Genomic DNA, 288,358 nt, shown 5'->3' with positions numbered 1-288,358 from the left:
AACAGCGGATAAACGTATTGCATTATTTTGATTCAGTGAGTTTTATATATTTATCCGCAGTAAGTTTGGTTGAATAACAAACTTAACTCTGCTACATTCAGCTTAAAAGAAATGTTCCCTTTGCAATCGGCCATATAAAGACACTACATTATTTATCTCGCAGGGTCCAGAGTTATGGTCTCTGCTCAGAACTATATTCACATCATTGCTTGTTGGAAACAGTCAGAAAGTTGTTGCACATATTTCTGCAAGGTGTTTGTAGTATATTATATTGTACAGCAGCGCAGAGGACGCCTATGATGAATGGCTGGATGGGGTTTTATGTCTTCGGCCGCTGCTTCTGAGTAACCTCCTGTTTGGAAGTTATTAAGCTAAGAAAAGAAATCTTCTCGGCGCCCCCTGCTGATCTCACGGAACGCGCTCTTTTTTTTTTTTTATAGAAAGGGCAAAATTAATGTTCATACAGCACCGAGCCCAGCTGGACAGCAGTCGTATCTCCCTCTAATCAACGGAGCATGAAAGAATATCTCATAGCCGTGATGTAAGAGAGACGCTGTAATGCAGGAAGCGAGAAGTCACATTAAAGTTACATGGAGTTTGAATGATTTAGTCACATGCATAGCAGAGCTGAGTTTGCATTTCGGTATAAATAATGAATAAAATAATCAATAACATATGTTGTCTGGCTGTCTAAGCTGCATAAGGCCTCCTGCAGACGTCCGGGTCGGACCCGGCTGCAAGGATTCTCGCAGCGGGATGCGAGCCGTGCCCCTGCAGTGACAACTGCGGCTCACCTGCTCCCGGCGTCTCCCCGCTCTACTCAGCGCCGGCCAGCTGGCACATGCGCAGAGCGGAGCCGGCGCGTCACCAGTGACGTTTCTGTGCTGGCCCCTGCGAGGTCCACACAGAAATAGGATATGCTACGATTTGTTTACCGCGCGACAGTTTACGTGGTCAAATCACGGCTGTCTGCATAGGATTGGATTATAAAATACAATCCTATGGTAGTGTGCACGGGCGGAAATTCTGCGGGAAATCCTGCCACAGAATTTCCGCCCATGTGCAGGAGGCCTAAACGATGGCCGATGAGCTGAACGATGATTGCTCAGTGTAAATAGCAGCTGTTCAGTATTGAACAGCTGCTATGTTAATTCAATGGAGAGGGGCGGGGGAGAGCGAGAAGTGAAAACTCCTGCAGTCTCCCTGCTGTGAGCCAGCAATACTCGCTCCAGCGTGAGAGCGAGTATGTGTGGGGACGAGTGTTGGGCATCGTTTGCCCGACAGCCATCCCGTCTAAATGGGGCTTAACGCATGTCTGTCTGTCTCATGTCTGTCTGTTCATCTGTAGTCTGTCCGTCTCAAGGTTGTCCATCTCAAGTTGGTTTGTCTGTCTGTCTGCCTCACGTCTGTCTGTCTGTCTCAAGTCTGTCTGTCTCATGTCTGTGTGCCTCAAGTCTGTCTATCATAGAAGCTATTATCTTAGGCACTTCTATATCTCATACAGATGTAACAGCGCCATTCTTGAAGGATGGCACTCTACATCTTCAGCACAGACCACCTGGCGCCTTTAAGCTGCGCTACACTAATTGCGTAGCACAGCAGCAGCCATTCACTTTGACTGGTGGCCTCGCTATGCTACTAGCATAGCTGCATTAGTTTGTGGCTCAACGGGACTCAATAACTCAGTATTGCACTAACTCAACATGGACTAGCACTGCTGCACCGCTATCTCATATCTATCTTTGCTCTGCAGTGCCACTAGGGGGCCCTGTAAGGGTTAGATTACGTTCTCTTTCTGATCATAGGGGTCCTCTCTTCCAGTGACTTAATAGGACAGGACACGTTTGAGAGAGACATTTTTTTTCTCCCCTGAAATTAACTGAAATAAAACAGAAAAAAATGTATCCGTTTTTCTCCCCATTGACTTGAATGGGGTTTTAAAAAAATTGAAATCAAATGGAAAGACTTGCATTTTGTTTGTAGGTTTCTGTTTTTTTTGCAGGAAAATGGAACAATCTACGGTTTTATTTTTTCATTAGAAAAATGGAAGCCTGATTAAATGGAAGCGAATAGGAGCCTTTCTGTTTTTGGAAAGCCCATTGTTTTTTTTTCCCCTATTGGCTTCAATCAGTTTTTTTGTGTTTTTTTCAATTTCTCTTCTCAAAAAATAGAGCAGAGAGACGGAAAACCCTGAACCGACCATAACACAGGTGTAAAAGTGGCCTAAGGGCTAAGTCACACGGGCGCATCGGCACCTGAACACCAGCGCCGATACGCCCGTGTGACTGAGCCGAAAGAAGACGGCCATACCTGAAGACGGCCGTCTCTCTGCAGCACTGATGAAAGAACACATGACCGGCAATGAAGCCTGTCACATGTTCTTTCCTCCGGCGCTGCAGAGAGACGGCCGTCTTCAGGTACGGCCGTCTGCTACCTGCAGTAACACGGGCGACGATGCGCCCGTGTTACTGAGCCCTCAGGAATATAATGTGTATACAGTATGCAGTAAGCTCCCCCTAGTGGTGCCTGCAGGATGACAGAATTGTGTCTGTGTCTGTGTCTGTGTAGTAGAAAACCGCTCAGACTTGAAGATAGATGAGAAATCAATCAGCACAGAATACAGGATTTAAAAAACAACATGGTGATAAAAGATTGAGTAGTTTTATGTAAACCCCCCACTATCAGTCCCAAAACCTGTGCTTCTTCTCATTGCCCCACATAGTTCTACCTGTGTTGCAGGTCTCTGAGCACTTAAAGGATCTTTCTATTTGTCTTCTTGCTGAAGCCTTAATTGCTGGGAATCCTTCAGCCCAGACTTGAGATGCCTCCAGTGATGTAGATTCTTGGATGCGGAGGTCCTTGTGGATGTGAGGGGGATATTTAAGGCTTTGCCTGTTACCGGCAGCTGAACTTGAGACTGAATATCTTAGAGCTTGATGAGAAAGGTACCGCAGGAAGATCATTAGTGGCTCCAAACTCTGCGTGTGATTAATTAAGAAATACTTGATAAATACCGTCACCCAGATCTGTAAATCACGAGGAGAGATACAGATAATTGCATGCAATTGATTCAGTTACACATGGAGGAGAGCCATTTACATGCAGGGCACATTGTGGAGTAGAGTGCATACATTCGAGTGGGAGCAGGGTTACATGGAAAGCTTAGCAGAAGGGATAGCACTAAATCATGCCGCTACTTTTTATCTGCCGGTAGAAAAAAGCTCCCAAGTGGATGATTGGGGGAGGAAGGAGGGGGGGGGGGGAGGGGGGGGGGCAGAGGAGGGAAATGGAAATTCACAATATATGGTAATAAGCGAGGATACTGCATTAGAAAGTACATCAAGCAGGGAGAACGCTCACATATGTACTGAGCTTTATAATGACTTGTCAGGTTTAGATACCCCATTTTCATACACCCTATTAGTTAATGGGCAGTTCAGGGCTGTTCACTTGTGTTGAGTGAACCCAAATAGTCTAAACTTGTTTCGTGTTGAACTTTGCTAAAAGTTTGAGTCAGGGCAAACTTTAACTTTAAGAAGTTCATCTTGGAGGATCCTACTTAAATTATTTCTTCTTCCTTCTTTCTTCCATTATGCACCAATTTTTAAGGGTTGTGGTGAAGTTTGGGTTTGAAACAAATTTGGACCCAACCAAACTTCTCTACCAAATTCAGCGATTTAGCACAGCCGAGCAATACCAAAAATATATATTTTCCTAAAAAATGGAATTTGTATTGTGTAAAAGTGGAAAAACCTAAAAAAAAAAATGAAATTTTGGCATTGTAATCACACCAACCTACAGAAAAAAATATCATGTTATCTATGCTGCACGATTAAGGGCTTATTTACACAAGCATATATTGGCCGGCATTCTTACGGCCGGCCAATATACATTTCCATCTGAGCAGTCCTTCACCCTTCCCTCCCACTCACCGACTCTCTGGTTCTCTCCTCTCCTTCGAGCAGTTTGCAATGGGAGTGGGTGGGGCAGGGGTGGAGCTAAGCTCTAGCCTCCTCCCCGCCCCTTGTCCATTGCCATCAATGGGGGAAAGAACGGAGCTTAGCTCTGCCCCAACCTGCCCCCTCCCATTGCAAACGCCAGAGTGGAGGAGAGAGGCAGAGAGTCGGTGAGTGGGAGGGAAGGAGGGAACTGCTCAGATGGAAGTGTATATCGGACGGCCATGAAAAAAATGGCCGATATACGCTCGTGTAAATAAGCTCTTATGCTGTAAAATTAAAAAGCCCCCCCAAAATGGTAGAATTCTCTCTGCCCTCCAAATTAAAAAAAAAGATGCTATTTGAGGGCTTGTTTTCTGCGGGATGACCGGGGATTTCTATCGGTTCCATTTTGGAGTGCTCAGAACTTTTTCATCACATTTTATAAAAACCTTGAGACGGGATGACCAAAAAAAACTCAATTCTGCTGTTGTGCATTCTTTATTCTTTTTCTGTTGACATTCATAATTTGAGACAAATATTGTGTTATTTTTGATAGTTCAGACTTTTATGAACGTGGCGATACCAAATATGTGTTTGAGCTTTTTTGTTGAGTTTTTTCTTTTAGTTTTTTTGTTTTTTTTACTTTTAATATCCTTATTTATTTTTTTTCTAAATTATGCTTTTTTCTAAATTTTTTTCTTCAGTCTTCTAAGAGAGTTGCTTACTCATTGTGTAACGCAATACCATAATCTTGCATTATACCGCATTCTGACAGGCACACTGTCAAGACGTGTCACAGCTACACCTTGATAAGCATTCATTCATGACAGTCCTGGGCTGCCATGACAACTGAACGACAGCTCGCAGTCTCAACGCCAATTGGAGGATTTAAATACCGCTGTCAGAATTGACAGATGCATTCAAAGGGTTAAGAGCCGTGATCAGCTTGAGCGCTGATCGATGCTGTTGCCAGTGGGTGTCCGCTGTCAGAGACAGTCAACACACCGCCTTGTACTGAGCCCCGATCCTGTATCATACTTACCCCACACCCCCATGACAGAAATTTAAGTCCTGGGCAGTGAAGGGGTTAAGATTTATGCACATTTTTTAGGCAGGGGATTCTGGGAAGGAATAGCATCCAATAATTTACTTGTTTGTGGATGGTTAGTAATTAGTAGAGTAGAGGGGGTATCTGCACACCCTTCTGCAAGACCCGCATCGGACAGGACGGAGACATTGGCTTCAGGTGTATAGAATATGACATTAATGGTGCAGCAACCTTGTGTGGGTCACTAAGCTTTGTCTTCTAGGATGCTGGGTAAGGGGAATCTATTTATATTGTGCTTGGCACAGCATCTTCTCTTTTTGTCGATCAGAGGTTTGAGAAATGACCAAGTCAATTAAATGGTCAATGTGAGAAATTCATTTTCATGGACATACAGGATATAATGTGACTCCGCTGACTTCTGGTATTCAGGTTGAACTATATCCCACATGCTAAAAGTCCTAGTAATGGTGTCTGGAACTACTAGGGAGTTGATTGACATGCAGTCAATGTTTGGACCATCAGGTGAGACTGAAGCTAACAATTGCACTTAGATTTACGTTCCTCCGTCAACCTCCATTCACAGCCAATAGAAAAAAGTTCTAAGCTTCTGCCTGACCTCTCTGGTCTTACCTAATGCTATGATTTTTGATTATTTATACAGTATTTTCACATTTCAACCGAGATAGCCCGGTACTGAATAGCCACTTTATTACAGACCTCCATCTAGTGGTGCTTTGGACCTCAGAACCACAGCAGTTGGTTGTGGCATCCATTCACAGTTATAAAAGGACCTGGGATGTGCCAAGAAAACCTTCCCCACACCATTACTCCACCTCCAGCAGCCTGGGCTGTTGACACCTGACAAAAAGGGGTCATCGATTCAAGCTGCTTGTATCAAATTTGGACCCTCCCATCATTATGGTGCAACTGGGATCATTCGACTAGGTGATGTTTTTCCACTGCTCAGTGATCCAATTTTTTGCTCTCCTCTGCTTACTGGAGTCACTCTTTTCTATATCTCTCAGACAGCAATGGTGCTGGACCATCTGGACTAAGCAATTACGAGTTGTGCATTTGAACATATTAGTTGGAGCACCAGAATTAGATTCAGATGCAATTTGTTTGACTACACCACCTTTTCATCAGGATGATTCTTGACATCCTCCTCTGACCCCTTTTGTCAAGGAGTTGTTTCGGTCCACAGAATCCATTTTTGCTGGAAGTTTTTCCTCCATCTCACCATTCTTGGTATAAAAAAAACCACCAAATGTCAGCAGCCTCCAGTGGGGCAACAAAAATACAGGGTCACAGCAGTAACCGAATCCAAGGTTCCCAATGCAGTCAATAGAAACAAAGAGTGACAGCACGACTCCTGTGAGTCCATTCTTGACAAAGACTTGCAGGAGTCAAAACGTTGCTGCTATCTGTACATCTGGAAGAAATAAATAAGATATAAGTATTTTGCACCACTGGATGCTGTCACTATTTGTTTCTATTGGCCATTCTTGGTATAGTCTCTACACTGCTGCGTGAGAAAACCCCACAAGGTTGGCAGTGTATGAAACCTGGCCCTGTACTGATGACCAGGCCTTGTTGGAAGTTGCTGGGTTTTTCCATTCTAATGTTTTTATGCTGCACTCCAGGGTCACATGTCTAATTTCCATACAGGAAAACTCCAATTATGAAGGGCCGGGGTCTCTAATAAAGTGGCCATCGTTTAGTGTACAGTATGTGCTTCCGTGATCACAAGATGCAAAAAACCTGGGATGTAGTCTGATTCTGCAGTCAGGTACTTTCTCTGCCTTTTCTTCTTTCGAAGAGGAGAGTAAAACATAACCACATAATCCAATTGAACAAATAGTTAGGCATAAAGGCTGTGTACACAAAACAGAAGAAAATGTTTAGGCAATATTTAAGCTATGATTGGTTTTTTTTGGAGAAAACTAGTAATAGGGATATTATTAAAGAGCTTGTTTGGTTACTGGACAACTCTCTTGAATAGCACTGCCTGCACTGAAGTAATAAAGAGAGCTAAGTAAGTACGCCTCTGCCACTGATGGGATCCATTGCTGCAGCCCCACTGTGTTACCGACATCTGGTCTGATAACTGCTATCAGCAGAAGTCAGGTGATCGCTGCAGCATGGTGTTTCTGGACTTTTGGTATCAAAGCACTCAGGATGTGAGCGCTGATGCCAGGAGAATGAATGGTGACGCTACAACCGCTGATTGGCTGCAGCGGTCACTCTACTTTCGGTGACGACAGCTATCACAACAGACCCCAGGACGACAGCGGGGCTGCAGTGCTAGATCCCAGTGGCGAAGGGGTAAGTATAGCTCGGTTTATTCTTTTAATACAGACAGCTCTATAGAAAAGGGGTTGTCTGGTAACCGCAGACCCCCTTTACGGCTGTCCAGGAATGCGGCGAGTCGTTCTTCTGAGCTGCCATACAGGTTCATAGATAAGCTTTTTTTTTCATGCTGAGTCCAATTAACCCCAAAACCTCCAGTACATCCATCATAGCCAGCATATTCACTTATAATAAAGGGAACCGGTTTTTCAGTGCACTTTGGCGACATCTCCAATATTATTAGTTTTTTTGTTACCTACTTACCCTATAACATCTCATTTTGATATATTTCACACGTTTTGAAAGTAAGTTCTAAATATGATTCCTCGTGAACTAGAAGCACCTCCAATTAGCTGAGAAGGTTAAGTGAAAGAACAACGCGATGTACAACCAACCTATCAAGCAGTGCCGTGTTAACCACAATTTTAATTGACGCCACAATAGAAAGTACAAAATGAAAATCTTATTTCACTCCTTGTTAATATTTCCGCTGACAGTACTGAATTAGTATATCGGAAAATATCCAAAAGGTCTGCAGTTTCCAAAAGTTGGTGCAAAGGGGATGATGGCAGATGTTTGTGTGGAAGGAGGAAACATGCCTGAGCGCCACAAGCGGTGAACCCACCAAAGAGTCTAGCCACAAGGAGCTTAATACCAGAACAGCCACAGGGGGGAGATTCAGATTTTAAAATGAGTAAGAAATGGAGAAATCCTAGAAGTCTTGGCATTTTTATGAGTAGGTGAGGAAACCAAGACTGGTAGACTTCGGAGTCGAGCACTTGAGAATTTTTGTCACTGTCATTGAAATGAATGGAGGGTAGTGCGCCTGCTTCATGCACTGCCTGATCTGCTCTTCCTTCAGTTGAGGACTGGCCAGGCCCCTGTTCTCATGATCAGTGTGGGTCCCAGCAGTTGGACCCCCACCAGTTACCTAGTTAGCCATATTTTCATCATCACATTGCACAAGCCATAACTCATTGGCTGTATATTTTATTGGCACCACTCTGGGGTACATATAATGTATTATATAACTTTTTTTTATTACATTTTTGGGTGTTTGGATGGATTTTTTTTTTTTTTTTTACTTTTAAAGAAAAAAAATGACTCTGTCACTACATTCCAAGGGCTCCTTCACATGGGCGATGTCCAGCCGCCGGCGTTGCGGCCAAAAATTGCATGTACAAGAGGCAGCTATGACCAAGTCGCAGCTGTATCTCATTTTGTCACCCATTCAGACGGCCGGGGGCTGCGAAGCATATACGCCGCAGCCCAGAATTCCGTCGGGTGGGGAGAGAGAGTTTAGCTCTACTAAAATCCCTCCATTTTCCCTCCCCCTCTCCGCCCCTTGGTGACTGCCAGCAAAGGGAGGGGGCAGAGCTAACGTGTTAAACTCCCACCCTTGCTGTGCCCCCTGCCAGCAAGGCGAAGGGGCGGGACGGGGTGGGAGCTAGTGTGCTAATCTCCCACTCTGGCAGCCGGCAAAGAGCAGAGAAGGGGGGGGGGGGGGAGTTTAGCAGAGCTGCTGCTAAACTCCATCTCACCTCCCTTATCCGGCAACTCCCATAGGCTCCCATTGGAGTCTATGGGACCGGCCACCATATTCTGGCCAAAGATAGGTCTAGAGCTATCTTTTCCAGTCAGCGTAAAAGCAGCTAGCCGTAGTACGCACCATATGCATATCTTTTATGGCCAGCCGATTTTACACCCCCAAAAATTGCCCATCTGAACAAATGCATTGGAATCCAATGCTTCAGATGGTTGCGATTTGCCTGTGTGAATAAAACCTTAGACTCATAACATTGTTTTTTCTGGCAACGGAGCTCTGTGAGGTTTTTTATTTTGTGGCAAGAGTTGTAGTTCTTAATGGTAGTTTGCGGTACACGTGACTTCTGGATTTTTCTTTATTACAAAACAAAAATCGCAATTGCAGCATTACTTTTTAATGGTATTCACCATGCGAAATAAATAACTAAATATATTTATTCTCTGGGTCATTATAAACCTGGGAATATCTAATTATGTTGGGGGAAGTGGGGGGGAGTAGCAATTTTTTCTGTATTTTACCCATTTAAAATGGGTTTTTGTGGGGAAAGATGCATTTTTTTCCTTTCAATTATACTTTATTGAACTTTTCTTTACACTATTTTTTAGACCCAGACAATAATAGGATTTGAAGATGCAATCATTTGATCGCTGCGGTAGTACACTGCATTACTTATGTAGTGCGTTCTACTAAGCCTATGACAGCGGCCTATTAGACTCTGCATGAGGCGGGACCTGATAAGCTGCGTTACATAGCAGACATGTAGGCCTTTGTCAGGATTCCGGCTCCCATGGGGACCCACTGGTAACTTGCAATCACGTTGCGGGGTGCCAATAGGTGACAGAAGGAGCCCCCTTCATTGTGGTATGTGTTACGATCGTGTGGGCAAACTAAGCACGTTGCCCACATGATCATGACCAAAGAGGACTGGATACATATGGGAACACACGGGTTTCTGGCAAACTTACCCTGTGCTAAAAGGAAGGATAACTTGGCCCTACCTAAGCGGGGACATCGCCCCCATAAGGACAGCCTAGCAGTCTTCGGATCTGGGCACTAGCTGATTCTAGGAACCGCGCACCAGTAGAGGACAAACAAACATGCCACAGGCAGGGATAACTGGACAGAACAACAGGACACACAGAGCCAGAATACACAGCATACAGCAGCCAAAATGCAACCACTAATAGCAGATGATAAGCTGAATATAAATATCAGGTATTAGTTGACATTTTGTACAAAACATGGAAGCTAGCGGGCCAACTTCACGGCCCCTGGTTATACTGCTAGTCCCTACATTAACCAGGAGTACAGCAGAACAAACTGACACAAAACTGACCGAAAAAAAAAACTTACAAACGGACATGAACTAGCAAAACCCCAAACACAGCAAGCTGCAACAGACAAGGATTCATGACTGCTCACTCTGGACACTAGACAGAGACTGACAGGAGCAGAGTTTATATATGAGCACAGATCCAGGGGATTGGCTATCAGGAAGAACACACCCAGTCAGCTCAATCATTACCACCTGTGGAGGCTATGCTGCTAGAAGCACAGTAGTACAACAGATTCTAGCAGCACATCCTAACAGTATGTAGGGTGTTGAACTGCAAGGTTATGAGGTTTCTCTGTTTTTAGCTGTTAGAGCAGGAGCCTGGCTGTCAGTAGTCAGCTAAGCCACCACCTTAAAGAGGTGTATGTCCAGGTTTAAAGCCCATTAGTGAAGTCAGTAAAAAGGCATATTACGGCCACAAAGGGGTTAAGAGAAAAGTTAAGAGAGGACACATTTTGCATCACAACAGCCATGGTAAATGAAATACTAAGCAGTACTACTTTGACAAACTGAACTCTGCTACATCTGTATAATAGCCATCATCTACTTACAGTATTGTGTGCATTGTCTGGGGATGTAATGATTGCGCCCCTTTTATGGGTGCTCGGCATTTGCACAGATGTTGCTGATCCTCTCCTATTCCATGGGGTAAGTGCTCTGCATTAATGACCACGAGAGACGATTCTTCCGCCGTCCCGTTTCCAGTCCTCAGAAAACAATGCTGATTACATTTTGTGATTTCATGTTTAATTCATGACGTACTGACACACACCAAATGCATTTACACTTCTGAACACAGGAAATTTATGTCAGCCACATGCTATAACGAAGAAATAAAAGATAAGACGGCGGCTCCTCGCTATGTGCGAGCGGCGCAGAAATTCATTTGAGAAAAGATGATGTTTTTTTCCGTATGTTGCAGGTAGAGTGTGAGATCAAAAAATAACCTGTGAAAGTCATTCTTCAGAATTGCCGAATCGAGAGACCGCTCTTAAAGGGGGAGGTTTTTTATAGTAAGAAAAAATATGCAATTTTCCGCGATACTTTTTATTTATTTTTAATGTGTTATTTTCTTGTGGTTTTCAAGTTCTCTGCTTGCTTTCCTTCAATAGTTTGTTTACTTCCAGTGAATGAAAACCCGTCACGGACATGTAGTGGATTCAAAAGTGTAGGGCTCGTTACAAGACACGGCTCTGGAGAGCCGGATTCACGTGCGGCTATTTTTCATGAGTTTTTTCCTGCATTATTTCAAAAATATTTGAAAATGCATGTTTTATAGCAAACTACTGCATATTTGCAATGCGGTTAGTGGATGCATATTTAATCGCTCAGAGAATGGAGGCTCAGCATTGCGGAGGTATCTTTCAGCTGAGCAGCTGTCGGCCCGGGTAAACAGGCAGTTGTTCATCTGCGAGGGACTGCCTGTTTACTGTGAATGGAGGTCTCCGGTATGATCTGCCTTCATTCCTTGAGCGATTATCACTCCTGTATAAAAGAGAAGGAGGGATAATTGCAGGGACGGCTTTCGAGCGCTTAAGGCCTAATGTCCACGGGCGGATTTGATTTGCGGAACCCGTGTGTGAGATCTGCCGCCCATAGGGATGCAGTTTAAAGCATGCGGATGTAATTTTTTCCCGGTGTGTGGATCGGACATGTGGGAAGAAATCGCAGCATGCTCCATTTTTCGGTAGATCCCGCAGGGACGGCTTCCGTTAAAGTCAATGAAAGCCATCCGATCCACGCCACAGCCACAGCTGTCACTGTGGACATGCCGCAGATCCGTGGGAAAGCAAGAGATTTAAAAATAAAAAATTTGCGCTACGCAGGACGCATCCGCCGTGCTGAAGAAAGAAGATCCGGCTGGAATAGAGGAGACCCACGCTGGATCTGGACAGTTAAGAAAATATATTTTCCTCTCCGTGTCCGCAGACACGGCTGGATTCCGTTGCAGGATTCAGCAGATGGAATCCATGAGTTCAATTGGACATGAGTAGAGATGAGCGAGCACCAAAATGCTTGGGTGCTCGTTACTCGAGTCGAACTTTCAGTGATGCTCGAGAGTTCGTTTCGAGTAAAGAACCCCATTGAAGTCAATGGGTGACTCGAGCATTTTTGTATATCGCCGATGCTCGCTAAGGTTTTCATTTGTGAAAATCTGCAAAACACAAGAAAGTGATGGAAACGACATAGAAACGAATAGGGCAGGCGAGGAGCTACATTTTGGGCTGTATCTCAAGTTCCCAGGTCCCACTATTAAGCCACAATAGCGGCAAGAGTGAGACCCCCCCCCCCCACTGTCAGCATAAAGATCGTTCTCCTCTGCCACAGCTGTAACAGCTGTGGCAGAGAAGAACGATGTTAGCCCATTGAATTCAATGGAGCCGGCAATACAGCCGGCTCTATTGAATTCAATGGTCAGTGCTCGTTTAATCGAGACGAGTACCGCGTGGTGCTCGTCTCGAGTAACGAGCATCTCGAGCACCCTAATACTCGAACGAGCATCAAGCTCGGACGAGTATGCTCGCTCATCTCTAGACATGAGGCCTAAGTGTCCAACATTCGTCTTGTGTAAAAGTACCAAAAATAAAATGAGCTCACAGCAGCCGTCACTTTCCTTGATCCACTCATGTTATTAAGAGCGTGTTCACATGGGCGATTTTCACGCTCAATATCTGACTGATTGCAAAATGGTCAGATATTAAGCTTGAAAGGAACACATCAATTTAAATCTGTTTATTCACATGAATGATTTTCTCTTGGACTAATGATCTGAGATAGAAAAGTTGCTGCATGTCCTATGTTAGGGGGATTCTTGTTTAATAACTGCCCATTATTTCCCATGGCAAGCAAAAAAAAAAAAAAAGCTCCACACTTGCATTTACTGTGCAAATCTGCAGATAGGTGGTCTCAGGTATCTGGAGCCATGCTGACTGTAGGGCATCCCACAGTTGCTGAAAGGTGTGTGGGGGAGGATAATAGAACGAATACGTCAATTGATGATCAATTGGGTTCTAGCCTGGTGAATTAGGGGCCAGAGGAGTACTTGGAAGCCTTGGTCGTGCTCTTCCAATCACTGTTGGACACTTATAGCCATGAGACATGTCCAATTGTCTTGCTGGAAGATCCCATCTGCAGTATGGATTCATAACCAAATCCCTTCAGAGTGCCTTTCACATGGATGAGCCACCCATAGAATACGTGAAAGACTTCCCCTGACCATAACACTGCCGCCACCAACTAGTCTACTTCCAGTAATTGTTGTATGGTGTTTGTTCTCTGATGTTTCTCACCTGACACACCAATGTCCATCCGTTCAATGAATCAGAAAACGTGACTCATCGGAGAAGGCAACCCTTTGCCAATCGGCAGTGGTCCAATTCTGATGCCACCGCACAAATTGAAGCCTTTTCTTCCGATGCACCTTTGTTAGCCATATTCACCCCTTCGGAGCCCCCTTGCAGTAGGGTTTGCTGAACTGTTGTTTTAGATACCTGTCTGGTAGCCCTGGTTCATTTTAATGGTGAGCTGCCCCACTGTAGGGGGTCAGCCCTCGCACACCTTTGTAGCCGATGTTCACATCAATGGTACGTGGCGCTCCATAGTTTCGGCGTTGGTTATTCCCAATGGTGTCATTTGTCTGCACACGATACACTTTCACCACAGCAGTATGCGAACACTTCAGAAAACTGCGCTGTTTGTAAAATATGGCCCCCCTTGACCCAAAGGCCAATAATAGCTAATACAGTATAAAACACATATTATTTTATTATACTTTTTGTTAGACTTTCTAAGAGTGAACTGATAGGAAAACAAGAGTTGAGTGTCAAGCATTACTCTAGTACTGACCTCCCGCACCGCACAGCGGCTCCTCTGATGGCTCTAAATTACACTGCCAGCGAAGATCACACGGACACAGATGGAGCCATCGACGGGGGCACTGGGCCCTGATGTTACCTGTGTCATGTTACTCAGCAGCTGTCAGGTACAAACAGCGAGAGCTTCTCACCAGCGCTTGTATAATCAGGATTTTAGGAGTTTGTGTTACACCAGACCCTACAGGAGGCCACCAGTGATTTACCTGCCTCATGTTTTATGGCTCCTTAATGTTTCCTTTATCAACACTTTGCTGCGACAAATCACCGAAACTCCTAGAAATCATTTGTGGTTCTTCTAGAAATCATGTTGCTTTGGTGCGGTTGTCCGAGGTTCAATATCAGAGATCCTGTGCTGCGCTTTATGATGTCACACATCTAAGATTCATTCGCAACATGTAAGTCCTAAATCATCGTAGATGAGCGGGACATAATGTGTAACCTGGTATGAAAGGTTGTAGAGGCCACATTACAAACATACAGATGTAACAAACGTTAACATGACGTTTAAAGGGGTCGTTGGCGAAGATTTTTTTCTGCATCAATGCAAATGTGTTAAAATAACAAACACTGCAATACCTGCTCTTCTTCTACCCCCGCAGTGGTAGTGCTGTTTAGGGGGGAGCACTGACAGCACCCCCCCTTACACAGGAGCAGCTTACAGCCAGTGTTAGAAGCGTAAAGCCCCACCCCCTCCCCTATGGGACCCGCCCTGGAGGAGTCAGGGACAGAAGATGCACTTGCCCTTGTTAGTGCAAGGCCCCTCCACCAACCACTGTCATGGCCACGCAGAACAGTCAAAGCCTGAGAATAGCGGTAGGGAGATTGGAATAGCATTGTAGCACTGTGGGTGAGGGGTTCTGCCACCTTCTGATGTGGCTGGAGCTCTGCGCCCACATGATCATGCCCCCATGATATGGACAGTATATAGGATGGCGCTAAGCCCCGCCTGCATGCAGGGACTGTTCTATGTATCCTGCAGGTGCATATATGAAGAAAGTAGCTGCATCACAGTTCCAGAGGACAAAGGACAATAGTGTATGAGGGACAAAGCCCATGAGTACAGAGATGCAGCACAGGAGAGTCAGAGGAGCCACCACAAACACCAGCAGATGTGATGGTGGCCATATGACAGAGATGATGCAGCGGGCTGCATCCCCAGGCTGGGGAGCAGTCATGGAGTACCTGAGCAACTGGACACAAAAGGGACCTGATGACCCATGGGGCCAAAAGAACCACGTTGCATCAATATAGATGGAGGCGACCTTCTCACAGAGATCTTGGTCCCCAATGAAATAGATGGTTGCCATGGATCCAATGGCATGAAGAAAAACTGCAGGACACATAAGGGCAGTCCAACGAGACATGGTAGTGTGCACACAGTATTAGGGACTAATATTGACTGGGGGAGTATCTCCCCATAGGGACCATAGTGATCGGGGGATTGTGACTGGTCACTAAAGAATGGATGTTTAGTAATAGTAGAATATGATACATTATGTAAAACACTGTGTGACAGGTTTAGTATTATGTCACAGGGGCAAGGCATTTCGTATAATGGCATTATGCACCAGTAAAAGATTATGGTGTGTATGAGACGGTAATGCTGTACTGGAGATGTCCTTTCACGCCTATGGTGCATTGAGTCCTCAGTGACGTGGAGCTCCTAAAATTGTAGATGTACTCTGGCACCTACGGTACATGAGGCTTTGATGCTGCCATGCCTTTGAGAGTACGACCATGAGTATGGAGAACTACGATAAAGATTTTTGCTTAGGAGGGTGTTCGAAGTGCCTCACCCCCCACCAAGTTCATACCCTGCTATGTATATATGTCACAGGTGTGAATTCTGGTTGACAATTAAGTAATGGTTAAGTACAGTTCCATCCTATGGAGCGTAGCCAATTGCCATAAAGCTTGATTTTTATAAAAAATGTATGTACCTCCGCCTACATCTGTTACCACTGAACCATAGTACAACCATCCATCTGCTTCAGCTATGGCCCCGCGGTCCTCCTAGATACTACCTGCAGCTATTCGCCTGGCATCCCGACTGAAATGCTGGAAGCCATAATGCCAGGAGAACAGCAACCTAAGGAATCAGAGCAGTGACAACCAGATCCCTGTATAGGGATTAAACGATGAAGACCTGTGGTTGTCTAGGCATTCCTACCCGGAGCAGCCTATGCCAAGTCTGGATATGGAGGCGCAGTTGACGGGTATGCAGTTCCTCTAGCATTGCAACATTACAAGCATTATGACCATTCCTGTAAAAGCGTAGTCCCTCAGGGAGGATGGCCAGAGCGAGCCCAATGGTTATTAAGAGACCTTTAAGATCTTGCCCATTCAGTCGCTTCTGTAAACCCTATACAAAGCTGGTAAGCCTCAAAGTTGTATTGCGAGATACAGTACTGTATATACATTACATGTAATTTTCATGACTTTCTTTTGGCTGAACCTACTAATTCCCCCCCCCCCCCCTCCCTTCTATGTGGAAAGAGTAGGCGGCTCTCTATAGAACAGTCGGCTCCTGGACCTTCTTAATTGTGCAGGTGTTGTACGCGGCAGGCTTGCTTCCCTGCGAATGTCACTTCTCTGTATCTTGCCTTGGTCTCCGGCCCAGAGTTCCCCAGTGTGCTCCTTCTGCAATGACTTGCATTGATCTCTCAATTTTCCTGTTAATTAAGATGTATTCTGCAGCCCATTGAAAGGCTGCACCACAGACCACTCTCTGCAGAGGAGCGAGGTTTATTACGACGCTTTTGTTGCTCGATACTTCCTGTATGTTTCGGGCTCGCCTTTGGGACCCAGCAGAATAGAGACCCCGGGCTTTTTTTTTTTTCTTACTTTTTTCTTTCGGCTTTGCTTTGAATTAGAGCCATGGTAAATTGTATCATCCTTCAAAAGGACAGACTGATTAGTAATGACTGGAGCTGGGCGAGCTCATCAGAATACATGATTGCTACGAATGCATTGTGGCCGTATTTATTTCCGTTATGTATAAGCAGATTATGGAGAAAACTAATTGAGTCTCATGATAGTTCACAGCACACAAGACTTATACAGGCTGTATCTGCGCTCCTCATACACTGCAGCCCGGCTTATGTAACGCTAACAAGAAACACAGCCATTCACTGATTAATTGGAAAATGAGAGAGTGTGAAGGAAAAAAAGTGCAATAACCAACACAAAAGAAAGTCTTCTGAAATGCGTATACAATAATTCATAGAGGGAAAGGCCAAGAAATTAGAGTTGTATTCCTGTACAGTACTTAGGAGGCCGTATTATAGAAGTTACATTCTTGTACATAGGAGACAGTATTATAGAAGTTACATTCTTGTACATAGGAGCAGTATTATAGTAGTTATATTCTTGTACATAGGGGCAGTATTATAGTAGTTATATTCTTGTACATAGGGGGCAGCATTATAGTAGTTATATTCTTGTACATAGGGTGCAGTATTATAGTAGTTATATTCTTGTACATAGGAGCAGTATTATAGTAGTTATATTCTTGTACATAGGGGGCAGTATTATAGTAGTTATATTCTTGTACATAGGAGGCCGTATTATAGAAGTTACATTCTTGTACATAGGAGACAGTATTATAGTAGTTATATTCTTGTACATAGGGGCAGTATTATAGTAGTTATATTCTTGTACATAGGGGCAGTATTATAGTAGTTATATTCTTGTACATAGAGGGCAGTATTATAGTAGTTATATTCTTGTACCTAGGGGGCAGTATTATAGTAGTTATATTCTTGTACATAGGGGGCAGTATTATAGTAGTTATATTCTTGTACATAGGGGCAGTATTATAGTAGTTATATTCTTGTACATAGGGGCAGTATTATAGTAGTTATATTCTTGTACATAGGGGCAGTATTATAGTAGTTATATTCTTGTACATAGAGGGCAGTATTATAGTAGTTATATTCTTGTACCTAGGGGGCAGTATTATAGTAGTTATATTCTTGTACATAGGGGGCAGTATTATAGTAGTTATATTCTTGTACATAGAGGGCAGTATTATAGTAGTTATATTCTTATACATAGGGAGCAGTATTATAGTAGTTATATTCTTGTACATAGGGGGCAGTATTATAGTAGTTATATTCTTGTACATAGGGGCCAGTATTATAGTAGTTATATTCTTGTACATAGGAGGCAGTATTATAGTAGTTATATTCTTGTACATAAGGGGCAGTGTTATAGTAGTTATATTCTTGTACATAGTGGGCAGTATTATAGTAGTTTTAGTAACTTTACCCATGTACATAGGCAACAGTAGAGAATTATTGCATTTCCTGTATAGAATTTCTTTATAATGTTATCGTTGTTTTCATTCTCCTTGCATATTCTTGTTTTCCAAAAAGCAGCTGTTAATGTAGGCCCAATTAATTAATTTGTAATTATAATTAACAATGATTCTGTGGGCAATAACAATATGTAATATATTCCTTAGCTATTACACAATATGGTCTAAATTGTGGTTACACAGTGACCTGTTTTTGTTAACAGTAGTCTATTCTACAGAGTTAATTCCGCTCATCTCGCTGTCTCCCATAATGTCGCTGGTAATGTGTGTTTCAGGGCAGCTTTGATATTGCGGTTCTGTTAATGTGGTGCTCCTCAACTAAATAGGCTCTCTAGGTTTGAATACAATTTGGAAAAGCTTGTTATCGGGAGGCAGAGTGCCTTTCACGGAAGGTTACGACGAGGGAGCAGAGAACATCTAATGCTCCCATTATCATAAAACTTCAGCCAGGCCGGACAAGCTTATTGGATACACAGAGCACTCAGCGCATCTCAGCAGCAGAATCGTGGGATAGAAAATTAGCTTTCAATTAAAGTTGTTTTCATTTGCCTGTGTATCATGATATAGTGTAATACCTACTCAGTATTGTTTGGAACTTGTAAGCCCAGAGAGAGACTGAGTCATGTAAAGTATGTTAGTCAAGGCCGGACGAAAAAACTTTTCCCATAGTAATTTATTGCTATGATCAAACTTTTTGAGCATTCCTTAATGATGGACCACCACATATTGGCTCCAAGTTTTCCATGACTCAGATAGGATGACCTATTCTCAGGATAAATTATAAAGTGAAAAACAGCGCCTTGTATCTAAAATAGTCAAAGTGTATAAATGTGAAAGGTTGGAAAAAATTGGAAAGGTGCCACCTGAAGCTCAATGCTAATTTTGCCCATGGACAATAAAAAACTATGGAAGACTTCCTGATGTAGGGGATATTTATTGTTCTCGCCACTTCAAATGGTCTTTAAATAATTATAATTGACCAAACTACATTAATTTATCAGAATTAGTGTTGAGTGATCTGAACCAGTAGAACTGTGTTTCAGGTTGAACTTTTGCTAAAAGTTCGGCATGAACCTGAACAAAGTTTTTAGCAAAGTTTTACCCAAAACAGTGTTCTACTGGTTCAATTGACTCACTAATAGTCCTGAACACTGGTGTATAACACTGTCTAAGAGTCATAAGAGATTCGTATAACACTCTCTGAAAGTGTTATACAGGGTTTTTATGGCTTTAGTGTTATACGCCAATTTTAGGGGTTTTGGTGAATTTCTGGTTCAGTTCAAACTGAACCAAACTTTTTGCAAAGGTATGGCAAACCGATTGAGCCAAACTTTTCAAAAGTTCACTCATCATTAATCAGAATGATCACCCAAGTTGAAGAGCAGACTTCCTCTTAGACAAATCTTGAATTTCACAACTCCCATAGACTACAAAGTACTGAGCCACACATCTGTATGACTACCTCATTTTGTCCTAGGGAGACTCGTGATTAGAATATCCCAGTTCTCCATAATATTGGGATCCCGGAGATGGAATCCTATCAGATATTTATGATATTTTCTCTGGATGTGCCATATATGTCTTAAATGGGACTACCCCATTAAACACTAGTGTTTTTAAAAGGTCGGATCAAAGGATCCTTTTAGGCCTTTATGAATTGCTGTCGTAAGTATAGTTTAGCAGGTTGATTGTGTCCGTGTGGGATAATCTCTTGCTGCCTCATCATAACATATTGCCTGATCATTTCTGCCCCTGTCATAGGATAACAGCCCATTTGGAGGGATGATAATCACCGGTCATAGCTAATCATTTCAGAATTTCATCGGGTGGTTTTTGAGCACAGGACAAGGTCAGTTGTATGAGAACTTGTCAGAAAAGATCTGGAGAGGTTTTCTTTTAATATAGTATGCTGGAATAAAACTGGTTCATAAACAAGATAGGACTCCGCAGAAAATGCCAGGGTAATCAATACTGTTTAAACTGAGAGTGACAGTAAATGCCGAACCGGGAAGAAGAGGTAGATTTATTTTTTTTTTACAAAAACTGCTTTTGTTTATAAAAATAAGGCTTAATGACATTCGGAAAACTTCTGACACATATATTTTATATGCATCGGCCTGCCTACAGTAGAAGATGACACACCATTGCTAGATGATGGACATGTGATGAAACACAGACCCCCCTACTTCTCATCACCTGTTTAATGATTCCTGAATTTGAGTTTAGGGGAAGCCCCCTCTACATTTACGGAGGGTTGGCGTCAATACCAGGCAAATTGGGGCAGGAGCTATGGCTCACTGGGCTAGAGAGGGCCAAAAGCAATTTGGGTGAACATGATTTATACTGTTAAGCGAAGAATTAGGAAAAAGGGAATCTGGCAGTGAGTCTATCATCCATGATCTCACGTATACTTGAAGGCAACCCTGGGTAGAAGGTTGAAGGTCAGGAGATAGTAAATATGAGAGCAGCGGATGAAGTATTTGAGTTTGAGGTTTGACTTGGAACATCCAAAGAATTTCCGTGACTTTGCCCAAAATATATTACTATATTAAAGGGAACCTGTCACCTCCAAACATCACCATAAACTAAATTATGGTGCTGTTTAGGGAGGTGATAGGAAGCCAGTGAAGACCACGTGTGGTCTGAGTAGAGTCAGATTTTCAAAAGGTGCATGATCTTCACTATTGGACAGCGGGGTAGCTGATGAGTATTAAAAAATAAAAACAACATCCCCCAAGCTCTCCATCACATCCCTCAAACAGCACCATGCAGAGATTTTTTAAATTTATTTAAAGTGACCCTCAAACTTTGTCCCAGAAGTGGAGGAAGGGAGTATTATTATCTGGTGTCCTCTCTTCTCCACATTCTGATGCCTGTTCCTGGGACCCCTCTGTGGCATTCGAAGATGGTCTTGGCAATTTCTACACTACCTGCTGCACACTGAGGACTGGTGGAGCCTCATTAGTCTAAGTCATTACACTCTGCTCTGGTTGGCCATATGCAGTGCTGGCCAGTCTGAGAGCAGCATCTAGTGTCTGCCAACAATGCACAGCATGCATTGAGTAGTGACAGGAGCGCCTCGACTATCTTGAAAGAATGAAGAGAAACATAAGGAACAAGAGGATTGATGTCAAAATGGGGAGAAAGAACAGAACCAGGTAATATAACTTCCTACCCCACTTTTGGTCCATGGATAGATTTTGTGCCCAGATCCAAAGGGTTACTGTTTTCTTTCTCTCTAAGTTACATCACAAAACCTTTTTAACAAATTCTTCTTACATTTTAAAATTACTTTTTGTGACTTTTTTTCCATAGTTTTATATCGCTTTTGCAGAAAAATGTTTCCCCCACTATAACGGGAGCATCCACAAATGTAATATGAAGAGTCAGAGGTAATCATGTATGAACTTTTCAAAAGTTCAGTTCGGCCAATTCAAAAGACTTTCGCGAAAAGTTCAGTTTAGTTCGAATTACTTTGGACCAAAGTGGAAGTTCACTAAAATCCCTAAAACAGGTGTATAACATCGTATAAAAAGGCATAAAAAACCCTGCATAACACACTAAGTGTTCAGAACTAATGTTGAGCGAATCAAATCAGTAGAACCTTGTTGAGGGTAGAACTTTGCTAAAGGCTTGGTTGGGTTCATCCCGGACTGAATTTTCAGCAAAGTTTGACCTCAAAGAAAGTCCTACTGGTTCAGTTCGCTCAACACTAGTCAGAGGTAGTGCTGATCTGGATGTGGTAAGACTCAGCAGCTCTGCCATGCAGAGTACACCATACAATTGAGACCTAATAGTGTGATCTATTAGAGGCAGCAGCTGTCCAAAGGTATTGGTATCATGAAAAATCTGTGTTTACTATAGGACTCAAACTTTGCATCAGTCTTCATGACTTCCATCAAGATCGGTTCTTTTTGTCGTTATTGGGGTCAAAATCTATGATGTTCCCTAAGACTGAGCCTGACTGAGAACCACAGATAACATACCCAACTATTACAATGTAGCCATTCAAGTCTTTCAAGAAATGAATAATGCATAATTGTCTGATACATAAGGTACAAGATCAATTGTATGCATATCACTTCCAGAATATACCCAACATGACAAGTCATTCTTCCCCAACATCTGCCAAAGGTAAACATTTGCATTAGGATAATCCCTAATCACCATCTCAGCCTCCTAAGACTTTGGACACATCTCAAGAGGAGGGATGTGGCGATTGTCAAGTGTCACATTTGGCATTTCCCTTCTGATGGAAGTTTCTTTCTTCGATTTCCCCAAAGATTGCGATGTACATGTTTTCATGAGTCTTTCTAAGGGACAGCAAGAAATGATGAAAGAGACAGAAGAAAGGGAGAGAAGAAGGAACTGTAGTAGGAGGTCATATTTCGTCTTCTTGGATCACTGGTCAGATTGAAATTGTGCAGATGTGTGATAGAAAGAAGCAAGTCTGTTCAATTGAATGGCAAGGTGTCACTTAATTTCAGCAGTTTCTCAGCATTCATCCGGGCTGTGTTTAATCTCCTGTCTGTGCGGTGAATAACAGAGAGGTTTCATTCATTGGGAAGTTGAAGAGAGACCAAGCTAATGGAAAAATGATGGATCTGATGAGTCCGTCGACAGTCAGGAGGCAGAATGTACCACCGATGCAATCTAAACAGTCAACTTCGAAGACCCCTGTCCAACTCAATAAATGTGGTTAGAGTGATTAAAGACCCAATTTACTCTTTTTAATTGGCTTCATTTCCGTCTCATTCCTTCTCACCGCGCATCCATTTGTGAGAACGTCTACTACATTTTAACACAATGGGACACATGTCGCCGGGTAAATCAGGATTTAGACTTCAATCTCGCAAAAGGAAACTGTCTCGCCTCCTTCTCAATGAAATGCTTCTATTACCGAAGGGTTAGAATGACTCGTATAATTGGATATAGGCTCACTTTTATAGAAATGTATAATTTTGCCGCTCGCTATAAAGCAGCTTAGCTGCCCATATATAGAATATCAGTGATTATCCCAGTAGAGTTAGTGCGGCATAAAACAAATATAAGGTGACACAACATCATAAACTAGTAAAATAATGAGGTAGAGAAGGTAAAAGGGCTGCTAGTAAATGCTGATTATGATGATATCTGTAGCAGGAGACTTGAAGCTTCCTTTGCTATAGTGATTACTACTTACCCAGTGTATAGATGGTGACCGGTACTGGCAGGATGACTCAAGATATTACTAGTGCTTTATTATTGTACTGTATTGCATTATACAGTATATTTAGATATGTACAGACGCAACAGAGTTTAACTTCACTGTGATAACTTTCTGCAACAAATTATATTATTTTAAAAGGGTTGTCCAGGTGTAAAGTATTAATGGCCTATCCCTAGGACAAGCCATCAGTAGTAGATCGGCAGGGAGGTGCTGCCTGAGATCCCACTAATCAGCTGTTCATCTGGCTGCTGCATTTCGGCACTAAGCTGATTTCTGCAGGAAGCAGGCAGCTCTGTTCCAGCTGCAGTGGCCAGGCTTGGTATTACACACAAAGTTCCTCTTCACGTCAGTGGGAACTTTGCCTGTAATACCAAGACTGGCCACTGCAGCAGGAACAGAGCTGTCTGCTTCCTGCAGAAATTGGTTCAGTGCATGAACACATCGGCACAGAGAAGAGTTCATCAGTGGGTATCCTAGGTGCAGATTCCCATTGCTGGCCTATGCTAAAGACAGGCCATCAATAGTTAACAACTGGACAACCCCTTTAAGCAATTAAAAAGCTATTGCTCTCTTACTACAAAAGAAGCTCTTGCAAAGCAATTGAAAGGGTTAAAGGTCTCATTCACGTCACCATTTTATATTTGTTTTGCACTTCTATCAGAGGAGCTGCAAAACAGAAAAAATGGTACAGCTTTAAGTGCCATTGATTTCAATGGAATTTTCCAAGCTGCAGTTATACTTAGTTTAGTTCCATTCCGTTTGATTTCAATTTTCTTCTTTTTTGGTGTTGAGGTGCGGGGGGGGGGGGGGATGTTGGCATAAGTCAGTGGATGATGGATCTTAACACGAAAGTTTCCATTTGTTTAAAGGATCCATTTTTAAATAACCATGTGCAGAAGATTAGAAAGACAAAAGAAAAATGGTTTAAAGATTTTTCATGTTTTTTTTATAACCCCCCCTTCCTTCCCCGCCAGAAATTATAGTTTCTATTTCACTCCCATTTTGCTTTCCGTTCCCTCATTCTGGCAGTAGGTGCGGATCTCAGACATAGAAGCTGAATCTATCAGTCATTTATGGTATATCCTGTGGAAATTCCATGAATGTCCATAATGGGAATACCCCTTTAACCTCATTGCTGTCTGTCTCCTTGAATTCATGAGCCAGAAGATGTATCTTTTCTTGTCTAGCTTTGTAAAAGTTTTAAGTGAATCCCTCCCAAGAACAATCTTCGGTTCCCTTGTAAATCTTCCTCCGCTCGTCTTTACTGCGCATCCAGCAAAGAAGCAGGTATCAGTATCCACGCTCTCTATTATTTTTTCGAGTCTATATATCAAAGCAAATGTATTCTCATGGGATGAATTTTGTTATCAAAGTTTTTTCTGTAATCAGTCCGGGCTGTTCTGCCGGTATTGGAAGCAGCTGAAGTATTGGTAGATAAGGGCAGCCTTCGCCTCCAGCACCTGTAACAGCCAGCATCTATAGTTCATTCTCCAGTGACAAGGAATAGTCTGCACTCTATGTGCTTCCCCTGACAGTTTGGAAATATTTGACTCCTGTGGCATATTCATCAGATGTGGTAGAAGGTCTGTCAGGAGCCGGGACCGGCACATCCATTCCATGCCACCGAAATACCTCTTTATTCTAGGACCAACCAGAAGATGCTAAATGCACCATCAGCTATAAATTAGCATTTTTTTACCACCGAATATAATGTGATGTTTCCTTAGAGGAAATTGTACAGAACCTCTTGGGTAAAATATGACAAACCTCTATGAATTAAGGTTATAATTTCGGCAATTTTGGTAGAAGGATGTGTAGATCATTAATATAACTACACTTAATGTCTATCAAGGGGGAATCGCAGACATATGTTACCTCCTTCAGCTTTTTGGATACTCGAGAGATCATGTTTCAATCTATAGAAATGTGCATAAGTAGGAAAATATGGCACTTTTTAGGAGTACCATATGTAGAATGGCATTTAGACTGCACCGACTGATTTATTTTAAAGCATATGTATAGAATTCATCTACAAAGTGCAAAAGTACATATATTTCTTGTCCCATACTGATCCTGAGTTACATCCTGTATTATACTCCAGAGCTGCACTCACTATTCTGCTGGTGGAGTCACTGTGTATATACATTACATTACTTATCCTGTACTGATCCTGAGTTACATCCTGTATTATACTCCAGAGCTGCACTCACTATTCTGCTGGTGGAGTCACTGTGTACATACATTACATTACTTATCATGTACTGATCCTGAGTTACAGCCTGTATTATACTCCAGAGCTGCACTCACTATTCTACTGGTGGAGTCACTATGTACATATATTACATGACTTATCCCATACTGATCCTGAGTTACATCCTGTATTATACTTCAGAGCTGCACTCACTATTCTGCTGGTGGAGTCACTGTGTACATACATTACATTACTTATCCTGTACTGATCCTGAGTTACATCCTGTATTATACTCCAGAGCTGCACTCACTATTCTGCTGGTGGAGTCACTGTGTACATACATTACATTACTTATCCTGTACTGATCCTGAGTTACACCCTGTATTATACTCCAGAGCTGCACTCACTATTCTGCCAGTGGAGGCGTTTTGAATCAAACTGGATTACTGATGTAAGGAGTAAAGGTAGTATATAAGAAGGAGGGGAATATTATAGACAATTAGTCAACCTTAAAATAACAAATATCACCAATGTTTTAAAGTTCAAATCTGTAAATCTCCTCTCCAACATTAGGTGGCCACTAAGTATCAATACGTGATGGAAACCTCATTCAATATTACAAAATAAGCTAATTGGCTTTTGAAAAGCTTTAAATCAATGCTGGTTGGTTACATTTCATCCTGGGAGTGTGTGCGGGTAGCACCGGTGTCACCGGTTAATGACTCTGTAGTATGACTCCGCCGCAGTTCGAAACATTCCAAGGAACCGCAGTTGTTTGGAAGATTTAATGCTGTAAACTGTAACATCCTTAATGGATGATTCCAAGGGCAAGTGCAGACAGTTCAAGATTTTATATCTCTGAATCCAATTTAAAAGCTTATATTGGCTTCCTCTGCTCGGGCGCTGAGAGAGTCAGCCGTATTCTTGGCATTTCCACAAGAGATACACACACAGAAATATAGGGATCTGAACGTTTCCTCGGATCGCTACTAGATACATAACAAAGACGCCTGAACTTACAGGCTATCGGGTGACTAGACATAGTAATCTCTAGATGTACAGATGTAGCAGAGCTGAACTTGGCATGGTATATGTATCATAATAATTAAGACGGGGACGTAGATTCAGCCGCAGTCCTATGTAAAGCTACACTGAGTCCTTCATTGCTCTCATCTCAATATAGCCCTAGATATGTGGAGTAAAATGGCCAGCCTTGAAAAAAGAAACATCGTTTTGTGATACTCTGTCAAGAGATGTAGTGTACATATTTGTGGTCACCCAGTGGTTGTTCTGTGAATTTCAGGTTGTCAAACACTTTGTTAGCATGTTACAATATTGGGCCAGACTTACTATTCAAAATACGAGTTTTCTTGTGCAAATGCCACCAAAAAGCTGTCTTACATGCTTGGTGCCACATTTATGATGCATGTAACCCTTTCCAATCCACTGTCTAACGTCTGAAGACATTTTGATTGAAGGCTGTACAGCTTCGATGTCGGAAGACGTCCGGCAGGGTATTCTTACTGTATATTACTGGCCGCTCTGTTGTCAGGGGGTCTCTCCAGCATTTCCCATACCGCGGTACTGGCTCCAGCCAGCAGATGGTGTATTGTATAATGGCAGAAAGAGAAAGCCCCCAAGGAAACCTTGAATCCAAAATTGGATTGAAAACGGTTAAACCCTTTTAGACACTTTTCCCGACTTGTCCAAACGGGGGTGTGGCTTCAAGAAAAAAGGGGTTGGCCTAAATTACACCACAAATTACAGAAAATTGTGGTATATTACACCAAAAAAAATTGGCACATTTTTTGTCATACACTAAGCCAACTAATACGTGGTATAAACCTAAGCAAAAATTGTGTCAAATTGACCCAAAATGTTTGCATGATTTTTGGCTTGATCAAAGCCAAGTCAACTATTAGGTGGTATAAAATTAGACTAGTCAGTCTTTAAATTTGACAGATGTAACATGAGTCACTATGATGAATCTGGTGCATTTTTTAGACTGTCTGTCTTGGTTTACATGGTGTAACTTAGACAGTATTAGTAAATGTGCCCTGTTGTATTGTGAGAAATTGAAGCCGTCAATCAAATTAATGGGAAGTTAAAGCAGACACATCTGTGTAACCGCACGCGGTTCTCTATAGATTGTAGGCCGAAGTAGATTTTCCAGGCTCTTGGATATTTGTATATTCTCAGTGGCTATACTATCCCAGGATTTGAGCCCTTCAGAGGAGTTGGATCATCAAGACACTCTATAATGAAGCTTCTGTGTTTGGGCTTAATTTTTTGTCAACATGAGAGAAGATGCTACCAGTCAAGAATCCTGATCCACTGGAATGAAGTCCATTATAGTGCCTTTCATTCATTGGGAGCACTTTCATCTTTAACAAGGACAGCTCTCCTAATGTCTGTTTTAGTAAATACCTGTATGACATAACCATTCAGGAGCATTGTTTCTCATAACTTTGCACTGAACCAGTCATATGTTAGTCCTTCTAGAAATTGTGCATACTTTAGTGTTGTTACTAGAGATGAGCGAGCATGCTCGTCCGAGCTTGATGCTCGTTCGAGCATTAACATACTCGAAAGTACTCGTTACTCGAGCGAGCACCACGCGGTGCTCGAGACAAATTTCCTGAAACCCAATGACAGGAAGCCGGCAGCAGGATTCTCTACTGCAGCTGTCATGTGTGACAGCTGCGGTAGGGAATTGAAGAATTCCTCTGCTGCATCTGTCACAGATGTAGCAGCAGGGAATTCTTTTTACTAGCGAAGAGGTAAGTTTTTGTGTTTTTTTTTTTACACTGTCAACTAAAAAAATGCTCGAGTCTCCTATTGACTTCAATGGGGTTTGTTACTCGAAATGAGCCCTCGAGCATTACAAAAAGCTTGGCAGGAGTAACGAGCACTCGAACATTTTGGTGCTCGCTCATCTCGAGTTGTTACCATTCCCCCTGTCAAAGACCTGTGTCCTTGCACAGTGTGATACTTTCAGCACTGATTGCAAAGTGTAGGAAAACAACCCTGCTTGTTAACACCCACCTGACAATTTATTCACCAACTGCTAGAGGTAGTTTTGAGCGAAGTTTTGCAAAGTTCGGTTAAGCCATTTTTCCAAACTAGAGCAAAAGGTCTAGTTCAGGGCGAATTAGTTCGAGCCAACCCGGAACTTTACCTGCAGCCCTAACATTGGTGTATAGCACTGTCTAAAAGCCATAAACATCCTCCTCCTCTTCCTCTTTCACCTATTCCTCTGCACCTCTGGTGGAAAAGAAGAATGCTGGCTCAATGGTTACCACTGCTCCTTTGCAGAGCTTGAGGTCCGAGGTTCAAATCTGACCAAGGACAACATCTGCTTAAAGTTTTTATGTTCTTCCTGTGTTTCATAAACATCACCTTTTTGTTTATACAGCATATACATTTATGATGGTGGAGGAATAATGTCAGTGGGTTTGGTTGAGACAATCCACGTGAGATTCGGGTTTGCGCCAAACTGAAAGTTTAATAAATTTCGAGCCAAAACTGGGCTCAACTGTTTTGGTTTGCTCAACACTCGCTAGGAAGAAGAACAGAGGAAAGGCACAATGTAGAGTTCTAAGAAAAAAGATACGCTTGAATTATTATTTTATGAGAAATACTAAAATAGAGATGTCAGGAGTGGTGACAGGCACTCTATAAATGGAAAGACAGAAGCCTCATGGTACATTGCCCTTCCAAGAGCACTTGGACCCCTCCATTCTAGCTACTAGTAGGAGTCTTAGCTCACGACTCTTCTGAAAATATCTTCTCCCTTGTCTCAAGGATGTCAGAACACGAGGAAAGGTTCACAAAAGAAAATAAAGAAAAATAGATATTGTCAATGTGTTATGTGCAAAATATAGAACTTAAAGGGGTTCTATGAGACCATAACATTGATGATCTGTCCTTAGGATAGACAGTCAATGTTCGATCGATGAGGGTCTGAATTCTGCATGGCGGATGGGTTAATGAAGATGCCACTACATGAATGGGGAGTCCCAAAGTTTAGACCATCACTTATAAAACATTGATGGTCTATCTTAAAGGGGTTGTACGAAATTATAAAACATTGATGGTTTATCTTAAAGGGGTTGTAAGAAGTTATAAAACATTGATGGTTTATCTTAAATGGGTTGTACCAAGTTATAAAGTGATGCCCTTTCCACAGGATAGGGGATAACTTTGATCGGTGCTGGGACCCTCATTGAGAACAGGGACCTGGTTGGTCCATGAGTGACTAGATTGGAGTTCTTGCAAATGTGCTGCAGCTCCATTCACTTCAATGATAGCACTAAAGATTACCAAGTTCAAACGCTTTGAAGATCTGTAGCGCTGTCTCTGAAGTGAATGGAGCAACGGCTATACCTGACCTCCGCTCCATTCACTTGGGGATTTTTAACCCTGCCCAAGATAAAGTTTAAAAACAGGCCCTCCATGCCATAAAATAGTAAACAGCCATATACTCCTCCTCTCTCCCGACTCCCCACATCTGCCACAATGCAGTGCCATCCTCAACATCTGGTCTGTGTTTACAGGCTGCAGTCAGCCTGTATATGGGATGTCACAGGCTGCTGCAACCAATTATTGGCCTCAGTACTTGAGCCTGTGAAGTGTCATACACAGGCTGCTGCAGCTGGTAAACATGAAACCACAGGCGAGACTAAGGCTACTGTTTGATTACTATACTTCGGCATTATTTGAGTACTGTGTGGCGATATTTACTCTACACTGTCTGGTATAGTCATTGGTACACTGTATGGCAATACACTATTTGGGGGGTGTAGAAACAGAATGCATGCCACAGGGTACTAACAAGTGTACGACATACCCTTACAATGTGCAGGTCGTTAGGATGCAATAGACAGAGCCTTTTGTTTCAAGCAATAGAAGGAAAATGCCATAATGCTTCCTTAGAGGCTTGAGGGAACACAAGAATTGATCGCAATGTCATTTCTGTCCTTGTTTCTCTATTGTATTGATCTGTTAATGAAAATGATTGGTAGGTCTAGTCATTAACTCTTTGAGCACCAAGTTTCCTTATCTATTCAGCAACCTGATATTTACTACTTTAGTCATGTGACTGAGGCTTTATCATTGACTTCTCTGAATGTGGAGCGAACACTAGAAGGAGAAAGAAAAAAAAGGAAGAAGGAAAAAAACGTATGTCTTCTTTTTCCATTTTTTCCTCTTTCTTCTTTATCTTTTTCCCGTCCTTTTTATCTGTTTTTTTTCCCCATATTTTTGCGCCGTCTTTTTCCATCTTTCCCTTCTTCTTTTTGCATCTTTTTCTTCTTCTTTTTCCATCTTTTCCTTCTTCTTTTTCCATCTTTTCCTTCTTCTGTTTTCCATCTTTTCCTTCTTCTTTTTTCATCTTTTCCTTCTTCTTTTTCCATCTTTTTCTTCTTTTTCCATCTTTTCCCCCTTCTTTTTTCATCTTTTCCTTCTTCTTTTTCCATCTTTTCCTTCTTCTTTTTCTCTCCTTTTTTCCATCTCTTCATTATTTCTGCCTTACAAACATTTCAAAAGGACTTATATACACCCCTAGGTGAACTAAGACTGTTATACAGGGCATTTATGTCTGTTATACAGAGTTATACACTGGCTTTAGGGCTATTGGTGAAGTTGCAGTTCAGTTATAACTAATTCAGACCAAACCAAACTTTTTGTCCAAATTCAGCGAAATGACCAAACAGAACTTTTGAAAAGTTTACTCATCCCTTTGACACTTACTATACTGCTCTATGATGCACATACTGTATGTGGAACAATACCAAATTTTTTATTTCACAACGGAAACCAACAGAGCTTTTAGCCTAAAGGCATTTATCTTAAAGGAACACTCCTGTGCAGAACTAATGTTTCCTGTGATGAATGGATACATTGTTACCAGTCAGGATTGAGCTATCACATTCACTGGGAAATGAGGCGTGAGTGACAGACCTCAATAATATAGCCATGTGCAAATTGTAAGATTGACATTGGGAACCATAAAATTCATTGTCCATAAAGGAAGATTTCACTGTGACAAGTTACGTATTTATCATAGCCCTGGCCAGCGTACTTATAGTCACAGAATAATCTCCAGCCCTCCTTAGGCAGCTGTAGATATGTATTGAATAAGGAGCAGATAGAAGTGTTGGGTGTATCCTGCAGATTTTGGGGTTTCTTTTCTTACCTCCTGAGGTTTCTATAATATTCTGTCTCTTCATGCTTGCTGAGTGGGCGGGGACATGTGCTCTCAACCAATCAGATGTCCATGCTGCTTTTTACCTCTCCCACAGTTTGCAGTCTCACAGACACACCGAGTGAGAGGGAAACTGCAGCTGCATCCCCTCCTCCCTCTCTCTTTACAAAGAAAAATAGAACTATAGACTGCTGGATAGCCAGGAGGAGTCCAATTCCCCAATGATAGGTATAATAGATTGTGCCTTCTAGTAATGTAATCATTGACCATGGTATATTCATAATGGAACATATACTGAATGGGGATCCTGTGGATGTTAACCATTCACCACTGAAAGGGGTCATAGGAGGATGTCAAGAATCATTGTGACACAGTATAGGAAATTGTAGTTGAATGCAACACTAATGTGTTTAAATGCACAATTCATTGTTACTTATCATAGATGGGATATAACAGCAAATGACCAGTTCCAGTGCTAATGCTATCTAAGAGAAACAGAAAGGTGACACTCCAGTGGGCAAAAGAATGCAAAAATTGTATCACTGAGCAGTGGAAAAAACCTTATTTGGTCAGAAAATCCAGATTTCTGTTGCATAGTTCAGATTTTGTTGCAAGCAGCATGAATTAATGACCCCATCCTGTCAGCTATTCAGAAGATGTCTGCTAATCTATCTGCAATAACCCCCATGAGAAAAAATGGAGGAAAACAAGACAATAAGGGGTCAGCGCTTCTTTAAAGTCTCTAATCTGATTATAATCATATATAGCCATAGAAAGAAAGGCACTAAGGGTGGGTTCACACAAGCGTGTTTTTTTGCGTACTTAGGTGCATACATACGTGCGCACTTAGGTAGGAGCAAAAACACGGGTATATGCAGCTGCGTGCACTGTTTTCAATAGAGCCGCGGCTGCTGCCGGCGGCTCCATTGAAAACAATGGTCTGCCGGCACCCCTGCATTCTTTTTCAGGAAAGGGCTTTACATATAAGCCCTTCCCTGAAAAAGAAAGATTTTAGTGTAAAAAAAAAAAAAAAATATATATATATATATATATATATATATATATATATATATATATATATATACTTACCTCTCCGCCGCTGCTGTGACCCCCGCAGGGATAAAGAACACATCTGTTTTCTTCAACCTGGCAAGTTAAAAGAATTCCCTGCTGCTGCATCTGCCACATCTGTGACAGATGCAGCAGAGGAATTCTTCAATTCTCTACCGCAGCTGTCACACATGTCAGTTGCGGTAGAGGATTATGCTACCAGCAATTGCTTTCAGGGAAGGGCTTTAAATATAAGCCCTTCCCTGAAAATCAAGTAAATGAGTGAATGATGGGCAAGAGTTGCCTGTGATTGGCTGAGCACCTCAGCCAATCACATTCAGCCCTTTCAGCAGGCGGGGGGTTTAAAATCCCCGCCTGCTGATAGATCAGCACTGCAGTGCAGGGAACAGCAGGAGAAGACGCTGTTGAGCCCCGGCAGCTGAAGCAAGGTGAGTATCTATTTTTTTTTAAACCACATTTACTTGATTTTCGGGGAAGGGCTTATATTTAAAGCCCTTCCCTGAAATCAATTGCGGACAGCAGAATCCTCTACCGCAGCTGACATGTGTGACAGCTGCGGTAGAGAATTGAAGAATTCCTCTGCTGCATCTGTCACAGATGTAGCAGCAGAGAATTCTTTTAACTAGCGGGGATTAAAGAAACATCTGCCGCATGCGGGAGATGTGTTCTTCATCCCCGTGGGGGTCACGGAAGCGGCAGACAGGAAAGTGTGTATGTTTATATATATATATATATATATATATATATATATATAATATAAATATATATATATATATATTTTTTTTACAATAAAATCTTTTTTTTTCAGGGAAGGGCTTATATGTAAAGCCCTTCCCTGAAAAGAATGCAGGGGTGCCGGCAGAGCATTGTCTTCAATGGAGCCGCCGGCAGCAGCCGCGGCTCCATTGAAAACAAATTGTGCATTCCAAATGGTGCACGCATGTCCTATCTTCGCAGGCACATGCCATAGGGAATGCAATGTTGCAAATACAAGCGTGTTTTTGTGCATGCATATGCACGCACAAAAACACGCTCGTGTGAAGCCACCCTTACTTACAGTATCTGGTGGCTGATTTGGGGGTTAGCGGCTCTCCACCTGCCAGTAGATTATTTGTTCATTCATTTATAGAAAATTCTTGTTTAATTTTTTCTGGATTAATCACTTTTATCAAAGTGTTCCCCTTTTCCTTTGTTCCAGCTAGTCTATGCAGCTACAGGAATCTTCCTGTCCGCAGGGGCCAGTATTTTGCAAAACAATTTCAGAAACTAGTGGAATCTATGACACAATGAATTATTGCGGTTCTGAAGTCCAATAGAGGTCCAAAACACTACTAGATGGGGGTAGTCATTCAGTATATAATGCTACTCAGTGATCAGTTGTCTGTCACTGACCTGTATCAGGGGTCTGCTGTATATTACATTTAATGAGCTACAACTCATAAACTTATTTTTACAAAAATATCACTAAATGTTCATTTATAAGTTGGAAGAAAAAGATGGGTTGTTATGGATACACCATAGCCATCGGGACCTGGTCAAGCAGCAGGTCTGTAGCAACCAATCTGTCTTGGTACATCGTGGAATTTACATTGAACCGAGGGCAGAGAAGATCAGGAAAATGTGCCGATGCTCGATTTTATTTATCTCTGTATCTTACCCAGATTTCTAATAAAGTCTAATAAAGAGATATTCTGGTTACTTCATGTAATTTCACATATCCACTGGATGGGTTAAAACTGATAGATCGGCGGGGGTCTGACCACTGGGAACCCCATTGATTACTAAAATAGGGGTTCTGTTTTCCCTGTCCTCCTCACTGCAGCCCCCCGCATTGAAGAAGAGATTGATTAGAGCTTTGGTCACTGGTCAATGGGACTGCTGGAGATAGTTGAGTGCAAAGTGCTTGGTTGCTTCCATCAGCCCCATTGAAATGAATGCAGCTGTGCATGCACGACTTGAGCTCCATTATATGACATCACTGCAGGTAGGAGAAGCCACCGGAAAATAAGGAGGGATGGAAAACCGGACCCCTCGTTCTCGGTAATGGTTGGGTCAGACTCCCACTGTTTTGTCAGTTCTCACCCATACAAAAAAAAAAAAAGATGAAGTCATTATGTTTCCAAGAAAGGTTAATTCCACAGAAAATACAGTGAAATTCCTTTACCTCAGCATTAACATATTTGGTACCAAATAGGAGAAGCTTATTGCATACAGGATTACCATTGAGTTTAATGGAAGTTGTACAGAAAAGTGGATGGTTTTCATAAGAGTGTGGTGCCGAACTACTTTTCCATGGCCCACCCTATAAATTTGTATTAAAGTGCTCAATGCCAGTCTGCTGCCTCAAGAGCTAACAACATGTTGCTGGTATGACAATGGGCATGGCTTCTAGAGAATGAAGAAGGATTTTCCACCTTTATAAAGCAAACACAAGACCACAACTTTAACATACAGTTTCGTTTTTGGGTAGTATGTCAAAAGAAAAGATAATAAAGAGCCAGAGAACAGTGCAAGAAGGGAAGTCAAGATAATAAGAGGTATTGGAGATCTAAGCTGTGAACAAAGGTTATTAAAACCCTGGAGAAGGTCCTCACAAGATTTGGTGTTGAACTTGTACATTAGTATAAGAAAGATACTAATGTAAAATGTCAATGCTAGGATCTGTATCACTGCCAGCAATGGACCAGGAAGGTATGTTGCTTAGGGAATGGTATATTGGGCTTCGCCAGTTTTTTTTCTTTTTTAGCTCTTTTTTTTTTTTTTTTAAAGCAACTGGAGTTTTTAGGTATATAAGGTTGTACCTATCAGACTTACTGTATGCCTTTTTTTAACCAAATAGCTACTGTATATAACCACTTTCTGATTTGTGTCATACACATAGGGTGTTTGGGTATGAAGCAGGCTCAGGAATCAAGCCTGATACAAACTTGGCGGGTGTCGGCCATCTTCGACTGCTGACATCCTACATCAACCCCTCCCAATGAGATCACCAGCTGCCATTCAGTTGCCATAGCAGGTTTGGGCCTTCTGCAGGCTGCTATGAATGCTTGCCTATCAAGGTAATTAAAGAAACGTACAATTACAAAGGGAAAAAAAGAAAAATCTAAAAAAAAAACAAAAAACTTTTTCCCAGTTGCCTTATTAAAAAAAAATGCCCTGATTGCATCCACAAAACTCCCGATCATTGAAATATCACATTTTTAATCCTGCACAGCGAACATTGTCAGAAAAATGCCAGAGTTGAGCTTTTTTGGTCAACCTGTAGCCAAGAAAAAAAATTGAAAAAAAGTAGATTAAAAAGCTGTACGTATCCCAAAAAGGTATTAATAAAATCTACAGCTCCCAATAAAATCAAGCTGTGTCTGCAGCTACAATTGCCGGCCACTACACAGGGGTTGGAGCAGTGGCTTTTGCTCTGTACCCCTGTGTGTTGACTTCTGATCAGATGATCCAAAGAGGTCCTGAGTGGTGACCCTCAACTGATAAACTATCGATAACCTGTCCTGGGGATACATCATCAAGAGTATGTCCCTGGAAAACCCCTTTAAAGAGGACTAATTACTTGCAGATGTATTTACTGGCCATGTTTTTTCTTGACTGTTGAGATCCTTACTGGCAGCAACTTTAATTCTTAACTCCACGTGATGTTGAGCTCCTTCCTGGGAGCTTAGGGTTTGCATGGAACTGGAAGTGGACGGGGGTGGGGCGATCTGGCTCTATAAAATGTGGGTGCCAGCTGTCTTTTGGGACCTGACAGCCGCCCGCAACTGTCACTGATTGCGGATGCTAACCCCTTAACCCTTTCCAATCCACTGTCTGAAGTCTTCCTACATTCTGATTGAACTTGTACAGCTCCAATGTCAGAAGACGTCCGACAGCGTATTCTTACCATGTATTGCCAGCCACTCTGCTGTCGGAGCCTCTCTGGTGCCCACACACTGGCTTTAGCCAGCAGATGGCACTGTTGTATAACAGCAAAAAGAAATAGCTTTTTAGGAAACCCTCAATCTAAAATTGGATTGGAAAGGGTTAAATGCCCCAAACAGTATTCCGAGGTCCCGAAAGCTTCTCCCCCACAATGAGATTGTGAAGTGCTATACGGTTGTTTGTAAAGGTTCCCTGAAGGTATGCCTATGGCATAGCTTGATAGACTGCCTGTCAGAACACTCTATAATATAATATGTGGTATAATATAATATACTCTAAGGGCATTGAAAAAGCGAGCTTAAACTTTTTAGCAATTATTACAAAAAAAAATAAAGGTATAAAAAGTAAAAAAAAAAAAAACCTGTTCACATTGTTGTAATAAAAAATTCAAAACAATTCCAACCCCCCACTCCCCCAAAAAACATATTTGGTTTAGCTGCATCCATTAAAGTATGATTTATTAAAGTAATTGATAATTTATCCCGCACGGTGAAAATACCCAACGTCAGAATTGTGCTTTTTTTTGGTCACTCCGTCTCCAAGGAAAAATTCAATAAAAAGCAAGCCCGAGCAGAGGTGAGCTGTTGTAGGGGAGACCACGGGTAAGCAAGATGGATCTCTCCCAACAATGGCTAGAAAGGGCCAAGCTCGATCGCACACAGTGGAACAGACCCAATAATGGTAGCAACTATTCTTAACGGTTTTGTCACGTGACGCCAGTACCTTTTTTGTGGGGTGAACTCAGATTGTTGGTGGCGAAATAACTGAGACGAGGCCGCGTAACTTTGTTATAAACCGAAGGTACACAATTTACTTAGCACTTTTTAAACACACTTTGCAAAGTTATAATTTACAGTGTTGCAAACTTGTGTTGCATTTAAGATTAACGTTACTTCAGGCACTACAAATAGTTTTCTTCAACGCTCTCTTTATTTTAAGGTTTCTCAGAAAAGAATCCCACCAGTCCAAGTTATCTAAGGGTTGTTTTCTGGAAGCCGCTTGCACTTTCCCTGACTTTGCTTTAACAGGGGCTTGTACAACTCAGTGTTGTGTAGCTAATTCCTGGATCTTTCTCCTCCCGGCTGTACTTGTTTGTGTAGCTTGTGTAATCCCACTCTCCAGTTGGGCCACGTTAACTGCTGCAGCACTGCAATACATAACCTCCTTCGTAGACCTCCCAACAACAACACTCACTAACCCCTCCTTCACTTTCTGCTGCTTTCCTGCACTTTTTCTCTCTCTCGCCTCACATCCTGACTCGCCCTGCTCACTTTCCCAGGCTTGTCTCAACTCCTCCCCCCACTACCAATAAGGGAATTCCATGGCAAGCAGCCAATCAAGAGCAAGCTGTTGCCAGACAGACTAAATTTAGCCTGTAAAGTAGGGGAAGGATAAGGTCTCTCTCCCATACTATACTTTCTATGTCTTTGCAAGAGCACATAGCCAGGTATTTCATGACTCCTGAGTGTGACACTGTCCTGTAGGACCCTCTGGGCTACTGCACGATCAAAAAGTCATATGTCCCCCAAAACAATAAACTGCATGAAGTCCCACAAACAACGAGCCCTCACACAACTATGTTGACCAAAAAATAAAAAAGTTATGGTGGTAGAAAATATTTTAATTTTGGAAATTAGGGATAAAAAAAAAGGAAAATGAGAGAAAAAGAGGGCCGTGTCCTTAAGGGGTTAAATATCGGTCACCAGTTGTTGCCATAATCTTCTAAGACCCAGAATGACTGTACCCAATATGGCGGCGACTGTTTATCGCCATCTGTATAGATATCCTTCCCATCTGGCTCAGGGGTGACATCACAATATGACGGTTCAGACTCTGTAGGTCCTGCTCTATTACCACAGACTTAATTTTAAATTGTCGGTAAATTTATCGTCCATAGAGCTTGCGGTCGAGATTGTCACTTAGGCTTTTTGCGCGGCTCCATCGCTGCCGCTTTCTGGGGGTTTTTTTGGAAGGGATTAATGATCTGTAAGTGTTGAGTTCTTTTTTGTGACAAATTGTTTTATACACATGAGCTGTATATCAAACACTCGAATCAAATGTCGGAAAACTAAATAACAAAGCAGCGGCGCTCACATCTGTCACCCGATGTCTTGTATTTGATGCTGATCTCCAATCGCTTCTCGGAAGGTCAGTTTTGCAGGGATTATGTATAAATTGGCTAGTGAGGGAACACTGGCGTGATATCAATGGGAATGAGCAGACCCGTCACTGTATAGACAGGAGTATAGACCGGGTATCTGTGAAACGGACCTGTCAGCAGTTTTTAGGAATGTGATCCAATAGCAATGTTGGAATTTTGCGCCAGTGTCTGACATCAAATCGCACGCAAGATTTCATAGCGATCCGTGGATGGCACAGTCAGAGGAGGCTTGAGGGAAGGCCTTTTTAGGTTTACATGTAGCTATTGGAGGTGGTCTGGCCCACCCACCAGACCGCTCTGTATAATTTACATGCCATGCAGGACTTTTTCAAAGTTGCAATTCTCCGATATGGTTTTACACACGGCATAGGTCACACATTGTTGGAAATAGACATGTTACATAATTCTAACATTACTATTGGATCACATTCCTAAAAACAGCGCACAGGTTCCCTTTAAATAAAGAAATATAATGGCACAGAGAATTAAAGCCGATGAGTGCGGGGGTGGACATACAACATGTGCAACCTGAGTTCAGGGGCCCAGAAGGTAAGGTTGTGAAAGTATTAAATTATATTGTGAAAGTATTGAATTATATTTTATGCAGTAGTGTTGTGTGCCTAATATTTGTGTCGTGTGCATAGCAAGAAGAATGTGTGCAAAAGACATATATTGTAAATTTACTAACAGAGTCCCAGACGCTTAGCGTGCAGCTTTATCATAATAACCTTTGTAATGTTTTACTAAGAGAGAAGTATCACACATGTTGTAGACTTTGAATTGTTGACTGTGGGGGAAGCCACGCTGTTATAACCTTTTGCATTGCAACAACAAAACAGAAGAGCTTGGAAACATCACTTAAGTGTTTTTCATTGTTCTCTTCTCTAATACATCGAAAAAATAATTAGGCATACCTGATTGATAATGTACCCTTTGAGTATCCTCTAAATTGAGTCATTACTGTAACAATTTCATTTTAAAAGTGACTTCCTATGGTGTTAAGCCCAATGTCCATGGGCAGGGTGGATTCTGCATACGGGAGCACACAGTTGAATCTGACCCTGCCTACGGTCGAGGACCTTGCATACCTGTCTGGGTCTTGTATTTTTTGTACTGCGGATGGATGCGCTGGCCGTTGCGCATGCACAGTTATTTTTTTCTTTTAAACTCCTACTTTCATGCGGAATCCGTGGCCTGTCTGTAATTCACGCAGATCGAACGGCTTTCATTGACTACAATGGAAGCCATCCGTGCGGGAACTGCACTAAAATAGAGCATGCTGCAATTTGATTTCCACATCGAAAGATCCGCAAATCAAATCCGCATGCTTTAATTCAGGTGCAGACGCCCATGTTTAGGGGTGGCTTGATTTGCACAAATCAAACCCCGCCCAGTGGACATTGGGACTAGTAGATATAAGGGGCTGATATAATGAGTCTCAGGGCTCCCAATTATTGATCAATAGGAGAGATATAAAGGGCTGCACTGTGGTAGGAGTGAGGCTGCATTCACATGGGGCGGAAATTCTGCAGCAAATCCTCAGCAGAAAATCCACACTAGATCGGCACTAATTTGTGTACATTTTCATAGATTTAGTTGTGGATTTCACCCCTTGATTTAATGATATGGATCAGTCTGCAGCAGTGACTTATCACTACTTCACACAGATCCATGCCGAAGTGCAGCTTTTGCCTATTGACAGCACAAAATTCGCATGCAGATAGACGACGTAAATGTGCGGCATAACCATGGAATTTTGCTACAGTTTTACAGGTGAATTCAGCGCAAAAAATTCTGCAACGGAATCCGCCATGTGAATATGCCCTAAATACTGCAGATATTCTATGGGGAAATTTTGTCTAAAAAATCCGCAGCATTTCTACCCTGTGTGGACGTGGCCTAGGAGGCCAATATGCTAATTTTGCATAAGGCCTCATTGCTATCTACATAACATAGTATGTTAGGCTGAATGAAGACAATATCCATCTAGTTCAGCCTGTTTCAACCCCCCCTTGTTGGTCTAGAAGACAAACCCACAAGCCAATTTTGCTCATTTGGAGGAAATATCCTTCCCGACTCCATATGGTAGTCAGAATAATCCTGGATCAATGTTTGAGTTTCTACCTAACCCCGCTGGTCACCTAATGTCTAAATCCTGTAATATCATAGTGCTCTAGAAAAGCATTTAGTCCCCTCTTAAACTCCTCTATGGATTTTGTCATCACCACGTCCTCAGGCAGAGAGTTCCACGGTCTGACTGCTCTTACAGTAAAGAACCCCCTTCTATGTTGGTGATGAAACCTAACATAGTAACATAGTAACATAGTATGCAAGGCTGAATGAAGACAATGTCCATCTAGTCCAGCCTGTCTATCCTACTGTGTTGATCCAGAGGAAGGCAAAAAAACCCAAGGCCAGAAGCCAATTAGCCCTTTTGGGGAAAAAATTCCTTCCCGACTCCCTAATGGCAATCAGACTGTTCCCTGGATCAACCCCTAATAGTTCCTACCTGCTTATATACCAGGATTGACACTTAACCTAATATTTATATCCTGTAATATCCTTCTTCTCCAGAAAGACATCAAGTCCCCTTTTAAACTCCTCTATGGATTTTGCCATCACCACTTCCTCCGGTAGAGAGTTCCACAGTCTAACTGCTCTTACAGTAAAGAATCCCCTTCTATGTTGGTGATGAAACCTACTTTCCTCTAATCGTAGCGGATGTCCTCTTGTTAACGTCATGGTCCTGGGTGAAACCTGCTTTCTTCTAGATGTAGAGGATGCCCTCTTGTTACCTCACGTGATCTAGACTCGATACTTCTCTTAATACATCTCAAAATTGGATTTACCTGTTTTGCTGCTGCATCACACTGTTGACTCATGTTCTCCCCACTTCTGCAGCCTTTAAAAGTGTATTCCCAAACTATAAAGTAACGGTACTGCAGTGCTACCTTTGAGAAACCTCCTGTGAATATGGGGCCACAGTGCTTGTATAGTGCTGTATCTCATTAACTATTTTAACCTGTGCCTTGATAACATGATTGCACAGGGGACTGCAGCAAAGCCTCATTTAAGTGAATGGAGCTAGCAGCAGTTCCTTGCACCTTTTGAGAGGCCAGGAGCACCACTGCAGGCTAAAACAGTGCGAAGGACACAGCACAACACAAACTATCTGGCCCCTTTTTCTCAGGATCGGTGGAGGTCCCAATGGCTGGACTGTCTACAGCTGGTCCTTCCCCTTCTCCACTACCTCTTTTACAGCATGTACACAAAGAGACGTACCCCGCCCTTCTATTATTGTATGAAATGTCTATCTAAAGATTCAAAGAGAGCCCAAAAAAACAAAACGGTACCCCAAACCCTGCTGTATGCAATGTCTGACAACTTCTGCTCCCTAACCCCTTTTACAGCAAACAGTCCTTCAGTTAGCCAAAAACTTATGAAACTTCCAGCACCCTGGAGACTGAGCAAACCTAAAAAATTCTTCAAAAAGTTGAAAAATGAAGAAAAAAATCCCACAGCCAGAATTAAGGTATAAATAATGCATAAATAATAATAATCCAAGGACAGGTAATTGTTGCTCCACAAGTCTCCGGATGGTGTTCTACAACGATGTCGCCGCCTGTTCCTCATGCTGGGACCTTGCTGACAGACTTCATGACACTCCATAGGATAAGTGTGTTTTGCATTGTAAATATTAATCCCGCAGAGCAGATGTAGATTCATCTCTGGTCATTTGTTAACACATTCGATGTATTGAACTACGCGGGACGCTGCGCCGAGTCTGCTCTGCGCTCCAACCTTTACCGGAGGCTTTGATAAGTAAGTCTGCACAACGGGATGATGAATACATGTTTATTAAAGACGTGAGAAGGAGAAAAGACCATACATTATGTATGGCGCGGTGGAAGAAATGAGCAGATTATTTACATACTCTCAGCAAACATGACAACATCCTGACATCAAAAGAATTACTATTTTATGTATCCTCGTAAAGACTTAGAGATTCGTCACATTCTCCTCTCCTCTATCCAATTTCTCAGAAAAAAACAGTCGTTAGATTAATTTCAATACACGACTACCGCACCGCAGTGGCATCTTCATTCAGTCGTCCCATGGGGCGCACAAACTTATTACGGAAAAAGGCTTAAAGTCTTGCATTACCAAAGTCTAGAAATCTGTAGCAAATATCTATTGCAATTACCCAACTTCTCTATGAGACTTCTCTGTCTGTCTCTGGAGAAGGGCCACACAATGATTGTCCATGGCTAACTCTATCACCTGGGTGGGTTCGAGGGTAGTGGAGATTCTGGTACAGAGACAGTAGGGGGCTAAACACCATAACATGCCATAGCAACTTATCAAAGGGGAATTTGTATATGGAAAATGCAGAGTACTTCAGGTCATCTCAAGAATGAAGAATACTATAGCATCTCCCCAGTACCTCCTATAGGTTGATGCCATGTAAGTCAAAGTCCAACCCATCACAGAGTCTTTCAACATGACTAGAAATATTAGCAAAACCAAAGACCTTAATGGAGTTGTCCAGTTGTAAATTCTTGATTGCCTATCTTTAGGATAGACCATCGGTAGTGGGAGTCTGCCACCAGGGAGTCCTGCCAATTAGTGTTTTGTTGGGCCAGCATGCTCATGTACTGAGCTGATTTCAGCACCATTCCTGCTGTGGTGGCCAGACCTGGTATTGCAGGTAAAGTTCTCACTGATATGAATGACCTGTAATACCAAGTTTACAACTGGACAACCCCTTTAATCTGTAGGCATTGCTGTTACTGAGTTTTTGCTTCTCATTAGTATAAAGCAGTGATTCCCAACTCCAGTCCTCAAGGCACCCCAGCAGGTCATGTTTTTAGGATTTCCTCAATATTGCCCAGGCGATGTAACTATTATTGGCACATGAGACATTGTCACAGGTGTTCTTACTATAGGATATCATGAAAACATGACCTGTTGGGGTGCCTTGAGGACCGCAGTTGGGAAACACTGGTATAGAGTATGGTTCTGTTTGGAGAGTAAGATGTGCCTTTGTAGTAGCACTAACGCTTCCTACATATGACTAAGCGTGATATTAGACTGTGAAACTGGGCCCGATATCGCGCTCGTACACGTGTGATGTCCCCATGGATGTCAAAAACGCCTCCCATCACTTCTGAGGAGTTGTAATAAGGGGAAACCTCGCATCTCCCGCCATGCAATGTGTTTTCCGGCCCCATTGAAGACAATAGGTGATGCCTTCCAAAGGAACCTCCAAAAATAGGACATGCGCAATGTTTTGCCACACCATAATGAATGGGGTTCATATTCCTGCGAGATTTGTGTGTCTCGCAACGCACAAATCTGGCACAATTTTCACGTCTGTATGAAATAAGGAAAAGAAAGCTGATACAACAGCATCTCACCCAGCCAGAACTTACTCTATCCATCTATCCCTCCCTAAATCACTGACTATGGGATACTCCTAATTGGACTTATAATGAATGGCTACTATATTGGAGACACTGGCACTTTCATGATTGGAGTTTCCCTATTTGGAACTTATAGCCGTGATCCCGGAATGCAGATTAAAATCAAGTGACAAGTTTTCTGTGGATCTTTATGTATGATTCCATATTAGGCGAGCGCAATATGCAGCCGTGAATCCCGCCCCTATATCGCGCTCCCCACCATGTCAGAGTCCTGTTGATGCGAGAAGGTTTCATGTGAAAACAGCCTCTCATCACTTCGGGGCTAAAAGCATCCTCCGGCACGACTGTCACAGAGGATCACAGAGTTTCTCCCATTGCTTCCACTTGGTCTGCTGAAGCTGCTGCTGGCCCTATTGAGGTCAATGGGTGCTGTAATGCAAGAGTACGCACAAGACAGAACATGCTGCGATTTGTTTCCCGCATTGCATTGCATGACAGTGCCGTACAGGACAACATTGCCCATGTGATGGCCCAATTCAAAAGAGTGGGGTTCATATTTGTGCAAGACTTGTGCATCTCGCAATGCACAATTCTGGTGCGATTTTAGCGCTCCTGTGAAGCCGGCCTCAGAATGAGAATATCCGGCAATCTGAGCGACTTACGACAAGGCATGGTTATTGGTGTAGACTAGCCAGGACCACTATTTCCAGCACAGCACTGTTGTTCACCAGGCTTGACTCCACTCTAATCATCAGATCTCTGAAAGTTTCTGAAAAACTGGTTGTGCTAGATTGTGGTACAAGGATAAATAAGCTATTGTTTCTCTGTTACCAGCCCAAAGGCTGAAGCATATTAAACATATATTGTCCTTTTACACATAAGTATAAACGTAATTATAAGTATCTAACAAATGAAATACAGCTACTGTATACTAACTTCACATAATCTTTTAGTTCCCTAACTATGAACATGGGAATGCAATTTCCTTTTCTCAAGGATGTGAAGTTTTGCTGTGTGACGTAAGTGGTCATTAAGATAATGAGGCACTGTTGTACCAGGAGCTTGTCCAGGCGCTGATTCTGTATCCCTCCCCCAGTATGTACGTATCTAAAGTGTAAACTGGATGTTGGGATGCAGCGATGATCCCCCCCTGCTGCCCTCCTTAGCTCTGCCTACCACTACTTTCTGTACATGGAACTAGTATAAGAGATAAGATGAACCAATAAGCATTAGCTTCTAATAAGACTGCCTATCTAGTATTTAGGCATCTGTTGTGATGTCACAAGGCAGTCTGGATTTGAGAACCTTTATGTCTCCTAGACTCATTCATGTCGACATTGAATAAATCTTCATTTCCTATGTCCTTGGTATAGTGTTGGATTTCGGCTCCTACAACAGATGATCCTGCATTAATAATAACAATGAATTTCCATCAGACAAGTCCAGCACTCGGTCCAGTGAAAAATATAAAACTGAAGCTTTATTTCATAAGTTTAACAACATAGTAAAATCAGGACATCCTGGTTATCCTACTCGTTTCAAACTATACAGGGTTGATACTCATGGCAAGAATCGTGTGTGTTTTGAAACTAGTAGGCTAACTGATTTTACTATTTGTAAACATATTAAATAAAGTTTTGGTTTTAGATTTTCCCAGGACTGAATGCTGGATACTTCTACTTGGAGTTTAGGGCCACTATTTACAAAACTGCAAACACTGTGGGTTTTCTTCCATGCAATGGTGTGAGTAATATGCTGAGAATGATGTGATCAAGGAAAAACATCCAGCAAGAAGAGGATCCTGTGGATGTAAACAGCTTGTTGACAAAAGGGGTCAGGGTAGGATGTCAAGAACAGCCTGCAGCTGTTTACAATATTGGCTATCCAATTAACTCATCGTTCCTTATCAAAAATGGTCTATAAGGTGTAATAGACAATGGGGCTGCTATGCGAGATCACACAACCAGATAGAACATGCTGCAATTATTTTCCTGCATCGCGGTGCCAAACGGGAAAACATCGCTCATGTGTATGACTCCATTCAAAAGAATCTTGAACGATTTTTTCGCCCGTGTGAAGCCGGCCTTAGTGTAGAGTGGCTGAAAGACATGAGGCCATCTGTGCTACAGCTGTAACATGCCACTCTAATACTTTGTTTATGCACCCTTTGACCATTCAGTCGGTGTCTATTGGCATAGGACATTTTGACTTGGCAGTCTTAGCCCACTCTTCCTTGCAAAATTGCTCCAAATCTGTCAGATTGCTAGGACATCTCGTGTGCAGCGCCCTCTTCAGGACAGATTTTCAGTGGGATTCAGGTCTGGACTCTGGCTAGGCCGCTCCAAAACTTCGTCTGTCTTCTGGCAAAGCCATTCTTTTGTTGATTTGTTGGTATGCTTTGGGTCATTATCGTACTAAAAGATAAAATTCCTCTTCAATTCTTAGCTTTTTAGCAGAGGCCTTTAGCAAAAGGTGCCAACTTGATATTTGGAACTGTTCATAATTTTCTTCACTATACCTAAAACCCCAGTTTGAGCCGCAGAAAAACAGCCCCAAAACATAATGCTGCCCCCACCATCTTCACTGCTGGTTGGTGGTCTTCCAGTGATGGCAGTGTTGGCTTTGTGGCAAACATACCATTTGGAATTCTGGCCAAGAAGTTCTCCCTCGGTCTCCTCAGACATAACACGTTCACCCACAGACTTCTGGCAGCCTTGATGAAGGTTTTGGCAAAACATAGCCGGGCTTGGATGTTTTTCTTTGTTACAAAAGTCTTCCGTCTTGCCCTCCTACCCCACAACCCAGAAATATGAAGAATACGGGAGACGGTTGTCACATGCACTACACAACTAGCACTTGTCAGAAACTCCTGCAGCTCCTTTACTGTTGCTGCCGGCCTCTTGGCAGATCTTGGACCAATTTTCTTCTGGTCTTTTCATCATTTTTTGAGGGAGTCCAGTTATTGGTAATGCCACTGTTGTGTCAAATCTAATCCGCTTCTTGCTGTGTTCCCTGGTTTATGTAATGTCTTGGAGATGTTTTGGTCTCTGTCTCTCGACTAATGCCTTCCAACAATCAGATCCCTGTGCTGTAAGCTCTTTATGGCTTTGACTGAAAAATGCAACTAAGAAAATGTCAGGAAAATCAAAACTAGAAGAGCTGAACTTTATATGGAGGAGATCAGAATCCCTGTAAGTAAAGGCAGAGGAGTGCTGACTACAAGTTATCATGAGCTTAAATGTGATTGGCTAATTCTGAACACAACCACATCCCCACATCAACCACGTTGACACTTATCAACCACATTATTTTAGTTTTGCTATTCTTAGTTTTCGTCCCTAAATGATTTCAACTTGTTTTCAACTAGAAATCTACAGATAACGGGTCACCAATAGACAATGATACCAATATGGAGGCAAAAATGGGCAATAAGAGGTCATGCTTCGCTTTTAAAAGGTGGAAATAAATCTGAAATGATTCATCTTTTTTAACATGACGAAAACATGATATTTTCGGAGGGGTGTGGAGACTTTTTATATCCACTTTGTCTGTCCACCCACTTTTTGCTTCAAAATGTCACCGGGCATCTGAGACATTCTTTGCAGTAGCTCTCCCCTATAGCTAATGGGGTCTAAATCACCCCCCACCCGTATGACATCATTATGCCCTAATAATTGCATTATACTATATTTGTTGATAAAATAACCCACGTCTCTTTAATTTCTGATCCCATTGATTTCCCAGTTTCATCAGGATTACTTCATGTCTCGCCCTCGTTGCGCTTCCTATCCTTCTCGGCAAACCTAGACTGCTAATAATCTCTGCCGTGTCAAGCAGCCGGTAACACAAAAGGTCTTTAGGGCTTAACACTGTTCCCCTTATCTAATTCTCGTGTTATCGTGCCCTATATTAAATGTCTGCCTGCTATCTATGTAAATGAATCCCCACAGCACTGGTACAGAACTTGGCACTCGGTATCCGCACATATTAACAAGCCGAGAACTAGAAGAGATCATGGATAGCTCCAAGGTTATTTATAGCAGAAAAACAGCGATTTTTATTTTTTTGTGCTCCGTTTTTCTCCATTCACATAAATTAGGAAACTCTCTAAAGGATGAAAAGCCAGCTATGCTATATAATATTTAAATGTGCTCCCACTGCTCAGATATCCCTTTGTTCATTGTTATAGTACAGTCTCTACAATGTAACAGCTGGAGGCCACTAGTACTGTGACAACGGTTTCCTCATGCCAGTGTCAGACTCCATTTACTTATGGTATTTACATCTATCACTCTAGGCATCAGTTGTTTAGCAAAGTCATGTAATAGTTAGCCAAGTAAAGGGGTTGTCACAAGAGTACAAGTTACCCCCTATCCACCTCTCTGAGACCTCCGCTGATCTTGAAAATGTGGGGCTCCTGCCGCAGGGACATCAGAATGAATGGAGCGCTAGCCAGGCATGCGTGAACGGCGCTCCATTAATATTCGATGGCGCACACAAATAACTGAGCATGAGCCGCTTGGCAGTCTCTGTAGTCCCGTTGAAAGTGAATGGCATGTCAACAAGCTTGCACAGCCAGAACTCCATGCAGTCTCCTCTTCACTGCAGTGGGTGCAGTTAACCCTGTAGTAATGAGGACGAGGGACACAGGACCCCTGTTATCAAGGTCAGCGTCAGTCTCAATGGTGAGACCCTGACTAATCAGCAAGTTATCCCCTTTCTTGTGAATAGGAGATAACATGTAATTGTGGTACAACCCCTTTGATATATCGGAGGCACTGACCTTAACAACAGAGATCACTGTCCCTGATCAACCCCAAGATATATCTAATGGAACCCCTGCCTGAAACAGGGGATAGGGGATAACTTGTAATCTTGGTTCAACCAATTTAACTATAAGGTTAAACAGGCTGCGATCAAGGGTCTAGGTCTTAAGGCCTTAGGGGTTCTAAAAGGACTCTCATGCTCATATCAGAAGAGAACTACTATAAATGAAACATTAGGGCACTTTCAGATGAGCATATTGTTTGATGAGTACCTTTGATTGTTTCTAGACATAGGCAAATTAATTTTCTGACTACTTTAGGAAATGCAGCCTTAAATTTTCAAACTGATTTGCTGATATCTACTGTACAACTAAATGGCCAAATATGTATCAAATCAGGGATCTGCATGAGAAGGCCTATAATATTGGTGGACCATTGGCAGCCTCCTCTTTGGAAGTTGCGGACCTGGCCATACACATGCTTTTTGCCAACAACTCTCTCTCTCCTGACCAATTTCTACTTTCCCCCAATATCTGCCTTCAGGAAACTGTTGAGCCCCCATACATATTAGATTGTTGACCAATCTTGCTAAAAGTGGTGGGTTTGGCCAACACTGATCCAATGCGCGTGGTCATCTTCAGAGAGGTCCATTTTAGATTGACTGTAGAATATGGACACTAAAATTGATTTTGGAAGCAAATATCACAGTAACACATGTTTTTTTTTATTCCATGAAACAACTTTTTGGGGGCTTTTTGGTTTTAGATCTCTAATTGTTCTTTCCTCATGAGATAAGTGTCTCTGTATTACAGCTATTGTGTTGCCTACGCTAATTCCAGGTTATTTTCCCTTAATGCAACTCGAAGTGTAGAAAGGAATCTGCAGGTGATACTATATTCAGCCTTCATTGAGAGAATTCTTCTTCTCGGCAGTGGAATGTCATCCAAAGCCGTTATTAGGCTTCACTACAAGCAGCTCGACTTACAGTAATTGTATTCACTGTTCTCGGGAAAAATCCCTGGCCACGTCTTGCGGTACTCATCTCCACTGTCCTTGCACGTTGTCTGACTCTGGTTAAGCGGTGCATAACTGCAGTCAGTGCCGTGACAGTGTACGCGCTCAATAGAGGCCAATAAGGGCTTGATAATATGTTTAAGAGATAGACGATTCCCAGCGTGAGTTTAAAATTCGATTCCAAGCAAACTTCCCATCCTCCTTAGTTTAATGTGGCCTCAGGGAATAAGAGATTATATTTACACATTCGTTGTAAGGAGGGGGAGAAAAAAAGGACAATTCTCTCCTCTTAATCTCTTCCATGAGAGTTTCAGGTTGCTCACTTTCCATGCATTATTTATGGGAACTCTTGAATTATTGGCAAAATGTTTGATGTGGTCTTCAAGATTAAAAAACATATTTAAAGATCTGGCTTTCAACATAAACTGTGAGGCGCCCGCCTTTCCTTTAAATCTTATGATGGGATCAAACTGTGTTAAATCTTTTTAAAATAATGGTGTAGTATTCGGAGACGTCGCTCCATAGAATAAATCAGACATCTCAGAGGAATTTCATTTTCCTTATCAGCCCCATACGAATTCGTGAGGCATCAAGTTTTTATTTTTTTTTTTCCCTTGACTTGATTTCTATCTCTGCAAAGAGTGAAGATCTCTGTAGTTTGAAGATCCTTGTACTGTTTTAGAAGAAAATAGTTGTCACCTACGAACTCATTCTTATAGAGAGCAGATTATTCTTGGCAGATGCCATCACTGTCAGCTGTCAGACACCCTAAGACGTCCTTCAAAATATACTTCATTGGCCAGTTTTTTCCTCTAAGGTGTTAGGCATATATACTCAATGCTCCTGCCTCTAAAGAAACTTGGCCATACCTAGCTCAATCAAAAATGATTGAACTGTAGGTGTTAATTTTTGGTTTTCTACCTTTTAGTGTATGGTGCTCTTCAGCTCATAGGAAACTCCAACTTCTATATTGAGCCCATTTTCAGCTTGTAATAGGTACACGCTCAACTGTTACCTCCATATTGTCAGATAGTAGGGTTATATTAAAACTAACAGCTTTTTAACCCTTTGTGGATGGCATAACATACGTAGATCTAAATAAATATATATATATATATATATATATATATATATATATATATATATATATATACATTTATATGAATATCATATATCATGCAATCATAATCATGAGGACTGTTGGGAGCAGGCATGGGTGCCAAGTCTGTTTCATAACCAGTGATTATTAGCTCTATTTGGCGGACACAGCAGTTAACAATTTAGATGCGATGGTCAAAGATGACTGCGTGTCTGAAGGTCAATATTGCGGGGTGAGGATGGGCTAGCATGGCAGCCCAATGCTTACTGAAGGTTCCCCAGGCTGCCATGCATGGATGCCTATCAAATCCTGCATGTCGTAGAGCTTAATGGGCAACATTAAAAAATCACCATATACTGCAGTATTGAAGTACTGCAGTATATAACACAAGCGATCAAATGATCGCAAGTTGAGGACCCTTATCGGTACGGAATACAAATGTAGGAAAAGACATAATACATTTAAAAAAAAAATAAAAATATTAAAAGTAAGGGCTTAGTCAGACGGGCGTTTTTTGCCGCGATTTGCGCATGCGCATGCGTCCGGCGATTTTTTTAAACCATTGCTTCGCAATGGTATCGGACACATGGGCGCTTTTTATGCGCTCGTCCGAAAAATTATAGAACAAAAAATCGCAGATCGCACCTATCTGCGATCTGCGATTTCTGTTCGCTTCTGTATATGCGCTCAATGGGGCCGGCGGCAGCAGCGCCGACCCCATTGAGAACATATAGAAGACAAATCATTCTTCTCTGCCACAGCTGTAACAGCTGTGGCAGAGAAGAACGATGTTTGCCCATTGAATTCAATGGAGCGGCAATACAGCCGCTCCATTGAAAGCAATGGGCTGCCGGCGTGCGCGGGGTGAATTGTCGGGAAGGGGTTAAATATATAAACCCTTCCCTGCAATTCATGCTAAAATGTGTTAAAATAAAAAAAAATTGTATACTCACCTTTCTGCTGCAGCCGGAGTCCAGCCGCGGCCGCTGTCAGTTCTCCTGAACTGCTTCTCGGCACTATTCAGCCGGCGGGCCTTTAAAATCCCCACCTGTTGAATGATCTGCCTCTGATTGGTCACAGCCTGACCAATCAGGCCGGTTTCACTCACACACCCATTCATGAATTCATGAATGGGTGAGTGACTGCTGCCTCTCAGCGCTGAGCCAATCAGGGGCAGGTCTGACTCACATCCATTCATGAATTCATGAATGGGTGTGAGTGAGGCATGCCTCTGATTGGCTCAGCGCTGAGCCAATCAGGGGGCAGGTCTGACTCACACCCCCTTCACACCCACTGCAGGACGGCCGCTCGGAGCTGCCGGCAGAAGGTGAGAATGCAATTTTTTTTTATTTTAACACATTTTAGGATGAATTGCAGGTAAGGGCTTATATATTTAAGCCCTTACCGACAATTCATCCCGGGCTCGCCCGCAGCGCATTGCTTTCAATGGAGACGGCTGTATTGCCGTCTCCATTGAATGCAATGCGCTGGACAGCTCCGGCCCGTTTCTAATGAAACGCGGCTAGGAGCAGATTTTCGGGCGATTTGCGGGCGACTTGCACGCACCGGTCACGCGATTTGCGGATGCGCATCCGTCATGCGATCCGCAAATCGCGGCAAAAAACGCCCGTCTGACTAAGCCCTAAGAAAAAACCCTTTTCATTTTTTTTCATAAAAAAATAACTAAAAACTCGACATATTCAGTATCTCTGTGTTTCGTAAAAGTCAAAGCTAAAATATTGCAATATTTATCACAAACAGTGAATGCTATGAAAAGAAGTACAGAATGCAAGAATTGTAGGTGCCCCCCCCCCCCTCCAAAAAAATAAATAAATGTAAAAAAAGATAAGAAAATTGAAAAATCTCTGGTTTCAAAAAAGTTTAAAAAAATGTTTGAGGAAGATTTAATAGATCCACCATTAAAAATAATTGGTGGTCAGAGCTCAGCTCCTTCTCTCTGCATAATGACCTCTGCACCGAGCATGCTCACTACACACTACCATAGAGATCAATATAAGGATGGGAAGTTTACTAAGTTATACTGTATAAATACTTTCCACAGAAACTTTTGTTTGTGATTCTTCACAGTACAGCATTGGGAAGCATAATTCTGCAGTCTTCCAGCACTGAAGCCGTCAGAACATAGCTAACAGAGCATCTGAATGATGTGTTGATTGAGGTTGATCCTACCATATACAGATGTAGCCTATTGCATTGTATTAACTTAAAGGGTTACTAGATATGAGCGGGCATACTCGGTTCGGGTGTTTTTGCACTTGAGCACCGCTTTTTCCGAGTAACTGACTCGGGGGACGCCGGGGGTGAGCGGGGGGTTGCAGAGGGGAGTGGTAGGAGGGGGGGAGAGAGAGAGCTCCCCCCTGTTCCCCACTGCTACCCCCCGCTCCACCACACCGCCCCCTGCCCCTTCAAATCCCTTCCATCTTTGCATTTGCATATTTTCCAGAGGAGCATGCATGGCCTTATAAGTCTCCTCACACTTATAGGTGCTCTCCCTAAGGATAAACTGTACCCTTCTCAACTCACGTCTATAAGTCTCTCACTAGTCAAGCCAGAAACCTACTGTACACTGATGAGGGGCAATCACCCTGAAACAGTCCATCTATACATGAATATTTTCTTCTCGTGGACAAGACTCTGGTTTTGGCTCAGAGTTCCCAGTGATTGCTACAAGGCTTGTTAAAAGGTCTGACATTGACTTGCAGGAATGCTGCCTTCCAATAGGTGGTGCTGCAGAGATATTGTTCCATTCTTCCATTTCCATATTCCATGTACTAAGTCAGCTATAAAAAAGCCAGATTGACTCGGCTCTGCCACATCTTAATGCATATTTAAACTTACATTTTTGCAGAAAAGAACATGTATTGAAGCTCTCATGATCTCTAAACTGGGACATAGAAACACAGTTAAATCCCTTGAATGGTTTTAACTGTTTCTTAGCTCTCCAACATTCAATGTTCAAGGGATTCTGCTATATTATCATCTCCTGTCTTTCAGGGCTCATGTCCACGGGGAAAAGAAGAATTAAAATCCGCAGCGGATTTTAACTCTTCTCCCGCGCGCGGATCCGCACCCCATAGGGATGCATTGACCACCCGCGGGTAGATAAATACCCGCGGATCGTCAATAAAAGTGATTTAAAAAAAAATGGAGCATGAAAAAATCTGGACCATGCTCCATTTTCATGCGGGTCTCCCGCGGGGACGGCTCCCGCGGGCTTCTATTGAAGCCTATGGAAGCCGTCCGGATCCGCGGGACACAAAAATCACATTTTACTTACCCGCTCCGGTTCTTCTCTTCGGCGCCGCGCCATCCTCTCTCAGCCGCGGCCGGATCATTTTGCTTCGGCCCGGCGCATGCGCGGGGCACGTCACCGACGTCATCGTGCACATCCGCCGAGCCGAAGAATGAAGATCCGGCCGCGACGAGAGAAGATGACGCCGCCGCGAAGAGAAGAAACGGAGCGGATGGGAGGTAAGTTTATTGTCATTTATTCTCCTTTTCAGCGCTCATGTCCGCGGGGCAGGAGGGACCCGCTGCAGATTCTACATGTAGAATCCGTAGCGGGCCCGATTTTCCCCGTGGACATGAGGCCTCAGTCTGTTGTAGGCACAGTTTCTACAGTATGTAATTGCCTCACAGCTGATCCATTAGGGTATGTCAGATGATGACACTGTTGCAGCTCCGTCTCATTTGGGAAATAGTTTCTGATTGTCTAACCTCTCTTTAAATATTCCTGACTTTTTTAATCTGTTGCTGGTTATGGTGTAAGCTATGTGTGTTTAAATTCAGTATTCCTTGTTTACTTTTAGTATATTTTTCGTAGCCTAGCCTTATGATTTCTTGTATGCTTTTAGCGTTTGTTTCTAGCCTACCTTGGTCTTTTGTCAGTTTAGTTTTCTTCTGTGTTTTTTCTAGTCCATTCCTTGCTCCTAGCCTTGTAGCTTGTTTGCTTTCCCCTATTTTCATCTGCAGCATCTTGCTTCAGTTCTGCTAAGTTTGGTTCAGTTGTCCCTAAATCTTAATGCACTCTCACTGTTTATCAAAGACAGTATTTCAGATAAGAGTTCCATTAGGGATATCTGATAGACACTCCGGGACAGTGGTATCTGGTGTTAGGGCCAGTGTCAGAAATATATTAGGAGAAAACTTAGGGAAGCCTAATGTTAGGGCTAGATATTGTCAGGTTGTTATTTCTGTTTCCCTTCTCAATTATCTAATGAACATCATCATGCATGTGTGCTATCATCTGATTACCGTCATTGCCCTGTTATTACCTATTGGTGAGTTCCCATTTTTGAATACATGCTTCATATATTTGCTCATTCAACTTTCTGGTTGTTACAAAAGGATTCTAGTATATCAAACTGTTCTGTACTATATCTAGTGCTGAATAATCAGAATGGTAAGACCCTTGAATGTAAGACTTACTGTGAGAGGTAGAAGTAAACTATTAGGCATCTTCTACAAACTTCCTGGGCAAATATATCTTTGTCTTAATATAAAATACGCAGAAACATCTGCATTAACTTTTACATAACTGATGAACACATCTAGTGCAGACCTAATGTTTTATTTCAGACGTAAGGCTTGCAGTAGCAGTAATGGAGAAGCCTCTTAAAGGGAATGTGTGAACAGAAAATAACCTATTGTATAAATCACATTTTTGTGTTAAACATTTTTTAAATAATTGAAATTCAAATTTTCTTTATGTTAAAGGGATTGGGCCATCTTTGAAAGTTATGAGGGTTTTCTAGACAATTTTTATTGTTCATCTGGGGTCCACATCTCAAGACCCCGACCGATCATCTGTTGCCAGCAAAACACACAGGGTACGGAGTGTAAGCAGATCTCTTAAACCCCTTTGTGGTGGTAATTGAAATCAGTGAGAGCTACTCTTGCAAGTACCGGCAGGGGTCAGAACAATCTGTTTCTGCTCTGTACCCTGAATGTTTTGCTGAGCAAGTGTCATACCAGTTGAATGGTTGAGGTCCCGAGCAGTGAGTCCCAGCGATCAACTATTGATGACTTGTCCTAAGGATAGGTCATCAAGAAAAATTGCCTGGAAAGCCTCTTTAACTGAGCACTCCTGAACTGAGGGCAGCATCCATCACCCATGCACATCGCTGTTCTGTTTTATTTAATGGGATTACCAAATAGCTAAGTTATTTCTGCCAGCCCTACTGAAATGTATGAGGTGACCGTGTGCATCATTGGCAACTGCACTGCTCTCACTTTAGGATGTGCCATAGCCCTATTTTTGTGGATCAGTAGGGGTCCCAGCGATCAGACCGCCACTATTCTGAAAGTTATCCCCTATCTTGTGAATCGGCTATAACTTTCAAACGTGACATAAGAACTTTAATTATAACTAGAAAATAAGAACATTAACTTCAGGTTTTAATGAAGGAAGTTAGGGGGAGCTGGGGGGATATCATAAGTGCATATAATAGGATTAAGTCCTGGCACTGAGGAAGATATCCTTAGTCTTCATTGTACAGGTTTAGCAGTAAATCACGGTATTGATGAAGGTTGAGACACAGATGCTTATCCAAACGTTACACGCTCTGGGGCCATAACCGAGGAGAAACTTTGAATGCTAATGAAACTATGTTATTGCCTGGAATCTTACCTGCAGCAATGAATTTCTCCTTGGGGAATATGGGAATTCAGTTTTCATATTCATTCATTTCTTCTAAGAGTATTCCAGTAATGAATCTTAACCCGAGCCTACAGGGACGGCCCTTGCCTCTCTTAAGACACCGGAATTCAATCTACCGATATGTTGTTACTCAATAGCAGCTGCGTCGAAATGCTAAGATATACATTGTTGTCTCACATCATTTACCTTCTATGATACAAGATTGCACCATTACATTAAAGAAAAACTTACTATACATGATATTAACATTTAAGTGCATTAACCCTTTCTAGTCCAGTTTGCATCTTGGTTTTCCTAGGGGGCTTACTCTTTTTCTGCCGTTATACAATGGCGCTATATGCTGGCAAAGCCAGTACTGCATGAGGTGACACATTGGTTAGGCTCCGACAGCAGAGAGGCTGGCAATATACAGTAAGAGAACCCCGATGGACGTCTTCCAACATCGGAGCTGTACAGCCTTAAATCATAATGTCTCCACAGTTCAGACAGTGGATTGGAAAGGGTTAAAAGCCTAGCCGAGGATTTGGGTGGAATATGTCCAAGGATTTAGATTGGAGCTTGACACTAAAGTAGTCTACGTCACTTCAATGAGGACCATGGTGAGAGGCACTGCTCCTGGTGTTCCCTTCACACCTGAAGCCACCACCAGGGGGCGCTCACTGCATACATGAGTACAGTGGAAGCTGTAGGAGCACGGGTTGGAGACCACTAGTCTAGAAAATATAACACAGCCATTTTATGGGACCTCTGCAATTAGTATTTCTAGCCTCTTATTATTGGGGAAGTCTCCTCATCATGCTCTCCTTCACTCCTCGATTTCCCCCTCTTATGCAAGCATAGAGGAGCCAGTGGCAGGTGGCTTCGAGGCTCACTTGACTAGACTGGGTCAGATCACCTGTCCCTTGCTTGGGTTTGCCTCTGTTAACTGGCATAGGTCTCTCCTCCATAAGTAACGCTACTGAATATAGTTCTGGCCAGGTCACACTAGGTTCACTGGAGGCCTGCTTAGGAAGAGGGTTCTGCTACAAGGGTTGCATTGGAGGGTTTGAGGAAATGTTTGACAAGCAGGTCGTGAAGCCATGATGAGAACCGGTAAACAGTTTATTATAGCCAAACAGAACACAAAACTTGCAGCACATGACGATCTGGGGTTTGTCAGTAAGAGCAGGACCACAGGAGCTAATATCAATGCAAATATGGCGCACACAAAAGCAGAGGCGTAAGTAGAAGCTCTTAGGCCCCGATGTAAAATCTGTAACAGTACCCCTCACCTACCATGGACTATTAATAATACTGGTGTCTTCTTACGTGATGGCCCCTGCACAAAAGTCCATAGTCAGGTTCAGTTGGTTGTACAGTCCAGTACGCCTCCTCCTCTCTAAGCCTCAGTGACAAAATGATCCATAGAACCAGGTTTGAGAATCTTGCACAGTGATGCTCCATGGAGAAACTCTGATTTGCCACCATCCCACTCACCCTTCCAACTCTCTCACACTTAAACTTGCACAACTTAGATTCCACCTCTTCTTAAGGGCACAGTTTTCTATATATGTTCTGTGGTCGTAATCACAGTACAAGAACAACCATAGTAGTGTAGACTATGTGGTGTTAGAATCAGGCCCCCTTCCATTATATCCTCAGGCCCTACTGTTGTATATACTGCTGCATTCTGAACCAAGAAACCCAAAATGTACAAAGCTGTAATAACTCCAGGGCAAAACTGCTATGGATATTTGTGGGAGAACACTGAGAAATGGTGATATGAATTTTGCATTAGATAAAATACCTGCTTATTACCAATAACTGAAGATGAGGCCTCCTAGAAAATAACTTTTGGTATAAGAGAGATATCAAAGAATACAATGGTCTTTCTTACAGTTACTGCCTGTACTCCATCATCCTGGAGTCCTATCTCTAGCCTCACATTTAAATTAAGGATTGGTTAAGCAAAAGACATGGACTTGGTGACAAATGAGGGAAGTGGGTGCTGGCAGGAAGGTACAAGCCCGAGCTTCTATCTATCAAGACTGATTAGCTGTGCAGAGTAAGGTGAAGATGGAGAGATGGGAAATAATGGATGGAAGCCAGTGAAATGCAGGCGGCTCTTCCATCTGATAGAGGCGATCCATTCGTTATATAGAGTGAAGCGTTTTGTATCAGGCAGCAGGCTGTGTACCGAAGCTGATGCTGCCACTGCTATGTAGACACACAATAAATATCCCCTTTCTTTGTATACCATATGTGAATCTTACAATTGACGTTCCATTTATTACTTAGTGCCTTGAAAAAAAAATAGAAAAACAACAACTCAATAACTACTCAATAAAGCAACTTGACGAGGAAGATGGAGCTTTGACTCTGATCCATCAACACAGAATCAGTTTACAACAGTTCATCTCTAAGAACCTCATCTAGTTGACATTCAATATGGTCCACATTAAAAAAGATTTTCAAAAATTTGGAAAAACCCAGAATAGTAGCGTCCATACACAAATTAAAAACCTAAATGGTTATTCCTTTAAGACCCACTTGGGTGTCAGTTGAGGGGTATTAGAGATCAGAAATAGAGAGTTCACTGCTGAGGCAGCTGAAGTCTTACTCACGTCTTGCCGTACAGTAGCTACCATTGGTCTCCTGTAGATCGGGTACATAGTTGACCCCTGTTGTCAGAAGTGGGTTCGATCATAGACATTCCAAAATGATGCCTAGTGGGAAGAATCAAACAGACATTGTGTTTTGCTCAACTTTAATAACTGTTCGACAGCAGGTAAACCATCTCAGTACTTCAGGGCAGCGGGAGTGTGAGGGAGCTACGTTACCTAGCTCAGGGTTTACCCTGTGATCTGGGATTGTGTTGGTAGTATGGAAGTTTCGGGGATAGCTCACATAGGGTCCGAGAGCTGACATGTCTGATTTCAATGACAAACTTTCAAGTAAAATAGAAAGAAAATAGATTAAAAAAATCTATGTCCTGTCCAGGGGGGACTCACTGTTGGCTATTACAGAGGATCCTCGTTAGTGGTGTTGTGTTAAAAGTCTAGTATCCGTATACTGGGCTTCTCAAAATCCTTACCCAATAACCATGGTTTCAATCTAAGTCCTCTTTTCATCATGCAATAGGTTTCTTAAAAGTCCTTACCTGGTGGTCACCAGTAATGTAGTCTCTGGCAGCTCTATATCAATATTGTTCGGGCAGGAGGGAAATGCAGAAGCCGATGTCTCTTCATTGCTTGTATTTAGCTTAGCCTTTATCCAAAATAAATGTCTGTCCGGTTAATAAGCTCAGGCCGGTAGAGCTAATCCTATGAACCGCAGTTTCTCTCACACAAGGGATTATCCCTTGCTCCCCACTCCATAGTATAGCTGCACAAAGTCATGGGAGTATCCCCAGCTTCCTATACTACAGCATAGCTGCACAGACATCGAGGAGCATCCCCAGCTCCCCTTACTACAGCATAGCTGCACAGACTCAGGGGAGTATCCCCAGCTGCCCATACTACAGCATAGCTGCACAGACACAGAAGAACATGCCCAGCTCCCCATACTACAGCATAGCTGCACAGACACAGAGGAGCATCCCCAGCTCCCGATACTACAGCATATCTGCACAGACTCAGGTGAGTATCCCCAGCTCCCCATACTACTGTATAGCTGCACAGACACAAAGGGACATGCCCAACTGCTCGCACTGCAGTATAGCTGGACGGATTTACTACTTTACAAATCACTGACACAACAGAACATGAAATATACAATAAAACTGTCAGCAACAACCATACCCCCTTTCAGGTTTGCATTGCGAAATCCGAAGTGCGATTCCACCTCTGGATTCTGCAGTAAATCCAGCCTGTATGTTGCATGCTATGAGAATATGTAATTTCTTGCCCACGAGCGGAAAACAATTGCGATTTTCCACTCTCGAGTTAGAAATCGTAACATGCAGCAATTTTCTGTGGGCTACGCATGGCCGGCTTCCATTGAAGTGATTGGATGCCGTCCGTCCCACGGCCATTCTGCAATCATCATTGTGAGAATCCCGCATGTGGGGTCCGATCTGCCCGTGTGCAGGAGGCCGTAGTGGAGTCTAGTTTTATCATTTGCAAATACTACCTCCTCTCGTAAAAGCTATGCAATGCATTTCATTCCACATCACACCCGCCAAACCATGCATTAACCCCTTCTAATCCACCGTCTGACGTCTGAAGACATTCTGATTGGAGGCTGTACAGCTCAGATGTCGGAAGACATCCGGCAGGGTATTCTTACTGTAGATTACTGGCAGCTCCGTTGTTGGGGGGGCCTCTCTGGCATGTCATATACTGCAGTACTGGCTCTAGCCAGCAGATGGCGTTATTGTATAATGGCAGAAAGAGAAAGCCTCCTAGGAAACCCTGAATCCAAAATTGGATTGCAAAGGGTTAAACTTTTTAAAGGAAGAGTAACATTAATTGGGTCTTCCATTACATAAAATTTGCATGCCAGGATAAGACCGCCTTACATCCCCACCTTTTCATTTACAGCACACAGTATATTGTAAGCTGCACCTACTGTAATGCCAAACAAAACTCATGGAATAAAAACAGTCTAATTTTTGACACAAACTTTAGGACTTTTGGTGTACGCGTCCATTTTTTGCAACATTTTTGCCCACAAACCGTTTGGTTAAGTATGTTCAGCTGCAGAAATAGGCACTTCAACCTTAAAGGGGTTGTCTCGCGGCAAACATCAAAATTTTACATTACCCCATTCCCCCTGTCACCCCCCTGGCATAAAATAGCAATTTAAAGCAGTTTTTAAACCGCTTGCTACTCATCGATCCGACGAAATATGGAGTTATAAAAATCTTCTCCCTAAGATGGCCGCCGGTCCTTTCCCAGGGATGCACTGCGGTTTTCTCCCATGGTGCACCGCGGGTCTTCTCCCATGGTGCACCATGGGCTCTGTGCGTTCCATTGCCGATTCCAGCCTCCTGATTGGCTGGAATCGGCACACGTGACGGGGCGGAGCTACGATGACGACGCAGTGACCAGCTCTCCGGCACGAGCGGCCCCATTCACCAGGCAGAAGACCGCACAGCGCAAGCGCATCTAAAAACGCCAGAAGACAGCGAAATTAGATGGATCCATGGCGACGGGGACGCTAGCAACGGAGCAGGTAAGTGAATAACTTCTGTATGGCTCATATTTAATGCACGATGTATATTACAAAGTGCATTAATATGGCCATACAGAAGTGTATACCCCCACTTGCTGCCGCGAGACAACCCCTTTAACCCCTTAAACCCTAAAGCATGTACATGTACATACTCTTTTCTATGTAGTGGGATCGGGAGTCTGCTTCATATATGGTGGGTGCCATCTTGTTTTTACAGTGTGGTAATGCTGATTGTGACTGTTAACCCTTTAAATGCCACTGCCAGTTCTGACAGCACCAGTTAAATGCCCTGATCGGCATTCAGAAGACTTGCTCGGCCCCCTTGTACGGTGCCACTCTTGTTTTGCCATTGCCTGGCTGCAGTGAATCGGCGATGACGTCACCAGTACCAAGGACATGTGACTGCTGCAGCCAGTCATTCTCTTATTTTGTCATAACTGCTGCATCTGGAATTGAAAGGTAGCCGGCATCCGCACGAAGGGAGTGGTGGAGGGATTGGGTGTAGTTTGACTTTTTTTGTTTTTCCTACTCTTTGAGTTGGTTTTCGTTCTTCCCAGTCCAGCTAATCTCTTTCACCGAATCTCTAGAAGAGTAAACATCATTTTCTAGATAAGGCCAGTTTGAGTTGGTTGTAATGCGGTTGCATTTTAGCACCTGTATTATGGACATGGGGTTAGCACCTGCCCCGATTCCACTGAACCATATTAGATCACAACAACATTCAATGGTAGTCTAAGTTCAGTTCAGTAGAGCCAAAAGGTATCTAGATGTTGTGTTCATAATTGAGGTATTAAACCGCCTCCCGCATTATGGCCGTCTGAAGCTGCCCTAACAAAGGAAATTATGTATTTATACATTGCCTCCAGAGACTCTACATAGCAAATTATCCCCTCATCCAGGGGCCAGCCTGCTCCTGCGGTGGAGCCCTCGTTGACCAAACCTGATGCATAATTGCACTGCGGCCGGGATCTCAAACACATTTTAATGGATTGTCCGAGGGCGAGATATGTAATGTTAGAGACAGAACTTATAATATTTCAGTGGTTTCACTGTCTGCACTGTGGCACATTACAGTGAGAGCTGAGCGATCAGTCAATCGTGTCTGTAAAATGGTTTACTGGAAATTCCATCTACACTAACCTAGATGCTTCCCTGACAGCAGAATTATCAACTTCCCCTATCCATTACGGCATAGGTTATGGTCTAAAAGGCAGTATTTAAAACTATTAGCAGTATATAGTATCATAGTAGGAGACAATATCTTGCATATAGAGAACGCCATTATTGTAGTTCTATTCTTACACATAGAGGGCAGTATTATAGTAGTTATATTCTTGTACATAGGGGGCAGTATTATAATAGTTATATTCTTGTACTTAGGGGGCAGTATTATAGTAGTTATATTCTTGTACATAGAAGCAGTATTATAGTAGTTATATTCTTGTACATAGGAGGCAGTATTATAGTAGTTATATTCTTGTACTAAAGAGCAGTATTATAGTAGTTATATTCTTGTAGATAGGAGGCAGTATTATAGTGGTTATATTCTTGTACATAGGGGGCAGTATTAGAGTAGTTATATTCTTGTACTTAGGAGCAGTATTATAGTGGTTATATTCTCGTACACAGGGCAGTATTATAGTAGTTATATTCTTGTACATAGGGAACAGTATTATAGTAGTTATATTCTTGTACACAGGGCAGTATTATAGTAGTTATATTCTTGTACATAGGGGCAGTATTATAGTAGTTATATTCTCGTAGATAGGAGGCAGTATTATAGAGGTTATATTCTTGTACATAGGGGGCAGTATTATAGTAGTTACATTCTTGTACATAGGGGCAGTATTATAGTGGTTATATTCTCGTAGATAGGAGGCAGTATTATAGTGGTTATATTCTTGTACATAGGGGGCAGTATTATAGTAGTTACATTCTTGTACATAGGGGCAGTATTATAGTGGTTATATTCTTGTATATAGGAGGCAGTATTACAGTAGATATATTCTTGTACACAGGAGGCAGTATTATAGTAGTTATATTCTTGTACATAGGGACAGTATTATAGTAGTTATATTCTTGTATATAGGGGGCAGTATTATAGTAGTTATATTCTTGTACATAGGAGGCAGTATTATAGTAGTTATATTCTTGTACTTAGGAGCAGTATTATAGTAGTTATATTCTTGTAGATAGGAGGCAGTATTATAGTGGTTATATTCTTGTACATAGGGGGCAGTATTACAGTAGTTATATTCTTGTACTTAGGAGCAGTATTATAGTGGTTATATTCTTGTACATGGGGGCAGTATTAAGAGTAGTTATATTCCTGTACATAGGAGCAGTATTATAGTAGTTATATTCTCGTAGATAGGAGGCAGTATTATAGTGGTTATATTCTTGTACATAGGGGGCAGTATTATAGTAGTTACATTCTTGTACATAGGGGCAGTATTATAGTGGTTATATTCTTGTATATAGGAGGCAGTATTACAGTAGATATATTCTTGTACACAGGAGGCAGTATTATAGTAGTTATATTCTTGTACATACGGACAGTATTATAGTAGTTATATTCTTGTATATAGGGGCAGTATTATAGTAGCTATATTCTTGTACACAGGAGGCAGTATTATAGTAGTTATATTCTTGTATATAGGGGACAGTATTATTGTAGTTATATTCTTGTACATAGGGGCAGTATTATAGAAGTTATATTCTTGTACATAGATGCAGTATTATAGTAGTTATATTCTTGTACATAGGAGGCAGTACTATAGTAGTTATATTCTTGTACATAGGAGGCAGTATTATAGTAGTTATATTCTTGTACATAGGAGGCAGTATTATAGTAGTTATATTGTTGTACATAGGGGGCAGTATTATAGTAGTTATATTCTTGTACATAGGAGGTAGTATTATAGTAGCTATATTCTTGTACATAGGAAGCAGTATTATACTAGTTATATTCTTGTACATAGGAAACACTATTATAATAGTTATATTCTTGTACATAGGAGGCAGTATTAGAGTAGTTATATTCTTGTACTTAGGAGCAGTATTATAGTGGTTATATTCTTGTACATAGGGGGCAGTATTATAGTAGTTACATTCTTGTACATAGGGGGCAGTATTATAGTAGTTATATTCTTGTACATAGGGGGCAGTATTATAGTGGTTATATTCTTGTATATAGGAGGCAGTATTACAGTAGATATATTCTTGTACACAGGAGGCAGTATTATAGTAGTTATATTCTTGTACATAGGGGGCAGTATTATAGTAGATACATTCTTGTATATAGGAGGCAGTATTATAGTAGTTATATTCTTGTATATAGGAGACAGTATTATAGTAGTTATATTCTTGTACTTAGGGGGCAGTATTATAATAGTTATATTCTTGTACATAGGGGCAGTATTATGGTAGTTATATTCTTGTACATAGACGCAGTATTATAGTAGTTATATTCTTGTACATATGAGGCAGTATTATAGTAGTTATATTCTTGTACATAGGAGGCAGTATTATAGTGGTTATATTCTTTTACATAGAGGGCTGTATTATAGTAGTTACATTTTTGAACATAGGGGCAGTATTATAGTAGTTATATTCTTGTAAATAGGAGGCAGTATTATAGTGGTTATATTCTTGTACATAGAGGGCTGTATTATAGTAGTTATATTCTTATACATAGGGGCAGTATTATAGTGGTTATATTCTTGTACATAGGGGGCAGTATTATAGTAGTTATATTCTTGTACATAGAGGGCTGTATTATAGTAGTTATATTCTTATACATAGGGGCAGTATTATAGTGGTTATATCCTTGTACATAGGGGGCAGTATTATAGTAGTTATATTCTTGTACATAGGAGGCAGTATTATGGTAGTTATATTCTTGCACATAGGTGGCAGTATTATAGTAGTTATATTCCTGTAAATAGGAGGCAGTATTATTGTAGTTATATTCTTGTACATAGGGGGCAGTATTATAATAGTTATATTCTTGTACATAGGGGGCAGTATTATAGTAGTTATATTCTTGTACACAGGGGGCAGTATTATAGTAGTTATAGTCTTGTACATAGGAGGTAGTATTATTGTAGTTTTATTCTTGTACATAGGGGGCAGTATTATAGTAGTTATATTCTTGTATATAGGAGGTAGTATTGTAGTAGTTACATTCTTGTACATAGAGGGCTGTATTATAGTAGTTATATTCTTGTACATAGGGGCAGTTTTATAGTAGTTATATTCTTGTATATAGGAGCAGTATTATAGTACATACAGCCTTATACATGGTGGCAGTATTAGACTAGTTAACTTGTCCATAGGTAGCAACATAATAATTTATTAATGCACACAGGTTGAAACAGTAGGGGTTTTCTTTCTGTCCATAATGGTCAGTATTAAAGTGGCCAGGAATTTAGTTTTTAAAAAAAACTAAACTTTTTCATAGTTAGGGTTTTCATACTTATTTCACTGGTTAATCTTTTAACTTTTCATGCTTTTCAGTTTATGTTTATCTGCTGGGTCATCATGTATTCCCTCTGCAGGCATTTTATTTACTACAATTGTTTACCAGTGATTAAAATTTATCTGCAGGCACAATTGCTGTCTTCCTCCATGCTGATTGCCTCTATCTTGTTTTCCTACCCCGCTTGACCCATTGCTCCTGTGGTCATAGTCCCAAGTATAATAGAAAAAATTCCCTTTCATGCTCTTTCTTATATTCATCTTACATGTAGTTTGTGGTTATTTTTTCTCTCCAGGGATAGTTCAGAAGGCGATGGGCTCAACTAGACTCTTCATTCTTTCTCACGTAACTGTCGCTGTTGTCACTGTAATCCAGCTGAACTTGGTCTTTTCTGTTTGTTGAAAAATAGGATATCCCCGGAGAACACCATAGCGGGACCTCAGATGTTTCTCTTTTTCCTCTACTCCTTGCAGATATTACTTTGTGTTTCTCCAGATTCTTGGCTTTGAGGTTTTTAATAGCAATTTATCTGTCTTATCCAAGAGGTCAAGCTGTGGAGTTATTTTATCCAATATTTACCGTAAATATATATATATATATATAGCATACCTGCAGTACCACAGAGGAACCTATGGGGCTTCTTGAGGGAGTGGGCTAAAACTTGGATAGTCCTATCTTCTTTACCACTAGGGCTAGAAAACTTGTGTATCGGACTCGCCTCTCTATATTATCAGCAAACAAGAGGGTCAGAATTGGTCTTAGGGTTATGGAAAGGATATAACGGTGAAAATACACTCCAAGGGAGGTGGAAACTGTCATGGTTGGTAAATCCTGGCACAATAGTGAGAAGGAGGGGGAATCAACTCTAACTAGGAGTCCATCTCTCCTGGAAATCCCCTTTAGGGTATGTTGACACATAGCTGAAATGCTGTGAATTGTCCACAGCAGAAAATTCCACTGCAAAATTGGCAGCATTTCCGCATCAAAAACCCTATCAAAATCTGCATCATTGTTGTAGATCTTGACTAGGAGTTGATTTCAGCAGCTACAACGCTCACCCTCACCTTGCAATACTTTGTGCTGTCAGCGTACCCCACCATCCATCACTTGGCAGCCAAGCTTCTGGAAATGGTTCCGACAGACACAGTGGCTTGTAATGATGGCGCCACCTGTCTCTAGATGGTGGAGAGAGACAGTTGGAGCTGCTTGTGCTTGTTGGATGATCGGACAATCCTCTCTACTGGTGGTCTGTTAAAGGCCTCCTGAACCCCCTCAGCTTGTGTGCCTTCACACACCCACTTGGCCCAACACCTCCTAACAGTCTGGTCTGAGCAGCCCAGTTGGTGGACAATTTATCAATACGACCATCCAGCTTCTCGCATTCCATTAATTCGCCCCTCTCAAACACTTAACTTTGTGAAATCTCTTCAGTTGTCTTGTAGAGGCGTCTAGTGGTCAACAAGTTCTACACAAAGGGATAAAGTGGTCACTACACACAAGGAGCCTCTGAGAGCCTTTTTATAGGCCAAGAGTGGAACCACTTTAGGGTCTCAGGTGGAAAGAAAATTCATCTAATCACACCACAACTCTCATCATTTCTATATCTACCTGACATGTAACTGCATGCCGAGTTTTGCAGAAAAATGACAACTCATTCTATGTGTTGCATTTTTTTTTGGACGAAGAGTGTATTTGAACCCTAAGGGCGCCCACCCACTGGCGTTTGCGATTTTCGTGCGTGAAAAATGCTGCGTTTTCGCGGCGTTTTTCCCGCGTTTTCTGCGGCGTTTTTTGCCGCGTTTTCGCGGCTTTTCCATTAATTTCCATTGACTTTCATGGGTGCATTAGGAGAAAAATAAGGACACATATGCAACTGACAGTTCCTATGTTAAAAAACGCAACCCAACGCAAAAAAAAACGCCAGTGGACAGGAGTACATTCAATTCTAATTGCTCTTGAGAAAAAACGCAAAACGCAAAGAAAAAAAAATCGCCAGTGGGTGGGCGCCCTTAGGGTGCATCCACGTGGCAGAATTTTTTTACGTCTGCGAATTCTGCAGAAAAATCCAATTTTTGCAGAGGATTTACACATAGATTTAGTCCTGTCAATAGGCAAAATCCAGGTGCAGAATTCTGATGTGTTTCGTTAGTGTTTGTGTATTTAATGTATGGTCAAAGACATCTCTTCTTCTTCCAATGTGGTCTAGAGGCGCCAAAAGCTTGGCTACCCCTACAGTATAAGTCCACTTTAATTGCTTAATATTTTCCTCCCTTGCTTATGAAGACCATTGCCATTTCCAAGCCAATTTTTATTGATCCCCACTCATTTTATGTGAATCAGAGGTTATCAGTGACATTTTATGGTGGACCTGCTCTCCTATAGATATATGTGTATGCACTTGCTATTATCAATTGAAGTGTGAAAAGACGATATGAGCAAATCGATTCACTCCATTCAAGGTAGACGGTGAATAAAACCCATTCGTCATAACTCTGGGACTGTGCGATTGTGAATTCACCATAGGTGAATCTATAAACTGTTACTGACTGCAGCGTAAAAAATTCTAACTCTGCAGTCAATCTCCTCAATACAGAGATGGATCATTGAGGGTTGTGGTCCTGCAATGACTGAGGTTGAGCTGAATACCAATACCATTTAACTCCTCTGCTTCATTCTCAATTGTGACATACTTCAATTACATTTTAGCAGGTTTCATTTTTAATCTGCTTTGGTGGTGATCTACATAAATTTGATAAATACTCTTAAAGGAACACTCTACGCAATACTTTAAAGGAGTTCTGTCATTAGAAAAAAAAATCAATACTTGCCTATTCCTCCCCAGGCAATCTTCTTACCGCATATTCTCCTCGACGATCTTCTCCTAGCTTCTCTAGTCCCCCCAGGCCATATTACCTCCAGCTGGCTGGATCCTCTTCTTCCTGTGATATTGGGTTCATTCTCGGCATCCTTTTTCCTGCAGGTCAGTGTACTCAGTCACTAGTGATGTAGCGTTCGCTACCTAGCCGGGAATGCCGATTCCTGTGCCTGGCAATTGCCAAGACTGCATATGGGGGCTGTGTCTCAAATACTATTGCCGCAAGACAGCATGCATGTGCAGTCGAGACAATAGTATATGAACACTTGTCGGGCAATTTCCAAGAGTGCATATGGGCGCAGTGTCACCGCAAGGGCTCATATACATGCGTGCTGTTTTGCGGCAATAGTATACGAAGACTCACGGAGACACAGCGCCCATATGCAGTCTTGGCATTTGCCCAGCACAGGAATTGGCATTCCCTGCTGGGCAGTGAACGCTACATCACTAGTGACTGCGTACACTGACCTGCAGGAAGCAGAATGCCGGCAATGTACGTAACATTACAGGAAGAAGAGGATCTGGCTGGCTGAAAGTGACGTGACCCGGGGGACCTGAGCAGGCAGGAGAAGATCGGTGAGTAGAAGATGTGGTAAGAAGACTGCCTGGGGAGGAATAGGTAAGTATTAATTATTTTTTTTCTAATGACAAAACCCCTTTAATACTGCGTTAAGGCAATTGCAAAAGATGAGGAGACCGAACTTGAAATAGGGATTTAAAGGGGTGTCCCATCTTGGCCAAAATGTCCAAGATGGGAACTTCAGTGATCATGAAGTGGCTGGGTGGTTGGGAGAATAGGAATAGCTGAACTTGACCGTGCTACTTTGTTTTCATAACTGGCAGTTACGCATACCATGTAGTACAATGAGCTACGCTGTTTCCACAGGTCCCAGGTTATGGAAACCGCAAAGCTCACTGTGCTATGCTGTTTGTGTAACTCTGTTTGACTTATATGGGGGTCAAAGAAAGAGCGTAGTCCATGGAGCTCAACTATTTTTGCCCACCCGGCCACCGTGTTAATTTCCTGAAATCCCACCAAAGATGGAAACTCCTCCTTACAGCAAGTCTGTTAGCAATTTTAACCATTCAAATTCCTGATAGCATTGGATAAGAGCCATAGAGAGGTGTTTAAACATACTTGTGTTGATTCTTTAATTACTAGCATCATTGGGAAAAGAACTTTTATCCCAGCATGCATCCATGGAGTGCTTTTAGCTTTCTGCATTGACTTGCTCCTCAGCCCCTCCCCTCTACTCTGATTGACAGCTGTATCAGTCTTCTGGTTGGATGATACATCTGCCAATAAGAACAAAGAGGGAGGGCTATGGAGCAGCTCAATGCCAAGTGCGCTTCCTGGAGAAAGTCTGCATTGGAGGAGGAACTTGCTGCAGAACTTTTGCACATGGAAATTGAACTGTCTTACATATTTCTAAAAAATGCAACATCAGTTTCTGCTGTGGATTTTCATTGCAGATTTTAATGAAATCCAAAGTGAAATATGCTGTAAAATCTGCATCCTATATACAGCTACCCAGGGGTATCAGACCATACAATCATAGGATTACTCATGTAACAACGCCAGACTTGGCTAAGTAATTCGTGTAACATGGAAGTCATTGTAAAGAAATAGCTATGCAAATAGTGTAGCAGCCAAATGTTAAAACAAAAAAAACATTAAAAAACACATTTGGTGTGCCAAATATTCATTTGGTGCTTGTTACATCTGTACTTGGGGTTAGTTAGAGGATCATATAATGATACACTATTATTCACAGAGTTTTCTAACTTTTTTATTGATGGCATCCCCTTAGGACAGGCCCTCAATATTTGGTCAGCGGCACTGTGCAGGTTGGAATCCCCGCCAATCCACTGGTTCCTTGCCACTGCTATCACTATGGGCAATGGGAGCTGCGTTTGAAATGACGCAGGCCACTGTGTTAAGGTTAACGGTTTATGCTTCCCATGCCATCTGGAGTAATATTGGCACCGGGAATCAGCGAGGATCCTGAGCGATAGACCCTGGACGATCAACTATTGATGATGACCTACCCTGATGATAGGCCATCAATAGTATCTAACTGGAAAACCCCTTTAAGCTTTTTTTCCATGTGAGAAATATATACAACACGTGTAATTGAGAAAAAATGGACATACCTCCCATACGGATGATAAACAGACATTCATACACATTACAACTAGTCTGTTTATTGGGGACCGAAATTTGACACGCTTTTCTGCATAAAGGCCTAAGTTGGCCAACATCTCTGGTCTCGTCAGAGCTTGTCCTTGGGTTGGCGCTTGGTCCCATGTACTGTACTTTGCATCTCATTATTTGGTTCCTCTATGCTTGTGTTGTACTTTACACAATGGTCTCTGGCCATGTTTGCTGGTACATTACATTATTGATTGCTTGCATCTGTTGTCACCTTTGAAGAACAGAATGTTCCGTTTCTTAGAATAGATGGATGAATTTGTTTAGGATTGGAACAAACTGTAACATTTCATGGTGAGTTGTTTCCGGTATATTGTTTTGAGGCTGGAAGGACGTATACAGATGTGATACTCGAGAAATTCATCATTCATGCAGCTCCCTCCGCATTGTCTGTTTCTACAGAGGAATTAACTCTCCGGGCTAAGATCCCCTTCAGCAGCCATTACTGATGCACCAGATGTTGGACACAAAGCTGTAAATTAATCATAGGTTCAATACAGGGAAGAACAAAGTCTGTGTGAAGGAACTAAGGCGTAATGATAGAGAGGGAAGATTTGCTAGCATACAAAAACAATTTGGTCCAATCACTTGACTAGAGAGAGAGAAAAAAATAATTCCACTATTATTGATGATGGTGGTAATAACACATCTATGAATATTACCCATCAAATAAATGGATGAGAATCATCTGTCACATGGTAATTCTATGAAGTTGGTTAAAAGGAAATAATCTCATTTGCTCAACTTCCCATCCAAAACATTTGTTGATTTCTGATGATGTTCTGTTAGCCGCAGATGTGTTAAAAGCTTCTATCAGGGCTTCATGAAACTCTTCTAATATTAACGCTTTTTTATAACGACCATTAAGGGGCCTTACTCTAATAAATGTGCCTTTTTAGGGCGCTTCATCAGAAGCCTGGCATGAGGAGCGGGTGCTTGGATGTTCAATGACAGCCTGGCACTTGCTCAAACTGCAGGAATTGTAGAAGCCTCTGATCCCCACTGTTTAACCCTGTTACACACTGCAGCCAATGCAACCGCTGCATGTAAAGGTCTGGTAGAGGGAGGGGGCTCCCTCTGTCACCCATTGGACTCCCAAAATGCGATCACGGATCCTAATGGATTGCAATGGCACCCAGAGGCTTAAAGATGGCCTCTGGGTGTGTGATGTACAGTGATCTATGAGGCTCAGTTAGTATAATACACTGCTATACTGAAATATAGCAGTGTATTATAATAAACATCAAAGAAAGAGGTATTAAAGTTCCATAGTTGGACAAAAATAAAAAGTTTAAAACGCATAAAGAAAAAAGTAAAAAACATTTAAAATATATATGGCGGGGTAGCGGGGGGAGAGAGAGATAGAGCTCTACTAATATGGCTGCCATTGACAGAAAAGTTTACTAAAAGTCTTTGCCTTTACAGATTCTTAGAGAGTCGAGACCAAAATGCTATTTTCTTTGTACAGGAGTGCTCCCTCATCTGGATCTTGTGCCAATATACAGCTTAAAGTCTTCACGTAATCTTTTTTTGTAATACGAATGCTGAGATAGTTAAAGCTATGTTGCCAATCTTGTAAGGGTGACCTATTGATTTGGAGAATTGGATGAGTTACTATTGTGTGCCACAAAATTTTGTGTAATGAGAACCTTTTATTGAAGACTGATGGAGAAGAATCCATGGTCAACATTACAAGGATAGCAATAAAGTCACTTTCAATTACACAGAATGTATGAGTGATGTAAATAGGAGGAATTGGCTGAGTCGAAAACACATCATGTTCCAAGGCTGACTACAGCAATGAGTAATTGGACTAATGTTAAGAATAGTTTTCTTCTCCTGCACTAACACAATTGAGGCATACAGATGTGTCTTCCCTTACCTTTCTGCTTGGCCCGACATATTCCTGAGTGGTGTAAGATGAACAGCCTTGAAAATAACATGATTTAGCAATACTCTGTTGGGAGATGTCTATGCTATTTTTGTCTATGTGTAGCCATGCATGATGACAACAAAGATTACAATCCTTATATACAAAAGGAAAGGGATATTGCCAATAACTTACCTTCTAAAAACTACATCAACTGATGTAACACAGATTTGATGCAGATTTTGACACAGTTTTTGTGTCAAATTTACATCTGCAGCATAAATCCATATCAAAATCCACATCAATATCCGTTGTGGCAATGTGTCTCAGGGGGTGGGGGTCGGCAACGACACTCTGGACTCCAAAAGTGCATCAAAACTTACTTCAGTCTTTATTTAAGGTGTGCTCCACGCAACAAAGAAAAGCAACACAGAAGTCCATGCAGAAAACATATGCAACGCTGCACCACGCATGGTGCTCAGATGGATTCCTCCTCAGGCTGTTAGACACTGACTCCCTGGAGCTGCAGTCTTTTATGCTCCAGTAATGGGGTCAGTGTCCACAGCTGAGCTTCCTTAGAACTAGGGTGAAGTTGTGGACTGGACTGCCACCCTGTCCAGACTAAGAGCCTGGGAGGAGATATACTCCATCCACAACCTCACCCTTTAACTGCCTACACTTTGTATTACATGCAGATGTTGACTCCAGTTCTAGTATACTTTTTATTGTGGATTAATACCCTAAACTACATTGACTTGGTGAAAACCACATCTCATTTTTCCATGTGGATTCTTCCTCAAAGCTACTCCACTAAGCTGTGGATTTCTGGCACAAACTTGGGTTTACCATGGATCCGCCAGTGGACTTAGCCCTTTTCAATGGGGCAAATCTGCATACGGACTTCCCAACGGGGATTCCACATCAATAAGTATTATTGGCACAGAATTTTCTTTGTCAAATTCCACCGCAAAGTCAGCAGCTTTTTGCCATGTTCTTTGGCATGGGTCTGCAAGCAGAATTTGCCATGTTAATGGGCAAAATCCACATGTGGAATTTAGACATGGAAACTAAAAGGGAGTACATCATCCTCAAATCCAATGCTGTTTTAAGTTGATTTGAGAAAGTGGATATTCCACTATTGGACTGGCTGCACAGAGTCCCAACCTGAACCCTATTGAACATCTTTGCGACCAACTGGAATGTTGGGTCAGGAATAGAGATGAGCGAGCACCAAAATAGTCGGATGCTCGTCACTCGAGCCGAGCTTTTGGTAATGCTTGAGAGCTCGGTTCGAGTAACGAACCCCATTGAAGTCAATGGGAGACTCAAGCATTTTTCAAGGTGCCCCATGCTCGGCATAGAGGATGGATGGTTCGTTCTCTCTCTCTCTCTTCTCTCAAATCGACCCAAGCACCTCATGGTGCTCACTCGAGTGACGAGTACTTTCGAGTATGCTAATGCTCAATCGAGCATCAAGCTCGGACGAGCATGCTCGCTCATCTCTAGCCAGGAAATATGAACAGCATCTATCTTCTTTGAAAGAACTGGCTAGACATTTGTAAGAGGGATGAAGGGAAATACCAGCTAAAGTGTATCAGACATTAGTAGAAATGATACCACATAGAGTATCCAAAGTCATTAGGGCCAAAGAAGTGCCACTAAGTATTAACATATGGAAATAGATACTACTTTTGATTCTTGCTCAGGAGTCTAATTACTTTGGTAGGTTAGTGTATGTTATCAGGACTTCTATGTTGTAGCAAATCTGCTAGAAAAATAAAACACATTAGGACGGGGTTCAAGGTTGTAGGGGCAGTATTGTAAACTCAACGGGGGTTCTTGGCGGACAAGATCACAACCCAGTTTGGCCGTATCACCCTTCACATCAGGTCTTTGAACCTTCTCTAAGATCCCCATTTTGATAAATACTAACATTTTCCAGCCCCCTCAAACCTTGAATAATATATTTGTTTCTCTCGCTGGTTTCTGCCACTTCGCTCGTTCCTAAACATTTTATCTTTCCCTGTAAATATTTTTTTTTTTTATCATTTGCTCTTGAGAATGAAATGATCTTTTGTAATATCATTACATCTTACCTTCCATGCTGCCTTCTCTTTTAAAATCGAGTGATTTATAAGACAACTCAAGGATACCAAATGAAATCAGGTATTGAAAACTGAATTATACAGCACAATGTATCAGCCCTGTCAGCATTCTCATGTTCTCCTACAGCTCATCCGTTCTCTATGTGTATTTTGAATATAAGCTGGCAGGGAATAAAAAGGCTTAAGAAATGTGCCATATTCTAGTGGGTATCGTAGATCTGACATATTTATGTAATGATAACATTCACGAATAAATAGGGGCTGTGAGAGAATGGCTATTTATGTACATGAATTACAGTGCTCCGCGGTGCATTTGTGAAGAGTAACTACAGCTTGTGTTAAAACTGTGTTTTCCATCAATTTTCTAGAAAAGTTCACTAAAGTAGATGAGAGCAGGTAACAATCACCAACATGAACAGTAAAAGGGACGCCTTTAAGAGACCACTACAATAGCTCGGAAATATATTTTGCCTGCCACAAATGCCATAATGATGAAAATTATAGCTATACTAAACTACAAAACTCATTTTCAAACCCAATATTAAAGAATTCTTAGTTTTTAGAGGAGTCACCCCCCACTGACCTGGTTGAGGACCTTTATTCACTGGAAAAGAGCCAATAATGCAGTACCTGATAAGGTGCAGAGCAGACACAATCGACCTAAGGCTGGCACAATCGCCGTAGGGTAGGCACAATCGCCGTTGACCCTAATAAGATGCTGTAACCAGACTATAGACTGGAGGAGCTAATTGTCCAGTGCAGACTAATATGCAGCCATCCACTCAACCCAGCCCAGATTGGGTAGGAGTGACTGCAGATGAACCTAGTCTGCAATGTGAACAATACCATAGAAGCCAATGGATGAGTGCGTCCCACCATACAGGATTACAACTCACACTGACATAGAAGTAGGTTGCCCTCTATCTTAATAGTGGGCCACACTGGCTAACATCTTGGGCTTCCCTAGATGTCTACAGCAACCTGCATAAAGGAAATACTGATACACACAAAAAAAATACGGGTGTTCGTTCTGCATTTTGGCCAAGACGCATAAGCTGACGGGCCAACACGCGTCCATCAGAACCTACACTATCTCACTGTCGACTACATTGAAATCACAGAGGTGAGAGGGAAAACAAAACCCATTATTCACTGGAAAAGGGCCAACAAGGCAGGTAATTTATTTATTCCCCCCCACCCCCACCAAGCTGGGTTCTCATTTTACCAACTTCAGAATGATGGAAGGCTGAGTCATCCTTGAGCCGGCTACCTGAACCAGGCAGGGATTGAAGTCGCAACCTTTAGGTTATGAACAAGAGCTTAGGACTGCATTTCTGCTGCCTTAACACACTGTACCACAAGAGGCATATTTTACCGATCAGATGTGAAGCTGCATCCCATCAAGCAAACGCTCACTTATTGGCTGTTGTGCAGCTGAAAAATAATTATCGGCTGCATGTCTTCCTATATGAATGGGGGATGTGCTACCAACAGCCATAATTCTCTATGGGGATGATCACATGAATGATCATTCATCATGCATTGGTTCTGAATTGGCCGGGTAGACAAGTGCCAATGTCGTTGATTGGCACTGCTCTACTGGAGCGGATTGCTCCATGTAAGGCTACATTCACACGGGCAAACACGATATCGTCCGGAGAAGCTCTGCTTGATATCTCGCTTACAAACGTGCATTTTTCATGGGGATGCAAAGCATTTTTCATTCTAAAACACATCGCTTCTGTGAAATTGTGATTTTCCAGCGCGTGAAAGGAACGCAAGTGTTTCCCATTGGCTTCAATGGGAAACATCACATCACACTGCATTCGAATGCCATGGAATGGCTTTAAAGTCCCATTAAAACTAATGGGCAAGGCATTCCGAGGAACCCACGCGAGAATATTGTTCATGTGACTAGGCCCTGAAATAATGTTTATTCAAAGTAGGAAGTGGCTACAAAGTGTGTCTTACTCTAAAGAACCTGGCTTGTGCAAGCCCTAAAAAAGGCAGCTCATTGATTTCAATAGAACTTTTGTAATGCTTGATTTATCCTGTGGTGGCGCTGTAGTAAAACTAACTACTGGCCATCATGTATTTATTTAGCTTTATTCAGCCTGGCACCGGTCTGCTCCAATGCTTACTACACTATGGCCTCATTTATATGGAATTTGGGGCTGGTCATTTGGCAAAGAATGTATTATTTAGTTAGTAGAGATGAGCGAGTATACTTGCTAAGGCACATTACTCGAGCAAGTAGTGCCTTAGCCAAGTATCTCCCCACTCGTCTCTAAAGATTCGGGGGCTGGCGGGGGAGAGAGGGGAGGAACGGAGTGGAGTTCTCTCTCTCCCTCTTTCCCCCCTGCTCCCCGCCGCAACTCACCTGTCACCCGCGCCGGCCCCCGAATCTTTAGAGACAAGCGGGGAGATACTCGGCTAAGGCACTACTCGCTCATCTCTACTAGTTAGTAATGTCTAGTACTGTGGAAGTCTAGAACTAACTTAGAATGTTAATTCATCATATGAGGGCAATATCTTAGAAAGGTGGTAAACCGTGGCATGTTCTTACAAAATTGGACGAGGACATATATATTGCATACAGCTGTTGGCTTAATCAGATTGTAAATTTATCATACATGGCAGCAGAATTGGACACTAATTCATAATGCAGTCCAATTCTACTAGATTGAAGGACTATCTAAAAATGAATTATTTGCATTTTTAATTGATCCTATTTGTGGTACTAAACAACATGTTGGCGAGCCAGACAGGATTAAGGCCAATAAGGTTAAAAGCTTATTCGGATTTTCGAAATTGATGGCCTAACCTCTGACTTCAGGCCCTCAAAGTGAACGGGATAATGCTGCAGAACTCAGAACAGCTTGTTGGGCTGATGCAAACATTGAGGAGGCTGCAACCAACCCTTCAAATAGCTGATCGGTGGGGTTGCACGTAGTCAGCCCGCAACCAATCAGATATTGGTTGCCTATCTTAAAATCCCAAGTAATAATGCAAATTGTTGACTCAAAAAACTTTTATTGAATAACCAGCTTGAGAAGATCTACCGTATATGCTATTTATTTGTCTATGTCTGGCTACTTAGTGGTTGTGATGTGAATTGCAGCCTGTTGAAGGTTTTGCTAGGATGTTGCAATAATTTAGTAATTCAACAATATTTGCAGGTATCGGGAAGTTAAAGGTGGCCACACGTGTAAAGCTAATGGGTGAGCGTGATATTGGGCATTAAAACTCAGCCTGATATCATGCTCAGGAACGTGCAATGTACCTGCATATGCAAAAACTCCTCCCATCACTTCAGTAGAGTTGCGATTCTCCGGCACGGCTAGGGATCGGCAATAGAGTTGAGCGAACGTACTCTTCCGAGTTTGATGCTCGGTCGAGTATTAGCATACTCGAAGGTGCTCACTACTCGAGCGAGCACCACGCCGTTTTCGGACCCGCCCCAGTTTTAGCCCCTCCCCTCTGGGACGTGTCAGTTTTGACCCCTCCCCGCTGCGACACTGCGCACGTCAATGGCAGTTTGCGGCAGGCTGGCAGGAGGAGAGAGAGAGAGAGAAAGAAGAAAAAAAAACTCGAGCATACAAAAATGCTCGAGTCTTCCATTGAAGTCAGCTGGGTTCGCTACTTGAATAGAGCTCTTGAATTTTAAAAAAATCTCGACCCAAAAAACGAGCATTTGGGTACTCACTCATCTCTAATCGGCAAGTGTTTCTTATTGTTTTCAATGGGGATTCTCCCATTGTACTTGCGTGCACCTCACACGCCCTGCAATGTGTTTTTCAGCCCCATTGAAAACAATGGGTGATGCATTCCGAGGGAACACCCAAAGATATGACGAGCCACCACTCAGTATATGACCCCATTCAAAAAGGTTCATATTTCTGCAAGATCTGTGCGCGTCGCAATGCACACATCTTGCGCGACTCTCTCAGCTGTGTAAAAGTAGCCTAAGTGTTAAACGCAATTTTGATGACACAAAGTTTCAAATCTCCTGAATCAATATATATTAGATATTAGAGATGAGCGAGCATACTCGCTAAGGCAAACTACTCGAGTGAGTAGTGCCTTATTCGAGTACCTGCCCGCTCGTCTCTAAAGATTCGGCTGCCGGCGCGGGCGAGAGGTGAGTTGCGGCAGTAAGCAGGAGGTGCGGGGGGAAGAGAGGGAGAGAGAGATCTCCCCTCCGTTCCTCCCCGCTCTCCCCCCGCCGCTCCCCGCCCCCCGCCGGCAGCCGAATCTTTAGAGACGAGCGGGGAGATACTCGAATAAGGCACTACTCGCTCGAGTAGTTTGCCTTAGCGAGTATGCTCGCTCATCTCTATTAGATATCAAAATCCAGTCTTACGACAGTCACCGATGAGGGGAGCTTAGTGTATATGTTTACAGTAAACTCAATTAGCGAGAATGTGCTGTGTGCTCTTAAGTACCCCTAGTGGTGGCTACAGGCAGTCACAATTTTTGGTATTTACTGTAGTTTTTTGTCTATAAAGTGGATTTGGAGCTCTGCCTACAGAAAAAAAGAGCTCCAACCGCAATAAAGATGCAATATGAATTAATTGACGCAAAATGTTAGACCTAAAAATTGCATGGAGGTAAAAGATTCACAAAAAGTAAATACATTGAATGATTGGTATATATACTTTATGGAAAGTTTTCTAATTTCAGCCTAGTGACTGCACAAAAGAGTTTAGTAAAAATTGATGAGCCCTATTAGCTAAGTTACCAACTAGAGCTGAGCTTTGTTTCTGGCTGCAGCTCATTATCTCAATATATCGACAGCTTAACAAGGATATTTTTTTTCTTTTTCGTTAGTCGAATGCAATGGCGGAACAAAGTCATCGGCAATTCTTTCAACTAATTTCAGTGATAAAGCTGCTTTACCTAAAGAGTGAGTAGTAAGATTCTGTCTGTGCTTCTCAGGCTGCCTGAGGGAAGCTCGGATAGTGTAATTACTGGAGCACTCTTTCTGACTGGGAACACATAAATCTGTCAAGGCTCTGAGCTTAATCTACTCCGCACTGTGGTAAAGCTTTTTTCATGCCTTTGTCAGTTAATACCTTTTACAGTAAAATTGGTTACCATGGTCTAATGTGCCTGTACATCAATCACATCCAAGAAGATATAGATGTATAGATAAGTTGGTTGATATGAGATAGATGGCTAGATAGACATGAATTAGATAGGTAGACACATAGGTAGCTAGATAGAGAGACCGTACCTTCATTCACATAAGTATATTGCATTACATTATAGGGCAATGCTCCCTGGGGGTAAAAAAAAAAGTATTCAAAATATCTATCCATAGGAAAGAAGCAAACTAGTATCTACCCTAAAAGTCAATGTGTAATGGGGTATTAGTCAGTTTGTTGAGAGAAAAAAGACACACAGGTTGCAGCCAAACCAAATTGTCTTTATGCAGCAGGGAGATACTGTAAAAATGTCAACACAATACAGGCAATCCGGCCTCATGACCCTTCCAGGATCAGGAATGACTGTCTCAACAAAAGCAAATCTGGGCCTATCATGGTTCATAGGTACTGCAGTGTCAGTGCAACATGCAACAAGCGGGTAGAGGCCTGTACTTTTGGAGAGGTCTCAAAGGGATGGCTGAGGAGCCATGTCATGGTGGCGATGAGTGCAGCACGCTCTTTGTAACCTTGCACACAGATAAAGGTTCTGAAAATAAGGCTAACATGTGTATTTTAGTAAACTGCAGGCACACCATTTACTGTGAACGTGGCAGTCTGCAAGAATATAAAAACAGTAGAACTTGTATATGAACAGTTTAACATTTGATACTTGGATGAACAAGCCCTGGGGAGGCGGCACCTGAGATAAGAGGGAGCTATAGAGAGAGACTGACGAAAACTGAAAACCCTTATCAGTTCCACTAACAGTTATTTGCCGCGTGAAACACGAGCTAAACTTCTCCAGTACTCATGCTCTGAGTATTCTGGAGACTCTGCAACTGCAACTGTGCTGACTGCTTGATTGAAGCCCAGTGTGAAAGGACTTCATGGTTTGAAGAGAGTAGTAGGCTTCTCTCAGCATAGTGGGTGATGGATTAGCTACACATACAGCATTTCTTGAAGTGGCCATAATGTGTCTCTAGTTGCAAGACAGGGGGAAGACAGTGGCTTCAACAACCCCCCCCCCTTCCCCCACTGCTGGCTCTCTCACTCACCCTACACACTGACTGAACTCACTGACTGCTCTGCTTGTCCCACACCTCTCAATTCTTTTTATATTTCTTTGCTACACCACAGATGAGAGTAACAGGATTTCCCCCCCCCCCCTTCTGCTGGGTTATATGATCTCACGTGTCATCAAAGGCCGTTTTCCCAGGTACTAAAGCAATATACATTTTACAGTAAAATGACTAAGCTAAAATTACTACTTAGTTCCCTATCGTGACTCCATCTTCTTATTAAATGAATTCCAGCATTACTACCCTCTATTAAATGAGCTGTAGCTAGGACAGTTGCTCTTGACTTTTAGTTAAGTACTTTTATTCTGTAGTGCCACACTCCAGGTCACTACATCAGCACGTGCAAACCGTCTGTCACACCAATGTCAAAAGTGCTTCCACTGAGTCTCTGACCAGGTCAAATTATCATCTCTCTATGATGGAAAAGCTCTAGTTCAGTCACACCAGTAGCTTTTTCACCTGCCAAACATCTCTGAGCCTTCCAGACCTTTGCCTTTCCACCAACAGTACTTCATCCGTCTTATACCAAAGCAGATATCTCTTATACCCCCAATGACTCCTTTTTCCAGGGGGATGTCTACAGCCATCTTTACTATCATTGCTCTCTCCCTAGTGCAATGACTGTCTTGATGCTCACCACACTGAGGGGTTGAGAGACATTCACTCTGCCCCAGAATAGAAGTAGTCACACGTAGAAAACATTTTTTAATCATTTTAAAGCATCTGTTAGCAACGCTAACTCACTATATACCATAAAAACACCCCAAACACAATGTCTAAGGGGTAAAGTTCCTTCTTCATCCTCCTTACAAATGTGCTAGCCTTTACAGCATGACTACACATATCAGTCAAACCAAAGATATCAGTCAAACCACAGACCCCCAACTGTAGATGGCTCTTAAATTATGGCGCAAATAACATAGAAAAGGATTTAAAAAATAATTATGACTAGAATGGCCGTAAAATTATTAGAATTATCCACAGCACACAATGTCATGCTAGGGTCTCTTAAATTCACTGAGACATGACGCATTAACATTGTGTCACTGTGAGATTCCCTCATTATCTTGAAAGTCCAATTATACTCCAATTTGGTTAATCCTGCATTGCGCTAACGAAGACTGATTCTTTAACTGTGACTAATTAATTAAAATTATATTTTACTAAAACTAACACATTTCCTGTTTAATGGAGTAGAGAGTTCGGGTGCTCGCCGGGGACAATTGCACAGTGGGACTAGAAAAGCTTTAGTTTCAATTTAAGATATCAAGTGTGCTCTCATTATCATTGATAGTTTTGTGCTTTATTAGTCTTTTTCTGTTTGATCGCGACTAGCTATGCCAATAAACAAATCCACATCCAGTATTATATATCCATATCAAAGGCGAAAGTGGTACTATATCAGAGTGGCTCTACACGGGAGGACTGTCGGGCACATGGAGACACAACAGTCATCCGAAGACTTATCGCTCCTGCGCTTTTTACAAAGTGAATGATGGCAGAGCGCGACGGAGATCTCTTCTTGCCACCCGCCTCCATTCACTGTGAACAGGCATGTTCAAAGATGAACTGGACTGTCTGTTTACACTAAGAATACATTCACACAAGCGAATGTGAAATGAGATACTCAGCCCGATTTTGCACTTGGCAACTTGCAGTTTTTCCTGCAAGATGATATGTTTTTGCCTAATAATTGTATTGCTCCTGTAAAATTGTGATTTTCCTATGCATGAAAAGATCCCAAGTGCTTCCAACTAACTTCAATGGGAAAAATCATACTCGCAAGCGAGTGTGATGCAATTTTTTTCAAGATACCATAGGAAACAATGGGAGATTCCATCTGTAAGAACACCCAGTAATAGAAGATGCCCCATTTTTTTCCTCACAACATCGCTGCAAGCAAATGATCGCTCATGTGTGAATAAACCCATTCAAAACAATAGGTTTCATAGTCGTGCGAGTTTTGTGCATCTCGAATCACACTCATTTGAGATTCTCACTAGAGATGAGCGAGCACGCTCGTTTAAGACTGATACTCCAGTGAGCATCGGTCTTCTCGAGTACCTGCGTACTCGTCCGAGCAAACACGGGGGAAGGGGGGGCGGCGATCTCTCTCACTCCCCCTCCCCGTTCCTCCCGCCGCCCCCCGCATTTGCTTGGACGAGTATGCAGTTACTGGAGAAGACCGATGCTCGCTCATCTCCAATTCTCACCCATGGGAATAAACCCTAAATGAGTACTCGCTCATTAGTTGTTTTGTTACAGTGAGTTGAAAGAAAGCAGCTAATGACTATGAAACGATTTCTCGCTCAGCACCCTGTTGGGTCCGTGTTTACATTTGGTCCAACAACAGCTGAAAATCGCTTATTTGAGCGATTTTTCGGCTGATAGTTGCCCCTTGTAAAGCCACTCTAAGTCACAATCAAAAATAAAAAAAAGCAAAAAACTGTAAAATAGCCCTTCAAAAAGGAGTTGTCCTACAAGGACAACCTCTGTCCATATGCTCAATTTTGGTATCTCAACATTAGAAAAGGAGTTCTCTCAATTGGGACTATGCAAATCGGAGCAGTGAACCCCTAATAGGCACCAGCTCTCACTTTGATACAGCTAGCCCATTTATATTTTACATTGTCAACCATTCCCTTGAGCTTGCACTAAAGGCCAATTTATATGGTTCGGTGATCAAGCAACCATTTCTAGGAATGTTTATCTGCCCTATCATCGGGCTGTGTGAAGCTGCAGCCAATCAGCCCAAGCAAATGCACATGGCTTGGTCAATGGCATCCTTTGTGCAACTTACATAAAATTGCTATCGGCACCATATCTGGGATTTCCTACCAGTAATGATTATACTGTACTGGGGATGAACAGTAGTGACCTTCTATAGCTAGTGAATGGTTACAGCAGTTATATTCCTGATCAGCAGCAACCAAGAAGGACAGAGTAACTGTGAGGCAAATTTAAGTAGTAAGAAAAACCCCTTTAATGATTGTTCATCTCCAATATAGAGCCATCTGTCTGTGTAAATGCCTTTTTAAAAGAGCTCCTATCTAATTGATTCTTACTCCTTACATGGCTCAAATTGAATTGACCTACAGTCTTCCTGGTGTCGCAGATGGGTGGTTTCATGACACGGATTCAGGATACGATACAGCAGAAGGAGTTAGAAAAATATGCAATGTATATTTGTGAACAAAGGTGTGAAAGTGAGTAATGTTAGAATAATAAGAAAGTAATTTAACTTGCCTTTGAGTTAAAGGGGTTGTCCCGAGGCAGCAAGTGGGTCTATACACTTCTGTATGGCCATAATAATGCACTTTGTAATATACATTGTGCATTAATTATGAGCCATACAGAAGTTATAAAAAGTTTTTTACTTACCTGCTCCGTTGTTAGCGTCCTCGTCTCCATGGAGCCGACTAATTTTTGGCCTCCGATGGCCAAATTAGCCGCGCTTGCGCAGTCCGGGTCTTCTGTGTTCTTCTATGGAGCCGCTCGTGACAGAGAGCGGCTCCGTGTAGCTCCGCCCCGTCACGTGCCGATTCCAGCCAATCAGGAGGCTGGAATCGGCAGTGGACCGCACAGAAGAGCTGCGGTCCACGAAGCAAGAGGTTCCCGGCGGCCATCTTCACAGGTAAGTATAGAAGTCACCGGAGCGCGGGGATCAAGGTAAGCGCTCCGGTAAGCTGTCTGTACGTCCCTGCATCGGGGTTGTCTCGCGCCGAACGGGGGGGGGGTTGAAAAAAAAAAAACCCGTTTCGGCGCGGGACAACCCCTTTAAGGCTAACTATGGCTATCTAATCCTAGGATCAGTAATGCTTTATGCACAAAAACAATTACCGGAGAAACTTGTTCAACAATGGAGTTACACAAGATCAACACCTCCCCAGGAACATATGACCATTACAGGCAATCACTAGCTTACTATGGCCAGTGATTAGGTTACATGTCCCCGTATTGAGGCATTGTTGCTACTGCAGAAGTAAGTGGAGAGGGGCGTGGGGGAAAAAAGGATCACCGGTGGAATCGGGATAGTGTGGGATAGGGTGTGGTGAGTATATCTTCTTTTAGGATTTTTCCGCACTCTGACCTATGTTTTAAAAGTTTTGTTTGCCTGTTACCCCTTAACCTGAATCCCACCTCCTCTATCATCAGAGCTTCAGGCTCTGTACCTTTCCCATGCCATGCACTGAACCTCTGCTTTTTCGGATAGGCTTCTCTATGTAATCTCAAGCTCAGCATGAAGTTGGTGCATAAAGAGCTGAGCCATTGATAATTTTTATAGCATGGGGTTCTCCTCTAATATGATCAAGAACAGTCAATATGATTTTTACCATGTTCAGAGTGGTTCTGTCTTTCGAAGTACATTTTTCAAGACTGACTAAGATCTAAGCCATTCAAATCTTTGGTGTATAAGAAGAAATACATTAGATTTCAGCTCATGTAGGTCGACTGCCTTGTTTTACACTATAATTAGTTTAACTATTTTAATGAGAGCTGGCTGAGTTATTCAGTCTCGAAGACTCCCCTGAATGATCTTTCCCCTTGTATGCCAATCAGCACCTGACAACTCCTCGCCTTTTTAACCAAAGGCCAGTCCCGCGTCACTTCAGTTTTTCCTCTTTCTAAATCATTCAGTGAAATGAAGTTCTTCTCCCCGTGACAGCTGAATATTGGATGGAGTTCGTGCTGTGTAGGAGCAACGTTTAATTTTGTACCCCCCTCCACTCTTTTCTGTGGTCAGCAGATGCCAGAAAACATTGGGATGACAAATGATTTCTCGGAGTTTGACACCTGGGCTGTAGACATTGATAAACTGGAGATACTACTTGCTCCATTTTTCATTTTAGAATACAACAGACTCCTTCACAAGTCAGGATGAGGCGAGGATGGATCGGAATCCTTCTAGCAACGCTAACATTGTATCAATCAGCGTCACTGACATTAATTGCTGTTTTTTTTTTCCACCTTCCATTCACTTCTTCTTGAAGTCTTGTGAATTTGCTTGTTCTTGGAAAGAGAATAATGACCCACCACAAATCACAAAACATAGGCCTGCCATAGTAAATATATCACATTTTTGGAATCTACTTGGCCAAAGTTAATCGCCACAAACTAGTCAATTCTCTTAAACTGTGCCCTCCATTGAAATTAATTAAAGCAAAGTACCAAGAAGAAGTATTGGTGGTGGTGGGGAGGGTTTTGGGACATGTATCTTAGGTTTTGGTTGTCAGAGGTGGTACCAATAACCCACTCCCTCCAATGTAGTCTTGTGAATATTAAAGGGGTTGTCCAACCCTGTAAAACTGATGGCCTATCCTCAGGATAGGGCATTACTACCTGACCAGTGGAGGTTCGCTGCTTGGGATCCCAAATGATCAGCTGATTGGAGGGGCCACGGTGCTGTAATGCTTATGTCTGTGGATGATCGTACTCGCATTGCAGAGCGCCATATTATTGTTAATGGTTGTTCTGAATTATACAGGCTTGTCCTATTCACATCAGTAACATGAGATTCTGAAATACAAGCACAATCCTAAACATATGAGCTCTCCAGCCCCTTCAGTAAGGTTATTAGCAGGGATCCCAGGCAAAGACCCCCAATGATCAGATATTGATTATTTATCCTGAAAATAGGCCACTAATTTTAAAGGGTTGGATAACCCCTTTATAGGGATTGTACTAGAATTTCAAGTTATCCCCTGTGCACAGGATAGGGATAACTTGCTGATCAATGGAGTCTCACCGTTGACACCCCAGCCAACCTTAAGAGCATCCTGTATCCCCATCTGCCTGTCACTGTGCGGTTACTGCCCCCCATAGTGAGGAGGAGACTGAATGAAGCGCTGGTTAGACAAGCACGCAAGCATTCCATTCACTTTTAGTGGGACCGGTGAGATACTGGAGCAACATCCACTTGGGAACAGTATTTCTGTCAGCCCCATTGAAGTCAAATAATCCTATTCCGACATTATGGCCCTTAAAGCAAATCTAAGGAAATGCTCTTGCAACAGGTAAAGCAAGGACAGGCTCATTAGCTGGATCAGCTACTACCAGAGCATCAAATCACTGCAAATCATTTGGATGTGGTACAACCAAAGTCATACTGGTCATGACTGGTGTCTTATAGAGTCAAATGCGTTGATGTAGAAAAAAAAATATATTGCCACGTTAGTCAAATAGTTATCTTACTAAAAGTAAACTTGGCAAGCAGCAATATACAGGTAGTGTCTGGTCAAGTCAGCTGACTAACTTATGGGCTTGGCACTGCCTTGGTGTCATTCCGATTGGTCTGTTAAGCACTCTTTCAATAGCCTCTACTTCCAGGGCACTCTACTTTTCTTGTGGACTTGGGTGCACACAGGCAATGGCTCAGCACTCTTAAAGTGGTATTCCCATCTTGGCACGTTATCCCCTATCCACAGTATAGTAAATAACTTGCTGAAAAGCGGAGGACCAACTGCTTAGGACCACAGCATTCCAGAGAAATGCCCCTTGGTGTGTCCTGCAACTTTGACTGTGGTGGTCACACACTGTACCATCCACTATAATAGAACTGCCAGAGATAGCCAAGTTCAAAGCGCTCTGTAAGCTCTGGTGGCTCATTGTAGTGAATGGGACTGCTGGAGACTGCCAAGTACGTAACCTTGGCTATTTCCAGCTGTAAGTGAATGGCATGGTGGCGCACATGCAGTTAACCACTGCTGTCAGTATTCAAGGATGCGCCAACGGTCAGACCCCCACTGATCGGAAATTATCCCCTATCCTATGAATAGAGGTTAACTTGCTGTGATGGGAATACCCCTCTAATGGCAATTGTTACAGTGTTGACTTTGTCTGTTCTTTCGCCCACTGCTCAGCACACTCTGCGGAAGCACACAGCTTCAGCTCCTCCGCGACAAGCACGCACAGCACAACCATGCTTGTATCTGTCATATGTCATCAACCTCACTCCGTGCGGAAACCTGACTTTTATAAAGCATTACTCATAAAGACCATCTCTCTCACACAGCCACGCCTGCCACGGACTCTGTTTACGTGTGCTCACAAATCTGATATATCATACTTTATTAAAGTGACATCACCAGAGATAACTTTGCAGAACATTCTAGATAAATTTCAACAACATGAAACAGTTTTAACAACTTTAAAGGGATTGACCCTTTTTCTCGTGGTTGACCTTCCAATCGGGCCTGGTTGACCTGCCCGTATAGGTCTACACAAGCCGATCATGCAAGATAGCCATTGCATATTCATATAAAAGAAACAGAATAAAAAAATATATAATCAGAAAACAAAAAACATGGTAGAAAAAAAGCACGTAAAACATTCCCTTTAAGACGTATATTATATATTCTGCAGGGTACTTAGAACTTTTAATTGATAGTGTTTTGCATTAGTATTCCAGGATGTTTTCTTAAACCAATCTGGAAAGAGGAATGAACCTGTCAATAGGAGTGAGCGCTCGGACAGTGATTTATGTGGGTATTACAATGCAGGAAGAGACGTGGGGTCCCTTTCTCGTCTGAGTGTGCCAAGATGTCAGGAAAGTCTTCTTTACAGCAAATGTTTCCACCAGTCTACGCACGCTGAGCGCACGCTAGGAGCTGTGAGGATAATACATGGAATTCTGGAGAACGCTAGTTATCTCAGTGGAGGGACGGAGATAATACTCTGATAAACTATTTAAATTTCTCAGCAGATAAAGACCACGGTGGTGCCAAATAACGGCTTACAGATAATCAGACGTTGCGTGGCATCACAATCCAATGGATGTGTTTTACATAAATTAAAAAAAATATATATTTTTTTTTTTTTGGAAGACTCCATGGTTCATATAAAAAGACAGATTTACACCTTAAAGAGGAAATTTGGTAAAAATGTTCTAACGATCAAACCACCATGGGTTTTAAAAATGAAAGGAATCTATAGAGAGCTCCGACCCCTTTATTGTGGCTCAGAGAATTCAGTTGAGAATCGCCCAAAATCTTAGGCAATGATCACTTCAAATCAATGATGGTGCTATGTCCAAACCAGATGCACTAAAATGTATTGCTATGGCCAAGATGGACATAATTGATGTATCGTTGCAGAATGGATATACATGTAAAGTATAAATGTGGATAACACAAGATATAAGGAAACGTAAAAATTGGGGAATCTAACCCCAACCTACTAATACAAGAGATCCCTACCTAAAGCGGGGTGATTGCCTTGATAGGGGCAGCCCCACTTCTGGCATCTGGAGCGACCCTGAAATTTCCTAGCTGGTGACAGGGAGGCTCTAGGAGCGTGTTGGGCTGCCTCTTGCTTGGATATAAGATGTGATATGGGTGGCCATGGAGGGATACAGGTTCCGCATGGTATCCTGTGGCATATCAGTCTACATTTGCTGTAACTAAGCCTCTAGATCATGCAAACGCATAGGCTGTCATAGTTCGCATCCCAGATGGTCCAATGCATGTTCTATTGGTGATATATCTGGTGACTGGGCAGGCCATGGAAGTGTGGCAATGTTGTAGAGGCATTCCCTTGACACCCTTGTTTTTGTGGCCAAGCATTATCATGATGGAAAGTGCCTCCTGAAAGCCGCCATGAGATGAACACATGTGCCTGCAGGATGCCCTGAACATATTGCTGAGACGTCATTGTGCTTTGTACCACTGCTAGGGGTGACATATATATTAGCCCCACCCATCACACCAGCAGGGCGCAGTGTGCCGCTCCACAGCAAAGGCAGGATTAAGGTGTTCACCCCGTGGTCTTCAGACATGAACACAGCCATGTCAGTGCCCAAACTAGATGTGGATTGGTCACTGAAGACAACCCAATTCCACTCTACAGCAGTCCAGTTTTATCAATCAAGACACTACTGCAAACAGAGGTGTTGGTGGGTGAGTGTCGAAGGAAGTGCATATAATGGTGTTGTAAGACCAAATGTCTTTCAACTAAGCACAGTGATATTCTCTACTGCTGGTCTGTCCAGGACATTCTGAGCCCAGTTCCCTTATGTTCATGTCCTCACACATCCACTAGTCTCTACACTTCCTAAAACTCTGGTCAGAACCGCCCTGTCAATATGACTTTCCAACTTCTCATATTCCAGTAATGCATCCCCTCTCAAACTCCGTTAACTGGGCAAAATGTCTTTGATTGCTTCTTAGAAGTGTCTATTGATCAAGAAGCTCTACACAAGCAGAAAAGCACGTCCACTATACACAAGTAGAATCTGAGAGTCTTTTTGTAGGCCAAGGGTGGAACCACTTTTAGGGTCTTGGGTGGCAAGACCATTCTTTCAATCATGCCACAACACTAAACATTTGCATATCTACCTGAGATGTAACTGCATGCCGAGTTTTGCAACAGAACAACAACAATTTCTGGGACATTGAATTTTTTCTGACGAAGCGTATGTAATCAACCCAATCAACGTGTATAAAAATCAAAGGCGCCCAGAGGTACCATATACGAGCCAGTACTGATGCCGAATTACAAATCCATGAAACTAGGATCTGTACTAGGGCCACCTGCATGAGGCGTTGCATTGTCAGAGCTACTGTGTGAACTTTAAGCTACATGATTGTCTGCAAAGTGTAGAAAAAGTTTTCGTAACTTTCAAGTAGCAACTCGCAATTTTTTAACTTTTACTTTGGCTTTGACTGGAGTATATGTCTAGATTTAAAGCAAAATCAGTACAGTGAATGTGAAGAAAACGCTTTGAAAACTTATTCACCTTTTTATGTAGACTCTGAAATGAGATGATTTAAAACTCTATTGAAAAATAATCGGTTCCTTTAAGTATGAAGTGTCAGATCCATTCTTACTTTGGGAAGCACTTTGTTTTTTATCTCTGTAGATAAAGTGATGATGAAATCTGATCCCATCTTATATTTATGCCAAACGGGTCTGTAGAGTGGACAGTTCATTCAACTCAACCCAAAGACATGGACACTACAATGGATAAACTACAGAAGGAGGCTTTATCCGCATCACTAGGAGGGAACTATACTGCAAACCCCCTGGAGTCCTAAATGTCAAGACATTTAACACCTCCGTCTGCAGACAAGAACTTCACCTTTATAAGTAATTAAAAAGACTGACCATATTCATCTACCTCACACATGAAGACATAGATTCCAAGAAATACACCGCCTTACATACTTGTAATGTGATTGATAATAAGTAATATTAGACCGTCAAAGACAACCATATTGATAACATCACTATTCTGATATTTCACGGGAAAATGCCTAGAAAATGTAATATCTATTCCAAACATCTTCCTTGAAGGAAACTGGAAAGCTTTTATCTATTATTAGATCCATCTCATATAGTGGCTGTATTATTGTACATAGGAGGCAGTATTATAGTAGTTATATTTATATACATAGAGGATAGTATTATAGTAGTTATATTCTTGTACATAGGAGGCTGTATTATAGAAATTATATTCTTGTACAAAGGGGGCAGTATTATAGTAGTTATATTCTTGTACATAGGGAGCAGTATTATAGTAGTTATATTCTTGTACATAGGGGGCAATATTATAGTAGTTATATTCTTGTAAATAGGGGAGCAGTATTATAGTAGCTACATTCTTGAACATAGGAGGCAGTATTATAGTAGTTACATTCTTGTACATAGGGGGCAGTATTATAGTAGTTATATTCCTGTACATAGGGGCAGCATTATAGTAGTTATATTCTTGTACATAGGGGACAGTATTATAGTAGTTATATTCCTGTACATAGGAGCAGTATTATAGTAGTTATATTCTTATACATAGGAGCAGTATTATAGTAGTTATATTCTTGTACATAGGGGGCAGTATTATAGTAGTTATATTCTTGTACATAGGGGCAGTATTATAGTAGTTATATTCTTGTACACAGGGGGCAGTATTATACTAGTTATATTATTGTACATAGGAGGCAGTATTATAATAGTTATATTCTTGTACACAGGGGGCAGTATTATACTAGTTATATTCTTGTACATAGTGAGCAGTATTATAGTAGTTATATTCTTGTACATAGGGGCAGTATTATAGTAGCTACATTCTTGAACATAGGAGGCAGTATTATAGTAGTTACATTCTTGTACATAGGGGGCAGTATTATAGTAGTTATATTCCTGTACATAGGGGCAGCATTATAGTAGTTATATTCTTGTACATAGGGGACAGTATTATAGTAGTTATATTCCTGTACATAGGAGCAGTATTATAGTAGTTATATTCTTATACATAGGAGCAGTATTATAGTAGTTATATTCCTGTACATAGGAGGCAGTATTATAGTAGTTATATTCTTGTACATAGGGGACAGTATTATAGTAGTCATATTCTTGTACATGGAGGGCAGTATTATAGTAGTTATATTCTTGTACATAGGAGGCAGTATTATAGTAGTTATATTCTTGTACACACGGGAGCAGTATTATAATAGTTATATTATTGTACATAGGGGGCAGTATTATAGTAGTTATATTCTTGAACATAGGAGCAGTATTATAGTAGTTTTATTCTTTTACATAGGAGCAGTATTATACTAGTTATATTGTTATACATAGGGAGCAGTATTATAGTAGTTATATTCTTGTACATAGGGGGAAGTATTATAGTAGCTATATTCCTGTACATAGGAGCAGTATTATAGTAGTTATATTCTTGTACATAGCAGCAGTATTATACTAGTTATATTCTCGTACATAGGGAGCAGTATTATAGTAGTTATATACTTTTACATAGGGGGCAGTATTATAGTAGTTATATTCTTTTACATAGGGGGCAGTATTATAGTAGTTATATTCTTGTACATAGGGGGCAGTATTATACTAGCTATATTCTTGTACATAGGGGGCAGTATTATAGTAGTTATATTCTTGTATATAGGGGGCAGTATTATACTAGCTATATTCTTGTACATAGGGGGCAGTATTATAGTAGTTATATTCTTGTATATAGGGGGCAGGATTATAGTAGCTATATTCTTGTACATAGGAGCTGTATTATAGTAGTTATATTCTTGTACATAGGAGCAGTATTAGAATAGTTATATTCTTTTACATAGAGGGCAGTATTATAGCAGTTACATTCTTGTACATAGGGGGCAGTATTATAGTAGTTATATTCCTGTACATAGGGGCAGCATTATAGTAGTTATATTCTTGTACATAGGGGACAGTATTATAGTAGTTATATTCCTGTACATAGGAGCAGTATTATAGTAGTTATATTCTTATACATAGGAGCAGTATTATAGTAGTTATATTCCTGTACATAGGAGGCAGTATTATAGTAGTTATATTCTTGTACATAGGGGGCAGTATTATAGTAGTTATATTCTTGTACATAGGAGGCAGTATTATAGTAGTTATATTCTTGTACACACGGGAGCAGTATTATAATAGTTATATTATTGTACATAGGGGGCAGTATTATAGTAGTTATATTCTTGAACATAGGAGCAGTATTATAGTAGTTTTATTCTTTTACATAGGAGCAGTATTATACTAGTTATATTGTTATACATAGGGAGCAGTATTATAGTAGTTATATTCTTGTACATAGGGGGAAGTATTATAGTAGCTATATTCCTGTACATAGGAGCAGTATTTTAGTAGTTATATTCTTGTACATAGCAGCAGTATTATACTAGTTATATTCTCATACATAGGGATCAGTATTATAGTAGTTATATACTTTTACATAGGAGACAGTATTATAGTAGATATATTCTTGTACATAGGGGGCAGTATTATAGTAGTTATATTCTTGTACATAGCGGCAGTATTATAGTAGTTATATCCTTGTACATAGGGGGCAGTATTATAGTAGTTATATTCTTGTACATAGGGGGCAGTATTATACTAGCTATATTCTTGTACATAGGGGGCAGTATTATAGTAGTTATATTCTTGTATATAGGGGGCAGTATTATACTAGCTATATTCTTGTACATAGGGGGCAGTATTATAGTAGTTATATTCTTGTATATAGGGGGCAGGATTATAGTAGCTATATTCTTGTACATAGGAGCTGTATTATAGTAGTTATATTCTTGTACATAGGAGCAGTATTAGAATAGTTATATTCTTTTACATAGAGGGCAGTATTATAGCAGTTATATTCTTGTACAGAGGGGGCAGTATTATAGTAGTTATATTCTTGTACATAGGGGGCAGTATTATAGTAGTTATATTCTTGTACATAGGGGGCAGTATTATAGTAGCTATATTCTTGTACATAGGAGGAGTATTAGAATAGTTATATTCTTTTACATAGAGGGCAGTATTATAGCAGTTATATTCTTGTACATAGGGGGCAGTATTATAGTAGTTATATTCTTGTACATAGGGGGCAGTATTATAGTAGTTATATTCTTGTACATAGGAGGAGTATTAGAATAGTTATATTCTTTTACATAGAGGGCAGTATTATAGCAGTTATATTCTTGTACATAGGGGGCAGTATTATAGTAGTTATATTCTTGTACATAGGGGTAGTATTATACTAGTTATATTCTTGTACATAGGGGGCAGTATTATAGTAGTTCTATTCTTATACATAGGAGGCAGTATTATAGTAGTTATATTCTTGTACATAGGGGGCAGTATTATAGTAGTTATATTCTTGTACATAGGGGGCAGTATTATAGTAGTTATATTCTTGTACATAGGGGGCAGTATTATAGTAGTTCTATTCTTATACATAGGAGGCAGTATTATAATAGTTATATTGTTGTACTTAGGGGAGCAGTATTATAGTAGTTATATTCTTGTACAGTGTGGCAGTATTATAGTAGTTATAGTCTTGTCCTATACATAGCGGGCAGTCTAACTGTAGTTGTGCTATGGATGGTCACAGTGAAAGGAGCAGTATGTTTCAGGAGGGAAGCTTGCTGGTCTTATTGGAGTTTAAGTCTCAGACTTTATATTCATAAATAGAAGCAGCAGGATTCCCCAGCATCACAGAGTATTTCAGAAGAATATGTAGAACAAATGAAGGCTTTGTATCTCCTGTTCTATGCAGCTTTTACCTGTTTATTCAGGAGCGTGTGGATGTCAGCCCTGCATTGTTCATAATGATATGTATTTTATTTGTAATTATAAGGTCTGTGCATCTATTATCCCCACAATTCAGCAATGATATATTTGTGTCAGTGATGGAATAAATAGGACCCGTGTGATGCTCAGCAGAATAGACAGGTTTATTAGAGACAGAATGACTGATGGCAGCACCAGTAATTAATTAGAACACAAATGTATGAGGATGATTACATTGCTGTGTACACTTCCATCTGGAGCCTTCTGTGTGGAAACCAGGAACTCACAGTCCATAGACACTGAGGGACAACAAGTCCCAGGATATTCTCAAATCAATTTAATGGTTATTCATTAGCTCCTAATATAAATTGCATGGGTCCTGTTGAGAGTTGTAGTGTTCTATGTATATGAATGGTGATATGGTCATGTCCGGTGCTTGAGCCATGTAGTGGTGTATGTATAGAGTATGTAGAGCTCTGTGTAGAGTACTTTTCACATGGATACTAATAAATACTATGCAAAAGTTCACCTGAAATCTCCATATTTTCTGTGTTTTATTGAATGCAATGGGAATCCGCACAGTTATGCATTACGGAGAAAGAAGTAAGTGATAAGTCACCTACTGACATGGATTTCACAAGAAAACCTCGCAAGATCAGTGTTGGATCCATAGCATTGCACACTGCAAACTCTTGGAGTGCAGCATAAACTAAAGTCACAAGTTTTCCGTAGATCCGTTTTAGTGTGAATCTACATTAGATTGGAAAATTCAGTGATTCGAGTGACTTCCAACAAGGTTTGCTCATCGGTGCTAGACTAGGGGTCAGGATTTCATAGGGTGACAACCTTATGGGGTTTTCTCATGCAGCGTTGTGGAGAGTATACCAATAATGGTGTGACTGAGGAAAAACATCCAACAAAAGGTATCCTGTGGAGGGCAAGAACTTGTCAATGAAAGGGGTTAGATGAGGATGTCAAGAATTGTTCTGATGAACAGGTGGTGCATAGTCAAGCACATTGCATCTGAATACAATGCTGGCGTTCGACTTTTGTCTCCAAATGCACCACTCACCCTTCCTCCTTTGGATGAGCCTTAATAGCAGACAACCAGTTCCAGCACCATTGCTAAGAAAGAACGGAAATCCGAGACTCCATGGGGTAAACGAGCACAAAAATTAGATCACCGTGCAATGGAAAAACCTCACCTTGTTAGATGAATCTAGATTTCTGTTGCACCATGCTGATGCTAATTTGGCACAAGCAGCATGAATTGGTGAACCCCTCCTATCAGGTGTCAACAGTTCAGGCTGGTGGAGGTGGAGTAATGGTGTGGGGACTGTTTTCTAGGCACAACTTGGGTCCTCTGATACCTGTGAACGAACACCACAATGAATTGCTGCAGTTTTGAACACAAAATGAGGTCCGATGTGGTACTAGTTGGCCCTTCAGTATATATCATTTGTCTTATGAGCATATTGTGAAGTGTATTGCTCCAAGTATTAAGTGTAATGAAATTGCATTATGGTTCTCGGGGCATGTTGGGTGATTGTATTGTTCTTTGTATAGAATATATGACAACTGTATAGTTAAAGTGGGGACAGGAAGGGGTGGTCTGGTGAAAGGTCTGCAAACCACAGGCCTAGTTTTGGAGTAGAGTCTAGTCAAGGGAAGCGCAGAACTACTGGTGCCCATGTTGCCCAGGGAGAAGGTCAACGGCTGCATCAGGCTTGTGCTTCCTGTTCATCACGGTACATGGCAGCAAGAAAGGCACATTGACTCCACATCCCTTGCTTGAGAACTTTTATTCAACCGGTGGAACAATTTAATTGGAACAAACTGTCACACGGGCTTCGTTTCCCCGTGGGAGACGCAGGAGAGGTCGTAGAGCAGGGATGAAACATTCGGACAGAATCCGGCAGAGCTTCTACTTGACCAGGGCAACGTTAACAGTGGGACTTGTCGTCTTCATAGACCCTTGCTGCCGGGTCCTATACTCTTGTCAGCACACTTCTGCTCTGTACAAGTGCTACTCTACGTCTAAACTTATTTGCACCCTTAGGGCAAGGCTTTCCTCCCCTACTTTTGCTCCCTCATGCACAACTACTCACAGGGCATTTCTCAGTTAACCACATAGGCTGGACCTAATGTGCCAGTCCCTTACAGTATCATGATCATGTCCGTTGGTCGGATCATAGTAACATAGTAACATAGTAACATAGTATGTAAGGCCGAATGAAGACATTGTCCATCTAGTCCAGCCTGTCTATCCTACTGTGTTGATCCAGAGGAAGGCAAAAAACCCCAAGGCCAGAAGTCAATTAGCCCTTTTGGGGAAAAAATTCCTTCCCGACTCCCTAATGGCAATCAGACTGTTCCCTGGATCAACCCCTAATAGTTCCTACCTGCCTATATTCCAGGATTGACACTTAACCTAATATTTATATCCTGTAATATCCTTCTTCTCCAGAAAGACATCAAGTCCCCTTTTAAACTCCTCTATGGATTTTGCCATCACCACTTCCTCCGGTAGAGAGTTCCACAGTCTAACTGCTCTTACAGTAAAGAACCCCCTTCTGTGTTGGTGATGAAACCTACTTTCCTCTAATCGTAGCGGATGTCCTCTTGTTACCGTCGAGGTCCTGGGTGTAAACAGATCGCGGGAGAGATCCATGTGTTGTCCCCTCATGTACTTATACATGGTTATTTGGTCGCCTCTTAACCTTCTTTTTTCTAGAGTAAATAGTCCCAATTTGGATAGCCTCTCTGGGTATTCCAGTCCCGTCATTCCATGTATTAGTTTAGTCGCTCTTCTTTGAACCCCCTCAAGCACTGTGACATCTTTCCTGAGCACCGGTGTCCAGAATTGTACGCAGTATTCCATGTGAGGTCTGACAAGTGCCTTATATAGTGGGAGGATGATGTTCTCGTCCTTCGCCCCTATTCCTCTTTTGATGCACCCCAAGACTTTGTTTGCCTTTGCAGCGGCTGACTGGCATTGGTTACTTCAGTTTAGTCTATTATCCACTAATACCCCCAGATCCTTTTCCATATCACTTTTCCCTAGTGGTACCCCATTAAGTGAATATTCGTGACATCCGTTCCTCTTGCCCATGTGCATAGTCTTACATTTTTCAACATTGAACTTCATTTGCCATTTTTCTGCCCAAGCCCCCAGCTTATCCAGGTCCGTTTGTAGCCACATATTGTCCTCCGTTGCATTAATTACATTGTATAATTTTGTGTCATCTGCAAATATTGATATTTTGCTGTGCAGCCCCTCTATCAAGTCATTAATAAATATGTTGAACAGAGTGGGGCCTAATACTGAACCCTGTGGCACCCCGCTAGCGACTGTGGTCCAATCAGAGTACGAACCATTTATTACCACCCTCTGCTTTCTATCGTTGAGCCAATTTTTTACCCACTTACACACGTTTTCGCCCAGTCCGAGCTGCCTCATTTTGTATATTAGCCTATTATGTGGCACGGTGTCAAAGGCTTTAGAGAAGTCCAGATATACAAGATCAATAGATTCTCCCTGGTCCAGCTTAGAGCTTACTTCATCGTAGAAACTGATCAGATTTGTCTGACATGAGCGACCCTTCATGAATCCATGCTGGTGAGGAGTTATTCCCTTAATCTCCTTGAGGTACTCATCGATGGCGTCTCTCAGAATCCCCTCGAAAATTTTTCCCGTTACTGAAGTGAGACTTACTGGCCTGTAGTTACCAGGCTCACTTTTGCTCCCTTTTTTGTAGATTGGTACCACGTTGGCAATGCGCCAGTCCAATGGTACTACTCCAGTCTTGATAGTGTCTAGAAATATAAGGTATAGCGGCCTAGCTATCTCGTCACTTAGTTCCTTTAGTATCCTTGGGTGTAATCCATCAGGGCCCGGTGATTTATCAATTTTAGTTTTCTTTAGACGCTTCCGCACCTCCTCCTGCGTTAGGTATGAGATATTTTGTGAGGGGTTCGTTTTATTCCTCTGCTCCTCGTGTGGCATTTCCTTTTCTTTGGTGAACACACTTGAGAAGAAACTGTTTATTAGATTTGCTTTCCCTTCGTCATCATCAATGATTTCTCCTGCATTGTTTTTTAAAGGGCCAGTGCTCTCCCTGCAAATCCTTTTGCTGTTTATGTAGTTGAAAAATAGCTTCGGGTTGTTTCTGCTCTCTTTTGCGATCCGTCTTTCCGCTTCCTCTTTGGCAGTTTTAATCGTATCTTTGCATATTTTGTTTTTTTCCCTGTATGATTTTAGCGCTTCTTCGCTGCCTTGTTGCTTTAGTAGTTTGAACGCTTTCTTCTTTTCGTTTATTGCCCCTCGTACCGTCTTGTCGAGCCACATTGGTTTCCTTTTAGCTGAGTTACTTTTATTTCTGAAGGGAATGAACTGCTCACATGAGGCGATTAGGATCCTTTTGAACTCTTCCCATTTTTCCTCCGTACTGATATTTTTGAGGATGTTGTCCCAATTAATGTTACCGATAGTAGTTCTAAGCTCATCAAATTTTGCTTTACTAAAGTTTAGTTTCTTTGTTACTCCTTGATAAGGCATCCTATTGATTGACAGCTGGAAGTTGATTATATTGTGGTCGCTGTTCCCCAAGTGCCCCTCAACCTGCACCCCCTTTATACGTTCCGGTTTGTTAGTTAGCACTAGGTCCAGAATGGCTTTCCCTCTTGTTGGTTCCTGCACAAGTTGGTTCAGGTAATTGTCTTTAATTACTCTCAAGAACTTATCACCCCTGTGAGATTTGCAGGTTTCGTTCTCCCATGTTATATCTGGGTAATTAAAGTCCCCCATGATAATTACTTCGTTTCGTTTTGACACCTCCTCTATCTGCCTTAGTAGTAAGTCTTCAGTTTCTGCTGTTGCTTTTGGTGGTCGATAAAAGACCCCTATCAGGATTTTGTTGTTTTTTCCCCCCTGTATTTCTACCCACAGAGATTCCACCTGTTCGTCTCCTACCCCTATATCCTCCCGTAGCCTCGGCTTCAAGTTCGATTTGACGTACAGACATACCCCTCCCCCTTTCTGGTACCTTCGGTCTCTTCTGAAGAGATTGTAACCCTGCAAATTCACCGCCCAATCGCACTTATCATCAAGCCATGTTTCAGTAATTCCGACCATATCATAGTTTTCATCAGTCATTCTCGCTTCAAGCTCGCCCACTTTACCGATCAGACTTCGTGCATTCGTGATCATACAATTTATTTCATTTTTTTTGTTTTTTAAATTTGTTTTATTGCTATTCGTACTTATGGCTGATCTGTCAGTTCTAACTGTACTAACCCCACCCCCTGCTCGACCCCCATTCCCTTTGCTTGGACCCGGATCGCTAGTTACACTGGCTACCCCACTATTTCTCATTTTACCCTCCCCCCCAGTCCCTAGTTTAAACACTCCTCCAGCCTTCTAGCCATCTTTTCCCCCAGCACAGCTGCACCCTCCCCATTTAGATGCAGCCCGTCCCTACGGTAGAGCCTGTAGCCGACCGCAAAGTCAGCCCAGTTCTCCAGGAACCCAAATCCCTCCTTCTTGCACCAACTCCGGAGCCACTTGTTTACCTCCCTAAGGTCCTGCTGCCTTTCTAGTGTGGCTTTAGGTACAGGTAGTATTTCCGAGAAAACTACCCTGGAGGTCCGCGCCCTGAGCTTGGACCCTAAGTCCCTGAAATCATTTTTGAGGGCCCTCCATTGACCTCTAATTTGTTCATTGGTGCCAACGTGCACCATGACCGCTGGATCCTCACCAGCCCCTCCCAGTAACCTGTCAATCCGATCCGCGATGTGTCGAACTCGAGCGCCAGGAAGACAACACACCGTTCGACGATCCCGGTCTTTATGGCAGATTGCCCTCTCTGTCCCCCTAATAATTGAGTCCCCCACCACTAGAACCTGTCTAGCCTGCCCTGCGCTCCCCGTCCCCGTCTCACTGGAGCAGTCATCCCCCTGGCGTTCAGAGGGCGTGTCGTGCTGCAGCGGTGCTGGCTCTGTAATGGCATCCCCCTCATCTGCCAATCGTGCAGACTTGTTGGGTTGTGCCAGTTCAGGACTAGCCTCCCTGGTTCTCTTCCCTCTACCCCTCCTTCTTTCTGTCACCCAGCTGACTGCCTGCTCCCCCTGCACTTCCGTACTACCATCCGCCCCCGCCTCTACCCCAGCGAGTGTCTGCTCAGTGAGCACCAAACTCCTTTCCATGATGTCAATGGCTCTCAGTGTTGCCAGTTGCCCATTTAGATCCAGAATTTGGGCTTCTAAATTTGCAACGTGCATGCATCTTGCGCAACAGTATGCACCCTCGATCGGCTGATCAAGGACCGCATACATTGCACAAGTAGCACACTGGATGACATTGCCAGGCATGGAGCTCATCCTAATGGGGATCTACAATTTACTTGTGGAAGTAGTGAAGATAGCCTTGCTCACACTCCGCTCACACGCTGCCGCAACCGCTGTCCCGCTGCCGCAACCGCTGTCCCGCTGCCGCAACCGCTGTCCCGCTGCCGCAACCGCTGACCCGCTGCCGCAACCGCTGTCCCGCTGCCGCAACCGCTGACCCGCTGCCGCAACCGCTGACCCGCTGCCGCAACCGCTGACCCGCTGCCGCAACCGCTGACCCGCTGCCGCAACCGCTGCCCCGCTGCCGCAACCGCTGACCCGCTGCCGCAACCGCTGCCCCGCTGCCGCAACCTCTGACCCGCTACCGCAACCTCTGACCCGCTACCGCAACCGCTGGCCCGCTGCCGCAACCGCTGACCCGCTGCCGCAACCGCTGACCCGCTGCCGCAACCCCTCACCCGCTGCCGCAACCCCTCACCCGCTGCCTCTCTCGCGCAACCTCTTACCCGCTGACACTTATGCGCAAACAGTCAAAATTTTTTTTTTTTTTTTTTTTTTTTCCCCCCCTCACAAACACTTAGACCCCCAGACACACACACACACACAGAAGACACCACTAACCAGATACACAGAAGACACACAGCTCACAAACACACACAGAGGTAGATACTCAGCTCCTCCGCTCCTCCTGGTGACGTCACCCGCTGTCCCGGCGGCCGCTCACTCTGCCCTCCTGTCTCAGCTGCTCCGCTGAACTCCTGGTGGCCTCTTGGCGCCGGCTGCTGCGCTGTTGCGCTCCGGTCCCACTGGTCACTCCTGCCCCCGTGCCTGCTTCAGTTGCCGCTGCCCCCGCACCTGCTTCGGCTGCTGAGCTGCTCCGCTGTCCCCTTCAGCTCCCCGCTCGCTCGTGCCTCCGTCTCGTGTCGCTACTCCTGGCCATGTTGATGCTTGTAGTGTTGTAGGTTTTCTCTTGCTTCCTTTCCCTTCCTACTTTCATTACTATCTTCTATATTCACACTCTGCACACTTTCTGTATACTATTGCATCCAGATTATTCTCAACTTAAGGGAAAAAAAACTTTTCTCCAATCACATTAATGTTCCCAGCGCCGTCTCTTGCAAATAAACATCGTAGAGAGCGTCTCGAGTTGACATGCCGCAAAGTAATCTGTTAAAAATATGGTTAATTAGCTTGGACAAATAATTGCTTTCATATGACTTATGGATTTCTTGAGCTTCAAAAAAAAGGTCACATCTTTGCAAATGGAGGCGGTAATGTGTCGCTCCATAAATTGCCTCTCTCCCTGGGGGTTACCTTGCAGTGGTGGATGCCATCTCCATAACAGAATATAGCCAAATAGCAAAAGATTCATCAGGCATTCATTAAAAAGTTATGAGAACGATCTCCGCCTCTGTCTACAATGTGTTGATATATATGGGTAGAGATGGCACTCCGCAGATTGTCTATCCCCCATGTACGATCAGTAAGCAGCCATTGTATATTACAATGAGGTGTTATGTTGTCTAATATCACTAAGTACACTCATAAATCTGACTTTATGGGTGTTATGTTTAGGGAAGAGAATGTGTACCTGCTACAGCAACTTATTAAGATATCCCTATAGGATTGTGGGAAAGATTATTGCCCCGAGGAAAAAAATGGAACAAATACATCACATGTAGCAAAAGAAAATGTAAAGCATCATTAAACTTCCCCTTTATGTACATTGAGCCTTTCTTGTGTTTAACCCTATTTTTTATTCATTTTCTTTCTTTTGTAACTTTTTTGTTTCTGAACTTTGCAGGAACGTGTTGAGATACAGAAATGGTTGGTTGACCAATGACTGGGTAAGAACAGGACTAGGAAGAAGGGTAGGTGGGATAAACTGCTGTCTAGAGAGGCGGCACAATATATGTATCTAAAAGGGAGTATTTACTTAGAGCGGTATTTCATAACCATCTAAGTAAACTGTGACCTGCCACCAGTGGGAGAATTACATTTAGGCTAGCGTTGTGTAAACCAAAACAGTAGAACCTCGTTTTGGATAGAAATGTGCTAGAGGTTCAGTTTGACGTGAATTCAATGAATTGCCAAGCGCTGCCTGTGATTGGCTGAGCGGTGTGACCAATCACAGGCAGTGCTCAGCTGTCATTCAATGAATGGTGGAGTACTGCGTGAATGGCTGAGCACTCAGCCAATCAGATACAGCTCATTCAGCAGGCGGGGATTTCAAATCCCCGCCTGCTGAAAGAGATTCAGAGCAGTGCTGGAAGAAGACGCTGCTGGACATGCCTGAGCCACCACAGCTGAGGAGAGGTGAGTATATATATATTTTTAACACATTCTATGGATTATTTTCAGGGAAGGGCATATATTTAAAGCTCTTTCCCGAAAATCCCTGCAGGGCTTGCCGACAGCCCATTATTTTCAATGGGACTGCAGAAGCGCCAGTCCCATTGAAAGCAATGGGAGAGTATCGGGATCCTTTATCCAGGATTCTGTACTTACTGCGGGGAGTCCCCTTGTCACTGAACAATGTGACAGTTAAGGAATAACTAGCTGATCGATGGAGGTTTGACCAATGAGACCCCTACCGATCCTAAGAATGGCGGTCTGGTTCGTCCCAAATATGAACAGAGCAGAGTTCCAGCAATCTCTGGCATCCTCCTTGAATGAATAGAGCAACTATCCACCTATGAAACCTCCTTCTCCATTCATTAGAGGACAGTTTGGTCCCAATTCTCGTGATTAATAAGGGTCCCAGTGGTCAGACACCCAATGATCAGCTACTTCTCTCCTATCTTGTGGATATGGGATATCTTATTCCAACCGAAATATCTTTTAAACATCATTGAGACTTCTTTGCTCCGACATCGTCTGTTGGGGGAAGTTGAGCCTCCCTCATATACATTGGAGAGTCATTTTTATCAAGCCATAAATTGCAGCTTCGGACGACTCAAGTCTTAAGCCAATTTAACACAGATATATTTGTGTGCGCAATTCATAGAGAATAGGAGCCATTGATTTCATTGAGTTCATTCACATTCCCATTTTTAGCTCACCCATTTCAGTTACGCAAAAAAAAAAAAAAATAGACCATATTCTATTTTTCTGCGTATTTTTGCACAAATGGTCCCCATAGAAGTCAATGGGGGTGCGCAAATGCACACAATAGGCAAGGAAATGCATAATCGCTCAGGAAAAAGAACGCATCTGGAACACATTAAGACTAATTAACCATTTCAATCGGTGCGTGTTTGCTTGCCGCGCAAATTACCGATTTGCACCTATTTTTTATGTGCATTTTAAAAAATTCCACATGGTTCCAATAGTAAAATGCTTTAAAAACGGACCACACTTGCATGCAAATCACATGGTATACGCACACTACATGTTTTTTTTTAACACTCCAAACATGCAGCACTTTTTCAAACTCTTGACTATCGGTCTGTGTCAAAAATCGCTCATGTCAATTAACCCCCTCAAATGAATGTGTTCTCTCCCCGTGTCAACTCTGTCCATCTCAGAATTGGACAGAACTCGCACAGTGAAATTACCCGAGCGAATACAGCCTTAGGGCTCAGTCACACGGGCGCGACCGCGTGCGGACAACTCTCTGCATGACCGGCTCCATTGCCGGCCATGTGTTCTATCTTCCAGCCGGTGCGGAGAGTCGTCTGCACCTGCAGTGCAGCGGTCTTATTGTGCAGGAACACGGGCAGATCGGCGCCTGTGTGACTGCGCCCTTATCCATATGGGGACTTCTAGTTGGTGAAATATGTGGCCAACTCGGAGGGCTTCGGTGCCGAAATGTTAAGGGTTATTATTTTGTTACAACTTTTTGCATTGTGGGTCGAACATTGGTGGATGATGGTATTACACACTCTCTCTAGTAAACATCTCTATCCGAGCCCGTTTCTTACGAGTAGCCATTTATATGGTGAACTCTGTAAGAACAAACTAAAAAAAAATCCTAAAAACAAAAAGAGTTTCCTGAGATCCAAGAGAGAGTGAAAGAATGACAAGCTCCTTATTGAATTATCATCATCATGTTTGTGCCTGGGGAAGAGCGGCAATGCTGCGTCGGCAATCCACAAACGCTGATCTCTCTAATAGTGCAAGGTTAACTTTTATGGAGTCTTTTGAGGAACCTTAATTAGCCTGCGCCTTGTGGTGTGCCGAGCGGTGAGGAGAGACGATGAATGGCCCAATGTTTTAATATTACATTAACCAATCATTAGTCTTCAGGATTAAGCAAATAAAGCTTCGGCTTGGAAGTTGGGCATTAGTGCGGCCGTGGTGAGTGACAACAACTGTGAAGTGGATGAAATCGATTTTAATTCATGTGTCAGCTTTCTTTGTAACTTAAAGCCGTTTGTTGGTTTCGTGCATTTTAATCAAAAATCAGCCTTATACCAAAGACAGAGATTCCCTCCAGCACTTCTGCAGATAAAGACGTAGCGGGGCTAAAATGAGCTAATTAACTCTTTGGAGCAGGACTAGGCTATAGCATGGGTGAATGGGGCAATTGCCTTGGAGCCTTCACCACTGCCATGGGTAACACTTACCTCTTGGCACCAGCTTTGTACTATAGCTTGACTATTACTACTACAGTATTTTATAATTATTTTATTATGGTTCTTTTAGACTGTTAGGCCACGTCACCAAAATGACGGCCATTTTGAATTCATGTTTTTTTTGGGTTTTTTTAAGCACCTATAGTCTTTAATGGGCAATTTTGGACCATAATTATGGGCTAAAATGGGGCATGCTGCATTTTTTTAAAGCACAGTATTTAATTCAATGGGTTCCTCTGCTTTGCATATGAGGGTCAGTAAAATATATGGACTGAATATGGATGAAAAGGGAAATCGTCCTTAAAGGGGACCTGCCACCAGCTATGATCACCATAAAAGAAATTCTAATGCACAAAGGGCAAATGCTGAGGAGCCAGGGATATCATTTTTGCCCTTGTAAATATACTTTTAGGGCAAATTCACAGGAACGATTCTCACATGCAAGTTCCGTCCAATTGCGATACGGATGGGACTTGCATGTGAAAAGAGCCTATTGATTTCAGTGGGCGATTTTTCTGCTCACACCGATTGAGAAAATCGCAGCATGCCCTATTTTGGGGCAGAATTGTCTATTATTTCTCATAGAAGCAAAAAGAAAAAACTTGCATGGCATTTGCATGTAGATGAAATTTGCATGTGAGCGCGATGCAATCTTTTTTTTTTTTCCTCTATTGGAAAATCGCAAGTACAATGCAATCCGTTTTTCTTGCAAAACGCATTAAAAAATCGCAAGTTTGCAAGTTGCATATTCGGACCCATATCGCACTTGCCCATGCGACAAAATATTTGCAAGGGGGAAAGATCCGCAGCAATTTTGTACATCACATTGAAAACGTGAATTTTGCGGGAGATTTGTGCGCGGCGGGTTCTTCCTGCTGTGGTTTACTGAGAGCTTTAGTTATGCAATCACTGGAGAGTCAGAGGTTAGAGAACACTGCATTAAGGGAACCCAACGAAACGGAGACATAAAAGGTCAGACGACAGAAAGTCAATTCAGCCGCGAATATTTGTGTCGGACTTTTTTATTCCTCGTCGCACGGCAGGAAAATCCTCCTTGCGGAGCTTCACGTTCACAATGGTTCTCAGACAATAAATTTCAGGAGCACTTAGAACAACAATTTATTACAAGTGTTTCCTGCGGCTTTAATGCAGATGGTGATAAAATAATTAAAAATCAATATAGCTTTTCATTTCTGATAGATTTTCCATTTAAATTGAATGTCATTATTAGATTTAGTGCGCAAAAGTATGTGATCAGCGTAGTAAAGGATGGCTAAAGAGTCGCGGACATGTAGCAGAGAGGACGCTGTCCTTTCTATGAAGCTCTGATAGAATTAGTCAACAATGGTACATTTTAGCATATTTGTAATGTATCTCCTCTGGAAACCATCAACAAGCAGGTTGTTAAAGAAACCGCCTCATTGCTGAAGACTGGCTGCCACCATTGTAATGACATTCAAGGTATAATAATGATAATCGGCATCTAATAGGTGAAAAATCTTATGTAATGCTTTTTAGGATCAGAGTTTCTAACGTTCGTGTTTCCACTTTAACCCTTTCCGATCCAACCTCTTAAATAAGAGCTGGGGATTATGCGGGTGGCAGAAAAATTGGATTGGATAGGGTTAATGAATTTAGTAATATGGTATGGACAGATGTTAAAGGGATGATCCCTCTAACTTTATAGTTTTTATTGAATAAATCAATCTGTTGTTACTTGGAAACCATCAACAAGCAGGTTATTTGCTGATTTTAGGACATAGGATGGCTTTATTATCTATCGGTTTGCGTAGATACACACGTCAGAGGGTTCCTTTAAAGAGGTGTTCCTGAAATAAACTTATTGCTTATTCTGGGGACAGGTGATAATAGTCTGATCTGAGGGGGTCTCACCACTGAGGTCCCCATCTATCCCAAGAACAAGGGTGCCATGCCCACCTCTACGTCTCACTGTGGGCTTGCTGCATCCCCTGCAGTGAGGTAAAGACTGAATGGAGCGATGGCTGAGCATGCGTGGTGCCACTTCATTCGCTTCAGTGGGGCAATCGCTGACGTCAATGGCAGGATACAAAAGCTGTCTAGTGAGCCCATGATAAGGTGGAGAGTGGGACGTAGACTCCTGTTCTCAGGATCGGTGGGGGTCTCGGCGATGGGTCTCTCATTGATCAGACTTTTATGGATAGGTGATAAAAGTCAGTTTTGAGATCACCTCTTTAAATGGACTTTCTGATTTGTAGAGTATTTATTTATAGAAACCATTTATAGACAATAAGCCATCAAGTGATCTAAAAACAGCAAATAACCTGCTTACTGATGGTTTCCACATAGCAGATTTATTTTTTTGTAAAAACTGTAAAGCTGGGGTGAACAGAATTTACTGAGATATATCACAATATACGGTGTAGGGTCCCTTTAAATGAGTTTTTCAATTTTTTTACTATTATAATGCTCTTCCAATGGTGCTAACAAATCTCCTTGATGGCAACACATCATGTGAACAGTGACGTCACCGTATGCGGATTACCCAGTGACATTCCATATACAGATCACCAGGGCCAGGCGCTGAAGGACAATGCTCTGTATTTGGGTAATCAAATGGTGACACATCATTTTGGGTTTGTACATTGTTCTCTATTGGCTGCAGTGGGTAAATAAGCTCGGCATCACTGCAGCCAATGTCGACAAAGACCTGAGCGGATGAATGGTGCTGCGGTGCTGGAACAGTGAACAATTAACAGGTAAGTACTCACTGATTAATTATTTTGGACAATCTTCCCCTTTTTATACTACTTAGTTAGGTCTTTTAAATAGGATGTCCCACTTATAAATTGATGATCTATCCATGTGCTGGGGGGTCCAAATAAGACTGAATCCCATTGACTTTAATGAGACTCAGCCTGCAGTACCACACTGGGCAACTGCACAATGTATGGAGCTGTCTGCTCCTGGAAACAAAGCTGCTCTGTATGTTGGAACACCGGTCTTGGAAATCAGCAGGGGTCCAGGACGGAAAATAGGAGAGGATAGGTCATCACTCTTTAACCTTTTCCAATCCAATTTTGGACTCAGGGTTTCACAAAAGGCTTTCTCTTTTTGCTGTTATACAAGCCAGTGTGTGTGTGCCAGAGAGGCTCCGACAGTGGAGTGGCTGGCAATAGACGGTAAGAATACCCTGCCGGACGTCTTCGACATTGGAGCTGTACAAGCTTCAATCAGAATGTAGGAAGACGTCAGACAGTGGATTAAAAAAGGTTAAAGAGTTTGTCCCACTGCTAAGTATAACTAAACTTTTTAAAAACATCTGACATATCATGGTGACTTGTCAGAGGTTTTGATTGGGAGGATTCAGGTGCTGAGACCCCCATGATTGCTAAATCCAATGAGCAGAAGTGCTCAGTTGAACACTGCACCTGTTTGGCCATCATCAGAGTCCATAGACTTTCTGTAATGCCCAGACATCACCCTGAGTAGTGATGGAAACAGCCAAATGGACACAGGTGTATGCTTTCACCCATTTGTTTTACCAATTGGTGCCCGGACCCTGCTGATCGAAACTTCTAAGATGTCACTAGTAGAGATGAGCGAGTATACTCGCTAAGGCACATTACTCGAGCGAGTAGTGCTTTAGCCGAGTATCTCCCCGCTGGTCTCTAAAGATTCGGCTGCCAGCGTGGGTGGCAGGTGAGTTGCGGCAGTCAGCAGGGGGAGCGGGGGGGGGGGAGAGGGAGAGAGGGATCTCCCCTCCGTTCCTCCCCGCTCTCCCCCGCCGCTCCCCGGCCCCCGCCGGCCCCCAAATCGTTAGAGTGAAGCGGGAAGATACTCGGCTAAGGCACTACTCGCTCGAGTAGTTAGCCTTAGCGAGTATACTCGCTCATCTCTAGTCACTAGAAGTTTTTAAAAAGTTTAATGAGGGCGTATTGTTGAGCGAACCGAACCAGTAGAAACCATTTCCGGGTTTGAACTTTGCTAAAAGTTTGGATCGGCACAAATCTGAACTGAGCTTTTAGCAAAGTTCTACCCAACTCAGGGTTCTACTGGTTCAGTTCGTTCCACACTAGTCCTGACCAGTGATGTGTAACAAGGTCTAAGAGCCATTGGAACCCTGTGTAAACCCTGAAACTGCTGTGCAGTATTTTGCTGGCTCTTAGACAGTGTTATACACCACTTTTAGGAGGTTTGGTGAACTTCCAGTTTGGTGCAAACTAATTCAGATCAAACCAAACTTTTTGCAAAATTTTGGCAAACTGGCCGAAGCAAACTTTTCCAAAGTTTGCACATCCCAATTAGGATGCATCCGCACTGCTGTTAGGGCTGTCACTTATAATTCTGTCTCTCTATTCCATTTTTGGAGCAGAGAAAGCTGCAGACTGCGCTATTTGTTCTGTCGAAAGATGGAAATGTAATGGAGCGGAAGCAAACAGCAAGCTTTTTGTTTGCTTTCCGTTTTTTTTTTGTTTTTTTTTGAAAACCCATTGAAATCAATGAGGAAAAAAAGTAAATGTTTATTTCCATTTTAATTCTATTTCTCTGCTCCAAAAACAGAAAAAAGAGAGAGAATTATTACTGATAGCCCCAACGGAAAGACGAATATATCCTTTAAAGGGATTTTTTTGTATACCATCAACCTTCCGCCATCAATTATTTGGAGAACCCCTTTAAATTTGCCAAGACTGTCATGATAAAATAATAATAATGTAATATGTTTTTCTGCAGTCCTATGTAAAACCAAAGATGATATATAATAGTAACTTGTGTGGAATGACAGCCTCGGCTCTGCTACATCTGGAGCTGTATCTATTAAGTATATATATGAAATGACAAGGTCTGGGGATTGTATGTTCACTACTTGGACTGTATCTTCTCTGAGCATTTACAAAGCTGCCTTTGGTGTTCTTCATGTCGAGCCAATAACAGCTGTCACAAGCTGCAAGCAAACCTTGTTTAGCAATGCATGTAGTCAGAATACTGCGCCATTCCGGGGCCGAGCAAGGTTATCCGGCGTCTATGCTGGGGTTGCAAGTTTGTTTACAATTTAATGCGTGGCTCGTGGGCATACAATGAACGCTTTAAACTTCACAAGGACATCAAACCTTTTGGAATTACTTAGAAACATACTGTATACAACGATGGTGAGGCAAGGTCACGGTGTGAAACGGGAGAGAGGAGGACAAGGCGCAGTGCGAAATACAATTACTGGGTAAAACTCAACATGAGGGAAAAATAAGGGTCGGTCTTTACATTGGAGGGAAAGTGGCGCAAAGGCGAAAAAAAAAACTGTTACATTGTTAGAGGAAAAAGGGAATATCAGACTAAACAATGTATCAGGCTAAGGCGGCATGCGAGCAGGTTGGATTCTGCATGTGGGAGCCCGCAGTGGAATCTGGCTCCGACCGTGGCCAGCAACCCTGCAGTCTTCCTGAATTCTGTATTGCCATTGGTGATGCGCAGTACAGATTTTTATTTTTTTTTTAAATCTTGGCTTTTCCCATGCCGTCATTAAGCGATGACGCGGGTACCCAGAAATTATCCACAAGGTCAATTGCGGATGGGCCACAGGTCGGACGGCTTCCATTGGCTTCAATGGAATTAGTCCATGCAGATACCACACAGAAAAAGAACATGCTGCGTCTTTTTTTCTTCGCAAGCCACAGTATAGTCAATGGGGGCTGTTCTGCGCCATTCGGTTCCATCATAAGATGGATCAATTCATCCAGTGGGTGCGATTTTCCTGCACTCCTGACACAGCAGGAAAGCAGAATTGCTTAGTGCAGATGTGAACAAGTCCTTACAAAAATGTGCTTATTGTTAGATTCTCGTGCCTACCGTGTATTGGTAGTACATGTACATATGTGCGGCCCTGTAATATATCGTATTCAGGTGATGTGTCATATTCTTCACATGCCAACCCTATTGCCCCCCCCCCCCCCCATTCACCAGGATCTCTTTAAATGATCAGAAATGTCTGAAGTTACCAAAAAGTCATCTTCTTTGAAACAGAAGGCAGAGTGGAACGGTTGGGGGGATACAGCTGCAGCACATAATCTGTGTCTGTGAAAGTGCATGCTGTGAGAGGGGGCATCAAGAGGGAGGCTAATGATTGTCTCGGAGCACACAACTTTTATGGCCTTTTTATACGGGACGATTGTCATTTGAATGAGCGACTGACATCACCGCTTGTTGTTCGCTCTCACGCAGAATGTTTAGACAGGCAGATCATCGTTGAGAATCGTTCACTTCTCGCTCAGCGCTTCCATTCCTATATATACACTTAGTGGGGAGCGTTTAGACTTAATGAGAAGTGAGAGAGACGGCAATGAATTTTATGCAGGCCGAAACTGAACAAGAAACGAAAAGCGAACAAAAAGTACACAATGGCTTCACGTTTAGACATAACAATTATTGCGCACTTACTTTTGAGCGAATGTTGAGTGACAATTTTTACGTGTAAATGGGCCTTCTGCTTTCAGCTTTATAACTGAAGATTCTCTACCATTGCAAACATTGTGGTATAGGTGTGCCAGGTGTCACACTGCGGGGCGGCTGCTGAAGAGGACCCTAGAAGCAGTATTAAAAATGGAGCATGGCAGGTGGTGACCCTGTTGTTGATTTTGAATTGGGGTCCAGGAGCTTCAAGTTACACCTCTGATTACAAGTCAATCTTTTCTATTACTGTTCAATAATCTGGACTATTTGATAATGCAGCATAAATCCAGGATAGATATGAGGAAGAGTGCTGGATAGATAGTGACCAAAGTGGGCAGGAAGCTTCTTGCAGTTGCCACAAATTAGAAGGAAGTACCGAAATTCACTGAACACCACACAGGAAGGGGTCATCGATTCATGCTGCATGTATCAAATTCTGACCTCCCATCGCAGTGGAAATCTGGAATCATCTGACCAGGGGGTGTTTTTCCACTCAGTGATACAATTTTCATGCTCTTTTGTCCACTAGAATCTTGTCTTTCTGGTTCTCCTAAACAGCAATAGTACTAGAACTGTTCATCCGCTGTTATATCCCTTCTGTACTGAGGAATGACGAGTTATGTATTTGGAAACGTTAGTTGGAGAGCCAGCATTGTATTCAGCTGTAAGTTGTTTGACTGTGCATCGATTCTTGACATCCTCCTCTGACCCCTTTCAGGGAAGAGTTGCTTTTGTCCACTGGATTCCCCCTTCGCTGCATATTTTTTCTCGATCACGCCATTCTCTATATACTCTCCACACTGTTGCATGAGAAAACCCCACAACGTTGTCAGCCTATGAATCCCTGACCTTGGCTACTCTATCACCAATGACCAGACCTTGTTGGAAGTCGCTCCGATCGCTGGATTTTCCATCTAATGTGGATTCACACTGAAACGAAGTGATCCTCGGAAAACGTATCACTTGATTTTATGCTTTACTCCGGGAAGCTCCAATCATGAAAGGGTCTGAGTTTTTAATAAAGTGGCCACTGATTGTATGCTTTGCCCATCACCATTGAGTAGGCTGATATCAATTTGCCTTCCCTTTCGTGTGACGGTCTCGTTGTTGCCGTGTTTTGGGGACTCAAGGAAATTGGTTGTGAATTGCTTTAGAGGTGGCCTTAAATAGAAGGGGGTCACATTCCCACAGCCGGTAATACTGTGCATAGCACACCAAGCAACGGCAGCAGTCCAGTCCTTCCATCATAATCAGATAAGCTCACAAAACTCTCATACTGTCTGCTTGACAGAGTGCTATTCACTGGCCGGACCTGTAAATCCCGACCACAGCCATCTCCAGCTCCAGCCGGCTTGTCTTTGCACTTGACGAGCGCTGTCATATCTTGTTTCCACCACCTTATATTAATATCCCTTGCTCCCCCTGTGCTCCATAGCACTTAACCAGGCACTCTGTTCTGCAGCCGGCTGACAAGCAGCAAGCGCCTGGCTGTGTTACTGTGCAAGGCTCAGGGTTTATGAGTCTCTTCTGGATCTTCTGCTTCTCCGAATGATGGAGTTCATCTATAGAGAGACACAGATCAATCATCCCTAACGGAGAATGTCTAGGACCTTCCCATAACCCGAGGTCTGGTTAGAAGGAGCGTAAAGAATTGATGGCAAATTACACCGGCATGTGTGTTAAATGATCAACATTAACATTAATAATCATGTCTGTATAGTGCGGTGAATACGTATCCAACGGAGCTAATGATATGTTTTATTAAATTAGCCAAAACTAATCATCATTTTCATTTCTGAGAAGAAATATGAGACGCCTTTTGATAATTCTTCCTCTTCACAATATGTTTTATTATTACCATTTTAATTAGAAAAGTTTTATATATTTAAAGCATAGCCGGCACTATTCTGGTAGCATTCCAGAATGAGCTGCCGCGTGTGTGTCGTGGATGGGGAAGTGCAAGGCAGGTTTCAGGATACGATGCAGCAGATGGAGATACAAAAATTTTATTATTACCATTTTTATTAGAGAAGTTATATATTTAAAGCATAGCTGGCACTATTCCGGTAACTTTTTAGATTGAGCTGCCATGTTTGTGTGTGTTCCGTGGTTGGGGAAGTGCAATGCAGGTTTCAGGATACGATGCAGCAGATGGAAATACAAAAAATTTATTATTACCATTTTAATTGGAAAAGTTATATATTTAAAGCATAGCTTGCACTATTCCGGTAACTTTTTAGATTGAGCTGCCATGTTTGTGTGTGTTCCGTGGTTGGGGAAGTGCAATGCAGGTTTCAGGATACGATGCAGCAGATGGAAATACAAAAATTTTATTATTACCATTTTAATTGGAAGAGTTTTATATATTTAAAGCATAGCTGGCACTATTCCGCTAACGTTTCAGGATGAGCTGCCGTATGTGTGTCATGGATGCGGAAGTGCAAGGCAGGTTCAGGATACGATGCAGCAGATGGAAATACAAAAATGGTATCATTACCATTTTAATTAGAAATGTTATATATTTAAAGCATAGCTGGCACTATTTCAGTAACTTTTTAGAATGAGCTGCCGTGTGTGTGTGTTGTGGATGAGGAAGTGCAAGGCAGGTTTCAGGATACGATGCAGCAGATGGAAATACAAAAATTGTATCATTACCATTTTAATTAGAAATGTTATATATTTAAAGCATAGCTGGCACTATTTCAGTAACTTTTTAGAATGAGCTGCCGTGTGTGTGTGTTGTGGATGAGGAAGTGCAAGGCAGGTTTCAGGATACAATGCAGCAAATTGAAATACAAAAATAGGGAATATTAATTCTTGAATGAATAAATGCAAACAAAGAATAGTACAATGACAAGGAAAGAAGTCAAATTTTATGGTCAAGTTTCTCAGGACTAGCGACGTCTTAGGAGCAATACTCTAGGGACAACAAAAGACAGTGATACTTGGCACTTGCTACACAATAATAATACCAGCAGAGTACAGCATCAGTAATGCAGTTCAGACATTAGCACAGAGTAACAAAATGGCAAATCACAAATCAATTCATACAGTCAAGTTTTTAAGAGATTCTTACTCCTCACTGCTCACGGACTGGTAATTCAGGGATCTAGTTTGCACAGACTGTAACAGCACTGTCTATAAGTGTCCAGACTCAACTCCTGAATCCTAAGGTCACCGTAAGCCTGATAACTTATTTTTGACTGAGGCCGGCCTCACTTACACATTGCTAAAGAGTTCTGCAATGTCCTACTTGGTTCCTATCCATTGCTTGCCAGTGTAATGCCCCACTCTCTGTCCTTAAGATGCTTTCCCTTTCCGTGTCTCAGCATCCACATGGAAAGTGCAGAAACCGCAGCAGCAGCTTGTCCAGTTCTTTTTGTAACACAGACTTGTCTTCAACAGCACTTTTACATGCAGTCCCCACTGCAATCTCTCACTATCTGGGTACTCTCCAATACCCTGTCAGCGCCACAGTACACTTACACTGTCACAGCCCAGTTTCTCCAACTTCTCTCTGAGGCCTCTCCACCCAGCACCAGCAGCTTTTCTATACTTAGCCCTTGCACCCACTTACTATGGCACAGCCCTGTGCCCTATTATATGGTGCCTCTGGCACCTAGAAGGTTCAGGCCGATTCTCAGGATTTTGGGGCGGGCTTATTCTGGTGACATCACTGAGGGTAGGGCTTAGTGGCAGCTTGGGCAGCTATCTTTAGTACAGGGGGAGTAGGGTAAAGCTCTCCCCTTTTACATGTGCACATGAGGAAAAACACTGTATCTGGCTATTATGACTTGCATGCTGTATTTATTACAATTTTCCCACTATGTAAGGTGAGTCTGTATTCTCACTTCTTTCTGAACTGTTGGGTGAGGCCGGTCATTATGATGCCTTCTATAAACCAGACATGGCAAACACTGCAGATTCTTCTCTCTGTAACACACTTAAATATCATCATGGAGGTCACTAGAGAGGTACTGAGCAGTGAAGATGTTATTCCAGTTGTGGCAGACAGTAAATCGCTCACTATCAGCAGCAACTTATCTCTATTAGTGTCTCTCCCTACACCAGCTCACTCTCCCTGCACTTTTTTCTTTATAGACTTCTATTGGCAACATGGAGAAAACTGCAGATTCTTCTTTCTGTAACACACCTAAATATCATCATGGAGGTTACGAGAGAGGTACTGAGCAGTGAAGATGTTATTCCAGCCATGGCAGACAGTAAATCGCTCACTATCAGCAGCAACACATTTCTATTAGTCTCTCTCCCTACAACAGCTCACTTTTCTCTCTATAGACTTCCATTGGCAACATGCACCCCCCCCCCATTCTCCATCTTGTTATCTCTATTACTATAGATGGGAATCACTTGACAACAGACAACAAGCTAAAAGAAATGGAGACCCCTAGTGGCCTACGCTTTTTGGCACAAAAATGTTGTTTTAGGTTAAAAAAAAATCACATGTTTACTAGTTATCACATTGGTCTGCAGCACACACTGTACATCTTGCACACATCCCTAAGGTCATCACCCGTTTCTTGCTATAAGTTCACTTAAAGGGGTTGTGCCATGACAGAAAGTTATCCTTTATTCACAGAACAGTAGATAACTCTTAGTTCAATGAGTGTCTGACCTTTAAGACTCCCACCGATCCCAACAATGGGGCTCTGGCATGTCCTGAAGTGAGGGTAGCAGTAGTCATATATGTGCACCGCCATGCTGTTTATTTCAATGGGACTGTTGGAGATAGCTGAGCGCTTGATTTCCCATTTATATGGATTGGCGGCGTCCATGTACAACTGCTGCTGTCTTCACTTCTTCAGAGCCCCATTCTCTGGATTGGTGAGGGTCGAAGCTGTTGAAAAGTTATCCCGTATCCTCTGGATTAGGGATAATTTTCTATTATGGCAAAAACCCTTTTAGTTTACAGGTCAAAACTTGTAATTGTCATTGTGAGGCATGAAATGCGACAGGCATTAGTCTAAGTCATGATTATACTACATAATTACAAGGCAACGACTCTGTTGACAATATCTATAGTCACAGGAGGCATGAGGCTTATGGAAGGGGGTATGACGCACACGGTTGTCAGGAGGGTGTAAAGTACACATTATATATACACTTTGTGGTAACCACCTATTTAATGTATGGTCTCCAAAATATTCTAATCGTTTGACGTTCTCTGATCTCAATGCAATTAATTCGCGCTCGCTCCCCACACTTGTGTATTTCTTTGTTGATCTGCTTTTTGTATAAATACGCATCACTTTGGATGAATGTTGTTGGCCGGCGTAGAGAATTTGGCTCACGAACGCACCTACATCTCCTCCCCAAATGTTCTTTACCTTGGCCCTGGCTGAGCCGACTACATCTGCTACTCTATAGCTCCTGGGCCTTTTGTAAGGTGTCCAAGTACCAGACTGCATCTGCCATACGGATCCTGTCAATCACTTGTTAAACAAATCTGTCAAATCAGTCAAGGGGAGAGAATTAAGTGTATGCCGGAGCAGAAACACTGCCGATGACAAAGGAATTCATCTTCGGTTTCAATGAAATGTTCACTGACTCAGTCGTGCGGGAAATGAGCAGTGTTTATTGCTGTGTTCAATAGTAAGTGCTACCTATACACTAAAAGAGGTTGTCTTACCTCTTCATTTAAATACAGTACCAGAACCAAGCTAGGTGCCTAAATACAGCACCAGTACCAACCTCTGTACATAGATATAATACCAGAACCAAACACATAACATAAATACAGTACCAGAACTAAGTGATAGTGTAGGGGACCCAGATGGTCTGACACGGGTGCCTTGGAATATCAGAGGGATGGAGACAAAGCCAGGAGGAGGATGATTCATGTCGTTCCACAAGATGCTATGATAGGGAGGAAGATGATCATCTGGCTTGGTAGACTGCCTGGCACCCAACTCCCCGCACGACTGGACAGCTCTTACATATCTAAGGCTGGCTATGGAGTGATCTGCCCAGCTTAGGACCACCGCTATGTTCCAGAGCAGAGCGCTGCAAACAAATAGTGGCTCTGTCAGTATAAAGAGATGTGATCCAGGTAATTGTACTTTTACTATCTTCCCCTTTTTCCATTCAAAGTGCAGCATTCCCTTATTGCAAAAGTTTCCTACTCCACCCTTTTTCTTGCTGTTTTTAGAAAGTTAAAGTTAAATAATTGGCAGTCACATGACGCATGGACGAGTTCCTTGCCTGCGCATTATAGAGGCTTTGAGCTCCCCATAGATACTGTTACAGTATGGTTTCTACATAGTAGCACTTGTGTCTCTCATCTGCATAGAAAATATATTCCCAGACCAGCAAATACATGTTTTTCGTTCAGTCTTCAATTCAAATTGTCATGTGACAGATGGATCAACGATTAACATTAAGGAGGTTGTGTCACGATGCAAAACACCTCCCAGAATGTGGTTCTTGGAGCGAATAGCCGATTATCCCAGGTCCCACTGTTGGCACCCCAACAATCAGCTGATTTTGTCTGGGTAAGCTGTGGTCAGCTATGTGTTTCCTATTCAGTGGATTTCAGAACGGCCATTCACATTATGCCTGAACTGGGGTCTCTCTTACTGAGCGGCTTTCCATTCTGGGTTATAGCTGAAGAGACCTGAGTGTGAAATCCTAGTATATGATGATCATATGTCCTAATAGGACATCTGATCAGGTCCTTTAACAGTAACTATGACCTATCAGGAGGGTGCAGCTAGCGAGATACTGGCAGAGCTTTTGTCTAAGGTGGTGGGTTTCAGGAGGGTGCCAACAAAATACTTTATCTTGAACTGGATATTTAGATGGAGGGTTAAGACTAGTGTTGAGCAAACTATTAAAAAGTTCGGTTTGACATGTTTGCCAAAATTTGCCAAAAGGTTTGATTTAAATTACTTTTAAAATATTTAAAATACTGAACCGAAATTTCACCAATACCTCTAAAAAATTAGTGTAAAACATCAGTGGTGGTGGTCTTTCTTTGGCTCAATGGTTTGCACTGTTGCTTGCAATGCTGGGTTCTTAGGTTCAAATCTGACCAAGGACAACATCTGTGTGGAGTTTGTATGTTCTCCCATCTATGCAGATGTTTTCCTTGGTCAGATTGGAACCTAGGATCCCAGAATTGCAAGGTAACAGTATTGACTGATGAACCACAGGAAGAGGAGGATGGGAACCACCACCACCGCCGCTGCCTCCTCCACCACCAAAACCACCACCAAGTGCAAGTGGGTTCAACTTGGGTGAACAGCCTGAGGTTCAGATTCACTGAAACTTTTAGCAAACTTCAACCGGAAACAGGGCTCAACTGATTCGGATTTCTCAACACTAGTTAACACAGCAGATAAAGGAAATTCCCCAGATGAAGGAAAGCCTGGTTATACCGCACCTCTGCCCATTAAGCTGATGATTTATCCAAGGACTCTCCATCATTAAATATACTGTACATCCTATCTTAGTCATTAATGTTTAGCCAAGAGCTGTTCATGTTTCAGGTAGGTGATAAATACACAAGCACTTTTCTAGATATAGTATATATGCAAATGGTAAAAATGGGCTGATTGGAAATTCTCCTGAGGGACATCCATACATTCCCAGCTATATTAACTTCCATGCAAATTAAGACATTTTGCCTCATTATATATTCTGGTAGATACATAGTCATTACTGTCTAAGACTTATCACCTGCTTAGAGGTGCTAATCCTGACTTGGGCTTGTTAATATTTGGTGGAAATGCATCTAATGGGAGACCCTGGAGTTTGCAAACAGCATTGATAAATAGATACTTTATGCCCCAGCTGAGAGAGAATGCTGAAACATACAATCCTGTTTTCTTAGATGGGTTGTCCAATGACTAACATTTCTTTTAAAGTTATAAATGTAAAAAGCGCCTCACAAGGATATGGTGTTAAAAATGACAATTTCTTTAGAAAGAGTGGGTGGACTCACCTGGTGTGCCCGTTGGGCCAGGTGTCACACCTGTAGTCCTGGTTTATGTAGAGTAGTCCTCTTATGCTTGATAGAGCATCCAGAAATGGAGAACCACAAAGACACCAAAAAGCTCCAACGGAGTTTTGTAACAAATGTTACACATGGTACCATTTCTTTTATGAAGTCTAGTGAATGCTTATAAATTAATGAATAAGCCTACAATATATCCCCTTTTTTGTATCCCTGCCACTCCAGTCCCTGCTTACTTCTGGATAGTTGATCATAAACCTAAACACATTAATGCTATGGCCAATCACTACTGTTAGCTGTACCAACGCTGAGGCCATGATTGACTCCTTGGAGATAAGCTAAGACAGGCGGTAATTGGAGTGGCATTTTGATCATATAATATAGTATACTGCAGTACTATAGTATTGTAGTACACTGCAATGTTTGATAGGCATCTCATTAAGATGTACCAAGGGCACATATTAAAGTGCAAATAAAACAAACTGCTCAAAAAAGTAGGACAGTGCTCTAGAACCAGCATGAGGAAACAAATGGAAGACAAAATCACCTGGTGTGGTGGCATTACCCGAGTAATAGGGTCAGACCACCCTACCACAAAGTCACATGCACCTTCAACAACAACACTGTTAATAACCAGATGGTGCAAGGGCTTCCCGTCCAGTCAGGACATCCACACGGAGTGTGCAAATCCCAAAAACCAGTCACCAAGGGCCCAGGAATTACCTTCGATATACAGGTAGTGTAAACCAAGCGAAACATAAAAGGAGTGACTTTTTTAACTAGGGAGGTCTGGTAGGAACAGGAGCTCTCCACCAACCTCCCTATAATCCAAGTGTGCACATCACAAACCAATGAAGGAACTAGACTGGTCCACAAGTGCAATAATCAAAGGGTTTTATTGTTAAATGGATGACAAGAACATAGGAGTTAGTGGGCCCCGGCTTTGTCATGGCAATGAACGACAATGTTCCATCAGAACAAAACCCCATTGAAAGCTGATTTTGAAGCCAATCACTTGCTTGTAGGGTCTACAGATTTTTCTATAAGCAATTTTAAGTCAAGAACCTCTTTCTGGTGGCTTTGGCCCCATTGTAGGTTAAGAACTAATTTATTGTGGGCATGACAGGATGTCATCTAGCTACCATAGCAATGATTTACTTCTTCTAGGTTTTCTTAGTAGAACTCTCTTCATTCTTCAATCTTTTCAATGCAACGTGTGAACTAAGTCGAACAGTTCTACTGCAATGTGTCAACCTCCAGTCTATGAGAGGTTGCTTCAAGATATTTTGACAAACACCCTAGAAGTTTGAAGAAACTAGGCAACCCATTTTTTTCCCCTTGTTGAACTGAATTATTTGTGAAGTGGGAATCCGTGTCTATACCTTTTATTCAGAAGCATCTGTCGTAGTCTCATTTCTATTCAAGTATTTCTAGAGGCAAAAATGTCCATTGCTCAATTGCTACTATTACCTCAGACTGGAGCCCACTGTATTTGCTTCTATCATCCTAAGAACTTAGTGGCAGAAGATAAACTTTCCGAAAGCTATCTGCCACTGGTTGGCATCTGTCATACTAATTTGTGTCATTAAAAACTGCTGATGGACAGTAGAAAATGATCTAAATTGGCTTATGGACATCCAAAATCTCTAGTGTACGTCCAGCTTTAGTGTACATGCTATACTTAGTATCCTGAATGACCTCTGTTCTATTTTTGCTTGCTTCTTTTCCCCTATCTTGTTTGATCACTGGATAGCAGCCAAAGCTCTCATTTTCCAAAGTCCTTCTAAAAATTACAGCTGAAGTCTGATTAGTTACTATGGGAAACTACTCCATTTTTTCTAAATTTCCCTTACATGTTCCCTTATAGTCTTGTAGGTCTAAATAAAAAAAGGCAAAATCTGGCAAAAAATGACATGATATGATTTGGTGGGCAAAACTGACTACAATGGTGGCCATAGTGGTTATTGGTATCCAATGTATCCAATCTGTGGTTCTTGGTCCTGTATACTGTGCACCATGATCACATCAGATGGTCTCAGCAGCTAAACCAAAGACGAATTCTGGGAACATAATGACATGTAAACATTTCATGAAGTCCTTGAATAAATGACCTTCAAGTAATGAATTAAGTTTTGCATTTAAAGAAAGAACGAAACATGATAAAAGAGGGTTACAGTCTCAGGTTACAGTCTCACTAAGTCCAAAACTATGTCCTATAATGTGGCTTTCTGCTGTATAAATATTCTGTTTTATCCTGCACAAGTCCCTGCTTCATACAATGCAATTAAAAGATCTCCATTAAGTCACCCAGATACAATGTTATATAATTCACAGCAAAAGATGGGAGAACAACAACTTGTCTATTTTCCTTCTTTTCTTGCTAAATGACACTGTCTCCATTCTCAGCACTGTGAGATTAGCTTGTCTGTCTTCTAGTCAAAACGCATGAAGGTTAATGGGATAATAATCTTTGCATATTTCAGGATCTGTGCTGGGGGTTGTCCTGTTGGGAACAGGCTGAGGTGACATCTGTGATATAAGTTATTCTTAGGACACCAAAATATGTTTACACAGTAGGCACCTGGATTAATATTGGAGTCTCTGAGACAACCGGATTATAGCGGACAGAGGACAAGTGATTTTGCTTGAATCACTTTCGTAAATAATAATGGGAATATTTGTGATCTTGTGAGTATAAAGGCAGAGCATGCAGATTATAGTTGTTGTATCATTTAGGTTGTCTTTTTCAATTTGCATTTGAGTAACATAATATAATTACTTACTAAGTGATATTACATACTTCATCATTATACTGTAGGGCTGTTCTTGTTCCCTATTTTACTCACTACTACCTGTCACCAAAAGATAATCCATCCTTCCTTCCATTTTTTCCTTTCTACCTCACCTCTTATTCCTTACCTCTATTTCCTGCCTTCCTTTTAAGCTTCCTTTCTTTCTTCCATCATTTCTTGTTTCCTTCTTGCCTTCTCTTTACCTTACCCTATGCTTGCTTGCTTGCTTCCTTCCTTACCCCTCTTCCTTCCCTTTACACTGCCTTCCATTTAACATCCACTTTACCTTACATTTTCCTACCTTCCTTCCTTTTTTCCTTCCTTCCTCCTCTTTAACCCTGCCTTCCCTTTAACCTCCTCTTTACCTTATCCTCTGCTACCTTTCTTCCTTCTTTCCTCCCTTCCTTCCTTCCTTCCTTCCCTTTACCCCTCTCTTTACTTGACCTTCTCGTTCCTTCCTTCCATTTAGTTTACCTGTTTCATTCCTTCCTAACGACATCCTTTTTATCTCTTATTCCTTAGTTCTCCTTCCTTCCTTCCTTCCTTCCTTCCTTCCTTCCTTCCTTCCTTCCTTCCCTCCTTCCTTCCCTTTAACCTTCTCTTATTTTACCCTCTCATTTCTTCCTTCCCTTACCCCCTCCCTTCCTTTTAACCTCCTCTTCACCTAACCCTCTGCTTCCTTCCTTCTTCCTCTTTAGTTTCCCTGTTTCTTTCCTTCCTATCTACCTCCTCTTCATCTCTTATTCATTCCTTAGTTCTTCTACTTCCCGTCTTCCTTTTAACCATCTTCTACCTGATCCTTTGCTTTGTTCAATCTAAAGTCCCCTTTCCTTCCCATTTCTTTCTTTCCTTTTTCTTTCCTTTGTTTCCTCCTTCCTCTTATACTATTGTATACAGAATAACCGCATTTAGGCTATAATAAAGTTCAGTACTTTACCTCTATGGGATTAATAAGAAATGAATCAGCACAATAATATCAATATTTATTTGAGAGAGAAAAACATGAAATAAATATAGTTATGGGAAGGTTTCAGGGGTTTCGGCCTCTCCGCTTATTTCCCTCTCCTTGTAGATTGCCTTCCAACCTTCCACATTAATGTATAAATAGGAGGTCTTTCATGCACTCGGCAGGAATGAACTGGAGTACAACCTCCAAGTCTTTTCTTTAACCTGACATCTACAAAATATTTATTCAGCCTGAGCCGACAAAGGAGCCGTGAGGTGATAAATTCATTCATTAAGGTGATGAAAAGGCTTTGGCTCCAGAAAGTAATTTTACTAAATGTAAAAAGGTGACTGTAAATTGTGCACAGTTTGAAGTCCATCTAAATAGGTTTGGAATAGAACATGAGCCCAGATGAGGGGGTCACAGTTTGCCCTTAAAAAAAATGTGGGTATTGTCACACAATGAATTGTGTCTGTAAGTCATTTAGAAATTACTTGGAGATTTCTGAAATGACATTTTAACTGTTAGACTCGTGTGCAATCTGTACAATGTATTTAAGGTATCTGGAGCCGAGCTGAAGTTACATTACAGGAACTGTTGGGCCACTGCTGGCACAATGATCACATTCTCAGTGTGGTAGCCTAATCTTGATGTAGTCCTACTGTAAACTGGCCGTGGCCCATGGATATCAGCCTGGCCACTGAGCTGAAAATAAACCTGTCATGTCACATTGTATACTTATGTTAAACACTGTTGTGTCTATTAAATCGCCATAACTATCCATGCTATGCCTCCTATAAGAATGGAATTTATTAAAAGGAAATATCTATTAAAGGGAACGTGTCGTCAACTACACTTATTGTCAAAAAAGCAATCCCTCCCCTAGAAGGAGTTGTCGGAACCAAATGAAACTGTTTCCATGTGATTATAACATTAGTATAAGTAAGTCATTACAATATCAGAGCAAAAGGAGCATTTAATGCAAAAAACTGAACATTTGAAGGGAGGCTCTAGTACCCTGTTGTACCACCTCTAGCTTGGATACAAGATGTGATACAGGTGGGCATGGAGGCTCTAGTACCCTGTTGTACTGCCTCTAGCTTGGATGTAAGATGTGATATGGGCGAGCATGGAGGCTCTAGTACCCTGTTGTACCGCCTCTAGCTTGGATACAAGATGTGATATAGGCAGGCATGGAGGCTCTAGTACCCTGTTGTACCGCCTCTAGCTTGGATACAAGATGTGATACAGGCAGGCATGGAGGCTCTAGTACCCTTTTGTACTGCCTCTAGTTTGGATACAAGCTTTGATACAGGTGGGCATGGAGGCTATTGTGCCCTGTTGTACCACCACTAGCTTAGATAAAAGATGTGATATGGGTAGGCATGGAGACTCTAGTACCCTGGTATACTGCCTCTAGCTTGGATACGAGATATGATACAGGCAGGCATGAAGGCTCTAGTACCCTGTTGGGCTACCTCTGGCTTGGATACAAGATGTGATATGGGCAGGCATGAAAGCTGTAGTACCCTGCTGTACCACCTTTAGTTTGGATACAAGATGTGATACGGGTGGGCATGGAGGCTCCAGTACCCTGTTGTACTGCCTCTAGCTTGGATACAAGATGTGATATGGGTGGGCATGGAGGCTCTAGTACCCTCTTGTACCACCTCTAGTTTGGATACAAGATGTAATATGGTCAGACATGCAAGCTCTAGTACCATGTTGTATTATCGCCTCTAGCTTGCATTCAAGATGTGATAAGGCAGACATGGAGACTATAGTACACTATTGTACCACCTTTAGCTTGGATATAAGATGTGATACAGACAGGCATGGAGGCTTTAATACCCTCTTGTACCACCTCCAGTTTGGATACACAATGTGATATGGGCAGGCATAGAAGCTCTAGTACCCTGTTGTACCACCTCTAGCTTGGGTACAAGATGTGATACAGGCAGGCATAGAAGCCCTAGTACCCTGTTGTACCACCTCTAGCTTGGGTACAAGATGTGATACAGGCGGGCATCGAGGCTCTAGTACCCTGTTGTTCCACCTCTAGCTTGGATACAAGATGCAATACGAGCAGGCATGGAGGCACACAAGTTCCATAAGGTATGCAGCAGCATATCACTTCACATTTTCTGTAACTGAACCTCTAAATCGTGCAAACTTGTAGCTTCTTGAAGTTGCCATCCCAGATGGTCCCATACATGTACTATTGGTGATAAATCTGGTGACCCGGCAGCCACAGAAGTGTAACAGCTTTCCTTCAAATCAATGCTTGACCCTTCATACAGGTCTGTATAGCAAAGATTGGGAATTGAAAACCAAGCCAGAATCCATACACAGACAGCCATTTCTGAGTTTTTGCCCCTCCTCAGTGTGAGGTAGATGCAGTGGATGGAAATGGCCCAGTACAAGTACTCAACTGACTCTAGCAGCCCCACTGAAGTCAAATGGAGTGTCACAACGCATGTGCAACCGCCACTGCCTTCAGTCTCCTCATCACTGTGGGGTGCAGTAAGTCCACACTGAGAAAGGGAAGGGCAAATGGGATCCCCCTTCTTGGATCAGTGGGGTCTCAGCAGTGAGACCCCCATTGATGAAACTTTCATCACCTCTCCTATAGATAAATGATAAAAGTACTTTTTGGGAATACCCCTTTAATGCCTTAACCTTGATTTATGCCAACGGCAAACTTAGCTTTGCTACATATATGTGTCTGAAACAAAGAAACGGGAACCTCAGACAACTGCTGCAAACATTTATGGCGATGGTTTGTTAGTAAAGCGTCGGCGTATTGCTCAGACATCCTGTTTATGGCTTGATAGCAATTGTTGCATGAGTCCAGTTAATTCGATGACTGTCACACGGTTATTACTAAATTACTACTTTTGCCAGAATGTGACAGACTGATGGTGATTCGCTGACATTTCCTGGGAGGTGTTCGCCGCCTGGGTCAGTACAATGCTTCTCATTGATTAGTAAAACAGAAGGCGAAAGGAAAAATCTGTCCGGCTATGGTATGGGAAATGGAAAATTAATTGTAGCTGCCTCACATTTTATCATTTCAGTTTAAATTTTTCAGCAAGCGAAAGGCTTTGAGCGCAGACAGGCAGCAAAGTCCAAATCTTGATAAATCTGTCAGCCAATGGTGATCCTGATATCCCAGCGTTACGTCGCGCTCTGAGATTGTTTCCGTGAAGATGATTTAATATGTAAGATTTATAGAAGATTTTATTTACAGTCTCTCCCTTTCTCTTCTTAATTTAAATTACAAGACTGCTCCATATATCTGCACTAAAAACCTGCTTCTTAAGATGAATTTCCCTTTCATTGCAACATATGAAGAACATATATTATCCCGAATGGATTTGCACAATGTATTCTTGCAAAATATGTTTTTGTTTCAACTCTGGGATTTTGCCAAGGAAATATGACCTTAAAGGAACGTTGCCGTATTCAGAAATGATAGATTAGTCATAAAACATGACATCGCTGGAGGTCACCAAGTCCAACTGCAGAGATATGTAATACATTCCCATTGACTATGCCAAAAAACACCTGGCAGGCATATAATGGCATCAGTCATTCTTTGGGGGTAGGGGGATTGTGGTGTTCCTAGAATACTTCTTTAACTACACTATCCCATCAAAAGTAATTGGACACTTGAGCAAGAATTAAAAGTAGCATTTATTTACATATGTTAATATTTAGTGGGGCTCCTTTGGCCCTAATGACATTGGATAGTCTGCGTGGCATACTTTTTACTAACATCTGATACACTTCAGCTGTTATTTCCCTCCATTCATCCTGCAAATGTCTGGAAAGTTTTCTTGGACACTGTTCATATTTCCTGACCCGTTGTTCCACTTCATACAAAGATGTTCAGTAGGGTTCAGGTCAGGATTCTGTGCAAGCGGTCCAATCGTGGAACATCCATATAGTCAAACCAACATAAGGGTTAGATTTGTTGTCTTGTTGGAAGTATGGCTGACCATTCCCAGAGTATTACCACATTGTCAGTAGATTATTGTCTATACTGTCAGGGTACACCTCAATGTTTATGGTTCTTGCCTCTACAACCAAGGAACCAAGACCATGCCACGTAAAACATTCCAAGATCATAACTGAACCTCCACAATACTTAACTGTTGGCAGGACACACTCAGATAAAAGAAGTTCCCCAGGCTCCTCCACACCCAGGTATGTCCATCTGATCTGAAGATGGAGTAGTGTGATTCATCACTCCATGGAACGTTCTTCCATTGCTCAACTGTCCAATGATGATGCTCCTTGCAACATTGTAGATGAGCCGATGTATCTTCTTTGGGAGAACTGGCCAGATGTTTGCAGGATAAATGGAGGGAAATACCAGCTGAAATGTAAGAGACATTAGTAGAAAGAAGGCCATGGAGAGCATCTGAGGCCATAAGCGCCAAAGGAGCCCCACTAAGTATTAACATATGGAAATAATTACTGCTTTTGATTCTTGTTCAGGTGTCCAATTACTTTTGGTAGGATAGTGTACAGATTTCCAGTTCTCTAGGCAGATATGATCAGATGTGTGTTATGAGACAAGTAACATGGTTGAGCAATATTTTATCACGAGATGTCTGTCTTACCTGTGCCTATTGTGGCCACCTAGTGGTTGTGATGTGAATTACAGTCAATCATCATTCTAGCGTGACGCCATATTATGGTGGAATTGCTTTTATGAGAAATAAACGTCCATAATCGGATTAGAACAAAGTATGGGTGGACATATCTGTACTTTACCCTGACATAGGTGTACACTGCAGGGTATCCATGAGAACACCATGTTTCTGAAACTTCTTCTTTTGAACACTTACCTGACCTGCCCAAGTGAAAGTACCCTTTGATTACCCAACAAATAAGCAAATGCTCATTCATCAGGTGATCACATCTTTTATGTGGCACAAAAATCATTTTTGGCAGCACATGGTGTAGATGGGGGATAGGCTGCCGATAGTAATCAAACTCTAAGCAGATGAAGAATCGTATAAATGATTGTTCATCCCCCAAACTGTCAGAATCAACCTGTGTGAAGACAGCAGTAAACTTGTTGATTTGCCCTCATTGTCCATGTACAAAGACATTTAAGAGATATTAAGAGTTGTATATATAATAATGTACATTACAGCATATGCAAAATACTGTATGACGTCTATTTCTACTATACCCTATGGGTTTTACTTAATCGTTACTGTACATGGTACTAAATTCAGTCTATATACCATTATACTATGTTGTAACATACAAGAGTAATGCCCTGAGGACATACATTGTACATTATGACTACTGTATCCCATTCTACTGTATAGGGCAGTGATGCACAACATGATGCACGGTGCAACTCTGATGCTCTGCCCAGTTTTCCAAAAAAATGTGTATGCTGTGGTTAAAGTGGCCAATGGTTTTCACAAATAATAGTGTCACGCAGTGCGTTGCAGCTCAGAAACGGGATTGGTGTAATATCACGGTGTCAACCCTGGCCCATGTGATCTGCTTGTCACCACATGCACATTGTCATTTTGGTGCTGGGCACCAACAGAAGCACTTCTTCATATGTATATGGGCAGATTGGTTGGCTGGGGATGGGATTAGTTTTTTAGAGCTTTTTTTCTAGCTCCTCCTCCCAGAGGATGCTGGTTATTCATTCAGTCTTGTTCAATGCCTTGCCTGATCACACTATTGAAGATCTGATCTACGATCTCCTATGTGCCTGACTCCTATCTAGAGTAGCTGTGATTTTCATTGGTGACAACTGATCCAGTCCTGTATCTCCGCTAAGATAAGTCTGTCTGATGATTTACTTATATACTTGAGTGTTGTTACATAATTTTCCCTGTACTCTATGGTATTAAATTGTGTGTCATCTAACCTTTGCCACTGCCCCCAATCCCCATCTAGAGAAAGCCAGAGTCACCCCATTTTCCTGGGTGGGGTTGCTCTCATCAGGGCAGTCACTCCCCTTATAGGCAGGGTCTTTCCAACAAGATTCAGTTCAAACTTCTATTTTACACAAGTAAATTGACAAAAGTAAATATGGAAATAGATGTATTCAATTATGAGTGAACTGTACCTATGAAGATGGTACAATGCCTCTCCACATATTGGAAGGCAGCTTCCCCATATGTCAGTGCCAGACGTCCTCACATGACTGGGAATATAAGCCAAAACCAGAGCCTTCTCCAGAAGGAAAAGATAATCTTGTGCAGAGAAGCTCCTTTGGCCCCTTGTCTTTGTGCAGTAGGTTTGGTGAGAGTCAAAGGGTCAATTTATAGGAACTTGTGTGTACACTAGCATTCTAATAGATGTTCTCATAGCCGCTGTCCTTGGTACTGAAGTCAGTCTATACACTGTTCTACTGTGTTGTGTAGTGAAAGAGGTATGCTAAGAACTCATACTGTATAATAACTGCATTCATTAACCCATTAAGGACCAAGCACACACATATACAGCACTTGGTCTTAGGCTTTAATCCTGGCCAATAGTAATAAGATGGAGGGGAATTAAAGCCGAGGACCCAGTGGAAAGACAGAATAGGTTTTAACCGCTTCTGCCATTTCTTTTACAGGTTATGTGGCACTCAATGAGCACTATGTAAAGAATACAGGAAGTGGCATGACTGTTTCCTGCACAGGACATGTGATCGCCGGCGACCCCTGACATGTCAAAGCTGCAGGGTGTTAGTAAATCCTTGAACATTTCTGACAGTCATTACTGTCTCACTAGGGGGATGTTTTTTCTTGTAACTGGGGCTCTATGCATTCTCCAATTACAGTGGAAAAATGTGAAATAAAAAAGTTAAAAAAAAAGTGTGGATGTCTCCAAACATCTTGTATGACATCATGGTAAAAAAAACACGCCATATGCACCTTGTATTCTGAGACTATACAAATTGCATATCAATAAAAAACTGTAAATTTCATTTTTTTTTTTTACTTTTTGTACTCCCTACCCCTAATGAAAAGGAAAAAAATCTGTGAAAAAAGGTACTAAAATAGCCCTTTATATGACAAAAAAACATCAAAAATAATTTTAGCAGCCCGGGGAGAAAAATAAGATTCATAAAACCACCACATGTGTAAAATCGGTAAGAAGTCTCTAGTTCTTTAGGACAGAAACAACCTGGTCTTAGGCTGCCTGTCCATGGGCGTTGCGATATCCCCAACAGATCTCCGCCCCGGGAGCCGCCGCCGGGGAGCAGGAGCCAGCTGACAGATCTCCGCGGTGAGCCTATCTGATAGATAGGCTCACCGCGGAGAATCGCGGCAATTCGCACCATGCTGCAATTTGCCGGCTGCAAGCGGAGAATCGCTATTATTCTCCGTTCGTGGACAGGGGGGCTGCACCTTCCATAGCAATGCTATGGAAAGCGTTCACTGCGTACCCCGCAGCCGGATTATCGCCACGGGGAACACAGTGAAAATTTGCCCATGGACAGGAGGCCTAAGTATATAATATATTTTACCTAATGTACTTTATAAATTTATGTAATCTATGATTCATTTAATGGATTCTTTTGTCATTATTTATGGAAGTGAGTCAGTCAGTGCTATATATATGCGTGTCTATATCAGCCTATGGTAATGAATGTAATGAATGAGGAATGATTATTCATAGTTGGATGCTGTTGCATTGTACAAAGGTAATGCCCTAAAAAAGTACCCTGCACATTATTTCTGCCTTATCCTTCAGCATATAAGAGCTTGTGTGCAAACGATGAGTCATATTGTACTAATGGATTTCACATCAATCACTGACAGTTGTGCGGACATCCATCTAATGCTACACTGTGAGAATCTGATCGTTAAAGACGTTAGAAGAGATTAGAAATGTATTTCTGATGTTTTCAGAAACAGCACAACTCTTGTCAACTCAATTCATCAGAACGCAAGCTGCAATGCCAAACAAAACCCAGGGATGAGAGTGGCGCTATTTCCACTTTGTTCTCCTTTATACGTTCCCATTGAAGCCGCAAATACATATTGTGTTATGGGGTTAATATACGTAGAAGAATGTATGAGTAGATTGAGAATGTGCTGTCACTCACCATCCAGAGTGTTAAAACTAGCTAGTTCTAGTTCTGTGTAATATAGTAGAAAAGTAATGTTGCAAGAACATATGACCATTGTGTCCATTCTCACATATTGATTCAATGTTGTCATAAAGGTTGCAAGTGTCTTATTTAGTTACAAATTAAAGGGGTTGTCCCGCGCCGAAACGGGTTTTTTTTTTTTTACCCCCCCCCCCCCGTTCGGCGCGAGACAACCCCGATGCAGGGGTTAAAAAAACAACCCGCACAGCGCTTACCTGAATCCCGGCGGTCCGGCGTCTTCATACTTACCTGCTGAAGATGACCGCCGGGATCCTCTGTCTCCGTGGACCGCAGGGCTTCTGTGCGGTCCATTGCCGATTCCAGCCTCCTGATTGGCTGGAATCGGCACGTGACGAGGCGGAGCTACACGGAGCCGGCATTCTACACGAGCGGCCCCATAGAAGACTGCAGAAGACCCGGACTGCGCAAGCGCGGCTAATTTGGCCATCGGAGGGCGAAAATTAGTCGGCACCATGGGAAAGAGGACGCTAGCAACGGAGCAGGTAAGTGAAAAACTTCTTATAACTTCTGTATGGCTCATAATTAATGCACGATGTACATTACAAAGTGCATTATTATGGCCATACAGAAGTGTATAGACCCACTTGCTGCCGCGGGACAACCCCTTTAAGAATGTATGTGGAAACTTTCTGCAGTGGATAGTTTTAGAGTTGCTGACCATGGTACTGAATGCAGACAGTAAGTAATTCTATTCTGTTACAGAGGTAAAGGTAAACTCCACTAGCGCAAGCAATGAGTCAAGACTGATGTTCTCTTGGCAGACTATTTTTGCGGGGAGGTTTGCCATTGCCTTCCCCAGTCATCTTTTACTCCCCAGCAAGCTCGGAAGGATGGAAGGCTTGGTTCAGGTAGCCGGCTAACCTTGCCAAGCGGGGATTGAACCCACAACTTTCAGGTCGTGAGTGAGAGCTTAGGACTGCATACTGCTGCCCTAACTTTCTGCGCCACACATGTTGCAGAGAGAAATCTTTTAAAGCATATCTACAGTTTAATGGGAGATTTCAGAATACTGTGAGCTGCACTGTGTGTACATAAGAAACATTATATCTGTCCATTATATGTCCTGTATCCTGCATTTATTACAAGTTTTCTTCTCCACATATTGCATGATTAATTTTCAGTCCCATCTGAGCTGGTGGGTTTAGACTTGCTGTTATGCTGTCTCCATAAACTACACAATATAAATTCATTATTTCTTTGCAGAACCTCATAAGTAACATCAACATGGAGGATGTTATACAACAATACTGAGCAGTGTAGATGTGATTTCTGTAGCCATAAGACAATAGGATCACTGGCAGCTACCATGCATAATGATAAAGTAATACAAAAATACAAGAACAGGTATAAACATCAGTTCCAACGGCATGCAGACAGGCAAATTGCTATATGGAGGAGCTTATATCAATCTATCTTGTCTGTCTATCTATCTCCCATCTGTCTGTCTGTCTGTCTGTCTATCTATCTCAAATCTATCTATCGGTGTATCTCATATTAATCTATCTACAGTATCTATCTATCTCCTATCTATCTATCTCATATCTATCTATCTATCTATCTATCTATCTATCTATCTATCTATCTATCTCATATCTATCTATCTATCTATCTCTATCTATCTCATATCTATCTATCTATCTATCTATCTATCTCATATCTATCTATCTGTATCATATCTCATATCTATCTATCTATCTCATATCTATCTATCTATCCCATATCTATCTATCTATCTATCTATCTATCTATCTATCTATCTATCTATCTATCTATCTATCTATCTATCTAATATCTATCTATCTATCTATCTATCTATCTATCTATCTATCTATCTGTCTATCTCATATCTCTCTCTCTATCTATCTATCTATCTATCTATCTCATATCTATCTATCTATCTATCTATCTATCTATCTATCTATCTATCTATCTATCTATCAGCAGGTGATATGAAGGATGTTGGCAGCCATAGGTCTATGGAGATTGTTAGTTATATTGGGGGAGGGGGCAGATTATATTCCTTTATTTGCGCTGTTTAATTGAACTAGTAACTATTGGCTTCATGTATACGGAATAGCGTGTTCTGGATGATAATGCTCATAAACACAACATCAGAAGATACATTTGCTCTGTAGAGTCAGCTTGACTACACTAATGTACTGTTGCGCCGTCTGAATCTCTCGTACTTCTGTCGGCTTTATCTAATTTCCAAATGACTTTTTATGCCCAGTAAAATGCTGTTTTTATATCAATTAATAATTCAGCTAATAACACAATTAAGGAATTTGCCACTTGCTGGGAGCCATTTGAGAGCAGCTGCGGGGGGAGGAGATGGATGGTGTGTGTGTAGAAGTGTCTGCAGGAGCTGCAATGGGCAGGAATCCAACACAGGGAAAATGTTGCTAACTGGGATTTTATATTGACTCTGGTATGTGTTAGTTCGGGGATGTATTGTAGAACGGCTGTGGAGTATCAGCAGACATCTCAGTTTTATGATCCCGCTGTGCAAACAGGAACTCTCACGGCATATTGATCTTACCCTGAAAGAGAGATACAGTATATCAAATACGTATGTTAATTAAGAAAGAGTTATACAGCAATATATATAATGAATGGCCACTGTATTTGAGACCCCCATCTGATAGCACATTGGACCCCCTTTGGCCTTCAGATGTTTAGCACTTTGTGGTATTCGTCTACAAGTATTGGAGGGCGCAAGGTGTGCCAAGACCTCCTCCCACCACCACCATTACTCCCTCTCCTGCAGCCCGAACTATTACACCTGACAGGAAGGGGTCATCAATTCATGCTGCTTGTGCCAAATTCTGATCTCCCTTCAGCACGGTGCAACAGAGATCTGCATTCAACTGACCAGACAATGTTTTTCCGCTGCTCTGTGACCTAATTTTTGCACTCTTTAGCCCACTGGTGTCTTGTCTTTCTGCTTCCCTTAGAGAACAATGGCACTGGAACTAGCTGTTTGCTGTTATATACATATGCGCTAGCATTGAATATTTGGATTATTTTCAATTGCCTTAAATGGAGTTTTCTGGGACTTTACAAAAAGTTCCTCAAAGTTGGGAATGGACTGAAATAAAAAAAAACAACTAAGCAGTCATGTGCCATTCATCATTCATATTATCTCTGTAGCCAATCACTGGCTTCAGCAGGCATGTTCATGAACGGCATGTGACCGATGCAGGAGCTTCCAGGACCAGGCAGCAGTGTTGGTCCAGCAAGATATTGAACAGGTGAATACTGCTTAGTTTTTTTTATATATATTTCAGTCCATTCTTTACCTTGAGGAACTCTAGTTCTGGAAAACCTCTTTAATGCTGTATGGACTATGCTTGAACTGTAAGATACTGCGCTTAGCACGTTAGGCCCATTTACACAGCAATTATCACTCAAAAGATGTCTTTTGAGCGACTTTTGAGCGATAATCCTTGCATCATTTACAGTGCATGATTGCTCAAACGTTGAGCAATCACCTTGCGCCCTGAGCGGAGGATGCAGAAGAAAAGCAGGGCCGCTTGTCTTCTGCATCCAGCTGTTTCCCCTCGGAGTGCCCGGCTGTTATACAGCTTAGCGCTCCAAGCAGAGGTTGCAGAACACAATCGGTGTGGCCACGCTTGTCTTCTGCATACAGCTGTTCCCTGCTCAGAGCGCCCGACTGTTATACAGCTTAGCGCTCCAAGCAGATGATGCAGAAGACAATCGGTGTGGCCACGCTTGTCTTCTGCATACAGCTGTTCCCTGCTCAGAGCGCCCGGCTGTTGTACAGCTTAGCGCTCCAAGCAGATGATGGAGAAGACAATCGGGGTGGCCCCGCTTGTCTTCTGCATCCAGCTGTTCCCCGCTCAAAGCGCCCAGCTGTTATACAGCCAAGCGCTCCGTGCCGGGTATGGAGAACAGACCTGGACCCTTGAGTGAATTGTGAGCGATAATCGTTGTGTCTAAATGGGCCTTTAGTCAGCCCTGAAGTATAGCAAATACAGTAGGAATGCAATTTAAAATAGTGGGACTTCTCCTTAATGAGGATAAGTGTTGAGTGAGCTGAAACACTTGAACATGTGAGCCTGAACCTGGAACAGGTCAGCTTGGCTGAACCCAATAGCATTCTTCTTCTTTTTCCTTCTTAATTTTGCTCTTTTAACGAAAAAGCAGAAAAAGGAAATCGGAGAAGGAGAAAACCTTAGAACTTAAGTGCATCTCATAGTTTTACCATCTATTTCAATATCGTGTTCCATGGAGGCAGCATATAAGTTCCATATACTTCTATATCAGTTCAGTTCCATATAGCATTTAGTTCAGGTACTGTATGGATCAGAGACGTAACTTGAAGCTCCCGGGCCCTGATGCAAAACTAGTAACAGGGCCCCCAACTATAATGCTTTACTTATAGTACTGGGTTCCTTATACAGAGAAGAGAGGCCTTATGGGCCCCCTAAGGCTCCTGGGCCCGGGTGCAACCACATCCCCTGCATCCTCTATAGTTACGCCCCTGGTATAATCTTCCCCTGGTAAGTATTTTCTCTTGCATTGCTAGTCCCACTTGCCTATATTATAGTTAAAGGAAAAGAAACAATACTAATATGGAGGCAGTTAGCACAGATCTGTACACGAACATTGTAAAGTTTAATTCGCTCTTAAGATGCTATTTTGCTATAATATCGCACTTTTACCGCAACCTGATGTCAACATGTAGTTCTAGTCGAATAATGAAGAAGATGAAATGTCCAATAGGTTCAATCTGTCATTGCTTCTGCTTCTGTCATCTTGCAACTTCAAAACCTCAAAGAACTAAGAAGAAACAACCTCCTTATTTCACACCTTGCAGTCAGACTGGTTCCTTGGATCAATGTCTCCACTAGTATTTGATTGGCAGCTATTGATACAATTTCTTGTAAGGAAAGCATCCAATCCTTCTTGACATGTTTCCATTGAACTTTATCCTGAGCAGCAAATGCCACAATCACCTTTACTAGTAGTGAACAAATCCATGATGGTGAGCGAAAAATCGGTGCTTGTCTATTACAGAACGCCTCTTATAAGTTCCTTAAGTATTTTCATTTAAAGCCAACCTTCACATAAATCGGTAACCCATTCCTCTACTTTATTTTAGCCTTAATATGCTAATTAGAAGAAAATAAAGAACTATAAATCAAAGACATTTTTTTCAACTTTTTGTACACATTACCCCTAATAAAAGAAACAAACAAGAAAAAAACCTGTAAAAAAAAAAAATGTTGGCAGCCAAAGAAAAACAAATAAGTCATAAATCCCCCACACGTATAAAATCACTAAGGCCTCATGCAGACGGCCGGTTCAGGGGCGTAACTATAGAGGGTGCAGGGGATGCGGTTGCACCCGGGCCCAGGAGCCTTAGGGGGCCCATAAGGCCTCTTTTCTCCATATAGGGAGCCCAGTACCATGAATAAAGCATTATAGTTGGGGGCCCTGTTACTAGTTTTGCATTGGGGCCCAGAAGCTTCAAGTTATGTCTCTGTGCAGCATGGTTTAGGTATGGGTACGGGTACAGATACAGATAGAGGGGGGCCCCAGCTCACCTTTTGCATCAGGGCCCCTGAGCCTTTAGTTACGCCCCTGGTCTGGTCAGATTCCCGCTGCGAGATCCACGCAGCGGGATGCGACCCATGCCCTGGCATTGACCTCTCACTTACCTGTCTGGCATCTTCTCTCTCCGCTCTGCGATGTGTCGGCTGGTACACAGCCGTGCATGTGCAGAGCAGAGCCGGCGTGTCCGCGGTGACGCCTCTGTGAGGGCCTCGCAGAGGCCTGCACAGAAATAGGACATGCCACAATTTTAATACCGCACAAGTTTTCACATGGTCAAATCGCGGTTGTCAGCATAGGATTGCATAAACTAATGCAATCCTATGGCAGCATGCAACGGCGGAAATTTCCCGACGGAATCTCGCCACAGGATTTCCATCCGTGGGCATTGGGTCTAAAGTGTGTGGTCCTTTATGACTGAAACGCTCTGATCTTTAAGGGGTTAATATAACCTATAGGGGTTGGATGTCTATTTTTCAGACACACAGATCGAAATCACTGCATAGATATACATTTAAATATGAAAATTTCATCTGCCTGCAGTTACCACTAGAGGGAGCTCAGGAGTTTACTATATATTGCAGTGTAATATGTTAGCAAAATGCATTAAGCTTTGACCCCCTCCTCTCCCCCCCCATAATTCTAATGGCAGGCAGGATTTAATCATTTAAAGAGGTTTTTCTTAGAATGGAACATCAATATCAGATCACTTGAGATTCAACTCCATGCACCCCTGCCATTTAATTGCATGCTAATGCAGAATAATGCACATTGTGCATCAGGTAGTCAGGGAAGCGGTTAGGCCATAGTGACATGTCTGAAGTTCTGATTGGTGGGGATGGTGGGTATGACTCCACTGATCATTACTTTGACATTTCACTAGAAAATGTCAAAGTTCTATCTTAAGTTTAGATATGCTTTAATTACTTTACAACTAAGTGACACAATATCTTCTTGACATTCTCTAAAACTCTTATAACCCCGTGGCAAGGATCAGTGTAAATTAGGAATTAATTGAAGAACAAGATTGACTAACGAGTTTAGAAAATTAATTTAATGCAATCCTTTGGGAAATAATAATGAAAAAGAGAACAATATGGAGACTTTATTGAAACCCATTACTCCAGAGTCCAGATACCTTGTCTATATGGCTATATTAACAATGTCAAGTAGAAATTACTAAATCAATAGAAATTTACCTTGACGGTATTCAGATGATGAGCAAATTATGTATTATGGAACCATTTTTGATGCCTATAAGATAATGAAGGCTGATATTCAGATCTATATTGCGGTATTTAAGCCTCCATTGACTTATGGCCCTATAATGGTAAAGTCAGCAGGAAATTTTCTGCTATTTCATTATCTTCTATCTTCTAGTTTGTTGTTGGGAAAGTTGTTATGCAAATATCTTAGAGATAATCCACTAGAATGGGTCAAACAACCACAATGCTTCAGCTCAGGTTGGTTTGTAGAAGAGTTTTTCATTGGTTAGCCCCTCTTTAAATATTCCTGCCTTCTGAAATGTGTTGCTGGTTATAGCGTAAGCTCTCTGCATTTAAGGGAAAGACTTAGGGAAAGCTAGATTTAGAGTCAGTTATTATTGTTTTTTTATTATCTATTCACAATGAGCATCTGCTCCATTATCTGATACTATTCCCATCATCTGATTATCATCATTTTTCTGTCCCTGTTGTTTATTAGTGAGCTCCTATTTTTGCATTTGTGTTTCCTATTGGTGTTGATGATATGTGTTTCATATTAATGCTCGTATGATTGATTGAAAAACACATAATTCGGAATCACAGTAAGGGTGACTTTACATGGGAAGACTATTAGGCTCACATAAGCACGCAACTGGTCGTTACAATGATTTATCACTCTTGTACTTTCACACGGCAGTACTAGTCTTTCAGTGGAGGCAGAGCACACTGGGATCTCTTCTGCCTGCCCACCTCCATTCACTTTGAACAGGCAGTTGTTCAGTGATGACCAACTGCTGTTTGTACTGAGCGAAAAGTCACTCACTATCAGCTTCCGTTTAGAGAGCTGGAGCAAAGTGAATAGCGACTAGTGATTTTTCACTCAGTACCCTGTCAGGTCCTATATATATACGGGACAACTATCAGTTGAAATTGTTCATGTGATCATTTTTTTGTCTGATGGTTGGCCTGTGTAAAATTATTTTTCGTCTTGAGGGTATCTGAGTACTGTGAGGTACTGTTAGTACCTTGAAAAGGCGACTACTAAAGGTGAAGTCCCATTTTGTTGGCTTGTGTCCAGCTGGCATCATTACTAGAGATGAGCGAGCACCAAAATGCTCGGGTGCTCATTATTCGAGTCGAGCTTTTCATAATATTCAAGAGCTCTATTCGAGTAACGAACCCCATTGAAGTCAATAGGAGACTTGAGCATTTTTGCAATGGACTCGCTGGTTGCCGAGCCTTTATTTTCTCTCTCTCTCTCACCCCCCTTGCCCCCAGCCAGCCACATACTGCTGTGGACATGCGTGCATGCGCATGCTGGCACGTCACAGCAGGATGTGGTAATGCGGGGAGGGGTTGAACATGGCGTGGTACTCACTTGAGTAACGAGCACCAGCAAGTATGCTAATACTCGAACGAGCATCAAGCTCGGACGAGCATGTTCGCTCAACTCTAATCATTACACATCATAAGAAATGTGACCGGTCTCAGATTTTGCCAAGATTAATTTTCTCCCAGTTGTCTTATTTCTCTTATTGATCAAAGAGTATTTGTTTTGGGCATGTTTACTTGGTTTTTTTTAACTAATTTCATTGAAAGAATCCTTACAAAAGTCATGTAAATTACATGCAAAGAACACAGTAACTAAAACAGAAAGCAACATTCTGCTCTGTCTACAATTGGTAGTAGAAGAGGATGTGAAAAGAGAATGAAGAATAATAGTGGGTCAACTGTCATACATTTTATGCCTTGTTCATATTAACGCTGGCCAATAAGCTTTAAAGACCACGTACATCAAAGAGAGTAGAAGGAGAGGAACACCAGTTGCCCCAAATCTGTGTAAATTTATCCAGACACCCTCTGTTTTTATAAACCATACTCTCATACATTATGGAATCATTAACCAGATGTTTCCGCTGGGTGAGGGTAAGGGATCTCATGGCCATGCGTCACATAGCAAATGCCTTTCGAGCCATGAAGAGAGATTATCTAAAGGCCCTTTTACACAGAACAATTATTCAAGAAATCGTTCAAATGAGCGAAAGGGAATGATGATCGTTCAGAGTAAACGCATCCAACGACCAAATATTCGTTCATTTTCATTCATCCTTCATTTTATGAAGGCATAAAAATCATACTTGGTTCGTTCAGTTTAATTGGCGCTCATTCAGTCGTTCTCATTCACAGCAAATGTGAAAGACTGAACAATTTCTCATTTGAATGAGCCAACGATTAGAGTTGAGCGAACATACTCTGCCGAGCTTGATGCTCGTTCGAGTATTAGCATACTCGATGGTGCTCGTTCCTTGAACGGGCATCAAGCCGTGTTCAGCCCCGCCCCAGCTTTTGGCTCCTCCCCGCTGTGACGTGCCTGTTTTGGCCCCTCCCCGCCGCGACGCAAAGCGTCAATGGCAAATTTTTTTGTCTGGCAGGCCGGGGAGAGAGAGAGAAAGCAAGCTCAGGACCCGGCGTCCCACATACAAAAATGCTCGAGTCTCCCATTGTAGTCAATGGGGTTTGTTACTCAAGTAGAGTTCTCGAATTATACGAAAAGCTCGACTCGAATAACGCGGACCCGAACATTTGGGTGCTCGCTCATCTCTACCAACAATGTATACAAACAGGCTGCACGAGCTAACTCTGACGTCATACGCTCATTCAAACGATACGTAAATCGGCTCATCTAAAAGGGTCCTAAGAAAGGTTATTTCAGAATATGATCAGGCATTTGTGTCAAGAATACCCAGGAGACAATGAGCTAAAAATGAGTTACCTCCACCCAAAAGGAATAGGTCATGCTTACTTGTTGAAGCCTCTGGGCTGTACATTCAATAGACATGGCCAGACCATTATGTTCAATGAGAAGAGCTAAGGTTTGGGCATTTTACTTGTTTCCGTGCAGCAGGATTACAATAAGACTTTATGCACAGCTCACTTTTAGGCAGATGAATTACAGATCTGGAATTGTGTTTCCGACAACGTGTAATTGAAGGATGTAAATGTATTATTTGCTTCCATTCCCCACATTTACTATCACTTAGTGGTTTTTAGGAAATCGTTTTGCAATAACTTCATCAGGAGCTTGCCTCTATAATTGTATTTACTGAGTCCCGGAGTTCCAATTTAGGTCTTTTTCCTTGAAGAACATTATTATGTGCGCTAAAATAAAATCTATTAAAAGGAACCTGTCAGCTTGATCATGCTATCCAAACTGCAGGCAGGATGTTATAGAGCAGGAGGAGCTGAACAGATTGATATATGGTTTTGTAGGAAAAGATTAAGTGTAACTGGTATTTTATTCATCTACTTCTCTGCTCATTAAGGTCTTAGAGGTCCAGTGGGCGGTCCTATCAATGATTGACAGCTACTGCTGTACGTACAGTCCTACACAGCTGTCAATCACTGATAGGACCGCCCACTGGACCTCTAAGACTATAATGAGCAGAGATATAAATGAATGAATAACTAGTTTTGCTAGATCTTTTCCTATAAAAGTATATAACAATCTACTCAACTTCTTCTGCTCTGATACCTGCAGAACGGACTGCATTTTCAATCTGATGGGTTCCCTTTTTTTCTGGAATTCTTGCTAATCTGGAAACTACTTTAGCTTCATTGCTGGATTAGGAGAGCAGGATACCAGCATAACGGAAGGGAACATTGGCTTGGTATCCTTAGGTCTCGTGCACATGGAAGAGCTACGTACATGGAGCCTTTTTGCATTTGTCTACCATTCCTTAACACGGACTGATTGTGATTGTTCAGGCGATCGTTTGTCCTGAATAGAGAATCATTATTGTTGGCAACACATTTCCTGTTCCCACCGAGAGATGCGCAGTCAACAACAATGATTTTTCTGGTGCACAAAAGATGCAATAGGCCGAGGAATGAGCATTTTATGATTGGATATAGCTTAGTCGGGCAAATGAGTGTACTTACAGTATGACTGTTCATATCTAACTGGGCCCATGTAAAACGGCTGTTACATGTAGTTATTACATCATGGCAACATATACCTATCGGTGGCATTAACTACATGCAACCAATGCGGTCACCTAGGGCGCCGGCCACCGGCTTGCATGGTGGGGGGCGCCAGGCAGATCTAGGCTGTAGAAATCAACCCCCTTATGTCCACCTGGCCGGAAAATGTCCCTCAACAATGTGGCAGCATTTTGTAGAGCTACATAAATCATCCTCTTCCTGGCTCTATCTCTTCCCCTGTGATGTTCTGAGGTACCACTGTCAGCCCATCGTCACCCCCACAGCACAATCTTATTTATATTATGAACTTGGTTCTGGTGACATATTTGTGTTATGAGCTTGGTACTGGGACTATATTTAAGTTATGAGCTTGGTTGTGGTGCTGTATATATTCAGGTGTATTTATGGATGTGTTATATTTATTCAGTATTTATTGAGGTGTTATAGTATAGGTATGGGGTTATTTGGTGGTTTTCTGCACAAGTAGAAGACAGGCTGATAGCTCATCAGTGCAATATATAGTTTTTTTTCTTATGACAGAGAGTTGGCAACAAAAACTTCCAACAGGGTGCCATCTAACCTAAGGCGGACACTGCATATATCCAACTTCAACTATCTGCTAGGGTTATCTGGTGATTACAGTTTTTATGACCTCACAGTGTATCTTTCCAAGTGAAAACAGTAGGGTTGGACAACTGCAAGATGCCATACCGTACTGTAATTAGTGGTACGATACTTGTGGCTGGAGGTTGCTAAAAGAAGACCCGCAAGGTAGTTGAAGGCCCTGAGAAGTTGCCAAGCTTACCTTCCGTGCCCGCAAGGGGTTTGCATAAAATGAGAAACTTTTTTCCCAAGAAGAGCGTCACTCTTGCAGATAGACTATGTCTAGTATTGCACCTTAGCCCTATTCGAGTCAATGGCAATTGGAGAATAAACCTCTTAAATTGCAATGCATTGTTAAACATTTGGTAATTCAGATAATTAACTCTATGTTCTTCTTTGTTTTTGTCTCCATAGGTAAGTGGATTTTCCATGTATCTCCCTAAGAAGCTCAGGATTATGCTAAATAGTGAGGTGACTTGTTTATCCGCGTCTCCATTTTTGAGGTTTGGAACATTTGAATGGAATTATTTTGACTTATGTCTGTCCTGTCGACTGCAGAGTGTGATATCATTATAGTGTCACACTACCAATGCACTGTAGGTATTAGGTAGTCTGACGATTGTGTTGGCCTCCATGGATGGCGGAAAACAGGACCCGCAACTGGTTGATCAGAGGGAGGGCTTGCAAGACCAACCACAGATAATATACCCATTGCCCTCTGGTCCCGGAGACAGTTTTGTCCGGAAACCTGAAAGTCACTTTAAAATTTATAGTGGACAATAATTGATAAGGTATTTTATCTGCCATGAAATTGTGGGGAGTACCGACATAATAGAGCGCAGTCAATGAAATCTCTAGGATCTTAATTATGATCTCTTTGGCAGAGGCCATATGATATAAAGCGTTTCCTATTAAGTTACATTATTGACAATTTTCTGCCCAAAGGATGGATAGACTTGCCTTGTTGGGCAGTTTGGCTGTCTAACCTCTACAATATCAGATGTCATATATGATTTAAGAGCAAGTCTGCGTAAGGACCTCATGGAGGAATGTGCAGCTGCCTGAAGGGCTCTTCAGGAATAGCAGCTAAATGCAGGGGATTTTAGCTGCTGGACCCAATCAACTGATGACCAGCAGGACCTCTTTTACAGAAGGGGGTTGTCCAGATGGCACAGCCCCTTTAAAAAGGGCATCCAACTGGATAAAGGTAGCAAGGCTGGCGGCATGCAGCCATGGCCATACTAACTCTGCCCCCCTTTTTTTAAACATAATTGCCTTCCTTCACCGTATGGCTACCATCGCTTTCAATGTGTCAAGTATCCTCAGGATAGGTTATTATCAGTCGTTGATCAGCAGGGGTCTATCACTCAGCATTGCTGCCAATCAGCAGATCCTTGTCCTGCTGTCATTACAGACAGAATTAGAAGCAGATAGCGCTGTCAGTATTGCAGCAGCCCACTTTGGTACTGCAGGCATGGCTCCCATTGAATTCAGTGGGAGCTATGATTGTAATACTGAACTGAACCACTGTAATGTTAACAGTGCTATGTGCTTCCAGTGCTGTTGGCACTGACAGTGGGCCTGACAACCAGCTGATTGGTGGAAATCTCAGGTGACGGGTCCCCACGATAATGTTTATAATAAAAATATTGTTTCCATCGATCTGGAGTTTGTAATGCTGCAAAAAGATTCCTGTCGATTGCAACCAATCTTGTAGGCTAAATCCTCAACAATTGTAAGCAGTTACATAGTGGCAAGTTTGTCCTAAAATACCTCAAATACCTTTTCTACAAGTCAACGACATTTATCAAAAATGAACCCAACCTAGCCATTGCCTGTTAGCGACGGAGATGAAAACTGTACCGATATACAACCATTGATTATAAAATTGTATGAAAGTTGAGCATATGTTGTGTCCGGCTACTACTGTAGCTACAGTCTATTCATTTGACGGTTTGACAAAATCATTCATTTAGTTCAGCCCTTAGGATATCCCAGTTGATTAGGACTTTCCATCAATTGGATCGAATTCAATTGACTGACAACGGAGTGTAATGCCCTTAAGTCTGGACTATTAATAGCCATTGACCATAGTCATTGTAAATATACTTCACTGTTCTGTAGCTTTCATGTAACCTGGTGGTGATGTATCGTACAAGTCCTGGTGGTGATGCATCACACTAGTGTTGGAAAATTAACCTTCAAGTAATCTATCACCGCTCCACAGACATATGAATGTTCTGCAGGGGAGACGTGTACTCAGCAAAACACAGGTTACATAAGTCACAGAATGGAAAGAAACTAGGTGGTTGAACGATATTTATCATGGGATCTTCTACCTCGGCTATTGGTATTATTATATATGCCATCAAAAGTTGGTTTCCACTTCTGGAGACCATTCAATGAGAGTTTTTTCTAAAAGGTTATGTCTTCTGTTTGCTTCTTGCCTCTTCAAGATAATCTCAAGAATTCTATATTTGATGCCTTCACTAATCTTCCTTTGGTCATCTTCTCATTCTTCAGCTCTTCTTTAGAATTATCTATTGTCAATGGTCTAGGTCAATAGTCCGCAACCTGTGACTCTCTAGCTGTTGTAAAATAACAACTCTAAGCATGCCCTGATGGCCTACTGTAAAAGCAGGCTAGGAGTTGTAGGTTGGCAATAGCTGGTGAATCTTAGGTTGAACCATTGAGTTCAAGTTTATCGTGATATGTCTAAAGGAAAACATAACTTAAGGTTAGTTATTGGTTCATTAAGGGGGTTGAGCCAACATTTGAAGTTTCCACTATCCACATGATAGGGGGAAAACTTCTTGATTTGAGGATAGTGGGGGTATGCCAGTTGGGACTCTCACTGATCCTAAAAATGAGAATCCCGAAAGTCACTGCATGAATGAAGCATTAGTGACACATGCGTACTGCCATTCCTTTCATTTCAGTAGGAGCGCCAGAGATTATTTATGGCTTGGACTCGGCTACATATAGCAAACATTAACTTTACACTTAATGTGTTGATAATTCAACTACTATGTACTACTTTGCTGTAAATTGAGTTATCATGATGTGCCAGTCAAGTTAATAATTGCTACATATGTATATGTAGCACTCACATTGAAATGAATGAAGAGGCTTTCACATAGGTGATCACCACTCTTTTCATTTCAGGATGCACCGGACCTTTGCTCTTGGGAACGGTGGGGGTCCCAAAAGTTAAATGCCCCACCAAGTATGAAGATATTTCCTACCCTATGGATAGGGGATAACTTTCTACCTTGGTACAACCTCTTTACACGCATGCTGTCAGGGCATGTTGGTAATTGCAGTTATGCAGCAGCTTGAGAGCTGCAGGTTGGAGAAACTGTTTTAGGTATTACTATAATATGCCCAGAAAGCGATGCAGCTTCAGAATTTGGAGACAACTGGTCTAGATATTACCATAAAATGCCCAGAAAATGATGCACTTTCAGTCTAGTCATTGGTGCTTCAGCTGTTGGGTCATGCTGGGATTCGTAGATTTTACAAAGCTGGAGAGTCTTTGGCAAATCCCTGCACCATAATTGGAGGACGAAAATGTATTTTTACTTATAGATCTTGTTATTTTCTATGAATGCTACTGACTGTTGTCATAATCCAATGATACAAGTTCTGTAGGTCAAAGCCTTATCCTTCTAAGTTAGCTTATCTTTCCATTTCATCATAATTGACCTTGAATCACCATAATTAGAGCTGTGTATCTCTACCCTTCTCTTCTAATTAGCCATGTTTTAATATTAATTTCTCAGTTTGTTATCTCCATTCTTCTGTCCAAATCATGACATTGTCTCATTTACCCTTTTACCCTAAGGCTACGGTCCCACAAAGTAGCTGCATGTGGCTCAAAAAACATGGCCGCATATGGTCGGTGATGTTTTTAGATTGATTCTCAATAGCCGGGTGGTTTTACGGGTAAAATTATGGATTACCTGCAAAATTCTGCAACTATTAACTATCAATTTGAAAACCACTCCCACTACATGTGGCCATTGCTACATACAACTGTATCTTAAGACCGGTCACACGAGACATAATCCCTCAAGACAATTATGTGTGATTTCATTTAAGATTTCGAAAGAAATCAAACATTTCTGATATCTTAAAGAGCTTTCTATTGTGAGATCTTATTGTCAATGCATTTATGGTAAAAGGTGGTTAGATATCTTATTAGTGCCATTGGTCTGCTGTATGCCAACTCTTCACCCCAACACTCCTCCAGGTTCCCTCCTATCAAAAAGACCCCCCCCTCCTGCCTTCTCCCTTTCCATTTTCCTGGCCCAGCTCTCAGTTTACAAGTTGGGGAGTAAGTAATGCTATGTTACTCCAATTTTCCGACTGTACTTTCTTCCAGAGGATGCAAACACAGTTGAAAATTGTACTGCAGCCAGGAAACCTGGTGCATGCCCACCATTTGCCTTATAGTTAAGGCAGCCTTGCACACATGCATGAAATAGATGGGCATTCCTTTGAATGGCCAGCATTTAATGCTACATAGCCTTGCGTAGGTGCAACTTGAAGCTGCTGGGCCCCAATCCAAAATCTGTAACAGGGCCCTACAATTATAATGCTTCATTCATAGTATTGGTCTTCTCATATGGGGAAATGAGACCTTATGGGCTCTTAACATTCCAGGTCCCAAGAGCGACCACATCTTCTGCACCCATTATAGTTATGCCCTTATATCTCCACCAAAAGTGTATTTTGTGTTTCCACACAGCTACCCCTACCAAGGTCAACCCAAATAAAAATGATGCAAAATAGTACAATGTGGTTTTAGTTTGCTGCTGATCTTTTTGTACTTAGCAGTCTTCTATAAAAAAAAGAAGAAATAAACACTTGGCCAATCTGTCCTGGGTGGGACAACCTTGCATTGTAATAGAGGGCCCATTTTTTATGGGGCTCCCTCTCTTCAGAGTAGGTCAAAGAGACAGATATTACATGTATTGTAGACTACATATTCTGGTATAGGATAGATCCCAATATCTCTGGGTCAGCAGAGAATATTGTATTATCTACTGTACGGTCTAGATGAATGGAGTCAGTTTCCTCAGTAAAGACCATATTAGCAGTTGGCAGTTTCTACGGCTGATATACTGTACAGTATGGGATGCCATCAGTAAACCTATTTACTTCCCCCCAGCACGGTGTATAGCTATTATAATGTATCACCATGAATTGGACAGTAGGGTTTTAAGGTAGCAGATGGTATTGTCCACGCTCGTTACATTGTATCATTGATGTCTCTGACCTTTTTATTCTTCTATTAATGATCCGTGCCGGTGTGTCTTTCAGCCTTAATCTTATCAATTCTTTCTTAGTTAAGAACTGGTCTCTCCCATTACAAACCAAGGAGAACATTAAGTCTGCCTAGACTATTCCATGGCTTAATGGAAGTTAAGGCTTCTGCATCTAATTGGACCCTAAAATGCTTTAATTGTAATCCACTTACAGGACATTACTTTCCAATGGGATTCCTACATGTTGTAAACCAAACTACAGTAATAAGTAAATGCAGAAGCCCCAAATGAAAAAAGAGAAGGATGATTCCTAAAATCAGTGAACGGGAAAACACAAAAAACAATATAATCATTATCTATCATCAAAATGCATTTGGTCATCCAGTGTTTTAGCATCTGTGATACAGTAAATATCCCTATGCAATATATTAATGTCCCTCCCATTACGGATGTAGAAGAGATCTGAATTTCTATTATTCATTGGAGGAGTTCTCTATTGTGATCATAATCACTCCCTGTTGAGTTATAAACTCTGTAAGAGTTGTTAGGAAGTGCAGAGTTTGAAAAGTCCTCTGGGCATATTATTTGTGCATCAAGCCCATTTGGCCATGTAAAAGAAGTCTCATATAAAAAAATGTATATACGTTTTAATTTGGCCATGTACACAAGCCTATCTAAATAAATTGCCATATGCAGACATTTATGTGAAGTGTATAGCTACTGAAAAGTAATACTCTCCCCATATGGATGCCATTATAATACAGCATGCTACGGAAAAGAATAATAATAATCTTTATTTATATAGCGTCAACATATTCTGCAGGGCTTACAAAACAGGGAAAACAGAAACATAACTAGTGTCACATGTAGTAATCAAGTGATGGAAACAGTAGGGGTGAGGGTAGTGTTCCAATGAGCAGAAGATAAGGGGCTGGAGATGCGCATGATATGGCGAGGTGGAGAGTGAGGGATGCTATACACATAGATAATGGTCTTATTGAGCCATGTAGTGTCTGAATCAGTGTGACTGCAGGGGTAGTTGATTACGGCTAGCAGAGATTGCAGTCGGTAGGACAGGGAGCATGTTATCAGGCGGAGTACACAGGGGTTTGGTTTAGGGGATTTAATATGCCTCCCAGAAGAGGTGCGTTCTTAGAGAACGCCTGAAGTTTTGTTTCGGGAATTGCCTGGATAGTTTGAGGTAGCGCGTTCCAGAGGACTGGTGCTGCTCTGGAGAAGTCTTGGAGGTGGAAATGAGAGGTTTTGAGTTAAAAAAGCATGGTGTTTCAGTGGTTGTCTTGTAGCACTGGGGTCTTGGGTTTAAATCCGAACAGGGACAACATCTGCTTTGAGTTTTACAGTTTGTTTTCTCCATGCTTGTGTGAATTTCTTCTCACACTTCAAAAACATAATAATGTGTGAATTTACATGCTAAGCACCTATGAGGACAGAAGCCAATATCAAGTAATGTACAGTGCTGCAGAATTTGTGTGTCCTACATAAATGAATTAAATATGTACAAGAATATAACTACTATAACACTGCATCCTATGAACAAAAATATATCTACTGTAACACTGCCTCCTGTGTACAAGAATAAAACTATTATAATACTGCCCCCTATGTACAAGAATATAACTTCTTTAATACTGCCCTATGTACAAGAATGTAACTACTATAATACTGCCCCTATGTACAAGAAGATAACTACTATAATACAGCCCCCTATGTACAAGAATATAACTACTATAATACTGCCCCCTATGTACTAGAATATAACTACTATAATACTGCTTCCTATGTACAAGAATATAACTACTATAATACTGCCCCCTATGTACAAGAATATAACTACTATAATACTGCTTCCTATGTACAAGAATATAACTGCTATAATACTGCCTCCTATGTACAAGAATATAACTACTATAATACTGCCTCCTATGTACAAGAATATAACTACTATAATACTGCCCCCTATGTACAAGAATATAACTACTATAATACTGCTTCCTATGTACAAGAATATAACTACTATAATACTGCCCCCTATGTACAAGAATATAACTACTATAATACTGCCTTCTATGTACAAGAATATAACTACTATAATACTGCCCCCTATGTACAAGAATATAACTACGATAATACTGCCCCCTATGTACAAGAATATAGCTACTATCATACTGCTTCTACGTTAACTACCAGTCAAATGTTTTATAACACCTCAATTTTTCCAGCTATTTCTTAGAGTAACACAGTTCAAACGTAGCAAATAACGTGAAATAGTTCAAAAGTTCAGAAGCAAGTTAAAAGCATAAAAATATTTTGAAATTTTAACCTGAAAGACAACAATAGACTAAATTTATGATTTTAACCAAAGGGCCTTTTCAGGTAAAACATCAAGGACAGCTGCTCTGCAGCACAGAAAGCAAATGGGTTGGAATTTGATGCAAACTGTTCCTATAGGTGTCTCAACTTTTATATGACTAGTGTTAGAACAGAGTGTATTACAGCCCCCTCAAGGGCAGGATTTGGACAATTTTCCTCTCCAGGATGGAGCACGCTCCTATTATAATGGCGAGAAAAAGGCAATTAATGAAAGATGACAGACAGAGTTATGTCAGCCTTAGAAGACTAGGACTGTCCGACAGAGAAATTGGCAAAAAATAACAAACTTCACTTAAAAACTGCAAGAAACTCTGACAGGGAGATTTCTAGCAGACCAAAAGCCACAGCAAAATCAAGTGACAAGTTTTTGAGAGTCCAGACAAAAAGGCAACATATATACTGCCTCTATGAACAAAAATATAAAAGTATAATAATACTGCCCCCTATGTACAACAGTATAATAATTATAATGCTGCTCCTTTGTACAAGAATATAACTACTATAATACAGTCCCCTATGTACAAGAATATAACAACTATAATATTGCCCCTATGTACAAGAATATAACTACTATAATACTGCCCTCTATGTACAAGAATATAACTACTATAATACTGCTCCCTATGTACAAGAATATAACTACCATAATACTGCACCCTATGAACAAGAATATAACTATTATAATACTGCTCCCTATGTACAAGAATATAACTACTATAATACTGCCTCCTATGTACAAGAATATAACTACTATAATACTGCCACCTATGTACAAGAATATAACTACTATAATACTGCCCCCTATGTACAAGACTATAACTACTATAATACTGCTCCTATGTACAAGGATATAACTACTATAATACTGTTCCTATGTACAAGAATATAACTACTATAATACTTCCTCCTAAGTACAAGAATATACCTACTATAATACTGCCCCCTATGTACAAGACTATAACTACTATAATACTGCCCCCTATGTACAAGAATATAACTACTATAATACTACCTCCTAAGTACAAGAATATACCTACTATAATACTGCCCCATATGTACACGAATATAACTACTATAATACTGCCTCCTATGTACAAGAATATAACTACTATAATACTACCTCCTAAGTACAAGAATACACCTACTATAATACTGTACCCTATGTACAAGAATATAACTGCTATAATACTACTCCCTATGTACAAGAATATAACTACTATAATACTGCTCCCTATGTACAAGAATATAACTACTATAATACTGCTCCTATGTACAAGAATATAACTACTATAATACTGCCCCATGTACAACAATATAACTACTCTAATACTGTCCCCTATGTACAAGAATATAACTACTTTAATACTGCCCCTATGTACACGGATATAACTACTATAATACTGCCCCATATGTACAAGAATATAACTATTATAATACTGCCCCCTATGTACAAGAATATAACTACTATAATACTGCCTCCTATGTACAAGAATATAACTACTATAATACTGCCACCTGTGTACAAGAATATAACTACTATAATACTGCCTCCTATGTACAAGAATATAACTGCTATAATACTGCCCCCTATGTACAAGAATATAACTACTATAATACTGCCTCCTATGTACAAGAATATAACTACTATAATACTGCCCCCTATGTACAAGAATATAACTACTATAATACTGCCCCATATGTACAAGAATATAACTATTATAATACTGCCCCCTATGTACAAGAATATAACTACTATAATACTGTCTCCTATATACAAGAATATAACTACTATAATACTGCCCCATATGTACAAGAATATAACTATTATAATACTGCCCCCTATGTATAAGAATATAACTACTATAATACTGTCTCCTATATACAAGAATATAACTACTATAATACTGCCTCCTATGTACAAGAATATAACTACTATAATACTGCTCCTATGTACAAGAATATAACTACTATAATACTGCCCCCTATGTACAAGAATATAACTACTATAATACTGCCCCCTATGTACAAGAATATAACTGCTATAATACTGCCCCCTATGTACAAGAATATAACTACTATAATACTGCCCCCTATGTACAAGAATATAACTACTATAATACTGCCTCCTATGTACAAGAATATAACTACTATAATACTGCCTCCTATGTACAAGAATATAACTACTATAATACTACCTCCTAAGTACAATAATACACCTACTATAATACTGTCCCCTATGTACAAGAATATAACTGCTATAATACTACTCCCTATGTACAAGAATATAACTACTATAATACTGATCCCTATGTACAAGAATATAACTACTATAATACTACTCCCTATGTACAAGAATATAACTACTATAATACTGCTCCCTATGTACAAGAATATAACTACTATAATACTGCTCCTATGTACAAGAATATAACTACTATAATACTGCCCCATGTACAACAATATAACTACTCTAATACTGTCCCCTATGTACAAGAATATAACTACTTTAATACTGCCCCTATGTACACGGATATAACTACTATAATACTGCCTCCTACATACAAGAATATAACTACTATAATACTGCTCCTATGTACAAGAATATAACTACTATAATACTGCACCCTATGACCAGAATATAACTACTATAATACTGCCCCCTATGTACAAGAATATAACTATTATAATACTGTCCCTATGTACATGAATATAACTACTATAATACTGTCTCCTATGTACAAGAATATAACTACTATAATAGTGCCTCCTATGTACAAGAATATGACTACTATAATACTGCTCCCTATGTACAAGAATATAACTACTATAATTCTGACCCCTATGTAAAAGAATATGACTACTATAATTCTGACCCTATGTACAAGAATATAACTACTATAATACTGCCTCCTATGTACAAAAATATGACTACTATAATACTGCCCCCTATGTACAAGAATATCACTACTTTAATACTGCCCCCTATGTACAAGAATATAACCACTATAATACTGACCCCTATGTACAAGAATATAACTACTCTAATACTGCTCCCTATGTACAAGAATATAACTACTATAATACTGCCCCTATGTACAAGAATATAACTACTATAATAATGCCTCCTATGTACAAGAATATAACTATTATAATACTGCCCCCTATGTACAAGAATATATCTAGGATAATACTGCCCCCTATGTACAGGAATATAACTACTATAATACTGCCCCATATGTACAAGAATATAACTATTATAATACTGCCCCCTATGTACAAGAATATAACTACTATAATACTGCCCCATATGTACAAGAATATAACTATTATAATACTGCCCCCTATGTACAAGAATATAACTACTATAATACTGTCTCCTATATACAAGAATATAACTACTATAATACTGCCCCATATGTACAAGAATATAACTATTATAATACTGCCCCCTATGTATAAGAATATAACTACTATAATACTGTCTCCTATATACAAGAATATAACTACTATAATACTGCCTCCTATGTACAAGAATATAACTACTATAATACTGCTCCTATGTACAAGAATATAACTACTATAATACTGCCCCCTATGTACAAGAATATAACTACTATAATACTGCCCCCTATGTACAAGAATATAACTGCTATAATACTGCCCCCTATGTACAAGAATATAACTACTATAATACTGCCCCCTATGTACAAGAATATAACTACTATAATACTGCCTCCTATGTACAAGAATATAACTACTATAATACTGCCACCTGTGTACAAGAATATAACTACTATAATACTGCCTCCTATGTACAAGAATATAACTGCTATAATACTGCCCCCTATGTACAAGAATATAACTACTATAATACTGCCTCCTATGTACAAGAATATAACTACTATAATACTGCCTCCTATGTACAAGAATATAACTACTATAATACTGCCCCCTATGTACAAGAATATAACTAGTATAATACTGCCCCCTATGTACAAGAATATAACTACTATAATACTGCCTCCTATGTACAAGAATATAACTACTATAATACTGCCCCCTATGTACAAGAATATAACTACTATAATACTGCCACCTGTGTACAAGAATATAACTACTATAATACTGCTCCTATGTACAAGAATATAACTACTATAATACTACCCCCTATGTACAAGAATATAACTACTAGAGATGAGCGAGCGTACTCGGAAAAGCACTACTCGCTCGAGTAATTTGCTTTATCCGAGTATCGCTGTGCTCGTCCCTGAAGATTCGGGTGCCGGCACGGAGCGGGGAGCTGCAGGGGAGAGTGGGGAGGAACGGAGGGGAGATCTTTCTCTCCCTCTCTCCTGCCCGCTCCCCCCCGCTCCCCGCTGCGACTCACCTGTCAGCCGCAGCGGCACCCGAATCTTCAGGGACGAGCACAGCGATTCTCGGATAAAGCAAATTACTCGAGCGAGTAGTGTTTTTCCGAGTACGCTCGCTCATCTCTAATAACTAGTATAATACTGCTCCTATGTACAAGTATATACCTGTTATATTGCAATCTCCCACTGTATGTACAATTGTTATGTTCTATATAATCCTAGAGGGTAAGCTATTATTACAGCATTATTCATGCTAACACTCTTGGCTAAACCATTATTTTTACTTCAAACATAAACAAAAAAAACTGTATTTGTCAGTCAATGTCAGCTACATCAGATATAAGCATGTCCACTGCCAGTCAATGAGTCTCTTGTTTGATAGACCGCCGAGCATTACTCACCAAGGCAAATACAAACACATCTGACAAGTAGAGCAGATTGGTTTGCTAATACAATAAGGCTGAGATGCAGCTTCCTGGCACAGGCTGAATACTTCACAGCCTCTTTCCTAGTTATTGACTGGAACACCAAAGCAGTTTCTTTGGCAGCCATTGTAATATGGAAGACAACTTTAGAATTATGACCAAACATTTTCTGGGAATTGTACGGACAAGATCTTTGAATATGCTCTGATTGCACTCAAGTAACTCCTTGGGGGGGAAAAGAACTTTTTGAACGGCGTGTGGTTAATATATGGGAGCCAAAAAATTTGGATATTTCCAAGAAATAAACAACATTACTGCTGTAGTTCGTTACTGGAGGCTAAAAATAATGTGAAAAGTATTTGTGGCTGACTTGTGTTGTTTAGTTAGAACTTGCCGATTCCTCTCTGTCCCCTCCATACGTATAAACAAGAGTCTTGATACATTTATTGCCACTTCTGTCGGAGCTGGAAGATACTGTGGGCTATTGCTTATACAGTTCCTCTATCCTCCAGAGTGTTGTATATTGAATAGTTGCCTTAATTCTGTATTGCAACTCTAAGGGCTAATTCGCATAGACGGATTTCAGCCGCGCTTTCCGCAGCGTGAAAGAAATCGCAGCATGCTCTATTTGCTGCAGAGATACTGCAGAGATACTTCTGCTGTGAGCACAGAGGAAGTATCACATGATTACGCATCACAGCACACCAGCGGCGTGTTATGGGCTGAACTGCGCATGCGTGCTGGCTCGCCAAATTGGACTCTCACAGCAGATCTGGAGAGGTGAGAATGGGGTCTCTGTGGGGTGCCGTGTTGGGCTCCGCTGCGATATTCGGACTCCACTGGCAGAATCCAACACGGCCGTGGGCATGAGCTCTTAAACGTCTGTTAAATTTTTCTTGCTGTGAGATCTGCAACAAATTTTGGTAGAATATTTGCACAATTTCAGATCTTATCAGGGGTTCTCAGTTCATTTAGGCAAGAGGCGCAGAACTTTAAACCGTTTTCTCAGTGGTGTAGGTACTATATCATGTAAAAATGTTTCCGGAAAAACAGCTTTACGGCCCTGAAGGATCAAGAGTCAAATGTCTAGAACTGATGAGGCAGTTGCTTAGGCAGCCATCTGTCACCCGGCAAGTATCATACACGCACCCCATTAAGTAGAACAGAACCCATAGATGATACTCGCAGAGCACTGGATGGTAGCCTTCCCAACTGTCCAGCTCAATGTGCAGTTTGGGACCTGCACACCCAATGTCAGATCACTTGCTGGTTGATGGGTGAAGGAGCACAACAAACAACTAAGCTTCAGATGGGGGGGGAATTCCGGAACCAAATCCTTGCTCTCAATGCAGGGAAACCTGGCTACGCCTATGTGGTGACCAATTATTTCAATTTTTCTTATGGCATTCCTCTTTAACAACGCCAGTTCCTGTACAAATAAAGTATTATAAAAAACATTAATTAGTGATAAACTCTATCAACAAGTGATATTATATGCAGGACAGAGCTCCAATGTCAGAGGCTGCTCTATATATGCATGCTATAGTATGCCGGACAGTGCTCCGTCTTATATACTGTAACAAACATATGCAAAATAGCTTCCAATATCGGAGCTCTGTCCTGCATACTGTTAGAAATGTGTTGGCCCTCATCTGATATTGGAGCTATGCAGAGAAATCTTAATGTTGGACGCGGGCCGACACTGGATTAGAAAGGCTCAATTTAAAAACAAATGCTAATAAAATCCTCATGACTGTTCATTTTTATGTGTTTCTGTTGAGTAATTCCAAGTAATCCATAATACGCTTTCCCGCCGAAAATAAGTAAAAGCTGGGGAGTGTGCGGGTCGGTGGGAAATTGGATTGGAAAGGGTTAAATAACACAGTTCATAACACGGGTTTGAGCGTCAGAAACCTGTATAATATTAGTATCCATAGTATGAGCACTATGTCCTATAGCAGGCCTGCTAATACACGGTCTTTAACCTTTTCCTCACTGTGCATAACAACTGTCAGATTGAGGCTAGCCTCACTTCCAAATGTCTTGTGGGTGTACTTTGACTGACCAAGGCTAGTAAAGGGTCAGGAGCGCTTATCACCACAATTTCTGTAAATCTTTTTCGCTGTCCAGGTGTTCCACAGCGCTGACTCTCTCTTTTGGCTGCAGATACCAGACAGTCTCTGGTGACTGTCCCTTCTCTGAAGCTCCAGCAGCTTCCCCCTACAGGCAGCAGCTCCTCAGCTCTCTCAGCCTTGGCTTCAGCAGTACCTCCAACTCTTCTCAGCACCATCTCTCCACTGTGACTCAGAACTAAAAGGTCTCTTTTATAAGCAAGGTGTCTGGTGTCCAGAAAGTTCCCACTGAGCATGCCGAGTTCCAATGTGTTAAAATTTGGCGAACACAGTGATTTTGGTGCATGTCATCTCCATTGTTACATTTTAACCCTTATGGGAAGTCCCTTACAGCTGCTTCAACTAAGAAGGTAGTGGAAGTCCTCTTTAAAAAAAGGAGTAAAAGAATTCTGCATAATCTCTTAAAGGGCTGTGTCAGAGTCGCTATGGGAGTGTCTTGTTTAAGTTACTTGAGAATCAAATTATAATCATACAGGGGTTAAATATGTAACCTGGGGCAAAGGGTCTGAGTTGGAGGAGAAAATGGTGGACTCCACTCCATCCATCTAGACAGTCTGGCTCTTGAGTAGTCTACTGCACTTAGTTATGTATCACCCACTGGCGTAAATATAAGGAGTTCAGGGGATTCGGTTACACCCGGGCCCAGGAGCCTTAGGGGGCCCATAAGGCCTCTCTTCTCCATATACGAAACCCAGAACTATGAATAAAGCATTATAGTTGGGGGCCCGGTTACAGGTTTTGCTTTGGGGCCCAGGAGCTTCAAGTTACGCCTCTAGTATTACCTGAGAAGTCTTAATAAAGCAGGTGTGAATCTCTCTGACAGGAAAAGGCACGGGCTATGCCAAAAGTTGCGGGAGACGGACCACATGATGGCACAACCTATGTTGCGCTTTGAGGTGGCAGTCAGTAGGCCTTACACAGGATAGCAAGGAACACCATATATGTGTAGTTAGTGGCTAGACGGCCAGGTATATGCTAAATAAAACTAACTGAGGTTAGTTTTGAACAAAGTAGCAATTGATTTCAGAGTCCTAAATTGACTGAAAGGGTTATTTGAAAATGCATTTTCTAAACCCAACAACCCCTTTAAGGGGATTTTACTGTACTTCTTAGTCTTGGCACAAATCTGCGCTGCATCGACGGCTGGTATGTTCCGCCAGGCCTTTAACCTAACATTTATACTTGATAACACAAGTTTCTGCTTTGCAGGATGTAAATAAAAGGACATGCTGTCATTAAACATAACACCAATTTGAAACAAGCTTGGTTGCCCTTGACCTGCTTACATTAGTAAGCGATTTGTGTAGCAATTAACCAGAGCATTGATGTGTTAAGCGAAGGAGTCATGTACTTCAAATTGGAAACGTTTGCATTCAGGGTCAGACTTCTCCACAATGTTTCTCTTCTTTAACCTGCTATTCCCTGCGCCCGATCAACCTGCACGCTGGATTAAGATCTTAGTCTACTCAGTGGAAGAAGAAAGAGATTCTGCCCTGTAGTCATTAACTCCCCCCAACAAGTGGAGGAACTTGTTGACATTTTCTTTTGGGTGTTATTTTACGCCTTAATGATCGGCCAGTTTTAGTGATTTTCTGCTTTTGCCAGTAAAATTGTTATAACTTTTTTTTTTACTTTTTAAGTGTATTTTTGCATTGTTTTTCTCCTCATAACAGATAGGGATTTTTGAAATATTTTTTATAGATGTAGGATCATTTTCTTTTTAATTACTTGGTTTTGAGTTTGACAGAGTAAGGGCTTATTCACATGGGTGGTCTTAGCATCTCCTTGCTATCCATGCTTGTAATGGATAACACTGACCCATTGCAGGTAATGAGGCTATGAAGACGTGTTTGTACATGGACTAATGGTCCGTGTAAAAGGAGCGCAGCATGTCTTATTCTGGTCTGTCTTCTCAGACGTTGGCCCACCATTTAAGTCTGTGCATGCAAAAAAAAAGGCAGATCCTTGGCAAGCAATGCTAGAAAAAAGGAGGTAAAAATGGACATCGGCAACACATACAAATGAAACATGGATTAAAATCAGTTTGTTTTTCATGGACAACTTTCACCCGAGCATGTAATCCCCTCTTACGTTTGCCATGCCTCTTAGGTGGATCTTGACAACTGCCTACTCCTTTCTACAGCCAAGGCCTATGGTGTGCCTGCACAGTAGAACGGAAAAGGCTGCTTTCACACTCTGCCTCAGGTTGCTGGACCTTTTGGATCACGTATCCTTGGGATACAATGAGGATCAAAGGCTGCCGTCAAAATAAAGTGTAATTGGTAAGTTAGTTATATAATGCCCACTAAAACATTGCCCCATATTTTAAATTACACAGACAACCCCTTTAACGACTGCTAGAAAAACGCCTATGGGTGGTCCTTAAGGAGACAAAATTTACCAAAATTCAGTGTTGTATATGTTATCTACAGCCATTAGATTCTATTGGAAATCCTATATGCGATGCCAATCTCTTTCTAATGTTTGACTCTTTGAAGGGTTTGTCCCTCTCGGATACCTTTTGGTTATTTTGCTGAGCTCAACCAGAAACAGATCGTAAAGCCCCTAAGAGCATAATGGTAGACTATCTTAGCAACTATCCAAAGTTTGATAGGTAGGGAATTCCCACCAATCGGCAAAAAGAGGGTGTTTAGGGCTTTCAAAAGTATTGTGGTCCCCTAACTGTAGTACCTGACAGAGCGCTGCTGTTATCTACGATGATGTATTTGGTACTTCAGTTCAGTCCCAATTATGTAAAATGCCTTTCTAGGAACACTCATTAATATTCTTAAAGGGGTTGTACCAAGATTTCAAGGTTTTCCCTATCTGCAGGAACAGTGGGAGTCTCACCTCTGAGATTGCCGCTGATCTCGAGAATGGGACTCTTGTTTTCCCCTCTACCTGTCACTTTGGAGTCGCTTCTTCCCCAGCAGTGATGTAATAATGAACGGAGTGCCGGCCAAGCATGCACAGTTGGCGCTACATTAATTTCAATGGGGCTGACAGAAATGCTCCAGCACTTCAAGATCAGGTGTCTCGGCGGTCCCATTGCAAGTCAGTGAAGCACCAGCATGCTTGTGTGACCAGTGCACCATTCAGTCTCCTCCTCACTGCGGGGGTATGCAGTAACCCCACAGTGAGGAGGACAAGGGACAAGTGACTCTTGTTCTTGAGATCGGAGGGGATCTCAGTAGTGAGACCCCCACCAATCAGCAAGTTATCCCTTGAAATAGGGATAACTCGGGGCCACTTTTAATCATGGCACAACCCCTTTAAGGTCCTGTCAGATAGCCCAATACGTTTGTTGTCTGATCATTGACTTTCAGCAAATATAAAAATGTTGACTGATTGTCTATACATCTCCCCATATGAACAGGGAGATGTGCAGCCCCCTATGGGGATGGACAATTGCACTAGTGACTGTTCATCTCCGGGAAGCAATTCACGGCCTATATAAAACTGTATGAAACAAGTGCCAAATGACTTGCGAATAATCGGTGCTTGATATATCCCGTCTATAATTTGTCCAGTGTAAAAAGACCCTTAGGGTAAATCCTCAATGTGTGATTAATGGGCAGCTAACCTCTAGGAGGACCACTTATCAGGAGACCCACATTTTTCCAGGCAGAGCGGCACATTTGTAGATGTGACTTTCGAGCTCATGGCATAGTCCAAGATGTTTCCTTCTGTAATTCTCCCCTTTAAGAAGAGATCTTCTCTCTGTTCAGTGTCCTCAGTTCTTACTTTGTGTTCGCAATTTTTTCAACTAATTTTCTACAGTATTTTCGATTATAGTTTATGAGGAGGCATTTGATTGGTTCCCTTCAGACGCTCTACATATCTGTTCACATTTTATTCCATTCGATCAAGCCGTATGAGATTCTACAAAAGTCCCTCAAAGAATGGATCAAGTAGACGAACTGATGGCTAACATTGTAGGATGTAATTCACATATGTGATAAAAGGGGGTCCAGCAATGCTGTTACTCTGGAAGTTGTCCGATTACTGTGGCAGCTGATACCATTGTAGACCAAAGGTGTAAACAGGAGCATAGTCAGACAACCCTGGTTTGGTCAAGCAGCGTAACTGCAGAGCAAGAAGAAAGCTAGAGGTCGGGTTACAGTGGGCAGGTTCAGCACAGTACAACAGGCCAGAGGTAGCAGATAGAAGTTTCCAAAACATAGGTTTTATCACTGATAAACCAAAATCTGGACAACAAAAAATGTTATTGGTGAAGCATCAGCAGTTTCTTATAATTTGGAAAGTAGTTTGCCAACTGCACTGTGGGAAATAGGAGGTCTGGTTGGGTGGCGTTGATTGAAATTTTCTACGATGACCTGACTAAGGGCGCCCACCCACTGGCGATTTTTTTCCCTGCGAAATTCGCAGCATTTTTTTCTCTGCAGGGGTCTATGGGACTTGTAATGTTAAAATCGCGATCGCGCAAAATCGCGATTTCGCGGTAAATTGCGATTTTGCGCGATCGCGATTTTAACATTACAAGTCCCATAGACCACTGCTGAGAAAAAAATGCTGCGAATTTCGCAGGGAAAAAAATCGCCAGTGGGTGGGCGCCCTTAAGGACGATCTAAACATGTTCTGCTTGACCTAATGCCATCATTCACATTGCCTGTAATGAAGCAAAAAATATCCTGTTGGAAACATTCGACTTGGATCCAAGATGGTGGCATTCAAAATGGCCGTCATGCTGGTGACATGGCCTAACAGATTTATATCTTTCCCCATAGCTTGTAAGCAAAAGTTGAAAAGTGCACAAGTCTGCCAAATTTGTTTAAATGGGTGTTTCCACACTTTTGAGACACCCTATATTTTGCTATATCTGTCATTAGTGGCCATCTCACTTGTTTAATCTTGATAGTGAGATGGATTAGTCCAAGTAGAAGCGATGTCAACAAAGCAAATCCCGGAATAAAACAGTCTGCATCCATCGCCGTCTCCTGCTCGTCGTTATCATTAACACTAATGTCATTTCTTGGGAGATGGGTTGCCCCCGGGCTGTTTGTGGTATGGAGCTGAGCAGAGTGATGATGGATTAACATATGATGCTGCTCCTCGTCAGATTTTCTTCCTACTCGGATGTGATGGGATTTTTCTCCTGTTTTATCTGGTGAACGTGGCGTATAATGTTCTTTGCTGGGAGCTGTTGACCTAATTTGAATTGTGTTTGCAACAAAGCTTAGATAAAGCATCTATCCGATCACGCCCGAGGTTAACGTGTTCCTCTGGATCATCTCTGGGAGATGCAAAGGTGCAGACATTGATAGCTGCTATAATATAGATTGGTCTTTTGTAGTTATAGATAAACTCTGATATACCCTTTATATCTCATGTATCTGCTTAAACCACATAATCTTGTTAATACTTCTATTGATTTTAGGTAATTTTTTTCGCTTGGCTTCCAGATATCGAGAATAGATCTAGAATACAACTGCAGCCATCATCAAATTGTCATTATCCTGTTTTTGACACATTAGGGCCTCATTTTTGCAATTGGGAAGATGGAACAATATCTCTGTAGCACCACCAATCGGAAGGCAGTATTCCTGCAGGTCAATGTTAGACTTTTGAAACAAGCAATGACTGGGAATTGTAAGCCAAAGCCAGAATAACCATACACAGACAGCTGTTTTGGGGTAATTGCTCCTTCATTAGTCTGCAGTAGGTTTCTGGCTTGGCTAGTAATAGGTCTATAGACGTGGGTCGGGAAGGGTAGCGTTTCTCCTAAAGAGAAGCACCGATACCTTTCCTGACCCATGTGGTCACACCAGTGACCGCTGCTCCATTCAGTTCTACGGGACCGAGGGCAATCGATGCGCTCTGCAATCTTCAGACATCTGGAACGATGGTCATACATACGCACCAATGCTCCATTCACATAAGGTATTTGGGGTGTTCAGATCTTGGGATTGTTGTGGGTACCATTGATCAGACCTCCAGTCATCAGACATATTAAACAATATGCAGGTAGTTATCAAGCTAGAGTGTAGAGTCTAATTCTCTATTAAATGCACCAGGCAGGGGCTACGGGTATTTTCAATCCAGTCGCTCACTTTTGGTATTTCTTGTGCCACATTCTGGCTGGAACACTCCAGATAACAGAGCTATGGCCTTGGACCCTCCAACCTCTCTGCAGCAGGGAAAGTTTTTTTTGCGGCTTTTGCAGTAGGGACTGTGACATTTTGGTAACTAAAAAGAACACAGAAAGGGAAGATATTGCACTAGAGAAACCTAAGTAGTGGCAAGGCAAGAAAAATGGCTCATGCAAACTCAGGCAGAACCTGTATGGGTTCTTTGGTGCAGCGTTATACATCCACCGTGGACTGCCGTAAGGCTCCATTGGACTTTGTGTCTATGAGGGCATTCTCCCCTAGAAGTGACATATACATAGTAGAGGCCTCATGAGTCTCTGCAGTACAAAACCATAATACAGCCGTACACCGTAAACTAAGTTATCAGAACACCATCTTCGTCTGGGGATCCCACCGCCTTCAATTCATTGAGTCTACATACAGTAGACTGCGGGTAATCAATATCCACAGTGAAACATTGCTTGCAGTATTGTGTTGGTGACTGATCTATAGCTGCCATCACAAAGGATAAGAAAAGAGCCCGTGACATCAGGATGAAAGATTGCTCTGACATCTGCAATTGGTTCCCCTCTGCAGCTGGTTACTGTAGAGGAACATCAGAGGGGACTGAATGAGCCACCTGAAATCTATCTGAAAGCCATTAATTGTGCGTTGTATAGAAAGTCAGACTAGTTAGCACATAGTCATAGAGTAAGAGCCCGGTAATCAGTAATCTACCGGGGCACCTTGTCCGATGAGCTATACATGAATGTGCGATGGACTTGCAGAATTTCCCTGGACTCTATAGTTTTCTCGGAATATCGATCCTCTTGACTCCCTTGACATTAATGTCCATTTACTGTGAGCTTCGGTCCTCATTAAGTGCGCCTACATATTGATTCACCATTATAATACAGCTTTATTGGTTTTGCAGTTAAGTATTGCCTCCGTACGGTATGTATCTATGCACTGACTTGGATGAGTTAACAACTTGTGTCGCCTTTATGCCTTTATGTGTTCTGTAGCATTGAGAGAAAAGATTCAGTCCAGTGCATACGGACATCGTAGGGTTAGTCTTGCCTAATGTCATGGGCACCGAGTGCAGACAAAAGGTTTGTGGGTCATGGAGAAATAGGGATCAGAAAAGGGGGCAACCCATCCTATTGCAGGGGCCAATGCAACTCCAACTCTGTCCAGCTGCTTAGATGCTGTGGTCAGCATTGAGTCTGGAGGCTCCGATCGTGACAGTTGCTGGTCAGTTGAAGTGAGTTCTGTTCCGAGCCCGCAACAGCATCTTAAACTGTGTCTTTCGGTCCACCCTGGCAGAGTAATTCCGCTCATCTGAAAGCACCCCTATGGGACATGTGACCATTTGATCTCTTACATAATACGCTACAATACTTCTGTCCTCAGTTTCCCACTAGCAGGCACCTATTATGCCTGCCAGAGCCACATGGGACACCAACAGGGTGACAGATGGAGTCCCTTCCGTTCATCCAACACCTTCATTGCAGCATCCAACTTGGGAGTCAGCTGTAATTGACAACCAGGATCCTATTTCAACGGATGCAATAGAAGAGAACTCAGATCGCCGTCATTAACCCCTTACATGCGGCTATCAATTTGGATTGCGGCATGAAAGCGATTGACAAAGGGTGTGGGCTCCCTCTGTGAGCTCAACAGCCCTTAACCAAATGAATAGGGCTGATGGTTTGCTGGCAACTGGATGCCAGACAATGACCTTCAGGTCTGCCATGGCTTATCCTAGCCAAGAATACAGATAATACGCTGTTATTGGAGCAGCTGTAATGACTCGTACAATAAATTGAACAAATTTTTTGAAACTGCATGGCAAATGCTATAAAAAAAAGCCTAATTGCTTATTTCATTCATTTTGCCCTCCAAAAACAGCGATAAAAGTGATCCAAAAAATCATATGTATCCCAAAATGATGACAATAAAGATTAAAGCTCGTCACGCCAAAAATGAGCCCTCCATAAAAGTCTGTATTTGAGAAAGAAAAAAGTTCTGGGTCTTTGATAGCAGTGATGCCAAAAACACATTATTTTTTTCCAAAAAGGGGTCGTTGTGCAAAATTGCATCCTTAAGGGCTCATGCCCATGGCCGTGACGGGCTTCGCAAGCAGAATACCGCAGTGGAGTCTGTCACGGCGTCCCCCCAAATAACCTATATGCGCCTTCCGCAGCATGAACATTCAGCTATTAGGTTCAACAGAATCTAATAGCTGCGGTGTAACACCGCAGACTTCCGGCCGTGGGCATCAGCCCTTAATGCGTCACCCAAGATGTTTTTTGGCTCTTTTTCAAAACTATGTTCCCCATGCAACAACATAACAAACAGTCATATATTCACCTGTCCTGTCTTCCTGCATCTCCCACATTGCCACACGCTCCTCCAAACCCTATGCTTGTTTGCCTGTGTATAGGACCTCTCAGTCTGCTGCAGCCAATAACAGAGCTCAGTGATCGAGCGCTGAGCTTTGTCATTGGCTGCAGCAGCATATGATGTCCTGTACACAGGCTGCTGCAGCCTCTAAACACTTTTGCACTGGGTATACCAGGAGAAGTGCTGGGGATTAGCTGGGAGTGGGGAGAAGTGAGTATATGACTCTTTGTTATGTTGTTGCATTGCGAACATAGTTTAAAAAAAAAAAACATAACAGATGAGACCAATAAGTACCAAGTTGGGCCCCGTCATTCAAATGGCTGAGATTGACGTTACAGCAGAATATCAGCTGTAATACTCCGATTACACTAATTGCTGATGGCTCAAGTATCGTTCATGTGCCCACACATCCCTGTGGCATGCATTTATGATGTTGGGCTACAAGAATATCTCACCAGCTTTGTAAATAAATGGCAGACTGGGCCAAGGAAGAGGGGTTGTCCAGTTGTAAACTGATCAGCTGTTCGCAGGGTCGGTGGATGAATGCACATAGCTGATTTTGGCATGAAGAAGACAGCTCCGTTCCTACTGCGGTGAGCAGCCTTGGTATTGCTCGACAAGTTCCCAATAAGGTAAATGGGAAATTGTCCTGTAGTGCCAAGCGTGGCCACTGCAGTAAGAACGGAGCTGTCTGCTTCCTGCACAAATCAACTCAGCTGACCTCAGTGAACAGCTGTATCGTAGGGGTCTACAATGGATGACCTGTCCTAAGAATAGGGCATAAATAGTTCACAACTGGACAACCCCTCTCCCTTAGCTCAGTCTGCAATAATTTTACAAAACTAGTAAGATATTCTTACAGCCCAACACCATAAATGCATTTCACAGGGATGGTGTGGGCACAGGGATTATACTTGAGCCATCAGTACTTGGTCTCATCGGAATATTACAGCTGATATTTTCAGCCATTTAACCCTTGAAGGACGGAGCCTAATTGTGGTATTAATGGTGGTCTTTGAGATGTTTTTTTTTTTCAAATCCATGTTTCCATGTAACCTTTTTAATGGTTGTCACTAGAGATGAGTGAGTATACTCGCTAAGGCACATTACTCGATCGAGTGCTGAGTATCTCCCCGCTCATCTCTAAAGATTCGGGGGCCGGCGGCGGCTGGGGAGCGGCGGGGAAGAGCGGGGAGGAACGGAGGGGAGATCTCTCACTCTCTCCCCCCCGCTCCCCGCCGCCTCTCACCTGTCAACCGCGCCGGCCCCCGAATCTTTAGAGACGAGCGGGGAGATACTCGGCTAAGGCACTACTCGCTCGAATAATGTGCCTTAGCGAGTATACTCCCTCATCTCTAGTTGTCACATCAAGACAACTCCTGTTCACATGCCCTATTTTGGCTCCAGACCAGAGATGTCATTGTGAGATCAGTCATTAGTTCAATATTGCTCCCAGTGACAACCCCTTTGGGTATAATATTCCCCAAACCTATAAGAGTAAATAAGTAGAGATGCCATCATGGGGTTTTTGAGTCTCGTGTTCTGCTTTTTGAATCAACATGTAATCGGATATAAACACGGCGCGTTGAGGCTCAGGTGGAAGAGGGATTTTATCTCTTGCCTTGTTGAGAGTTGTTTCAAAAAGATCAAAAGAAGTAAAATCTGAGGGTGAGACATCCAAAATGGATAGACACCGGGAACGCTCACTCCCAAAGTGCTGGGATGGGAATCCTAATTTGCTGTTGTGTAACAGATTTGGAGACAGATGTTTCATGTTTCATGCGATTACACTCCATGTTATTAACTGCTAGTGACAACTTTGAGGATGAGTGAATCAATGGGTTTTCAGATTTCCCCGGGAGATAATCAGAGGTGGGAGGGCTTCTTGCCAACTCCATCAATGAGCACAGTGCGCGGAGTGTCGTTTTCATGTTACAGGACCATGATACAGAAACCCAATGCTTTAGAAACTACAGATGTGGCAGAAATGATTGTAGGAGAGCCGACTGTATAATTTGGCACAGCCCCAATGATATAATATGTATTTTGTTTCCTCATTTATAATCTTTTATGGTATTGTCGCAGGTGGTGCAGATTCAGGCTGCAATGCAGCAGAAGGAATTACACAGATATGCAATATTAAGAAGCCAGTATAGGCAAAGTCAGGCAAGAGTCAGAACTAGAACAGACACAAACTGTGGCTTTGTCACAGATGATAGTAGGAGACCACTTGCTTAGGCAGCCACCCTTGGGTGTGGATGCCTAATATAGGCGGAGCAGGAACAGGATTGGTGGAGAAGGAGGAGGCGGTGTTAGAGTGCACACTGGCTCTTCAAGAGACTGGGCAGGAGCATTTACGAGCAGGGAGATCTCAGGGAGACGAGCAGAGGAAGAAGCAGCAGCACAGCCACCCCTCATGGCTGTAGGAGCTGGTGAACGGTGACGAAAGCACAATGTGACAATTTAGCTAATACTCGCCACAACGAACCAGATGCTAGGCTTAGCAATACTTTATGCACAGTATGAAATAACAGTAATGCAGGAAAAAGTTTCAGTAATGTTGTGAGAAGATCAGTCCTCTTAATATAAATCACACAGTCCATTCTTTAAGGGATTCATGCATTACTACTATTAACATTGTCTACTTGAAATGCAGAGTTCAAACTCCGGCTAATATCTATCTCATATAGAAGTCCGTAACTGTGAGCAGGATAGATCTATTCTAGTCCTACACAACTGTTTGAGTTTCTATAGTATGCACACCTATAGTGAGACTGAGGTTGGTCTCACTTACAGTATGTCATGTGGGGGTAGTCACTTTGACTAGCCCAGGCTAGTCCAGGGTCAGCAGTGCTTCCAGATGCTTGCCCCAGCCAGCCTCCAGTTGATAAATTCTGTAGACCCGGAGACCCTTGTAGCGGCTTTTGCTGCTCCTCTCTTCGGTGCTCGGTGCTACCACTGAGCACTAAGTGAGAGAGAAGAACCGCTGCATGGCTAAAGGAAAAGTCAAGTCATGGATCGTCCGGATTACCCCAAGAATCCTCCCTGTGGCACCACTTTATTCTGTTGTATTGATGCCAGACTTCTGATGTTATTTGGAGTTTAATAAGTTACAGTAAATTGACATTACTGACCATTCCTGGTTTGTCCAGAACATTTCCCTGTGTGTGGACCACTTTATTTAATTGTCAAGATTCACCCCAGAGGACGGAACGGTGGCATCACGCGTGACAAAGAAGACTACAGGCAACCTCCGGTTACTTTTTCTTGTGACCTTCCCCAGCAGTAACTTGGTCGGGTCTCGATCTACCCCCAGGGAAGGGGATCGTAGAGCCCCGTGATAAGGCCTTTATCTACCCCGCTATCTCCTCGGCTGCGGGTCCACTCCTCGGACGCAGCACATGGTGGGTGCCATCTGTGAATCGCAGCTGACACCTGGCCACAATTGCCAATGACTGGAGCTAAACGTTTAACCCTTTAGATGCTGTGGTTCCAACCATATAACTCCTTAGATGTTTACTGATCGCTTCCCCCGTGCGATCGGAGTGCAGACTGGTTATCATGCTGGCTGGAATGACTAGTAGAGGCCTCCAGTCCTGACTTCCTACTAGTTCTATCACACTCTGCCTGTGAAAGCCAGGAACCAATACACTGCAATACATAAGTATTGTAGCGTATTGTACAAGCAATTAGAAAATCACATATTCCAGTCCCAGTAAAAAGAGAAAAAAATACCCTTTTCCACAAAAAATATAAACAATTAAAAAAAAAATATGTGTATTGATGTATTCGAGAAAGACGAAACTAATAAAGTATCACTTTATAATGTTATACTTTATTAGTTTTGTCTTTTTAGAATATTTTTGGGAATTTTCCGCAGTGTCTTGAGTAGGGGCATAACTATAGGGGATGTAGGGGATGCAGTTGCATCCTGGCCCAGGAGCCTTAGGAGGCCCATAAGGCCTCTCTTCTCCATATAGGGAGCCCAGTACTATGAATAAAGCTTTATAGTTGGGGGCCCCGTTATAGATTTTGCATTGGGGCCCAGAAGCTTCAAGTTACGCCTCTGGTCTTGAGGAATATTCCAGTGTGTGAAAGCACCTTTAATAATTCATCTCACGCAGAGAACATTGCAAAGGTGCTTTCACATACTGGAATATTCCTCAGGACGCTGCGGAATGTTCCACTGTCAAAATCTGCACTAAAGTCCACATGGCGGATGTGGAATTGCTGGCACAATTAAGCCAATTTCAAATCTGCATCAAAATCTGTTTTGTTAGGCTGGATTCACACAAGCAAGTGCGTTATCAGGACGAGAAGCTCACCCAATAGTGCGCTTGCCAACGTGCATTTTTCACACATTGCTTCTGTAAAATTGCAATCCACAGACGTGTGTTTCACACGCATCATAGGATCTCAAGTGTTTCCATTAATTTCAATGGTAAACATCACATCACACTCGAGTGCACATCACACGGCATGTGAGTGCGGATGAAATGTCTTTTAGGCCTCAGTCACACGGGCACATCCGCATCCATACACCGGCGCCGATGCGCCCGTGTGACTGCAGGAAGGAGACGGCCGTACCTGAAGACGGCCGTCTCTCTGCAGCGCCGGAGGAAAGAACACATGACCGGCAAAGAAGCCGGTCACAAGTTCTTTCCTCCGGCGCTGCAGAGAGACGGGCGTCTTCAGGTATGTCCGTCTCCTTCCTGCAGTAACACGGGCGCCGATGCGCCCGTGTGACTGAGGCCTTAAGATATCTTAACTTGCAGCATCACTGTGAAGGAAACAAATCGTTCATGTGAATAGGTCTATTCAAAAGAATGGAATTCATATCCGCGCAAGTTTTATGCGTCTTGCAACGCACAAAACTCAAGTGAGATTCTCGCACATGTGAATGTAGACTCAGACACGCAGGTTTGGATGCTGATTTTTACACACAACAGTAGTAAAACATAAAAATATGAAAAAGACTAAGTTACAATAAAAATTGTTTACAACCAGAAGAGGTGAAACCTTCGGTCAGCAAAACTGATCTTTGACTTCCTGAAAGATATACTAAGAAATGAATGAGAACAGAATATTCCAAAATAAGTTAAACACGGAGGAATTCAGCAGTATTGTAAAACACAGCAAGGCAGCAAAAAGAGCACAAAATGGGGAAAAATATTCCCAATGCCAGAAAAATAGTGCATCATGCCACTTAAAAAGATGGAACCCATGAAATCGTGTGAATAGAGCCAACATATAAATAACTGTGGAGGGTAAAACTTAAATTACTCAACTAAGTTTTTAGACTGTTTTTATGCAGGTTCATGGGGTAAAATCAGAAGTGGAAAGTGGGGTAAAGTCAGGGAGGGGGTATATAAGGTTGCCTTCTTAAAGGGTATCCGCACGAAAACCGCCATGATTGTATCCCGCATTGAAAACTTGTGACATTTCCACGACAAATAGAGCATGCTGTTGATTTGAAAATGATTATCCCCCACTGTGGGGGTTTTGCATTGCAATGGAAGCAGATATGTTTAACCCCATAGTGACAGAGCTTTTTTCCAGTTTCGTTTTTTCCTCCTCCCTTTTAAAAAAATCGTAACTCCTTTATTTATCCATCGACGTCGCTGTATGAGGGCTTGTTTTTTGCCGGACAAGTTGTATTTTTCAATGGTGCTATTTATTGTACCTTATAACGTACTGAAAAACTTTTAAAAAATTCCAAGTGGAGAGAAATGGAAAAAAAACAACATTCCGCCATCTTTCAGTGCATCCTGTTTCTATGGCGCACAAACTGCAACAAAAATGACATGATAACTTTAATCTATGGCTCAGCACCATTACTGCAATACCAAACTTAGGGCTTATTCAGACGACCGTATATGGGCCGGGTATTCACGCCGGCTGATATACTGCATCTCTCTCTGCAGGGGGAGGAGGCTGGAAGAGCCGGGAGCAGTGCTCTGAGCTCCTGTCCCCTCTCGACCTCCTCTCCACCCCCTCTCTGCCCCTCTGCACTATTTGCAATGAGAGGAGGCGGGATGGGGCGGGGCCAAGTTTCAGGAATTAGCTCCGCCTCTGCCCCACCTCCCCTCATTGAAAATAGTGCAGAGGGGCGGAGAGGAGGTGGAGAGTTGGCGGAGAGAGGGTGGGAGCTCAGAGCACTGTTCCTGGCTCTTTCAGCCTCCTCCCCCTGCAGAGAGGGATGCTGTATATCGGCCGGTATGAATACATGGCCAATATACGGTCATCTGAGTAAGCCCTTATATATATATTTTTTTTTTGCTGTACTACTTTTTTTTTTTTTGAAGATATTTAATTTTTTAAAATTATTTTCTGTCTCCATTTTCTGTGCTCAATAACGTTTTTATTCTTCCGTCGACATAGTTCTCTGAGGGCTCATTTTATGCGGTACATCCTGTTGTTTCTGATAATACCATTTTTGAATACAAACAACTTTTTGACCGCTTTTTATTACATTTTTTCTTGGAGATAGGGTGACCAAAAAAAAAAACGCATTTCTGGCGTTCTTTATTTTTTTTCCGGAGTACGTTCACCATGCAGGGTAAATAATGCATTACTTTGATAAATCGGACTTTAATGGATGCGGCGATACCAAATACGTATTTTTGCTTTATTATTTACATTCGTTTATTGCAAATATGGCAAAAGGGTTTTTTTTCAACTTTTATAACTTTTTTTTTTTTTTTTTTTAATAATTAGTAAAACTTTATTGTTTTTATTTTTACACTTCCTTTTAGTCCCCAGCGGCATTGACAGCAGCATTTAAAGGGTTGAGAGCCATACCGCAATATGCAGCTATTACCCGCTGGTGTCAGCTGCGATAAACAGCTGACGCCCTCACTGTATGGATAGAGATAGTGGCGCAATGGCAGGACGTAAAAACACTAATGGGCCGTCACTAGGGGGTTAAACCCTATTCACTTACATTATATTGTGCATTGCTGCAGAATTTGAGCTTGCATCCTGCTTCAGACTAGTGTATTTGTACTCCATATTCGGTCCGTATTTTTTGGACTGTCATACGGAGATTTTGTCTGTTTTTGCTTCAGTATTTACATTTATTGGTATTACTTTCTCTTGGGCACACATTTGCCCAGTAGAAAATAAAACTACTGACCGCAGCTACGGAGACTACAAAAGTGCACCTTGCCCCAAAGCTAGTGCGGATGACAAGTTCTAATAGATATTTACATCATATAACTATATGTATCGCATGTTCTATTCTGACTGTGTTGCATAAATTAATTTTCTTCTCTGTCTAGTTACGGTTTGCGCATGTCCTTTAACTTCTGGCCTTTAAGGAGTTAATCATATAATCGCTTGTAAACATGAAAATGGCAAGAAAAAGAAAAAAAGATAATTTCAGCTAAAACTCCATCTACTAAGCTTGGCATAGGCAAAGTTTTGTAAACATCATTTTAACGCTACAGAAAATGACACATCGTTTCAGCAGGTGTTTTCTAGATTAATTTGCAGAAAGGAAACAAGGTTAGCGACGGAGGAAAAGGGAAAAAAAAATTTAAGATGTTTTTTTTTTGTGCCAATGGTTCTATACTATTAAATTGTTTTGTTGACAAAAATGATTCGTAGGCATACATGATTGAAGAGACAGCCATTATACCTGCACATGGGTAACCTTTCCTTCTCGAAGATCTATTTCTGGTTCTAGTAGAAAAGGCTCTACCTAGACAATGCCGACACAATGGATGTGCTCTCGACATGAGGTCCCGAGCAGCAGACCCAAGTGGCAGTCTCTCAGAAAGTTCCTTAATTAGCCACATTGGCTTGGAGTCTGCCAAGTACAACAGGCATACAGAGCAGCTGTGCAAAAATCAGTTTGTCCAAATGCACCAAAACAAACCAAAGAAAAGCCTGACAATCTTGAAAGAGATGAACTTTTTGGCCCCGAGTCAGCTGTAATAGGAGGAAACAGCTGGACATTGTAGAGCAAATTACATGGCAAACAACCTCTATTCATTTCAGTTTTATAGGCCTAACAATAGAACTACAATGACTTATTCCAAAAGGATAGATAGATATAAAATCCAGGACTTAACTTTTTCCCATTAGAAATGTGTTGTAAAGTAATAAAAAATCCCGGAAATAATATTTAAGCGGATTACAAAGTGCAAAATATTTATATGTATTTATGTGTTACGTGTAACTTCATTTTGTCCTATTAAATTAGAAAGTTTTACATGTAATACCCCTCCTGGCCACATGGTGTGCTATTATGGGGGAACGTGAGAAAGAGAGAAAATAAACTTTTATTTGCAATACTGTGACTGACCACATGGTGTGCTGTGAGAGCAGCACAAATTAACTTTATTTCATGCTCATGTGTTATAACACTATTTTAGTACTTCTGTGGAAATGCCATAAATATCCAAGGTGGGAATACCCCTTTAAGATTGTTTCTCTCGTTCTCTGGAGGCCCTGGCACTTCTGTGCTCATTCACGGTTGGTCTATTGATTTCAGTGGGAACAATATAAGGCTTTATTTCCTCTATGCTGGTGCAGCAGGGGAATCAAACATTTTCGACCATGTCCCTCACACATAACAGCTGGTGGCTAGCCGCTCATCTTATAATCAGCCTTTCATCTGTCAAACCCATCTAGCATGAAAAAAATATTTCCAAATTAGACACCCCCTTTAAATATTTTTGGATGTTTTGCCACTTTGTGCAATTTGTTAAGTAGTTTTTTTTTTTGTTGGTCACGACTTGTGTGTTGATATATAGACGTTTGGAGGATCGGAATCATTTGCGAAATTGATCATAGCATATATCACATAAAACATCAGTAGGGCTCCTACACAAAAAAGAAGAGCGGAGAAGAAAATGAGAGATGTTATTGAAGAATGAAATGCTCTGCTCTGTGCCCATTAACATCAGACCACATTGCCCTCACGGACACCAAGCCGAGGCGCAGCCCTGGAAGCTAGGAATACATTAGGCACGATTCTAACAAATTGTCATTACTGTTTCCATGACAACCTGAATAAAAAAAAGGTCCATGTATGATATTTGTGTTCTGTGTGCCTGGCTTGAGGAAATCAAGGTTAATGAGTCATTAGTTATGACCATGGGAAATAAAAGAGAGTTTTCAGTGTTTGCATAAGAGGGCAACTTCTTCAAGCTTCTATAAAAGTCTGTTTACACTTCTGATTCACCTTAGTAGCATTCAAGGATGTCCTTGAATGAGATTGACGAAGTTGATATTCTCTCTAGATTTTTGAAGCTCCTGTGTCCGGTAGAAAGGAAATCAGAGCAGGTACTTAGTTTTACCCTGCTGAATGTATTATATGCATTGCATGCTAGATGGGGGAAGTCTTTTGTCCATCAAAATTTCAACTTCCTGTTGGTAACAGAATTAACCCGTGTTTGAAGTTAGTTATTTGTGTTGGAGGTGATCACTAGTACTAAAGACCTTTCCTGAGTTTAAGAAACCTAGTGACACAAATTAGCTACATGTTGCTAATTTTCCTGACTTCTAATGGGTTTTTGCGGTTTTGCTGAGATTTCCTGCCTGGAGAGAGGCAGAGAGAGCTGCTTTATTCAAAGTTGTTTTTCTTTTATGCTTACAAGGCTACTAGAGATCAGGGATGTTGAATTATTAATACATTATTAACAAAATAGAAATGAAAGCCAGACAGATCTCATAAGTGAGCTAGAGATATATAACTATACATATCATTTTATATTCTATGACTGCCAATATCTGTCTTTTTCTAATTAGTTTTCGTTTTCCCACACAAGCCAGGTTTCAAAAAAGAAAGACTTCTTATAACCAAATTTGAATATGACTCCACATGTTGCAATATCCCACCAAGATGTTCAAATCCAATGTCCATCAGTATACTGACCATTGTTGAGATCTTGACACTGAAGCTTATTGGTTTTGGAGTGTCTACGTTTTTGATACTTCCGAATATCCTCATTGTTACAGTATGTATCCGCCAACTCCTAGTAGTCATGGCACATGTCCTATCCCTCTCGCCTCCAGACTTCAAGCTCCTGCTTCTGCTCTGTCTTTGTCAAGGGCCGAGAAGATGTACATGCCTGTGCTCTTGAAGGGCCAGTGAGCACCATGGAAAATCATCCCCTGCAATCATGAGGTATCCTTGGCTAAATTAAGCACCCTCCCCATTTGAAGTGTGCCTGAGTTTCTGGTCTTTAGGTCCAGGTTAAGATGCTATCTAGTTATTCTTACTCTCCGGGTACTAACATTGCTATTCCTGACTCTGTTGCAATCTCCACTGTTGACCGAAACTTGTCATATTGACCACTCTTCTATCTGCTATCTGCCCTGACCTCTGGCCTGTTCTACAGTGATGAATCCATTCTGTGTGCCCTGTCCTTCGGGTTGTTCCTTCTCCTGAAGATATACTGCCTTCTCCAACCGGGGCTGTCTGACTACGCCTCCGTTCACACACTCAGGCACTGTGCCTTGGGGTATAGAAATGTCAACTGCCACATTAATGTAACCACTTTAAGGCCACTCTCACAGAGGCGTTTTTTACATCATTTTAACGGGCTTTTGAAACACCCTCTGAAAACACTGTACTAAGTCTATAATTGATTTCAATGAGGCGTCGTATACGAGCATTTGAGTGCGGCCTTTTCTAACATTATCTGTTCTATTTTAGTGTGTTTTAGCTACTTTTAAGCACTTAATCACACATTGCATTGGTGAGATGCGTTAAAAACGCTGTTGAACGTGTTTGAAAATGCTGTACGAAAATGCTGCGTTTAAAAATGCATAATTTTACAAACGCCTGTTGGAGACCGACCTTGGGATAATGGCCTGCAACAAAGCACATATCCCAACTGTTGGGGTTAAAAGGTGAAGATTGGTTTGAAATAGGGACAAATCCAGAGGCGACACCTGAGGAACCCCAGTCTGTTCCACAGTGGATCCACATCTGGAGATCCTGACACGCGTGTGTTTTTTATTCACTAAATCAGAAAAAGTAGTTTGTTATTAAAGTCGAATATCTGGTATTACATGGTACATCAATGAGTCTGCATACTTGGCGATAGATGGCTAATAGGATACATGAATAGATGTTCTCCTTAGCAGACACCAACTTAAAAAAATGTATTTAGACAGTACAATGAGCTTTAGTATTAGACAGCCCCTGAGAGTCTACAATTATTATTGAAACTACTCTTAGAATTACTGCAAAATGTTATAATTCTTGGAATTATGATGGATTCCCATTAGGAAAACATTGTACGATTATTCAGTAGGTTAAAAGTGGCAGATGAAATAATCCAGAACTATTTGGAAACATCTTTGTGAAAGTAGGGTTGAACATGGTTGCAAACTAATTAAAAGTTTTATGTACTGACATGAAGACTCAGAGGAACCCATTTGATACAACCTACCAAGCAACGATCCAACTCCATTTATCTGCAGAAAGAAAACTATGACAGCTTTCTATATTCCTTTTATTACAGAATCACCATTTCAAACATTTAAATTCTACCCCAAACCATATTCAAGTTAGTAACATAGAACGTCATAGACCACAGACTCTCCTAGAAGATGGTCAGAAGTCTTTAACCTTTTGCTTTGTATGACTACCTAGTGCCATACCAAAGAGGCCACCACAGGTTGTGTGACCCTGTGCCACTTATACTACTGGTGTCTTCTAATGTGGCAAAAAGGGGCTTTGGACTACCTCAGATTACCTTTTGGGCCCCCTGTTAGCAAGACTCCTTTACTCAAGAGGTCTACAACCATAGCAAACCAGCCAAGGTGGGAAACGAGCCTTAGGATATCAGGGGTTTTCAATTATATGAAATTGGAAAGAAGCATGGTTGTAGTGGCATGTACCAGCACTAAGACTGGTACCATTTTGGTTTTTACGATGGAACCTCATCTTACTTATATTGGCTTCTACAAGCATTCTACCAAGAAAGAGATCTTTAAGTTTTTTGAAAAAGCAAAAGAAACCTTACAAAACCTGCATAAACATCTCACAGCTGTATACACTAATAGTTCCCAGGTCTAAGCACTACCAAGACGGTCTATCAATACAAGCCGGCAGTGCCACCATCGTCAGACTAATGCAGAGATAATTACTGACATTCTTCATTGCTATGTCTTGCAAGTAAAATAAGACCTGGTGCCTGCGAACAACACAAACTAAACATTATTAAAAACACACACACAACAGCCATTAGTTCATCTTGGGAGAAGATTGCAGACTTCTTACTCATTGTACCTTCTGAGAATTTTCTAATTGGTTTTCATTACTTATAAAAAGCCTTTGAGCACGGCAGCGGAATACACATTTACCAACTGTGATACTCCCTCATCAAATGCTCTCACATCTTCACGGTGTTTCAGGTTTTTGTCAGTTGGATGATAAAAATGAAATGCCATAGAGTAAACTAGAGGTTGCCTCGGGGAGGTAGAGTGAGGAGGGATGGAGGATTTTCTCTGTGGACTTACATGCCATTGATAGCCATTGAGGGAAAAGGATTCCTCTCTACATTTCTCCATCGCTCCACTGGGTATTTTCTTAGCAGCCTGGTTGCACAGTGCAGTGTCAGCCGTCTCGACAGAGCCACAGGGCCAGACTTGAGAGTCGATGCTCCATCACAGCTGCCTGTTTCTCATATAGTCAGCAGTTGCAACGGGAAGAGTAGATGGACTCTTGCTTTTGCATTATTTTTTTCATGCTAGACACTTAATTACGAACACTACATCATCGCATATTTCCCTTATGAGATTCCGAGCTTTCTGTTATTTTCTTTCTAATTATAGCAAATATTGTGAAATATGTGTTGATTATCGTACCCTAAACTTTTAATATGGAATGTCAAAGTGCTTCTGCTCTTAATTCTTTTAAACCTAGGAGCCAGGATCCAGCAGGTAAAGAAAAGAGGCAAAAATGAAAACTCCTTTAGCCTGAAGGGGTTGTCCCATTAGAACAATGTATAAGGCCATATGGACATCATAAAGGGGGCCCCCACAATCAAGGTCCCCATCTATTAACCAGTGTGATCATCATGTGATCATTCGTTCCTTATACTGTTACATTGCTGTAGATATCAAATACCTCCTTTACAAAAGGAAGCATGCTGCTGGAAATGATCATTTTTGGTGCCACATGAAAGATAGGATCACCCAATGAACATTATCAGGCAGTTGTCAACACCTTCAAACACGATGATCGGACAAGCAAACATTTCTATGATCATAAGGCATGTGAAAAGGCCATTTAAACATTGATGGTCTGTCCTTAAGATAGACCATCAATGTTTGATTTGTGGGGGCCCAGACCCTTGGGTTTTCATACAAGGAGCAGAACAAAAAAGCCCCAACTGTAAGACCCAAGTGATCTAACATTGATAGTACACTTTCTGGGTTCCCTGTCTGCTCACACCTTTTCAGAAGCAGGAACAAGTTGAATGCTCTTAGGCTGTTCTAACGATGTGCCATGGAAACCAGGAGAACTTTTTTTAACAGATTGATCAAACAGGATGAAAGCTGGGTCCATCATTATGATCTGGAGACTAAAGTCCTGTCGATGCAATGGAAGCATCTGGACTCACCGCCTCCAAAGAAGTCACGTGCCAAACCCTCGGCAGGCAGGGTAATCCTCACAGTCTTTTAGGACAAGCACTGAGTAGTCTTGATGGATTTCCTAGCAAAGGGTACCACGATTACAGGGGCAGACTATGCTTCACTGCTGCGGAAGTTGCAGAAGGCCATCAAAACCAAGAGACGCGGCATGCTCACCAAAGGTTTCCGCCTTCTGCAAGACAATGCCTCAGATCACAACTCACATGTTGTACAGATGGAAACGCACTGCTGCAGGTATTAAATTCAACCACATCCCCTTTACTCACCCGACATTGCACCATCGGACTTCCACCTCTTTCCAACAATGAAGTCAAGTCATTCTTGAAGGGCAAGAATTTTCCAGATGATGAGACTCTGTTTTTTAAAGTCTCAACGTGACTTTTGGAGCAACCTACAAGAGACTTCTACTAGAGAGATGTTTATACGTAGTTGCATAAAGAGATGGGAGAAGTGTGTGTCCCTGGGTGGCATCTATGTAGAGAAGAACTAATAACTGTGCCAAGTTCCATTGCTCACAGGGCACAGGAAGTGGGTCAGGTGAAATCTATAATGAACACCCCTCGTATTAAGGCAGAACAACCGACGTGCAAGGAGTGAAACCTTCACTGATATGTTCTATAGAACCCTTTTAACGCTTTCCAATCCACTGTCTGACGTCCGAAGACATTCTGATTGAAGGCTGTACAGCACCGATGTCGGAAGACGTCCGTCAGGGTATACTTTCTGTATGTTACTGGCCGCTCTGTTGTTGGGGGCCTCTCCATCATGTCCCATTTCGCAGTACTGGCTGTAGCCAGCAGATAGCGCCATTGTATAATGTCAGAAAGAGAAAGCTCCCTAGAAAACCCTGAATGCAAAATTGGATTGCAAAGGGTTAAATCCTGTAAAAAACCTTTAATTGCCGTCAATGTTTGATTTATGTGGCCTTGAATCTTTAGTCTTCACCCAATCAGCAGAATGTGAGTTTTCCACAGTATTCTTCCCACTGTTTAAATGTTGATCATCTATCCTAAGTTCAGGCTCTTAATTGATACAGGAGTTCTCCGGAGCAGGGCAAGTCTTAGGTTAGATGGCACATTGTGCAATTATTTTTGTTTTTATTCGCTGTCATAAGAAACAAAACAATACATATTGCACTAATAGGCAGCTTTCCTGTATTGTACATGTACAGCAAGCAGCAAGATAGTAGCATACCCATACCAGAAGAGCTCAGTGAATAAAAACGATCCCAGAACCAAGCTCATAATATATATATCGCACCAAAACCAAGCTAAGTAACAGAACTAAACAATTCTGTTGGAGATGTGCTGATGGGCTGATAGTGGCATATCAAAACATCAGAATGGTGGAGAGCCAGAAGGAGTATAATTCATGTAGCTCCATAAAATGCTGCCACACGGAGGAAGAGGATCATCTGACCAGGCGGACCTAAGGAGGTAGTTGTCCCCAGCCTACATCTGCCCTTACGAGCTGGTGACTGGTGCACTGTGTGACAGTATGGGTTGCAAGTAGCCAAGACTGGCCATGCTCTGGGGTGGCAAAATTGGTGGTCTATCCTTAGGATAGATCATCAATATCAATGTGAGTCTGACACTTGTGTGGCTATACCTAGTATTACAGGAGAGCAGCAATGATGCTGAGTCAGACCACTAGTGATCCTATATATTTTAGAGATCCCCTCTAAGTTCTGGAAAAACTCGTTTAACCTTTAACTCCGACATAGAAAGGGGTTCTTTACTGTAAGAGCAGTAAGACTATGGAACTGTCTGAGGGTGTGGTAATGGTTAATTCACTAAAAGAGTTCAAGAGGGGCCTAGACGCCTTTTTTGAGTGTTACACTATTACATGTTCTAGTCACTGATTACTTCAGAACGGTCGATTATCCGGGGATTATTCTGGATTCCAGATTGGAGTTGGGAAGTATTTTTTTTTCCTCTAAAATGAGGTAAACTGGCTTTTACCTCATGGAGTTTTTTTTTGTCTTTCTCTGGATCAACATTGCATGGAAATAGGCTGAACTGAATGGACGCAAGTCTTTTTTCAACATAAAATACGTTAGTACCCTGTTTCCCTGAAAATAAGACATACCCTGAAAATAAGACATAGCGTGATTTTCCAGAATTTTTGAGGATGCAAAATGATTTTTCAGGCTTTTTGAGGATGCTTAAAATATAAGCCCTACTCCAAAATTAAGCTCTGCTAACAGTTAATTTAAAAAGTCAATTTAAATAGTGTCCAGGCAGCTATACATGTAAAAAAGTTAAACCTTTTTGAACAAAAATTAATATAAGACCCTGTCTTATTCTTGGGGAAACATGGTATGTTTATCGTTATTAGCTGAAATTCATTTTTTTGTATCACACCAGTGGTTCTTCAATGCTAGCAAATTATGAATTGACAGATTTGGGTCAGGGCCCTCCGACAACACTATGCGGTACACTATGCGGTATGATTATTACGCTTTCCGATTATGATATATCGCTGTGCAATATTACATAGTGTTAATGTTTCTTGTCTGATGACGCAAAATATCCTCCTGAAGCCCTAGCAAGTTTCTCCATGACTCAAGCCACAAGTGTCAGTCTCTTGCTTCTAATGTGATTCTCTAATTTATCGGCATAGATTCACCATTAGATTACCAGCGCTGTAATTATAGAAAACACCAGAATCTGGAAATTAAATGAATGATGATACTTTAGTCTTCACGATGGCGTTAATTATAATCCCTGCACAGCAGCTGGCGTCTCCTGACGTGTATTATTTCCTCTAGCTGTCATTGAGCCGTCACTTCCCCTATAAACCGATCTCATAAGAGATAATACCGGCGCTTTGTATCTGGGAATGGTTTTGTGTCCCGATGGAACAACAAGTGTTAATTACAGAAATCGTTTATCCTTTGTTTGTTATCTGTTGGATTTATTTTCATCTCTATTCTCCTGACATCCCCAGCAATGCGCCCAGTAACTCCTTCGCTGCTCCCCTCTCTAGGTCAGGTATGTCTCCGAGTCTTACAATGTTGCTCCATTCTTCTGGCATTAAAACGTCCAGAAATTCTAATCCGGCATACAGCAAATATAGATCCGTGCCAGCAGGAGTCCATTGCATCTCTGTTTTCTTGCCTGCAGATATAGTTGTTGCTCAAGTACAATGTACAAGTCTTCATCGGCATCTGGATCTCACAGAACACAAAGGCAAAGATGCTGGAGATCCCTGCTGCCCATGATCTTGTGTACTCACCATTGGGGGTCAGTATACCGTAGAGGAAGTCCATGAGGCTGCTATGGGGCACTTGTAGACAGGGGTCCCATGCCAAGGGGGTTGCATCTTTTGTTGGGTGGCAAGAATTTGAGCAGCGATCCCTTCTACATAGGCCCTTCAAGGTTAGCAAACAAGGGTGTTGGGTGTTAAAGGTATTATCCACTTTCTGCAGTATACCCTATAGTATGCCTTAACAGCTGCCTGTTTACTGTTAATACACAAGCTAATAATGTGCTGGCATATAGATATACCCTGTACATTATTGTTAAGGCAAAAAAATCTAAATTTAAATTAAGATTTAACTAAGATTAAAAAAAGTTTTTGTAAATTAAAAAAGTTTGAGTTAAAGAATATCTGTAAAAAAACATTTTTTAACGAATGTCGGGCAAACGATGCCCAACACTTGTCCCTGTGTTTCCTCACTCCTGTGCTTCTGCATGGGAGCTAGCAGAGCTGTCTCACTTACGGAGCGGCCAGCAGGGGGGTAGGCAGTGCAGGAGATTTCTCTCCTCCCGCCCCCCGCCCCTCTCTATCAAGATAACACTGTGGCTGTTCACTACTGAACGGCCGCTGTTGAAACTGAACAATGAGCAAGGACCTCATCGTTTATGCAGCATAAAAGATCAGCGATGAGCTCATCGCTCATCGTTCGATTCAAACAGCGGCCGTTCAGTAGCAAACGGCCGCTGTGTTATCTCGATGGAGAGGAGCAGGGAAGCGGGAGGAGAGAAATCTCCTGCACTGCCCCGCGACCCTGCTAGCCGCTCCGTGAGCGAGACGGCTCTGCTAGCTCCTGTGCAGGAGCACGGGAGCGAGGCAACACACGGACAAGTGTCGGGCATCGTTTGCCCGACATTCGTCTTGTGTAAATGGAGTCCTAAGACCTAATAATAATCTTTATTTGTATAGCGCCAACTTATTCCGAAGCGCTTTCAAGCATGGGAAAGTATAGACAACAGTTACAAGTGATTTACAATCAGTCTGAAACAAACAGGTAGGGGTAGTACAAGAGGTACAAGGGGGGTTTGATGCATGGGTGAACACCGGCAGTACAGGAGATACATGTGGAAATCAGTTATTAGGAAGCAAACGGGGCGGAGCGGTAAGGAGGTGCAGGGGTAGAGGTCATATGCGATAGGCAGAGTGGAAGGTGTGGAGTGCCATAGGGAGGGGCATGGGGACTAGGTCAGGAGATTTGGTATGCCTCCCTGAAGAGGTGCGTTTTTAAGGCGTGTCTGAAGTTTCGTGTATCAGGGATTGCCCGGATGCCTTGGGGTAGAGCGTTCCAGAGGATCAGTGCTGCTCTGGTAAAGTCCTGTCGGCGAGCATGTGAGGTTCGTATTAGAGGGGTGTTTAGTGTGAGTGGAGTGTGCGGGCTGGGTGATAAATGGACAGGAGCAAAGCGATGTGCGGTGGCGTGGCGCCATGGAGAGCTTTATGGGTGAGGGTAAGGAGTTTAAATTTAGTTCTGCAGTGGATGGGCAGCCAATGCAATGACTGGCATCTGAGAAACGGCAGGATAAAAAAACAAGCCTAGCTGCCGCGTTTAGTATGGATTAGAGAGGGGAGAGTCTGGTACGGGGAAGGCCAATGAACAGCAAGTTGCAGTACTCGAGTCGGAGCGGATGAAGGCGACAATGAGTGTCCTTAGAGTGTCCATGGTGAGGAACAGATATTTCTGAGGTGCAGGTGGCATGTTTGGGCCAGAAATAAAATAACAATCCACATATTCTACACATATTTGGTATCATGAAATTCAATTTATCATGCAACAGACAAACAATGTTCTTGCTCTTGAGGCCAAAGCTTGCCTGTCCTAAAGGGGTTAACCCAAGGATCATTAGCCCAGGACGACATGGTGAATTTAGTCATGAAACATCTAGTGTCAGAAAAGTTGTATGATTAAAATATTTGTGCGATTTGTCTTGTGACTGTTTGAGAGCTATGGTTTGAATTTTGGAAAACAGCCAAATGCCAGACAGGTCGTAAGCAAGTCGCGGTTTCATGCAATTTGCATTGGTTGCACGACATTAAATCCCATCTAATGTTTGGCAATGGGGGCGTGACCTGCGACTTCATGAGACTGATGCGCCAGTCACAAAAAATCCCAAACTGTTGGATCCTTGGTCTCAGCAAGCCATCATAGACTGCCAATTGCCTGCAATCTGAATGAGATTTGGCAGTTTTTAACAGCCATATTAGCCAAACTGCAGTTCTAAAACATATGGGTGACAAGTCACACAAACTTTTTGGTGACATAACTTTTTGCATGAGCAAAATTCGCTGTGTATCCCTAGCCTAATGGGAAAATCACACACATCTAAGACTGCTTTAATGCAGTCGACAAAATCGTGCAATTTTCTCGCAATTCGACAGTGTAACAAATCGCATGTATGTGAAGCCCATGCTTTCCAACGGGTTCCTTCACATTAGCGATCTTTTGTAGGCTGCTACATTGTGAGAAAAAAATTGCGGGATGCTCTATACAGCCGGATTTGCGATGTTTTGTAGCCCATGTTTCCCTATGGAGCCTTCCTTTGTGTTGCGACGCATCACACAAAATTGCAGTTTTCATGTGGTGCGATGCAACTTTTACAGTAGGAAGTCCTACTGTTTGTCCCTAAAATAAGCCCTAGCCACATTAAAGAAACAAACAAAATCAATACATTACTTAACAGGCGCGGCCCGCTCTGCCACACTTCTTCTCTGGCAGTTCCACTGCACTTATTTCTAGTCAACAAAGTCAACATTATCAACAAATTAAAATTTTACAGATGCAGCAGATCTTTTTGTTTAACTTTGTGTATTTGCTGCTGATTATATAGTGCCAACAAACTCTGAAGGACTGTACAAGGATTGCCATCACTCACATCAATCTCTATTCCCTGTGGGGACTAACAATCTCTCTTTTCATGCACATATATTAGGGCCCATTTGAGGGTGTACGGCATATGGTATAAATGGTACTAATACTACAGGTTGCATGACATGAAGGGGTCCACTAGAGGGTGTGGACAAAATGCACCCAAACACGTAGGGAGAATACAAACACTGCTTCAATGGATAGGATGAAAAGTCACCATTCCAGTGCTAAATGCCTCCGATGGATTGGAATTTCCAACCATCCGTCACCTTGGTGATAGGAAATAGAAACATTTCATGAATAACAATGTTTACCTAAGGCTTGAGGACCTTAACTTCATACATTATATTTACACTGATGTGGCAAACATCATTGGGCAAGAACCAATATCATGTAAGACCCCCTCTAGCATGGCAGAATGCAACAATTAGATGTGAAATTGATTCCACAAGCAGATAGAAGATGCCTGGAGGGATGTTCAGCCATGCCATGTTGATAGCCACCCACAGCTCCGTGTTAATTGTAGGTGCAGGATCTCGGGTGCAAATGGATCTCTCCACCACATCCATAAATACTTGATTGGGCTCAGATCAGATGAACGTACAAGTAACACCATTCATAAGAACTCTCCATAGTCAGTTCTGGCAACTTGAACCTAATAGCCTGATGCATTATCCTGCTATCCTGCTTGAATATTTCATCATGGTGGAGGTACATGAAGTCTTTGAAGGTCACCAGGCAATTTTGGTGAAATGTAGTTGGCACTAGTCAGTAACCTGTTTAGGTGAACCAGTGGACCCATCCCATGCCATGAGAATACACCCCACACCAGTATGGAACCACCACCAGCCTGCACAGTGCCTTATTGACAACTGGGTTCTGCACCAAACACAAACTCTGCCATCAGTCAAAAATAATTGGTACCATGACTCATTGGACCACGCCACACATTGCCAGTCCTGTAGGGTCAAGTTAGCAACTTCATGAGCCTAGGTGAGGCACTGTGTCCGGTCTTGTGGTGTTAACATAGGCATTCTGGTGGGTCTTTGCTCCCATATCCCATGGAAGCTAAAGAACCCTACAATGACCTGCGGAATATGTGCTTGGGGCCTCCTGCATTGCATATGAATGTGATTTCTGTTGGAGTCGCTTGTCTGTTCGCATAGTCAATTCTAGTCAGATACTGCCAGTTGTGATCATTAAGCACCCGTCAACAGCGCTGTTCACTGTGGGAGGTAATTCCCACTTTAACGTATCCCCACTATAAATATATGACACTGTGGATCAAGTAAGGTTAAAGGCCTGTATAACTTCGGAAATGGAATGTCCATCAATGTATCATTTGAGCCATTCATGTCTGATTACCATGAGCATGCTGCCCAGTGTTCAACCTCACTCACAAGATAACACCTCACAACTTACACAGCTGTGGGCATTCTCAGGCCATCAGCTGAGATAACACCACTTTATAATACTTACACACTGCTATCCCATGACTTTTGGCAAGGCAGTGTATAGTCATATGCCTCTTTACATTGCATAAAGTATTGGCACAGGATGCCCTATGAGGCTCTTCTAATGCACAACCGAAAAAAAGAATGCAACCAACAGAGCAATTTTAGACATCAGTTAATTACGGTGCTCATCTTTAATCAAAGCTTTTACATATTTTGGCGTTGTTAAGCAAAATAAAATAAAATCTCTTCAACGTGAGGTTAACAAGAGCTGAGACATCCAGCCGGCCGTTCACAATAATCATCAGGGAGCGCAATAACATACTATGAAATTGTGCGCCTTTTCTCTATTGAGGCTTTTTGTGTTCTATTGTAACTGTGAACCACTGGATAGAATTACTAGTGCACATAATAGTCCCTCGGGATTAAAGTGCTCTATTTATACACTTTCTAAAGAAATATAATGAGAAACCATCAGCAAGACTTCACTAAGAAAATGTACCAGTGCTCCCCTTGCTTCGGCACAGTAGGACACAGATGAGGAATGAAAGACAGCTATGTCAATTGGTCGTCCTGTGACAATAATGGCTGCCATTTATTTTCATGTACTGTAGGTGAGTGGCAGGAGATAACATTCCTTCTTCATATGGCGATCACAGCTTAACGATACCTGGCGTCATTTACGTAACACAATGGCAAAAATCAAAAACAACCATAATAAAAACAACAATAATAATAGTCCCAATTCTAAATATTCCAATGAGGTGGCTTGTTCTCTACTAGATAACAAAAGTTAGATATAAGAGTTTAAGAAGAACTACAGAAGCTTGAATGTTATGAGTTGCAATGAAAGAACATACTTGGAACTTCTAAAGAAGCCCTCAATGATTCCACATGACATTGTATCTATTGATTTGGAAACTCCACACCTCCGAAGACTTTGTTACATATGTGAGTGTGGAACCATTGTGTCGGCCCTCCGACGTGGAAGACACCTGGCAGGAACGATAGCTGACCCAGAGGACAGATGCTCACCACGTGACTTGGTACGAGACAGAAACTAGGACTGAGCTAGCCCTGGGCGGTTGAGGAATTGGAAGTCTCTGCCTAACATAAGCGGAGTAAACGTCCTGACAAGGATGGCCCCAAGCAGGAACCTGGGTGCTGAATAACCCTGTCAAAGCCAGACAGCCGGAACAGGTTATACCAAGCAGGAACTGGAACCGAGGATGTGAGCAGGTGCAGACTGGAAATAGGTTGCCACAGAGAAAACTGCAGGAGCAGCAGCCACGAACTGTCATAGGAATAACAACAACCCGGAAGCACTGGATAACAGAACTGGGGAAGTTATATAGTGGAGTGATTGGCAAACAGCCTCCAGCTGGGTGGAGGAGTCAGGAAGTGTAAACTCTGGAGATGCTGGAGCAAAATAAATGCAAACTCCGATAACAGACAGGGCAGAGCAACAGACCTGTCTGCTATACCTAACAGACTTCACATGGCATTGTATCAAATGATGATTATACCTGGGACCTCCAATGACACTGCATTACATTGTACAGTATCTAATGATGACTTTGCCTTAGACCTTCACCTGCCCCAAATGACTGTTGTGGGTCGAGGTATGGCAATGCAAGTATCAGGATACGATTCAGCAGATGGAGTAACCAGAATGTGAAGTATTTATTAAAACACAAAGGTAAAAGCAAATTAACGAGTAATCAACTGAACTTTCATTTTCTCTTCGTTCTATACACTACACCCTTAACTAAGTATTATTTTAGATGTGATATCAATACTTTCCATGCAATACATAAGGAGTAGATTGCATAACACACAACTTCTATCTCAGGTAAGGCAGGAGTCCTTTTAATTCCTTCCTGCCACCTGTTTTAGTCCTTTACAGGGAGCTCACTATACTTACCGCTTCAACGATGACCCTCAGAAGTCGGAGCAATGTGGAAATTGTCTTTAACAGTTAACACTGCAGTCAACCGGCAATCTATATTGAACTCTCTCTCTGTGAACTCATATTCAGTCCTTTTAGAGACCGGCCTCACTTTCAGTTGGTCGCGTTTGGCACCTTACTTGACCCAAAATTAGGACTATAATTCCTAGTTTATTCTGCCCTTGCTCTGCCACTCACATCAGGCCCCCTTCACCTAGATATCCGGTCTTGACCATTGAGTTCAATGTGGGTGAAGCTGTCTATTACACTTCCGGCCCTGACCACCAATGACAACGTCTGCTCCTGCTGAACTGACAGCTGGCTGGGGTTCAGCTGATCCTGAGTGATGGACCCCCGCCAATCAGCTATTGATGACCAATCCTAAAGATAGGTCATTAATAGTAAAAGTCCCAGAATACCCCTTTAAGGCTACATAGAGATTTTCTTTTTTCTTGGGCTGAGTTATATTACTTTAGGCAGCATTTTCGGGTAAATATATGGTAGCATTTAATTTACACAATTTTATTTAGAATGGAGAATGCAATAAAAAAAAAGCAATTCTATTTGTTTCTTTTTTATGGCGTTCACCATTAAAATTAATAGAGAGCGTAATTTTATTGTATGGGTCAAGATGAGCGTGGCGATATATTATACTGTATGTGTTAGATTTTCGTGTGACTTTGATTTCAATGCGTTTTCGAAAAAGTGGAAAAAAAATTGAAAGCTTTCTGTTTGCTTTCTGTATTTTGAACACCCATTTAAATCAATGGGGACAAAAACTGGATCCATTGATTTCAGTTTTAAACTGAACAGGGGCATGGAATTATGACTGAAGGGCAAAACGCAAGTGTCAATATAGCCTTATTTTTTTTAAAATTTGCTTTTTTTGCATTGTGATGCGATTTTTAAAATGTACTTTATTTACATTTTTTTAACAATTTTTACGTCCCTATGGGAAGAGGGGGGTCCTTTTAACAGGCTCTTTCTTTTCGTTAGAGGATAATGTATTGTTATTCTGTACTGTATGTCTATATGACAATACACTATTGTGTAATGTAGACATCTGCTAGGGCATACCTGAGGTATGCCCTAACAGACGCTGTTTCTAAGCAGCCCTGGGGTCTTTATCAGGCCCAGGGCTGTCACAGTTATCCACGACTGGCATTGATCATGTGGTTTAAGGAGTTAAAGAAAAAGAAGTAATGCAAGACAGACTGAGAGAAAACAAATATGGAAAAGTTCTCTCCATCCTTGGGGCCAAATATGGCTTCATCTTTAAGAAGTAAAGCATGTCTCACAGCTTGCCCATGGTATTACAAAGTCAAATTTGCCTAGTTATACAGCAAAATGGAAGCCAAGAAAATATCATCTTTTGCATTCTGAAGCATGGGAGATGGTTGGTCAGGTATTTCTGCTCAGCAAGTTGTGCTATACATAGTGGAGACTGACTGCAGTTTAAAAGAGTTATCCCAAATTTAAAGTTATCCCGAATCCACAGGATTAAGAATAACTTTATGTTCAATGAGCTGACCCCCTAACCGATGCCAAGAACGGGGGTCTCACATCCCTCCTCCTCCTCATTGCAAGTTAATTGCAACGCCCCACCATACTTTTTCCCCCACAGTGAGGAAACCAATTAATGGAGCAGCGGGATAAAGATAGCCGAGTTCAAGCGCTCGGCAAGTAGAAGCGCTCAGCAATTTCTGCTAGCCCCATTGAAATGAATGGATCAGCAGTTACACATGCACAGCCAGTGCTCCATTCAGTCTGATCTCATTGCGGATGAGAGAAGCGACCCTACAGTGATGAGAAGAAGGGGACACAGGAGCCTTCATTCTCAGGATAGGTGGGACCCCAGTGGTGAGACCCCCTCTGATCATAAAGTTATCCCCTATTCTGTGGATAAAGAATAACTTTAGATTGTGGGATAACCACTTTAAAGAAAATTTCCTGACTTTTTAATAGCTGACCTATCTTTGGATAGGTCATAAGTGACAGACCAGTAGGGATCCATCTCCCAGCACCCCTGCCGATCAACTATTTAAAGGGACCATGATGTTCAGGTGAACACTACAGCCTCTTCTTTGACCTGGGATGTCATGTTCTTTGGTAACATGACCTCTGTACAGCCCAGCCCTATTCAGCTGAATAGAATTGACCTGTAATACAAGTTATCATCAATATACAACATACAGCACTTAGACTGGTGTACAATGAAGTGGCCTCAGCACTTGCCTGAGTGCTGAGCCCCTCCAAACAGTTGATTGGTGGGGGTGCCCGCATGACTTTGATAATGATGACCTATCCTAAGATTATGTCATCAATATAACAGTCTCAGAAAACTTTTTTAAGGACTATACTATTGGTTATCTATCTGTATCCTTACATCATGTGACTGGGGACCGCTCAACAAGGCCACCGATCACTGCTCCAGGCTCTCTGCTTCCTTTAGGCGAGCGCATGCGCAGAAGCTGAGGAAAGGTCTGCGGAGAAAGATCCTGTCGGGGGACATTGCCGGAAGCCTTTTGCAAGTACCATAATTTCACCTCTTCTCACGGATCGGGAGGTGAAACTTTAACTTTTTTTTACTTTTACATACTCGCCGTTATCCATTGCAGAACAGCGATCAAGTGACCAGGGAATGCATGCCACGGCTCCGCAGGAAATCTCCAGGCTCTCAGCTATGTTTGGTAGCCAGGAGCAGGGAGATTTTAAATTACCCCCTCTATCCGTGGCTTTTGCGCATGTGTCCGCCATTTCGGCGCCGGCACATGTGCAGAAGCCGGGGTAAGGTTCGCAGATAAATGCAAGGGCCTTAGATATGTAGTTTCATCTTCCCTCACGGATATGATCCATGAGGTGAGATGAAACTTAAACTTCTTTTCTTTTTTTTTTACCCTTTTTTTACTTTACATAATCTCCTGGCGCGCATGCGCAGAAGACAGCATAAGGACGGAGGATGGAGGTGAGTACTTTCAACTCCCCTAATAAATCTGATCAGTGAGGGGAGATGAAACTTTAACTTTTTTCAGCTTTTATGCGATCGCCGGTGGATAATGGTGATCACGTGATCAGGGGTCGGATACAGCAGCCCCTCATGGCAGCTGCCGGCTTTCAGCTACCTCTAGTAGCTAATAGCGGGGAGCTGTCAGCCACACAGGCCCCAGGGCCTTACCCCACAGTGAGGCCGTCAATTGATGGCTGCGTGTACTAAGGCCCAGCTGATGAGGCCATCAAAAGGCGTATTGGCGGTCGTTAAGGAGTTAATCACGTCTTTTAACTCCTTTCAAACTGGATGCATCTATACCATTTGTTTTTGTCATTTTATCATACATTCGTGTTATAATATTGATTTTACTGTATACAGTGTGTCTCCAGTGAGACTGAGGAAGAGGCGCGTGTGCCTCGAAACGCTTTGTGTTTTATGCTGTTTTTTTTAATCAAATAAAGATATATTCTTTTGAAACTCAAACCTGTTCATAGTCATCTACAAGGTTGTGTCAGCCTATCAGTGTTTTTCTTCCCTATCCACGCATTGTTTCACTGTCCAACCTATATGGGTTGCACAGTCACTGGGCAGCACCTCAAATTTAATGCAAACCATAAAAAGGAATTTCCCATTGGAAACAACGCCCAACTCTTCTCAGCACTGGATCCTCATCAAAGTAACTCCATCGCCTCCCTTTTGTTCACTATCACTACTACTATGTTACTGTATGTCATCAACACTCAGTCTTTGGATCTGAAAATGAGGGCCTATTCATAACTGGAGCTATTGCTTAACATTAAACAACAGTTGATCTCCAGTGGACATACATTTGGACAGGACCGGCTGGATAAGCATACCAATGTGCAGTAGTTTGCCGAACAGCAATAGTTTAACTCCTCTGCTGCGTGAAGGCTCTTCTATGTATGGAATGACTGTACCATTCATCCACTGTGTAGATGTAACTGGGAATGGTTATTACCTCATAAACTACAATCACCCCCAAGCCATTCCTTAATTACCTCCATCAAAAACGCTGAGTCATGAAGCGAGCCTCAGAAGTGCGCTTTACTCATATTCGTCTGTAGCGAGCTTTCGAGAGACGTGATCGATGGAGCTTCAGCACAAGAAGAGATGCCGTTCATTAGCATCTTCATAATGGTGCACAAGCCAACTTTGCACATTTTATGTATGTGTAGAAGCAATCCAGGAGAGATTTTGGCATTGTACTGCTGTCTAGGCAACTAAACCGCTCACTTTTCATGCTGAGTCTATCAGTGTTACTCCTGACATATAACTGGAACTACATTTTAAAGGGGTTGTCTCATTACACAATAGCCTGTATTTTGACAGTTGTAGCAATAATCAGGCAAGCTCCATGGGTTGAGCTCTGGAGGCCCTTGGAAAATAGCTGATTGCAGGGGTTGGGGGCGATGTGCAGTGGCCACTACAGGAAAAATGTTGTATTACATGTAGTTGTCCATGTCTGCCAGGTGAGCGCTGTTGCTTGTTAGTGACTCTCTGTATTGTGGCTGATAAAGTGGGTCCTGAGTGTGATTCAGTTTAGGCTTCAAAGCCTCGTCCTCCTTGCTACCCAACCCTGCACCAAACAAGTGTCCAGGATACAGTTATATACTCATGTAAACTTTGGTGCTGGCCAGTAACATGTATCTGATCCTTTTTGCCCACTTTTTCAGATCTGTCACTACACAGACCAGATCTCGAAGCAATAGTTACATTTAACCCTTTGCAATCCAATTTTGAATTCAGGGTCTCCTAGAGGGTTTTCTCTTTCTGCCATTATACAATGGCGCCATCTGCTGGCTAGAGCCAGTACTGCGGTATGGGACATGCTGGAGAGGCCTTCAACAACAGAGCGGTCAGTAATATACAGTAAGAATACCCTGTTGGATGTCTTCCGACATTGGAGCTATAAAGCCTTCAATCAGAATGTCTTTAGATGTCAGACAGTGGATTGGAAAGGGTAAACAGGGTTGTGCCAATATTTAAAGTTACCCCTTATTCACAGGTTAGGGGATGACTTTGTAATCTGTGGTACCTGAATGCGGAGACCCCTGCCGATCTCGAGAATAGGGTTCCAAAAGATCTCCAAATGAAGGCATGGCAGTTGAGCATGTGCGAACCATTCAATTAATTTCAGTAGCACTGGTGGAGATTGGTGAGTACTTCAACTTGAGGATAGGTCATCAATAGTTGATCATCAGAGGGGCACCACTTCACATAGTCATCGAGCAGCTGATCTTCTAGCCCACTGTAGCTGCACCAGATGTCCAAATTGTGGTCAGAGACGGGAGTGTAATAGAAAGGCTTCACTTCCATTGTAATCAATGGGAGTGACGGCTCCCATAACACTTCTGGCTCTGACCGCAATGAGGATCCGGAAGTATAATGGAAGGCATTGCTCTCATTGATTTCAGCGGGAGTGAAGCCTTTTTATTACACTTCTGGCTCTGACCACAATGTGGGTATCCGGCTAAGCTGCAGTGGTCTAGAGGATTAGGTGATTGGTGTGGGTCCCGAGTGGCGAATCAACCATTGGGATGACCTATATTGAGGATAAGTCATCAATAGTAAATGCCCAGAAAACCCCTTTAAGCTGCAGGGTGCATCTGTGATACCAGTGCCCCGAGAGTTGATTTACCTGCATCTTCCCTATAGAGAAGTGGAGAACCGAATGGTACAGGCTATGGAAGAAATAATTGAACTGTAAAGGGCATGTGACTGGCACATTGGTATACCCACTGCTTTTACTGATACATTTATATATCAGCATGGTTGTGGCTGGAATATCTTTACAGAAACTTCTTTGGCTGGTACCTTAGTATGGGCACTGTTATAGCAATAACTATCCTGTGAGCAGTGCTGTACGGTTGCAGTTTCTTGGGGGTATTGTTCAGACATTGCTGTGAGTGGTACAGTATCCTGGGTAATTCAGTGTAGTGAGCACTATGGTATGGACGACTGTGTGATGTTATTATTCTGATAGTATTTTGCCATTACAACCTTATGGGCACCACTGTATTGGCTCTTTATGGCCGTCAATTGGATGTAGTTAACATATGGAACAATTCACAGGTGTTATTTATGCACAGTATTGTATTGAGGTTCAAATTAAATCTGTTTGGGAAGGGGGGTAGCTAGGATAATAGAGGTAGAGTTAGGGTGGAGGTAATATTTTATGCAGCGGTGCAGATATAGGGGATGTAGAGCTGAAGGTTCTTTTACACACAATGATTATTGCTCAAAATTCACTTTAAAACCATGTTTTGAGTGATAATGTTGCCTGTAAATGTGCCCATCTTTAACTTTTCTGCCAAACGATGATTTTATGTTCAGCATAAAATCCATCATTTGGCAGAAGAGCTGATAGCAGGGACTTCACACTGTGTCCTCCGCAGGAAGCACTGATAATATTGTCTCAGCTGTCAGCTCCGCAGCAGAACAAAGGAAATGTATTCAGAGAACAGACCACCCACTGTTCTCTCAATATAGCTCCTTATGTGCATTAAAAACAAATATTGTTATTTGTATAGCGCCAACGTATTCCACAGCGCTTTCAGGTAATTATTATTTATTTATTACCCCCACCAAGTTGGGTACTCATTTTACCGACCTCGGAAGGATAGAAGGCTGAGTCAACCTTGAGACGGCTACCTGAATCTCGCGGGGATTGATTTTGCAACCTTCAGGCCATAGGCGAGAGCTTACACTCTGCGCCACCAATTAGTAGTTCATGCAAAAGCCGTCTTTTTGAGCGGTTATCTTTATGTGTAAATAGGCCCTAATAGTCACGTCCGGGCCCCTCTGCCACGTAAGAAGATATGGAATATCAAGCAGCTGTGGAGTCTAAGTCGTGGAGTTGAAGTCTGTCCTACTTTGGTGGAGTCAGAGTTGGTAAAAGTCTACCAACTCAGGCTTATAAAAAAATATATATTATAAATAGAGATGAGCGAGCACGCTCACTTAAGGCTGACTGATTACTCGACTGAGCACCATGCAGGGGGGCTGCAGGGGAGCAGCGGGGGGGGGGGGGGAGAGAGGGAGATCTCTGTCACTCTCCGCCCCCCCCCGCATGGTGCTCAGTCAAGTAATCAGTTACTCGACAAGATCGATGCTCAATCGAGCATCAGCCTTAAACGAGCGTGCTCGCTCATCTCTAAATATAAACATGGTATAATAAATTTAATTATTGTATATTTCCTTTCTAGGGAATTTAGTAAAATTTTGTGTTCTGAAATTGTATTCCAATAAATATATTTTATGTTCTATCTAAATAGTTTGATTATTTTGTCATACTGGTGATGAAAAGCCTGATAATACCATTCAAATACAGTAAATGTATCACTTTAAAAACATGCGCCATATATGAAGAAGTCGGGAGTGAGGAGTTGGGGTCTGGAAAAATTGCGGAGTCAGAGGTTTGGCTTACTGACTCCAAATGGCTGGTGGTCGATGGAGTTCCTGTTAGATATTTGCATTGGAGCCTGGTATGGATTTGCTGATCTATAGCTGTGTGGCCTGCGTTCTATCTCATCTATCACACCACTCTCCATGTTACATTCATACTGGTTATTATATGCTTTGCAGCTACAAGTCTCGGTTAATAGTTTATAGAAATCGATGTTAGGTCCGAGTAGCGGAGCAATGTTTTATTTGCACAATCTGTAATTAAACTTTACCCATGTTGATCAGTGAAAGCCTGGGGCTACGGAGAACTCCAATAATATAGAGGAGCTCTCCAGGGAATCCCTGCGCAGAATGTGGTATTATACTAGAAAATGAGGAAAAGCACTGCATCTCGCATGGAGATTATTGTTACATTGTTTAATACACAGTAACATTGTGTGTAAGGCTGAAAAAATACATATGTTCAGTCTATTACCCCCCAATGTTAATCTAGACGAAGTCAAAAAACGCAATGAGGTTAGAAGCCAATTTTCCTCATTTTAGGCAAAAAAGTATTTGCCAATACCAATCAGGCAATCATAATAATCCGCAGATCACCGGCCTTTCGGAAGTTACTATAGTAATATTTTATCGCCCAAGAAAGACGTCCAGGCCCCTCTTGAATTCTTTTATCAAATTCGCCATCACCACCTCCTCTGGCAGAGAGTTCTATAGTCTCACTGCTTTTACAGTAAAGAATCCTCTTCTATGTTGGTGTATAAACCTTCTTTCCTGTAAACGCAGAGGGCGCCCCTTGTTACAGTCACAATCCTGGGTATAAATTGATGATGGGAGATCTCTGTATTCTCCCCAATATATTTATACATAGTTATTAGGTCACCCCTCAGCCGCCCCTCAGCCGCCTTTTTTCTAAACTAAATAACCCCAACTTTGATAACCTCTCTGGTTATTGTAGTCCACCTATTGCATTTATTAACTTAGTTCGTTTTTGAACCCACTCAATCTCTACTATGTCCTTCTTGAGTACCAGTGCCCAAAACTGTACACAATATTCCATGTGTGTTCTGACCAGAGACGTGTAAAGAGGTAGAAAATGTATGCAAATTCCTAATTTTTGGAGCAAGTGGAATTTTTGGCACAACAGAGCATAGCAGTGTTAACATCACCATTTTGCTTTCCACTTTTCTGTTCCGTCTTGGTGTGATCTTGGGATCGCCTGGCAGGTGTTGGGGCAGGACTATATTTTGGCATTCCAAGGCTAAGGGATTGGCGGCAAAAGCCATTGCACTCAGCAGTTTCATAGGAGGACAGGGAGCAGCAGATATGGAGTTAACGGTTATTGAGAATCTTTGTGCAAAAGTGAGATCACATGGCCTTCCAAGGCCCAGCCTTGTGGCATATCATCTAAGGAAGGAACCCGCTCCATGATATGATACAGCAGAATGGGAAACTTTATTGAACAGGTCTTGTGCCATCTCTCTGGAGTAGAGGTACGGAAGGGTTCTGGTGCAGCGACAGCCCGGGCAAAATTTTCTCCACCCCAGAGGAATAGAGTCATGATTGCAGATCTCTTCCCTTTTATGGCATAGGCTCTCTGACAATCAGAACCTGCGAGGGGGCAGAACCCACTTCTTGCACTCAATACCTCTGGTCTCTTAGCCCAAACCACTCAACTCTTTATGTTACGTTAACTCTGCAGGCGTTACAATAGCAATAGAAAAGTGGAAAGCCGGATCCTTCCTATGGCAAAACTGAATGGCGCGGAATGATTCAATTAATTAACTAATTCAATTTATTTCAGTTAATTAACTATAATATGGTGCGTTCAGCTTTCGTCATGACCTTTAGCAATAGTGCAGCAAGAACTGTATTCCAAAGTAAGTGGGACGAGATGAGCAACTTTTGAAAAAAGTAGCCAATGATTACGCAGGGTTTGTTGGGACATCTCAAACCAAGATGAAAGCTAATTATAATGATGCCTTAAGTTAAATGGGTTGTCCAGCTTTGAACTATTAAACTCAGAATAGGACATCAATAGTAGAACAGCAGGGTGCATCGCCTGGGACCGCCAGCCATCAGCTCTTTGCTTTGCCAGTGGACTCATGCCCGGAGCTGATTTCTGCAGGAAATAGACAGGTCCGTTCTCACTGCAAAAGCCAGGCTTGGTATTACAGGTAAAGTTTCCATTCAATTCAGTGGGAAATTTGCCTGTAATATCAAACCTGGCTACTGGGGAAAGAGCTGTATGCTTCCTACAAACATCATCTCTGTGCATATGTAACGGCATGCATGGCAGGTGCCTAGGTATCAGGATACGATACAGCAGATGGAGTAAACAGAATACAAAAGGTTCATTGAAATCACAAAGTTAATAATAATAATCTTTATTTATATAATGCCAACTTATTCCGCAGCGCTTTCGGAGCACAGGGGAACACAAACAGTACAAAATTTCATATAGTATTCAATTATTTGGAAGACAGGAGGAGTGAGGGTGACACAGAAGGTACAGAGCAGCAGATGGAGCAAGATGGAGAAACACAACAATGCGACGGTAACATGTGGTATACAGTTTCTTTTTTGTTTTGTTTTTTAGGAAACACTCGAGGTGTGGGTAACACAGGAGGTAGAGGGGCAGGGAATGTACATGATAGGCAGATGTGGAAAGCCATAGGGAGAGGCAGGGGCATATTGTGAGGGTGGGGGACTAGGATACTATTGTACCTTATCACCACCGGAAGCCAGGGTTTGGCAGCACTTGCATGGAGGAACACCCCTGCCACGCCCCTAGCTCCCGATTGGCTGAATTGTTGAAGGTCCTAGCAGTGTCTGTAGTAATTTTGCCTGCCCGGGAGGGTTAGGGTTAGTTTTGCTGTTAGGCTTACATTATTAGTTCTACATGCTTCCATGTTAGAGTTGTAATATGGAAGCAAGTATAGCTAATAATGTAAGCCTAACACAAAAACAAACCCCAAACCTCCCACGCAGGCAAAAGTCACTACAGTTTGCTTGTCTTTCCTGTCCCTGCTGCCCTGTCGGCTCTGAAGTGCCGTGCACACAGAGATCAACGTCCCACTGCTGGCAACACTGTCACCCTCTCTCTTGCACACACCACTACGGCCAACACTGTCCTGTCCCTGTGCTGTAGCGGTGCTCAGCTCTGTGGATGAGGCCCTTCCAATGCTCTCTGCACTTTCAGGGCATGCGGCCGCTGACGGCTACTCCGCTCCCCTGCCTCCTCTTCCTTCAGCATCTATCATCCGCGCCGCTGCCGAGAGGCGGATGGGAAGCGGAATAGCCCTCAGCAGCCGCAGTGGAGGGGAGGACAGTGTGGCCACTGCCGCCGGGCTGATCTCACCGCTGCAGCAGAGGGGAGCCCGGCGGCGGGGTGGCTACAGGGGAGGACAGAGAAGAGAACTGAGCCAATCGGGAGTTGGGGTGTTGCTCCATGCAAGCCCCATCAAACCTCTAGCTTCTGCTGGTGACAAGGTGCAATAGTACCAGGGACTAGATCAGGGAAGTTGGTATGCTTCTTTGAAGAGGTGCGTCTGAAGCTTCATGCATCGTGGATTGTCTGGATGTTTTGGGGTAGAGTGTTCCAGAGGATTGGTGCTGCTCTAGAGAGGTCCTGCAGGCAAGCATGTGAAGTTTGTATTAGATGAGCGTCTAGTCTGAGTGTCTTAACACTCAGGCTGGGTGATGTATGAACAGGAGGGAAGTGATGTACAGTGGAGTGGCCCCATGGAGATCTTTGTTGGTGAGAGTGATGAGTTTAAATTGAGTTCTGTAATGTATGGGCAGCCAATGCAGGGACTGGCATAATGCAGAGGCATCTGATAAGCGGCTATATAGGAAGATGAGTCTAGCTGCCGCATTTAGTAGGGATTGGGGAGGGGAGAGTCTGGTACTGCGAAGGCCGATGAGCAGCAAATTGCAGTAATTGAGTCGGAAATGGATGAGAGTGACAAGTGTCTTTAGCGTGTCCATGGTAATGAACGGCTGGATTTCAGCAATATTCCTGAGGTGCAGCAGGCATGTTCGGGCCAGAGATTGGATGTGGGCGGTTAAGGGGAAGTCAGAATCCAGTGTGACCCCAAGGCTGCGGGCATGCTGTCTGGGGGTTACGGTGGTGCCAGATACTGATATGGAGATGTTAGGGGGGGGGGGGGGGGTGAGGATTTTTGGAGGAAAGATGCAAGATGTCATGGGAGGAGGTGTATAGCTGGGTGTCTTCAGTGTAGAGGTGATACTAGAGGCCAAATCTGTGGATGGTTTGTTCAATAGAGGCTGCGTAGATAGAGAAGAGGAACAAGGACCGAGCCCTGAGGGACCCCAACAGCGAGGAAGAGCAGTGAGTAGATAAAGCCAGCGAAGGAGACACTAAATGAGCTGTCAGAGAGGTAGGCAGAGAACGAGGAGGGAGCAGTGTCCTTTAGGCTGATAGAGCGAAGCATAGTGAGAAGGAGACAGTGTCAAACGCAGCAGACAGGTCAAGGAGGATTAGTAGGGAGTAGTGACCCCTTGACTTGGCCATCATCAGGTCATTTGATACTCTTGTGAGTGTGGTTTCGGTCGAGTATAGGGTGCAGAAGCCAGACAAGAGGGGGTCAAGGAGAGAGTTAAAAGTAAACAACAAATATAGATGAAGAGTTAACTAAACAATTTCAACAATACGTTATGGATATTAGCATTACTTAGCAAGACTATAGATTATAGACCACTAGGAGTAATCCCCAGGAATTGAACGGCGATTTTATGAATAGCAGTCCTGAAGTATACTAAGAAGGCCACAAAAATGAGCCTATCGCCACCCTCTTATGAAAGCTGTCCAAAAAAAAAAAAATTGTGTTGCCGGTAGCCACCAATCACAGCGCAGCTTTCATTTTATGCCAGCTGTATAAAAAAATGAAAGCTGAGCTGTGATTGGTTGCTATTGGCAACAAAAATTACAGGGGAAGTCGGTGAGTTTTCGATTTTTAATTACGCCAGTATTCGTCGCCTGGTGCTGAAGAACGCTCATGCAAAATTACACTCAAGTTGGACCAGAACATACAAACAGATTTAGTATATATATATATATATATATATATATATATATATATATATATATATATATATATATTAAATAACATGCCACCTCAGTTTGGTTAAGGCTCATACTCCTTTAGGTCCCTTTTCTCTTTCCCTGCAAATATCTTAGTCCAGAAATAATAGGCTTAGCCTCTCTGGCTAACACAGCAACAACCTTGCCTATCTTGAGCATTGAATCAGGTCTTTAACAGTTCAATCTCCATTTGGGCTCTACTGTTGCTGCGGCACTCATGGGTCTTTAGTTAGAATTTTATTAGAAATTGTTTAAAAAGTCAAGGCCTACTAACGAAAAACAATTACATAAAACATATAGTAACAGGACAGACAGATACCCAACAGGGGGATCCTGGGAAGGGTAAGGGAGTGAGAGATTTGTCCACAACTCCAGTTTAATCTTCCCCAAAGTCGACAAGAGTCACTTATATTTAGTAGATGGAACCGTAGCCTCTATCCAGGTAAGTGTATAGCACATTATCATACGTTTTATAGCATAAGCATAAGCTATATCAACTGAAAAGTTTCTATTATACTGGTTTGAAGAGCTATCAAAACAGAAACTGTGCAAAGAGTGCAAACAATGCACTAAATGATAAAGTGTAAATAATGCACCAAATGACACCGGTTCAAATACTAAAATCACAAGAGTCCCAAACAAAACAGGCTGTTTGATTCGTACCACTTATATATCCTTATTGAATAACAGTCTCCTTTTTGAGCATATACGAACCACACAACAGCCTAAGTGCTCTACACTTACCTGGATAGAGGCTACGGTTCCATCTACTAAATATAAGTGACTCTTGTCGACTTTGGGGAAGATTAAACGGGAGTTGTGGACATATCTCTCATCCCTTACCCTTCCCAGGATCCCCCTGTTGGGTATCTGTCTGTCCTGTTACTATATGTTTTATGTAATTGTTTTTCGTTAGTAGGCCTTGACTTTTTAAATAATTTCTAATAAAATTCTTATTTTAAATTCTATATCTGTGACGGCCGTAGTTTTGACTATATAGATATCTCATACCACTGTGATTTGGGTCTTTAGTTAGTCCTTTTTGTGTGCACACAAACAACTCTGTCTTAGACCGGTCTAACTTATAGTTAGCGTGAGGCACCTCCATTAGTGTTGGCCAGGAGCTGTACACGTTGTTACTTGGGTTAGAAACCATGTCCTCCAGCTCACTTTGTCCATTGCTGTGCCACTGGTGTTAGGCCCTCTCAGCCAAGGGCCGCAGCGATGCCATCTCCTTTCCAGGTTCCTGCAGCACAAACACCTGGTCCCTGGCATCTTAGTCACTGCACCGCCTCAATATACTCCAGAGCTGGTAATTCTCTCCATCCAGGAACCACTATGCAGCAGTTCTCGAATAGTCGGAGCCTCATCCAATAAACGGGATTCCAACTGGCACGCTCATTTCTATTCTGCAAAATTTTGGCGCATGCAGTGATTTTGAAGCATATTTTGGCGCATGTCTTCATTATACTATAGCTTTTTGACACAGTAACGTCGGTCTTTACACGTAAGTAAACTGGACCGGCTGTTGGGCAAAGGTCCCGAGTTGTGAACTCTATCTATCTATCTATCTATCTATCTATCTATCTATCTATCTATCTATCTCATATCTATCTATCTCATATCTATCTATCTCATATCTATCTATCTATCTATCTATCTATCTATCTCATATCTATCTATCTGTCTATCTCATGTCTGTCTGTTTATCTATCTCCTATATGACTGTCTGTCTATCTATCTCAAATCTATGTATTGGTCATATGAGATATATCATATATCTGTCATATATATCATATATCTGTCTATCTGTCTGCCTACCTGTCTGTCTATCTATCTATCTACCATATGTATGTCTGTCTATCTATCTGTTGGTCTTTCTCCTATCTGTCTGTCTGTCTATTTATCTCATATCAATCAATCTATCTATTTATCTATCGATCTATCTCATATCTATCTATCTATCTATCTATCTATCTATCTATCTATCGGTCTTTCTCCTATCTGTCTGTCTGTCTATTTATCTCATATCTATCGATCCATCTATATATCTATCTCATATCTATTTATCTATTTGTCTGTCTATGTCTGTCTATCTATTTATCTATTTCATATCTATGTCTATCTATGTATCTATCTATGTATGTAGCTATCTCATATCTATCCATCTCATATCTATCTATCTATCTATCTATCTATCTATCTATCTATCTATCTATCTATCTATCTATCTATCCTTCTATCTATCCTATCTATCTATCTATCTATCTATCTATCTATCTATCTATCTATCTATCTATTGGTCTATCTCATATTGGTCTATCTCATGTCTGTCTGTCTATCTATTTATGTATCTCATATCTATGTATCTATCTATCTAGCTCATATCTATCTATATGTCTAATATCTATCTATCTCACATCTTTCTATCTATCAATCTCATATTTCTATCTATCTATCTATCTATCTATCTATCTATCTATCTATCTATCTATCTATCTATCTATCTATCTATCTCCTATCTATCTATCTTCTATCTATCTATCTATCTATCTATCTCCTATCTATCTATCTATCTATCTATCTATCTATCTATCTATCTATCTCCTATCTATCTATCTATCTATCTATCTATCTATCTATCTATCTCCTATCTATCTATCTATCTATCTATCTATCTATCTATCTATCTATCTATCTATCTCTCTCTCTCTATCTATCTATCTATCTATCTATCTATCTATCTATCTATCTATCTATCTATCTATCTATCTATCTATCTATCTATCTATCTATCTATCTATCTATCCAGTTTAATACCAGAATACATTTGAGGAGGTCATTATATTGCCCAGTGCACTGTGCATCTCTGCTGGACTTCTTTGGCCATTAGAGTTCAGCAAGGTTTGAGTACAGGAGACCGGAGGACACCAGTGTGCAGACAGCCATAGTCTCTGATTTATTTATCAGTGGTTTGGATTTCTACAGTTCATCCACATTAGTTGTGACTTAAAAGAAAGGACAAATAAATGATTAAAAAGGGGAAAAAAAGATGTTTATAAAAATTTAATCCAAATGAAACACAATGGGATGAGAAGAATTATTACGCTCCATGCAGACGCCCATGAAGTCTGACAACGTTGCAAACCGTTTCGGGACTCTGTGTAATGTCATAGCCATTTACACCCCCTCGTGTCTAATTACCTAAACCCACCATCTGCCACCGCAACATTGGAAAATACTACACACTATCAATCATGTTATTGGCTGATGTTTCCCGGGTTTTGCTGGCCGCTTGTCACACAGCAACACAGACCCATTCATTTCCCGATACATAATTACAAAACATATCTGGATGCTGGAAAATAGCTGCCAGGGATTTTACCAGGAAAATGCTTTTCTGTCGCCTGAAAAATGTTCAGCTTTATTAACCTGTTCCATCTTCAACATGTTTTTTTTGTTGTTTATTCATCTGTGTAGGCCCCCTGTCCACGGCCAAGGCAAAATATCGCTAGCGACATTCAGCCGCGGGGGAGTGCTGACAGGTCTTAGATAGGCTCATAGCGGAGAATCGCGGCAATCCCAGCATGCCGCGATTTAAATCCCGCGGGGGAAGAATCGCTATGATTCCACGCTCATGGACGCCAGCGCTGTGCTTTCCATAGCAACCCTATGGAAAGCTTCACAGAGTGTGATCTGCGGGCGATTTATCGCCAGCGGATCATCGCCCATGGACAGGCAGCCCAAAAGCTATACAACCTAAGGGTTCATGCATATAGCGAACCGTAGCTTCATGTTGGCATATTCTATTGGATGGCGCATTATGGGGGTTCTATTGCTTTGCTTCTAAGCAAGAACACCTTTCATATTGGGTGCCATACAAAAGCACCATACAGTAGCCATTTACCACTATACTTTTTTTTGTATATCGGGCGTGCAGACCATAGCGTCCTCAGTCTGCAGTCATTTTACTCAGTATAGGGGCAGTACTGGTGAGGCAGGGACAGTGGTACAGGGAAAGAGGTATACTGGCTATATAGGCAGTGGGCTTTTTCAAAAAAATTGGAAAAAAAAATCTTTGGGCCGCCTGTGACCGTCTACAGTTTACTGTGTGTCTGATGGGAGTAGTAGTCGCTCATTAATACCCTAGACTGCTACTACTACTAAAATGGAACTAATACTGTGCTCCCCCTATAGTGTTGCTTTGAAATTGTTACTGGGGCCTGTCTTGACTGCTACTATTACTGAAATGGGCGGTTGGGCAGCATGTTACCCAGGAGAAGTGGCAGCGGAGTGTCATGCAGGCAGTGATTGTGCTTTGTTGGAGGTAGTGTGGTGCTTAGCTAAGGTATGCCTTGCTAATAAGGGTTTTTCAGAAGTAAAAATTGTTGTGGGGGGGGCACTCTTGCCGCTATTGTGGCTTAATAGTGGGACCTGGGAACTTGAGATGCAGCCCAACATGTAGCCCCTCGCCTGCCCTATCCGTTGCTGTGTTGCTCCCATCACTTTCTTGAATTGCCCAGATTTTCACAAATGGAAACCTTAGCGAGCATCGGCGAAATACAAAAATGCTCGGGTCGCCGATTGACTCCAATGGGGTTCGTTACTCGAAACGAACCCTCGAGCATCGCGGGAAGTTCGACTCGAGTAACGAGCACCCGAGCATTTTGGTGCTCGATCATCTCTAATCAGCACCAACAAGTGGGCATTATTTCCAAAAAGGGGGCATTCCTTCTAAAAGGAGGCAAACTGAGACATTAGTTCTAAGGCCTCATGTCCACGGGGAAAATAAGATCCGCTGCAGATTCTCCATGTAAAATCTGCAGCGGGTCCCTCCTACCCCGCGGACATGAGCGCCGAAAATAAGAATTTAAAAGCATTTACCTATCTGGCGCGGGCGGGGAAGGTCAGCTGTTCCTCACGGCCGGATCTTCATTTTCAGCCGGCGGATGAATTCCTCACGCCGGCGGCACGTCGCCGGCACGTCGTCGACGTGCCGCGCGCATGCGTCGGGCACATCCGCCGAGCCGAAGCAAGGAAGATGCGGCCGTGAGGAAGAGGAGACCTTCCCGGTCCGCTACGGATGGTAAATACTTTAAATTCCTATTTTAGGTCTCCCGCGGATCCGGACAGCTTCCATAGGCTTCAATAGAAGCCCGCGGGAGCCGTCCCCGCGGGAGACCCGCACGAAAATGGAGCATGGTCCAGATTTTTCCATGCTCCATTTTTTTTTAAATCCCTTTTATTGACGATCCGCGGGTATTTATCTACCCGCGGGTGGTCAATGCATCCCTATGGGGTGCGGATCCGCGCGCGGGAGATCCGCTGCGGATTCTAAATCTCATTTTGCCCGTGGACATGAGCCCTAAAAGTGTGCAAATGCGTGCATTATTTCTGAAAGTGGACAAATGGGCATTATTTCTAAAAGACGAGAATAATTTTTGAAAGGGGGGCCAAAAAGGGTTATCAATTCTAAAAGGGGGCATTATTAGTGAATGGTGGAAAAAGGGGTAGTGTTACTGATTGGAGAGAGAAAGGGATATTATTGCTGAGGGGGAATATAAGGCATTATGGCTAAGTGGGGGCACTTATATTGTGTGAGGGTTACTATAAGAAGCATATACTGTGTGGAGCCTACAGGGGGCACAAATATAGGGACAGTACTATTGTGTGGGGTACCACAGGTGGCATTATTACTTTCTTGGGTACTATAGAAGGGGAAATTAGGTAAAGGTGTAGATAATGTAGGAAGGATAATGGAAAAGCAAGGAGCCAAAGATGTCTGTGTGTCGAATTCCACAGAGACAAGTTGTGACCAGAAGTTGTCACAGCGATCTGGGCCAGATAAAGAAGAAAATGAAAAGTGATTGACTCCAGTCAAAGAGGACGCCACTTCTAATAGCTAGATATGACTGTACTATGATGACTTATATGGTCTGCAAAAGACCAAGCATTATATGGTCACTGTATGCACCGCTGCAGATCTACTATTGCACTGCAAAGGGGCCCACCGAGACTTTGTCACCCAAGAGCCCACAGAAATCGGCTCTGGGCTCTATAAAGATCTTTTTTTTTTGCTTGTGCAGTGAGGGTAACTTTTATAGGATAAAGCTTCAAAATTGTTAAGTTACCATATTTTTCGCTTTTTAAGACCCACTGGATGATAAGACCCATCCCCGTTTTAGGTGAGGAGAATAGGGAAAAAATATTGAACTCACCCAGGGACAGGTCAGGGGATAGTGCCTGGCGACGGAGCAGAAGGAGCAGCAGAGGTCTGAAACAGCAGAGCTCCATGTCACAGCGGCGCTTGTTTGGCAGGAGGAAGGTAAAAAGACGATTGGTGGAGGCGGGGAAATAGCAGTAGTTCCCGCCGGCGCTCATCACCAATCAGCGGCTCATATGGGCGGCAGTAGGGAGGAGAGAACTAGTAACTGATTGCACATTTGTTCACATGATCATGAGTTTGTTTGTTCGACCACAATTCAGTTAGCGCGACGGCGCGTTTAAACATGCGATCGCGCAAAAAGATGCATGAATTTCAGCACGTTCGTTTTATAAGATGAAGCGACTTTTTCCCCCCACTTTGGGGGGGGGGGGGGAGAAAAATATGTCTTATAAAGCGAAAAATACGGTACTTTTTAGTTTATAAGCAGAAATATCTGAAAAAAGGATTTCTTTGGTATCACATGGTTCGAACACACGGCGCGGTTTGACCTAATTGCTGGACCACGTGATGTGCTTACCATCACATGCGGAGTGGCATTTGGCATTGAATGCTGTGGGAACAATATCTCACATTTTTGTAGCGCTGATAGACTGGCTGAGCTGTCTATCATCTGAGTTAGACTATCAGCAACTTGCTTTGGGTTTTTATCACAGTGTGGCCACAGAAAACTATCCTACACCAAAATCTTTTTTGCCCCTAGCAGCCAATCACAGTTCAGCTTTTATTTTACCTCATCAGTGTCAGAAATGAAAGCTGAGCCCTGATTGGTTACATGGGCAACAAAGACGGATTTTCTTCTAGACAGCTTTCATAAGAATGTGACACCGGCTTACTTTTCTGTGGCCACCTTTATTTGTATACTGATTTTGCTCAGTGATTAAGGGTTTTGCCTTAAAGCTTTTGAATATTTCCTTTGTGCTTTCCTTTAATGAACTTTGGACTTAAGACTATAAATATTCATACTGTTACGCTCAAACTCCAACCTCATTTGTTCCTTCGCTTCTTCTGTCCCAGTCTACCATCACATATTGCCTTTCCAGGATTTTACACCTGGGGGCAAATAGAGAATCTAGTGAGGTTCCAGTAGTGGGGTTGCCCTTTTCAGGACGGTGGCTCTACTTTATTGGCAGGTCCAGTTGGGCAGATAAGAAAAAAATCTTAGCCCTCACCTCTGTTTCTACCATTGTTAGTTATATTGTCTCACACATTTAGTAACACTGTAACTCTGTGTTCTACACATCATTCAGCATGTTCCTGTTACAGAATCTGTTGGATGGACGTGACAATTTGGTTTAGGCTTTTAGTCAAAAAATGAGAAAAATTTACTGAAAAGTTGTAGTTTATTTTATACATAGTTGGCTATCAATCACTGATAGGACCGCCCACTGGACCTCTGAGCTCAGAATGAGCAGAGATATACATGAATAAAATGCAAGTAATACTCAATCTTTTCCCACAAAACTATTTAACAATCTGCTCAATGTCTCCTGCTCTATAATATGCTGCCTGTAGTTTGGGGAACATGATCAAGCTGACAGGTTCTCTTTAAATTATACTATCCGGGCTGCCGGAAGACAACACTAGGGGACCTAACTACACAGTGCTGTTTGTTGAACTCACTAATAAAACAGTAGACAGTAAGCTCCAGAGCTTCCTCTAGTGGTGAATGTAGGCAGATAAAAGCTATTTCTATGCCTGCAACTTGCACCTAAACATGATATAACAAGCTGGAGATTCAGAGTTAGGGCTCATGTCCACTGGCATATGGGTAAAACACTGCAGGTATCCCACAGCATTTTACCCATCTGTGTGATGCCAGCTCTGCCAGCAGAGAGGCAGCAGAGACCACGTATGGGCAGTGAGGGTACTGGGCTTGACCGTGTGTCTCACTCACGTGGTTATGCACAGTGTGACTCTCTTTTTTTTTAATTTGCCGCTCTGTTTCATACTAAGGTTGCGTATGAATCACCACCCATAGGCAATATATTACGTATGAAGAGCGTTGCATACTCTGTCCCTAGAAAAGAATAGGACTCATGTTGCGAGGTATGCAGAGAAATAGAGCATTTACTAACATTGAGTCCATGGAGCAAAAAAAAGAGGAATCAATACAGATACAATTTTAACTGAGGCACTCGTTATCCTGATTATTTCTGCTTTTTGCATATGACTTATTTGGGTCACACGTGATCATCACACAAGTGCTCTTAACTTATTTGGGTGACATGACTTATCTGGGTCACACATGATCCTTATATAGGTGCCCGTTACTTATCTGGGTCCGAAGGGAATTCATCTCTCATTTAGGAGAGCCCCTAGAAGGTGAGTGAGGGGTCTTATAAGGCCATGCATGCTCCTCTGGGAAATGCATGTATTTCCCAGAGGAGCATACATGGCCTTATAAGTCCTTTCACTCCCCTTCTGTGCTCTTCTTAAGGAGTAATGATACTCCTGCTGACTCACGTCATCGGCCTCTCACTAGCCAAGGCAGTACTCTACTGCATACTTATGAGGGGTAAAAACATTGAAACAGTTGGCTATGTATAGATTCTGGCTTGGTTTTCAATTCCCAATCATTGTTCTATTGACCGGTATAAAGGATCAGACATTGATTTGCATGAATGCAGCCATCCGATAGGTGGCGCTGCAGAGGTATTGCTCCATCTTCCTTTTTTGCATAACGTATCTGGGTAACATGTGATCATCACACATGTGCCCCTAACTTGGTTGGGGGCACAACTTATCAGTTTGATATTAATTTTCAGTGCCACGTGGGTCCATGGTGCCCATGACTTATCTGGGTAATATGACTCATCCAGAAAAAAATGAGACCACCCCTAATAGTAGCTTTTACGTTGACCATAGTGGTCGTCATACAGCTGTCCAAAAATGTCAAATTAACCACTATAGGTCCCTCTCACAAAGGAACTGTGGAAAAAACAACTTTATATAGTCACCGGATCATTATTCAGATGGTTTGTACCACGTTCATAAATCTTTGCATCGTCAAGGATGCAGATTTATAAATTGCTAAAGCCTGGATTCCTTTTTGGGTAAAACTGTCCAAGAACTGTCATTTTCCAACCCTAATCTACATTGATTTACCTTATCTACATAAAGTATTCCTCTAAGAGAGCGGATCGCATCATCATCATCGCGCCCATGGTGTTGTAGAGGACACAAGCTGAATGCCATATGCAAGACAAACATTACACCAGGATCTGTAGTGTGCAGATGGTTTATTAATCAATTATTTCCATAAGCCAATTAGACTTAAATCAAACAAATGACAATAAATTAGTAAGTAAGAGCCGAGCTTCTGTTTATTAACCCACTTACCCTGGAGGATTGCACTGTGGCCGCCTACATTCACCAAATGATATATCTCCAATGTTTTCCTGTTGTATTATCTGTCTTCCTGTATAATACAGAATAAAAATTCAAAAGCAACTTACAGGAGTCTGATATGGTAATGCTGATATCTATCTATCTATCTATCTATCTATCTATCTATCTATCTATCTATCTATCTATCTATCTATCTATCTATCTATCTATCTATCTATCGGCAGTATTATACTAGTTATATTCTTGAACATATGGGGCAGTATTACAGTAGTTATATTCTTGTACATAGGGAGCAGTATTATAGTAGTTATATTCTTGTACATAGAGGGCAGTATTATAGTACCGTAGTTATATTCTTGTACAAAGGAGGCAGTATTATAGTAGTTATATTCTTGCACATAGGGGGCAGTATTATAGTAGTTATATTCTTGTACATAGGGGGCAGTATTATAGTAGTTATATTCTTGTACATAGGGGCAGTATTACAGTAGTTATATTCTTGTATATAGGGAGCAGTATTATAGTAGTTATATTCTTGTACATAGGGGGCAGTATTATAATAGTTATATTCTTGTACATAGGGGGCAGTATTATAGTAGTTATATTCTTGTACATAGGGGGCAGTATTATAGTAGTTATATTCTTGTACATAGGGGGCAGTATTATAGTAGTTATATTCTTGTACATAGGAGGCAGTATTATAGTAGTTATATTCCTGTACATAGGGGGCAGTATTATAGTAGTTATATTCTTGTACATAGGGGGCAGTATTATAGTAGTTATATTCTTGTACATAGGAGGCAGTATTATAGTAGTTATATTCTTGTACATAGAGGGCAGTATTATAGTAGTTATATTCTTGTACATAGGAGGCAGTATTATAGTAGTTATATTCTTGTACATAGGGGGCAGTATTATAGTAGTTATATTCTTGTACATAGGGGGCAGTATTATAGTAGTTATATTCTTGTACATAGCGGGGAGTATTATAATAGTTATATTCTTGTACATAGCGGGGAGTATTATAATAGTTATATTCTTGTACATAGGGGGCAGTATTATAATAGTTATATTCTTGTACATAGGGGCAGTATTATAATAGTTATATTCTTGTACATAGGAGCAGTATTATAGTAGTTATATTCTTGTACATCGGGGTCAGTATTATAGTAGTTATATTCTTGAACATAGGGGGCAGTATTATAGTAGTTATATTCTTGTACATAGGGAGCAGTATTATAGTAGTTATATTCTTGTACATAGAGGGCAGTATTATAGTACCGTAGTTATATTCTTGTACAAAGGAGGCAGTATTATAGTAGTTATATTCTTGCACATAGGGGGCAGTATTATAGTAGTTATATTCTTGTACATAGGGGGCAGTATTATAGTAGTTATATTCTTGTACATAGGAGGCAGTATTATAGTAGTTATATTCTTGTACATAGAGGGCAGTATTATAGTAGTTATATTCTTGTACATAGGAGGCAGTATTATAGTAGTTATATTCTTGTACATAGGGGGCAGTATTATAGTAGTTATATTCTTGTACATAGGGGGCAGTATTATAGTAGTTATATTCTTGTACATAGCGGGGAGTATTATAATAGTTATATTCTTGTACATAGGGGGCAGTATTATAATAGTTATATTCTTGTACATAGGGGCAGTATTATAATAGTTATATTCTTGTACATAGGAGCAGTATTATAGTAGTTATATTCTTGTACATCGGGGTCAGTATTATAGTAGTTATATTCTTGAACATAGGGGGCAGTATTATAGTAGTTATATTCCTGTACATAGGAGGCAGTATTATAGTAGTTATATTCTTGTATATAGGAGGCAGTATTATAATTGATATATTCTTGTACATAGGGGACAGTATTATAGTATTTATATTCTTGCTCTTTGGAGACAGTATTATAGTATTTATATGTTTGTACATAGGAGGCAGTATTATAGTAGTTATATTCTTGTACATAGGGGGTAGTATTATAGTAGTTATATTCTTGTACACAGGGGGCAGTATTATAGTAGTTATATTCTTGTACATAGGGGGCAGTATTATAGTAGTTATATTCTTGTACATAGGAGGCAGTATTATAGTAGGTATATTCTTGTACTTAGGGGGTAGTATTATAGTAGTTATATTCTTCTACATAGGAGTAGTATTATAGTAGTTATATTCTTGAACACAGGGGGCAGTATTATAGTAGTTATATTCTTCTACATAGGGCGCAGTATTAGGGTGACTACCCACTAGTGGTTTTTTTTCTGCTGCGAATTTGCTGCTATTTTTTCTTCCAATTGTCAATGGGACATCCTAATGTTAAAACCGCAACTTGACGCAACGCGACGCAACGCAACTTTGCGTTTTTTACATTCGAAAGTCCCATTGACAATTGGAAGAAAAAATAGCAGCAAATTCACAGCAGAAGAAAAAACGCTAGTGGGTAGTCACCCAAATAGTAGTTATATTCTTGTACATAGGGGGCAGTATTATAGTAGTTATATTCTTGTACATAGGGGCAGTATTATAATAGTTATATTCTTGTACAAAGGAGGCAGTATTATAGTAGTTATATTCTTGTACATAGGGGGTAGTATTATAGTAGTTATATTCTTGTACATAGGGGGTAGTATTATAGTAGTTATATTATTGTACATAGGGGGTAGTATTATAGTAGATATATTCTTGTACATAGTGGTCAGTATTATAGTAGTTTTATTCTTGTACATAGGGGGTAGTATTATAGTAGTTATATTCTTGTACATAGGGAGAAGTATTATAGTAGTTATATTCTTGTACATAGGGGGTAGTATTATAGTAGATATATTCTTGTACATAGGGGGTAGTATTATAGTAGTTATATTCTTGTACATAGGGGGTAGTATTATAGTAGTTATATTCTTGTACATAGGGGGTAGTATTATAGTAGTTATATTATTGTACATAGGGGGTAGTATTATAGTAGATATATTCTTGTACATAGTGGTCAGTATTATAGTAGTTTTATTCTTGTACATAGGGGGTAGTATTATAGTAGTTATATTCTTGTACATAGGGGGTAGTATTATAGTAGTTATATTATGGTACATATGGGGCAGTATTATAGTAGTCATATTCTTGTACACAGGAGGCAGTATTACAGTAGTTATATTCTTGTACATAGGGGGCAGTATTATAGTAGTTATATTATTGTACATAGGAGGCAGTATTATAGTAGGTATATTCTTGTACATAGGAGGTAGTATTATAGTAGTTATATTCTTCTACATAGGAGTCGTATTATAGTAGTTATATTCTTGTACATAGTAGCAGTATTATAGTAGTTATATTCTTGCACATAGGGAGCAGTATTATAGTAGTTATATTCTTGTACATAGGGGGCAGTATTATAGTAGTTATATTCTTGTACATAGGGGGCAGTATTATAGTAGTTATATTCTTGTACATAGGGAGCAGTATTATAGTAGTTATATTCTTGTACATAGGGGGCAGTATTATAGTAGTTATATTCTTGTACATAGGGAGCAGTATTATAGTAGTTATATTCTTCTACATAGGGGGCAGTATTAGGGTGACTACCCACTAGTGTTTTTTTTTCTGCTGCGAATTTGCTGCTATTTTTTCTTCCAATTGTCAATGGGACATCCTAATGTTAAAACCGCAACGTGACGCAACGCGACGCAATGCAACTTTGCGTTTTTAACATTAGAAAGTCCCATTGACAATTGGAAGAAAAAATAGCAGCAAATACACAGCAGAAAAAAACGCTAGTGGGTAGTCACCCTAATAGTAGTTATATTCTTGTACATAGGGGGCAGTATTATAGTAGTTATATTCTTGTACATAGGGGCAGTATTATAGCAGTTATATTCTTGTACATAGGGGGCAGTATTATAGTAGTTATATTCTTGTACATAATGGCAGTATTATAGTAGTTATATTCTTATACATGGGGGCAGTATTATAGTATTTATATTCTTGTACATAGGGACAGTATTATAGTAGTTATATTCTTGTACTTTGGAGGCAGTATTATAGTAGTTATATTCTTGTACATAGGGGCAGTATTATAGTAGTTATATTCTTGTACATAGGGGGCAGTATTATAGTAGTTATATTCTTGTACATAGGAGGCAGTATTATAGTAGTTATATTCTTGTACATAAGGGGCAGTATTATAGTAGTTATATTCTTGTACATAGGGGCAGTATTATAGTAGTTATATTCTTGTACATAGGGGGAAGTATTATAGTAGTTGTATTCTTGTACATAGGGGGAAGTATTATAGTAGTTGTATTCTTGTACATAGGGGGGCAGTATTATAGTAGTTATATTCTTGTACATAGGGGGAAGTATTATAGTAGTTATATTCTTGTACATAGGGGCAGTATTATAGTAGTTATATTCTTGTACATAGGGGGAAGTATTATAGTAGTTGTATTCTTGTACATAGGGGGCAGTATTATAGTAGTTATAGTCTTGTACAGAGGAGGCAGTATTATAGTAGTTATATTCTTGTACATAGGGGGCAGTATTATAGTAGTTATATTCTTGTACATAGGAGGCAGTATTATAGCAGTTATATTCTTGTACATAGGAGCAGTATTATAGCAGTTATATTCTTGTACATAATGGGCAGTATTATAGTAGTTATATTCTTGTACATGGGGGCAGTATTATAGTATTTATATTCTTGTACATAGGGGCAGTATTATAGTAGTTATATTCTTGTACATAGGGGGGCAGTATTATAGTAGTTATATTCTTGTACATAGGGGGCAGTATTATAGTAGTTATATTCCTGTACATAGGGGGAAGGATTATAGTAGTTATATTCTTGTACATAGGGGGCAGTATTATAGTAGTTATATTCTTGTACATAGGGGGCAGTATTATAGTAGATATATTCTTGTATGTAGAGGGCAGTATTATTGCAGTTACATGCTGGTACATAGAATCAGTATTATAATAGTTATTTTCTACTGCACAGGGACCATTTTTTATCAGTCTTTTACCGTCTATTGGGAGACGAGTCTAATCTTTCCTAGAAAATAAGGACTAGTTAATTCTGTCCCTCTTCCTTGCGGAATCCCCCAGAATGACTAAACCATTTTGATTCGTCTGATGGGAGAGTGGGAGGATGTCACTTTCTGCTCTGCCACAAATTATTTTGTTAGCGACGTTTAAGAAATTGGACTTTAATGTGTTTTCAGACGGATGTGTAAATGCCACTGGAAGCAAGTTTAATTCACCTCATTTATCCTTTCATCAAAGTTCACGAGGGAGCAGGAAGAAAACGTGCGAGGCATTTAGCTTTTTTTCTTACCTCTTTTGACCTGTTCGAAAGCCACAGTTGAAGGTAATTTATCTCGCCCCATAAATGCCTGGAATGTTGTGTTACAATTACATATCACACATTTTCCTCAAGAATGGCACCTTACTCGATTGTATTAACCCATTCTTACTGATACTCGTCCAGAACTGCGGCTATTAGCTGGATCTGAATTTACATTTATATGCAGGCAGTCTACTTGTAGATGTTAGGCCAGTGCTCGTGTTGGCCATACAAGAAGTCTGGTGTCATCGATGACTCAGGTCTTGGTTAAGGGACACTAAACATAGAGAATAATCCAAAAAATATAACCTTTTTGTTGTCCTATGGTAACATTTTAGAGAATCGGGGGTACTTCCTCTTTATGACCAATGATCATAAGAAACTTAAAAAGTGGATTGGAATTACAATAAAATTAAGTGTAGATTAGTTGTTGTTGGTCTCCATTATAGATTAGGCAGTGAGAAAAGTTTCCATTGCAGCAACTTGCTTCCCAATGAGAAACACCCATTTCCTGAACCTATTGTTTTCATGGATGTATACCAAATCTAAGCAACCTAAAGCCCTGCTTTATAAGTGACCCATATACTCTTTGTAATTATACCATGCTTCCCAGTTGTCGTAATGCCGCATTACTTGGTACGATATATATGCACCATTCATTGTTGTACAAAAGCTAATTGTGAAAACCTTTGTAATGGGCGCTTCATCCTCGTAGTTATTGGATTTCCAAAGGAACAAATTATTAAATGGTCTTCTTTTTTCTGACCTCTAGAACCGCACTGTTGCTGAGAACTCAGAGCCTAAATTCCTCTTTGATGGCTGAGAAGAAGAGCATATGCCATCCCCCTCCATAGAGATGGATGAGTCCATGGAAAACAGCCACATCTGCTACCACAACCACATTATTATGTGAATGTGACAGTTGGAAACATGCCAAATTTGGCACATTTAGCTGTTTCTCATGCTCTTACTCATCCCTATGAAGAATAGTGTTAAGCATTGTCTGGTTCCAGTGCTAAGTTCTTCCTATGCTGATCTCTGCTTCTTTTGCTCCAATGGTTTCTCTTATCATGTGCCTCAGCCTTGGTGGATTGGTGGACTGTTCTGCACTGATGGCATCAGGTTGGTAAATGGTGATAATGTTGGGCCAGGCAACCTATTTACAGGAGATGATACCATGGATTCCTTGCCTGCTGATTATAGCTCATTTCCTATCTCTTGTTCCATTTTGCTACTGATCCTTACTCTTGAATGATCCCAATATCAACCTTGACCTTATTTCTAAGAATCTGGCTCCTTGGGAATGTTTGCTGAGTACCTTCTGTTCTATTCCTGTCTCTGACGCTTTACTCCACTCCTGATTACACTCCGATCTTGTCCTCTGACCTGTTACATCCTGATCGCTCTCCCGGTAATGACCCTTGGATGCATTCCTGACTACACTATTATTACATCAGAACTACTGTAGATAACCGGTGACAATTCTAGGGACTGCAACCTGGGAATACAACTGGGAAGAAAGTCCATACTTTCTTACAAGGTTAAAGGGGTTGTCCAGAAATGTCTCAAAATGGCCACTATTTATGCAGCCTGTAGAAACCCATCTTAGGATGGCAGAATGTATATATAAACCTGAGGAGGAAGGAGGTCGGGGCCATAAATCAGAAGCGGAGCCTAATGCTAAACTGTTTGGTCCTGTTGTGCTGAAAGGTAAGCCTGACAGAAACGAACATTGTAGTGCTAGTCTCTACCTACTCTCTCCTCTGGATTACAGATGCATTTGCCCATCCTAGCAGGCTGTAGAGACTCTAACCATTTTGTGTCCATGACTGAACTTACCTACATGCGACCTGAGGTTGTAGAGGGATCACCAGGTGTATGTAGGCCGGAGGCAATTGCCTTCCTTAGATCCACCTGACCAAATGATCTTACTGTTTGTGGCAACGTCTCATGAGGTTACATGAGTCTTCCCTCTCCCTGCTCTTGCTCCTCCCATCTGAGATTCAAAAGCACTTAGTTTTGCTACTGTATTAATGTTATGAGCTTGGTTCTGGTATTGTATTTATGTACTGAGGTTGTTTCATGCAGTATTTATGTACTGAGCATGGTTCTGGTGCTGTATTTATGTTATGAGCTTGGTTCCAGTGCTATATTTATAGAAGGAAGAGGGGTGGAGCAAACCCAATGATATTGGAGGCTTTGGTCCCAGATGAATGTTTAGAGACCAAATACCTTTGAGAGGGTTGCAAAAATTAGATGAATTGTGGAGGTGCTATCAACCAGAAGAATCCAGCAACGCAGGGCATGCCAGATAGGTGAAAATTTAAAGGAAAAAAAACGGTCAATAGAGGCGATACACCAGAAAAGGTAGTGGGATGGTAAGACATAATATCCAACTTCTCTTTTATTAGATAGATTAAAAACCAGCACAAGATACGTGTTTTGGGGTGAACCCCTTCACAAGTCAATCTGGGTGGGACATCACTTTTGGGACTGAAGGGATATAGATCCCAAAAGTGCTGGTGTGGTACTACTTCTCCTGGTGTCCCCAGCTCAACCACTGATACCACTAGCACTTTTGGGATTCATATCCCTTCAGTCCCAAGAGTGATGTGTATATATATTATTCCTTACTTATGAGGTGACATCTAACCTGAGGTTGGCACTGTTTGTGGCATTCCTAAACAACTGCTCGAAGGCTGAAGAACAGCCTTCTCACCCTAGTCTAGTCAGCACCCAACGACTGCAGCCTGGAGAATCCACATCTCTGGTGAGGGATGTTACAAATGACAGCGCATGCTTGCCCTACTCTTTAGCCAACATTATGACTTTGGGTCCCTAGTCCCTGACAACATTGGGATCCCTCACTTATTTCAGGCGGATAACATTCCCCATATATATAATGTCTTTGCTTGAACGCTGAGTTCTGTGATTGACTGCTGTAGTCTGTCAATGCAGACCCTGTGGACAGAATGGAGGAACGGCGCTGTGGAGAGTCGGGAGTGGTGAGTATAGGCCGCTTCATTATTTTTAGGCATGGGGAAGAGGAATTTAAAGTCAAACAACAACTTGGACAACCCCCTTAAGAAAATTTCACATAATTTATTTCCCAGGAAATAATTGGCGAGTCATTTTATAAAGAACTAGAAGAGAGCAGCCAGCGAGCTGTAGCTGAGCTTGACGGATGTGATAGGTTGACACGTTTCCCTCTCCGTCTTCTTTTTATGATCCTTAATAAGGTAATCACACCCCGTAAGCCGTTCATGAGGATAATAACGTAACAGCTTTGTCAATGCAGCTACCAGATGGACTGTGAATAATACTGTAGCATACAGCCTGAGTGGGAGGATGAATCCATTTACACACTAGAATGCTCTGAAAGGCTCGCATGTTTTCTCCTCTAATTAATGCAAAACTTTTTTCTAAATTATAAATCTTAATGCAATGAGAGCTACAAGTGTTATGTTTTTCAGAGCAGACACCCATCTCTCCAGTTACAATGAGACGTCGCCTTATTCAGCCTCGGTGACAAATACTCCTCTAGCCAACACTTTGTATTTGAGGTCTACGTGATTGAGGCCATAGGAGGGACATATTGACTGAAGGAACCCCTTAGATAAATTAACTCCGAAGCTTAGATGTCTCCATCTGGCGTGCAGTTTGTGTGTGGGCATCAGATTTCTTACCCCCCTTGAAACCCTGGCTCTCCTTTCTGGAGGAGTCAACTTAGAGCCCTGATGGATGTTTGAGAAGTAGCTTAAGTAGACACAAAGCACGGATGGGTTGCCATAAGCTTTTCCAAGGAAAAATCACTTATCTTGACCTTACCTTCTGTATTAATTGGCTAGAGAATAGTCTGGGTCTTTTTGGAAAGCACGGTAGACCATATCCCTGTGTTCTTGTTTTTTTGTGCGTACATATGTAGCAAATATTAACTTTGATTGCATTAGATACACAGTTGCAATAAACCTCAAAGGAAACCTGTCATGTGCTGTGAGCACAATTAATTACTGTTATTGATTCACAGGGCAGCGGCTATGGAGACCAGGGTGTGTTTTTTATCATTACTCTGCTTACTGTCCCCTTGCTGTCAGCCGGGGATGTCACCGCTTGGTGCATTGAGCTGACACATCTCTGCTTTTAGTGCACACTCATAGAGATTAGCGGGTATGTTTGTGCACCGAAGGGTCCGCTCAATGCACTAAGCTGAAAATGCCCAGGCTGACAATGAGGGAACAAGGAGTACAGTAAGTGCAGTAGGTCCAGAAAGTTTTCATACCCTTTCACTTTTACATCATGTTATGCTGTGGCATTGTGCCAGATACAAAAAAAGAATAGTTTTTCCTCATCATTCTGCACACACAATAACACATAATGACAACGTGATAACAGAATGTTAGACATCTGTAATTAAAAAGAAAATGAAAAGCTATATTTTGCACTGACATAAGTATTCACACCCTGTACTCGGCACTTAGTGGTAGCTCCTTTGGCAGCGATTCCAGCCTCCAGTCTTCTTGATATGATGCCACAAGGTTTGCATATCTGGATTTGGGGATGTTCTGCCATTCTTTTTTGCAGATTCTCTCAAGCTCTGTCCAGTTGGATGGGGGCCATCTCTGGACAGCCATATTCAGGTCTATCCAGAGATGTTCAATTGGGTTCACGTCAGGGCTCTTGCTGGGCCACTCATGGACATTCACAAAGTTGTCCCTAAGCCACTCCTGTGTTGTCTTGGCTGTGGGCTTAGGGTCATTGGGGAGCCTATTGTCCAGTCTGAGGTCCCTTGCGCTCTAGAATAATTCTTTATACTTTCTTCCATTCAGTTGTCCATTAACCTTGACCGGTCTCCCTATCACAGCCACTGAAAAACACCCCCACAGTAGAATTCTGTCACTACCATGCTTTACTGTAGGGATGGCATTGGGCAGGTGATGAGCGGTGCCTGGCAAACTGCAGGTGAGCTTTTATTTGTCTTTTATGGAGGAGAGTCCTCTTTCTGGCTACTCTGCCATAAAGCATATTGGTGGAAGCTGCAGTGATGGTTGACCTTCTGGATGTTTCTCCCACCTGCACACAGGAAATGTGAAGCTCAGCCAGACTGACCATTGGGTTAAGCCCCATTAGCACCCAACGATAATCACTCAAAATTCGCTCAAACAATGTCTTTTGAGCAATAATCATTGTGTGTAAATGCTACCATCATTTACTTTTCGGCCGACTGATGATATTTGGTTGAGCTTAAAATCCATTGTTCGGCCGGAGAGCTGATATTAGGGACTGCACCCTGTGATTCTCCACGGGAGCATGGATAACATTGTATTCAGCTGCAGTCCCGGGGAGAACAAAGGGACTGTATGCAGATAACAGACCACCTGCTGTTATCTGCATACAGTGCGTGGAGGCTCGTTTACATGCAAATGAAACTAATAAGCCACTATTGCGCATTAGTGTCCATTAGCAGCTTATGCAAAAGGATCGTTCAAACTGTCAATCATCCTATCTTTTGATCAAATTTTGAGCAATCATCTTTGCGTGCAAATGGGGCTTTATGGGTCACCTCTCTTATCAAGGCCCTTCTCCTCCGATTATTTAGTTTGGTGGGTTGGACAGCTCTAGGAAGAATAATGGAGGCCACTGTGCTTTTGGGAACTTTCAGTTCAGCAGAAATTTTTTTTCTAGCCCTCTCCAGATCTGTGCCTCCACACAATCCTGGCTCTGAGCTCTACAGACAGTTATTTTCTCTTCATTGCTTGGTTTTGACTCTGATATGCATTGTGAGCCGGGACACCTTATATAGACTCCATAGCGTCTGTACTATGAGCCCATAAACTTATTTTATGATCTTCATAGGAGATGACATGTTCCCTTTAAAACTTTGAGTGCTGCGTCACCCAGAAGTTGTTGATGGGTATGTTTCACAGAGGCTCTGTCACCCAGAAATGTGACAGTTTTCTTTATTCTAATATCAGTTACTCACCTCTTCCAGCTCGTCCTATGCTGCCGGTTTCACTTTCCCTGTGATCTCACTTTGTAGGCTGCAGTCAGCCTGTGCCCGTCTACAAGCAAGCTGTACCAGCCAATGACAGCGCTCAGTAATCGAGGCTGAGTGCTGTCATAGGCTGGTACAATAGCTTAGCAGGAGGTCACAGCAGCCTATAAACAAAGACAGTGAAAACTGGAACAAGGAGCAGAGCGGGTTGAGTAACCGCTGATTTGTTGTTTTAATTACTAGGGGACTCATTGACAGGGGTATCCTTAACTTGGACAACCCTTTTAAAGGGATTCTCTACTTCGGACTTGTTAGAATGGTCTCTTGTCAATACATTGCTCACAAAGTGTGACCCTTTTTGTGACCCTCTACAATGAGCTGTAAATTATGGGAAAACCTGGCAAAGAGTGCTCACTTTCACTGCAGCGCCCCACATGGGTAATGAAGTATTACATAGTGTCCATTCAAACCAATGAATAATAACACAGGATTTTGGACTTTCAATTTAAAGGCAAAAAGAAAAGTAATTAATTGCATATTTCTTATAAAACCAATTAACCATGTAGCTCACACGAGTAAAGCAGAAAAATGTTCTCTTGGTTGAATTTAAACCCATGGCTCTAGTATTTAATTCTAAACCACCAGGAGCTTTATTATAATCAAAGTGTTAATGACCAACTGTCCGTCATTCTGTGTGTGACCTGTGAGTTACATGCAGAGCCTGACAGCACCTGTGATGTCAGTTACCGGCTCTTAGCTCCGCCCCTGATTACATAATTTTGACATCATCACAGGTCCTTTATCCTCCTTGTGCAGTGAATGAGGGATTATGGGTGGACTACATCCCCCACAAACCCCTGTCACCTCAGTTGCTATGTATACAGCAGTACTCAGTCTGGAAGTTTGTACTAGGTTGTCAGACAGCTGCACACCTGTGTGGAGACTCCAATAAATGACACCTCACAAATTTATACATGCTGTACATAGCTCGTGTGCTGACATACGGTCTCTGAGCTGAATAAGGGATTATGAGCTGACTACATCCCCCACATAGTTAAAAAGAGTTGAATGTCGTTGACTGGTCCATTTCGAGGAATGGGCCAAGTGATGCAGTCTCTTTTAACTCACTGATGCTCACTGGAACTTTTCACCATGGCCATGTAAGTGGAGAAAGCCCTTCCATCACACAGGGAGCTAGAGCATCCAGCCGGCGAATAAGAAGTGCGGAGCCACATGTTCTTATCGATGCTTTAATAAATTGAACGATCACTCCAATAATCTCTGAATGATGCACTTCACTCCAGCCAACTGATCACAAATTAGGCATGTGGAGATCTCAGCGGAGCAGTCCCTCAATACTTAGTAACCAGGCTTTTGGTCAATCCTTCATTTTCCAACCGCAGGCTACATGCAGTCATGGGTAGGAGTTCTACTTGACCCTCTACCCTTACTCATGTTACTTTAACTGTCGATGAAGCTCACTCACACACTAAAATGGCGCATATACTTTATTATTCCGCCCTTTCTTGAGCCCCTGCAAGGCTGCTTGGCTATTTCACCCTACCATCTCCAGATCCAGATGGATGTAAGCCTCCATGTACCTTCCAGACCCGTTAGGTGTCAGGGGAACCGTCCATCTTCCCTTCGCTCACCCTCCTCTTTATAGTTACACTGAAGTATTACAAAATATCCAAAGATATAAATGGAATACGTTTCGCTATTATAGCATTAAACAAAGGACCATGAGTTACCACTACAAAGCCCAGGATGCCCCATCGGCAGCGGTACGCCGCAGGCTGCCTATTTAGGGTGCGCTCTGCTTTCCTCCATCAATCTACAAAAATATTCACTTGTTTAGTGACTGCTGGGAAATAAAAATATCTGTTTTTCTCAGGTTTCGTGCTTGCCGTGTTTCATTTCACTTTGTAAATAACCTCCAGATACTACACCAGCAGCCGAGCGCGTCTACCGTCACACGGAAAAGCTTTTCACACTCTCTGAAGATTTGCAGTATTACGGTTAAATAAATTCGTCACTTTATGCAATCACAGAACAAGCAAAGTCAGCTTTTGCTTTGCAATCGAGTCGTATTTACCGGGATATCTAAGGTGATTGAGGCGTTGGGACATACTGTACATGCAGATTGAAATGGGACCCCCTTCTGGTACTAGTAAATACTACTACACCTCTGTTACCTGGAGTAGGAGAAGTTTATTTGTGTTTCTCCTCATCCTTTCTGCACAATCCCAGGATTAATGTGACCCTCCGGTTTCGGAGCAAGGTTCTGTCCTGGGACCAGAGGTTGGAGGGGGTATATTACCTGAACTTGGTCTTCTCTAATAACCTTCTATTGTGCCACTGTTTTTAGAACAGCTAATAACCCATAGTGTATTGTAAGTCTTAGACTGCCAATACCCTTTACCTGCTCTGTGATTGGCCAGTGCTGTTCACATGATCAGTGCTGGCTAATCACAAAGCAGTGCATAGGCTAGTTGGAAAATAACAGAGGTCATCTTGGCCACCAAAAAATGTGAACAGAACCTGCACAACCGAGAGATGTAGGAGGAGATCCAATGCCACCTCCACTCTCAGATTCCGGGACCGAATTTTGTCCTGAAACCATTGGAACACTTTAATTTAACCCTTTCTATTCACTGTCAGACGTCTTCCAACATTCTGATTGAAGGCTGTACAGCTCCAATATCAGAAGACATCCGGCAGGGTATTCTTACTGTAGATTACTGGCCGCTCTGTTGTCGGGGGCCTGTCACATACTGCAGTACTGGCTCTAGCCAGCAAATGGCGCCATTGTAAAATGGCAGAAAGAGAAAGCCCCCTAGGAAACCCTGAATCCAAAATTGGATTGCAAAGGGTTAAAATTCCGTTTTTGCACGGAGCACAAATTGAGCATGTGGGTTGTCACGCAAATAATGTTAAGGGAGTTTTCTTTTCTCTTTTCAACTGATGACCAATTTTTTGTTTAGTGCAGCGGACCGGCCATTGTTCTCAGGGCCAGCACGGGAAGTGGGAGCCCTAGCTTCACTCTCATTGAAATCAGTGGGAGAGCTGCACTGCTATGGCACTTCCTGCTCCTCTCCTGGTCAAGACACCACATCTTGTGCATTATATGATGACTGGGACATTTTTATTTGTGTCTGGTTATATATCATCATGAAATTCCTTACGTTTTAACTTTTATTACCTGAAGAACGCAAAAATGTGGTCTACCAGACAGGCATTAGCATCAGGTCACACTGTGCAGAGGATTGGCTTCAGCAGTGGAGTTCTCTACTCAGCTTGGTCTCTGAATGCGATGTTTTTTTCATAAAGCTTACCTACTATGACTAAAAACAGAAAAAGAAAGAGAAAACGCAGAAAGGATAAATCCTAATTACAAGGACTCTCACCAAATGCATGAGCTTTGACTAGACCTGGGCAGAGGGGCTCCTACTTTAAAGAGGTTTTTCCAGAACAAGTTATCCACTATCCATAGGATAGAGAATGGCATGCTGATTATGGGGGTCTTACCACGATCTCAAGAATGAGACTTCCGTATCCCATTCTCCAGTCTTTGTGGAAGTTTCTTCTTCCTCAGCGGTGACCTCACTCTAAATGGAGCTCTAGCCCAGCATGCGCAGACAGCACTCCATTCATTACAATGGGAGTGTCAGAAGCAATCCAGTAGGTACACTCAAGCGGTATTTTTCGCCATTGCCCATTTTCCAATGGACCAGGATCTTTTTCCCATTTTACTTTTACCCCCAAAAGTACTGAACCATGAAACCCGGACAGCAAGTATTGGCATTATCCTGATATAAGACCCTTTGATCTCTCTGCTTCTCCCACCATAGTTATAATTTGGTAATTGGTCACTGTCAAAGATCCCTCAGCATTAAGTGTGCTACAAAGCTACAGATACTTATAAAATAGGGTATGTGGTAAATCAACCTCCTCCTGTATAGCTGAGAATGGTTTAAGATGACCTTCTATCAATATTTGGGATATATGCCTTATGCCTTTAAATTTCCATTTGTGAAAACCTTCTAATTTTGACAACTCAGATACCCATGGTGTCCCAAATCGATGTTACCTGTGTACAGCTTTGGATACCATATCTATCCCTTAATTTTCACCCGATCTTATGTAACATATACAGCGTTGGCAGTCCTTTAGAGTGTATTGTACTTTTATTTGCCTCCAAAACTTCAAGTAACAGATCTGTTGACAGAAAGTGTTAAGTATATCCTTAAAGGAACCTAAATGAGATCATTCCTATCCTTGCAAAGTTTATGGCTGGGCTGGCATGTAATACATTTTTGGATGTGGTACTGGGAACCTGAACCCCCTTCAAAGTCTCCAGTTGAATCCTCGCGCTACCCTTACATAATATCAAATCATGAAACAAACTGTCAACCCGATGAAAAATAGCCTGTGATATCCATAAAGGGGAGCTGTGTATTAACACAACAATTGGGGCCTCCAGACTATTTTGGTTAGATTAACATGACCCACGACTGAGATTTGAAGTTTACACCAGCTAACTAATTTTTAAAATAAATTTATGTAAGAAAGGTTCTATACTGTATGGCTCGTTGTCTAACAGGGATGTGGACACATGTATGCTAAAGCATTTGATAATATCAGTCCATCTCAATTGGATCTTTCCTTGATCCAGTTCTGAATCCTCTTTATCTACTGGTAACCATTCTGACATTTTGGAGTGAGATTGTGCATCCGCCAAAAACAGAAGTATGTCATCAGCATATAGAGCAATTTTATCCTCCACAAGACCATGACCGAAGCCCTTTAATGCCAAGATGTGCCCATATGTAGTTCGCTAGATGCTCTATTACAATCGCGAAATTCAGGGAAGATGGGGCAACCCTGCCGTTGGCCCCTTTTAATGGGAATGATTCTGTTAGTTGATTATTAATCCATATTGTAGCCCCATATAATAATCGTACACTATGCATGAAAGAGCCCCCAAAAACCCAACAACACTGCCCATAGAAAATCCCACTCAACTCTTCCAAAGGCCTTGATTTCATCCAAAGAACAAATCATCCAGGGTTCTCAACTGGAATCTGTAGATGCAGACACAGTTTACTCAGATTAATTGAAGTAGACTTTGCGGGTTTAAATACATTTTGATCTGCATGAATAATAGTGGTTTTCACTCGGAAAACACGTATACTCAAAGCCTTCGCAATTATTTTCATGTCTACTGGCAAAAGGGAGATAAGCCTATATGAGTCTTTGCCAGGTTTTAAAAGAACAACTATGGAATTTTCAATTGAATCCAGAAAGTATCCAGTTATCAAAACATTTTGTAGTACCTTTAGAAGCTCAGGGAGGAGCAAATCTCCAGATATCTTAGAAATATCTAAGGGAAGGTCATCCAGACCCAGAGCTTTATTAGCAGCTAGTGAAGCAGCAGCCTCCCGTAGATCCTCCAATTGTAATGGTGAATCCAGAAAGCTTTTATCCGTTTCTGATAAAGTTGGAAGAGAAATAGACTCTAAAAATGAAAATATTTCATTAGACATTTGTAGTTTAGACTTATACAGATTGTTAAAAAAATCTTTGACTACTGTCAGAATTTCCCTATGCTCAGACACCAGCTCTCCCGAGGAGGTCCTTATGCATGAAACATAGGAAGCCCCCAACTGTGATTTAGCTATGGTCATTAACAAGTGGCCAACTTTCTCCCTTCATTATAGTGGTGCTACTGAGAGAAATATCTCTTCTTCTTAGCCGCCTCAAGGATATATGATTGATATGATTGTAAGTCTTCATCCGCCTGCAACCAATTTGCTCAATGAGCATCTGCGGGTTGGATGATAAAGATTGCTTTGGTTACAGTCACCCGTTGACAAAGTTCCTCTCCTATCTGTCTGCTCTGATTCTTAACTCTAGAGATGTTCTGCATCAACAGGCCTTGGTCGGAGGCTTTCAAGGCATCCTAGACCACTGCCGGATTTGTTGAACCAATATTAAAGTTGGGGTATACACTTCTGTATGGCCATATTAATGCACTTTGTAATGTACATTGTGCATTAATTATGAGCCATACAGAAGTTATTCACTTACCTGTTCCGTTGCTGGCGTCCCCGTCTCCATGGTGCCGTCTAATCTTTAGCGTCTAATCGCCCGATTAGACTCGCTTGCGCAGTCCGGTCTTCTCCTTTGCTGAATGGGGCCGCTCGTGCCGGAGAGCGGCTCCTCGTAGCTCCGCCCCGTCACGTGTGCCGATTCCAGCCAATCAGGAGGCTGGAATCGGCAATGTACCGCACAGAAGCCCTGCGGTCCACCGAGGGTGAAGATCTTCACAAGGTAAGTATGAAGACGCCGGACCGCGGGGATTCGGGTAAGTACTATCTGTTTTTTTTTTTTTATCCCTGCATCGGGTTTGTCTCGCGCTGAACGGGGGGGCTATTGAAAAAAAAAAAAAAACCCGTTTCGGCGCGGGACAACCCCTCTAAGTTAAAATATTGTATGTTGGCAATGGCAGTATCATCTAATAGTGGGATCCAGAAAATGTTAAGACGCTAGATATAAGATCTTGCTCTGACATCCCTCAAAGTATCTACTCTCAGTAGTGTTGGTGAATGATCAGACAGTGACCTTGGAAGATATCGGTCAGAAACTCCTTAGGGAGAGCACCTAGATGGTGAGTGAAGGCCATTCATGCTCCTCTGGGTAGTATGCTAATAAGGGAGATGGAACAATACCTCCACAGTGCCACCTATTGAAAGGCAGCATTCCTTCAACTCAATGTTAGACTCTTTATACAAGCCTTGTAACAATGTTACAAGGCTTGTATACAGAGTTACCAGGCTTGTATAAAGAGTCTAACATTGACTTGGAGGAATGCTGCCTTCCAATAGGTGGCACTGTGGCGGTATTGTTCCATCTCCCTTATTAGCATATTACCCAGCAGAGCATGAATGGCCTTATAAGTCTCCTCACTCACTCATTATCTAGGTGCTCTCCCTAAGGAAAAAATATAGCGTTTTTGATGCACGTCACAGGCTTCTCTCTAGCAAAGCCAGAATCCTGCTGCACACTGATGGGTTTGCCCTGCAACAGCTGCCTGTGCATGGAGTCTGAGTTTGCTTTCAAATCCCGGTCATTGTTACGAGGCTTGTATAAGAACTATGTCTTGCGTTTACCTATTGATAGCGAATGAGCAGTTATTAAATTAGATACACAAAGTGTATTATCTTCCAAGTAAGAGAAATGGAACAATACCTCCACAATGCCACCTATTGGAGGACAGTATTCCTTTAACTCAATGTTAGTCTCTTAATACAAGCCTTGTAACAATGTTACAAGTCTTGTATCAAAAGTTACAAGGCTTGTATAAAGAGTGCTAAAGACATAGTTCTATGTCTGCTAGAGTAACATGAAAGGCTCGTACTTCAGGGTGTCTGACCCTCCATATATCTATCAAACATAGTTCTTCAAGCAAGAGACCAAAGGTTGTAATAGTATTTGCCTGGAAAAACCATTTAAGTTCAATGTGCCTTATTTCTCTGACTAAAAGACACACTTTTTAGGAATTAAATTTTTTTTTAAAGTATTCACTTTTTTATCTGATTGTAGAAGGGCCCGTCAGCACCAGACTACTCCATTGCTTCCATAATAATCAGTTACAGCGCAAAATGCCATAAGTGATCATTAACCCTTTACAATCCACTGTCTAACGTCTTCCTACATTTTGATTGAAGCTTGTACAGCTCCAATGTCAGAAGATGTCTGACAGGGTATTCTTACTATCTATTACCAGCAACTCCACTGTCGGAGCCTCTCTGGCGCGCACATGCTGGCTTTAGCCAACAGATGGCACCGTTGTACAACAGCAAAATTGGATTGGAAAGGGTTAAGGCTAGTTTCACATGGGCGAGGGCGATATCGGGCCATGTTCCATGGCCCAATATCGCCCTCACCATCCATGGGAAAGCCCTGTGGATGCAAGGCATTTTCATGTGAAAACAGCTTCACATCCCAGCGGGGAATACCTTCATCCCATTGCTTTCAATGGGGCTGGTGACAACAGCGCCGGCCCTATTGAAAGCAATAGGAGAACTTTGCGATCCTCTGTAACACCAGTGGTAAGGAAATCCTTCATCACCGCGGGCAATCCCTTCAGGGGTGAAGGAATTCGCTGCCACTGCTCTCAGAGAATCATGGTGTTTTCCCATTGCTTAGAATGGGGCCGGTACTGCCTCCAGCCCCATTGAAGATAATGGGCGATATTGCAGGATGATGGAACATTCTGTAATGTGTTTCTCGCATAGCATCACATCGCTGTGCAATGCAGGAAGGCATCGTTCATTCATATAAGCCCATTCAAATGAACGGGGTTCTTATTTGTGCGAGATTTGTGCATCTCACATATCGCCCGTGTGAAAGCGGCCTAAGAGAAGCAACCATTCCAGGCAGTGCTGAGTATCACAGGCTCTGACACTTCCTCTGAGCATTTGCGCTGCATGCAGGGGCGTAACTAAAGGCTCATGGGCCCAGGTGCAAAGTTTATCTTGGGGTCCCCCAACGTCTCTTAACCCCTTAATGCAGAGGCGTAACTTGAAGCTCCTGGGCCTCAATGAAAAAGCTGTAACAGGGCCCCCAACTATAATGCTTTATTCACTATACTGGGCTATATGGAGAAGAGAGGCCTTATGAGCCCCCTAAGGCTCCTGGGCCCGGGTGCAACCACATCCCCTATAGTTACACCAGTGGCTGCATGTACAGGAAGTGCAGTAATGCAGATGTCGGGAGGAAGTGTCAAAGGTCAGAGCCTGTGATACTCAGAGGCACCCAGACTGCAGTTATGGAGGGAAGGGAAGGTACTTCCTTATAGGGTCACTACCCCACCGGAGATACTAGGGGCACTGTTACCACCGGGGGCTACTTTTACTATTGGCACCATTGGAGGCCACTATTACTACTGGGATCACTAGGGCCACTATTACTACAAGACCACTAGGAGCTACTATTAGTACTGGAGGGTCCACTATTACTACTGGGAATACTAGGGGGCCACTATTACTACTTGAGGGCCATTGTTACTGGGGGCACTGAAAGGGGACATGATGACTATTGAGGCTACTGCAGCTATGCACGTGCACTTAAAACTAAACCCTCCACTTTTTTTAGCCCACCAGGGAAGTTTTATTCAGTATGAGATATTTTTAATCTATTTTCTATTGTCTAAACCTATTTGCATCTTATAGTCAGGCGCATCCCATATTCCAAAAAATACGGTATATCATTATAGAGTAAGCTTCCCTAGTGGTGAATATAGGCACCCAGAGCTTTTATCATTTCATTGCATGATTATGCAGGGGATTTGGTACTTTGCATCAGAAAGACATCATTTTCATACCAAAAACAAAAATTCTTCAAGGATGTGCATTGATTTTAAAGTAAATCCCTGTTCAAACTAGTCTCCTCCCATGAATGAGCAGTGTGGACCCCTACAGGGAACTACAAGTCCTACATTATTAACGAAAAGGAGAGAAACTTTTATTTTATCTTGACGTTGAGTACAGATGTGTCCGCCTCAGATAAGCTATATACAATATTATGACATGCTAGTAAGATGCAAAAACCCTTGACATGCTGTAATGCGCATTACAACCACTGGGTGGCCACAATTGACACATACAGGATAGAGATCTCCCGACAGAGTATTATGGGATTCATGTTTTTATTCAAAACTGCTCATCCCGCTCCACACATCTTGGGATATGTCGATCTGAAGGGAAAGTTATAGAAGAGGATATCTGTATGCTGAGAGAGGGGCTATTTTCATTAATGCTAATCCCTCTGATCTTTAGGAATACAGACAAATATGCTGGTCTTTTCCTTGTGTGGTCTTGCATAGCAATCTTCTTTTACTACAGCAATGATTGAGGCTTGTCAGATCATAACAATAAGAATGACTGAAAGGTCATTATTATAGTTATAGTTTATTTCTTTGCCCTGTACAGTGTGGGGGATATCAAGCTGTGGGAACCATTTAAAGCCAAGGATCCCATCCATCTTCAAAGTTGTGATAAAATCATGCGAAATGGGTAACCATGGCCAATGCCGAGTGAGATAATGGGACTCACTTGGTCACTATGCTGTCCACTCACTCCTGTTATCATTGCTTCTACAAGAACTGGAGTAGGGATGTAGACTTCAATGCAGACTGAGCCCTGTGGCTGTTACTGTAGCCCCCAGAGCCTTTCGTGTTAACTCCCCTGTCTGCTTCTCCAGCTGGGCTCAGATCGTGAGGTGGCTTGTACATCTCGGGTGGTCTTCACTACCATCCGGCAGAGGGCATTCTGTTCCAGCCTGCCTGACCATTTTCTGCGAGTCTGCTGCTTGGATAAGAGAGGGCATTGTGTTGTACTACTGTTTACCCCAGTGAGTAATGCTGGGTCCCCACGGGATGGTTTCACCACGGAAATATCATAGTTTTGCCGCAGCAAAAAAAAACGCGAGAATTCCACAGGATAAGCGCAGCTTCAAAACTCAGTGCTGCGGGTTTTGGAATGGCTTTGCCGCCTGCTTTTCCATTGCGGACGACTCTACCATAGAGTGGAGCGAGGCCGCAATGAAAAAAAAAGAATTGACATGCTGCGTCCCAGGAATCCGTGCCGTAATGCCGGCTAATGCCGCCTTTACTGTGACGAATTGTCCGCCGTGTGGACGAGATTTTTGACAAGTTTCGTCCACATGGCTGGCTAGTCATGGGACTAGTGGCCGGAGGCGGATTTGCTGCAGCGAAATTCCGCGGCAAATCCGCCCGTGTGAACCCAGCCTAAGGGCAATGCCCTAAGGAGTTTTTGGAAACTTTTTGCCAGGCTTTGCTGACTCCCACAATTTTTGCTTTTCTCAGACTACCTGGCAATTTAGAGTCAAGTGTCTATGCCGGGGGACTTGTGCCCTAATTTTTCTGGACTAGAACCTTGCTCTTGTCCATCTACTCCTCCCCCCCTCCTTTTTTTTTATATATTCTTTAAAATACAGTCTTACATACAAACCTTTGAAGGCCGCCTGCACATGGGCGGATTTGCATTGCAGAATCTGGAGCGAACGTTCACTCTGGATTCCACAGCACATAACACAGCATGCTATGGAAAAGGGATTATTCCTGCACACAAGGGTAAAGCAATTGCGGTTTCCGCTCGCAAAGGATAAATTGCAGCATGCTCCATTTTTGCGTGGATGGCTTCCATTGAACAGTGACATTACGGGAAGGTCACAGATTCTGCATCATCGCTAGGCGATGACGAAGGAAAAGCAGGAGTTAAAAAAGAAAATCTGTACTGAGCATGTCTGACAGCGAACCATGCGGACCATCCGCAGTACAGAAAAAGCAAAGAAAAAACTGGTACGGGCTGAAGCCATTGCTGTCAGGGCTGGATTCTGCATACGGAATCCGACCTGCCCATGTGCAGGCGGCCTTAAACTGATGTGGCTCTCAGTGAAAATGAGTCTGACACTTCTGCTACATAGGGGGAAAATAGATCAGCCACATCCAGGCCCAAGTACTTGAAGGTCCCAAAGACCCCTCTGCCATGTAAGAAGACACCAGTGTAATAAATGCCATACGGTAGGTGGGGGTTCTGGTACTGACTTTGCATTGGTGCTTTCCGGACAGCTGAGTTAGGGTTAATGCCCACTGCCGGATTTCCGCTGCATTGTCCTGCAGCTATTAGGTTCTATTAAACCTAATAGCTCAATGTTCATGCCGCAGAATTCCGCAGTGTAAAAGAAAACGCGGCATGCTCAATTTGCTGCGGGAATACACGCAGCCAGCTTCCATTGTAGCACAGCAGAAGTATCGCGTGAATACGCGTCCCCGCCCACCGCTGGCCATGTCGTCCAGCAGTGCCGGAGCATCATGCGCTGTACTGCGCATGCGCGCCGGCCCGCCAGGCGGGCCGCATACAGCGGATTATAAGTGGTGAGTATGGGCGTTTTGGGGGGCGCCATGGCAGACTCCGCTGCGATATCCCACAGGCGGAGTCCATCATGGCCGTGGGCCTAAGGCCCAATACAGGACTGTCCCGCTGAGTACAGGATACAGATATTTGTCCTACATGTCTCTGCATTGTCAGTAGTTATGATTAAGTGAAAAGTCTCCCTTTTGGAAGGAATAATTTATAAGTTTGTTTATTTTTAAGTGAATATTTTGACTTTTTTTTACACTTTTGTCTTTTTCTGCGAGAATCCTTCTGGTAGTTCTGCCGGAAGCCTCATAGAACATAATGAGAATATGAACCTGCGCGCTTCATATTAGAACCCTCACCTGTCCCCTCCCACAGCCCAGATCTAAATGAGAGTATTTTTGTGTATAGACGTAACAGAGAACATGCTTCAAACTCTGATTTAATATCTCCGCTCTGCAAATGTGGAGCGAACAGACGCTGCAGCAATGTGCGAGGTGACTGCTGCGAGATTCATACATGACCGCTGGGTCTGCTTTAAAATTTGCATTATGTTCGGCTTTGAAAACAAATTGCTTGTTTACCCACAGCTTAAAAAATAAAGCCGCATCGACGTCTCCGTATTGTGGTGATTACCTTGTAGTTACTGCTAATAACTGCAGTCTTCTATTTAACCCCTTAGTGACAAGTCTATTTTTTGCCTTAAAAGCCAAGCGATTTTCATCATTGCATTGCCAGAGCCATAACTCATTGCCAGAGCCGTACGAGGGCTTGTTTTTGTGGCACAAGTTGTATGTTGTAATCGCATCACTACATATAATGTGCTGTAGAACTTTTCTTACATTTTTTTTTTTTTGGGGGGGGGGGGGGGGGGGATGGAATAAACCTAAGAAATTCTGCCATGTTTTTGGGTCTTGTTTTGTCTTCACAATGTTCACCATTCAGTAGAATTTAAATGGAAACTTACTTATCTTGATCAGCACGATTATTGTGATACCAAGTTTATATAAATTTTTTATTCTTTAGGTTTTTAACCCCTTCCCGCTCCAAGACGTACATTTACGTCCTGGAGCGTCGGGGTATGTATGCAGAGAGGTCGCGGGGCAACCTCTCTGCATACAGCGGGGCATCAGCTGTTTAGTACAGCTGACACCCACAGGCAATAGCCACGATTGGCCGTCCGCGGCTATTAACCCTTTAAATGTCGCTGTCAATTCTTTAAAGCCCACGAACGATGTTCGTACATCGTACGCCCCGTACCCCCCCCCCCCCCGTGCGGTGAGATCGGGGGAGCCGCACAGGTGTCATGGCTGCCAGGGGCCTTCTGAAAGGCCCCAGGGCTGCCTTGAGAGACTGCCTATCAAGCCATCCCCGTGGGGTGGCTTGATAGGCTGCCTGTCAGAATGCAGTATAACATAATGCTATAGCATTACGTCATACTGCAGGAGCGATCAAAGTATCGCATATTGTAGTCCCCCAGGGGGACTTAAAAGTAAAGTAAAAAAAAAGAGCAATAAAGTTTTTTTAATTGTAAAAAAAAAAAAGTAATAAAACCTTAAATCACCCCCCTTTTGCTATATCTATAATTAAGAAGTCTAAATAATAAAATAATAGTTTTCATTTTACTCCACTTAGAATTTTTTAAAAGTTTTTCAGTACATTATATGGTCCCTTAAATAGCATCATTGAAAAATACAACTCGTCCCGCAAAAAACAAGCCCTCATACAGCGTTGTCTATGGATAAACAAAAGAGTTATGATTAGGGATGAGCGAGCGTACTCGGAAAAGCACTACTCGCTCGAGTAATTTGCTTTATCCGAGTATCGCTGTGCTCGTCCCTGAAGATTCGGGTGCCGGCACGGAGCGGGGAGCTGCAGGGGAGAGCGGGGAGGGACAGAGGGGAGATCTTTCTCTCCCTCTCTCCCGCCCGCTCTCCCCTGCTCCCCGCTGCGACTCACCTGTCAGCCGCAGCGGCACCCGAATCTTCAGGGACGAGCACAGCGATACTCGTATAAAGCACATTACTCGAGCGAGTAGTGCTTTTCCGAGTATGCTCGCTCATCTCTAGTTATGATTTTTTTAAGGGGGGAGGAAAAAACGAAAATGGAAAGAAAAAAAAGGGCCGCCTCATGAAGGGGTTAAAGAAGATCCATAACATTATTACCGTATATACTCGAATATTAGCCAAGTCAATAAGTTTTGCCACAAAAAACTGGTAAAACTTATTGACTTGAGCATAAGCCTAGCTATATTCCAGTATATACTAGGTTAAAAAAAACCCGCAATACTCACCTCCCAGCCGGCGTCTGTGTCCCCGTCGCGGTGGTCCCCCAGCGGTGCGGAAAGCTGCTTGAGAATTCTCCCCGCAGTCATCTCCCTGCTCGGCTTTGAAATCCCCCCCCCCCCAGCCCCCTCAGCGCTATATAAGTAAGTGCTGTGATTTGATCGAGCGCCAGCCAATCACTGCCGGCGCTCGATAAACCGATCACAGCCAGTCAGTGATGTCATTCACTAAATGGCTGTGAATGATCGATCCAATCACAGCACTGCAGAATTTTTATTGGTACCAGTTTGAGGTACATGTGACTTGGATTGTTTTTTATTTTGTTTTTTGGCATGTGGACAAAAGAAAATGAGCAATTCCTGCATTACTTTTTATAATTATTTTTACAGCCTTCACCATGAAGAATAAATAACAAAATATTTTCCTTGTCTGGGTTGTTATAAATGTGACAACAATATTATTGTCACAATATCTATTATGTATTGCTTTAAAAAAAAATACATATTTTTCCCCACAAAACCCCTTTTTAAATGGGTAAAATACTTATTTTTTTTAAAGAAGCATTTTTTCCCTTTAAATTAAACATTATTGAACTTTTTACGCCATTTTTAGTCCCTGAGGGGCACTTGAAGATGTAATTGCTCGATCGCTAAAGCACCATTTACATAGAACCGACTGGTTCATTGTTGATCTTTTATGCTGCATAGTGCAGACTAAACAGCGGTCGTTCAGTAATGAACTGCGGCTGTGCTATGTGAATGGAGGTGTGCGGGGGATTACTTATGTACTGCGTTCTGCTAAGACTATGACATCAGCCTATAAGACTCTGCCGGAGGTGTGGTCTAATAGGTTCAGTCACATGGCAGACACAGAGCCCTTAGGGGATTCGTGGCTGCCACAGAAATCACTAAGGGTTACAGAAAGAGCCCATTTCCTTTGTCATCTGCTTAAATGCTGCATTTGTTATTGATTGTGGCATGTAAGGGGTTAAACGGCCAGGATTTGACGTTTCTCTGCCACTGACACCTAGAGCAGGAGCCTGGTTGTCAGTAGTCAGTCAAGGGGCTGCCTTAAAACAATGTACGTGCAAGATGTATATGGTTTAAAGCCCATTAGCGAGGTCAGTAAAAAGTGTATTGGCTGTCACTAAGGGGATAAGGTTACTTATGTTCTCCAGTATAGGGAGGCCATAAGGACGTGATGTGAGCTAGGCATAAACGTATATAAAATCCTATTACTATGAACATTAGTAATAACATTAACCCTTTCCAATCCAATTTGTATCCTGGTTTTCCTAGGGGGCTTACTCTTTTTTTGTTGTTATACAACAGCGCTATCTGATGGCTAAAGCCAGTACTGCATGAGGTGACACATTGGGTAGGCTCCAACAGCAGAGAGGCTGGCAATATACAGTAAGAGAACCCTGATGGGTGTCTTCCAACATCGGAGCTGTACAGCCTTAAATTATAATGTCTTTAAATGCCAGACAGTGCATTGGAGAGGGTTAATGTATTGAGGAATAAGCTAATTTTGGACTTGAGGACAATAATTTGTTTCACACATCCCACGCTCATAACTTAATTTGTAAGCTGGATGTACAGATGTAGCAGAGTTCAGCTTGTCGCAGAAAGTTATTGCATCTTAGCTATTGTGCTCTTATCTTAACACAAGAAAAGTGTTTGTAAAGTATTTGAAAGGGTAAACAAAAGTGGCACAAAAAGTTATCATTACTTGGTAAAAGTCATGTTACACTTCGCTGCATCTGTAGCTGTATGTAAAGGGGTAGCCTGGTTACCTTTTGAAATTTAGAGGGCAGTTGTAGATGTGGTAACATAAGTAATCAAGCAGTACTTACCCATCCTCAGCCCCAGTGCTACAGCTCTTCTCCCGGTTTCTGTTGGACCGTAAGTTAGGCTAGCCAATCAGAGGCTGCAGCATAGCAGATGACTGCTGTAGGTTCTTCCAAGATCAGAGCAGCAAGGATTGGTTACCTGAGCTGTTCAGGAAACCCATTGAGGAGATAATTATAGCTTATTTCTTAATTTTTCAACATTTTCTACATTTTTATAAGTCTTGTATTGGCACCAATGGTCTCGGGAACCCAATATAAATGCCTATGCCCGCCCTCTATCTTACTCTATCATGCCGCTTATCTCCGTATGCCCATATCATGTATTCTGCATCTTAATTACATGAAGAAATTGCCAGGAATCTGTCAGCATTTGCAGTTATTCCCCACCAGTTGGATAAATAATGGAGTGCAGTGAAGGCGATGCTCATAGATGAATATATGTGATCACAAATGTCATTCATGACTCAGGGCGACCCAGACTGCAGCTGGCTTTCTCATCACAGCTGGTCTCTAAGCCACAAGCACTGAACTAATAGTTACACATTTAACTGTATTTTATGTGCCATACTAAATGCATGACTCCATTCTGTCCGGAAGGAAAATGTCGTTAAAATGAAGGAAGCAAAAAAAAAAGGGAGAAAAAAAATAATAAAGTAAGCGGGAAACACTATTTATCTTGTATCGTATAGTCTTGATGAGAATGTAACCCACAGTGCAGATGAAGTGAGCATCTTAATGTCACACATTAACTCAATGACATAATGAGATTTCGAGGATTCCGATTATTATATTGTTCTGTTTTGTTCTGTATGTTCATCTCATTGTATAAGAAATTAGATACTTTGTAATTCAAGATCTGAAATGTATCAAATAAATCTACCAGCTAAATATTATTATGATTACTGTTATTTTTATTATATGCTGAATGGTCACTTTATTAAAGACAGTGGCTCTCTCACCATTGGAGCTTCCATGCATGGAAATTATCCCGGAGTGCAACATAAAATCAGGGGACAAGTTTTCCGTAGATCAGTTTCACTGTGAATCCACCTTAGATGGGAAAATCCATTGGATTGAGTGACTTCCAATGAGGCCTGGTCATCGGTGCTAGATGGGATTTCATAGACTGCCAACCTTGTGGGGTTCTCTTATGCAATGGTGTGTAGGTGGCTGTGAGGTCATATGTGACAAAGTATTTCCCAGTCACTCAATGGCACTTCAGAAGGCTCTTTGAATTCTCTATAGATCCCCTTTTTAGTTGGGTATCACTAAAGACCACCTAACACCCCATGCCAACAGTTGCAAAAGCCATGGTCAGCCAGACATTCCCCCTGCAGCTACTGTTCAGTTAACTGGCGGTCCATGTAATGCAGAGATGACTCAAGTTCTTCTAGAGAGACTCTCTTATTTGACTTATATTGGGGAGTCTCAAATGGAGGACCAAATGGAGGGCTGGTGTTTTAACAGAAAGTCTTACTTAGTGTTGGAACAAAATGGCCTAATGTATTAAGATGTGCATGCTTCTTAAAGGAGTTGAACCAAGATAGACTTTTATGACCTATCCATAGAATAGTTGATAAACATCTGATCAGTGGAGGCCTTGGCATATAAACCCCCACAGATCCTGAGAAGAGGTGTCACATGTTCCCCTTTTCTGTCACTGCAGAGATGCTTCTCCCAACGGCGGTGACATCAGATTGAATTCAGCAATGGCTGCGCATACATAGCCGCCACTCTATTCATGTCAGTGGGGCTGAGGGAAATAGCCGAGCACTTGTCTTTGGCTGTCACCAGCATTCCTATTGTGCATGCATGTGCAGTCATCTCTCCATTCCATCTTCTTCTCACTGCAGAGAGTGCAGCGAACCCACAGTGAAGAGGAAGGGGAACACAAGACCCTACTCTTGGGATCTCAGTGGTGGGACTCCACCATTCAAACTTTTATACCTGCCCTATAAATAGGTGCTGAATGCATATCTTGGTACAACCCCTTTAATACATTGGGGGTATCTCAGCCCATCCATGCTCTTAAAAAGAAATGCATGCCAAAGTAAATTTCTGGCATAATTGACACCCATTTCTGGAGTAAATGATACTTAAATCTGCTGGGCCATGCCCCCGTTTTTTAAGAAATGAAGTGAGCAGGCACCAGTCTAATTAAAAAGTTTCAATTATTTCCGCAAGCAAGATTTGCACCGAAATTGGGGATTTTTATGCACCACTTTCAGTTTGATAAATCCCCACCTTTGTATGTACCTTATTTCCTACAGAACGGAGTGCTACACTTCACCAAGTGGTTCATTTCTTCCTGTTATACCCACGCTACCCCAGCGTCCTCTATAACTAAATGCTCCATATTTCATTTATGGCCAACACGTGCCAACCAGTTAAATGACAGGCTGGGAAGAATCTCTGGTCCTTAACACGGCTCTCTAGTAAGGATATATGCTTCATTTTCCTTTCTTTAATGGACTTCCGAAACCGGGATAGCACTTTTTATTGAACATTTAAAGTTTTACTACTGAATTTGGAGCCAGGAGATTTGTCTCAACACTAAAGGTTTTTAAAACCATCCTGGTGACTTCACAAAGAGATCAATTTGAGAGCTGCGGTGCGAAGCCGTACACAAACTGAGATGGAGGGGTCGTAAACGGGAAAATATGTGTTTAACGGCTAAATAATATCATGATCATTGTTCCTGTGTATAGGACAGCGGCTTATGCCATCACACTGCGACAGACTTTATCCACAGAATGTTTGTATTCAGTCATATGAAATGGCCATTTTAAATGACATTGAAAAAAAAGGCCAGAAAAATTCTATAACGAGGGTTTCCCAAAATGTCTACACACATGGAATGATTATAAACTTAGTGACTGTTAACATACACTTCATTCATTCTTACAGAAATTCATTATTCCTTTTGTCTAATTTTTTGTGAATGCCTGTTTTGACCATTCTGTCCAGGGACTGCAGATAATGGGAAGCCATGCAATGCAAACATAAGGTATTTGTGCTCATTCTTGTTGAATGGACCAGACGGTGGACGGGGTACAATGACTGCAGTTGATAAAGTCGGCTGCTATTTGTTTCCATGTGCCATTTTCTGCCAGCCAAGATGGCCATGTTCTTATTACATTATGTGCTTCTCTATGATTGGCTAGTGCTAATTATTTGAGCAGTGCTGACCAATCATAGAGCAGGTAAAGTGCATTAGTAGTGCTAATACTACCAATGCACTATGGACAATTAGGTAGTCTTAGGGATCATGTTCATGGGCGGGTCGGATTTCGCATGTGGGAGCACCCAGCGGAATACGAGCGCGGCCGCGGCCGAGGACCCTGCTTACCTGTTCGGATCTTCAATGAGCGGCTTGAACTGCAAATCATCTGCTAATCATATCTGCCCATGGACATTGGGCCTAAAGATGGCATCAGCCATCTTGGCCCCCTAAAAACTGGACTACCAAACTGGCCGAACAGAACGACAGCTGGAAAAACAACAAGTAATATTCACTCCAGTGTCCAGTCTCAAGCCAGAATTTTGCCTCAAAATTGGAGGGTCACTTTAAGATGGACATGAGGTTACACCCTTATCTGGTTGGTTTTTAGACCAAGGCTACATGGCAATTTTGGTCGAGCAACCTCAAATCTCAAAATGTTGTGCAACCAAAAAACTTGTGAGACTTGTTTGTGACTTGTATTGCAGTCTATGATGGCAAAGTCGAATTTGACTCGTGACCAAAAATCAATTTTTAGCTGCCCTAGTCCTGTATCTACTGTAAATACAGAAGTAGTTTATTGGCAATCGTAGCAACCTAGACCTAGGAGGCGTTTAAGCAGCGGTGCATAGATAAGATGGTAGTCATGGTGGCTCTACTGCTCCTCCTGGTAAATGGCCAAAATGGTGGTCTATTGGGCCGACCTTCAACAGTGGTAAAAATAACAAAATAAAAGAAACAGGCAGCTTGTATGGCCTGCTACCCACTTGGTTGGGTAGGGAAAGATGTTAGTTTGTCGTGACGCCAGTCCATATATGTAGGGACTAGAGATGAGCGAGCACCAAAATGCTCGGGTGCTCGTTACTCGGGACGAACTTTTCGCGATGCTCGAGGGTTCGTTTCGAGTAACGAACCCCATTGAAGTCAATGGGCGACCCGAGCATTTTTGTATATCGCCGATGCTCGCTATGGTTTTCATGTGTGAAAATCGGGGCAATTCAAGAAAGTGATGGGAATGACACAGCAACAGATAGGGCAGGCGAGGGGCTACATGTTGGGCTGCATCTCAAGTTCCCAGGTCCCACTATTAAGCCACAATAGCGGCAAGAATGCCCCCGCCCCCCGCACTGTCAGCATAAAGATCGTTCTCCTCTGCCATAGCTGTAACAGCTGTGGCAGAGAAGAACGATGTTTGCCCATTGAATTCAATGGAGCCAGCAATACAGCAGGTTCCACTGAAAGCAATGGGCTGCCGGCGATCGCGGGATGAATTGTCAGGAAGGGCTTAAATATATAAGCCCTTCCCTGCAATTCATCCAGAAATGTGTTACAATAAAAATATATACCGGCGTATAAGGCGACGGGGCGTATAAGACGACCTCCCAACTGTCACCCTATACGCCGGCAATACAGCGGAGCAAAGAATAAAAATCATTACTTACTTCACCGGGCGTTCTGCGGCGCTGCAATAATTCATTACATAATGAATAAATATATATAATTGTGGTATTGTCGTAATCGTACCAATCAGCAGAAAATAATGTATTATATCATTATGCTGTGTGATTAAAGCTGTAAAAAACAATTTGCAGAATTAGTTAATAAAAGTTATATAATATATGTGCCCAAAAATGGTACCAATAAAAACTACAGCCCTCATACGGTCATGTCAACGGAAAAATAAAAAAGTTATAGCTTTTGAAAAATGGAGATGAAAATCCACCAAAAACTTTTGTATCGCTAGGTCCAAAATACGCTGTGTCAGTATGGGGTTAAAGTCTATATGGCACCTACTTCGACACCTGGAGTAGACACCACTGTACATCTACACTGAATGGCCACTTTATTAGAGGTTCCATATAGTATTGCGTTGGACCTCCTTTGGTCTTCAGAACTGCAGCAGTTCATCGTGGCATAGATTGCATCCATAGGATCCCCCTTCGCTAGATTCTTGCGCACACGAATCTCAGCAGACTCTCCACACTATTACACAAGAAAAGCCCACAAGGCTGGTGCGGTATGAAATCCCGGCCCCGGCTAGTCTAGCGCCGATGACCCGGCCTTGTTGGAAGTCGCTCAGATCGCTGGATTTCCCCATCTAATGTGGATTCACACACTGATCAACGGAAAACGTGTCATGTGATTTTATGTTGTACTCCGGGGTCAGGGTGATAGTTTCCAGACAGTAGCCATTCAGAGCATATGTGGACAACTGAAGGTAATAGGGATCCACAAGATTGGGTCTGCAACAGCTAATATCATGGAAGCATTGCATTATATATTTCTGTCACACTCCTAATTACTGTATATTTGGAGAGCCACAACACAACCCAAAGATAATGAAGAAGCGAAAGTACAATCGTTAGCTGATTAATTGCAGTAATCAGTGGGCACTGTGCCACCACTCTCCCACACACATATGATTCTATAACCTAGTTATTTGGATACTAATTTATTTTCTCATCATCTATCTCTCCCACACATTCGCTTTCTGGTTCCATTATAACAGGTGCAAGTTAAATATCCAGTGCTGCTTTACGCAGACAACCCATTGGTGTAAATGAGCACTGTGTAATGCCATCTTCTCCCTGCGGGGGTGCTGCAGGAAAATTAAACACTTATTGCCAGGTTTCCCCGTAGATTACAGCTGATCTCTAAGGATCCCAGCAGGGAGACACTTTGTGGTCAACTTTTTGTCAAGGAGTACTTCTAACAAGTAGGGATTGTCCAAAGTGGAGAATGCCTTCCATGACTGCAGAAGTTAATGAAAACTGCACTATTCTCATTGAGAATGGTGCAGTCTAAACACGCTGCCTAAGCGCAATTGAGCTGGTGATGATGTCACCAGCTCTTTCGCTTGGGCAAACAAGAATCATGAGATTCTCATCTTGTGTAAAAGGGGTATTAGATTAGATAGCACCCTGTGAAAAATGTGTTTGCCTTATTCTTCGTTAGAAGAAAACAACACGCATTGCCTATGTTCAGCACAGGAACAGCTGAGGGAATAAATATGGCACCAGCACCAACCTCAATACTTAAGTACAGCACCAGAATCAAGCTCATAACATAAATGCAGCACATAAACCAAGCTCTTAATATAAATACAGCACCAAAACCTAGCTCTATACATAAATATAGCACCACAACGAAGCTCATAAGATAAATACAGCCCCAGAACCAAGATCAGTATATAGATACAATGCATGGACCAAGCTCATAAGATAAATACAGCAGTATATCCAAGATCAGTTTATAAGTGCAGCACCAGAACCAATCTCATAATATAAATACAGCATGATGCAACCTCAGCACATAAATTCAATACCAGAATCAAGCTCATAAAATAAATACAGCAAAAAAAAAAAAACAGTACATACTCTCATTGTCAAAAGAAATTTGTCATGCACTTAGAAGGAGTTGTTGTTTTGCTGCAAAATATGGCATGTTGTTACATCTCAGGCAGATATGCAAATGATTAGAGTTGTGATGTGGTTACATGAACGGCTTTGGCACCTCAGGGCCTACAATTTGTTCCACCCTTGGCCTTTAAAAAAGCTCTCCAGTGTACTTGTGTGTAGTGAAGCTCTTTTTCTACTTACATAAATCTTGTTGACCACCAGACATGCCTCTACAGCTCAATCAAAGAGATTTCAACCAGTTAACAGAGTTCGAGAAGGGACACATTATTGGAATGCTAGAAGCTGGATGGTTGTATAGATAAATTGCCTGCCACCTTGACTGCTCTGACCAGACTGTTAGGAGAGAGGTGTTGGGTCCAGTGGATGTGTGAGGGCACACAAGCCGACGGGGTTCAAGATGCCCTTGACAGACCACCAGTAAAAAAGATCGTCTGATCCTCCGACAAGCACAAGCAGCTCCAACGATTTCATTCCCCACCATCCAGAGACAGGTGGCCCCATCGTTACCGGCCCCTGTGTCTGTCGGAACCATTTACAGGTGCTTGGCTGAAAGATATTTGCTCTCATGGCACCCATTATGTGTGCTGCCTTTGACACCTGCCCACCGTTGACTCTGTTTGCAGTGGTGTTGTGAATGATGACACTGGATGCTACAGAGTTGAACCAGGTTGTCTTTATTGACAAATCTAGGTTAGTTGGGGCACTGACGATGGATGTATTCGTGTCTGGAGACCTAAGGGTGAGCGCCTCAATCCTGCCTTTGCTATAGAGCGGGCCGATCAATATAAGCTGGTGCAGCACCCAGGAACTCAATTGCACTCCATAGGTTGTAGAAGAAAAAAGTCCATCAGGTTTATTTAAACTCCATATGACATGCGAAGTTTCGATACAATCGTCTTTGTCAAGCATATGTATGTACAAAGAAAACACCCATATATATACAAAAGGTATACTCCCCTTGCACCAATTAGAGACCAAGTTAAAAACCATCCACTTGTGTCATACCTCACTATCGGGCAGCCGTCTCCCTGCCAGGTGCATCCGCTCCTCTCATTATGATCAATATATGCTGGAGTTAGTGCCACCATTTAGCTTCCTGCTATTCACGTGCTTCATACACCAGCGTCATAAGACGCCATCAGTATCCGGCACTGTCTAACTGCGCATGTGCGAGATCACCTAGTTCACGCGATCTTACGGCATGTTTCATGTTTTGTGGGGGCCGCGGGGGTTAGGGGCGGCACGGGGCAGTGTGGGGGAGCGGGGTGGAGAGTGAGAGAGATCTCTCTCTCTCCCTCCCGATCCCCTCCGCAACCCCCCGCTCACCCCCGTGCCCCCACGAATCTTCAGGGACAAACCAGCAGGTACTCGAAAAAGGCGATGCTTTCTTGAGTAAATCGCCTTAAAGGGGTTGTCCCGCGAAGGCAAGTGGGGTTCAGCACTTTTGTATGGCCATATTAATGCACTTTGTAATGTACAACGTGCATTAATTATGAGCCATACAGAAGTTATTCACTTACCTGTTCCCCGTCTCCATGGTGCCGTCTAATTTCAGCGTCTAATCGCCCGATTAGACGCGCTTGCGCAGTCCGGTCTTCTCCCTGGTGAATGGGGCAGCTCGTGGCGGAGAGCTGGTCCTCGTAGCTCCGCCCCGTCACGTGTGCCGATTCCAGCCAATCAGGAGGCTGGAATCGGCAATGGACAGCACAGAGCCCACGGTGCACCATGGGAGAAGACCCGCAGTGCATCGTGGGTGAAGATCCCGGCGGCCATCTTGCTAAGGTAAGGAAGAAGTCGCCGCAGCGCGGGGATTCGGGTAAGTACTAAACTTTTTTTTTTTTAACCCATGCATTGGGTTTGTCTCGCGCCGAACGGGGGGCCTATTGAATAAAAAAAAAACCCGTTTCGGCGCGGGACAACCCCTTTAACAAGTATGCTCGCTCATCTCTAATTCTAATACATCTCAGAAGATCGATCTAAATAGCATTGTCACTCACTCAATAACAAGATCATACTATATGACCTGTGGAATTTTTTGAGAAAGGCACCCGGACAATATTCTAAATTTAGACCCGTAGGATACATTGAGTCCAAATTATAAATCCATTGTAATTCAAGTTTCTTAAGGCGCCCTTCCCTCACGCCACCAAGGTGTAGATTAGGGATACCATCAATAACGTGAAAACGCAACTGGCTGACTGTATGGCCAGCTTGTACAAAATATCTAGCAACTGGAACATCTAGGTTACCGGTTCCAATCATGCTCTTATGACTAGCAATTTGTGCTCGTACCTCCATTGTCGTCTCACCAATATAGATGAGGCCACAAGGGCACGTAATCATGTATATGACGAATGTCGAAGAGCACGGTGACCTTTTTCTAATATAGAACACGTGACCTGAACTAGGATGCCTAAAAGTATTGGCTTTGATGACATTGCCGCAGCACGCACATCCCATACATGGGAAGCAGCCTGTTTTAGCTGAAATAGATGTTCCTCCTTCTGATAGTTTTTGATGGGATTTATTAGTCTTCACTAATTTATTACGAAAATGTTGTCCCCTCCGATAGGACATCAACAGTGGTAAATCAAACAAAGTCCACGTAGAAGAACATTGTTTTAAAATGAACCAATGTTTCTTCAATATTCGGGAAACCTCACCACTGCAAACCCCGTAGGTAGAAACAAACGGGATACGCTGCTGCTTCACTGGAGTTGTTTTAGGTCTCAATGGATCATCCCTTGATATCTCCTGTATTTTAGAATGTGTTGTCTATCAATTGTGGTGGATACCCATCTTCCCAAAATTTGGCACACATTTGACCTTAATGATGATCTAAAAACTGATCATCAACAATACGGTTAATCCAAAGCATCTGACTCCACAGCAAGGATTTCATAATACCTGGAGGATGATGGCTATCAAACTTTAATAGGTTGTTGCAGTCTGTTTGGTTTTGATACAGATCCGTTTTTAGTGTACCATCTGAAATAATCACTATTATATCTAAAAATTGTACTTTTTCTCGCGAGTATGTGACAGTTTGCTGTAAAGCGGCACACTGCCCCCTGCTTGTGTGATGGTCTGGGGGACCATTGCATATGACAGTCGGCCCCCCTAGTAGTGGTAGGAGGGACAGTGACAGCTCAGTGATATGTTCAGGACATCCTGCTGCCACATGTGTTGCTTCTTATAGTGGGGCTTCTAAGAGGTGTTTTCCAGCAGGATAATGCTCAGCTGCACACACACTGCATTGCCATACTTCCCTGGCTGCCTGATCACCTGATTTATCAGCAATAGAACATGTATGGGACCATCTGGGATGCCAATTTCAACAGCCTATGCGTTTGCACAATCTAAAGGCTCAGTTGTAGAAAATATGGACTGATATGCCGCAGGATACCATACAGAACCTGTATGCTTTCATGCCTGCCCATATCATATCTTGCATTCAAGCTAGAGGCAGCCCAACAGTGTACTAGAGCCTTCATGCCCGCCTGTATCACATCTTGTATCCAAGCTAGAGGCCCTACAACAGGGTACTAGTGCCTCCATTCCTGCCCATATCACATCTTGTATCCAAGCTAGGGGAGGTACAACAGGGTACTAGAGCGTCTATGCCTCCCCATATCACATCTTGTATCCAAGCTAGAGGTGGAACAATAGGGTACTAGAGTCTCCATGCCTCCCCATACCACATTTTGTATCCAATTTAGAGGTGGTGCAACAGGGTACTATAGCCTCCATGCCCTCCTGCATCACATATTGTATCCAAGCTAGAGGCGGTATAACAGGGTACTAGAGCCTCCCTTCAAGGTGTCAGTTTCTCACATTAAATCATCCTTGTGCTCTGATATTGTAATTACTTATAGCAACGTTACAATCACTTATATAAAGTTTCATTCGATTCCAACAACTCCTTCTAGGTGTTTGAAATTTTTTTGACGATGAATGTAGATAAAATATCCAAACCAAGCTCATAACATAAATATAGTAGCAGAGCTAAGCGGTACCTCAGAACATCAGAGGGAAGGAGACAAAGCCAGGAGGAGGATGATTCATGTAGCTCCACAAGACGTTGCCTGAATGGAAGAAGATTTGGTCTGGCAGGCCTGAAGGAGGTGATCACCGCAGTCTACATCTGCTTGGTTACCCCCTACAACCTGGTGGCCGGCATTTAGCTAAGGCCCTATATGCCTGTTATATTTAGCAGTCTGCTTAATTCTTTCCCTTCCTTATACGTCAGCTAATTTATAGGAAGCCATGAGTTTGCAAACTTACAATTTTGATTCCCTGAAGCAGAACGACCCTTCATAGGCTTCGCCTCCCTCCATGTAATTAGCATTCTAATTAATTTCCAGTCACGGTGAGAAATGGAAGGGACAGATCAATTGACAAATAGAAATGTCACTTCTCCACTTGGCAGCTGAGTCTTGTGGCTTTACCTCTCCCTCGTTGCCTTCAGGGGATTTGCCTTTGTGCTGCTGTTGTGTTTTTTCTCTCTCCGTGTGTCTATTTGGTTCATTCTGTTCCGATTTGTGTTTTGATCAAGCTATTAAAAAACCACCGTGTAATTTAAACTGACATTGGAATCAAAACACATGACCTCAGTCAATTCCCCTGCCGCCTCCGCCTGCAGAGCTCGCGCTTAACATGTATATTTAAGGTCACTTTACATGTTCCAAGCAGCCAAGGTCTCACACAAAAAAGCTACCTATCTGCCGTGATTTAAGCCGTTCCCTGGGGCTGTCAAAGGGATTTTAAGATGTTCCTTATTTTCCAGAGGTTTTCGACATAGAATGTTACTTGATTTCTGACCGTTCAACCACATCCAATGTAAGATATTGCTTGCTTTTTCCAGGTTTACAGAATGTTACCAAGATAGTTGGAAAACCATTTAACTCTTTCCCACTAACATTTGTAGACCAGCATTCTCTGGGCTGTCAAGACATCAGATTATACAGAGTTATTACAAATTATCTTCCCGATTTGAAAAAAAAACCAGAAACTCAAACATTTTCATTTAGCAAAACAGTCTAACAGTAAGATTTACCATGTTGCCCAAAGTAGCCAATCATAGCTCAGCTTTTATTTCTCAAGCTGTTCAGGTAAGATGAAAGCTGCACTGTGATTGGTTGCTAAATGAGACCCAAAATGTTTTATTCTGCCATAGTTATCGCTATGGTTACAATAGTAATTATTAGGAAATAACACGCCACACATGCACGTCACACACAGCACTGCTACATACATTGTTCATCCTATACAACAAGGATCAGAAGCAGCACAGCACTGGAGATGATGGACCTGTAATGACGTCACCATCATGCTCCGCCCCTGATCACATGACGGTGACACTCATCCCAAGTGAATGACTTACAAGCTCCTTCCCTGATCACATGACAGTGATGTCATCAAAGGTCTTTCATCCCCAGTGAGGGAGTTACATGCTCTGCCCCTTATCACATGACAGTGACATCATCAAAGGTCCTTCATCCTTGTGCAGATTACGGGTGGACTACAAACCCTCTGTGGCCTCATTAGAATACTAATGAACACCCAGCTGAACAGCAGCCTTGTGCGTACAGGACCTGTGATGATGTCACCGCCACCACATGTCCTAAAACATGCAGAGCCGGACAGCAGCCGTGTGCATACAGGACCTGTTATGATGTCACCGTTATGTAATCAGGGTCGGAGCATGTAACTCCCTCACTGGGGATGAAAGACCTTTGATGATGTCACCGTCATGTGATCATGTAAGTCACTCACAAACCCACTCACTCATGCACGGACGGACAGGTTGTCATTAGTAGTTTGATGAGACAGAATGGCTGCCAACTAGCACAGGGGAGCATTTTGTGTCCTTGATTTTCACAGCTATCAATCTGTTATTAGTGCGCATTGTTATTTGTGTTTTTTACTTTTCATGACCCGTATGTACACAGGAAGATAGAGGTTCACGGGAGGCATGTGGGCATTCCACAGACCCCTCAACTCCTCATTTTGGGAAATAACGGGAGTTCTTGTGAATGTTTTGATCTGATATTTTTAGGTAAACTGATGGAATGAAGTGATTTAAAGGTAACAGCGTTCAATGTGGTTTTTTGGGTTTCAGTGATTTGCAGGCTTTCAATGCTGATGTCATTACTGACGGAGTAATAATTATCAACCTTGATCCAGAGCTGGTAGAAGTGTGCATGTGACCACAGCACTCTTATTTCTAAATAGCTTTATATAGTTCTATCTGCAGTACGGTGTCAGCAAATGTTACATGATAAATAAAATATTATGCTAAACTAAAAATGCACCGTATTCAGCAGTGATGCAGCTTTTTAGAGGTACCACTGTCAGCAGAAAAGAGAGAAAGGTGCTGGTCTAACAGCTGTATCAAACAATATCCAGTGCAAACATTCTTAAAGGGCAGAACACATTCTGTGTAACGGGCTGCATGTGCTCTGTTCTTTTCTCTGTTCTTAAAGGGGTTGTGCCAAGATGCACAACTGTTAAAGACACCAGCCCTTACAATGCATGACACAAGTCACGGCCCCAGGGTTGGTTTATTTCCACTTCTTCAATCCTGCACTTATTGAAAGATGGAGCATCTATCACACCCCCAAAATACAGTAAACCCTTGAGCAGTATTGCTCTTAAGTAACACTATTTTCAAATAAGGCGATGTGTCAGGGCAGCGGCGGTCCCTCAAATAAAGTTGCATTCCTCAGATAAGGGCGCCGACCGCTCCAAGACGCCGGGCGCCGCTCAAAGAGCTGGCGCGTAGCTCATGACGGTCACTTCCTGCTTTTCCTGCATCAGCGCGCCTACTCCTCCCCCTCCCCTCTCCACAGTGCCGGCTGAATGTTGCTGTGTCTGCCTGCCTCCTGACACTGTACAGAAGCTGAATCCCCAAAGTGCTGGCTGAACGCTGCCTGCCTCCTGAATCCCACTGCACTGTAAAATGTAAGTACTGTACAGATGAGTACAGTACAGTAAAGAAACGTTTGCAAATAAATACTGTAGTTCTATGTCAAAGCACAGATAACACAGTGATACATACTGCTAATGATGTCCCTGCAGTCCTATGTCAAAGCACTGTATTCTAAATGTCAAAAAACCTGGTGAATGTCAATTTATTCTTTACAGTTGTCTTTAATATTCATTCAGTATTATTATTGTTTTGGGTATTAAAGACCCGAGTTATTCTCTATTAAATGGGGTTTGGTGTGTTTTATGGAACGTCTAGAACCAATTAATTAGATTTACATTAATTCCTATGGAAATAATGTCCTCAAATAGCATTGATTTCTACTAAAGTCCATTGCTTCCGAACGGATTAATGACGTTAGTTGAGGTTCTGCTGTACTTGTTTCCACCACTGACTGATATACCGCAAGGCTAATCAGCCACTTGGATTCTACTGACTTACTGGATACAGGCTTCTCTGGTGCTCCAGCAGTAAAGATTACTACACTTATTGGGGTGTAGGGGAGCGGCAAGGGCTGACTAATAAAGATTAAAACTTTATTACAAAGAATAGCAGTGCTTACAAAATACAAAGGAAGGAGCACACAGTATATACAAGGAAGTTCTGAAAATAAAAGGGATAAAAAAATAGAAATACCGCTTCTTACTGAGTAGATCGGCTCAAATCTGGGTGCAGAGGAGACATGCGGAGGAGTGTTGGACAGTTCCTGCATACACGTCCAGTCCCCTGGAATTCTGACAAATGACCTTTGGTGCATGCTACAGGTTTACCGAGTCCTAGTCACACCTCCGACTCCCCACCTGTAACATCACAGAGAGGCTGGCTGATCGTATGCACAAAACTCCAAGTGGATGATATAATTCTATGTTTCCGTCTATTTTCCCAGAAGGCCCTCTAAGAGAGGAACTATGACCCCCATATTTTATAACATGTTATCTACTCATGGTCACCAAATATGATATAGGACAGATTGTTTGTTCAGCAGAAGTCTGCTTTGGTGTGTTCTTGAGATTGCACAATGATGGAAGTAAATGCATCATTCAGGAGAAATAGTTATGTGCTGTTCATACCCCATGGATAAACCATAATCTTAGTTATTACATTTTCCTTTGATCTAACCCACTACTACTCAGGCTCTTCTCTGCTAGGGCCATTCAGAGAATGAGAGTCTGGCTAAGGAACGGACGGGTATATACATGTTTAAAAAGGAATCTCGGTTAGAAGAAATGAGTACCTCTCTGGTCCGGGACATAAAGGGGGTTCTTATTATATGACATTCATATTCTCTAATACAGGCCTGAACAGCTTGGCAGTAAGGGTCAAAATTAAAACTGGCAAACCTCTTAGGATCACAGATAGGTATTTAGCATCTTACTTACAAACTGAGCTACTAAAAAACCTATCTGTTCTATAGTTTAATGCTTAAACTATTTTGCAAAGTACTTTGCTAATCATCATTATCATCAAAAGTTTTTAACCCCCTTAAGGACAAAGCTACTTTGTACCTTAAATACCAGACACTTTTTAGGGATTTTACTCATGTGGCGGTTTTACTGCCCTATTTTGTTTCCTTTAGCTACCAAAATTATTTTTACTGCGTTTTTTCCCCCGTGACATATAGGGCGATTTTTTTAGTCTTATTGGGGGTAAAATGCTAAAAAATGTTTTTTTTAAACATTTATAGTTATTTTTTAAATTTAGTTTATTTATGCTAAAATAAAGTATAGAAACGGGTTCCTCTATTTGTTTCGGACGTTTTGATATATAGTATGTATGGTTTTGGTTTACAGGGTGCATACGGCAACGGTTTTTGTTGGCATCAGTTTTGGGTTATTTTCTTTCTTATGTATGTATTGTTGTTTTATTCTGTTATTTTGTTTTACTGATGTACGGAATCATGTTTTTTTACTATCTATGTCCCCCATGACGTCATGTAACACCTCTGGGGGACATTCATTTTTTTTTTTGACACTTTCCCACTGTAGCTGGGGCATCCATAGGAGCCCCAGTTACAGGGGAAAGCAAGCCCTGTAGTGACATTAGTCACTGGCAGAGCTGTCCAGAGTCTAGTATGACGCTCCAGCTCTACTGTAGCAGGGAACTCAGGCGGTCACATGACCCCCCGGTCTCCCGATGTGAAAGTTACAGATTACTTTCACTTTGCGTACACAGTGCTCATTGAGCACTGTGTACTCTGGGAAGCAGAAGGCAGGAAGGGTTAAAAACCTATCCTGCCTTCTTCTCCGGGTTATCAGCTATTACTAACAGCTGATAACCCGTTCCTGCCTCTGATTGATTGCAGAGACAGGAGGCTTAAAGCTCCACCGTAATTTTACTATCGGCGGTGCTTTAAGCCCAGGACCAGCTGCCGTAAATTTACAGTGCCTGGTCCTTAATGGGTTAAACACAGTTTGCAAGCTTTACGATCGTTTGCATGTAGTTAATAGGACGTATTACATTTCTTGGCAGTAATCAGTTTATCATACTCTGGAATCATTTTTGAAATCACCGTTTTCAAAATATCTTCCAAGTGTCCATCAAGTAGAGTGGATTGCTGCTTGTTTTTATTCAAGTTCATAATGGAGAAGGTTTGTTCACATATATAGGTACACCAAATTTGCTGAAAACCTATAAAGCAGTATTTTACAGATTTTTTTTTAACTTTCCATAGTCTTGTAAAAGTCTTGAAGTTGGTTTCTTTGTTTTTATTTTGTTAAACTGTTAAGCCCTGAAGTTCAACAACCTCTAGCTGTAAATGCACTGGACGTTCTTGGGGATTCACAGAGAAAGGATCTTCCATTAACTTAAATTTAATGTTGTCTTCCTTGGATAGTGGAAGTAGAAAGAAGTGGAGAGCGCCACAGGTCGATCCAGTCCACACAAAAAACGCTGTGTGGATGCGGCCACAGAGTGTCTTTTCCTCAGTGCTCCAATCCTTCAAAATAAAGGAGAGCTGCAGATACAGGCTGGGGGTTCTAGAGGAAGAACTCCCCCAGATATAATGAAGAAAGAGAGAAAAAACAAACCATCAGAAAAAAGAGATCCGCGCTCACAGAAAAAATGCACTGAGGACAAATTCACATGTAGACAGTGGTGAGATGAAACACTTACTTGGAAGGAGGGGGGTATGATGCACAAATGCCCCCTCCTCAGAGTGTCCACCACAAGGTATAAAGCTAGGCTTCAAGTCACCAGATGATTCTCCAATCGTTTGAGATCAAACAGAACTTTTAATACGGCAACGCGTTGCCGTATTAAAAGTTCTGTTTGATCTCAAACGATTGGAGAATCATCTGGTGACTTGAAGCCTAGCTTTATACCTTGTGGTGGACACTCTGAGGAGGGGGCATTTGTGCATCATACCCCCCTCCTTCCAAGTAAGTGTTTCATCTCACCACTGTCTACATGTGAATTTGTCCTCAGTGCATTTTTTCTGTGAGCGCGGATCTCTTTTTTCTGATGGTTTGTTTTTTCTCTCTTTCTTCCTTGGATAGTGTCAGTTTTTGTCCTGGATCAAAAGTTCAATGTCATTGGAATATTTTTCTCCTAACTCAGCATGTTTACGCAACATTTCATATACGTAGTAATATGCAACATTTCTCCTTTTGACAATTGGCTTTTGAGTCGCCTCAGTTTCATTTTTAAGGCTTTTACTACAGCAATAATTTGAAAAATGAGTTGACTTTTTCCTTGAAGCTGTAAATTCAAGTCATTTAGATCAGTGTTCCCCAACTCCAGTCCTCAGGGACCGCCAACAGGTCATGTTTTCAGGATTTCTTCAGTATTGCAAAGGTGATGTAATTATTGTCGGTGCCTCAGACATTGCCACAGGTGTTCCTACCATAGGATATCCTGAAAACACGACCTGTTGGTGATCCCTGAGGACTGGAGTTGGGGACCCCTGATTTAGATGACCTGTGAATTCACATTAAAAAAACAGGTCATAATTTCAACCTTCATTGCGCAGCTCTGGGAAATTTTTGGAACCATTTTCTAAGAACTGAACGATTTGTTCCTTGAAAGCAACAAAACGTTGTAATACTTTTCCATGGCTCAACCAATGAACTTCTGTGTGATAGAGTACATCATTGCAGGTGGCACCCACTTCTTCATGCCCTATGTTTTAGACCCCTTGAAAGAATATAGTTTACAAATCGAAAGTACCACTAACCTTACATGGTTGAAATCCAAAACTTTGCAGCATATCACTTGCCGATGTACAACGCAATGAAACTTAGTTATTTGTTCGCCAGCAAACTGTTCATTAAGAGTTACTGAACCAAGATGTTTACCCACACAAAGATGGAGCGCCATCGGTGCAAATAGCCTCTAAGTTTTCAAGCGTTATGCCTAACTTCAGATAGACACTTGTTCAATTGATTTGCAATCTCTTTTCCAGTAGTTTGACCGCATGCATGGAGTACAAGGCAGCCAGTTCTTCTCTTACTTCAAAGTGGTCATCAACACCTCAAAAGAAAATTAGAAGTTGAGCGGTATCGGTTAAATCGGTGCTCTCGTCCATTGCTAAAGAATAATAGCTGAATGCATTTGCCTTCTTCTTTAACAGATTGTTAAGGTTCTTGAATATATCAGCCATTCTTCATGGTCATACAGGACAAACTTATATTCTCAAAAACAACTTATCAAGACATAATCCAGAAACTGCAATAGCAAACACTTCTTTATGAAGCCACCTTCAGTAAAAAACTTTCCAGCAGTAGCAATTAATATAGAAATCTGAAAACTAACCTTAGTAACTACCTCATTTTCTGCATTTGCTCTTTTGAAAAACTGTTGTTTGCCATTTCAACAATCTGGACACTTTAATTTGTTTTTCCATTGGTGTCCATCTTGCTAAAGTCACGATGTTTTGATTCGAAATGGTGATGAAGACTTTCTTCAGAATTGCTGTAACTTCTTGGCAAACAAGTCACAATATTTTAAACAAGTGTTCACTCTGGATAAAACACTTGATGTTCTGAGTTGATCTTCCCTTTTTTTAATCACTCATTTTTGTCACTCCAAAAATGTTCATTCTCTGCAAAAAAGTGCTCCGAAACTTTCTCACTGCTGCTCCAGGTGATGCATTATGGCGAGGAAAAGGGGAAACAAAAGTTTTGTTAAGAATCTAGGAGCTGAACTCTTCATTATGAATCAAAATTTAGTTTTAGGTAGGTAGTTCATTATTCATCAGGCTTCTGGTCCATATGAAAGCATCTGTTTGGTTACTTCCTTCTCTCTCCACCTTCTTGATACCCACCATGTGATGAAATGATACTGGTGGATTGTTACTTATCTTTGTGTACCCTTTTGGAGTGCCTCTTAGGAAAATATGGTCAAAGTGTTAAATTTGGTTTCCATCTGAAAGATGTGTGCATCTACTTTGCCAGCCTTGGGTAGTGTCACAAGGAGGATGGCAGAGGTTGGACCCCAACAGACTTTAAAACTAAAGGGAGATCTTCCCCCCATTGTCAGACCCAGGAGTTACATCTAAATGCAGGACTCTCCACCTTTCTTCATGCTCCTTGCCCAAGGACTATATGAAACAACTTCGTAGACTGTTTTTTAAAATTATTTTATTAGTTTTTGTTTTCATACTGTTTTGTGTATATGTTTATTCTCCTTACTCTTTTGTAAATATCTCCTTTTATATATTTTTATCTAACCCTTTTTACAATCACGCTTTAAACTTTTGTTTAGTCGTCCTTGAATGCCTTAGACAATCCATAACCCCAAAGTGTGTGTCAGCTGGAGGAAATCATGGTGGCTGACCTACCAGTCAGAAATGGTCAGTGGTTGCAGCTGCTGGGTAGTAGGGAAATCAGGGAAATGTGGTGGATATAGTATATATTGACTTTGGTAAAGCATTTGACAAAGTATCTCATCCCATACTTATTGAAAAAAAAGACCAAATATGGGATGGACAAGGCAACTGTTAGGTGGATTCACAACTGGCTGAATGATCATACTCAAAGAGTGGTCATAAATGGCTGCACGTCCTAGTGGAAGAATGTATCAAGTGGGGTACCACAAGGCTCTGTCCTAGGCCCAGTGTTGTTCAACATTTTTATAAATGATCTGGAGGAGGGAATTGATGGGAAACTGATCAAATTTGCCGACGACACAAAGCTAGGAAGGATAGCTAACACTAGGGAAGAGAGAGAGTATTCAAAAAGATCTAGAAAAGCTTGAACAGTGGGCAGCGACTAACAGAATGGTATTTAACAAGGAGAAATGCAAGGTCCTACATCTTGGCAAGAAGAATGAAAAAGCACATACAGAATGGGAGGAATTGGGCTTAGCAGCAGCACATGTGAAAAAGACTTGGGTATACTAATAGATCATAGACTGAACATGAGTCAACAATGTGATGCAGCAGCCAAAAAGGCAAACACAATTCTGGGATGTATTAGAGAAGCATAGAGTCTAGATCACGTGAGGTAATTATTCCCCTCTACTCTTCCTTAGTCAGACCTCATCTGGAATACTGTATCCAGTTCTGGGCACCCCACTTTAAAAAAGACATAGACAAACTGAAGCAAGTTCAAAGAAAAGTTACCAAGTTGGTGAGCGGTCTGCAAATCATGTCTTATGAGGAACGGTTAAAGGATCTGGGAATGTTTAACTTGCAAAAAAGAAGGCTGAGAGGAGAGTTAATAGCTGTTTACAAATATCTGAAGGGCTGTCACACTGCAGAGGGATCAGTCCTATTCTCAGTTTCACAAGAAAAGACTGGAAGCAATGGCATGAAACTGAAAGGGAGGAGACACAAATTAGATATTAGAAAAAGCATTCTGACAGTGAGGGTGATCAATGGGTGGAACAGGTTACCACATAAGGTGGTGAGTTCTCCTTCAATGGGAGTGTTCAAAGAAAGGCTGGACAAATATCTGTCTGGGATGATTTAGTGAATCCTGCACTGAGCAGGGGGTTGGACCCGATGACCCTGGAGGTCCCTTCCAACTCTACCATTCTATAATTCTAGTACTACTCCAGTAGTCCAAGTTGTTCTCTTTCTCTAGTACAGGCAAACGCAGCTCTCCAGCAGCACTGGGACAGCTTACTATTCACAAGGCTCTCTGCAAAAACTACTGAGTCACCACTCAGATCGGGAACAGGACTTGCTTTTCATACTCAGACCATCAGCCAATCAACAGTCAGCTCCCTCCCTCCTTATCCACAGCAGCAAAGTTAGAGTAAAAACGCAGTTGTGTGACCTCTCTGAATGTTCTAGCAGCAACATATATAAAATGCAGCAATCATATACATAGATAGATATGTACAGGTATTTATACCATTACAGCCCTTTAAAGACAGACAAGAAGCTCGAATTCTCAAACACAAGTGTGCTTGCATCCTTACCAGTATTTTATTCTGAAGCATCTCTGGTATCAGACAGTGATGAGTGAGTTCTCCACCTCTCCCAGCTGGAAATCTTAGCACAATCCAAAATAGCTGTACTTAAGCAAATCCTCGTTGCTTTATGTCTCTGAAGTTGAGATTGGCAGGGGGCGAAACTTTTATAAATTTGTATTAAAAATATTTACAGTACAGTGCTAAACAATTCAATGTTAATCTCTTGGTCGACTGCCAACCGCTCATAGTGAGTTGCATCAGCTTGCTGTTTACAACCCCTTTAACTTCAGTTTGTCAATTTTCTTCTATATTGATGCTCAGCTAGATATCACTCATGCCTTAATTAGTCCTATCATTGGAAGACACCAGGATTTGTGGTGTTCTATTATATTTAGAATACATTATTGTGTGTTTGTATTTGTGTCCCAGATGGGACTAAATGAAAACCTTCAATACAAAGATAGCCAAGATATGTTTAACCCCTTTCTGCCATATCTACAGTATCTTAACCCCTTAAGGATCAAGGTGTTTTGGTCCTAAGGGCTATCTCTTACTTCGCTAATTTGTTTTCCCTTTTTTAAGGTTTTTTTGGGGTAAAAAGCTAAAAAACTAATTTTTAAATTCAAAGTTTATCTTTAAAACTTGTATATTTACACCAAAATAAAGTAGAGGAATGGATTCCTCATTTTGTTTCGGATGTTTCGATATATCATTTTTATAGTTTGGGATTACGGGGGTGCATATGGCAACGGTTTTGGTTGGTGTCGCCAGTGGGTCATTTTCTTTTTTATATATATTTTTATTTTATTCTGTTATTTTTGTTTACCTTTTTTTGTAACTATTTTTTTAACATCTATGTCCCCTGCAGTGTCGTTTTATTTTACTTCACACTTTTCCACTGTAACTGAAGCATCCATATAAGCCCCAGTTGCAGGGAAAAATATCCCCCTGCAGTGACGGTCGTCACTAACAGAGCTGATCACGGTCTGATAAGACCCTGCAGCTCTCCTGTGACAGGGGGCACCTGACAGTCACATGATCGCTGAGTCGAATAGCGGAAGTAACACTTCCACTTTCTCTCTGCACTACATAGCGCTCAATGAGCATTATGTCATTATGTAGCCTACCTACTCCTACCTTCTCCTCTGGGTCCTAAGCTGGGACTGTCCAGTTGCCTTGTCCTTTTGGAGTTCATTTTAATAAAGGTTTTTCTTTAAGAATATCTTCAAGATTTCCAATGACATAATTTCTGTGATTGTCTCATCTATCTTGTTTCTGGCTCTGTCTTATTCATTTCTTAGCAATTCTTGCAAGCATAATGAGATGTCCAGAATAAGATAAACCTTTAGTTTCTTGATTTGGGCTTCAAGTGACATCATGTCTAACTTCATTTGGTCCAGGGTCTCTGGTCTACTTACTGTCCACTTTATTCTTGAGCATCTATCAATAACTCACAACAAAAGTTATTGTGGTTTGTTTCTTTATTGTCCATCTCATGCATTGATGTTGATAATGGCTGGTGATAAGGCAAGTCAATATTGTGTTGTCAAATTGGTCTCCTGTTGAAAATTCGCACAAAGTACCTCCAGGTTATCTCATTTAATTTTTAGGTCTTTAAGCTTTCATAAAATTGTCTTGGCTACTTTCATTGTCTCCATGAATCTTGTTCCCAGTCCTCGTCGTAAAAGCCTCTATCCTCAAATTTTCTAAGCATAATTGTCTTATCCAATGAGTTATATAAAGCCTCAGCCTTGTCATGTATAGTTCATGTGGAAAGTTCTGTTTAAACTGGTTAAGGATCTCCTCGTCTGGTTTACTTGCTATTCAATCTATTTTCTAAAGTCTTTATCAACACTAAAAACATGTTAGGATCAGCAGGAATTCAGTTGTTTTGTCTTCTCCTCTCTACTAGCTTGTTGTTAGGCATTTGCTATGCAAGTGTCCCACAGCGGATCCTTTAGAGTGGGCAAACTGACAGCTCAGGATTGTTTTGAGAGGAGGTCCTGTTTGGCTAGTCTCTCTTTAAATATTTTGGGGTTCTGCAGTGGGTTGCTGGTTATAGCTTAAGCTTTGTACGTTTAAATCCAGTGTTCCTTCTATACTTCTAGTATCTTGTTCCTTGTCTAGCTTTGTTTTCTTAAAGTGGTTGTCTCGCGCCGAAACATTTTTTTTTTTTTTTCATAGGCCCCCACGTTCGGCGCAGGACAACCCCAAAGGATGTGTTAAAAAAAAAAAATGTATTACTTACCCGAATCCCGGCTCTGCGACGTCTTCCTTCTTCCTTCTTCTTCCTCCACCAAGATGGCCGCCGGGATCTTCACCCACGATGCACCGCGGGTCTTCTCCCATGGTGCACCGTGGGCTCTGTGCGGTCCATTGCCGATTCCAGCCTCCTGATTGGCTGGAATCGGCACACGTGACGGGGCGGAGCTACGAGGACCAGCTCTCCGGCACGAGCGGCCCCATTCACCAGGAAGAAGACCGCACAGCGCAAGCGCGTCTAAAAAAGCAAGAAGACATCAGAATTAGACGGATCCATGGCGACGGGGATGCTAGCAATGGAGCAGGTAAGTGAATAACTTCTGTATGGCTCATATTTAATGCACGATGTACATTACAAAGTGCATTAATATGGCCATACAGAAGTGTATAACCCCACTTGCTGCCGCGAGACAACCCCTTTAACAGTGTAAGTTTGTTTCTATGGTTTTCCTTACTTGCTTCTTGCCTTGTAGTTTGTTTTTCCTGGTTTTATCTCTTTGTCTTATTTTTTAGTTCAGTTCTGCTTGATTTAGTTATCTTTAGAGATAAGCGAGTATACTCGCTAAGGCACATTACTCGAGCGAGTAGTGCCTTAGCCGAGTATCTCCCTGCTCGTTTCTCTCTCTCCCTCTCTCCCCCCCCCCCCCCCCTCGCTCCCCGCCGCAACTCACCTGTCACCTGCGCCGGCCCCTGAATCTTTAGAGACGAGCGGGGAGATACTCGGTTAAGGCACTACTCGCTCGAGTAATGTGCCTTAGCAAGTATACTCGCTCATCTCTAGTTATCTTCTCTCTGGGTCTTAGTGCCCTCTCATTGTTTCTCAGGGTCAGTATTTCAGATAGGGTTTCCTTTAAGAATATACTTAGGGACAGTGGTGTTTGCTGTTAGGATCAGCATCAGGGAAAGACTTGCGGAAGCTAGAGTCAGGGTCAGTTACTGTATGTTTGTTATTATCTATTCACCAGCATCCATCTGGTCCATTCATTCATGCTGTCATCTGGTTACCATCACCATTGTGTTCCTGCCCCAGCTTTTTGGGGGTTCTTACAAGTGTTGACATGTTCTTCATATTATTCATTCAAATATTTAGTTGTTTTGTAATTTGGCCCTGCAGGGGTATCTGAGTCTCTGGAAAAGGTGCCTGCTATAGGTAAAGTTCAGTTCTGCTGTCTTGTGTACAGCCGGTGGCATTGTTACAGAACATCTATAGTTGCTCTAGCATCTCCTGGTCTTCTGTCCATCTCGCCCATTGACAAAGTTGAAGACCAGTTATGAAGGAATATTAAATCTCCAAATCACGAGCAGAGGATTCCAGTATTTGAATTTCATGATGGATGCCATGAAGGTGGTCATAGTAATATCTATTTGTATAATAAATAAGTGTTCGTCTATATATAAGAATGTATTCGACTGGTTTTCCTAACACATAGTGCACAAAATACAGATGCATGAAATATTTATCAGACCTTCACAATAAATTTATCATATATGACAGATCTGCATTACATGAGTGATTTTTCTCAGAGTAGGTTCTGCAGTTTCCTGAAAATAATATATCAAATGCATATACCTGTTTTAATAAATAATGTTCACCGAAAGACACATTGTCCTATTTACAACTCTCATTTACATATATAAGTTTTTTAAAGGGTTTAATAGTTCTTCTGAAAATGCTTGAGTGAAACCTTCCTGAAACACTAACCAAGCGTACAATGAAAAAGTGAATTTCCAGAAGTTTGAGCCTCTCAAAGGAAATGGTTAGTATACATGCAGTAGGATTCAAAGGGATGGATCATATGAAAATCTATCTATATCAAAGGTAATCTCAAAAAAGGTGGTCTTTTGAAAACGTTTCATTGAAACAAGTGAAGGATATTATATAGCTATACTATATTGTCTACCTATAGTGTTGAGTGAACCAAAACAGTAAAAGCCTATTTGGGTTGAACTTTGCCAAAAGTTCACTTTGGTGCACTGCAAACCCGAACCTTGGGCAGTTAATCTCAGCAGAGCCCGCTAAAATTTTTAGTGGGCTTTTTAGGGATTCTACCCATGTGGCGGTTTTACTGCCCTATTTTGTTTCCTTCAGCTACCAAAATTATTTTTAGTGCGTTTTTTTTTCCGTGACATATAGGGCGATTTTCTAAAGATCTTTTTTACTGACTTTTTTTTCCCCATTTTTTAGTTTTATTGGGGGTAAAATGCTAAAAAAAATTATTTTTTTAACATTTATAGTTATTTTTTTAAATTTAGTAGATTTATGCTAAAATAAAGTATGGGAACGGGTTCCTCTATTTATTTCGGACGTTTTGATATATAGTAAGTATCGTTTTGGTTTACAGGGCACATACGGCAACGGTTTTTGTTGGCGTCGGCTTTATGTTATTTTCTTTCTTATGTATATATTGTTGTTTTATTCTGTAATTTTGTTTTACTCATGTATGGAATTGTGTTTTTTACTATCTATGTCGTAATATAGGACCCTTTGGGGGATATTCTTTTTTTTTTTTTATTTGACACTTTCCCACTGTAGCTGGGGCGTCCATAGGAGCCCCAGTTACAGGGGAAAACAGCCCCTGCAGTTACAGTAGTCACTGGCAGGGTCTAGTGTGACCCTGCAGCGCTGCTGTAGCAGGGAACCCAGGCAGTCACATGACCCCCCGGACTCCCAATGTGAACGTTACAGTTTACTTTCACTTTCAGTACACAGTGCTCATTGAGCACTGTGCACTCGGGGAAGCAGAAGGCAGGAAGGGTTAAAAACCCCTGCTGCCTTCTTCTTCAGGTTATCAGCTGTCACTAACAGCTGATAACCGTTCTTGCCTCTGATTGATTGCAGAGACAGGAGGCTTAAAGCTCCGCCGTAATTTTACTATCGGTTGTGCTTTTAGCCCAGGACCAGGCGCCGTAAATTTACGGTGTCTGGTCCTTAATGGGTTAAAAAGAAAAACAAAGAGAAGGAAAGAAATGAAGGGGAAAAAGTTTTGTTTTCCTTCTTTTTCTTTTCTTTTTTTCTTTTTCTTTTTTTTTTCTTCTTTCCTTTTTTTTCTTCATTAACTTTACCTTAAGTACATACACATCTAGGTAACCTAAGAGTGTTGTGCAGGGCTTTAAAGGCTCTTAGACAGAGTTGTACACCAGTTTTAGGGGTAGGGGTATAGTTCTGGCTCAGTTCAAAGTAATTCAGACTGAACCAAACTGGCGGAACCTAACTTTTAAAAAGTTTGCCTATCACTAATTGCCACACCAATATTTTTAAAAAGTTTTTTAACGTATGCAGGTACCGTAAGAGTACCATGTATTTCACAAATAACACCACCATGCCATGCTCAAGTAATTATATTTTGGAAGAGGGTGATGGAGTCGATGATATAGCTGAGCCTCTATGCCATTTGTCCTCTTTCCTTATCTTATACCTTGATGTGTATGAGTAATGAAGGCTAGTCCATCTGTTCCAATCAGAAGAAATACTGTAGCACAAATTGTTGAAAAAGTTCCTGCTGGCTATGATAAAAAGGGGGCCGCTATGTATGGGGCTGTTTAGCTGTAGACTGGTCAGATAACCATGCTGGCTTCTGTCCATTGAGGAAAATACCTACAATGGACACGGAGCATCAGAACTGGATCATGGAGTGATAGAAGAAGGCAACTGAGCCTGATGAAGGGTATAATAAAAGTCCCCATGCTTCTTCGTAAGTGGATAGTGAAAAAAGTATATATATATATACATATATACTGTATAATGATAATAGTAGAACTTACCTTGTAGAGGAGTCCTGTGCCAGATAGGACTCCTCTAAATCCAGGTTGGTCCTCAATGAGCCAGATGGGGTCCTGGGAGATTTCAGTCACAGATTTTATTGATTTACTTATGAACAGGACATTCATAAGGACAGAACATAAGCCAATGACAGATGCCAGAGGTCTTGCAGAGGAGAAAGCACAGTGTACATGACGGAAGTGAGGATGGCGACTGACCATAGCCCCACTTGCAGATGAAAGGAGATGGCTACAGCTTTTTTCTAATTCATTTCGCCCTCTTGATCTGTTATGGGGTGTGAAGAAGTGAAGGGGCATTCTGCATAACTGGAGATTCTTGTGCATGGGTGTTAAACACTTCCCTGCATCCTTGCACTATTATGAGATCACCGGGAGCAATAAAAATAATGGAGGCATTTTTGGATATGGCATCGTGTTCTATTTCTTAGCATCCAACCCTGGGCTTGTCTTGGGCACAGTGAAGATAAAGCTACACATTATTCTCGGTGCTCATCTCTCTATAACTTCCTTTAATGAGAAAGGAGGAGACGGAAAGATAAGATTGTCGAGCAAATCTGATAATGAATTGCAGAATTCTCGGCACATCTTTTGCGTATTTTTTTTTTTTCCTTTTAATTTTTGTTATTTTTTTTGTATTCCTTTGTCATTTACAATTAGACTTCAGCCGTCTGCAAAGGACAAAGACAACCGTGGGATATGCAGCAGATCAACATCTTGAATAGACCCTACAGTGATTCGATTTGCTACCCACAAGAATCATTAAACTAGGACTGTAATTTTTTGAAGCCTTCCAAGCCCCTACAATATATTAATATATTCACACATTTAGGAGCTGAATGTTTAATGTGGATGAGAGAATTAAGTCCTCCATGTGAATTGTTAATTAGAGGTTTATGGAAGTCCCATTAGATGAAACTGTTGTTATAGAGATTTGCTTTTTTAAGATAATAGTATGCCAATTTGTAACCTAAAATTAAAGGGAATTATTAACCAGTGCCTGACTGGAATGGTGCCGAGAGGGGAAAAAAAGCAGAGCGAATAAATCTCAACCATCGGCAGTTTTACGAATTATGCTTTGTGCGACACAGAGACCTGTATGCAGATTAATCGGAGACCCTAGTATTTTTGTATAACACTGGTTACTAATAGAAACCAAAAATATGGAACATTTGAACAGGTATGAAAGTTTACTCCATACAGTTTATCAAAAGAAGAGGAAGCATTTCAGTGTTTTAACCCTACTATGACACCCACTTTCAAAATACCCTATATGGTCCACTGAAAACGGAGGCTGGGGATAGGGAGTGACATCAGCGGAAGATGTAAGAAGGCATTATCATCGCACCACATGACCGCTGTCAGAGTGTTAGATCCCAGCAGGTAAAGTAATACATGTATAATATAAAAATCACGTTACCGTAACATTAGTGAGAAATAACATAAGTGAAATAGGTCCTGGAAAACCCCTTTAAGAGACCCATAAGGTCTCCCTACACCATATGAGACTAGTATCATAAATGTTGCATCATAGTTGGAAGGCTCCCTTTTTAGGTTTTGCATTGGGGCCTGGAAGCTAAAGTTAAGTTCCTGGTCTCCACTTGGTACATTAAGGCACATTTAGACAAAACATTGGTCCCTGCATTCACCCACTCCTGTGCTGTTGCACGGAAGTTGGTATCACTCACAGAGTGTCCAGCAGGGGGCAGGGAGGCTGCAGGAGATTTCACTCCTTGCTCACCCCTGCCCCTCTCCATTGACTTAACATAGTGGCTGTTCAATACTGAATGGCTGCTATTTAGACTGAATGATCACCATTCAGCTCATCGTCCATTGTTTATGCAGCAGCACAAGAGCGTTTATGTGCAGGTACGAGTGTCCGATATTTGTCCTGTCTAAATGGGCCTTATGGGGCAGCAAAGATAAGAAGATCATGCTCCATAATAAGCATTGCTGCAATTAGTTATATACTTTAGTTGACATCAATATGAAGCTTAATCTCTGTGCTGGAAATTGCTTTGGACTTGAGTAGTATGAACTCCTTGGATTTGCCATAGCATGGAAAGGCCTAAGGCAAAGTTCCCTTAGATGGGAAAGAAGAGATTGCTTCAGAGTGGCATTTATTTCTGAGTTGCCCCATTGTTAATAATGTTGGGAATCAACGGTCTAGAAACATAAATATTTGACAGCAGATAAAGACCACCAGCTCCACTAGTCTGCCATTATATTATACTTTTTTCTCTTAGAATATATATATATATATATATATATATATATATATATATATATATATATATATATATTTATCCCAGGCAGCTTACATTCATTTACTGTTGATTTTCCAACCACATCAGCTGGACATTTGTTCCAAGCATGGCTTGGAACGGCATCCAAGGAATGGCATTCTACTGTAAAGACAACGGCCTAATGAAATCGTTGACTTGGTGATATGTGTTTTAATGATGGAAGCATCTTTTTCTATTACATTTTACTTAACTTGATTAGTTCTTTTTTTATTGACTAGCATATAAATATATTTTCCAGTTACTTCAACTCAACAACTTCAACTCAACACCGCAAGCAAAGGTAAAAACATCGAGCTAAAGTTATACATACATATATACATAAGTAAGCAAGCAAATAAATCTTAATAATTAGTAAAAAAAAAATATCTTTCTCCACTAGAGATGAGCGAGCGTACTTGTTAAGGCAAAATACTCGAGCGAGTATTGCCATTTTCGAGTACATGCTCGCTCGTGAGAAAAGATTCGGGGGGGGGGGGTGAGCGGTGAGTTGTGGGAGTGAGCATGCGGGAGCGGGGGGGGGGGGGGAGGGAGAGAGAGAGATATCTCTCCCCCCCCCCCCCCGTTCCTCCCCGCTCTCCCCCGCCGCCCCCCAAATCTTTTGGCACGAGCGGGCATGTACTCGAAAATGGCAGTACTCGCTCGAGTATTTTGCCTTAACGAGTACGCTCGCTCATCTCTATTCTCCACTTCACTTCACTTTAGAGGTAAAGATGCAGGAACATTTAACATGATTGTGATAACTTTCTGTGACAAAGTATCTTATCTTAACACAACAAAATCCATTATAGAGCAATTAAAAGTATAAATAAGCAGCGGCACAGGAAGTCATAACGTGTTAAAAGTCATGTTAACCGCTTGATACATCTGTAGTTGGTCTGAACCCTAGGTAATTTTCTGGATTGATTAGTTACAATTTACTGCGTGACTTACAAAATTTGTGAGCATGAAATATAAAAATTCTACCTAAAACATAAGGTCATTATCTGTAGCTTCAAAGTTTGGCACTATTCTTTTCAGGGTCTTTAACCTCTATCACCAAGTCCATTTATAACAGCCTCATTACCCTGGTGGAGAAGCAGGAGGAAGGCAACTGACCCTCGTCAATTTTGGACTTAGCACCTTATCTCTAGGGCTTTGCTGTTATGTAGTCTGTCGCTAAGTACAGGGTAGGCCATGGAAAAGTAGTGTTCTTCCAACAATACTGTAAGAGGAAGAACAAGCAAGTGGATTGTTTTTTTTACAAAGGTCTACTGACTTACCTACACATATAGTAGATGCTGGAAGTTGTTCCCATTTACTGCTATGTATCTCTGGGCATGTCGCAAAATGTTGGCTGATACTGCCTGCAGCTCTGCAACTGTGATACTGCAAACAGTATTTGTGATGTTTTCCTTGTATTTATCCAGGGTATGTAGCTTATTGGTGTACACTTTCTGCTTTACATTTTCAGACAGATAAAAATTCAATGTGGTCAAAACATTTCATGAACCTGAGCCAGTGGGTCATGGGAGGTATGGCATGCTGCCCAATCCTGTTGGTTGAAAAACTGAAAAAAACATATCTAGATAGACTATGGTATCCACAGTTGATTCAAAGAATATTAAGCCCACTATTCGTATTCCCGACACGCACACCAGACGCCAATTTTCTGGTCGTGCAGTTGTCAGGTAGGAGACTTTTAGTAGACTAGTACCTTGTATTCTGTGAATTCACATGACATGATAAATGAAACCACACTTTGTCCTTCATAAAATACAGAAATGGGTCCAAAAGTCCACTAGCAATCCGAGTCAACAACCACGTACAGTAATTTACGCGATTAGCTCTATCGAGCTCTTTCAGTCCCTGCACACATTATTCTATATGGTTTATGGTTCACAGTTTTCAGCACTCGCCAACACATCATTCATGATCTACCAACTAGCTGGGACGGTCTCCGAGTTGATTTTCGAGGGCTACTTGCAATCCACTGCTGAATGTCACAGATGACTTTGGACATCCGGACTGATGGAGGCCTTGGTTTCTTTGTTTGCAACAGACCCAGTTTGGCACGGTTTTTGAACCAGGCTCTGAATACAACATTTAGCAGATGGCTTTGTACCCTGGGAATTTGCTGGCAAAGACCTCCCGTATTTCCTTAATTAATCCTCTTCACACATAGCTTTTCACATTAACTATTCACTGTTGCAGGAAGAGCACCTTCTTTCTGATGTGACTTGCACAGGAGGACTAAATAGGTAGAAGGATAAAATAAAACCAAAACACTGCACAGAGGGCGACATGACTTCCCCAGACAATGTGCAACGGGCTATGGCTTCCACCGATGCAAAACTTTTAACAGGGCCCCCAACTATAATACTTTACTCATAGTACTGGGTTCCCTATATGGAGAAGAGAGGCCTTATGGGCCACCTAAGGTTCCTGGGCCCGGGTGCAACCACATCCCTTGCATCCTCTATAGTTATGCCCCTGGCTTCCACCAAAGAGTGTGATGTTGGAATCGGAGGCAGGCTACTTTTCCATGGCCCACCCTGTATAATGTGTCAATCGGTCTGATAAATTAGTGATATAGATGTTTGCATACTTCTTACATTAACCAAGATGCCAGGGGCCTCAAGTGTGAACAGAAATCCTGTATATAATATGTGATTTGACATTTAATTTGTCGCGCCTTTTTATTTATTTAAGGTAATAAAGGTTAAATTAGTCAATATCTGCATTTTTGCAGCATTCCCACCAGCGATTGTAACACTTTGACTCTTTGGTCCCCCACATGTTCGCTAAACATCTGCAGCATACAGACGGCTCACAGCTTGAACACGGCTGACTGTTTTAGAGACTCACCTCGGCTTCAAATACAGTGCCAGCTGCCAAAAAGTGAGAGTTCCAGGAGTAGTTTAAGTTCTCAGATTAGGTCTCCAGAGCTGCACTCTGAGCAGCAAAGGTTGGAAAGCATGAAAGTTATTTTAAAATCAGATTCCTAAGAATTGTGCACATCTACATTGTGAGAGACCCCCTCCTGCTGCGAGGGCATTGTATCCAGAGAGACGTCACTTGGAGTCAAACTAATAATCTATAGAAGGGCAGGAGTATGGAAATGTTCTGAAATACTCTACAATGATTACATGTTTAACGTCAAATAATTCGTGATTGATTTATAAAATGAGGATGGATCGATAGAGAGATAGATAGATAAATAGATAGATAGATGATAGATAGATAGATAGATAGATAGATAGATAGATAGATAGATAGATAGATAGATATGAGATAGATAGATAGATAGATATGAAAGATAGATATGAGATAGATAGATAGATGGATAGATAGATAGATAGATATGAGATAGATAGATAGATAGATAGATAGATAGATAGATAGATAGATAGATATGAGATAGATAGATGGATAGATATGAGATAGATAGATAGATAGATAGATAGATAGATAGATAGATAGATATGAGATAGATAGATATGTGATAGATAGATAAATAGATATGAGATAGATAGATAGATATGAGATAGATAGATAGATAGATATGAGATAGATAGATAGATATGAGATAGATAGATAGATAGATAGAGATAGATAGATAGTTATATATGAGATAGATAGATATGAGAGAGAGCGATAGATATATATGAGATAGATATGAGATATATATGAGATAGATAGATAGATAGATAGATAGATAGATAGATAGATAGATAGATAGATAGATAGATAGATAGATAGGAGATAGATATGAGATATATATGAGATAGATAGATAGATAGATAGATAGATAGATAGATAGATAGAAAGATAGATAGATAGATATGAGATAGATAGATAGATAGATATGAGATAGATAGATAGATATGAGATAGATAGATAGATAGATAGATAGATAGATAGATAGATAGATAGAAGGTAGATAAATAGATAGATATGAAATAGATAGATAGATATGAGATAGATAGATAGATATGAGATAGATAGATAGATAGATAGATAGATAGATAGATAGATAGATAGATAGATAGATAGATAGATAGATAGATAGATAGATAGGAGACCAAGAAAAACTCGTTTGTGTGAATGAACCTATTCAAATGAAAGTTCTTTTTCGATGCAAGTTCTGTCCATGCCGGAAGTGGAAACAACTCGCAAGAGAAAATTGCCAATGTGAACACAGCCTAAACCAACTTCTTTAGTTAAACCATTTAATCTCCTAACAGTCACGTTAAAATCTCTCGATAATTTCACTTTTTATTGCAGATTTTGAATCTATGTCTCCTGTAAATATATTTGATGCAGAAACCAGTTCCTTTAAAGGGGTTTCCAAAGGTCAGAAAAAGTCTGCTTTCTTCCAAACACGGCGCCACCCGTGTCCATAGGGTTGTTTGTGGTATTGCAGCTCAGCTCCATTGAAATGAATGGAAGCTGAGCTGCAATATCAGACACAACCAAAAGATAAAGGTGGCACTGTGTTTTGAAGGAAGCAGCTATGTTTTTCTAACCCTGGACAACCCCTTTAAGTGTATTTTTAATCCCTTAGGGCTTATTCACACGTCCGTATATTGGCCAGGTTTTCATGCCCAGCTTATATATGGTGTCCCTTTCTGCAGGGGTAGGAGGCGGGCCGAGCCGGGGGGCAGTGCACTGAGCTCCCACCCCCTTTTCGACCCTCGGCACTGTTTAAAATAGGAGTAGTGGGACGGGGGGTGGAGCTAAGCCACACCCTGCCCCACCCCCTCCTATTGCAAATAGTGGCGAAGGGTGGAGAGGGATGGCGGAGAGGGGGTGGGGCTCAGTGAACTGCTCCTGGCTCACCTCTTCCGCCTGCAGAAAGGGACACAGTATATCGGTGTGTTCTATAAGCACTATAACTTAGTTTACAGGATGTGGCAGGTTCACTTTAAAGGAAAGTTTAGAGACTGAATGAATGTGGTGACTCTTGATTGACTCGAACCATTTGCTTTGATGTCACCTTCTGCTTATTGACTGTATCCGGATGTGCTTTGTGGCCCCGCTGAAATAATAGAGAAAATTATCTTATTATAAGAAGCAACAAATGCCCTCGTTATTTCAGCGCTGACCTAACAACGTGAGGACCTTTAATTACGAGCCTGTAGAACACGTTCTTTGCAATCGGCGTGCATTGTTCTAATAAAAGAAGACATAACCTACTTTACATATTATATTGTACACATTGTACTCTCCATCAAGACCTACACAGTCCCAATGAACATGAAAGCCGCGTTTCCGAGCAGTATTTTTCTTTAATCTCAATGTCTCACATCTACTTTGATCCTCTAAGAAAAACGTCTTTCTTACAGTTTTTTTACAATCCATTATGTCTATCCCAACTTCACTGAATATCAAGGTGCAAAGGTGACACCCATTATAATAATGTGATCTCCGTTCTCTAGACAGAAAGCCAAGTCTGATATCAATGATAGATAATGAATGCTGACAAAATACAGAAAAGAAGAAAACTCAGATGAGATATTTAAAGGGGATGTCCATATACCACATCATGGTTAAATTAATGGACTTGTTACAGAGAAACTGTCTCTTGAACCTCAAAGGAACCTTCCAAGCAAAACTGATACATCATATTATGTCTAGTGGAGGGATGGAGGAGGTAGAACATGACACGTGAATCCAAAGAATGTCAAGACTAGAATCCTTGTGTTATGCCCCACCCCACAGGATCTGCACTACTTACTCCATAGTATATTAGGTTGATCTGTACTGTTCCTTTAACAAAATGAGATGCGTTTTGAATTTTAGTGATTTTTTTTAAACATTAAACCTGAATGTATCAGGATTCAGTTTCTAAGCTGCTCGAAATGATTTACCAAGATCTGCAACGTTGTGTCAAGCTTTTTGCAAAATATCTGTAGTTTAATTTGTAATAAGGATATGGAAAGAGGAGGGATTAAGAGCTCAGATTTGTGTGCTGTCAGGATGCATGACAACTAGGTACATGATGAGAGACATCACCTATTCTGGATTCATGCAATGCCTGCGATTTATCACATGCTCAATTATCTCTTTTTGTATCTGCAGAGGAACGTATAGTAATTTAATATACTTGTACATAGGAGGCAGCATTATAGTAGTTATATTCTTGTACATAGGAGACAGTATTATAGTAGTTATATTCTTGTACATAGGAGGCAGTATTATAGTAGTTATATTCTTGTACATAGGGGGCAGTATTATAGTAGTTATATTCTTGTACATAGGGGGCAGTATTATAGTAGTTATATTCTTGTACATAGGGGGCAGTATTATAGTAGTTATATTCTTGTACATAGGGGCAGTATTATAGTAGTTATATTCTTGTACATAGGAGCAGAATTATAGTAGTTATATTCTTGTACATAGGGGGCAATATTATAGTAGTTATATTCTTGTACATAGAGGGCAGTATTATAGCAGTTATATTCTTGTACATAGGGGGCAGTATTATAGTAGTTATATTCTTGTACATTTGAGGCAGTATTATAGTAGTTATATTCTTGTACATAGGGGGCAGTATTATAGTAGTTATATTCTTGTACATAGGAGGCAGTAATATAGTAGTTATATTCTTGTACATAGAGGGCAGTATTATAGCAGTTATATTCTTGTACATAGGGGGCAGTATTATAGTAGTTATATTCTTGTACATTTGAGGCAGTATTATAGTAGTTATATTCTTGTACATAGGGGGCAGTATTATAGTTGTTATATTCTTGTATATAGGGGTCAGTATTATAGTAGTTATATTCTTGTACATAGGAGGCAGTATTATAGTAGTTATATTCTTGTACATAGGAGGCAGTATTATAGTAGTTATATTCTTGTATATAGGGGGCAGTATTATAGTAGTTATATTCTTGTACATAGGAGGCAGTATTATAGCAGTTATATTCTTGTACATAGGGGGCAGTATTATAGTAGTTACATTATTGTACATAGGAGCAGTATTATAGTAGTTATATTCTTGTACATAGGGGCAGTATTATAGTAGTTATATTCTTGTACATAGGAGGCAGTATTATAGTAGTTATATTCTTGTACATAGGGGGCAATATTATGGTAGTTATATTCTTGTACATAGGAGGCAGTATTATAGTAGTTATATTCTTGTACATAGGAGCAGTATTATAGTAGTTATATTCTTGTACATAGGAGGCAGTATTATAGTAGTTATATTCTTGTACATAGGAGGCAGTATTATAGTAGTTATATTCTTGTACATAGGAGGCAGTATTATAGCAGTTATATTCTTGTACATAGGGGGCAGTATTATAGTAGTTATATTCTTGTACATTTGAGGCAGTATTATAGTAGTTATATTCTTGTACATAGGGGGCAGTATTATAGTTGTTATATTCTTGTATATATGGGTAGTATTATAGTAGTTATATTCTTGTACATAGGAGGCAGTATTATAGTAGTTATATTCTTGTACATAGGAGGCAGTATTATAGTAGTTATATTCTTGTATATAGGGGGCAGTATTATAGTAGTTATATTCTTGTACATAGGAGGCAGTATTATAGTAGTTATGTTCTTGTACATAGGGGGCAGTATTAGAGTAGTTATATTCTTGTACATAGGAGGCAGTATTATAGTAGTTATATTCTTGTACATAGGAGGCAGTATTATAGTAGTTATATTCTTGTACATAGGAGGCAGTATTATAGTAGTTATATTCTTGTATATAGGGGGCAGTATTATAGTAGTTATATTCTTGTACATAGGAGGCAGTATTATAGTAGTTATATTCTTGTACATAGGAGCAGTATTATAGTAGTTATATTCTTGTACATAGGAGGCAGTATTATAGTAGTTTTGTTCTTGTTCATTGGAACCATTTTATTATAGTATAACCAAGACTAATTCCACATTAGAACATCCTGGCACAATTTTCTAATGATCTATATAAAAAAGTACAAAAATGTTATATAATTCCCACATGATCCCATGAGGAGATTGATTTACAGACTAAATAAATTCAATGCTCTTAACAGTTCTTTTTTTATTGCATAAGCCCTGCCAGAGTCTTATCCATATGGTAAAAGAAACTCATCTACAGGCAACTGTTTTAGGCTTCTTGCCCCTTATTATTGCAAAGTAGAGTACTTGATGTCTGGTTGCGAGACCTCAGATGTGGTTTTGGAGGGCACTGTTTCTTTCTCCTTGTAGATGGTACCAAATTATACTAAGTATACTTGTACATATGTATCCAGCGCCACCATGACTTGTGCTCCATGCTACATTGTTGTTGTATGGTGCCCACTTGCTTAACTATAGGGGATGCAGGGAATGCGGTTGCACCCGGGCCAAGGAGCCTTAGGGGACCCATGAGGTCCCTCTTTTCCATATAGGGAGCCCAGTACTATGAATAAAGCATTATAGTTGGGGGCCCTGTTACTGGTTTTGCATTGGGGCCAAAGAGCTTCAAGTTACATCTCTGCGTTAGGGGGTTAAGAGAAGTTGGGGGCCCCAAGCTACACTTTTGCATTCGAACCCATGAGCCTTTAGCCACGCTCCTGATTGTGCCTATGCTGTTTGCATAGCCCAGCAATTAGTAGACTGCAAATAGCATAAGGTGTTGAACAATTATTCAGCATGCCCAGCAAGCATCATTGGCACACCCAACATTTGGTTTAAGAATAATACATCAGTAGGTCCTGCAATGAGCACTGCATGGGCTGTAAGACCACTCTTGCCAACCAGACACTCTCCACAAGGACAAACAATACCCCTTTGAATCCCTGTGCCATGATCGGCTCCTCAGACATACAGTAAAACAGTGGATTGGTATTCCTAGGACTGTTCCTTTAACATCACCAATGATCAGAGCTGCTTTTTAATAGAAAGGGTTTTTTTGTAACTAATATAATAATGCTGTGTGGAGACGTGTGGGGGTTGTATAGTTATGATTCTTGTAAAAATAAGAAAGCCAAGAACATTATCCCTCCTGGGGCCAACTGAGCAGCCAATCCTGGAGAGGAATGCACTAAATCAAGACCTGCTAAATAGAGGGAGACCATAAAAAACATACTGCCCCATAAAATAAGTCCTGCTACCTGGCCGGGGTCCCTGTACTGCAGCCACACGCTATTTTATCTTTGTAGGATTTTTGGAAACACATGTATTATTAAAAAGATTTATCTTGTGATTTCTGGGAATGCACATATGGTTCTAAGGCAGAAAGCTGCTCATCAGACACGAGAAGAGGGAAGAAGACTGTGGAGCTGCCACATGTTAGAGATGTCAGCTCCTACTCCACTGAAGTACACCACAACATTTCCATGTCATTTGCTCCATATGGATTTGCATGCAACCTCTAGCTCTCTGTTATCAGCCATTTCCATCTAGTGAGGGTCTGACGGTAATTTTCTTCAAAGTGCAGACAGTCAATAGTTCACCGATAATATTCGTCTCTAGAATTTCATATGTTCCCTTAAAAAGGTTGTAGCGGAATGTTGCAAATACGAAGTTAAGCGTAAAATTACAGTCCCTGGGAAGGACAGTTTGTGGGTCCTGGTTGTAGTTGTCATAGATTTTCTGCACACAGTAGTATTGCCACATAGTCATAATAATAGCAGCATAAAGTGTGCAAGTGACATCACCATAAAATCATTTTATACGGGCGGTATCACACGGTGCGCGAATATGAACCCCATTCTTTTGGATGGAGTCATATAGACGAGTGATGTTTTCCGGCACCGCATCGCAGTGCGGAAAAAAAAATCTTGAATGTTCTATATTTTCTGTTCTTTAGAATGCATCACCCAATGGGACAGTAAAACACACTGCACGGCGTGTGAGGCGAAGACAGTGGGAAACATTTGCCAATCTCCTGCTAAAAGTCGCGCCAGGGGATCACTACTTTACTAAAGTGATGGGTGGCGTTTTCCCCCAAAAAATGCCTCGCGTCGCTATGGAAATGAAAAAGCATTGCTTTTTTCGAGTAACTGCCTACTCAGGAGAAAAGATTTGGGGGGCGCTGGGGGTGAGCGGGGGGTTGCGGGGGTGAGCAGGGGAGAGAGAGTTCTCCCGTGTTTGCCCCTGCTACCCCCCGCTCCACCCCGCCGCCCCCCCCCGAATCTTTTCGCCCGAGTAGGCAGTTACTTAAAAAAAGCAATGCTCATTCGAGTAATTGCCCTAAACGAGCACGTTCGCTCATCTCTAGTGGCCATATAATAGTAGCATGCAGAATCCAAATCTTATCGCCATACATTGCTCATATATTAGCACCAGAAAGGGTGAAAATACATATGTAGCAAAAACATTGATTTGACAACTAAAGTGTTAAATACACATTTGCTGCAATCTTTAACATGACTTTTCAATAGTTTTTGCTCTGTTAAAGGGGTTTTCCCGCTATTAAAAAAAAATCAACAACTGGGCATGGCAGAAAATAAGGAGAACATACTCATCAGCCCCTTGGGATACAGCTGAGCAGCTCTGGCTGTATGTATGGCTGATGGAAGTCAGGTGACTGCTGCAGCCAATTGGAGGCCCCAGTGTCATCGTCCTAAACTCCTCGCATCATGGCACATAGGATGTGAACATTGATGCCAGGAGTTCAGACGGTGACACTGCGGTTGCCTGATTAATGCCAGATGTACATTTTGGCAGCCAAAGCTGCTCACTGTGTCCCAGGGGCTGAAGACAGGTCAGTGTGGTTTCTTTTAATTTTCTGCATTTGCTCAATTGTAATTTTTTTTTAGAGTAGGAATACCCCTTTAAGTGTCAAGTTAACATTTGCTACATGGGGACAAGCACCATACAGTGTCCAAATAATAATTCACAGGCGAAGCAAAACTTCCAACTTCCAAAAATTCTCATAAATAACATATAGCTTTTATTTCATCTTCTAAAAGGCAACACAATGGGAAGCAGAGGATAAAAACAGGAACACCTACGTGTTTCAAGTCATATAGTCCTGGCTCTTTGCCATAGTTATGGCTTTTAGAAGATGCAATAAAAGCTACGTTTTATTTATGAGCGTGCTAGAAGTCCTGCTTTTCCTGTGACTTGTTGGTTCGCTGCTTGAGCTACTGTTTTCTTCCCTGCGCCTTCTTATTTATATGGGGACTGATTCAATGCGGCGGGGATAAGCTGCTTTTTTTTCTGTTTGTCCAAATAATAGTGCTATAGAATCACACTATAATAACAACATAAAGTGCCTATATAATAGTACCAAACGGTGTCCAAATAATAGGGCCAATAGTTAAAATAGTAGTTGTACACTGTTAAAATAATAGCGCCATATAGTATCCAAATAGTAGAACCCCACATTGTCCAAATAATAGTACCATACAGTGTCCTAATAGTAGTACTAATGCTCCAAATAATAGTACCCCACATTGTCGAAATAATAGTACCATTCAGTGTCCAAATAGTAGTACTAATGCTCCAAATAATAGTACCCCACACTGTCCAAATAATAGTACCATACAGTGCCCAAATAGTAGTACCAATGCTCCAAATAATAGTACCCCACACTGTCCAAATAATAGTACCCCACATTGTCCAAATAATAGTACCATACAGTGTCCAAATAGTAGTACCAATGCTCCAAGTAATAGTACCCTACACTGTCCAAATAATAGTACCATACAGTGTCCAAATAGTAGTACCAATGCTCCAAATAATAGTACCCCCCACTGTCCAAATAATAGTACCAATAGTTAAAATAGTAGTTGAACACTGTTGAAATAATAGCGCCATATAGTATCCAAATAGTAGTACCAATGCTCCAAATAATAGTACCCCAGACTGTCCAAATAATAGTACCATACAGTGTCCAAATAGTAGTACCAATGCTCCAAATAATAGTACCTCACACTGTCCAAATAATAGTACCATACAGTGTCCAAATAGTAGTACCAATGCTCCAAATAATAGTACCATACAGTGTCCAAATAGTAGTACCAATGCTTCAAATAATAGTACCCCACACTGTCCAAATAATAGTACCATACAGTGTCCAAATAGTAGTACCAATGCTCCAAATAGTAGTACCCCACATTGTCCAAATAATAGTACCATACAGTGTCCAAATAGTAGTACCAATGCTCCAAATAATAGTACCTCACACTGTCCAAATAATAGTACCATACAGTGTCCAAATAGTAGTACCAATGCTTCAAATAATAGTACCCCACACTGTCCAAATGATAGTACCATACAGTGTCCAAATAGTAGTAGCAATGCTCCAAATAATAGTACCCCACACTGTCCAAATAATAGTACCATACAGTGTCCAAATAGTAGTACCAATGCTTCAAATAATAGTACCCCACACTGTCCTAATAATAGTACCATAAACTGTCAATTTTGCACAGGAAGAGAGCTAGGCTCTGTGTTATGGCCGGGCCCACATGACCATGTGTGCCAGTGTGCCGAACGCGAGCACGCAGCAAGTACACAATGACATGCTTACTTGCTGTGCGCCACCAATCCCCATACACTACCTTGTGTGTAATACGCACTAAGATAGAAGATGCTGCAATTTTTTTCAGCGTGTGGCCAAAATACGAATCAATGGGCTATACTCATTGCGTGTGGGAACATTGCGTGCACAAAGCACAATGGCAATATGCCCATGTGAGACCAGACTAAGACTGTTTGTTTTCCCTAATATTAACTTTATTCTTCTACTTGAACATCTGTCTTTTTAAGAGCACAAGGGCTGAGTATACTGGGAAGTGGTTGAGAAGTACCAACATTGGGCAATCATCTCAGATCGCAAATAACATAGAGCCTGGCCAAACCGAGTATACCCCCTTGTTGCAGTGGGCCTTTGGCCATAAAGTAAAGCATCAGAATAGGACTTTGCTGAGAGTACCCTGCTGGTAACTGGGTATCAACGGATTTTTTATCATTCCAGAACTACAACCAGAGAATCCGGTAGGTCGCTATGCCCAGAGTTCAGCATGAGGCAGAGCGCCATCAACCCAAGCCGGACTTATCCTGGCCAGAGCCAGGTCATGAAAGTCTGATGAGCCTGATATCAGTGTGTGCAGATGCATCTACAATGGCACTGCTCACCATACAGGTTCCGGTTAGACAAAAATTTCTATCCCAATGCTTATTGCGTTCTGCCCATTTCACCAGCTTAAGCTCCGGTGGTAGGTAAAGGCACTCATCAGTCTGTGACAATTTAATAGAGGACCATACAGTATCCAAATAATATTACCAATAGTCCAAATAATAGTACCACACACTGTCCATAATAGTCCTATACAGTGTCAAAATAATAGTACCATGAAGTACCAATACCATGTAGTAACCAACTAACAGCACCATACAGTGCTCATATAATAGCACTCTAGTTTCTAAGAGTCAGGAAGAGTATAATTTCTCCTTAAGAAGAGCACCAAGAAGGTGAGTGAGGAGACCTATAAGGCCATCCATGCTCCTCTGGGAAATATCCAAATAGAGAACATGGAACAATACCTTTGCAGCGCCACCTATTGGAAGGCAGAATTCCTGCAAGTCAATGTACAACTCTTTAGACAAGTCTCATAAAATGACTGGGTCTAGAGATCTGGAAATACCTGGGGAGAACATTAGCACCACCTCCATCCCCTTGTGCCCCATTGAGCGCGGTATACAAAATTATTGAGCTACCATTAGACCCATGTATGGCCAGCATCTGGAGAGTCTTTGGGGGCAGGACAGTGGGAGACTTTCAGAGGGTTGCCCATAGGCCTCCCGCAAACATCATTCAGTCGTTACAACCCCACCGTCCGCTCTCCCTCTTCTAAGACATACATGTGACTAAGGTACCTAGAACCTTTAGTGCCAGATTCAAATCAACTAGATCACTCACACCCTTCGAGATGACCTTGGTGGGGAGCAACCACAAAGCTAAGAAAATTGGCATGCTGCGCAGACATTTTATTTCCCCCCTGACGCCATCGAAACCAGCATTTCTCATCTCTTGGGAGAGGGAACTGCACATCTCTCTCTCCGCCAGTGACATCAAATCCATCCTGGGTATGGCCTTTGGATTATCCTCCTGTGTCACCTCGCAAGAGTCTCATTATAAATTGCTGGCCAGGTGGTACAGAACCCCCCAATGGTTGGCAGATCACAAGTTAGCACCCCATGGAAGGTGCTGGAGATGCGACGCTAGCATTGGATCCTACTTCCACCTCTGGTGGGAATGCCCACCTATTTCTGCCTTCTGGCATGATGTTGAGAGAGCTTTGAAGAAAATAACCCCGAGGCTTAAACTTACCCCTGAGGTAGTCCTCCTATGGAAGCCATCGGCCGACTTTCAACCCCCTAAAGAGAGGCTGCTGGCCTTCTTACTGGACTCAGCCACAGTGCTCATCCCATTACTGTGGAAACAAAGGGACCCCCCTTCCGTCTCAATGTGGAAGGATAAAGTGGACCTCCTGGCAATGTTAGAGGAGAGGGTCAGCTGGTCCAATGGCACCCATGACAAATTTCTAAAGATCTGGAGCCCGTGGCATGCCCTGAGTAATGAACTCAGGGGTAACTGCCCCCCTCCATAAACGCTCACTCGAAAGTAGCAAACTCAATCACTCCGTCGATTCAGTACCTAACAATGGGCGCCTTACTTGGACCTCAGACCCTTTGTTCACGACTGTCTATACCCCTCTTCCTAACATCAGGGGAACAGAGGAATCTCTGGAAGCCATGTTTCTGCGTGTCAAACTGGGAGCTGATGGTGGGCAACACAAGAAGACACATCCCTTTCCCCTCCACGGGAAGAGGTTTACCCCGTATGGTATACTCCCCCCCCCCCCCCCAAACCCTCCTACCCACCCCTCCCCCAACTCCTCCCCACCCCCATTGGCTGTCTTCCTAAGTTTAATCTGAATGTGATCAAAAGGTCATAAAACGATCTCAGTATGGCGTATGGTTTAAGATGGACCTTGCTCCCTTTCTCTGCTGTTCGTCTGTCCCCCCCCCCCCCCCCCCCCGCCTTATGCCCATGGCTATTCAAGTATACTCTTGTAGTTATTATCTCCTATGTTTAGTCATCAGGTCTATACCTCTGTACACGAATGTAATATGGGCTTATGTTGAAAAACTAATAAAAATCTGATTTAAAAAAAATAAATAAAATGACTGGGTGTTGTAACCCAAGCCAGAATACCATACACAGACAGCTGTTTCTGAGTTTTTGCCCCTCATCAGTGTGCATATTTCCCAGAGAAGCATGTATGGCCTTATAGAGTCTATAAGGCCTCTCACTAGCCAAGCCAGAAGCCTACAGCACACTAATAAGAGGCAAATGTGTTCCTCTGGTGAAGCTACTGCTACATTTGATTTCACACAAGCATACTTTCGGATAACATCTGGTTCTGTTTTTATTGTCAGCACTCATTTTCCTTCAGGATATTGTTTTCAACAATGTTTGCATATTAAATAATGTGTAGATTTGCTCTAAATGTTATATAGCTTTTTCAGAAAAGGGCTACTGACATAGCAGTGTTGAATTTGCCTTGCGGCATAAGTCATTGTAACATCAGATTGTTTTCTCTTGGCTTGTGTATAGGTTTGCATTGGGTTAAATGCTAGGTCTATGGTAATTATGCATTAAGGAGTACTTTACAGCCCATCAATGCTGTTTTGGCTGCACTTATTCCTAACGAATGGCCCAAATATGTCAAATATGGCCAATATCACTTATCACAACCTGCTCATATAGATGGTGCTTAAGCAATCAGTTCATTGAGTATTTAAGCAAAGAGTTGGCTAAAAAAAAATGTCTCTCACCCAATATCATGAACTACGCTCCTTGCTCCAGCGCCATCCTCCTGTGTCCAGTTGGACATGCACCGATGGCTATGCCATTTGATCCTGGGGGTGTATTTGTCCTGGCAAGATTCTCCGGTCTATTTTCTGTGTGCTAGCTCAGTGCCTTTGTCATTCCGTCTGTAATACATGACCACACCGATCTGCTGCAATCAAGTTGTTGTTAACCCTATTTTGTGCTCTGCAGCTATATAGTGCTATGCTACTTCATGGGATGCGCCTAATGATGTCTGAGTATAAATGTGCAATCCGGAGCCACTCCTGATCTGACACCTAGTCCAAGTAACTTGTATCTCCTGATTCCATCCCAGGCCTGTTGCTGGTGGTTCTTGAGTCTGATCCTGGATTATTCCCAGACATTCCTTCTGGCACCTTCTGGTTCCAAGTTTGAGCTGTGCTCTTGGTCGCTCCTTCAGAGATCTCCTGGGTCTATCCCAGGCTTGCTACTGGTGTTTGCATTCCTAGTTCAAGCTCCTGTCCATGTCTGTAATGTCCAAGATCCTGGTTCTCATTCTCCTAGCTGTGCCTCTAGTGTATGTGCTCCTGGTTTCATCTCCTGACGACGATCCTGGTATCTGTGCTCCTGGTTTCAACTCTTTACCATGTCCTTTGTGTCTATGCTCCTTGTATAAGCTCCTGACCATGCTCCTGATGTCTGAGTTCCTGGTTCTATGGTAGCTTCTGACCATGTCCTTGGGGTCTCTGGCCCTGGTTTCATTTCCTGGTTCCAAATTCTGGTCATGACCCTGGTGCCCAAGATCCTGATGTTTATTTTCCTAGCTGTGCCCCTGGTATCTGTGCTCCTGATAGCATGCTTCTGATGTCCAAGCTCCTGGTTATAGCTTCTATCCATGTCCTTGGTGTCTATGCTACTGGTATCCAAGGTTCTGGTTCCAGCTCCAGACCGTGTCCTTGGTGTCTTTGCTACTGGTTCCAGCTCCTGGTGTCCATGCTCCTGTTCAATGCCCTACATTTAGTCTTCCTGGTGAAATTCAATGTTCCTGTCTCAGCTACATACCCCTACCTCACGTCTGGTCTTGCTCCAGTCCTGTCGTCACTGTTGCATCTGGCTGCCAACTGGTAACTGTTCTGGTCGCTGTGTCATGCAGATCATCTTACAGTAGAGTCCACAGACCCTCTTAGAGATTAAGGATGACATCCAGGGATTTTTTAGACTCTGTGCTCCATTCTAGTTAGCACAAAACTAGTAACAGCCCACGGATCCACAACCCAACTCAAGAAAGACCTTACAGTATGTTTAACATTCAAACTGAATCTGAACGCATGTCCATACAGCACATTACCGCCTTGTGCTTCATATTCTCTGTGGTGGCACTACTGTGGCACTGACCACTTACTACTAGATTCCCCCATAGACTACAGATTTTTGTTAGTGGTCCCAGCAGTAGTTTATGAGTTTGGAGTAGGCAGTGATTGATATTTCCCTGTATGAACTGTCAATCATTAAAGCAATTTTATTATTAAAACACAACCTCATCCTCAGCTGGGCCCTGCCTAAAATAACAAAAGAGGGTATGCTTACCTCCCTGGGATGTAGTTGACAGCCCGCACTGCCAATGGTACAACCAGTAGATGGACTGGGTGGAAACATGTGACTGGCTGTCAGCTGTGTCCTGGCACCCTAGGAGAGGTAACTATACCCTTGTTTCTTATTTTAGGCAGGGCGCAGCTGGAGGGTGAGGTTTTGTTTTATTGACCAAACCCCTTTAAGTGACTCCTCCCTGTAGACTCATTTTTATAGTCTATAGAGATTCATAGTCTACAGAGATTTATATCAATAGTCCAAGTTATAACAAACCTTTTCCCACAGAACTACTGTATATATAAGTTTGCTTATCTCCTCCTTCTCTATTACTTGCTCTCCACAGATGGAACAGCATGTTCAATGGGACAAGTTTACTTTAAAGTGACATTGTCCTGGTCTACAGTCTGCATCTTCTACTGTGTGTTGCTGCTTTGCTGCCAATGAGACTTCAGCACTTCTTAATCTTGCAGGGATCAGACCACAGAGGCCAACCATGTGACTGCTATGGGGTCTTTGGAGAGAGAGGTTTCAGCTTTAGTTTGTTCCATAACCTTTTGCTGCTTGGGGGTGGGAACCTGTGCAGGATGCCTCTCCCCAGAGGAACTGTAAATGCAGTAGCAAATAAGGAGGTAGGGAATAGGCTTTAGAGTCAACAAAAGGGAATGAAGGGGAAACAAACACCATGCCCTTCTGTCCTGGGTGGTGAAAGCTGGCATTTTTACTATGGTGTCTACTCTCCTCTATCTGCCCCACTGGATCAAACATTGTCGCTTTTTTCACTTCCCGGGCCCAGCTGTCAAGCAGAAGAAGATTCAAGGTTATTCTGGTACTGTAGGTACTATATTACTCATAATGCAGCAAAAGAGCGGTCTTGCAAGGGATTTCTATTTCACACAATCCCATTGCTCAAACAATGCCTTCCCAAAGAGTTAAACGCCAATTGCAACACTTCTATATCTGTATAAAGAAGAAATGCACCCACTCACTGTATTCCACATTCTGAATCTCCACATCACTGTCACCCCCTCCCCACGTGCATTCATGTTTGATAGACACCTGATTTTGATGTTTTATATAACGCGTTTCGATTCCGCAAGGCCTGAGAATGAGACAGAATATATTAATTCACTTCTGCAAGGTCTGAGGTTATTAAGAAATAATTTAGCTGCCAATCCTGGTCACAGCCGGGATTGAGAGGCTTATAGGTACCTGTCTGCGGTGGGTGCAAACATGCTAATCCGATCAGCTCCGAAGA

This window comes from Eleutherodactylus coqui, chromosome 4, assembly GCF_035609145.1.
Source record: "Eleutherodactylus coqui strain aEleCoq1 chromosome 4, aEleCoq1.hap1, whole genome shotgun sequence".
NCBI classification, from domain to species: Eukaryota; Metazoa; Chordata; class Amphibia; order Anura; family Eleutherodactylidae; genus Eleutherodactylus; species Eleutherodactylus coqui.
The sequence above is the reverse complement of the archived record's forward strand: the minus strand, read 5'-3'. Positions refer to the sequence as shown.